At 39.9% G+C, this 288,358-nt stretch overlaps 2 protein-coding genes across 8 annotated transcripts; both read right to left on the bottom strand.

Annotated features, from left to right (window-relative positions):
• Positions 1-69,910: 69,910 nt before the first annotated feature.
• Positions 69,911-207,517, bottom strand: slc23a1 (solute carrier family 23 member 1). 3 transcript variants are annotated; one of them, XM_072590869.1, is made up of 17 exons: positions 207,473-207,517; positions 206,777-206,848; positions 157,399-157,503; positions 147,795-147,917; positions 144,075-144,232; positions 137,268-137,356; positions 134,702-134,769; positions 130,507-130,688; positions 129,413-129,533; positions 124,883-125,039; positions 121,082-121,229; positions 97,984-98,089; positions 85,585-85,714; positions 84,644-84,787; positions 76,953-77,048; positions 72,972-73,218; positions 69,911-70,032 (listed from the first exon to the last, which is right to left on the bottom strand). In XM_072590869.1, exons 1-16 carry the CDS (start codon positions 207,503-207,505, stop codon positions 72,977-72,979), a joined length of 1,974 nt encoding a protein of 657 aa, XP_072446970.1. In that variant the 5' UTR covers positions 207,506-207,517; the 3' UTR covers positions 69,911-70,032; positions 72,972-72,976. The 3 variants fall into 3 exon arrangements, with proteins under 3 accessions (XP_072446970.1, XP_072446967.1, XP_072446971.1); XM_072590866.1 differs by lacking the exon at positions 69,911-70,032 and having other exon boundaries at positions 72,225-73,218; XM_072590870.1 differs by lacking the exons at positions 69,911-70,032; positions 206,777-206,848; positions 207,473-207,517 and adding an exon at positions 160,456-160,529 and having other exon boundaries at positions 72,225-73,218.
• Positions 207,518-260,504: 52,987 nt separating this feature from the next.
• LOC140492108 (uncharacterized) lies at positions 260,505-279,614 on the bottom strand. 5 transcript variants are annotated; one of them, XM_072590863.1, is made up of 3 exons: positions 279,516-279,603; positions 278,249-278,369; positions 260,505-268,641 (listed from the first exon to the last, which is right to left on the bottom strand). In XM_072590863.1, the coding sequence occupies exon 3, from the start codon at positions 268,458-268,460 to the stop codon at positions 262,701-262,703; it is 5,760 nt and encodes a 1,919-aa protein (XP_072446964.1). In that variant the 5' UTR covers positions 268,461-268,641; positions 278,249-278,369; positions 279,516-279,603; the 3' UTR covers positions 260,505-262,700. The 5 variants fall into 5 exon arrangements, with proteins under 5 accessions (XP_072446964.1, XP_072446963.1, XP_072446966.1 ...); XM_072590862.1 differs by lacking the exon at positions 279,516-279,603 and adding an exon at positions 279,068-279,238; XM_072590865.1 differs by lacking the exon at positions 279,516-279,603 and adding an exon at positions 279,068-279,238 and having other exon boundaries at positions 260,505-268,096.
• Between the last annotated feature and the right edge of the window lie 8,744 nt (positions 279,615-288,358).

Below are 288,358 nucleotides of genomic sequence, written 5' to 3'. Positions count from 1 at the left end.
ATGACTGTTGAAAAAGGGCTCTCATGAGGCCCAAAATTTTCCCAAGTAGAGCATCAACGGCATTGCTTTTGCTGCCCCAATTGGCCATTTTTGTGTCTGATTGACCATTTAGTTCAGTGATCCAATGGCTAATCCGGGACTTCCTTGGCATGCTTATAATTAAGGATCGACTTTGAATGGCTAAATGACAGGAGAGGAGAAAGTGAGGACCGCAGATGCTGGAGATCAGAGCTGAAAATGTGTTGCTGGAAAAGCACAGCAGGTCAGGCAGCATCCAAGGAGCAGGAGAATCGACGTTTCAGGCATGAGCCCTTCTTCAGGAATGAGGAAAGTGTGTCCAGCAGGCTAAGATAAAAGGTAGGGAGGAGGGACTTGGGGGAGGGGCATTGGAAATGCGATAGGTGGAAGGAGGCTAAGGTGAAGGTGATAGGCCGGAGTGGGGTGGGGACGGAGAGGTCAGGAAGAAGATTGCAGGTTAGGAAGGTGGTGCTGAGTTTGAGGGTTGGGACTGAGACAAGGTGGGGGGAGGGGAAATGAGGAAACTGGAGAAATCGGAGTTCATCCCTTGTGGTTGGAGGGTTCCTAGGTGGAAGATGAGGCACTCTTCCTCCAGCCATCGTGTTGCTATGGTCTGGTGATGGAGGAGTCCAAAGACCTGCATGTCCTTGGTGGAGTGGGAGAGGGAGATGAAGTGTTGAGCCACGGGGTGGTTGGGTTGGTTGATCCGGGTGTCCCAGAGGTGTTCTCTGAAACGTTCCACAAGTAGGCGGCCTGTCTCCCCAATATAGAGGAGGCCACATCAGGTGCAGTGGATCATTTACTGCACCCCTCCCCCAAGTCCCTCCTCCCTACCTTTTATCTTAGCCTGCTGGACACACATTCCTCATTCCTGAAGAAGGGCTTATGCCCGAAACGTCGATTCTCCTGCTCCTTGGATGCTGCGCTTTTCCAGCAACACATTTTCAGCGTAAATGACAGGAGAGTCTGAGGATTGGCACTGAGGATCTTTTACATGTAAACATGCCATTGTTAGCTCCATGGTCCCCTCAGAATCTTCAAAACTATCACGGACAAGCCACTATTCCATACTCAACAACTCCCCTCACTACTTAAAAACTCTGAACCTCCTTCACACTCCTCCAATGGTATCACACACACACACACACACACACACACACACACACATACTATGGTTCATCACAATCTCTAATGCATGACATTTATAAAATTATGGGTCTTGGATAGGAGTAGCAAATTAAATTACAATTCAGGTAAGTTCCATCTTGAAGTTATAATGGTTCAGCATTTCAGTGTGGCTAAATAAATATACTTGCTATTTACTTAGACCAAGTCTTTAAGATTGCCTGTCAATTCAATGCCATGGTTTCCATGCACTTCTAAGACTAAATCAGCTGAGATCCAATCTCTGAAATGTGACACATTTTGACCAATTGATGTATTCTGTTATTCTGTATATATTGTAGGAAATCAAAACCTACCTCAAAGCCAGTGAAACAGAAATATGAATTTTAAAGCATCTTGTCACATCTCTCATCAACTTAATAACTACCTGTAGTTACTCTGAAATAAAAATACTAGTTGTGTAGACAAATATATTATGTCCAGTAAGAGATAATTGACCAATTATCCCTCATTTAGGTCATCATCTTTGAGGTTCAAGATTAATTGTCTCTAAAAACAGAAGACCCTCCTCCAGTATTGCTTTGGGACTGTATCATTTATCTGAATCACTAGGACAGGCTTTGATGCAAAAAACAACAACTCTGATAATATTGCACTCTCTCATTCTTGCACTGCAGTTTAAAATAAATAATCAACTTTTGGAATGATCTTCGTGTGTTTTTAAGAACAGTACAGTCATAATTTAGAAGTAGTTTTATGTGAGAATATTTATTTTAGCTACATAGATATTTTGTTGACTTTTTTAAAGCGTCAATTAAGACACATGGTGGTATAACCAGACCAGTTATTAGGACTGAATTTAACCATATGTCATCAGTAATATTCTGCATCTGTTACTAAACACAATGTAATTTATCAGAGGGTTAAGTTATTACTCAAGCAAACACATGTAATATATATATTAAAGACAATAGTTTTCTGTTGTGACTTTGTTCTTATGGAAATCTGGAATCAGTAATGCAATTGTTGCCCTCCAATACTCTCCAAACTTAGAAAAAAAACTGCAAAATATATCACAGCAGAGTTCATACAAGGAATTAATAGGTATTTGGTAGCATATACAAATGCCAAACAGAACTACAAGAACTTTATTCCCAGGTAGAATTATTCCACCCTTCCAGAAGGAATCTATTTTAGGCACTCAGACTCTCGGCTATTGCTTGTCAGGCTAACAGGATATACATATAGTCTCTTCTAGAGAAGGCCTGCCACATCACAGGGCAATCAGCCAAAGGATCTGGAAATGTGCCCTGATGAGGGGGTGGAAAGAGACAGATTAGGGGAGGGGCCCTTCGAAGAAAGCAAAGGAGTTGGATCCCAATAGCATTGATCTAACTGATGTTCAGTCAAGCACCGTGACCAGGATTACAGCGATTGTGATTTTCACATAATGACAGGGAACCACACAACTGGGTTAATATCAGTGGCAAGTTGGCCGAAGTCTAAAAGTGGTCTTTAAGTAACTACTTAAGAGCTTTAATAATGGCGAATTGGGAAGGACAAACTTGGGCCCTCCTGCCAGAACATAATTCAGGCACAAGTGAGAATGTGGCAGGTACTGGAGACACCATTGTCCCATAAAATGAATTGTCCATTCCACCTTCATAATTCTACCTCCAGTTTCATTTAGAGCTAATTTTGCCCATGGAGAAGTAGAAGCTTATTTCCTCAGTAGATATGTAGATATTAAATTTCTGCTTAAAGCATGACTTGTAAATGATATTTAATAACAGAGAAAAATGAAGCTCTTGGCACAGTAATAAAAATCTATTAAAGAAATTCTGGTGACTGTGCTGGAAGTAGAAAATGCCTAGACTGTATAAAAGAGTATGCAATGGTCAACAGCATCAAAGACAGCAGAATGGCAAAAAAAAATCTCACAGTAGGCAATTCAAATCTATTATTTAAACAATTGCAAAGTAATTTGGAGTTGTTCAGTCATTAATCCCCACTAAAATTCCCTACTTTAATAGTGTCACATCAATTATAGAAGTGTTAACACATTAGTTTCTAATGAGAAATTTGGGGATAATTGTAAGGAACAAACTAGAATGAAGGGTGTTAAATTATAGTAATTATCCAAGATTAAATGTAACCAATCCAGCTATAGGCTACGCACACTTGCATTGTAGCAAAATTAAAGAAGGGGCCTCTTTGGTTTAGGAGTAATGTCCTGCTTCTGCCCAGAAGGTCTGGGTTTAGATCCCACCTGTTCCAAAGGTGTGTCATAACACATCTGAAAAAGTTGTTTTAAAAACAGAAAGAACAGAAAATTGAGTCTTTGAGGTGTTAGGGTTAAATGCAGAAACCTATGACACTGAAATAAAGGAACCCCATAGAGAAAAATGAATAAGTAGATGTCATGATCAAGGTCATTATATTTTTTTAAATTTGGAAACGTGGGTTCTATAGTGGATAGAACTATGTTAATCTTTAATTTTGATTTGCATATAGAAAGGAAAAAAGATCATTTTAGTTTCATTTTAAATTATGAGTTCTGTGAGTGGTATTGGGTTTTTCATGAGTTTGTTTACATGCATTTGAATGAGACATTTAGAAAAACCCCATTGAGGTGAATACAGGAGTTCCCTGATTTAGAAAACAAGGTTAGATGAAAGGAAATTGAGCTGTTGCCGAGTAATAAGGTGTCCAATGACTGAGGGAACAGAAACAGAGACACCAACATGGCATCTTTGAGAAATAAAAAGAGCTACCAGAAAGGTGAGAGCAATGTAAGTCTTCTCAAAACTTGCTGACGTTAAGTCATTTAGATAGAAAAGATATGTAAAAATCAAGATGTGGTTTTGTGTTTTTTCTGTTGTGTGCAATAAACTTTACACCACACACCCAATATCTTTTATATTCCTATGATCCACTAACCCCCACCTATGACCTGGTCAAAGGAAAGCACAGAGATCCAAACCTGACTGACAGCAAACCCATATCCTGCTCTGAAGCCCTAACCAAACTGACATCAATTCCAACAATGTATTCACTTGCACTGCAACTGCTCCACCAATCACAGGCAGGTTCTTTGTCATGTTCACTGTTGTAGGCTCATTAATAAAGCTCATCAGCAGCAAATGCTTGAGTGAAACTGTCTATGATTGGATGTCTATGACAAGCTGTCTGATTGAGGAAACAATTCTTCTCTTATTGTTTCTCTTATGCAGTGGGACAATCTTGCTTTGAATGGCCATTATTTGAAGAAACCACTTCATTGAGTGATAGTGCTGCACCTGAAGGCATGGACACCAATGGTCAGCACCATCTTCATTGCCCTCTCATAGGTCCTGATGCATTACATAGAGTCATACAGCATGGAAACAGACCCTTCAGTCCAACCAGTCCACACTGACCATGTTCCCAAACCAAGCTAGTCCCACCTGCCTGGTCTTGGCCCATATCCCTCCAAACCTTTCCTATTCATTAACTTATCTAAATACCTTTTAACCATTGTAATTATATTTCCATCCATTGCTGGCAGTTCATTCCCCACAGGAACCACTCTGTGTTAAAAAAAAAGCTGCCCCTCATGTTCTTTTAAAATCTTTCTCTTCTCACCCTAAAAATGTGGCCTTTAGTTTTGAACCCTCCCATTTTAGGGTAAAAATGCATCTTGTGTAGCAATCTAATTCCTGGATGATCTTGTGATCTGTTTGCCATTCTTTCAAAATGATGATATTCCTTTCCTCAGAAGATGGATTTATTTTCATCTTCATCTGTTCATCCTTCATATGCATATCTTGCCTTTAGGAACATACACCTTTAAGCACTCTATATGCTATGTATATACAATGTTGCAACTCTTCCTGGCAGTTCATCTACTATTTGTCTGCAAGCAACACACACACAGATAACTGATATGCTGGAATGTCTGCTTCATAACTTGTAGTATATTTTACTGTTTTAAATGAACTAATTCAAAGTGTTAATCAGTCCCTGATAAGTGACAGTTTATTATTCCAAAATTATTAACCTAATGACTTTACCTAAGGAATTGACTTTGTACTTTTATCATGAGTTTTTTTTTAGTCGTAACCCTTACTCAGTTTTTATAAAGGATTAATGTTTTAAAAGTCTTCAACTGTCTTTTATTATGTTGATGTCCAAATGTAATCATTTTCCATATATTCATACCTGCTATTGGATATCAGTGTGCTCATTCTTAGATGTTACTTAACTGCTTTCATGGCATTTGTAACTGCCTTTCATAACAAACAATGACACTCTGTCATTGAAAAAATCATGGACAAGTCCAGAAATCACAAGTCTCATCCCTCCTCCTCAGAAGCAGCACTTCTCATTTCCGTGGAAGTGGGAATGAGTTTGGGGTGGAATATACAGGTGCATATTTTAGGGAGACAGTTAACCCTTTAAATCATGAGTTGTCAGCATTCAAGTCAAATTCTAGTAGCCCAGGAGTGCGAAATCCAAAGTGTGTCATGTAGACCGGCAAAAGCAGGTATGAATTTTATGCATTTCTTTGGAGAACTGGGGTATCCCTTTATTCCTGATGAAGGGCTTTTGCCCAAAACGTCGATTTCGTTGCTTGTTGGATGCTGCCTGAACTGCTGTGCTCTTCCAGCACCACTAATCCAGTATTTGGTTTCCAGCATCTGCAGCCATTGTTTTTATCCCTTTACAGAGGCGAAGTATTCATTTGTACTTTGTCCAGGGAAATATTGAAGGGTGGTGAGGTGCCCTTCGCGACAATTAAAGGTAGGAATAAGAGTGCTGAAAAATTTATTAACTCTTTAGGTGGCAAGCTCGTCATCAGAGCTGTCAAACTCAATGCCTAGAGATCTTGTCATGAAAACTTGGGAAACGTCAAGATGTCTAAAGGACCTATCAAAACTGTCAAGAGGCTCTGAGGTTCAGAGACTCCGTCAAAGGGAACAATCAAACATTTGAGGCATTTAAAGGTCCAGACTTATAAATCTTTGACAATAAAAGTCTGGAATGTTAGAAGTCATTGTTTACCATTTCATGCTGTCTGTTCACATAAGTCTGAGAGGTTTCCATTACAAAAATATTGCTCTGTGACTGATTTAACAACCACTGTCATTACAGTGTGCCTGATATTTCATGGTTTAATTGACTGTTACAAGTGGTTATAGACATTTTGAAATGAAATAATAAATTAATCCTGATGCTGTTTCTTTGAAGGGATTGTGTACTTCAATGAAATATTTGTTCTTGTAAGGCATTTTACAAACATTGGAAATACATTTTCATGAATGAATGGTTTTTTTTATCAGTTTAAAGATGTCTCCAATACACACTTGGAACTTTACTTAAAATAACTTTATTTTATCTCATCTCTTCGTGGTTTCTGAGGCCTGTGCATAGTGAATAGTAGGTGAGTTGGCATGGTGAATGAAAAGGCAAAGAGTTACACCATTTGGCATGATTTGTCACTAAGTTGGCATAGAGGTTATAAAGAACCACAGAAGTGTGTAGAAGATTGTAAACTGACAAAAGGGCAATAATGAATCATGAAACAGTGAGTATGGGCAGCATGATGGCACAGTGGTTAACACTGCTGCCTCTCAGCGCCACAGATCTGGGTTCAATTCCCATCTCAGGTGACTCTTTGTGTGGAGTTTGCACATTCTCCCCGTGTCTGCGCGGGTTTCCTCCGGGTGCTCTGGTTTCCTCCCACAATCCAAAAATGTGCAGGTTAGGTGAATTGACCTGGCTAAATTGCCTGTAGTGTTAGGCGAAGGGGTAAATGTAGGAGAATGGGTCTGAGTGGATTGCGCTTTGGTGGGTCGGTGTGGATTTGTTGGGCCGAAGGGCCTGTTTCCACACTGTAAGTAATCTAAATCTATCTAAATAAAATGGGATTTTAGAGGATACTGGGTCTTAGGTTAGCACAGAACGTAAAAGGGGTTATGTGGAGGTGGCATTGGTAAGCATGGATGGGATGATGAAAAAGTGTGAGGAATCGGGCTGGAAGGCTGAGTTTTGTTTTCCTTTCTTTGTCTGAACTATACAATACCACAGTATGAATGCAGAGCTTCTATCCAGTTTGCCTCCACATGCAACAGTCTCCAATCCCAATCTGAAGTTACCTATCTAAATATTAATGTAGCCTATTTCCCCCATTTACACTGAAAATTCAGTGTCTAAGAAGCTGTATTGAAAATTCAACTTGTGTATCCAAGAATTCTATGAATCAATCTGCGCACAAAAATCCAGGCCATAGTATTTGCACTGGAATCATCAAAATTAGAAATATAATAATATTAAGTAATAAAACATTTATTAGCAAGTTTAAAAATTGAAAATGGTGGCAGCCCTCTTAAACTGGAAGTTGATGCCATTTCTATCATTATTGTGCATCCACACCACACTAGAAGCAACTGAGTATATAGTCTGTCCATTGAGGAACCTGAAGTACTTCATCTATTGTTGCTAGCTCTTCCTCGCTGCTTCCCTCATTGTCCCTGTGGATGTATCACTGGCTGTTCCCATCGCTGTCCCACTGGCCTCTCTTCTCAGTGTTGAGCACTATTCTACTCCTCATCCAACTGGCTGCCCCCCTCATTGCAGGCCACTCACTTTGTCATCTCTCTTGATGCTAGCCACCTCCTCATATTCTCACTGGCTGCATTCATTCAGGAAGAAAGTGAGGCAGCAAGGCAACTTTCCGAACACTTCTCTATGTCAGTAGTTTTAAAATTCATTTCAGGCAGCAGGCTACTGCATGAAATCAACCTTTAGGTATGAAGCCATTGCATATCCATGTTGCATCACTTATGGTGACATGACAAGCATTTATGGTGACATCCCAAACACTTATGATGAGATCACAAGCGATTGCAAACATGGGCTGTGAGTGTGCCCCCAGTACTTGTGGTGGCAACAAGCACAACCTTTTGAAAAAAGCATGGGGAGGTATTTTGGGCTAGGGTTATATATTTTTTAACCAGAAACATAAACTCTATGTGAAAAATAACTGCAAGAAAGAAATTAGTGCCCAGATAAAAATCATTCATCATTCCCAAAGCAAGAACCAAACAGTTGGAAATCCTTTCACCAATCCTTTACATCAACAAGTAACAAAACATATCAATTGATTGTATCAACATGGATTGCCCTTGTGATCACATGAACTGTACTCCTGCATTCTATTTCAGGATCTGGACAATGAGATCAGAAAATATTATGTGCTTCCTAGGATAAAGGCTGTTGTTCTTTCTCGATCCTTAGTTTCTGTGATGAGCTGGGAATAAACAATTCATCCTTGAGTCCCTTGGCAGCTTGGTCCTGGATAATTCAAAATTTCTGTGGGGATCTCTGTGCAAATGCTGTGCAAATCAATTTCTTCAGTGACACACAAACACGATTCTGGTTACCAATTATTAGTGAAAGAATCAAAATGCTTGAGGGAGAGTTGACTGAATGTTCTTTAATCCCTTGAGAGGTTGCTTGTATATTTTGCAATTCAGCTGGCAATGATGACTGCAGATGGCTCACTGGGACTGACAGTCTTTGACTCAAAGCATCCTGATTGCATTAAATGAAATAGGAGAAAGTTTAAAAATTCTATTGAATCTTAGTGACTGTTTTTAATGCTAATTTGAACCTGACCAAAAATGGAAGAAAAAGTGAGGTCTTAGAAAACCAGATTGGATGGACAAAAGAAATGGTGTTTCTGCTGGAGCCTAGAAATCTGAACAATATTCTGTTAAATTCTTCATAAATTATCCTTTCATGTGTCATTTACAAATTCCTTCAATTATATACATGATCAGTTTTGAAAGTTCATAGTTGTGTCAATACACATCCCTTTTTTGCCTGTGAGACAGTCACTAGAAATAAGCTTTAATTTTATCCTCAAGTCATCAGGTTATTGAGGATTTCTGAAAATAGACACACTTTAAAAGCGTTTTTTGACTTGCACTCAGAAAAGAAATCACAATCCCAATTTAAGAGAAAAAACATATTTAAAATATATGAGGGGGCAGTGTTAGATTTGATTTGATTTATTGTAGTCACATGTACCTAATTACAGTAAAAATGTTGTTTGTGAGCAGTATAGACAGATCACAGTAAGCAAGGATATATTTATCATAGGGAGCTCAAATAGAGCTCCCACAGGAGGTGTGTGAAGCAAGATCAACATTAACAAGACCAACATTGTTTGAAGTTAGAGAGTACATTCATCAGTCTAATAACAGCAGGGAAGAAGCTGCTCTTGAACCTGTTGGTGCATGTGTTTAAGCTTCTGTATCTTCTGCCTGATGGAAGAGGTTGTCGGAAAGCATTACTAGGATGGAATGGGCCTTTGATGATAATGGCAGCCTTTCTGCAGCAATGTGAGATGTAAATGGAGTCCATGGATGAGAGATTTGCTTCTATGCACATAATGTAATATACTTTCTTACAGTCCTGGCTGAGCAGTTGCTGTACCAGGCCATTATGCACCCAGACAGATTGCTTTCTCTGGTGCATCTATAAAAGCTGGTGAGGGGCCTTATGGTGAGGAAGAAGATGCATTGTTGTGCCTTTTTATCTGTCACATCAACATGGGGAATCCAGGGCATGTTGGTGGTTATTGTCTCTCCTAAGAACTTGACACGCTCAACCCTCGTTCATTGGTTGGTAAGTGAATTCTGATCCAGAATTGATATTCTTAATAACTATTGTTATGAATGTCAGAACAAAAGCTTCGACAAAGTGTGTCTATTTTTCAGCAATGCATATGTTCTGTCCCTCAAACAATAACCATATTATTTTTGGATAGCTTACAATTTTTTGTTATCTACTTAAATAACAATCATGGGTTAAAGTGTCAGAAAATGTATAACAACATCAGGAAGCTTCAGGTATTATAAACCAGCTATGTGGTCTTAATAAAAAAGAAAACAGAGACTAGCATTTATATAGCATCTTTTATAACTCCAGGATCTCTTAAACCATTTACACTGATGAAGCACATTTGAACAGTAGTCAATGCTGCAAAATATAAACATAAGAAATGGTACCAAAAGTACATAATTTTTCAGAATAAAGTCACTCTGCTTGCAATTCTAACAAAGCTATTTTGCATGATACATAATTTGAGAAATTAAACTGTGTACATCTGGAATTGGTTGATCCTCGAAAGTTTGGAAAGATGTTGAGTGTTCTATTATATTGTAAATGATTTTGTAGTACTTAATTTTGGCATGACTGCATAAAGGGAAGGAAGTTTCCAATTCATGATGTTCACATTAGTCAGCTTGACAAGTACAACATTTCATCAAAAGAAAATGTATGAATAAAAAATAAATTGCTTTCCAAACAGTTGTTCTCCTATTGTATATTTTAGTTACACTGACATTAATATCTACTTCTGTGGAAAAGTACCTCAACAAATATTTCAAAACACTTCCATCAATGAATCCACATTGAAAGAGATCTGATGTAGAGTTAATTGTGTTTTCCTGTGCTTTCATCCAATACTACGACTTGCACATTGAGCTACTCTAGACTCTGAATATCTGTAGAACAGTATGCCTGTGGCTGGTTTCTCCCTATCTCAAAGCATGGCTTTTCAACTCCTTATGTACCATGATACTCCTTTATTTATATCTGGACAAAATAGGTTATGAAATACAGTTTTCTGTTGCAGTTTTAACATTACTTTCCTTCAATGCTCTCTCTAGACTGGTATCTTCTCTCTTGTTGATATCAACGTCACAATCATCATAATTTACTTGAATTTCATTATACCCCACCTCCTCTCATTGTGGTCTATATAATGCTGTGTTTACTTTTAGTTACTTCCATAGTCTTTATAATCATTAGCATGACTATTGATGAGATCATTATTACCATTATTACTGTTTTTACCATTATCATTATCACTATTTTTACCATTATTACCTTCTTAACCACAATTCTTACTAAAGTCCAAAACCCACAAGTTGAGATAATCAGGGACTCTGGATGGATGTTTTGATTTCATTCAGTTGCGTTCAACAATTAATGTGATAGTGTTGCTGCTCTGTGTTTGTAAAAATTCCACCACTCTGCACACTGTCATAGCATAGGTGTAGCTATCCATATTTTGTGATAGTTACACTCAGTCTTACTTCTTGACTTGAGTAAGTTCAATGCCTTCCTGAGCATTTTTTCGGGCACTCTCACCTGTTTTTCTGTTTTTGAGATGACCATTACTTCTGACTTCCTGTCCTTTAACCAGACTTTCTGCCCTGGCTTTGTGTTTTCCAGTTTTTAGATTAGATTCCCTACAGTATAGAAACAGACCATTTGGCCCAACAAGTCCACACTGACCTTCCGAAGACTCATTCCCCTACCCAGGTCTCTGGTGCTATAAGGCTAACCACTGAGCCACTGCGCCAGCCAATCTCTGTCTCTAGACTTTCTTTCTCCGTCTCTAGAGTTGTACCAACTACTTTGCTGTTTTCTATGGCTTTTCTTTAGTTGTTTTAAGTTTTTGTGGTGTCAGGAGGACATGTTTAGCTGAAAATTGTGTTTTAAAACTGATGCATCTATTTTAACTTTCTCCCCAATTCATTATTCCATTGGCAAGTGCCAATTATTCAATGGTTTTGCTCTGTAACTGAAAAAAAGCTAACTTGGAACCTGGATTCTTATACAGCACAGTCGTGACCATGCTTTCTCCCTCTCTATTTGATTGAGGATGAATTGGAGAACATGTCTCCCGGTTAATGTCTGCTTCAAAAGTGAACTTCCTGAAATCTTGTTTACTAATTGAAGTATATTGTCCAAAACTGATTCATTCAGGAAACCCTCTGTATCACAAAAACCTTCTGCAGTGCCCTGATCACTGAATCTGCTGTGTTTGAATGAAATCTTGCCTCTTCAGTTCATCTGGAATAATAGTTAGTCAGGACAAAATAAACTTTCCCTCTGAAATCAGACAAATGCATTGCTCATCTTCCTCATGACATTTCCAGAAATCCTGATGAAATCTGTTGGCACTTGACTGTGTATGGCACATATTTGTCACAATGAAATGTAAGAATACTACAATTTGTGATGCCTAGAAGACACCTGTGCAGTTTCTGAAGGATCTCTCTTCACATTGATTTTGCTATATTGGTCATTCATCAGTAAATCTTCTGCCATTATCAAGTATTAGTTTTGATCATGGGATCCTTTTAGCTCTTGGTTTGCTGGACCATATTCCAACCATCTTGCAGACAGTGTTGTCTGACCTTATGCCATCCTTACCAGATTTCTGATATAGTTTGTTTAATGTTTTGATTAACATCATAGAACAAGTCTTCATATCCTCTATAAGAGTAGGATTTTTTTTTTGGCTGAATCTATAGTTGGTCTGAAGAGCATATTTGCCCTTATTTACACCTTTCTGGAACATAAATTATACATTGCAATATCTCATCAGCCTAAGCTTGAATTACTGCATGTGTAGGGACATTTTTGAGATTTCCTTCAATCTTAATAATGTTTCCAAAGATCTGTGGTCCTCACGTAACTGGAAAAGCTTCCTTCTCTATGGTTGTCTATTTCTATTTTTGTTTTGTGTCAGTTTGCACTTGAATAAAGACAACTTCTAGTATCTTGCGTTTGAGCTTCTATAATGCATAATTCTTGATTATAACATGCTAAAATATTAGCAGGTAGTTTTCTCTTTAACCTTTACAAAATTTTCAGTCTATTACCTTTACTGGTCTTTTTTCAAAACTCCATTTTGAGTTGAGTAAGATTGGTGAAGTTGGGAATCAACATTTCTACTTCATTAATGCCTATTGGTGCTGGAAATTCACTGATTGCTTTTGTTTTCCTTGGATCTACCAGAATTCCTTACACTTGGATACTATTACCTAGAAATGAAATTATCATTCTAGAGCATTGGCTTTTCCTATTTAGTATACCATCTGAGTTCTCTCGTCTCATTGACACATTCCTGACCATCTGGCTATGTTGAATCTTCATTTGCCATGCAATGTAATGCCATCCATATTGTAAATGATCCCCTGTTTCTCTTCCAGGATTCTTGATATTGTCATTTAGAAACTCTATTCCTGGTCCTTATAGGCTGGAATGTTTGCCTGACTCTTACAGACTGAAACCATGGCTTGCTGTCTACTGGTATTAAAACGGCCGCCATGTGTATTGAATTTTATTCTATTTTAAAGCTTTGTGTCTTCAGCTGTAACTCACTCTGACCTCATCTAGAAATGTTACCTTCTCCTTTTATTCTGTATCTTTAACTTCTTCAATATTTTCTTAATTTCAAGTTTTAAAATTCTCTGGAGAATTTCCTTTTGTAGAAGTTTTAAGTGTTTGAAATGACGAAGATGTCAGTAATTTGCAATAATTTCTAAAGTTGTCCCAAATGTTCACACTTAAAGCATTCAGTTCCCCCTGTTGGATATTTGTTGCACTTGTGAATCTCCTTAGAGCTGCATCTTGCATGTTGATGATATTGATTTTTTTTTGCTGTGAACTATTGCACTGACTAACCTGGTGAGTTCTTGTTTATTTTCCCCTGTACCTGTCCAGTATTCCAATTCTGTGTTTTTACTCTCCAGAGTTTTGCACGGCTGCAAAGCATTCCAAGATTCTTTACTCTACCCTCCTGTCCTCTAACCACATATTTAAAGTCTTCTAGGCTTGTTCTCATTCTTTTCCAACTTATTTTCCTCCTAAGATCTCAGCTAGCCTTCACAGTCTCATTACATTTTATTCAATTCTAGCTCTGAAGTCTTGCAAGGTTTCAGTCCTGTTCTCTTCCATTTTTGGCTGTGTCCCTTGGACTCTGGTTTAACCTTGCTCAAGGGGTTTCATTCATATCTATGTCATGATGTCATGTAACTGTCTAGACTGGAATTCATGCTGTTAATGCAACATACCCATTTTCCCTTCAAATAATGAGAACACTTTTTTCACAATATATACAATGATGCATACATATAAAATCATCTTCATACATTCAGAAAATATTTTGGTGGAGGTACAAAGCAGCTATATCTGATCCTCATATAGTCATTATAATCAGATTCTGTACTCTCACTCTGTGTTGTATTATCTGAGATTGCGGATAGATGTATATCATTGGTCAAAGATGTGCAGTTGCTATCAGGTTTGCTCACAGTATCTGAGTCATTACCCTGTGTAATTTATGTAGGTTTGCTCGCTGAGCTGGAAGGTTCATTTCCAGATCTTTCATCACCTACCAGATAACAGCTTCAGTGGGCCTCCAGACAAATCACTGCTGATGATTCCTGCTTTCTATTTATATGTTTGGGTTTCTCTGGGTTGGTGATGTCATTTCCTGTGGTGATGTCATTTCCTGTTCTTTTTCTCAGGGGGTGGTAGATGGGGTCTAACTCAATGTATGTTTTGATAGAGTTCTGGTAGGAATGCCATACTTCTAGGAATTCTCATGTATGTCTCTGTTTGGCATGTCCTAGGATGGATCTGTTGTCCCAGTCGAAGTGATATCCTTCCTCATCTGTATATAGGGATAATAGTGAGAGAGGGTCATGTCATTTTGTGCCTAGCTGGTGTTCATGTATCCTGGTGGCTAGTTTTCTGCCTGTTTGTGCAATGTAGTGCTTGTTACAGTACATTGTTACAGTACAGTAGTGTAACAAACACTACATTGGACAAACAGACAGAAAACTAGCCACCAGGCTGCATGAATATCAACTAGCCACAAAATGACATGACCCTCTCTCACTATTATCCTTACATACAGATAAGGAAGGACACCATTTCGACTGGGATAACACATCCATCCTAAGACAAGCCAAACAGAGACATGCACAAGAATTCCTACAAGCATGGAATTCCTACCGGAACTCTATCAACAAACACATTGAGTGACACCCCATCTACAACCCTCTGAGAAAAATAACAGTACATTACATCACCACAGGAAATGACATCACCAACCCAAAGAAACCCAAACGTATAAATAGAAAGCAGGAATCATCAGCAGTCTTTTGCATGGAGGCCCACTGAAGATGTTACGTAGTAGGGTGATGAAACATCTGGAAATGAACCTTCCAGCTCAGTGAGCAAACCTACATCCAGAACCTCAACCTGAGCTACAAATCTTCCCAAAATATGCCAAAATCCTGTGTAATAGTTGGTTGATAATATGCAGCTGAAAATGTGTTGCTGGAAAAGCGCAGCAGGTCAGGCAGCATCCAAGGAGCAGGAGAATCGACGTTTCAGGCATGAGCCTTTCTTTAGGAATGAGGAAAGTGTGTCCAGCAGGCTAAGATAAAAGGTAGGGAGGAGGGACTTGGGGGAGGGGCGTTGGAAATGCCATAGGTGGAAGGAAGTTAAGGTGAAGGTGATAGGCTGGAGTAGGGGTAGGGGCGGAGAGGTCAGGAAGAAGATTGCAGGTTAGGAAGGTGGTGCTGAGTACAAGGGTTAGGACTGAGACAAGGTGGGGGGAGGGGAAATGAGGAAACTGGAGAAATCGGAGTTCATCCCTTGTGGTTGGAGGGTTCCTAGGCAGAAGATGAGGCACTCTTCCTCCAGCCGTCATGTTGCTATGGTCTGGCGATGGAGGAGTCCAAGGACCTGCATGTTCTTGGTGGAGTGGGAGGGGGAGTTGAAGTGTTGAGCCACAGGGTGGTTGGGTTGGTTGGTCCGGGTGTCCCAGAGGTGTTCTCTGAAACGTTCCGCAAGTAGGCGGCCTGTCTCCCCAATATAGAGGAGGCCACATCGGGTGCAGCGGATGCAATAAATGATGTTTTGCATGGAGGTGCAGGTGAATTTGTGGTGGATATGGAAGTATCCCTTGGGGCCTTGGAGGGAAGTAAGGGGGGAGGTGTGGGCGCAAGATTTGCATTTCTTGCGGTTGCAGGGGAAGGTGCTGGGAGTGGAAGTTGGGTTGGTGGGGGGTGTGGACCTGAAGAGGGAGTCACGGAGAGAGTGGTCTTTTCGGAACGCTGATAGGGGAGGGGAGGGGAGGGGAGGGGAGGGGAGGGAAATCTATCCCTGGTGGTGGGGTCCGTTTGGAGGTGGTGGAAATGACGACGGATGATACGATGTATATGGAGGTTGGTGGGGTGGTAGGTGAGGACCAGTGGGGTTCTGTCCTGGTGGCAATTGGAGGGGTGGGGCTCAAGGGCAGAGGAGCGGAAGTGGAGGAGATGCAGTGGAGGGCATCGTCGATCATGTCTGGGGGGATATTGGGGTCTTTGAAGAAGGAGGCCGTCTGGGTTGTACAGTATTGGAACTGGTCCTCCTGGGAGCAAATGCGGTGGAAACAAAGTAATTGGGAATATGGGATGGCATTTTTACAGGGGGCAGGATGGGAGGCGGTGTAGTCTAGGTAGCTGTGGGAGTCGGTCGGTTTGTAGTAAATGTCCGTGTTGATTTGGTTGCCCGAGATAGAAATGGAAAGGTCTAGGAAGGGGAGGGAGGAGTCTGAGATGGTCCAGGTAAATTTGAGGTCGGGGTGGAAGGTGCTGGTAAAGTGAATGAACTGTTCAACCTCCTCGTGGGAGCACAAGGCAGCACCGATACAGTCATTGATGTCGCGAAGGAAAAGGTGGGGGTGGTGCCAGTGTAGCTGCGGAAGATGGACTGTTCCACATATCCTACGAAGAGGCAGGCATCACGGGTGCCCATGGCTACTCCTTTGGTTTGGAGGAAGTGGGAGGATTGGAAAGAGAAGTTATTGAGGGTGATGACCAGTTCAGTCAGTCGAAGGAGGGTGTCAGTGGAAGGGTACTGGTTGGTACGGCGGGAAAGGAAGAAGCGGAGGGCTTTGAGTCCTTCGTGATGGGGGATGGAGGTGTACAGGGACTGGATGTCCATGGTGAAGGTAAGGCGTTGGGGACTGGGTAAGCGAAAATCATGGAGGAGGTGGAGTGCGTGGGTGGTGTCCCGAACCTAGGTGGGGAGTTCTTAGACTAAGGGGGACAGGACCGTGTCGAGGTATGCAGAGATGAGTTCGGTGGGGCAGGAGCAGGCTGAGACGATGGGTCGGCCAGGGCTGTCAGGTTTGTGGATTTTGGGTAGGAGGTAGAAACGGACGGTGCGGGGTTGTGGGACTATGAGGTTGGAGGCGGTGGATGGGAGATCCCCTGAGGTGATGAGGTTATGGATGGTCTGGGAGATGATGGTTTGGTGGTGGGAGGTGGGGTCATGGTCAAGGGGGCAGTAGGAGGAGGTGTCCGCGAGCTGGCGTTTAGCCTCAGCGGTGTAAAGGTCGGTGTGCCAAACTACTATCGCGCCTCCCTTGTCTGCCAGTTTGATAGTGAGGTTGGGGTTGGAACGGAGGGAGTGGAGGGCTGCACGTTCCGAGGGTGAGAGGTTGGAGTGGGTGAGAGGGGTGGAGAGGTTGAGGCAGTTAATGTCAGTTGATAATATGCAGCCTGGATATGGCATTAATTTCTACACTTGATTATTGTTTATTACAACATCATATGACCTGGGTTGGAGGCAAAAATGTAATGTCTTTCTTCAGATCCATGTGAATCCATCCATTTGAAAATCTTGAACTCATATGGTTCATCCTGGTAGAAGTTGTTAATCCTTCTCAATGCTCATGCTCTTGCATACTTTCTCCCTTCTTTCCAAAAAATGCGTCGTGCATGTGTTTGGGAGTGGAGAGAAAGAGAAATGAACTGTGTGGATCTGGTTCATAATCACAAAAGATATCAGTGAGGATAAACTTTTGTCTAGAGGCATAATATATAGATTTAACATTGGTAGGTATCTGAATAATTTGCCAGTTATTTGCATTTAATTATGTTGGATTTTGCAGTACAAACATTGAATTCAGTTAGACCATCCAACAGAGTAGTGATAATATGTTGAACACCCAATTTTGTGCACACATCAGGAAGGGCACTAGTGTCCTGCAGATTACAGTTGGACACCATTTGTCAAGGAACATCTAACATAAAGAATATGGTAATCAATGCATCAATAACCATTAATTTGTCAGACAAAGGAAATCTGTTGAATTTTCTGTCACCAGGATCTAACTGTGTCCTTGAATGTAGAAATTATCAGTCACATCTTGCACTATGGCTCAGAAGGAAATTTGTATGGAAGGATCATCGAGATTGACAAAACTGCCATATGCAATAAACGAATCAAAGTCCTTATTAATGCCATGTCAATACATTGATTTTCATGCCAATCTCTTTCCTTTCTGTGCCCATGTGTACATTCTATCAGATCTTGATGTGGAATTTCAGGAAATACAATTTATTTGCTTTTGGAAATTGCACTTTTGGACAGATCCAGTTCATCGCTAATGACGCAGAGCTTGTTGAATGTGTTCAGGCCAACTGATTTTCTTTTTGGAGTTGTTTTTGCTGGCCATCATCTGCTGTAATTCATTGAATTAACTCTGCTTGGCTGTGACCAGTACGTATGAGATTGAGTTAGTGTACTCAGTATGAACGATGAAATTCTTGCTGTATACCAAAAGGTTTAAGTAAGTGTCTAGCTTTTGACATTGGAACAGCTAGCTTAAGCTGTCAAAAGGACATTACAATCACAGTAGGCCTGACAACCTGTAGTAGACACAGTTCAATGCATTTTTATGACTCATTTATTTCCAATGTAGAAGTGATCATAATAATGAAGTATGCAATTACTAGATGATAGCATTTTTGAGAAATTAAAAAAATATTCTGCTCATTTTTCTACCGCGTATTTGGTGTGTTTTTGCATAGATGATCTCAAAGAGGAGACATCTTGATCACAAAACTCTGAACGTATAGAGATATAAAATTGAAGAAGGCTTGGTAAATCACCTTTGTTTTGCAGCATAGATATCATCTTTGTGTCATCTGCTTTGATAGGACCGGGTCTAATACCACTTGACTTGTTGATTGAACTGAAGAAATTGATTTAGCTGATGTTGACTTGGCATTTTTTACTAATAGAAAGAGGAGCATGTTTCCTTACTGCTGCCGTGACCTAATGGAGCTTTATATCATGGTCATATTTAGTTCAAAGAACTATGACGACATCAGAACAATAGGACATGTTAGATTCTCAATGATATGGAATGTGTTCTAATTGAAGGATAATCCAAATGGTAACTCAAGGACACAATATCTACTGGAAGGTATACATAGAATCCCTACAGTGCTAAAAGAGGCCATTTGGCCCATTGAATCTGCACTGACCCTCTGAAAATCACCCCACACCCCAGCTGCCCACCTTATTGCCATAACCCCACATTTACTATGCCTAATCCATCTAACCTACACATCCCTGGACAGTATGGGATAATTTAGCATGGCCAAGCCACTTAACCTGCACATCTTTGGTCTGTGGAAGGAAATCAGAGCATGCAGTGAAAAGCCATGCAGGCATGGGGTGAATATTCAAACTCCATACAGGTTGTTGGCCAAGGCTGGAATTGAACTCACATTTGTTATGCTGTGAGGCAGCTGTGCTAACCACTGAGCCACCGTGTCACCCATTGGGCCATTTTAAAAGTTCAGTTCCTGTGACTCAGGGGAATTACATGTGAACCAATATCAATCCTTGACATTAAACTTGGGAAAATACTTGGTGCCTGAGAACTTAGGATCATGCTCCTCCATGATAGGAATCTTGCCTACAAATCATTCAGTGTTTTGTTCCATTACTTGGATCTAAACATACCTGTGGAGTGCTGTCTTCCTTCAAAATGCAAGTAATGGAACTTACTAATTAATAGTCTATTTGTGGATGTTACTGTTTTGTGCAACGGAGTTCAACTCCAGTTTGAGCTTTTCTTGAAGAAGAACACTACACTTACTAGATGGGTCAAAACTTGGTTGGGCATCATTTATTGGAAGTAGTACTGATTCACCTTTAAAGCTGTCAATAGCATCAAACTGATCTGGTAAAAGTTATTCAGAGGATAAATAGACTCAATGTTGCAGTTTAGAAACTTCGGTATTAAAACTGATGAGGTTGTTACTTCATGGGTCATAATAATAAATCTGTGTACAGTGGTGGGTTAACGCTAGATGGTCTATCAGTTTCAGTGATGTAAAGGTTTCCAAGTCCATCCTGAGAATCTGTATTGATATTTTTAAATTCATTCACGGGATGTAGATGCCACTGGCTGGACTGGCATTTAATTCCAATCGCTATTTACCCTTGAAAATGTGAGGGTGAGCCCATTTCTTGAATCGCTGATGTCCAAATATGTAGGAAGATCCACAATGTATTTTGTGAAGGAGTTCCAGGAATTAGACCAAGCAACACGAGAGGAACTACAATATATTTCCAAGTTAAAATGATGTGCAACTTGGAGAGGAACTTGCAGATTGTGGCATTCCCATGAATCTGGTACCTTTTATTTAAAGTTGTATTCTCAGGTTAGCTGGAACAATGGGTGACAGCTAGACAATATGTTGCAGGAGACAATATGTTGTAGGACAGTCAACATTTTGAGCATAAGCTCTTCATCAGGAAATTATTCCTGAAGAAGAACTTGTGCTTGAAACATCGCCTCTCCTGTTCCTCGGATTCTGCCTGACTGGCTGTGCTTTTCCAGCACCAGACTTTTTGACTATGAACTCAAATTTATATATCTAGAAATTGACTCAACTTTGTCATGTATACGATTAAAGGTTCATAACTATTGTTACAATTGTTCTTTGAGAAAACAATTCCTAAGGTAGAGGATAAATGGATTTTAATTTATCAGTTCTGCAAGATCTGGTCTGTTCTTTTTTTTAAAGGTTTAGGTGGAAGGAAGATGGACAGGTAGGACAGTTCAATAGGGTGGTGCCAATTTGGAGGGTTGGATCTGAGATAAGCTGGGGGGAGAGAAGCTGACCACACAGAATCAATGGCAGTTTCACCAGTTTCCTCATCTCTCCACAACACTTTGCCCCCCCCCCCACCTATCCACTCCACCCTCCCCTCTGACCTATCACCAGCATCCCCCACCTTCATTTACCTACTACATTCCTAGCTACCTTTCCCCTAGCCTCATCCCCTCTCATTTATCTGTCAACCCCCCTTGGGGCACCCCATCTTCCTGATGAAGAGCTTATGCTCGAAATGTCAAAGTTCCTGCTTCTCAGATGCTATCTGACCAGTTGTGCTTTTCCAGCACCACACTTTTTGACTCTGATCTTCAGCATCTTCAGTCCTCACTTTCTCCTCAATTCTATGAAGTCATTTAAATCAGCTGTATTTGTCAGCAACAACAGCAGTTTAAGTACTGGAGGGCAAGGTCGATCAGTCAATTATTTTTCATGCAAGTTGAGTTTATATTGGTAGTATAGAAATCTAAATATTCAGCAACAATGCACTAGTTGTTAATTATCCAGACCATAACTTTCCAAACAAGATCTCAAAATAAGAATTTAAGACTATACTATGGAATGAATGCTATAATAACACAATCTATGAACATTATCTATGGAAGTGGCAATCTCTTCGTGGATACTTTATCAGGAACAAATTTAGAGTAAAGCAAATGTTGTGATCAAAATAGACTTGTATAAACTAAAATTGTTATGAAAAGTCCTCAAGTATTTAATGTAAATGTATTTTCAAAGTAAAACTTGAACAAGTAAAGAAGAGCATCATATAACAGAAGTAGATTAGATTAGATTCACTCCAGTGTGGAAACAGGTCCTTCGGCCCAACTAGTCCACACCAACCATCCGAAGAGTAACCCACCCAGACCTATTCCCCATATTTACCTCTGACAAATGCACCTAACACTATGGGCAATTTCACATGACCAATTCATCTAACCTGCACATCTTTGGGCTGGGGGAGGAAGCCAGAGCACTTGCAGGAAACCCGTGCAGGCACAGGGAGAATGTGCAAATTCCACACAGACAGTCATGGGCGGCATGGTGGCACAGTGGTTAGCACTGCTGCCTCACAGCGCCAGAGACCTAGGTTCAATTCCCGCCTCAGGCGACTGACTGTGTGGAGTTTGCACATTCTCCCTGTGTCTGCGTGGGTTTCTTCCGGGTGCTCTGGTTTCCTCCCACATTCCAAAAATGTGCAGGTTAGGTGAATTGGCCATGCTAAATTGCCCATAGTGTTAGCTAAGGGGTAAACGTATGGGTGGGTTGCGCGTCGGTGTGGACTTGTTGGGCCGAAGGGCCTGTTTCCACACTGTAAGTAATTTAATCTAACCTAAAAAAATCTAACAGTCACCTGAGGTGGGAATCAAGCCCAGGACCCTGGTGCTATGAGGCAGCAGTGCTAACCACCGAGCCACTGTGCCACCCCAGATAGTAAGTAATAGCAATAAAAAGAGAGTTACATTATATATTACATGTTATGCAAGAACATGTCTAATGACTTGAAACTGAGTTTTGAATTATTCATTTTGTTATAGGTTTGCTACCTAATAGCCTAAGGATTATATTCTGCTATACACCAATTCAGAAGACTGAAGAGACAGCATCTAGAGAGAGAATAGGGTGCCCTAAAGATCAGAGGTCATTTTTGTGTTGAACCTCAGGAGATGGAAGAGATAATAAATTTCACATCGGTATTTACCGTGGAAGAAGAAACAGAGGCTAGAGAACCAGGGCGATAAATATCGATGTGTTAAAAACCGTTCACATTACGGAAAGAAAATTGCTGGAGTTCTCCGAAAATATCATGGTGGATAAATCTCCAAAACCAGACCTAATATATCCCAGGACATTTTGGGAAGTTAGGGAGGAAATTGCAGGGCTCCTTGAAGAAATATTTGTAACATCTATAACTAGCGGTGAGGTGTCAGATTTCAGGAAATTGGCTAGTGTTATGCCTTTGTTTAAGAAGAGATGTAAGGAGAAGCCTAGGAACTTTGGTGGTGGGTAAGTTGTTGGAGGCGATTTTGAAAAGTAGAATTTATATGCATTTAGCGAGGCAAAGAATGATTAGGGTTATTCAGCATGGTTTTGTGTGAGGGAAATCATTTCTCTCAAACTTGATTGATTTTTTTTGAGGAAGTAATCAAGAAGATTGATGAAGGCAGAACACTGAACTTGCCAATTGGATACAAAATTGACTTAATGGGAGAAGACAGATGGTGGTGGTGGAAGTCTGTTTTTGGATTGGAGGCACATTACCAAAGCTGTTCCACAGGGATTGGAGCTGGGTCCACTTTTGTTTGTCATTTATATAAATTATTTAGATGAGAATACAGAAGGCATGAATGGTATTTGTGGATGATAAAAAATTGGTGGTATAATGGACTGTGAAGAATGTTGTATAAGACTTCAAGGAGATCTTGATCAATTGGGTCAAGGGGCTAAAAATTGGCATACAGAGTTTAATTTGGATAAATGTGAGATATTACACTTTGCGGGAAAAAAAAGGACAAGACTTTTTCAATTAAAGTAGGGCCTTAGATAGTATTGTACAACATGGAGACCTAAGGGTTCAGGTACATAATTCTGTGAAGTTTACATCACATATAGACAGGGAGATTAAGAAGGCATTTAGCTCGCTTGCATTCTTTGTTCGGACCTTTGACTATCAGAGTTAGGACATCATGTTGAGGTTGTACAGAGCATTAGTGAAGCTTCTTCTGGAGTACTGTGTCCAGTTCTGGCCACCCCGTATCGGAAGCAAAGTATTAAGTTGGAGAGATTTCAGAAGAGATTTATCAGGATATTGCTGTGACTGAACAGTTTGAGTTATAAGGAGAGGCTGGATAGACTGGGACATTTTTTCTGAAGTGTAGGAGGTTGAGGGCTGATCATAAAGAGGTTTATAAAATCATGAGTATAGATAAGGTGAATGACATGTGTCTTTTCCCTAGAGTGGGAGATTTCAAGACCAAGAGGCAAATTCTTAAGGTGAGAGGAGAAAGGTTTAAAAAAAACAGACATGAGGGGCAATTTGCTTTACAGAGAGAATGGTTCGTGAATGGAATGAACTTCCCAAGAAGTGGTGGATTTGGGTACTGCTACGATGTTTAAAAGACATTTTGGATAAAAAAATGTTTGGATAGTTATGAGCCAAGCACAGGCAGACGGGACTAGTTCAGTTTGGGATTATGGTCAGCATGGACTGGTTGGACCGAAAGGTCTGTTTCACTCTGTGTAACTCTAGAAGATTGCTACGAACTACACAAGGTAATTCTCAAAATACGCAAATTACTAAATTAATTTTTTTCACCAAGTAGAATTAGTTACAAACTGGAGCAGGATAACCGGAAATCCTATTAAGAATCAGGAGATATTTTTCAAGGGATGAGTCAAAGTAGACAGGCTGTTTGAATTATTCAAATCAAAGTTGTGGTGAAGAAGTTAAATATGCAATCTTGTCCCTCAAGGAAACGGTGGAGATAAAAGTTTGTCTTCATAATGTCTGTAATTGTTAGTTCCTAGCATGCACAATTCTGTGAAGAAAACTGGTACAGCCTCTAGAGAAGGTGAAGCTACAGTTAATTAGTAAAAGCATCATTGGTTCCTTTAGAAAGATGTTAATGCATTGAGACATAACACAGTTGGCAAAACCTGAAACTGTAAGGATTAGTAACTAATAGTTAGGACTGTGAACCTCTTAGCCCACATTTCTTAGTTGCGCTTACACCTATTTTACAATTTCAATGGCAGTGGGACATGTATTTAAATATTTCCACATAATATATCATAACGCTCCCAGCAATAATATGCAGATACCAATGGCAACAGATAACACTGTTAGATTTGTAGATGTAATATAAAACATCTTAATCACAGAAGCACTGTTCAAATTAGTTAGAGAACTTTACGATGCCACAATCCAGATGCTTGGGACTGGGCATTCCATGATTTAATTTGGGTTGGAATGGAGGCTACCATTGTCTGTTTTTGCAAAGATGGGGATAATACATGTTTTGGAATTTGTCCATGGAGTTAAACATGTCAATTAAAGCTAAAGGCATACTAAAGGGCCAACTCCTCAATTTTGTGGAACCTTCTAAGAGTTGAATGGTGTTTAGCAACTGCCTGAATCAGACATTTTGAAGGCATGCATGAACCATGTCAAAGGCTATTCAGGAAGGTGAGAGACATTAATTACAAAATGCATGCATTCATATTTTTCACAGGTGATACTGAAATCAAATTCCACTTGTTGCTTGTTGACAAATCTTAACTAGTTAGACAATTTCAAGGGATATATGGATCTTTTACATGTTACCTCCACCACAGTTAACATTCCTAAAGGGCACTTGATTCTGTCAAAGAATATTTGGTTACTACCCCAAAGGACATCAAATGCCTCCTCGCCAAGGATCCCATCTCAAAGTTGGCCTGGGACCGTATCTACCTGAATACTTTAGCTCTCCAAGCTAGGATAAGCTGGCTATTCAGAGGAAATACACTAAGAACAGTTCTGCTGTTACCTAGTCTTTATCTCCATATTTCAGATTCAATCCTCCAGAGATGGCAAAATCCAAACATTTACATTGTCATTTGCCTCTGGAACTGTATATGTAGGAACTGGATTATCTCCAGTAATGCCCCTGCAAAAATGTGTGATGTCTGTATTGGAAGCAGAAATTGCTGTTCCCAATGTCTTCCAGCATCTTTATTATGGTGGAGATACTCTTCATCATCAGTGGAAATTGGGACTCCTGACTCACCTGCTGTTTCCATATTTTTTTCTTTTCATCACGGTAAAATGTTTTTAAGATCAAACTCAAGGTAATTTCACCCTATCCAAATTTTGAAAATTCATATCTGAATATTTAATATATCTATACACTTAAACTCACTTACTATTCTGAATGTATAGTATTTCTGCTGCAGTTTTTAACTGAGAAAGAAGGGAACATTTGGTGAATGAAATTGAATACATTTTTTTGATGTTTCAATTTTTAAAAATGCTTTGGATTAAAAATGATTTTTACCCATTCATTCAGGACAAATCCCCAACTGCACCAACAGTAATAAGGTGAGCCACCCACTTTCATTTCCTGTAATATTATTTCATCCGGGAGACATGAGGAACAAGGTACCTGAAAACCATCATACACATATTTTACTTAGCTTTTTAATTCATTCAAGCTTTTACAAATATTAGTTGTACAGTATATGTTTGTTATCTCAAATCAAAGTTGATTAATTGGCCAAATTGTAGTGCATGTTCCTTGGTCATTGCTACACCTATCATCCTGACAACAAAGTACAAATGTAGCTTGAAATAAAGACAATATCAGAGAGCAGTGTGGTAAAAACACAACAGAACACCTGTACACATGTTCTCATGTAAGTAAATGAGAAAGGGTTTGATCGCGCTCTACAGGCCGGTAGAATGTAAATACCTAGCTAGGAACTAACATGGTTTTATCTAATTCTACCAAAAAATTAGGGGGACACAGTGGTACAATGGTTAGCACAGCAGCCTCACAGTATAATGGAATCAAGTTCAATTCCTACCTTGGGTGACTGTGTGAAGTTTGTAGATTCTCCCTGTATCTGTATGAGAGTGCTCCAGTTTTCTCCCACAGTCCAAAGATGTTCAGGTTAAGTAGATTGGTCATGCTAAATTGTTTCAGGGGTATATGGATCATGTGTGGTTACAGGGATGGAGTAGGTTTGTATCAGATGCTTTTTGGAGACAAGGAACAGACTCAATGGACCAAATGGCCTTTTTCTGCACTGTAGGGATTCTGTGATACTCAGTCAATCAATTGTTAACAGACTTTCACAGCTCCAGCTCTTTCATGATGTAGAATAATTGAGAAGATTCCCTCAGGATCCGTACCATTTAGTATACAAACATCAGTTGGACACACACCAGTGGCACATGCCTAACATTACAAAAAAAAATTAGAGACGCAACATAAATTATCCTTAGCTACTGGTCCCACAGGAAATCACACTGAGTGAAACAGTAAGACAAAATGCAAATAACCTATTTGGTAAGTAACACTCTGTTGCCCATCTGGCTTTCATCAAGTATGCTATTTCATAATGCCATAGAATGAATAAACATTTAGAAGAAATAAAGGCAGATCATTTTGTAGATCTATTCACATACTATTTAAATGTCTTGCATTCATTCCAAAGAAAATAATTCATAATAATGAGATTTTTTGATATCTCAATAACAGTCAACGAGGTAAACACATGCTTGAAAGACCTGACAATTGTTTATGCTCCTACTGCTATATAGGAATAACACTCAATAGAAGAAACGTGTGAAATATTATAATGTTTCCAAGATAATTACATTGTGGGCGGAATTCAATTAATTTTTTGTGCATTAGTCACATAGTGATGACCTGTGAAGTTCTGTAGGTAATCATTACTAATTGTGTAGCTGAACTCTTTGTCTGTGCATGGAATAATACATTTTGGGAAAATTACTTTGCATTGCAATTCCAAAACGAAAATAGTCTCAACAACATATACAGTAAAAATAATTACCTGTTCTAGTGCACTGACATTTGGACTCAAATTCTGAACAAATATTTGAAATATAAGATAATGCAAAAGAAATACAATAACTACATAATTGTAAGTATGCTTTGTTTGTCCTCCACTCAAAATTAGCACCTCATATATGGCAGGATAGATAAAACATCAGTAGTTAACATTTGGATGGCACACCATCTATATCCTCAGTATTGTTATCACTGTCATTTTAGTAGACATACTCATGGTATTATCATTGGACAGAATCTCATAAGGATCTGGTAACAAATGCACTAATGTCCATCTTGATATCAGTAGGAACAGATGCCATTCTTTTGCATTTTTCACAGCATCATAACTCGATTCCTGCTAAGCAGCAGCAAGCTGGACAGAGATTGCTACTTTTTTAATGCCCTGTTAACAATCCAATCACCTCATTAATGTTCAGTCTTCTATCTTACAAATTTTGTCAAATAAGTTCAACGTTGGGAAAACTGGACATGGAAACAAAAGCAAGCACCTAGCAGATTCAGCTTGCTGGTTGTTTCAAATGGTCTCTATGTTGGACACCAGACACCAACATCTCAGGGTACAGTCCATGGACACCGGCTACATGTGCATCCCGTCCGCGGACATAGGCATCTGATATGGACAATCCTCTAAGAACTTTCATGGCACATCATGGATACATGAATAGGAAAGGTTTGGAGGGATATAGGCCAGGACCAGGCAGGTGGGACTAGTTTAGTTTGGGATTATGTTCGGCATGGACTGGTTGGACTGAAAAGTCTGTTTGTGTTCTATAATGCCAGTGGATCAGTAATCATAGATTGCACAGGATAATACAGTGCAAACTTTTGAAGATGGAATCAAAGCACAAATCTATTGTGGTATTGCAATCATCTAGTGATGTCTTCAGTGAATTAGAAATGTAGAAACAATGTATTCAGTTCTATTTTACCAAGCTCTCCATAGTGTGGACCTTTCATACCCCATTGATAGCATAATTTAATTTACACCTTTCACAGCTACTACTATCAAATGTCTTGGAAAGGTAAGACAACACACATTAGGGCGGCATGGTGACTCAGTGTTTGGCATTGTTGCCTCATAGTGTCAGGAACCTGGGTTCGATTCCCATCTTGGGTGACTGTCTGTGTGGAATTTACAAATTCTCCGCCAGGCTGCGTGGGTTTCCTCCCCATCCAAAGATGTGCAGGTTAGGTGGATTGGCCATGGTAAATTGCCTATAGTGTTAGGTGCATTAATCGGAGGGAAATGGGTCTAGGTGAATGAATTTTCGGCGGGTTGGTGTGGACTTATTGGGCCAAATGGAATCTAAAAAGAAAGATTAAAAGTCAAAATTGACACAGGATACGATCACTACGCATCCTGAAAGACACTTTCCTCTGTGAGTGGCCCTCCATGGTCTGGCCTATAAGAAATAGTCTCAGAGCATATAACAGGTCACCAATTGCATGCATTGACAGAATCACACTGCTGTGCCAATACCAAGCTCATTTTGGTTTCCTGAAATCTTCTGCCTGTTAAATACCAATGATCCAGCAGGACTACCAGTATACACAGATCTCAGTGAAGTCACAATTCATAAGATTCAATCTGCATCGTTTGTGGGTAGAACAGACCAGAAATGATGCAATCCAAACATCAATGGTCTCCAAGGATATGACTTTGAAACAAAGCCAGGATCCAGGATGATTACATTTGATACACTAAGCAGTTAACCAATTCACAGAAATACCAATAGAGTGATGCTCTTGCCATGAAACTGGTGATATTTTCAAAGTTGACTCATTGCACTTTGGCTGAGCCAGTGTAAACAGTTGCAATCAACAACTGCCAATGGTGAGCAACTGCAAGATGTGCAAAAGATCATTATCCAAGGATGGCCTGACAGTAATGAAGAAGCACCTGAGAAGATTCATTTATTTTAGGCCTAGAATCAAACCTGTCATATCATGATAAGCTATTCAAGACTATCAAATCCTAATACCAAATTTCAAGATAACATGTCCATGTTACACCAGGGACATCTGTGTATTGAACTCCCAAGGCAGTGAGCCCATGAATCTGTGCACTGGAGAGTTGAATTAGAATATTCACTGACTCATGAATACATGTGAAGCAATGTTAAATGTATCAATGCCAGCAGCAGAGGGATCCTCTATAACCACACGATGTTTTATTAACCCCTAGGATGATCAGACTTATTCACAGTGCATGGAAAAGATTATATCCATGTGATCAATTACCTCTCTATAATTTTCTATTTTAGATGCCTTAGCAAAACAAGTGTGATGTCTGTTAAAATACTAATATCATTTGCTTGGTAGCTCAGAATGGATTGTGGCTGATAATGGATTGCAAATATTTCCAACGTGCATACTAAGTGGAAAGTGGCTCATTTCTCATCATCACCCACATATTCACACTCAAATAGCCTAGCGGAACATATTGTACATAGTATGAAATTAATGACTATTAAGTGATGAGCAGCAAAGCAAAATTTATGCATTGCTTGGCAACATATTCATGCAAGACCAGTGGCGAGAGGGTTGCCCCACCCAGCACAACTTATTCTTAGAAAGTAAGTGAGAATGACTATTCTAAGGGGCAGAATTTTTTTTCAAAGACAGAAAATGTAAGAGAACTACTGTAATCCTGTACCGGACAGAAAGTATGAGTTAGAAATACAAATACAAATACGCATCATGTATCTTTGGAAAAGTAGAAATATTATCATAGAATCATAGAATTATAGAATTCCTACAGTGTGGAAACAGACAGTTGGCCCAAAAAGTCCACACCGCCCCTCCAAAGAGTAACCTACCTAGACCCATTCCCCTACCCTATTACTCTACATTTACCCCTGACTAATGCACCTAACCTACACATCCCTTCACACTGTGGGCAATTTAGCATGGCTAATTCACCTAACCTGCACATGTTTGGGCTGTGAGAGGAAACCGGAGCGCTCAGAGGAAACCTACGCAGAAATGGCGAGAATGTCATGTCTCATGGTCAGTAAACCTTTAAGAGACATGCTCATGATTTCATCACTGTACCATAGCATTTTACATGAGGATATAAATGTCTCACCGTGCATCTTACCTTGTGATCTCATGAAGCATTAAATTCTACTATGTAGAAGCTTAATGTTAGTCCAAGCACTCATGTGCTTGAAGAATGTAATGTTTGTAAGTAATCATTGACTGTAATAACTTGCGCTGGATTCTTCAATACCACAATATTGATATGACAGAGATAGCTAATCATTACCCATTCAGATAAAACACCTTATTGCAGGCAACCTCATATCACTTAATAGTGCAAAATAAAATTATAAGGGTATCAGCGAATGGAGTGTTAAAATATAAGGATAAGTTTTAACTTGGAACAGATTTAGAATGGGCAGGCTGAATGAGTACAAATCACACAAGACAACTTGAATGATAAACACAGGGCAATTATCACCTTTTCTTCATTTCTGTTCAGACACTAATTTACATGGCAATGGAAGCTTTAATAGAGGTAAGCTCATTTTCTGAAGAGTCCCTGGAAATCATATTCAAAGAGGTGAAGGCAAGAAGGAAGCTTAGCCTTCTTATCAATAGCATGGTCTTTCAAATTTGGATGCACATCAACCTGTAGAAAGGTGATTAGAATTGCCAACTAAACTGTATCACCTTCAAGAGTTGGACAGAACATAGAAAGATCTTTTAAAACATTGCAGACGTAGTAAAGTTGATCAGAGCTGTTCATTTCTCCATGTCTGCCGAGCAGTTTGCAACAGTCCTTCCCAACTGATTCTCAAGTACTATAATTGCATTCCCATTCATCACCCATCACAAGGGCATAAAAAGCCACCTCTAATTTCCATTCTGAATATGTATTCACTAAATTAATCCAGTAAAATATTCAATTATCTTGATCAAGGAAATGAATGTGTGGAGTGAGAATTGAATAAATCTTTTATTTCAAAAGAAGATGTGACTGATGGTAACATCATACTTGACGTGGATGAAATAATGATGGCTGATCCCTTGAATGTGGAGATTTGTACAGTTGAAAGAGGGGATTAGCTCACCAAAATCCTATTCAATTCTATCAATATTTCCCTGTTTCAACTCCTTGAAGGCTAAAATATAATTTGCCTTCCTAATTGATAGTTGCCTCTGGATATTAACTTTACTTGATTCTTGTACTGAGATGCCTAAGTACATCTGAATACCAAACTTTAATTATATAGAGAAAATGCAGCAAAAATCCAGCAGGTCTAGCACTATCTGCAGAAAGAGAAATGAGGTTAACATTTTGAGTCCAATATGACATCTTCAAAACTGAAAAAAAAAGAAAAAACGTAATAAGTTTTTATGCTTTTGAAGTAGGTTGGGAAAGAAAAGCAAAAAGGAAGGTTTGGGATAGGGTATAAAGCACAAGAGATTAAGTGACAAAGATGTCAAGTAACAAAAGGGAAAAGGAGTGCTAATCATAACTGAAAAAAAGCAATTTGTCGCAATGACTGTAAGTGGAAAATAATGAACCACTGTGCAAAAAAACCCATAAAAGGCAAGATTCAAACTGACGACAAAGAAAAGAATTTAAAAGGGTGACAAAGTTCAAGGTCTGAAATTGTTGAACCAAATGACTGTAATTGCAAGATAAGGTGCTGTCCCTCAAGCTTGCATTGTGCTTCATCAGACACTACAACAGATCAAGGACTGAAACATCAGTATGAGAGCAAGGTATCAATTAAAATGGCAACTGACCAGATGCTGAAATCATTTTTGCAGGCTAAATGAAGGTGTTTTTAAAAAACGGTCACATAATCTGTTCTTGATTTCCCCAATAAAGAGGAAACATCATAAGCAGTCTGAATTTCATGTTCTCTCCACATTTCTGAAGGAATTGGATTGGAATGCAGTACATCAAATTTATACAAGTAAAAGTAATTCACTGCTTCACCAAAAGGAGTGCTTGAGGCTTTTGACAGTGAAGAGAGAGGAGTTAAAAGAGCAAGTGTTACAACTCGTACACTTGTGTGAGAAGATGTTAAGGGAAGAGGACAAGGTGATGGGAATCAAGGAGAAATAAACGAGACTCTCATAGGAGAGCAATCCTCTCTATAGCTGACAATGGAGGGGAAGCAAAGATGTTGTTGATGATAATATTATACTTGAGGTGGAAGAAATGTTGGAGGATGATTCCTTGAATGTGGAAGACTAGTGCAGTTGACAGTGAGGACAAGCTTTATTCACAATGTTATCATTTTACATCTACACCTCCGTGAAATTTGAGCTTAGCATAAGACTGAGCTCTTCCTTTCTTACCTTTACCTCCGAGCACATGTTTTTGGCTAGGAGTCCTCCAGTCTTTACCAAACCTCTCTAACCATACTAAAAGTAGGCCCTAATCTTCCAAGAATGGACAGTCACTGTTGAGCTGCCACTCTAATCACACAGTTTCACATTACTACCATGTTTCTTAATTTTTGCTGGCATTTCCAATCCCAGCTCATTCAGAAATCTGAGGATACCTAAAATCCAACAGGATAGTTAAGGAAAGTCAAACTAACCCCCTTTTTTTTATGGTAAGACATATATTTGGTAAGGTTTATATGTCTCAGTATTGTATATCTACAATTTACCTTTTTGGTGTGGACACCCACATAACCAAACACACAGCAGCGATCATTACGATCCTCTCCCTCACTCAATACCGATAGTTATCACCCCCATACCAATTTCCAACATTGACCAATTTTTCAGTTCCACCGACAATGGTCATTCCTGCCCACCTCTCTTGATAGAAATCACACCATTTGCCTTAATGTCCCTAGATAATGATCACTATTTCACCCCTTGATAGTTTTCAAAACCCTCATCCACTAGGAGAAAGTGAGGACGCAGATGCTGGAGACCAGAGTTGAAAAGTGTGGTGCTGGAAAAGCGCAGCAGGCCAGGCAGCATCCGAGGAGCAGGAGAACCGACGTTTCGGGAATAAGCCCTCCATTCCTGAAGAAGGGCTTATGCCCGAAACATCGATTCTCCTGCTCCTCGGATGCTGCCTGGCCTGCTGCGCTTTTCCAGCACCACACTTTTCAAAACCCTCATCCATGCCTCACATCAATCCATTTCCCTGCAGTAATCAAACCCATGACAGTGATCACTCCATCAACTTCTGGCAGTGAGCAATCACTCATCCTCATCCTTGTCCCCTGGACAGTAATCATCTCTCAAACAGTGTGTATCATTGAATAAGAATGAAAAAAAGCACTATCTGGGTAATGGAGCTTGGTGAGAGTGGTGACGGTCAGCACTGTGTGCAGGGGAACAGTGTTGGATGGTTAGGGTTGAACACTGTCTGAGGATGGGGGGATGGGCAGGCTGGTGAGGAGAAGCACTGGCCCTGGAGCTGGAATGGTGAGATCTTTCTGGGGTATAGTGGGGCTTGAGGTTTGGAGAGGTGGGGCTGGACTCTCGTCAAGGAGCTGGAGGGTGTGGGGGGGGTCAGCGGAGGTGGGCAGAATGGAGGAGATGGATGGTTAGGTTCAGCACTGGTATGGTATGGGATGAGGAAGGTTTTTAGATTAGATTAGATTACTTACAGTGTGGAAACAGGCCCTTCGGCCCAACAAGTCCACACCGCCCCGCCGAAGCGTAACCCACCCATACCCCTACATCTACATCTACCCCTTACCTAACACTACAGGCAATTTAGCATGGCCAATTCACCTGACCTGCACATCTTTTGGACTGTGGGAGGAAACCGGAGCACCCGGAGGAAACCCACGCAGACACGGGGAGAACGTGCAAACTCCACACAGTCAGTCGCCTGAGGCGGGAACTGAACCCGGGTCTCTGGCGCTGTGAGGCAGCAGTGCTAACCACTGTGCCACCGTGCCGCCCCAAAGGTTAGGGGGGTGGAGGTGTTCAAGGTGAGGTTGGAGGGTAAGGGTGAACACTCTGTGTACGGTGGGGTGGAGCGAGAGTGAACATTGCTGTGTGGCTACTGGACATTGATGTGGATGTAAAGGGCTTTGATCTTCCAGCTGAGTTACTTAGAGTTACAATGTTCAACAGGCATTAAACCAGCTATGAAAACTCTAAGTAAAACACAAATTAAGTTTAGTTTAACGAGCCCATATTTGTGTAGTTCTGGAAAATCACAGAGCAATCTATGGATGGTAAAACTGGCAGTTGGAAGTACTGAAGATCTACTTATGGTGGGACTTCCTCTGACTACCAAAGCACATCTGCAACATAAATTGATGTGTGGATCAATCCTGTATCAAAAGATCTAGGCAATTATCTTCAATTAACCCTTGTCGTGTTTAGCAACCTTTCATGTGACACCATATAGACTGTCAGAAGATGAAGTGGAGGTAAGAGGAAGTTTCTGTCTTACCCTACCTCTTACTTAATCTTACAATGACCCTCAACACAATAATTCCATCAATTTTATGCCTGTAAAATAAATGCAAAACACCTCAGCTGAAAAGTGTGTGGTTAGCCTTTTTAAGTATGCCCAGTCAGTAGAGATATTCTCCAAATTAGTCTATTCAGAAATGTTATTACACTCCTCTGGAGTAGGTAAGACTTGAACCCAGGACTTCTGGCTTAGAAGTGGGAACACTACCATTGTATGACCAATACCATCAGCAATCAGTGGACTATTTATCTAATCGACATGTTCAGAGATGTTATTATACTTCCCTAGAGCAGGTGGGACTTGAGCTCGGATCTACTTGGTTCAGGGGTAGTGATACTACCAATGTATCACAAGAGGTTCCTTCAGCAATGAGTGGAATGTATGCAGCTGAATTTGTGTCAGCCGTGAGTGTTTAGGACAGGAAATTAACTGGACCTATACAGCCCAGCCTGCAAGCCTGTTTGTCATCATGTTTCCAATATATTGTCAATGCCCCTGTTCATACCCTTATACACAAATTGCTGTGAGGACCACCTTGAAATTATCCAGAAGCATTCTGGACAACATTTTGAGCTTTGAGGCAAATATTATTAGCATAAATTAAGCCAAAGTGTCCTAAAGCATACAGAAAGAATGTCTAGAGTGGCAGATGTATGGAATTTGCTACTCTGCCAATAGTTAAATATGATTTAAAGTTTATAGTAAATCCTTGACCCTTCTATATAAGTGACAGTATGAACTTCACAAAAAATTTCTTTGTCAATCTCTGTCTAAGAAGGCAAAGCTTGAAATTGTTGGAAAAATATATAGTTCAGTTCCGTCAGGTAAACAGTGTTGCTTGTACCAGTCAAAGTCTCTACTTCCTTGAGTTACTAGGCAACAGTATCCAGCAGTGGGTGGCTTTCGTTATATTATTTGCCAGGCAGCTGGCTGTTGCATAAAGAAGGTCATTGCTTTGTCACATTAATCAGGCAGCAGTTATCTGGGATGTGATAATGGTTTTGTATTTAAGGAGAGAAAACAACACAAAAAAAACATAGTAAATGGTAGGAAATTGAAAACTGTAGAGAAACATATTGCGCACACATCCAAAGATTCCTGTTGGAAACAGCACAGATACGTAGGATGAGTAAGAAGGATATTTTTCTTCATTGCACAAGACAAGCATATATAAGAACAGAAAAATTAAAGTGAGAGTCAAGGAAAGAAATCATGGGTCTTGGAACTTCTCCTGTTTCAGATTCTTTAATCCCCTGCCCCCATCCCACCTTCTTTAATCTTTTCTCACAATCTTTGGAAGCCCAGATTTAGGAAACATAGTCACACACTGGGGTCAAACCATTTTGTTTAGTTGTGTGATGAATTAGTTAATGCTAGTCTGGAATGGCTACACATACACTACCCAAGTAGCTAGGCACAAGCCAGAATAGAAAAATTATTTTGATTAGTCCTCCTTCTACTTATGGTGATATTACGACTTTAAGAAGTGCATCTTGTGCTTTTGCTAAAAGAAGAAAGGTTGAGACAGAGGGGTCTGCTCAAACCCAATAGTATAAACAGCTTGTGAGGTCTTTATTTCAACTTGCAACAATAGAAGCAGCCTGCATGGGCGGGGTCAAGCTCAGACAGAACTAAGATTTTTGGTTTTAGCTTTCTACATTTACTGGGGTTTTGAAACTGGATGTGGAAGCTCTCATTCCTCTGTCTGTCACAGCAATTCCTGCTGCTAGAACTATAAGTGAGACAATCTATTTTACTGAATTTGTCTTTGCCAAGGAGGTGTTTATGGGATATTATTATATTGGAATGGTGATTAGTCAATATATATGAAATCTGCATTATTTTGTTAAGCATTTTGATACAGTTACAGTTAAGCCAATTCTTTTCTTCTTATTTTGTCTGTATCTTAACTGTAGTGTAAAAACAAAGAATGTTCTGTTTAAAAGTCGATATTTTGACCAATAGCATTGTATCTGGAATGCAATGCCTTACACTTACCTTTAAAATAAGGAAAGGTTAGCATCAAGACTATCTTCTTAATATATTTTGAGGGAATTTGATCTGGTTCCTAAAACACAGGACTTTATGATCAATTCGTCCAGGTCCACCAGACCACGGCTATCATCGTTATTGCATTGGTACTGGGGCAATATCTGAAATTCCCCTCCTAACCAAATTAAGGTGCATCCTCAACACAGTGCTTCAAGGAGAACGCCTTTCAGCATTCTATCAAAGCAGCATGGGGTGTGCAATAAATGTGTTATTGCCAGTAACTCCCTCATTCAGAAAATAAATAAAATCAATCTTATGTAAATGAGGAAACTCTTTCTTGCTTCTATAGGATGGTTCAATGGTTCTTCATTCACACAATATGAATAATATACGCAGGAAGAAGGGGACATAGGTAGGTGTACCTGAATTTATCTGTCAGATTAGGCTAGTAGGAGACATCTTCCAAACAGGGCTTTTAATAAATAAAGTAGATGCAATAAATTCAGCACAATTCAGGCGGCGCATATTCCTTTCAATTCTGTTTCGGTCTGTTTTCTTCAAAAAAACAGAATGGCTGACAGATTCCAGTGGACACCAAAAAGACAAATGATTTATGTTACAAGGAAGATGTGCCAATCATCTGATAGGTGATGATCTGGGAATACTAAGATAAGCAATAAAAGTAACACAAGTATGGAATTCTACAATAGATGATGATGCAACAGATAGTATAAGTGCCTCACAACTGTCAAATTTTATGTTTCCCATTCTTCTCATTCACTTGCCATTTAGATATCCCGGTTAAACTCTTGCATATTCTCTGTACCACAGATGTGTCTTTTATTTAATTTCTCTCATTACAGCTGCTGAAGAAAGGATGACTTTGAACTTACACAATGCCATTCACAATCTCAGAATGTTCCAAACTCTGATTATCCTATTCTAGTATCATTTCTGTCATTTAATAATTTCATGTTCTCCACTTGAACTGTAATTTCTTTTCATGGGTCTGTTCTGTTTTTATCATTCTTTCTCCTTCTTCTGTATCTTGCTAAAATACTGAGCTGACTTGCACCAGAAAAGGGTTCGGTGACATTTTTTTTGCAGTTAAAAAATCATAGAACCATAGAGTACAGAAGAGGCCATTCATCCCATCAAGTCTGTACTGCCAAAACTATGCCAAATGAGAACACCACCACCTGCAAGTTCCTCTCCAAGTCACTCACTATCCTGACTTGGAAATATATTGCCATTCCTTCCCTGCTGCTGGGTCAAAATTCTGGAATTCTCTCCCTATGAGCATCATGGGTCAACTTATAGCACTTGGACTGCAGTAATTCAGGCAGGCAGCTCACTACCACCTTCTCAAGGGTGATAAGGGAAGAGCAATATAAAAAAAACACTGGCCAGCCAGCGATGTCCACATCCCATTTGTAAATGTTATGAAAGTTCAATCGCTCATCCATGTGCGTCTTCTACCTGCCTCTACTACCCTCCTAAGCAGCGCATTCCAGAACCATGAGATCTAGTAAGTTTTCTTGTGCGACTGTCTCATTAACTAAGTGTCATATCCCATGGTATACTTCTTATCAGATGTTAACTGGATTCTCTCACTACCCATAGGCTGAAACATTCACACGACCAAGATATCCTGGGATTCCTGGCACCCATTTATCTTTAACTCCAAGCATTGCACCCGGTCAAGCAAGTGTCAGCAGGCCAGTGTGACCTCCACTATCAATGTAGTAACATAGTAATCACAGACCAATGACTTTCATGGCATGTAGGTGGCATGGCTGACACTTCCTTGCAAATACAGCTGCACTTTCCTCTTCCAATCACTGTTTAAACACCAGGCTAAACAGTTCCCTTGTCCTAAGCCACATTCCCTCTGATAAGCATTTATGTCCCTTTGCAGCCTTGCACCTATCACCATTTAATGTAGGATCACCACATATAGGAAACCTCAAAATGCTTCAAAACATTAATCTTTATTTACCAAAACCTAAAGTGAACAGAAATCAAATAAATAGAAGCTGCATTTGCCTCTTGGAACAGAAGCTAACTGCTTACATGTTGAGCTCCACCAGTTTTACAGTCGATAAATGATCATTGCACATTTACTGGAACTAGATGTCAATTAACTGCTGTCTGGTTTGCAGTATGATGTTGCTGTGCTCTATCCTGCTGAAGGGAATTTTTCTCCTCCTCAAATTCTCTTCCTCCTCTAAAGACAACTCCAACTCACCCATCTTTTCAGCATCCATCACATCTCCTTTTGATTCTGCTACACACTCTATCTGGAATATATTCTAAGACCTCCCCAGACTGATCTATGTAGTGAAACCTTCTCTTTAGGAACCTTTTTGTATGCTCCTCAGCCCCATTTGTGAAATGGACAACATTATATCTATGCACGGCTTGGGTCAAGCAATTGTGTAACTGAATCATCAGCCATGGTCACAGAGGAGAGCCCTGATGCCTCACTAACCATCTTTGAAGGCATCTAGCACCTCAAAAGCAGCATGAACATTAGACCTCTGACTACTTTCTATATATATGTAGCTATCTGACAATTCATGAATACTATGGCTCTTTGCACTGAACCTCCAAGACTAACCATGGCCATTCCCCAGACTGTAGTGAGCCAGAACAACTGGCCCTGACCAACTGATAACTGACTGTGGACAAGCTTTTTGACTGTGACCAGGTGCTACCCTTGATTGACTGTACCAGATACCTCCTGAATGATGACAGCATCCTTTGATTTGATGGAAGACTAGTTCCCTTCAATTTTCAGACATAGGCATTTAGTTGATGCACATGCAGTGTGTTTTCTGCATAATCTGCTGGCTTATAATGTGTATGCAATGGATATAACACTGGGCTAATCAGCAACATTTCCATCCACCCCTTCACTGATATAAATTGGCTGAAACTGTGTGGCTGTACTAACTTGCAATTCAAGACAGAAGTGTTGTGAGCCTTTAATGTCCACTCAGGAGGCAAAACATGAAAAAGCAATGCAAGGCAGGGCAAAGCAAAGCAGAGACGCTGTAAGCCTCCAGGTAGGTACAATGTGAGTGTCCTCGAGGAGAGTGATCGAGTATCCCTGAGATGCAGCCTGCTCAAATCCAGTCATTGTTTGCAAAGTGTCATTGCAGCAACATTACAATGAGAGTTACTGCTGCACTTCAAAGTGAAGCAGTGAAGTGTAGAAGCATTCTGAGAGTGGATCGGAAATGTGCCACAAAGATGTAGTGAGGCTGGCGTGTGTTGGATACCAATGTGTGTGGGTATGCAGTCACTGGCTATGGAATGTGCCCTGAGGTATTAGTACAAGGTGTCCATGATAGAGGTCCAGAGGAGCAAACAGTGAGCTGAAGTTGCTAGATTTCTGTTGAATTTTGTTATGAAGGTAAGGGGTACTGTACCTTTAAGAGAGTTAAAAGCGAGCAGAACTACCTGATACAACACTAAGTGTTCTGAATAAGGTAACAATGACCATTTGGTCGAACAGCTACAGTAGCTGGGTTGCCTGGAGATGACAAAACAAATTCAAATTCGGCCAATCAGTTTAGATTATGCCCCAAAATACCAACCCCCAATCAAGTTTTAATTTAGTTTATTGACAATATTAAAAACCAATGAAACAATCTGATGTTTTGTGGTATAAGACCAGGAAACATCGAACAGTTGGAGGAGAACTGCCAAAAGATCACAGATATAGGCTGCCAGACAGAACTCTCTGAAAGGGACCTGACCAGAGAAGGGGCTTGCACAGAGAAAAACATCAACACCAACCTGGAGATCAAACCCACCGAGGAAGATAAATGCGAAGATTGGACCGCTGGCTGGTTTTGAAATTTGAATTTTTCAGTAAATCTTAATCAGGGGTTTTATTATAGAAGGGAAAGTAAAAGATAGCTTATCCAGTTATGAGGGAATGACAACCCACACATTAATGGGGCAAGATTAGGTTGTGATGAGAGTGATAATGAACAATAGACACCATTAATATGCCTCTTACTGACCCAAATCTTCTCTGAACACCCAGGACTTGGTTGGAAAAATGTACCATTTTGATCTCAACTTTACAAGGGTCTCATATGTCATCACACACCATTTTTCCCAAGTCTCACCATAGCCAACATCATTCAGAGTCTAGGAAGACTCCATCCACCATCTTATTTCATTATCTTTGACATCTAAAAATAATTCATGTTGAAAACATTGACCAGGATTCTATGAAGTAAGTGACTCCACCTCTTAGTCAGAAATTTGGGGGCAACCAATTCTATCCATTTGGACAATCATGATTGAATCTTACATTATTCAGGCAGTGGCTTATGCACCTCTAAGGCAGGATGTCCCATTTGCTGGGGAGAGGTGCAATATGAAAGCCGACAGCTCTCCTGGTCAGTTCTAAGATTGTAGCCAGACCAGTAACCAAGGGGCTCTGCAATGAAAGTAAATGAGGTTGAGGCACACAAGGAATAATTAGACAGGTCCTTGTGAGGGTGTGGTACAATTGTGATGTCGGCCTTTTCTCCAGAGGGCATGAAACAGGAGGCAGACACCCTCAAGAAATTGGTATGAGGAACACCAGGTCTTAATATGCAGCTTCCCCATGCATCAAAGTGCTCATTTGCTGCAGGTAAGGAAGCAGTGGCAAGAGGCTTTGAAGTAGTCCACCTGAGAGTTTCAATTGCCTCAAGGACAGCCAGGCTTCTTGTCACTTACACCACTGCTCATAAAATTTCATTGGAGACAATAAGGCAACAGGAACATCCAGCATTGCCATCTTACCCTATTTACATGGTTCCCCAACATCACCCAAACCCATCATCTCTTAGTCCACACCTGAAGAGAGGGGTGTGAGGAAATGGCTTAAAATTGCAGTCATTTTGTCTGCTCTGATGCTGGGCACTAACTGAACTAATCAGTGTCGCCAGCATCTTTTTGTTACAAATTGCAAATGACTGCACTTTTTTGTTTTATTCTTGGTCATACTAATTAGCATTATCAATAGATTTAAAGAACAGGCTGTGCATCATTGGCATTCTCCCACCGCATTCATTTGAACAAATAACAAAGATTTCTGATAAGATCAATTCTTCACTTCCATGAAGTAGGCTAGTTAGATGAAAGTTCAGGGACATTATAGTGCAAATAAAATTTTTGCCAATTCACTGATTCACACACATTTTAAATTGTACTATGCTTCCTAATGTTTTCCTAGCAATGTTGTACACATTTATCATAATTTTATTGTTCAGGTCAAAGTCAGGATGGTTAGCTTGATAGTGCTCTCTGATTTGAAAAGAACATTCAGTTCAGTTATTCAGTACAGTATTGTGGGAGTGTTGCATTGTCAGAGAAAATATTAAACAGAAGGTAAATGTAAAAGATCCTTTGGCAACATTTGAAGAAACTGCAGAGGAATCTTGACTGTGTCCTAACCAAAATAAATCCTTCAACAATCAGCATAAAGAGTAAAGATCTGGAATCATTTCAGTGTTGTTTCATGCAGAAATCAAGTGTTTTATTTCCCTATAGTACGACTGTGGGTAAGCTTCTGAAGTGATTAATTTATTGTAAATTGGCTGGAATCTCCTGAGGTTTAAAAAGATGTCACTACAGGCAAGTTCACTCTTTATCCCACAGATAATTTGCAAGCTTTAATTTATAAGATTGCAAAATGCAAGATGAAATTCAGTTTAAGATTTTTGTGATTATCTTTAATTGTTGTCTTTATAAAGCTTAACAAAAGTCCAAAGGCTGAATTAAAGCCCTCCATGGAAATTTGATGTTGTGTTTGCTTAATAGTCTTCATGAAATAAAGGACCATGTGGGAAAAAAATGATAAGAACTATTGCTGTAACAGCATGATCAAAAGTCGAAGTTCTAAGAGGAAGGTCAATTTTGATGGTATTAGGCAAGAACTTTCAAAAGCTGATTGGGGGCAGATGTTCGCAGGTAAAGGGACGGCTGGAAAATGGGAAGCCTTCAGAAATGAGATAACGAGAATCCAGAGAAAGTATATTCCTGTCAGGGTGAAAGGAAAGGCTAGTAGGTAGAGGGAATGCTGGATGACTAAATAAATTGAGGGTTTGGTGAAGAAAAGGAAGGAGGCATATGTCAGGTATAGATAGGATTATTCAAGTGAATCCTTAGAAGAGTGTAAAGGCAGTAGGAGTATACTTGAGAGGGAAAACAGGAGGGCAAAAAGGGGACATGAGATAGCTTTGGCAAATAGAATTAAGGAGAATCCCAAGGGTTTTTACAAATACATTAAGGACAAAAGGGTAGCTAGGGAGAGAATAGGGCCCCTCAAAGATCAGCAAAGCGGCCTTTGTGTGGAGCCGCAGAAAATGGGGGAAATACTAAACGAGTATTTTGCGTCAGTATTTACTGTGGGAAATGACATGGAAGATAAAGAATGCAGGGAAATAGATGGTGACATCTTGAAAAATGTCCATATTACAGAGGAGGAAGTGCTGGATGTCTTGAAATGCTTAAAGGTGGATAAATCCTCAGGACCTGATCAGGTGTACCCTAGAACTCTGTGGGAAGCTAGGGAAGTGATTGGTGGGCCTCTTGCTGTGATATTTGTATGGTCGATGGTCACAGGTGAGGTGCTGGAAGACTGGAGGGTGGCTAACATGGTGCCACTGTTTAAGAAGGGTGGTAAGGACAAGCCAGGGAACTATAGACCAGTGAGACTGACGTCAGTGGTGGACAAGTTGTTGGAGGGAATCCTGAGGGACAGGATGTACATGTATTTGGAAAGGCAAGGACTGATTAGGGATAATCAACATGGCTTTGTGCATGGGAAATCATGTCTCACAAACTTGATTGAACTTTTTGAAGAAATAACAAAGACGATTGATGAGGAGAGAGCTGTAGATGTGATCTATATGGACTTCAGTAAGGCGTTCAGCAAGGTTCCCCATGGGAGACTGATTAGCAAGGTTAGATCTCTATGGAATACAGGGAGAACTAACTATTTGGATACATAACTGGCTCAAAGGTAGAAGAGAGAGGGTGGTGGTGGAGCGTTGTTTTTCAGACTGGAGGCCTGTGACCAGTGGAGTGCCACAAGGATCGGTGCTGGGTCCTCTACTTTTTGTCATTTACATAAATGATTTGGATGCGAGCATTAGAGGTACAGTTAGTAAGTTTGCAGATGACACCAAAATTGGAGGCTTAGTGGACAGGGAAGATGTTACCTCAAATTACAATAGAATATTACAACAGTGGCCTAACCAATGTCCTGTACAGCTGCACCATGACCATGATTACAACAGAATCTTGACCAGATGGGCCAATGGGCTGAGAAGTGGCAGAAGGAGTTTAATTCAGATAAATGCGAGGTGCTGCATTTTGGGAAAGCAAATCTTAGCAGGACCTATACACTTAATGGTAAGGTCCTTGGGAGTGTTGTTGAACAAAGAGACCTTGGAGTGCAGGTTCATAGCTCCTTGAAAGTGGATTCTCAGGTAGATATGATAGTAAAGAAGGCATTTGTTATGCTTTCCTTCATTGGTCAGTGTGTTGAATACAGGAGTGGGAAGGTCCTGGTGTGGCTGTACAGGACACTGGTTGGGCTACTGTTGGAAAATTCTGTGCAATTCTGGTCTCCTTCCTGTCGGAAAGATGTTGTGAAACTTGAAAGTGTTCAGAAAGGCTTTACAAGGATGTTGTCAGGGTTGGTGGATTTGAGCTATAAGGAGAGGCTGAACAGGCTGGGGCTGTTTTCCCTGGAGCATCGGACGCTGAGGGGTGACCTTATAGAGGTTTACAAAATTATGAGGGGCATAGTTAGGATAAATAGGCAAAGTCTTTTCCCTGGGGTGGTGGAGTCCAGAACTAGAGGGCATCGGTTTAGGGTGAGAGGGGAAAGATATAAAAGAGACCTCAGGGGCAACTTTTTCATGCAGAGGGTGGTACGTTTATGGAATGAGCTGCCAGAGGAAATGGTGGAGGCTAGTACAATTGCAACATTTAAAAGGTACCTAAATGGGTATATGAATAGAAAGGGTTTGGAGGGATATAAGCCAGATGCTATCAGGTGAAACTAGATTGGGTTGGAATATCTGGTCGGCATGGATGGGTTGGACTGAAGGGTCTGTTTCCATGCAATTTTTGAACGCTAAATCAGGGCATGATCCAAATTGGACCTAAACATTTGCTTTTCTGAGATAGATTTTTCTTTACTACCTGTTATTGTTGAATTACTACCTCTCTCAATAAGAATGTTGCTTGATACTGTAACTTAAACTTCTTAGACAGTTGCAATCAGTGGTGGTCTGTTTTGAAAACTTCTAGTTATCTCTTATGCATGTTCGTAAAGCTTTCTGATCTATAGAAGTGTATTACTCTCATTGGCTGATTGATTTCTTCTTGCTGTTTCCAAGTTCTCTGCTTTGGACCTTCACCAGTACTTTTTCATCTTTTACATGGTCTTTCCTTCTCTCCAAGTTTGGCTTTCAAATCGTACCATGCTATTTTCTGTAGCTGCTGAGTTTCTCCTCAGGTATTCCCCAACTTCTTCAGTTGGATCACTGGGCTGGTTTTCTGGTTTGCAGATAACAGTGCACTTTCACTGTGCTTCACATTGGGTGCTTAGTTCTGTATCGCTCCAGATACATGGATTTGATCACCTCTGGTGTCACATCATAATAGTTAACAAGTTTTCATTAAAACTGCAACATGTTTGCTCATACCAAATATCCAAGCAATCCAACAACTATGCAGGCTCATCACCAATTATTTTCAATTGTGCATGTCTAATTAGGCTGATTTTTAAAAAATGAAAATCCTAATTTGTAAAACAATTCATTTCTCTTACATGATAAACTCCTTTCTTTTCATTTTTAGATTTATTTTCAGTATGTCACACTCTTTGTTTTAATATATTTATGAGGGGTTTCACTGTCAGTGTGCAAGCATGTGGGTGTCAGTCAATGCAGCCTTAAGTAAAACTGTCTAAAAGGCATGATAAGAGAGGCTATTTTTCTGGAAATTTACAGACCAGGCTGCCATTCCACTTGATCTAGCGTTATTATTGTGCTGTTTGTTTCACATATGCTCAGTAGCTATTCTGAGAGGAAAGGTCTAATTAGCTCTTTATGCTACATCTCTGTGAATTCCAGGTCCAAACTACTTGATGCATAAAAGTATTTCTCGCAAGTTGCCTCTGCTTCTTTTGCCAATAATTTAAAATCAATGTCCTTTGGTTTTCCACTCATGTGAATAGTTTGTCCTTATTCACTCTTGCCAGACCCATTATGGGTCAAATTCAACTTCATAACTGAAGTCTCACATTTCCATAAACATTCACTTAAATTGTTTCTGTCCATACTGAACTGCTTTCCTATCCTTCCTAAATTGGGGCCCCAGATTTGAACAAAATACTTTAGGTGAAGCCAAATCAGTGTTTTATGAAGTGTTTTCACAAAAGCATCCCAATTCTGTTCATGCTCTATGGGCTGGATTATTATTCAGAGGCAGAAATAGGGAGATAAGAACTTAATCCTGTGGTCACAATTTAGTCTCTGTCCTAAGACTATGGATGGTAACATTATTTGGGGTTGTAGATCTTCAAAGACAGCAGCCTGAGATGGGACTGGAGGTCAGAAAGAGCCCAAAGCAGGCTGGTTAAAATGTTTGTGTCCATACCTACTAAACCTTGGCGTAGTATTTCTAACGCAATCAGCAGATCATCTTTATCTAGGTAAATCTTCTGACTACTTTAAAATCCCCCTGACTTCAACCCCTCACCTCACTCATGCTCAAACCCTTCATCCTCACATCCTTATCCCTCTCATCCCCCCATAACCTCAGCCCTCTCAGCAAGTCTCCAACTATCTGATTTGTGACAGAATTCATAAATCCGATTTTAACAATTGGAAGCTAATGAATGGCTAAAAAAGTCCCCTGAATAATCAAGCAGATTATTCTGAGCAGTCGCACTTCAGCCAAGAACACATAAACTATATGAGTGAACAAACAGACTTTCGAACTGTCATTTCAACAGATATTTAGACAAAATAGATAAATGTAGTTGTCAGAGATAGAACATTTGCACAGAGTTATTGGAATAGGCTACCTTTCAATAGTATGAAACTTACTCTATCCTTTTACTCATTAACTGAACTTCCTTCACTTACTCAAAGAACCTTTTAGATGTCTGATTTTTTTTTTTACGTGACAAATTGTCGGTTGACGGGAGTAACAATTTGACAAATGTATTGTTTAACAGATATTTACATTTTCCAATCACAGAACTGTCATAACTCATATTGCAGCATTTCGTGTTGAGCTGTCAAGGGGAAAGGTAATTTTATTTTTTATTAAACTCTTCTCATCTCCACTCCATACTTCATTCCATGAGCTACATCACTGCTGTAAAACCCAATATTACCTAAACTCCTGCTGTCTCCGCAAAAATTAAAAGTCTCACCTGGGGCAGGCTCTCGGTGAATATTGTGAAGATTACATTTTAAAGAATGGATGGGTTCCAGGAGCCGTTTCTTCCCTTGTGCTTAGGAAATTGACCATGGCCAAGAACAAAGAAGCGATATTAGGGCAGCCATTTTTCTGATTCCATTTGGTCCCACTCGGGACAATGAAAATCTGACCCATGCCTCAGTTTATAAATCTGGAAGGCCTATTAATCTCAATTGACTCTGCCTCCTTCAATGATTAGTTAGCATGCATCCCCTAGGTCCTTCTGCTGCTGCACTCCCTTATTAATTATGTCTTTAGGTTATATGTCTTTGTTTATTTTTCCCATGTCATATCAAATCAGACCAGATGTATCATAGAGACATAGCATCCTACAGCACAGAGACAGGCCCTTTGGCCCAAACTGGGGTCCATGCTGCCCAAAATGTCCATCCATGCTAAGCCCATTTCCCTGCACTTGGTCCATATCCTTCTAATCCTTTCCTATCCATATATTTGTCCAAATGCCTTTCAAACATTGTTAATGTACCTGCCTCAACCATTTCCGCTGGCAACTCATTCCATACACATGCCACCCTCTGTGTAAAAAACGTTGCCCCTCAGGTTCCCTTATATTCTTTCCCCTCTAACCTTAAAATGAAGCCCTCTAGTCCTCAATTTCCCTATTCTGGGAAAAAGACTGAGTGCATTCACCCAATCCATGCCTCTCATGATCTTATAAGGTTCCCCTCAGTCTTGGACACTCTAAGGTAACAAGTCCTAGCTTGTCCAACCTCTCCCTATAACTCAGACTATTTAGTCCTGGCAACATCTTTGTAAATTACTTCTGCACTCTTTCTAGATTAATAATATCCTTCCTATGATAAGGTGACCAAAACTGAATACAGTACTCCAAGTGCGGCCTCCCCAAGGTCCTGTATAACTGCAACATAACTTCCCAACTCCTATACTCAATAAACTGACTGATGAAGGCTAGTGTGCCTAAAGTCTTCTTCACTGTCCTGTCTACCTGTGACTTCACTTTCAGAGAACTGTGAACCTGAACTCCAAGATCTTTCTGTTCCATTACATTCCTTAAGGCCCTACCAGTCACCATGAAACTCCTACCTTGATTTGACTTTGCAAATGCAAGACTTATCGATATTAAACTCCATCTGCCATTTTTCGGCCCATTTCCCCAGCTAATCAATATCCTGCTGCAATTTCTGATAATCTTCCTCACTGTCCATGACATCACCTATTCTAGTATCATCAGCAAACTCACTAATCATGCCTTGTACATTCTCGTCCAAATCGTTAATATAGATAATAAACAGTAATGGACCCAGCATTGACCGCTGAGGCACTCCACTAGACATAGGCCTCCAGTCCAACAAGCATCCTTCCACTATTACCCTCTGCTTCCTACCATCAAGCCAATTTTGTATCCAATTTGCCAGCTTGCCCTGGATTCCATGCGATCTAACCTTCCAGAGCAGCCTATCATGTGGAAACTTATTAAAGGCCTTATTGAAATCCATATAGACTACATCTACTGCCCTGCCCTCCTCAACCTTCCTAGTCACTTCATCAAAGAATTCTAACAAATTTGTGAGGCATGATCTGCCACTCACAAAGCCATGCTGACTACTTCTAATCAAACACTGTCTTTCCAAATGCATGTATATCCTATCTCTCAGGATCCTCTCAAGTAACTTACCCACCGCAGATCTTAAACTTACTGGCCTATAGTTTCCATGTTTTTCTTTGCAGCCCTTTTTGAATAATGACAAAACAAGTGCCACCCTCCAATCTTCCGGGACCTCACCCATGGATAACAATGATGCAAAAAATATCAACCAGGGCCCCCATAATTTCTTCTCTAGCCTCTTGCCGTGTTCTTGGATATTTCTGGTCAGGACCAGGAGATTTATCTGCTTTCATACATTCCAATATATCCAACACCTCCTCTACTGTGATATGGACTGTCCCCAAGATATCAACACTAACTTCCCCAAGTTCCTAAGTCTTCATTTGTTTCTCCATGGTAAACACAGAGGAGAAATATTCATTGAGAATCTCGCTCATGTCCTGCAGTTCTGCACATACATATCCACTTTGGTCCTTTAGGGGCCCTATTCTCCCTCTAGTTATTCTTTCTCCTATAATATACTTAAAATACCTCTTTGGATTCACCTTAATCTTCTCAGCCAAGGCTATCTTGTGCCCCCTTTTTTTTTTACACCTCTTTCTTTTTACTGGTCAAAGCCACAATATCTCATCATCCAGAGTTCCCAATTCCTGCCAACCTTGTCTGTTCCTCTCACAGCAATACATAGACCTTGAACTCTACCTATCTCACTTTTAAAAGCCTCTCACTTACCAGAGATCTCTTTGCCTGCAAACAAACTATTCCAATTAACCCTGTCGAATTCCATCAAAATTCACCTTGCCCTGATTTAGAACTTGAACCTATGGACCCTCTCCATAACTATTTTAAAATTAATAGAATAGTCCTAAAGTGCTCCCCCACTGTCTACCCCATCACCTGTCCTGTCCCAAGATTTGGTCTAGTTTTGCCCTGTCCCAAGTAGGACTCTTCATATACTACTTGAGGAAACTTTCCTGAACATACTTAATAAATTCCACCCCATCTCAGCCTTGAACACTGTGGCAGTCCCAGTCTATGTTCAGAAAATTAAAATTAGAAACAAGGTAGAGAGAAGAATTCAGATCTCTATCTGTACAAGAGTTCTACCTGTTCTCTACAGTCAAAACCCATTTTTAACCTGAAGAAAGTCAGTTTATCTTTCCTTCAGCAGTCATTGTGTGATGAACGAGTAAATGAGAGACCTTGCATAAATGAAACAGCCACATTGCATCTCTTGTAAACCAATGCAAGCATCCAGACAAAAGCAGCTAAGTAACAATGTTCTGACCAGCATGTAAATCAAAAAAATCATCTTCACCAACCTGTGAATAGGAACCACTGAATTGCTTTCCTGCTTTCTTTCACCCTTAATCGATATTTCTCTGTCTGTGTGTGTGCGTATATCGAAGGGAGTTTATAAGGGCATTAAAGTCTCAATTTGTGCTGTTGTGTGTTGATGATTCATAACTCTTTAACTGTGTCAAGAATCTAACTACTTACATTAAATCATAATTCTTGCTTGGTTCAGAAAAATGGTTCCTGCTTCCTATCAACCGGAGTCTGAAAATCAACTAAATTGGGAATTTTCTGTACCTGTTTTAAAATCTGAAACTTTTCTGATGACTCCAGGAACAGCGGGACTTGATTTCCAGTGTGTTCCCAGTGAGTTGTGACACTAGTCCAAAGAACTGTTCACCACTGTTGTAATTTCCTGTCACTCAGCCAATTTTGTTTCCATGCTACCATTATTCCTTTTAATCCTTTGACTTCTTTGTTATCAATCCAGTTCTGTGACACTTTATCAAATGCCTTCTGGAAGTCTATGTACACCAGATCAACTGTTTGTTACTTCATCAAAAAACTTAGTTGGATTAATGAAACACATTTCTTAACAAATCAGTTGTAGTTTCCCTTCACAAATCCAATTGCATTTAAATTCCTGTAAATGTTTAATATTTATTAAGTGAATTTCATGTCTTCACATTTTCCTGCTCCATGGATGCTGCCTGAACTGCTGTGCTTTTCCAGCACCACTCTAATCTAGAATCTGGTTTCCAGTATCTGCAGCTCTTGTTTTTACCTGTCTTCACAATATAACTGAATTTGTTGAGGGACTAACAAGGAGACAAAATGAGGCTTCTGATAAGATCCTCATAAGTAATAACTCATGGGATCCAAAGTACAGTGGCAATTTCAATCCAAACTTTTCTCAAAGGGATGAAGCAAAGGTTACTGGTCAGTTGGTGTTTTTTAATAACTGGGAAGCTATTTCATGCAGAGTTATAGGAGGCTTAATGCTAGGTTGCTTCCTTCATGTGGTATGCATGAATGATACGGACTTGAATGCAGAATGTATGGTTGAGAATTTAGCAGATGAAACAACAATTATTGTGTGGCTAATAAGATAGTTTGACTGCAGAGAATAGATAGACCTCCTGTGTTGGAAGAGATCAAATGCTTATCACTTTCTTATTCCCAGCTGTACACTGCAAAAAGATATAAATTGTCTAGTCAGATTGGTGGAACTGTAGCCAGTGAGGTTTAATCCAGAGAAGTGTCAGATAATGCACTTTGGGAAACTTGTCAAAGCAAGGGAATACATAATAAATTGTAGTCCATTTGAGTAATGTGGAGGAACTGCAGTAGGTTAAAGAGGTGGCACAGTGGCTCAGTGGTTACCACTACTGCCTCACAATGCAAGGAACCCAGGTTCAATCCCACCTTTGAGCAACTGTCTGTATGGAGGTTGCATATTTTTGTCACATCTGCATGGTCTTCCTCAGTGTGCTCCAGTTTCCTCCCACAGTTCAAAGATGTGGAGGTTAGGTGGATTGGCCATGCTAAATTGTCCATGGTGTCTAATGATGTGCAGGCCAGGTGGGTTAGCCATGGGAAATATGAGGCAATAGTGTGGGGAGGCAAGCTGATCATTGAAGAGTCAGAGTGAATGCAATGGGCTAAATCCCCTGTTTCCACACTGTAGGGATTCTGCGAACGTAAAATAAATATAGAAAGATCTAGAGGAACTCAGTAGGTTTGGCATCATCTTGGAGCGAGAAATTAATTAATGTTTCAAAGTTAGTGTGATTTTTCTGAGTTTTTCAGGAGCTTAGAATACATGTATGTGGATCAATGAAATAGGCTGGACAAGTAGGAAAGGTTATTAAGGGGGATTACAGAATGCAAAACGCTTGACCCAATTCATAGTATTTAAATAAACTGGAAGAATTGCTTAGCTTGGGTGAGAGAAAGAGTTTCTGAAAAGGAAACATTTCATAGTGAAAGGCTATTCTAAATTGCAAGTTACCAGAAGGAGAATATCTCAGGAGCCAACAATTATTTTGGATTGATTCTAGGATAATTGAATGCCTATGTAAAGGCAGTGTAATAGAAACCTGTGAAGTGCATTTTTTTAGGTTTGACTAATAAGAAGAAGGTGATATATTTTTTCCACGGCTTAATGTATGTGTTGGCTTCAATGATGATGTTTACTTTATGACAACTTCAGTAATTTATTCGAATAAATGCCATGATGTCATTCTTCCAGTTATTAACTGGATATTCAATTTTTTAAAATGACATTGGTCTTATCAGGAACATTATTAGTTTGGAAATCTTTATTCTCTTTCTTGGGCATTTTAAAATCATTTTCTCATTAACTTTGTGCTTTAGTTTTACTCCATGCATTTCTGTCACATTCCTTCTGCATCTGCTCCCTCTGTCTTCTTTTCCATATAACTGCCATTCCTTCAATTTCATCAACATGTCTAACATTTTGCCTTGTGCCTATGTTGCTGGGAACAATTGCAAGGAACAGATAATTGACAGATGCCACAGGGATTTGTGCAAATGAGCAACAACAGATCTGTTGAGCTTCCCTATGAAGCAGCACTTGCTTTGTTACTTTCGTTTGCAGCGGATCAACGAGTTGCAGCAGTGTGTTGATGTCGTTTAAACTACAACCTCATACTGTTGTGCTCAAATGGCATTTTGCAAGAGAATGGCTAAGGAACTGTACAATATCATTAACATTTGCTGAAAGGAGATCAGTAACCATGACAATACTGGCTTATACAGTACAATTTTACTTTTCCCTTTGTTAATTTTCTCCCTTTCTCCAACGAAGGCACTGACTCCCATCAGGCAAGCACAGGCACTGATGTTTTTATAAACTACAGCAAGTGGACCATATTCATGTGAAACACAGTGGTGAGATTGTGGTACTATTAAGGAAAGTTTGATTATCAAGATTGATTCTCTCTTTCCTCGTATATGGTAATTGTACCTGTGCACCTCCAACAATGATCAGTCAGTGTAACAAATCAGGAAGGTTCATTTCTTTCATTCTTAAATTTATTCTTAATTGCAAGGATACATCATTTCTTCAAGGAAAAGATCCTTCTTTGAATAAACTAACTTTTAAAAAAATTATTCTGTTTATATTGGTTTTAATGTATATTATTCATAACAGACAACAGATGCTGGTAAATAAATGGCAAACAGTAAGACAGTTTAATATACCTGCTGACATTCGAAACTGCAAGAGGCCAACAATGAATACTACATTCAGTGTGAGAGGACATAAATGAAAGAGTATTAAAATGATGATCTATTTGATGCTATGTGATATGCATTGCAGCATTAAATTCCTTTTTTAAGATGGCTAACAAACAAGCCATGCATGCCATATAGTGATTACTGAAGTGCTAGAGCTGAAGCAGTAACTTGCCTTATAAGAGCTGATTTACATCATAAACCTGACAAGCATGATGCTGGTAAGTCGTGAGATTATAAATTATTGTAGTATCATTTCCACAGTATGTGGAGTTTCCTGATCTTTGACCATCATTTTGGCAGAAATCATAAAAATGTGATTTATTCCCTGGGATCAGAAAAATACATATCTACATAAATCAGTCAACAAGCTTAGTTGGTCCTGATTGACATTTTCATTCCATCCATCAACAAGCAATAATCTACTCTCATGGTTACATTTCTTTTTTTCACTTTTACAGCTTTACGAAAGATTCTATGAGCAGGATACCTCAGAAATTCCATGCATTATGAAACTGTCAGAGGCAGTAGGGCTAGACGTCAATGGGAATGTTCTAGTTCTGGGATCAAATACATGCCTGAAACATTAAACTACCTCTTATTAAGTGCTGACTGTACAGATGGTTAAAAACAATAAAACTTGAAAATGACACTTACTGGTCTGACCCATCTTGTATACTTCAAAAATGGAGATCCGATATGACCTGCATACTCATTTCCTCCCAAATGTTATTCTTTTTTTAAAAAAAAATTGGTTTCTTCCTGTGTAGTCTGCTGCTTGTTTCCAGCATTCTTTGTTTCCTGTGTTTAACTTCAAGACAGTATGTTTATTGGAGAAAGTGAGGACTGCAGATGCTGGAGATCAGAGCTGAAAATGTGTTGCTGGAAAAGCGCAGCAGGTCAGGCAGCATCCAAGGAGCAGGAGAATCGACGTTTCGGGCATTAGCCCTTCTTCAGGAATGAGGAAAGTGTGTCCAGCAGGCTAAGATAAAAGGTAGGGAGGAGGGACTTGGGGGAGGGGCGTTGGAAATGCAATAGGTGGAAGGAGGTCAAGGTGAGGGTGATAGGCCGGAGTGGGGTGGGGGCGGAGAGGTCAGGAAGAAGATTGCAGGTTAGGAAGGCGGTTCTGAGTTTGAGGGATTTGACTGAGATGGGTGGGGGTTTCCTCATTTCCCCTCCCCCCACCTTGTCTCAGTCAAATCCCTCGAACTCAGCACCGCCTTGCTAACCTGCAATCTTCTCCCTGACCTCTCCGCCCCCACCCCACTCCGGCCTATCACCCTCACCTTGACCTCCTTCCACCTATCGCATTTCCAACGCCCCTCCCCCAAGTCCCTCCTCCCTACCTTTTATCTTAGCCTGCTGGACACACTTTCCTCATTCCTGAAGAAGGGCTTATGCCCGAAACGTCGATTCTCCTGTTCCTTGGATGCTGCCTGACCTGCTGCGCTTTTCCAGCAACGCATTTTCAGCACAGTATGTTTATTGTCCATCATAGGAAGTAAAGCTACCAATTTCATTTGGAGATCTTTAGCCCACTTATGGGCAAGTGGGTGGGAATATTGAGTAAATAAACAATGGGAGGCATTAACCTGTGCGTATGGTGGCATGTCTGTGTCCAACTCTCAATAGATGGGACTGCTCATTACAAATTCTAAATCAGATTCTCACTGTTGAGTCGAGAGCGTGTTTTAACTTTACCCCTCGGCATCCAAGTTTTACAGGACTGAGAAAACTCAACAGCCAGACTGTGATAAGAGTAGCCAAATCAAGCAGATAAGTATTTTTTCTAACACTGCTTGTGAGCCAACAGCAGCATGGTAATTATGGGTGGGGGAATGGGTAGAGTGGTGTTGGAGGAGAACTAACCCCCAATTTCAGTAAGTTTCCAAGCATTTGAGAATGCAAATTTACAATGGTACTTCTTTTTCTTCCATCTATTCATCTGTAAGAAGCAAGATTAGTGTAATAACAATTGCTACAGGAATTCTAAGCATTTTCACCTACAGTATGACTTACCTAAAGTATACACATTTATGCTTTACAATCCTAAGTGTCCCAGAGTGTTCAGCTGTCATTAAAGTTACAAGACTTCATGTCCTTTGCAAATATTTGCACTTCAACTAGCACAGCTGGCATGGCCCAATAGAATGCTGCACAGACATTATTCAATTCCAATGACCTGCAGTGAATACTTTGGGAACATTGAGAATTACACAGTTGTTGATACCTTCATGACAATGCTCCAGCCAATGATTTGGGATTAAGCCAGAGCTGGGCCATGGAACACCTTGCCAGGAGTTTCTAAACTAAAAACTTTGTACTTGGGGTTTCTCCCTGGTCTTACACCGACAGTACAGTTTTTTGTTTAAATGCCACTCGTTCTATTTTAATATGTCAACATGCAATGTTAATTCAAAGTTACTTATTTTGAACATGCTTCCAATAATTAAATAATTGATTCCCTCATTCTCTGTCTTTACAAAATTTCAGACATATTATCAACAACACATAGATAGCAGGTCATGTCGTTGCAAAGAAGTAATGTCTTCTTAAAAGGAAGAGTTACTTTAATGGAAGTTAATGGCACCTCATGTCCTACTGCAGACAAAACCCCAACACACAAATTCAATGAAACGGCTGCCCTAATTTTTCAATGATACCTTCTTCTCAGATATCTACCTGCCCCTACAGAGAGAAGTCACAAGGCAGACCAATTTAAATATTGCCACTGTACAGTACGTAGAATATTTTTGCACCAAGTGACACAAATATGGATCTAAATATATTGCTAATGAGCAGAGTAATCTAGCCAATCATCCGACAAATTTTAGTTCAAAACTAATCTATCAAGTTTCATGCATCAACCTCAATAAACTAATTGATATGAATTAGACTCCATGTAGAATGCAAGGACTGTTAATGAAACAGAAGCAACAGTAACCTTTTCAGCTGATTTATGGATTCCAGTCATTTAGCTCTTTTTTTGCTGGAGAAAATTTTCTAATTTGATTAGATTCCCTACAGTATGGAAGCAATGGAAGCTTTGGCCCAACAAGTCCACACCAACCCAACAAAGAGTAAACCACCCAGACCTATTTCCCTCTGACTAATTGCACCTAACACTATGGGGAATTTAGCACAGTAAATCCACCTGATCTGCACATCTTTGGATTATCAGAGGAAACCCCCTGCAGACACAGAGAGACTGTGCAGACTCCACACAGACAGTCGCCCCAGGCTGGAATCAGCCCTGGGTCCCTGGTACTGTGAGGCTGCAGTGCTAACCATTGAGTCACCATGCCGATTCTTTATTAAAACTAATTCTATTTAAAAATCAAGGGTCACCATAAGGTTTCAGTATGCTTACTTTCTCCAATTGCTGAATTGATGATCATTTTCACCTTTAACCTGAATGAATAGCCCACTTTCTGAGAATGGTATAGTTAATCAAAGTAATTAAAATAGCCCAAGGTTTATACTTTTGTGAGTACTCCCAAACTACCTTGCATGTTCTTTTGAAAACCTTGAAATAAGACCCTCCCCTATTTCTGGGCAGAATTGAATGTTATTCTCTTGCAACTTTTGAAACTGCCTGGTCCAGGAAGGTTACTGGTCATATATGGCTGGCCTTCTCAGTACAAAAATAGGATATAATTCAAACATTTTATCACAGGATTCCATTGTTGCTTTTTTTTTTGAATGTCCTTGACCTTGAGCAAACATGTGCTTGCACCTTCATAGTTCACTCTTCTTTTTCTGGACTGCTCCCATGGCCTGGACAGCGTCACTTGATCCTACACACCACCCCCTTCTCACACAGTGTGGACATCCTACTCCCACTCCCACTCCCACATTAAGGACAGCAAGTTCAGACCCACAGAAAATTACCTGTATATCTGGAAAAGCTATAGCATTTCATATCAGACAATAAAATACATTGAGGATAGATTAAGCTTCTATTTGATTGTGAACGTAACAGTAATCATTCACCCTACCAAGCACAGCTTAACATTCAGTTAACCCTGGAATAGTTAAGAACTATAAGAGATTCAGAATCATAATTTACAAATTTTCATATCGAATTTGCAATGCAGTAATAGGCCATTTGATCCAACTAGTCTGTGGTTGTGTTTATGTTCCACACAAGGCTCTAATATTCTATCTCAGCTTTTCTGCATATTTTTTCTTCTCTCATGAATCCATTTATTTTCTTTTGGAAAACTTCAAAGATTTTTGCCTCAACCACTTTTTACAAGTTCCATATTGTAACATTGCCTCAGAAATTTGTTTGAATTTCTCTATTGTACTTATCAGGGTCATTAGGATATCAGTAAGGGGCAATTAGTATGAGGAATCATAGGTTTGTGGGTCTGAAGTTGCTGTCCTTAATGTAGGAGTGGGAGTGGGAGTAGGATGTCCACACTGTGTGAGAAGGGGGTGGTGTGTAGGATCAAGTGACGCTGTCCAGGCCATGGGAGCAGTCCAGAAAAAGAAGAGTGAACTATGAAGGTGCAAGCACATGCTTGCTCAAGGTCAAGGACATTCAAAAAAAAAGCAACAATGGAATCCTGTGATAAAATGTTTGAATTATATCCTATTTTTGTACTGAGAAGGCCAGCCATATATGACCAGTAACATACCTGGACCAGGCAGTTTCAAAAGTTGCAAGAGAATAACATTCAATTCTGCCCAGAAATAGGGGAGGGTCTTATTTCAAGGTTTTCAAAAGGACATGCAAGGTAGTTTGGGAGTGACTGGAGATAATTTAAAAGGGAAAAAAAAATCAGGAAGTATTGGGAAAGCAACCAAGAGTGGAAATCATGTTAGGTAGGCTGCATTTTTAGCAATCCTGCAGGGAAGGCAACTGAACTGTCTGCTTCTGTGTCGATGTTTCTGTGAGAGGAAGTCAGGAGTGGTTGAATATCTATGCTGTTAGAACTCAGAAATCTATCCAGAAGATAGCAGCCAGTTTAGATTCAGTGACTCAGCTAATATCTAGAGGTTGGTGATGGCTTACAAGAAGCCGGGTATCACTGAGGTCAGTATAACTGAGATTTGAAGTTGAAAAGCCACAACTAGTCTCTCCTTGATACAACTGAGCAAGATGAATCTCAGAGTAAAAGATAGGACAAATCAAGCTTAGTGAATTTAGTTATGAGTGACTAGCTGTAGCTGTGCTAGTGAATAGGGTAACATGGTGGCTCTGCGGTTAGCACCGCTGCTTCAGGGTACCAGTGACCTGGGTTCAATTCCAGCTTCAGGCGACTGTCTGTGTGGATTTCCTCCCACAATCCAAAGATGTGCAGATTAGGTGAATTGGCCATGCTAAATTGCCAATAGTGTTTGGGGATGTGCAGGTTAGGTGCATTAGTCAGGGGTAAATATAGGTAAGGTGAATGTAGAGGATTCTATGAATAAGTATTGGAGGATGGTCTTACAGTTAAGGTTAAGTGTAGACTCAGGAAGAGAGTGTGATCAACCAGTCAGGAGCAATCATTTAGACAATTCATGACAGAACATTCTTTGACGTTGAATTTCAAGACTAGAATGGCAAAAGTGAAGAATTGTAATTCTTTTATGAGACTTAAAGACTCAATGTTCCATTAACATTTGAGGGAGGAGCTGCTGAAAACTCAGTGGGTCTATCTTGATTTTATTTGCTGTTTTGATGTGTGCTGTGGGGTGTTCATTCACAGTATATTACCCAGGTTTACTGCATATCAATTCTGGGTGTAAAAATATAAATTGTAGTTGTATTGTGAATTGTATTAATGTTCTACTTGTTTCGTAAAGTTTGATTTGTTTAAAATTGTGGAATCTTGTGGCTTTATTTTCTTAGTAAATTCCTGCACATCATGTTTTGTCTACTTTTTAAAAAGAGGTTAGTGAGTAAAATTAGGGCGCACGGGATTGGGGGCAAAGTACTAGATTGGATAGAGAATTGGTTGGCTAATAGGAAACAAAGGGTAGTGATTAACGGCTCAATTTCGAAATGGCAGGCAGTGACCAGTGGGGTACCGCAGGGATCCGTGCTGGGACCACAGCTTTTTACAATATATGTAAATGATATAGAAGATGGTATCAGCAATAACATTAGCAAATTTGCTGATGACACAAAGCTAGGTGGTGGGGTGAAATGTGATGAGGATGTTAGGGGATTACAGGGTGACCTGGACAAGTTAGGTGAGTGGGCAGATGCATGGCAGATGCAGTTTAATGTGGATAAATGTCTGGTTATCCACTTTGGTGGCAAGAACAGGAAGGCAGATTACTACCTCAATGGTATCAAATTAGGTAAAGGGGCTGTTCAGAGAGATCTGGGTGTTCTTGTCCACCAGTCAATGAAGGCAAGCATGCAGGTACAGCAGGTCGTGAAGAAGGCTAATAGCATGTTGGCCTTCATAACAAGAGGGATTGAGTATAGAAGCAAAGAGGTGCTTCTGCAGCTGTACAGGGCCCTGGTGAGACCACACCTGAAGTACTGTGTACAGTTCTGGTCTCCAAATTTGAGGAAAGACATTCTGGCTATTGAGGGAGTGCAGCATAGGTTCACGAGGTCAATTCCTGGAATGGCAGGATTGCCTTACACGGAAAGACTGAAGCGACTGGGCTTGTATACCCTTGAGTTTAGAAGACTGAGAGGGGATCTGATTGAAACGTATAGGATTATGAAAGGACTGGACACTCTGGCAGGAGGGAACATATTTCCGTTGATGGGGGAATGCCGAACCAGAGGACACAACTTAAAAATACGGGGTAGACCATTTAGGGCAGAGATGAGGAGAAACTACTTCACCCAGAGAGTGGTGGCTGTGTGGAATGCTCTGCCCCAGAGGGCAGTGGAGGCCCAGTCTCTGGATTCATTTAAGAAAGAATTGGATAGAGCTCTTAAAGATAGTGGAGTCAAGGGGTATGGAGATAAGGCTGGAACAGGATACTGATTAGAAATGATCAGCCATGATCATATTGAATGGCGGTGCAGGCTCGAAGGGCAGAATGGCCTACTCCTGCATCTATTGTCTATTGTCTATTATTGATCCTCAACTAGATAGAATTGACAGTCTGGTCTGGGATTGTAACAGGCAATACATGGTTTTGTGATTGCTATTTGAAAAATATGCAACAAATAGTCAGGACTTGGAGCAATAGCCTCAAAAACAGGACGCATCCATGGAATCCAGGACAATTTGTCATCCTCTAACAAGCTTTTCATTCTCTCACAATTAAATAAATCTCTCCCATATCTACTGTACCCAACATTTCATCACTTTAAAGATCTTGACCAAGTCTTCTCTAAATCTTACACTCAAGAGAAAACAATTACTACCAACCAACCAACCAATAATTGTGGAGAGAAAAACAAAGTCAGGGTTGAAAGATTTTGTCAAACTAGGGAGAGTGTTACAGATGAGTCAACAAAAGAAAGAAGCACAATGAGAGAAAGAACAAAAAGATGATCACCTGTGGAATAGTCAAAATGACAAAAGGTAGAACTTTTACATTGTGTCCATGCCAGTTCTCTATTGGAACAACTCACCTAATCCCATTCCTGTGTCCTGTAGACTTTCCTAATCAGATAATTGTCCAATTCTGTTTTGAAAACCCAGACTGAATCTGCCATTAACTCATTCTCAGGTAGCACACTTTGTGTCATAACTTCTCATTGCATAACCTGTTTTACCTCATCTGGTTCTTTTGAAATTCACTATAAATCTGGTTTCTAAATCTTCTGAGATTGACTCCAGTTTCTCCAATTTGTTTGTGATACTGAAGTCCCTCATTCCTGAACCACTTGAGTAAACCTTTTCTGCAACCTATCCAATGCTTTTATAAGCTTGCTTTTATGAAAGGGTATATGATTATTCACTTGTTTTTGTATTGTTTATTTTTATAAATCCCACAATCCTTTATGACTAATTAACAATTTTCTCAATCTGAACCGCACCTTTAATGGTTGTGTACTTGTATCCAAATCTCTCTGCTCCTGAACCCCCCTTTTGTGGTGACCTTCATTTTATGTTGGTTGGCCTCATTCTTCCTACCAACTCTAATTTTGTGCACTTTTCTGCATTTAGTTTCATCCCCCCCTCCCCCCACCATGTCTTCACATATTTTTATTAACATAGCCATATCTTTTTGAAGGCTATTACTAATCTCCTCACAATTCACAATACTCCAAGATTTTATGTCACATGCACATTTTGGACTTGTGGCCTACAACCAGGCCAAAGCATCAATACAGATAAGAAAAGCAATGGTCCAAATATAGACTCCCGAAGAACTCATTATGTAGGATTCCCTGTTTTCAAATAGCCACACGCTACTACATCTATTTCATGTCTCATAGTCACCTTCATACCCATGCTGCCATTTTCCCTTTAATAGCATGGTTTTTAACTCTGTTGGCCTTTCTATGATGTGGTACTTTATCAAAGAATTCTTGGAGATCCATGTATATGATTACAAATGCTTAATTTTATCAACCCTCTTTGTGCATCAAGGCATAAAGTTGTGTTGTTAACCATAATTTGCCTTTAACAAATCCATATTGCCATCCCTTAAATAATCCACATTTGTCCATATGGTTGGTCTTTTTGTCCTTAATTATCACTTCTGAAAGATTTCTCACCAATAAGATTAAACTGATTGGACTGTAGTTGTTGGATTCATCCTTATACCCTACTTGAACAAAGGGTGTGACACTTCTAATTCTCCAGTCATCTGGCACACTTCTAAATCAGAGGTGGATTGGAAAATCATAAACCGTAAAGTAATTAATTTCATGGCTATAAACATAATGGATATTCTGCATTTGTTTCTTTCAGATCAATAACCATTGTCAGTACCTTCACTGTAACCTGGAGAATTTAATATTCTTAACTTCGATTAAAATTCAAATTTTAGTTTGAATAAAAGTATTGAATAAATGAAATCCATTTTAACACTTATTTTATATCAATTATATCTCAAATTGCAACAAATCTGCAACAAGAAACCAAGAAAAATCTATCAATATACATGCAACAGCTTTATTGAAGTCTATCCAATTCCATTTAAAATCAAATCTGCTGGGACATTGCTTCTGTTTATTTGCTTTGTCTTTTCTATTTCTAACATCTATAATGAGTCTGTATAGATTATTCACTTAAAAACACAATTAATACATTAACTGACCTGTTAAGCTAACAGCTTCAAAAATATAAACTAAATAAGAATTGATTTTAAACTCACTCCATCACAAGCATTATGAAATGAATTTTCAGGATTTTGAAAGTTATTAGCTGTTTTTAACATGAAAATAGAAGGATGCAGATATGAATGAATAACACTGGTGCATTGACCAACAGAAATAATGTACTTGGGATCTAATTATGAAGGCCTTCAATCCTGTGAAAATACTGGGATGGCATACAATCTAATGACATATGTCTAACAGGGCCCCAAGAGCTGTGTAAAATTTTGATCCTTTAAGGAAAAGAAGATAATTACATTAGAAGAGTTCAAAGATTGTTCATTTGACTGCTTTCTGTAGGATTGGATGATTTTGGCCTGTAACCCGTTGGAGTTTATGAGAACAGGGGGTAGTAGTGTTGAAATACATAACATCTTGAAGGGACTTGACATTGTGAACACTGAAAGGACATTTTCCCCTGTGATTAAAAGCTAGAGCTAAGGAAAACTGTTTAATAGTAAGTTGTTTCCCATTTAAGTATGAAATGAGGAAAAATTATTTTCTGAGTCTGTGAAATCTCTGGCACAGAGAAATGGAGACATTGAATACTTTGAAGGCAGAGTTCAATGGATTCTTGACTGACACGAGAGTACAAGTGTCTCAAGGCTGGCAGGAATGTAGAGTTGAGGACACAATCGGCTATAATCTTACAGTGTGGCCTTCTCCAGCTATTCATTCATATGCTTGTATGTATGAAATATAATTATGACAATAATACAACTAAGACAACAGCAAATCTAAACCACAAATAAAGAGCAATCAAGTGAAGGTGCAGATGTAAGAAAACAGAAATAATCAAGAAAGCTTAAACTATAGAAATGGATCAAAGGAATATGAGCAAATAATAGAAAACCATATGCTGTCAAAGGAAGGGGAAAATGCAGTGAAAAAAATACAAAAGCAAAGCAAAATTGAGAATGAAGAAAATGTATACATAGAGCATAGAACAGTACAAGCCCTTCAGCCCTCAATGTTGTGCCGACCTTTAATCCTCCTTTAAGATCAGACTAACCTACATGCCCTTCATTGTACTGTCTTCCATGTGCCTATCCAAGAGTCACTTAAATGTCCCTAATGTATCTGACTCTACTACCACTGCTGGCAGTACATTCCACGCACCTACCACCCTCTGTGTACAGAATCTGCCGCTGACCATGTCCCTGAAATCTTCCTCCAATCACCTTAAAATTATGTCCCCTCATAATAGCCCTTTCTACCCTGGGAAAAAGTCTCTGGCCATCCACTCTCCAAAGCTTTCCAGCCTTCCTATAATAAGGTGACCAGAACTGAACATAATATTCCATGTGTGGTCTAACCAGGGACTATAGAGCTGCAGCATAACCTCACAGCTCTCAAACTTAATCCCCCTACTGTTGAAAGCCAACACACCATTCACAACCCAAGTTGGCAACGCTATCAACTTGGGTGGCAACTTTGAGGGATCTATGGACATAGACCCAAAGATCCCTCTAGTCCTCCACACTGCCAAGTATCCTGTCTTTAACCCTGTTTTCTGCATTCAAATTTGACCTTCAAAAGTGAATCGCTTCACACATTTCCAGGTTGAACTCCATCTGCCACTTATCAGCCCAGTTCTCCATTCTGCCAATGTGCTGTTGCAACCTACATCAGCTCTTCCACAATCTACCACTCCACCAACCTTCATGTCATCAGCAAATTTACTAACCCACCCTTCCACTTCCTCCTCCAAGTCATTTACAAAAATCACAAAGAGCAGAGGTCCCAGAATCGATCCCTGCAGAACACAACTGGTCACCAAGCTCCAGTCTGAATACTTTCCATCTACCACCACCCTCTGTCTTCTATGGGCCAGCCAATTCTGTATCCAGACAGCTAGATTTCCCTATATCCCATATCTCCTTAGTTTCTGATTGAGCCTACCATGGGGAACCTTGTCTAATCCTTGCCTTCTCAAATTTAAGTAAGCTTCCTTCTTCCTCTTGACGAGATGTTCCACATCCCTTGTCACCCAAGTTTCTTTCAATCTACCACCCCTTCTTTGCCTCAGTGGAACAAACTTGTCCAGCAAGTGCTTCCTAAACAATCTCTACATTTCTGTCGTGCATTTCCCTGAGAACAGCTAATCCCAATGTATGGTCCACAGTTCCTGCCTAATCGCATTGTAATTCCCCCTCTCCCAATTAAATACTTTCCCATACCATCTACTCCTATCACTCTCCATGAGTATAGTAAAGGTCAGGGAGTTGTGGCTACTATCACCAAAATGCTCTCCTGCCAAGAGATCTGACACATGACATGATTCGTCGGCAAGCGCCAGATCCAATATGGCCTCCCCTCAGGCAGCCTTTCTACATATTGAGTCAGGAACTCTTCCTGGACACACGTGACAAAAACTGCTCCATCCAAACTATTTGAACTCAGGAGGTTCTAATCAATGTTAGGGAAGTTATAGTCACCCATGACAGTAACCATTACTTCTGCACCTTTCCAAAATCTGCTTCCCAATCTACTCAGTGACTCTGTTGCTATTGGGGGGGGTTTGTAGAAAACTTCCAATTAAGTGACTGCTCCTTTCCTGTTTCTGACTTCAACACATACTAACTCTGTAGACGCATCCTCTTCAATGACTTCCTTTTCTACAGCTGTGATACTATCCCTGATTAGCAATGCCTCTCCTCCAACTCTTTTTCCTCCCCCTCTATTTCTTTTGAAACATCATTCCTGTTCCTGTGATATCCAAGTCTTCATAATGGCTGCAACATTGTAGCTCCAAGTACTGATCCATGCTCTAAGTTCATCACCCTTATCCCTGACACTTCTTGCATTAAAATAGACACACTTCAACCCATCACACTAACTTCATCTTTGTCCTATCAAGTGCCTATCCCTCCTCACAGACTCTCTGCATACTGTATCAGATAGTTCAGTACCTACTCCATCGTCTGATCTGTAGTTCTGTTTCTCTACCCCCCACCAATCTAGTCTAAACCTTCCACCCAACCCCCCCCCCACCCCGAAGAGCTCTAGCAAACCTTCTGCCCAGGATATTGGTGCTCCTCCAGTTCAGGTGCAACCCATCCTTCTTCTACAGGTCATACCTTCCCCAGAAGTATAAATAAATGTACTTCAGAGTCGATACCTAATAGAAAATTAAGAAATTAGCAAAGAAATTTTTAAAGAGAAATCTACTGAGGAAGGGAGGTTGAGAAAATAGAAGTAACTGCTGCTCATGAGTGCAAGATTAAAGTTCCACTGAAATCCAATTTGATAGTACATTTTCTCTGGATAACCCTATTTATTCACCTTACAATTTCATTGATATTCTTATAAAATCACTGGGTACTTAGAGGTAAAATTGTCATTTGGTTCACTGATAGATTCATCCTGTAAAATCTGATCATTTAACCCCATCTCTCCCCAATCAGTTTTACAACTCATCTCTGCATTACCTCCCACAATTGAATATTTTAATTCCAAGCCTTTGGAACTAGATACAAATTGATCACAACAATATTTGAATTGTATTTTACAAATTAATACGGAACAGTTTTCATTTTTTGAGTTCTGCTTGTTTATTACTAACAGATGCAATGAATAGAGTTCAACCTACCTCATTATAGAAGACATACTGATGCCCTCTGCTGGATTCAAAATGTGTTTTGTCTGAAAACAGCAAAATAATTTGCAATTATAGAGCATAATTCTTCTTCTTGAGTTCTCTGCCTCACAGCATATCCTTGATGATTATAAACACTTAATCACAGTCTTGATATTTTACTGTCATTACAGAAGGTGACAGTTTCTATTTACCTCAGCTGGAAGGTGATTGATTGAACACCATGCTGTTGGCATTAATCTGATCCACAGCTTTTTAAGGTAGCAGGTTCCTATAACAACATTAATGTAGGGAAATGTCCCAAGGTGCTTTTTTTTTGAAGTGGAAACAGACAACAACAGGGAAATATATTAAAATGGAGTGAATCGAGCTCAGGAGAAGTTAGGTCTTAAGGGGGGTCTCATAGCAGAAGAGAAATAACAAGACAGAGGACGAGAGGGAAAAAAAAATCAGAGCTCAAAGCTATGATAGCTTGAAAAAATGGCAACCTATGCAGGACCAATAACACATGAGGTGCACAAGTTAGAATTTGTACTTAAATTTCAACTACAGAATCTTACAAATGCAGTCATAGAAGAAGAGAAAAAATCAGCAGTTCCCAAGCCCCAGGGGTTGCAAGAATCAGTAGAACACACTGAATATCTGAAAATCCAACCGATCATAACATATATTTGTACAGAAATCTACCTCACTACTTTTTCTTTAAAATTAATGGAGGAACATCATACCGATTCCTTTATATTCCAATCCACCAAGTATTTCCCTTTTTTAAAACTACACTGTGGCAATCTAGAGCTAAGATCTAGGAAAATTTCACTTTATATCTGCAGATATCAACATATTTATGTCCCAGTTATTGCTTCAGCTTACTCAGAGGTGGCAGGTAATTAGCTTTGTCAGGCATAAGGAGGACTATGGCAAGCAGCACAGTCACTGTTTTCCACTACATCACCTGGAGTTCACTTTTAACTATCACAGAAATATTGTTTGATGTGCTGTTCCTTTGTGTAACAAATAAGTGATTAAAATTCCTCAGGGTTGTGCCCTAGGATCAACCATCTTCAGCTGCTTCATCAATAATCTTCCTTCCTTCATAAGGACAGAAGTGTGGAATTTTTCAAATGATGACAATGTTCAGCACCATGCACAAGTTCTCAGAGACTTATGCAGTTCATGTCCAAATGCAAAAGTATTTGAATAATATACAGATTAGTGCTAATAAGTGGCAATTAACATTCGTGCCACGCAAGTGCCAGGCCATGAACATCTCTAAGAGAGAATCTAACCACCAATCCTTGAGATTTAATGACATTACCATCACTGAATCCTCCACTATCAATATCCTGAGGGTTACCATTGATGAGAAACTGAATTACCCATGTAAGTACTGTGGCTAGATGAGCAGGACAGATGGGAACTAAAGATGAGCAATAGTGACACTCATATCCCACTTAGGAAGAGAAAAAATATGGTTTACCTGCTGTTCACAAAAAAAAGTGTGACTTCAGGAAGAAGTATCCAGCATTATTTTGAGAGAGAGGTGAGGGTAATGTTTTAACTGTGAGCAAACAGATGTGGAAATTCCTCATGGATCTATGCTGCCATCAGCTAGCAACAGTCCCGAGGTTGAGGTAGTGGGTACGTTTTTTTATTTGAGCTCATGTCTAGAAGCTATCCGGTTTCTCTTAGTCTGAGTGAAACTAAAGGCAGCACTCATTACACATCTCTGTGAAATAGTTGAAAAACTTCTGATGAAGTTTCAAATATCAGAACCCCTAATTGTTTCTCATCGGACTCTGAAATCTGGTCTAAAGGTTTGCCAGCATTCTTCAACCTACAGGAACACGAACTCATCAGTAAAAAACCAATTGAGCTGTGAAAAAAATCAGCTTCATTCTTTTAATTTGGACTCTTGATCACAGAGTTTCCCTAATTTTCCACATAAAATTGCTCTGCAGATCAAGATGGTGAGTGGCTTGGAGGGTTGCGGTAGTGTTCCCTTGTATCTATTACCTTTTTCCTCTGAATGGAAATGGTTATAAATTTAGGTATATTTTCCATGGACAATTGCTCTACCTAGTCATCCAGTTGCCACCCAATCAAAACTCTTGATACGTGTTCATGGTATGTAATGAATGATGAACTGGTTCCCACCATCAAGCAACCTGTTGCCCATCTCATGAACTGACCGCAGCATTGGGAAATCAAGATCCTGCTTAATTAAGACTCTTACCACAATCTTTCCCATTTCTTCAGGCTCCATTAAATACTACCCAGTAGAACACACAGATACATTAAAAAGAAAAGCTAAATGAATTGTGCAATAGTGGCCAAAAGAAAAAGAAGACAAGTCTATGCAAGCCCAAAAAAATGTAGTAGTTTGTGCCATTGCACATTACTAGAATAATATTAAGCTGACTGGATATTTAGAAGTAGCAAAACAGGATAATTAAATATCGTTAAAAATCTTCTTTCATTTTTGAGCAGATTCAGTGAAAGCAGAAAGATTAAGCATGGATATTTATTGCAGTTACTCCATTCTGACTTTTGACTCTCACCATCAAAAGAGACAGACCTTAATTAGTAATTGTCTTAATTTTGCATTTTCAGCCCTCATAGGTATGCTAAGAGCTTAGGACAGTGCATCCAGCATTTCATTTTAAATAATCCCAAAAGCAGATAGGCAGTTTCCCTCATGGTGACATTCTTGACCTTCAGAGACTGGCCTGTGTCAAAATGAGGTATTAGTGCTTCAGTATAAAGTAGCTTTTCCATTCACCTATTAAAATTAAAATTAAAAGTTAGCTTTTTTAGATTATTGTGATTCAAAGTTGACAAGAATAAACCACACATTATTGCTGTGGGTCTCTTTGGACAAATATTTTCCAATGATATAAAGTTTCAATCTTAAGAAACAGATTGATCTTGTAACATGATTTCAAAAGGTCTTACATCCAGTTAACTTCCAGCTGGCACAGTCAAAATCATTTCACTCAATCAAATTAAAATCCACTGTTGTAATAATATATAATAAAGACCTTCATAACACAATACAGTTATCACTGTGGGATGGTCAGATTTGTTCACAATGTAAGATGCTCATTACTCAAAAGAGAGTCAAACAAATCAAATAAACAGTCGAGTAGATTCATGGTTGATAGCGCAGTGTATAGTACAAAGGATGAGGAAAACTGAAACCATAACTCCATGAATGATATTGAAATGACCAAAAATGAGCTGGAGGCACCTGGTAGTCTTTGTCAACTCAAATGGTGAAGCAATGCAGAACAGCAATCGACAAAGCCAATCCAATATCAAACTACACAACTAAAACTATCGAATGCAATCAGAGAATCTCAATCAAATTATACAGTGTTCTATACAGTCACCAAAACTGCATGCAGTTCTTGTGCAGTTTGAGTCACAACAGAGACAGTCTATATCCAAGCAGTGTAGGAAGGTCTATGGTCTTGCAGTTTTCCTTAAACTGTCATTTATTTCCCTCCAGCAGATTTCACCCAAATCCAATGCAAATATTTATCAAATTTCAAGCAAAGCTATGTTCAAAAGGGTATGAAATGATCTAAATAGAAACAAAGTACAAGAATTATAGGGAAAAGGCAAGAGAAATGCATTAAGTCATAATGTTCATTTGAAGAGCTGATGCAAACATGATTGGCCAAATGGCGTCCTTCTATAAAATAATTTATATAAACGATTTGTGAACATAGGAAGTATAGTTAGTAAGTTTGTGGATGACACCAAATTTGAAGGTGTAGTGGACAGCGAAGGTGGTTATCTCAGAGTATGATGGGATCTTGATCAGATGAGTTAATGGGCTGAGGAGTAGCAGATGGAATTTAATTAGGATGGCCCATTTTGGAAAGACAAATCAGGGCAGGACTTATACAGTTAATGATAAGGTTCTGGGACCTTTTGCTGAATGAAGAGACCTAGAAGTACAGGTTCATAATTCCTTGAGAATGGAGTCACATGTAGATGGTAAAGTGAAGAAGGTGTTTGGTATGCTTTCCCTTATTGTTCTGTGCATTGAGTATAAGAGTTGGGAGGTCATGTTATAGGTGTACAGGACATTGGTTAGGCCACTTTCAGAATATTGCGTGCATTTTGGGTCTCCTTGCTAAAGGAAGGATGCTGGGAAACTTGAAAGACTTCAGAAAAGATTTACAAGGATATTGCCAGGGTTGGAAGGTCTGAGCTATAGCAAGGGACTGAATAGATTTTCCCTGAAGTGGAGCTGAGGGGTGACCTTATAGAGGTTTGTAAAATCATGAGGGGCATGGATAGGGTAAATAAACAGGTGGAGGAGTCTACGGTGATTCAGTGGTTAGCACTGCTGCCTCACAATGCCAGGGATCTGGGTTTGATTCCAGCCTCGGGGACTGTCTGTGTGGAGTTTACACATTCTTCCTGTGTCTGCATGGGTTTCCTCAGGGTGCTCCAGTTTCCTCCCACAATCCAAAGATGTGCAGATTAGGTGAACTGGCCATGCTACATTGCCCATAGTGTTCTGAGATGTGTAGGTTAGGTGCATTAATTAGAGGTAAATGTAGATTAGATTAGATTAGATTACTTACAGTGTGGAAACAGGCCCTTCGGCCCAACAAGTCCACACCGCACCCGCCGAAGCGCAACCCACCCATACCCCTACATCTACCCCTTACCTAACACTACGGGCAATTTAGCATGGCCAATTCACCTGACCTGCACATCTTTGGAGTGTGGGAGGAAACCGGAGCACCCGGAGGAAACCCACGCAGACACGGGGAGAACATGCAAACTCCACACAGAGAGTCGCCTGAGGCGGGAATTGAACCCAGATCTCTGGTGCTGTGAGGCAGCAGTGCTAACCACTGTGCCACCGTGCCGCCCACATTAATAGGGTAAGGATGGGTCTGGGTGGGTTACTCTTCAGAGGATCGGTGTGGACTTGTTGGGCTAAAGGACCTGTTTCCACACTGTAGAGATTCTATTATTCTATGAAAACCAGAGCGCATAGGCTTAAGGTGAGACAGGAGAGATTTAAAAGCTTTCTCAGGGACACCTTTCTCACACAGTAGGTGATGCATGTTCAGAATGAGGTGCCAGGGGAAGTGGTGAAGTAGTACAATTACAACACATAAAAGGCACCAGGATGTGTAGATGATTAAGAAGGGTTTAAAGGCATATGGGCTAAATGCTCATTAGATTTATTTCAGATATCAGGTCAGCATGAGTTAGACCGAGGGGTCTGTTTCCATAAGATATGACTCGAAGACTCCAAGATTTCCAATTGCGGGAGTTTGGGAATCCCTGCATGCTGATCTGTTGATCATGTTTAAATAGATTCTCCATTCATCCCAACTCAGCAAGACTCCAGAATATAGTAACAAAAATGTAAAATGATGTCAAAACAGATGCCTAGAGGAAAGTGAACAGCAGCCAAATAATAAAGGCAATGTTTCTAAACCTACTAGGTGGACATACTTAAGACTGCATGTGTGAGTATGCTAGCAGACGCATTATGCATTTATGCAAGTATAAAATGTTACCTATTAACTGAAGTGTAAAGCCATTTTGTTCTCCAGTACAATAAACTGTGTGTAGAAAAAAGATTTTTTTAAAAAGGGTAAAAGAAATTATCAGTGCTTGGTTGTTGGAAAGATTGTCATGGTGACAAATTCTACAGATTTCACTTTTTAAGGGGGAGCCTTTTTAAAAAAAAATACTATGGGCTAAACATGTGAAATTTATACAACTTGAGAGCCAAAAATATGAAATGTCCTGCATTCAGTTTATTTTAAATAGCCTCAGTACACGTAACTACAATTAATTCATCTAAAAATGATCAAAGTAAATAATTAAACATAAAATTCATGATCTGTTTAAATTCAGAGGTGCCCATTATAATTACACATTTTTTTTCTAGAAATTTACACATTCCTTTAACATAATATTTTTTTTAAAAATTTCCTTGGTAAAATAGTTCACTCAAATAGGAAAGAGGGAGATATCCAGGCTTTATTAACTGAATTATACCCATCTCAATTCTTCAATGTTTTGACTTTCTAATCATTATTATTCCAGAGTCAAAACCAACTATATTTAAAAATATGATGTTGCTAAAGAGAAAAATAATCAGACTGCAAAGAGTGTTTAGTGATTACTTTCCTCCAATCCCCACTCTGTCTTTATCAATCTGCACCTCACTTCAAATGAGCATGTTGAGAAAAATGGCTCTTCAAAGAAAAGATATTTGAACCAATTACCACTTTCATTGTTGGCACAACCACAAGATTGCAGATATGATGATTTTTATTTGAAAAAGAAACATTTAACTCCATTAAAATTAAATCATCTTTTACCATGTTAACATTTGTATCTACTTGCTCAACTTAGTCCCTAAAAAATCAATTTGTAACTGCTAAAAATATCTTGCTAATGAAGCTTCTGTAGAGTTCACAGAGATAATACAATACTAGAGCAGCACACTAAAATGTGTTTTGTTTGGCATTTTTATACCTTCATTACACTTTGGTGCACACAGCATGGTCACCATTTTCATTTACATGTGCAGTCAAGTCAGTTCTTTTCTTCCTCCAGTAAAATCCCTTAAAAACTGGACAAACAGGTATGTGTTGTAAACACTGAACCTTCTTCAGGAGGCTCATTCCTATTGGAAAGTCATATGTTTTCATGTCTCCTGTTGTGTCACTATTTGCAAGAGCACCTTCTTTCCACTGTACAAGTCCACGCTCCTGTTTTGTACCTAGTTAAGAAATGTAATATTTTATAAAGCATTAGAAAAGCAGTACATACAAAATGATTTGGCTTAGTGCTTTCAATGCAAAATAACTCCTAAGATATAACAGAGACTGTGAAGTATAGTGATTGTCACAAAGTCAGCCAGCTGGACCGTACAGTGTATGAGTGAGTTCTCTGATTGGGATCTGTTAATATTCTGGTCCAATAGGGAGCCCTCGCTGACATAAAAAGGGTGAGAATTAGAGATACTGACACTCTGGTGCCTGACTCTGAATGAAGCACGACTATAACCAAGGACTGTTCATGTGAAAATAAAAGGTGACTTGGTGATAGAATACCAGCCTCAGTGGAGTTATTTCATGAAGGCGGGTGGGGGAAAGACAAATAGAGAGACAGACAGACAGATAGATACCCTAAGCCATTCCAGAAGCAATAGGTAATTTTTTGACAAACAAGACTCCCATGCTCCTTATCAGGGGTCAAGGTTTAAGACTGGAAAAGAGTAAAACTAGGAAATTCTGCTATTGCTCAGCAAGGGGGAAGGAGTATTCCACAATGCAGACAAAAAATTGTAGAATAAGCAAATAAATGCCTAAATCTTTCAATACAATAATTTTCAGATGTTCCATTTTGGTAGAAGGTTGCAGGAAAAGTGTTGTTCCTTTGAAATTTGGAATCTAAAAGGAGCAATGGAACAAGGAGATCTTGGCATACAAATAAATAAAAATTGCTAAAAATCAAATACAATTTAAACATTATGACCCACTGTTCTGGTCTCAACACTAGAAAATGATATTGAAGCTCTAGAGAAAACAGGAAAAATATTGACAATTAAAAGAGAAGTTGCTGGAAAAGCTCAGCAGGTCTGGCATATCTGTGAGGATAAATCAGAATTAATGTTTTGGGTCCAGTGACTCCTCCTCAGAAGCTGTTTTGATTTCTGATTTACAGCCTCTGCAGTTCTTTCAACTTATAAAAAGACCAATAAGGCTTTTAGCCATAATTAAGACAAAACATCCATCAGGAAACATTAAGCAGACTGGGGCACAAGGTGAGACTTATTTAAAAGTCTTTAAATTGTGAAGGCATTCAGTCATAGAAAAGTGGAAAGTAGTTGCCACTTGCGGATGAATTATGAACAGAGATGGAGGTAAGGAGTGGGTGCTGCTGCTGTGGAATTAAAATAGCTGTTAAAAGGTACAGGCAAGAATTCAGAAGACATCTCTTCACAGAGTCAAGAATGCGAAACTGCAGACCATAAAGGACGTTAAAATAGTTAACAGTGATAAATTTAAGGAGAGGCTTCATATATTTTTGATGGAGGTTAGTGTAAGGGTGACATAGATAATGTAGGAAGTAATTGGAGTGGAATATAAAAAGACCTATTAAGTTCAATAAATACTATACTATCGAAACCATGCAGTTACGAAGCATTGTCAAAAGTTCAGCTGGAAGGGGATTCTGTGAAGAAGAAAGTAGAGAGATAATGAGATGCAGGAACAACTTCCATCGAGTAGGGAGAAGATGATGAAAACTCTGGCGGTGATGCTTAAAGTGAGGAAGAAACATTCTGAAGAGTGTTATAGAACTAAAGGAAGATGTAAATTGTGCAGGATATGAGAAGCAAAGAATAGAGGAGATTGCATAATTAGAGTAGGGGAAAGCCATGAATAAACTTGTAGATGAGAATGAGGAGTTGGAACTGAGTGCAACTCAGTGATAGGTAACTGGAACAATGTGTTGAATAAAAGAAAATAATATATGTTTTGGTCAAATTAGAGCTCAAAGGCTGGAAAATTAAAAGGGGCATTGATATGTATGAAGTTTAAACAGTACAGAAAAGGTTTTTAAATCAGTGTGAATCTGGGAGTTGCAGAACAAAAATAGGAAGAGATTATCTTGGTGTTGGATAAGACAAGGAGCATTGGAAAGGATAAGAAGAAAGAAAAAATATTGAAATGAGAGCAAATGTGTGTCATGTGAAAGAGCCTATACTGGTTCACTGCACCAAATGGCTTATATTTAAAATGTTTTATCATGAATTTACATTATCGGTATGTCCCTTCCATAGGGTACTCTAATAATGAACATTAAGAACTTCAGATCAAGTGTCTAAGCAAACTGGGTCAAGAATTGTTTGTTTTCTCTTCTCCCTCCAATAAAAATAAAACAAAAGGACGGCCATGAACTTATAACCTGCATTATTCATCCTTTTCGAGTGAAATATCATAGTAGAATCTTTTGATTACTGCAGGTCAGAAATCTCTACTACATTTATCCTTAGCTCTATTCCCTTATTAGTCATAGTCCCTAATGGTGATCTCTTTCAGAAAACAACTGAGAAAAATATTTTCACAAATATTTCTTCCACATTCCATTTAACAGGGGGTGTATTTATTCTTCAATTTTAAAATTATGTTCATTAAAATAAATTAGAGCAGAAGAATTTTAAAAAGTCATATTTGAAGAAAGAATGAAGCTAAAACGACACAAAGGTTGGAGGTGTCATTGACAGTATAGAGGGCTGTTGTAGGCTGCAGCGGGACATTGACAGGATGCATAGATGGGCTGAGAGGTGGCACATGGAGTTCAACCTGGATAAATGCAAGGTGATGCATTTTGGAAGGTCGAATTTGAAAGCTGAGTACAGGATTAAGGATAGGATTCTTGGCAGTGTGGAGGAACAGAGGGATCTTGGTGTGCAGGTACATAGATCCCTTAAAATGGACACCCAAGTGGACAAGGTTATTAAGAAAGCATGTGGTGTTTTGGCTTTCATTAACAAGAGGATTGAGTTTAAGAGTCATGAGATCGTGTTGCAACTCTATAAAACTTTGGTTAGACCGCACTTGGAATACTGCATCCAGTTCTGGTTGCTCTATTATAGGAAAGATGTGGATGCTTTGGAGAGGGTTCAGAGGAGGTTTACCAGGATGCTGCCTGGATTGGAGGGCTTATCTTATGAAGAGAGGCTGACTGAGCTCGGACTATTTTCATTGGAGAAAAGGAGGAGGAGAGGGGACCTAACTGAGGTATACAAGATAATGAGAGGCATAGACAGAGTCGATAGCCAGAGACTATTTCCCAGGGCAAAAATGGCTAACATGAGGAGTCATAGCTTTAAGCTGGTTGGAGGAAAGTATAGAGGGGATGTCAGAGGTGGGTTCTTTACACAGAGAGTTGTGAGAGCATGGAATGCGTTGCCAGCAGCAGTTGTGGAAGCAAGGTCATTGGGGACATTTAAGAGACTGCTGGACATGCATATGGTCACAGAAATTTGAGGGTGCATACATGAGGATCAATGGTCAGCACAACATCGTGGGCTGAAGGGCCTGTTCTGTGCTGTACTGTTCTATGTTCTATGTTCTATGAATAGCATATAAACAAGACTTTGGATAATTACTTTTGAGTTGAAAAGTCTTTGGGAGGGTTAGTCAGGAAATATATTCAGATGTGGATTGGTAAAAATTGGGATATAAGCTAAATCAACATTCACAACTTGTGCACCACAAGTCGCACTTAATGTACACTTCCAACTCCAAATCTTGGAATCAACCTTTGCATTTCCATCATCACCATCCGATAACACTTTGATTCTCAAAAACAACCAGGCATAAACACAAGCAATACCAGGCGACTTAAACCATAGGGATTTAACAAATAAAAGCAGTGTCTTTCTTTCATAAAAAAAAATTGAATTGTTAAATGGAATTCAGTTGAATGTGAAAGCAATTATACCTGGAATGGTATTATCCAAGATGAAAGCAAGGCAACCTCCCACAAACATTTCTGTTGTCAGCAATACAGTTAAAATTTGATTAATTTCTGGGCTGCCTGCAAGGAAAAAAAGAGAAAGTGTCATTTTTGTATGTTGCACAAAGAACTTTGATTTTTTTTCTTGCTAGTCAAGTTGCTAGAGACCACCAAAGAGTTTTTTAGGAAGCTGGTGCAGCGTGTTTGAAGTTATTGAGCTGTGGAAGTTCAAACTGTTTGCTCACATGTCAGCAGTATTATCTCAGAGCAATTTCCAAGACACAGAACATTCACCCACCTACAAGGAACAGGCAGTCAATGAGGTATTTAAATGGAGTCTATCAAAGCCCCTCTCATTTATCAACTGGAAATATCCTGTGGGCAAGCAGACCACACACTGTCATGATAATGGATTACAAAGCTAAATGTATTTGTAGATGTTTTGGGGTTAGGAATAATAAGTGCATTTTTTAAAGTAATGCCAGCCTGTATAATCCACATAGGGATTTTAGAGTTTAAAGAAGGAACAACAGAATATGGCACCTGAAAAAAGTGTCAAGGGAACTTAAGAAAGTAATATTTCAAGTGGGAAAAGTGCTATTCAAAAGCTACACTGCAATCATCTTTTCATTGTGTCCCAGACCACAGATGTCATTTGAAAGGAATATATTTTTAAGAGAAATGTGTATTTGTGTTTTACCCTTCCAGGAATGCACTAAGAAAGATTTGAAACCAACTGCAACCCCTGATCTCTGTTTGTGTCCTAAAGAGTTGGTGTTGTGCATGTTCCTTTATGCTAATGTGTGCTGTCAGGGGACACACTGAAAATTTTCACTAGACCGCCCCTGTGTCCTGCATTGGCTGGTAACAAGAAATTCAGTCTCTCTCAATGCTGAAAACACGTCAGCAAAGTGCTATTGAAAGAAACTGGACAAATTCCTTTCAGCCGACTGCTGAACTAATAATTTCCAAACAAATACTTAACTGCCAAGGTCAGTGCTAAAGAAGTCACACACCTTAGCACTGACTTTGGCAGTTGAGTTATTGTTTGCAATGTCTTAGTTCGGCCATTAGCTGAATAGAGTTTGTCTGGATTCCTTCAATGGCATTTTGCTGCCTTGCTTTCAGCATTGAGAGAGACTTCATTTCTTTTTACTGCACACATAAGGGCACAGGGGTGTCTAACGGAAGTTCTCAATTGTGCCACGTGACAGCTCACATTAGCATAAAGGAACATGCATCAGACCAGCTCTTATGTACACCAACAGAGACCAGGGGTTACAGTTGGTGTTTCACTCCCTTTCTTGGTTTATTCCTAGAAGGGTAAACACAAATACACATTTCACTTAAAAATACATTTCTGTCATATTATGTCTGCCATCTGGGACACAATGAAAAAAGAGATTGCAGTGCACTTTTGAACATGTCAAAGACCAATTCATTTTCTTTGCCTTTTAATGCTTTGACTCACCTCTTATTTCCAGTCTGTTTGTGCATTGTGTTAGTTTTTCTCATATTATTATAGCTAATAAATTCACTAGCCCTTAAATTTAAGAAAGCCTTCTTAAATTGACTCCTTTAAAAAGAGATAAAGTATTGGCCTGAGAAAATTTTTCCACAAGGAAAGGGACTATTTTAACATAACTTTCTTGCAACCAGCTAAGGGAAGGGTTAAGTAAAGGAAGGTCAACTCATTTCTCCTCATTTTGGAGCATAACCGTTTGGTATATCTTGCTACAATTGTAATTAATTATTCAGCCTTGCTTGGGGAATTGATCACAATAATATGGTGGTCAAAGCACAGTCAGTGAGAGATAACAAGTCTCCTGTTTGATAATGGGGCAAGATTCCTGAAGAAAGGCTTATGCCCGAATCGTCGATTCTCCTTCTCCTTTGATACTGCCTGACCTGCTGCGCTTTTCCAGCAACACATTTTTAAGCTCTGATCCCCAGCATCTGCAGTCATCACTTTCTCCCCGCAAGGATGCAGGTCAGGCTCGGGGAAAAGAAGGCAGAAACAACACTGTTAGAAGCTCCAATGACTGAATATACCATAGTTGTTACACCATGGTTATGGCTGCTGGCCATTTCTGATATTTTTTGAAACTTTGTCTTCAGAAGGGTCCTTTGGCCTTAGAATGGTAAGCATGCCCTCTGGGCACTAATTGGCTAGCTCATTAAATCTTCAATGGTCAAGTTGGTTCAATTGGCTAGATAACTGGAGTGTGTTGCAAAATGACACCAACAGTTCAGATTAAAACCCTGTACCAGTTGTGTTAAATCATAGATGTGTGCTTAATTGTTTTACATCTTTTTGATGTGCAGTTGGTACCCCTCCAACTTGATAATCAGTTATTTCTCTTTGTAATGTACAGTGTTGTCAATGGTCCCTTGTGGAATATGTTTAATCACCAATCATCATCTTGGCTCTAGGCTGTGATATTATTCCTGAGAACAAACACTCAATAGCTTTACATCATAAAACCTGTGCCAACAAATAAATTCCTTAAAAGAAATAAAGAAATTATTGAGATGGAGAAGATTTACATAATTATTTGAATGCTTGCATTTGGCAAGTTTTTAGTGTGAATATTGTCAACATTAAGTGTTTTCCATCAAAGAGTGGAAAATAAAAAATGTTTTTTCTGTACTTTTAATTCATTTCTATTTCTTATTTCCCTTTCACTCCTTTTTTATCCCAATGGGCTATTATCCCAGGAGAAAGACATACAGTTGACTACTTGTTAGTCTTTGTTAGTGAACCTTATCAAGCTGCCTAGAATCACAATGTTAAATCCAGTAGAGTCAGAGTTGTACAGCAAAGAAACAGATCCTTTGGTCCAACTCATCCATGCTGACCTGATATCATAAATTTATCTAGTCCCATTTGCCCTTCCTATTGAGCAGAGAAAGGTTTTCCACAAGGGAAGAGATCCTTTTAAAGTAACTTTCTTGTGACCATTTAAGGGAAGGGTTAAAAGGAGATCCAACTCATCCCTCCTCACTTTGGAGCATAACTATTTGGAGTATCTTGCTGCACTTGTAATTAATTATTGTGCCTTGCCTATTAAATCCTTCCTGTTCATATACCCATCCAGATGACATTTAAATGTTGCATTTGTACCAACCTCCACCACATCCTCTGGCAGCTCATTCCATACATACAGCACCCTCTGCATGAAAAAGATGCTCTTTAGGTCCCTTTAAATCTTTCCCCTCTCAACTTTAATCTATACCCTCTAGTTTTGGACTTACCTACCCTGGGGGAAAAAAAACCTTGGCTATTCACTTGATCCACGCCCCACTTCTATAAGGTCATCCCTCCAGGGAACATAGCACCAGCCTATTCAGCCAACCTAGCAGCATGCTTGTTAATTTTTCTGACCCCCACCCCCTACTTTTGTTTAAAAACATTTTCCCGTAGCAGGGAGACCAGTAGTATTTCAAAATGGGTTAACCAATGTCTTGTGCAGCCCAACATGACATCCCAACTCCTATACTCAATGCATTGATGAATAAAAACAAACATACCAAATACCTTCTTCACTACCTCATCTACCTGTGACATCACTTTCAAGAAACTCTGAACCTGCACCCCTAGATCTTCATTCAGAAATGCTCCTCAGAAACTACCATTAAACATATACATCCTACTCTGATTTGCCTTACCAAATTGCAACACCTCATATTTATCTAAATTAAACTCCATCTACCACTCTTCAACCCACCAGCCCATCTGACCAAGGTCCCATTGTACTCTGAAGTAACCCTCTTCACTATCCACTACACCACCAATCTTGTCATGTTATCTGCAAACTTATTAACCATACATCCTGGATTCACATTCACATCATTTATATAAATGACAAAAAGCAGTGGACCCAACACCAATCCTTGCAGCGCACCACTGGTCACAAGCCTCCAGTCTGAAAAACAATCTTCCACCATCACTCTCTGTCTCCTATCATCAAGCCAAGCTTGTATCTAGATGGCTAGTTCTCCCTGAATTCCATGTGATCTAACCTTGCAACCAGTCCACCACGCAGAACTTTGTCAAACATCTGGCTGAAGTCCATATAGATAATGCCCAATGCTTTACCTTCAATCTTTTTTGTCACTTCTTCAAAAAGCTCAATCAGTTTAGTGAGACACAATTGCTAACACATAAAGCCATATTGACTATACCTAATGAGTCCTTGGCTTTCCAAATACATATAAATCCTGTCCCTCAGAATTCCTTCTAACAATGTATGCACCACTAATGTCAGGCTTACTGGTCTATAGTTCCTTGGCTTTTCTGGAACAGCTTTCATATATAATAGCACCACTTTAGCCAACCTCAACCGTGGTTATACAAATATCTCAGCAGGGGGCCCTGCAAACATTTTCTGAGGCTTCCCACAAAGTTTTGGGAAACACCTGATCAGGTCCCAGGGATTTATCTATCTTTTTGCATTTTAAAACATCCAACACATCCTCCTCTGTAATAGTCCTTGCTCGTATATTCTTTAATGCCTGATTGAGGAGAATTAGTCAATTTGGTGTCTGACTTGTATGTTTATAGGCAGCTCAGCTCCATAGAGTCAATTATAATTTACAAACCTATATTTGCTAAGAATAAATATTTTATCTTCTGATTCCATGGTGTCATTTACTTCCTTAAACATTTCCTTCTTTTGTCTTTTTAAAAAACTGAATAAAGAACAGCTGTTTCTCACTGCTCTGTATCAACAAGAGCTAGAAGTAACCATTGCTCATCCTTATGATCTTGGGAAGGTTAAGCATTTGTAATCTTGAACATTTGAAAAGTAAATGTAACCAATTTAACACGTTGAACAATCTTTGCCATTTCGTTAGGTCATGAATGATTGGTAACCCAGTTCCCTTTATTCTCCTTGTTCACCATCCCTCAATACACATTAAATACAACAAAATCTTGTCAATTTTTGATTTAATAACCTACAGACATTTGTTAGAAGAGATCCTAGATTCCAGTTGCACCTTGAATAAAAACATGTTTTCGAATCTCCAATTGCAAGGTTATTCCAAACTTTTAATTGCATCCCTTCGATTGTTTTTAGTAATTAAATTTGATCACTTAACTTTTTAAATTCAAAACAAATTCGCTTTTGCTAATCTCTCATTGGGGAAATGCCTTCTGGCCCATTGGCCTCGCCATTTCTTAAGAAATATAACTAGATTAGCTGGACATAACATACTCTTCACAATCCATAGCAACAATCTAAAATACTTAACTATTAGTTGCCTATCAATATTACTGATAGATTTTCCAAACAAAGGAAAATAGGGCAGGATGTATTGACAATTTTGCCAACTCATAAAACCTTAATTCTGAACTTAAAATCTTTGCTGATAGATGTAAAGTGGAAACATCAGAAGAGATTTTGTTTATGTTAAACATTATGTTGGATGTGACACAGAATCAGGCAGCATCCAACGAGCAGCGAAATCAACGATTCGGGGATGAAGGGCTTTTGCCCGAAACGTTGATTTCGCTGCTCGTTGGATGCTGCCTGAACTGCTGTGCTCTTCCAGCACCACTAATCCAGTATTTGATTTTCAGCATCTGCAGTCATTGTTTTTACCTCCGTGACACAGAATCAGGCCATTCAGCCCAACAAGATAGATTTGTGTTCCATTGAAGTCTCATCTTTTCTCAAAGTTTGAAATAGTAATCACTTATTCCATGCATCTGAACTATTTACTTCAATCATCCCACATGGTAGCCAATTCTATACTCTCACAATTCATTTGGTAAAGACGCTTCTTCTGAATTCTCTATTTGATTTCTTGGTGACTACCTTATATCGATAGCCTCTTGTTTATCTCCTTCCCTATACATTTTCTTTGGATCCAGACTACCAAAACCTTGAATCAGTTTAATGTCATCTAAAAGGTTCTTTCACTTGTTAGGGTATTCCTCGTCTTTTCACAAAATGAGGGACCCAGCCATCACTGATCTATATACCCACAGAATTATGGTATTTTTGCAAGAGATGGCTATAGCTGACACATGAGTTTGCTAGGAACTTGTATGGGAACATATGCTGTCACCAATCCTTCATTAATACTAGTAAGCACCTAAATTATTAGAGGCAAAGGATGACCACAACAAGTCTTCACAGAGAGGCTCATTTTGAGTAACAATAGCTTCTTTGGGTAACAAAAGCTAACAAAACATACAGATTGAAGAACAGCTTTTTCCCCACCGTTATTAGACTTCTGAATTGACCTCAAATTTTAAATTTAATGTTGGTCTTGATCTCTGTGCACCTTCTCTGCAGCTGTAACATTGTAGTCTTTGCTCTGTTGTATTACCCTCATGTACTTTGTATGGTATGATCTGCCTGCTGCACGCAAAACGCAACTTTTCACTGTACCTAGGTACTGTGGCAATAATACTCAAATCTTATCTAGTAGTAAGAGTTATAGCTGAGCAGAACTAGTTGCCTCAGGCGACTGACTGTGTGGAGTTTGCACATTCTCCCCGTGTCTGCGTGGGTTTCCTCCGGGTGCTCCGGTTTCCTCCCCCAGTCCAAAAATGTGCAGGTTAGGTGAATTGGCCATGCTAAATTGCCCATAGTGTTAGGTGTAGGGGAATGGGTGGGAGTGGGTTGCGCTTCGGTGGATCAGTGTGGATTTGATGGGCTGAAGGGCCTATTTCCACACTGTAAGTAATCTAATCTAATTTAATCTGTAAGTAATCCAAAAAAAACTATATTACACTGATAGAAGATATCAGCATCTCCCAAGAGATATTATGCTAATCTGAGTTACATTGTTGTTAATAATGGAGGTACAAATAGCAGAGTAGAACAGACAACTAGAAGATCAAATCTAAATTCAATGCAGTCTTTGCATAACCTTGTTACTTCATAAATTCTATGTAAAAATCAGGATTGACTTATTGAGCTGATTTGCCCATATCTATGTTGTAATTTTTAAATAATATTTTGACATTCATAGCAATCAATACATTTTCAGGTCACATATTTTTACAAAGATAGAAAGAGCATTCCATTAACACATGGTATGAAATCTTATTCCAATGAAATAAAATTGATAGCTTTCAGATTCTAGTCATAAAGGCAGAGGGTTTGCAATCACTTATTTTTAAACTTTATTTCAAAATAAGCCATCTTCGAACATCATTTAGTAGAGATTTAGATAGGTTTTTGATTAGTTAGAGGATCAATGATGATAAGGAGAAGGCAGGAGAATGGGTGTGAGAGACATATCAGCCATGATTGAATAGTGAAGCAGACTCAATGGGGCCAAACAGCCCAGACCTGCTCCTACGTCTTTTGATCATCAAAGATCCTAAAAAAAAAGGTCAGCATTTAGGTGCCAGGTCTGTCCCTAACAATTAGATTATTTTTATCGTCAGTGTAGTTCCAAGGGTGTGCTACATAATCATAACTACCACATTGCATTCAAAGGCATTAAGCCAAAGCTCTATTTGCTATCATGGGTAAGGTAGAAGACTTTGTGGCAGCTTTTGAAAAGTAGGTGATTTCTCAGGTGATACAACTTGTGTTATTTGTTAACAAGGAATGATATGCCTTTACTTATAAGTGCAACACTTTCAATTTTCCTTCCTCCAACTTACTCCAACAATTTAACTGAAACTTAATTATGTGCATTATTTAGCTTACCGGTGTTAATAACAGTAGGGTTTTCATCCAAATAATTTGGTAGTGTTAAACCAAAAAACATGGAGAATCCCAAGACAAAGAGATTGCGTGATGAATTCATGTCTACAAACTGAAGGTTGGAAAGTCCAACTGCAGTGATCATTCCTGGAAAATAAAAATGAGAAAATAAAAACAAAAACAAATTTAAAGAAACACCAACAATTTCAATCTAGAACGTTCCTTAAAATACATAGCACAATTACCACGTTAACAAAGCAGTTTTCACCAAATTTGTTTTGTAAAGGAATTGATATAATGTTAAATGTTATAGCATTTATTCACTTAAAATCACTCAGGATTGCAACTCAGACAAAATATTTCACAAATATAACAGCATTTACCATGAACCCAAAGGTTTATTTTGAGAGTTAATAGGCATAACCCAGGTAATTCTAAGTACCTGTCATAATCGTAACAAATGGATCAGAGAAACCTTGGCAAAATGTTTCGTTTGCTAAAGCAATAGCAAACAAACAAATCCATTCTCTCTATATATTCCAAACTCTGTACAGCCAACTATCATTTGATGGATGTAGTTATGTTGGAATGAAAATATACATAAATGAATGTTTGATTAAATAACAATTTCATTATGCACCCCTGTTACACATCTACATCACATCATAACATCAATAAATAAACGGACCTCATCAGACCATTCATCTTTTATTTGCAATTTCACTTGCTGTATTTGCAGTAAAGTGTATGGCATTTCTCCATGTAATAACACCTAATATTAAAGTACTGTAAACAAGGTAGTTGTAAAATGCACAGAGCCTCTCTCTCTCTTTGCAGATCTTCTTGCAGTGAATACACCTCTTTAAAAAAGTAATCCTAAAATTATAACATCAGTTATATTGACTATAACTGGATGAAGTTACAAGTTGGATATTTCAACTTACCAAATAAAGTGCAAAACATGCCTCCAAGAATGGGATCTGGGAGTGAAGCAAACAGTGCTGTAAACTTTCCTACTGTTCCCAAGACCAACATAATAACGGCTCCATACTGGACCACTCGCCTGCTACCAACCTTGAGAACCAGAACAACACTATTTAGAAGACCAAAAACAACAATCTGATATGAGTAAACTTCATAAAATCAAGATAAGAAAGAATATTGCTTTGCCAAAGCAAAATAAATTGAATTAAGGCACTGAAATCTTACTGAAATATGCAAACAATTTTCATGAGAAGTCTTTATGTCGATTGGGTTTAAGTTTTACAACAAGAACATGAATGAAAACTAGACATAAGTTTCATGGAAGGAAATGCAGAAAAGAAAAAGTTGTTGGGCTGTTAAAGAGATTATCTGCGGAATTTCTTGCTCCCTGCAGCAACATGGACAACAGTGAGTAATGTGGGAGGATATATGGCTAAAAATGAAAAAGAATCTCAATGGTCAAGAAAATATTATTCGAACTTTCCACCTTAAAAAAAAGGTTTAAACAGCTAATTCATAATCTCACTAATGAGAACAGTGACTACCATATATTCCATGTATTTACATGAGATTAATAAACCAATTCACCTCATTTCTACACAGCATCCAAATCTCCTGTCCAAGAAACTAACGAGCCAATTTCTGACATGGAATTTGCAGCAACAGCTCACTGCTGGCTTCTCTGGGCATTCATTCAACTTTGTTTTCAACACAATGTACCTGCATGCTCCACGTATACTGTCATCTTCCAATTCCATGCAAGGTGGCATTGGGAAACCACCAGTCATCTTTTTGAACTGTTGCAGTCTGCTTCCACAATGCTGTTATAGAGGAAGTTCCAGAATTTTGAAACATCAACAACGAAGGAACAACTATTTTTCTGAATCAGGATGATTAGGGACTTGGAGGAGAACTTGAAGATGCTGATGTTCCCATGTTTCTGTCACTCTTGTCCTTCTTGATAGTAGTATTTTAGTTTAGAAGATGCTGTCTTTGAAGTCTTGGTGCATTTGTGCTGTGCATATAGTAGATGGAGAACACTGTTGTTACTGTACATTGGTGATGGGGGGGAATGAACGATTGAGGGTGTGGTGCCAATCAAGAGGATTACTTTGCATTCCAACATCCAGGCAGGTGGAGAGTATTCCATCACTGTCCCGAATCGTGCCCTACTGGCAGAATTTGGGGAATCAGGAAGGGAATAACCACAGAATTCCTAACCACAGATTTGCTTTTGCAGTCACAATGTTTATATGGTCAATCCTGTTAATTTTCTGGTCAATGGTAACATTCAGGATGTTGATAGCGGTGATGGTAATGTAATTGAATATTAAGAGATGATAGTTAAATTCTCTTGTGTGGAAGATGGTCGTTAATAGATACTTTCTGTTGTGGTTCTATTCGCCGAGCTGGGAATTTGTGTTGCAGATGTTTCGTCCCCTGTCTAGGTGACATCCTCAGTGATTGGGAGCCTCCTGTAAAGCACTTCTGTGATGTTTCTTCTGGCATTTATAGTGGTTTGTATCTGCCGCTTCCAGTTGTCAGTTCCAGCTGTCCGCTGCAGTGGCCGATATATTGGGTCCAGGTCGATGTGCTTGTTGATTTAATCTGTGGATGAGTACCATGCCTCTAGGAATTCCCTGGCTGTTCTCTGTTTGGCTTGTCCTATAATAGTAGTGTTGTCCCAGTCGAACTCATGTTGCTTGTCGTCTGTGTGTGTAGCTAGTAAGGATAGCTGGTCATGTCGTTTCGTGGCTTGTTGGTGTTCATGGATGTGGATCGTTAGCTGTCTTCCTGTTTGTCCTATGTAGTGTTTTGTGCAGTCCTTGCATGGGATTTTGTACACTACTTTGGTTTTGCTCATGCTGGGTATTGGGTCCTTTGTCCTGGTGAGTTGTTGTCTGAGAGTGGCTGTTGGTTTGTGTGCTGTTATGAGTCCTAGTGGTTGTAGTAGTCTGGCTGTCAGTTCAGAAATGTTCTTGATGTATGGTAATGTGGCTAGTCCTTTGGGTTGTGGCATGTCCTTATTCTGTTGTCTTTCCCTTAGGCATCTGTTGATGAAATTGCGGGAGTATCCGTTTTTGGCGAATACATTGTAGAGGTATTCTTCTTCCTCTTTTTGCAGTTCTGGTGTGCTGCAGTGTGTTGTGGCCCTTTTGAATAGTGTCTTGATGCAACTTCTTTTTTGTGTGTTGGGGTGGTTGCTTTCGTAGTTCAGGACTTGGTCTGTGTGTGCGGCTTTCCTGTATACCTTTGTGGTGAATTCTCCATTCGGTGTTCTCTGTACCATCACGTCTAGGAATGGGAGTTGGTTGTCCTTTTCTTCCACTCTAGTGAATCTGATTCCTGTGAGTGTGGCGTTGATGATCTCTATTTCTGTGTTCTCTATTTCTGTGTTTTTAATGATTAATTCCTGTCAGCCAAGCCTAAATAGTGTCCGTATTTTCCTGCATTTTAGACGTGGGCTGCTTCAATATCTGAGGAGTCATGAATGGTGCTAAACATCATGCAATCATTGGCAAACATCCCCATTTCTGACCTTATGGGGAGAGAATGTTATTGATGAAGCAGGTGAAGATGGTTGGGTCAAGGACACTGCCCTGAATTACTGCTGCATAAATGTCCTGAAACTGAGATAATTGACCTCCAACCACCACAGCCACTTTCCTTTGTGCCAAGTATCACTCCAATCAGCATAGTTTTACCCGAGTTCTCATTGATTCTAATTGTGTCAGGGCTCCTTGCTGCCAATGCAGATTGAGTATGGGCTTAATAATCCCTCTGCAATAACACCAAAGAAATTATGAAAATCACCAAAAGCCATGGACCCTGATGGTAAATTAAGGTCAATAACAGCCCAATTAAAAAGGGCTGAATGAAATTGAAGGGTGAGAGAGCTCAGTGAGGCACATGATTGGACAAGTTCTAAGGTCATTAGTGATACAGGAACAGCAATGCAAGAGGAAAAATGAAAGTTGGTGTGTAGGAGGAAATCATCCTGCATCTCAAGCAGCACCAACAAGTCACTTTCTAGGTCATGAACGTGAAACATTGCCATCTTTCAATCTAAAGTTAGCTGCACAATAATAAGAGCAAGTGGTTGCCACAGCATGAAAAGCAAGTTAATGTTTCTTTTTCTTCATGAGTGGAATGAAGTTGTTTAAACTTGAGACTTCGCTAAGGGCAGTTGCATCCAATGATTCTGTATTGCCACTCCACTAGCATTGTATCACATTTTCTCAGTAGGTCACTTACAGTTCAAGAAAGCACATTACAAATTATGCCTCAAGCAATCATTATTCACACTGATTGCCTCTTTGTCAGCTCAGCAAATGTAAACAGATGCTGACTTAAGAATCACCTGTGCAAGAAATTTCTGAAAAATTCTATAATACAGTACTTTGAAGCTGCCACAGTTGCACACTGAACTTTGAGTATAGAATGGCATTTTTAATTTTTAAAGGTGCCTTTATGAGGGAAGTGGAATAGGGTGGGAGGTTGGGACAATGGAGGTTGGGGTTTGGCTTTGCAGATTGGCTGAGACAAATGGCGATCATCCAGAAACCCATTACCTCATGTAGCATGAATACCTTGGTTCTGCAACATACATTTGGATAGGTTACATACTTCAACATCTTAACGAGGTATGACATTGACCATTTTGTGAAGCCTCCAAAATGTTAGGGCATAACATGATGCTTCCTTGTGATTGATGCGAGGGTTCTGGAGTACTCTTAGAGAACTACTGTTCTTTCTGACATTCTCCATAGAGTAACTGCTTATGCACCTGACACGGACATTACAGTGGCTGTAATTATTATGGTATTTACTTCAAATGTCAAGAGCAATTTCAATGTCAATAGCAAGTTGGGCATGCACAGCAACCTTTAGTAGCTGTTGCATAGTCTCCCAGGGAGAAGAAGCAGGTGTAGTCCCCTAAGGCAAAGAATAATGCTGTTCTGTGACTGTGCATTTTGACAAATGTATGAGATCATCACTTTCAGAGGGTCAGAGACAAGAGGCATCTCTTCCTCAAATTGCTTCAGTGCTGTGTCAGCAATGTGCTCACCAGATTGTGCTCCTGAAGTTTATCTAGGTAGAGAACTCACTGCAATGAAAATCTCTCAATTGGTGGAGGAGGGTTCAGATGGAACTGGTCATGGTGCATCCTCAGAGGGTTGAGATGTTCCCTCATCAGATGTAGAAGTGGAGCAGTGGGTCTTCAGCAAAGACCTCTTCAAGTCAGAGGCTCACTGGGTGCTGTATAAGAGAAGAAAGAGTGAGTTATGCAAGAGGGATAAAGCTTGAGCAATTTAAGAATGTGTTTGAGGTTGGTGGTCATTGGAAAGCACTGCAGCACAGTGAAACTTGTCCATTGAGGTTTCTCCAACTCCACATGACTACTGCACTTTTTTCTGAATAAATCCATGAATTTGTCTTTATATGGTGGAAGAAACCTCCTATCTACTTCTGCCACCCTACCTTCTCAACCCTTTTGAGACATCTTTCCTGCAACAAGACAAAGGAGAGCTTGAATATGATGGAGGTGAATGAAAGAGTAGTCAGTAGGAGGGGTGTGGAGGTGGCCCCTTGAGAGAAGTGCAGAGGTCATGAACATGTGAGAGCCATTGAGTGGATGTGATGAATGCAAATTTTATAAGCTGTAGTCCATGAGCCTTCGCGAGATATCTGTGCAGTGGCAGAGTGAATGGGAGCACTGCCATTGTGAAGCAGCAGAGAAAAGATAATGCACTTAATCTTACATAGTGCAGAAGAGCATTAAACATCTTCTTGCATTGACATTACACGAACCTGGGCTGCTATCATATTCCAAGTGGCTGCATCTGGTGATATGGCCTCCTTTACCTATCACAAAGATACAGTGTTGCCTTCTCTCCAACATCCCATTCACCAACACCTCCAGATTCCTATTGATGAATTAAGGAGTTACCGTTGCTTGCTTGGCTATTTCTTTGGTAAGAATGGTGCAGGGCAGTTTCTGGTTTGAGGACTCCAGGTCAGTATTCAGAGTTTGTAAGAACGACAGGGGGATCTCATTGAAACTTTCAGAATACTGAGGGACCTAGATAGAGTGGAAGTGGTGAAGATGTCTCCATTAGTAGCAAGACCAAGACCCTGAGGGCAAAGATTCAGAATGAAAGGACAACCCTTTGGAACTGAGATGAGGAGGAATTTCTTCAGCCAGAGGGTGGTGAATCTGTGGAGCACATGGCCTCCATAGCTTTCTTTGGCAAAGTCATTGAGTGTATTTAAGACAGAGATAAATATGCTCTTGTTTTTAAGAGGATCAAAGATTATAGGGAGAGGGCAGGAGAATAGTCAGCCATGATTGAATGTGGAGCAGACTCAGTGGCCTGAATAGTCTAATTGTTCTGCTATATCTTATGGTCCTATGATTGGAGATTTAAAAATGGCACCACCAGCATGAACTCACTAAGTCCCAGCAGCAGCAAGCATTTCCACTATTCCTGACATGTGATTCCACAACACAAGAATTGTAGAGGCCAGTAGCATAATTAATGAGAAGAAGAGTCGAAGATTGCATGAGAAACGTCATCATGGATGTAACAGACCAGATGCCATGACTCTCACCTGAAGAAAATAAATTGTCTAAAGGTGAGAACATTCAGACCAATACTTCAAATTTACTTCAGTAGGCTTGTAGGAAAAAGTTCCATTGAATCCAATTATATGGAGTATCTTTACAAATATTGGTAAAGAGTGCATACCTAAAGTTAAGTCAGAAGTCACATGATACCACATTATGGTCCAACAGGTTTATTTGAAATCACAAGCTTTCAGAATGCTGCTCCTTCATGAGGTGAACTTATTTCAGCTGACAAAGGAGCAGCGTTCCAAAAGCTTGTGATTTCAAATAAACCTGTTGGGATATCAGCTGGTGCATTGTGATTTTTGACTTCATCCATCCCAGTCCAACACCAGCATCTCCACATCATATCTAACGTTAGAGAGAGAGAGAGACAGAGAGACACAGAGAGAGAGAGAGAGTTAAGCAAACTATTCTTATTAGGTCACATCTATTTTCAGCTGTGGATTCATGAATATGCACTAATATTTAATTATTGATGACAACTTTCAAATGAACCATAAGCTTTAAGGAAGTATTGCTGTGGAAAACCCAAAGTCAGATATGTTATTAATGTGTTTGTGTGGTCTTAACTGATATTCTGATTGAAAAGTAAGGAATTGGACAGACAGGCTGAAGTCATCTTTCAAACACCAATTGAAATAATTTTAAAAAAGCAAAGAAATTTACATTTAAGAAAAGAATATTAGATGGCTTGGAGCAAATGAACATCTGTATAAAGTAGACAGAAGTAAGAATAGTGAACAAAGTCAATTCAATAATTGATGCAGCAGACTGGGTTAGCTTGATTTACATCAGTACATCGGCTAACAGAACAGGTGATTCTCATCAGATAGATAGTTAGAACTGAAGGTGCTACTGTTGAGCTAAGAACTTCTGTATAATTATAAAAGCATACACTTTCATTAAGTTTAATGTTTCCTCATCATCCTCAAGAGGTTCAGTTTTTTTTTGGATGCACAGATATACTCATGATTATTGATTTGATCAAGACAACCAATTATGGCCATGTGGAACAGAAAGTTTGCACCTTAATTCTCATTCAATATAATATTAGTTTACAACTGCAGCCTATTCATGGCAGATGCTCTGTATTTAAATCTTCACACTCTGATTGGGATTGGCCTGGATTTTGAATACGATTCACATATCCTTGTGGTGCTATTGGTTGGTATGTCAGGTCCAAGACATTAATTCATGAAAACTAAAATTTAAAGATTATGGTTTGCATGAATTTCTTAATTATCTGTTTGAACAATATAGGATATTTTGAAGAATTTTAGATTTTAATGATGCATGCTGATTCTCTTTTGATGTGACCTGGAAATTTTCACCATTTGGTTCTTCGTGATTTGTGTTTGGCATTGCAAGTAGTCATCATTAAACAGTTGCTACAGTATTTTGTTAGCTACCGCATTCATGGCCAATTTTCATCCATCATATAATGTTCATTGGAAATGCTCACTCCACATATAAAATTATACAGTTTTTCTCTATGCTGCAGGAACACAACCAATAATCCTGTCTTTCTACAAAAAAATTAAAATATATTCATAAAATAATTTCCAATCACCAAATTAATGGATTGTATGATGCTTTACAATGTAGCAGGTTTAACTTTTATGTTAAAAGTAATTCAATATAAATAACTGCCATCTTTCAAAAGGCCAGTGTGAATTGTTCTAGCCACCAGATTATCACAGTTAGAGTCATACCAAATGGAAACAGATCTTCGGTCCAACCAGTTCACACCAACCATGTTCCCAAACTAAACTAGCTCCACCTGCCTGCACTTGGCCCATATCCCTCCTGACCTTTTTATTCATAAACCTCTCCAAATGTCTTTTAAACATTCTAACTATCTGTGCCCACCACTTTCTCTGGCAGTTCATTCCACACATGACCCACATTACGTTAAAAAAATGTTGCCCTCATCTACTTTTCAAATCGTTCTCCTCTCACCTTAAGAAAAGTGTCCCCACCCTAGGGAAAAGACCCTTGCCATTCATTTTATCAATTCCCCTCATGATTTTATAAACCTCAATAAGGTCACCCCTCAACCTCCTACACTCCAGTGAAAAATACCCCAGCCTTTCCAATCTATTTTTATACCTCAAACCCTCCACTCGCAGCAATATCTTCTTGCCAAATCGAGGTACACTGCCTCGATTCTGATATTCTTGATACTATGAAATAAACATAACATTCATATATAAACCTAGACTCTAATCTAATTGGTTTTTGATTTAGAAAGGAAAATAGTTTGAAATTAATCAATTATACTGTATGAAATTGGTGTTTACTATGAAATATTCTTTTCAGTCTCATTTAGTTCTAACTAAATGAGACTGAAAGGAATTTTCCACAGTAAACAGTAATTTTATATAGCATAATTGATTAATTTCAAACTATTTTCCCTTTTTACAATTGCTCATAAAACAAAAATGAGAAAAAAGATGCATCATTCTTCCGCAAGTTATTTGGAAGCTATTAACAGTTCATAACAATTTCTACTACATGATTAATTACTACACAATTACTTAGGAAATATAATCAGAAAGCTGTGACTTTCATGATCTGTAGTAATGATATTTTGTATAAAATCTGCCTTCTGTTTGATATCTTTTGAAAAAATGAATTTTCTATTTTTTTTAAAAAACTCAACCAGTCAGAAAATGTATGGCTGTACTTGCAAAGTTTCAATGAATATAGGCTCAGTATTCCTTTCTAATATGAAGTAAAATATATAATCAATAGATTCCAAGCCCTAATTCTGTAATTAATTGAATCAGATCATTTCTCTTTTAAAATGAGCATTTCATTAAGACTGATGAAGTCATCTTACCCAGTAATGTCACTCAAAAAATGAAACATTTAGAAGTAAATGAGATATCCATTAACAGTTTCAAAACAAGCTGAACAATGACATTAACAGCGTGGAGGAATTTAGTTAACAAACCAATAGTTTAATGGCTTTAATTTACTCATAATGCTTCACCCAACTCATTTCAATGATAAAATGCACCATATAAATATGGAAGAGGTGGAACATGGAAGTTATAGGTTTCTAAAAATGCATTTTGAAAATGCATTGAAAAGAATCATCCAAGAGAAGAATATCCAGTTAGTTATTCCTCCCTGTCACATGGAGCCTGGATTCTGATTAAAACCACAACAGAGAGGCAGCTAATCTGAAGATTGAACATACTGTACCAATTAACTAGTGCATAATTAAATAGGTGAAAACTTGCTGTGGTAGGGTCTCTAATGTTATTTGTCATTAGTTAGATTTTCTCCTGCACTTTTCACCTTCAGAAATGTTTTCCTCAAGGTTTCAAAAAGTGAGAGCTGAAAGCAGCACATAATGTAAAACTTAGAACTGGGACTCAGCGAAAGGTTATCTCAGATGAGTCAGATTTATTATAGCCCAAAGAAGATTCACTTTTTAAAAAAACTATTCAAATTATGCTGCCATCACAAAATTAGGCAAGTCAAAATGATTTGGTGGCAGAAGGACAATTTTACCACCAGGAGAGTAACAGAATATATTAACCATGTAAAGTATAAAAACCCGAAAGATACACCTACTCGAACAGACAGTAACTTTAAAGTGGAACAAAAAGAACCACACTAGAAAAAGTGATGCCCAACTATTGAAAACAAAATGCATTCTGTAAAAAGTATAGATTACTTCCAGAAGAGGTGTAGAAACAGAACACAGAGCAGCAAATAGGAGAAAGTGAAGACTGCAGATGCTGGAGATCAGAGTCGAGATTGTGGTGCTAGAAAAGCACAGCAGGTCAGGCAGCATCCGAGGAGCAGGAGAATTGACGTTTTGGGCATAAGCCCTTCATCAGGAAGTCAACTAAATCTTAATGGCATTACATCTAATGCATTGACAGGGGAAATTGAGGTTCCAAACAAAGAAAGTTTGATCCAACCTGTTTATGTCAATGGACATCTCATTCATTTTCATTTAATACGGTGATGGTGTCACTGTCTTATCCAATTATTTTACTATGAGTGAAAATGCAAACGTTACAGCCTTTAGAGATAAAACTATATGTCCACATGTCATAACCCCTAGTTTTCAATAAGGTCAGCTGCAAAATAAAGGGCATGAACATGTCACCTCATTCTTCAGCATGCACTCCTTTCTGAACCTCAGAGCAAGACACTTCAGATGTCAGATTTCTCGACTCAAAACATTAACTGTTACTCTCGTCATTGAGTTAAAAATCACACACCAGATTATAGTCCAACAGGTTTATTTGGAAGCGTTAGCTTTTGAAGCGCTGCTCCTTCATCAGGTGTTTGTGTGCTCCAAAAGCTAGTCCTACCAACTAAACCTGTTGGACTATTAGCTGGTGTTGTATGATTTTTAACTTTGTGCTCCCCAGTCCAACACCAGCATCTCCAAATCATCTCTTCATGGATGCTGCCAGATCTGCTGAGTGTTGGTTTCTTAACCTCAATCTTCTTGTAGGTAGCAGAAGGAGTTCAATTAGTTACAATGGACACAGAACAGGTCAGGAAAGATTAAGTTATGTCAAATGTATGCAAAGATGGGTCAATCGGATAACAACTGGCCCAGGAACAAACAGTTGTTGAACAACCAGTCAACAAGTAACCAACGGATCATTTTATTGGGTTTCCTAGACTCCTGGCAGAACCCAAAATGAAATTAGCTATAATAACATCAGTAATGTGTTTCCTGTAGCCAAGAATCAGTGCACATAAGTCAGAGTAGGCTCAAACAGATTCAACAAGAACAAAGTTCTGAAGTAAAATGTGTTCCTATTCACAGATATTGTGTTGATGGATGGCCAGGACCAAAGTTCAGTGAGTTAGCCAAGAACATATGTTTTGAGAACACACAGCATCTCAAAAGAATAGATGACTTATTATTGCATAACAAAAGGCTAATTAGTCCAGCCTCTATTCAGGAAGATATACTAGAGAGGACATTCTGGCAAAGACCACAGGTACACAGACAGGCATCTTGAGAAGATTAAGATTTTCTCTACAATTTATAAAATAACAGAGAGAAAACAAAAAGGTTTGGTAAATGTTATGTCTTTGCCCAGAGAATGATTGAAACATTCTTCCCCACTCTCCTCCTCCCCCCACCCCATACAATTACTACTGTTGGGCTTCACAGCTTGGAGATAAATTCAGATTGGGGTTTGTAAGATGAGGCTTGGTGGGGAATGAGGGTTCGGGGGGAATGGAGGTGGGGATGGCAAGTCAGGAACTTGGGGAAAAAAATGCCACTGGATTGGTATCCCTTCAGTACTTTCCAGGACAGTTTGGCTAGGAAATCAGGAAGACAAACAAAAAGCTAGAAGATAATTAAGATACTTTGAGTGAAATCCATCTTTCCTAATAGAAGAGCAGTTGTCTCCCACTCACTTGATTTAAGAAGGCACGAGTTCAACAGAAACAATGGCCTCCATGAAGATGAAGATGTGACGATGTTGACCTTTTGCAATGTAAAGTTATGCATGTCCAAATGAAAGGTTGTTTGGGAAAGTAATTGTTCTGCCAGGTGGTTGATTGACAATTGCTTTAATCTGACCAGCACTTTACCTGATCTCAACTGCAATTACTGGTGGCAGCCTTAAGAGTTTTGCAGGAGCAGCTTCAACTCCACCGTCCATCTCTACTGAGGACCTAAGGCATCAGTTTTTTTACCACAATAGATCCCTGCTGCAGCTCCCACAATGCCAACTGCCTTTTCTGTAACTCCATGCCTTCCATAGACAGAGGATGACCATCAAAGTACAAGTGAAAATAGGCAGGACCCCGACTAAGAGTCAACTGACAAGGGACTAGTCACACTGGCATGTGTGAACACTAATGTCCCAAGCCACTAGATCAGGTTGCACATTTCCTCAAATCAGTCCTATGACTGAAGCCTTAAAAAAAATTATGTCTAGTTAGCTGCTCTGAAGGAAACCTTGATATTGCTAAGCAAAACAGATCTTCCTCTGACAAAATAGCCATACCCTATTACTCACCATTGCTAAATGATTGGAGGGAACTCGGAGGCAGAGTCTTAATTGATTTGCTCCTGCAGGCAGAGTGCCTTGTGCTACAATAATCAGGTTCAGTAAATTGAAAATGTCAGTGACATCTTTAAAAGAAACAAGGGCTGTAAGATTCCATTCAGTTATGTGAAGACTCGATCGAACATAAAAGGCTTTAAAGTCACAAGCTGTACTTGATGTTAGATTTGAATTCTCTTACACTGTTTCCTCATAAACTTCAACAAACACCATTATTCTTGCCCAGAGCAATCAATTCAGATGTTGTATTCTACCAAAGTCAATAACTTTACCTATCTTCAAGAATCAAATATTCCAAAAACTGTTTATTGATAGTTGAAGTGAAAAATATGTTTTTTAAAAAAGAGACACTTTTCTAACATCTTGAAATTAAATGCCTACTACTGAGCATTTTCACCTTGCTGAACTACTGATAAACATTAAGTGGTCTACGCAAATAGTGAAATAAGGAAGGAGCAAAGCACAATAAATGCCCTTAACAGAGTTTGCATATACATTATTCAATTCGAATAACAGTGATGTACTGGTGCTGGTTAATGGATGGAGAAAAAAATGTCATGGGTGATTTGATGATTGGAAAAAAAGGATGCATTCAGTTGTGTGTGAGAGCACTTCTGGATGTATTAAAACAAAACAATAAAATGATGCAAGTAGAAATTTACTTTAGTTATCCCAAGGACCCCAATATTTGGGCTGGAGGATGTAGAACCATTTCCTGTTCCAAGTAATCCTGCAATGATACAAGATATTCCTTCAGTGAAGATCCCTCTGGAAGTTAAAAGGAGCACGCAAAGTTACAGTCAGTTTTGTTCGTACATAGAGATAGTATTAAAACTTTATAATACACTTTAAAAAAATGCATTTGATAACCTATTGAAGACTTTTGAACTCGTGTTGCTTAAATGTCACAAATATATATATCTGTCTTCTATTCTGGTAATCAATTTTTAGTATTGGGAAGTCTTGCATTCCCTTCAAGCCATCCCCTCCTCCAGCAACCAGGAGTATTCAACACTCTCCACCCGAGCATGTAGGGACCAGCAACATCCTCAGTGGCAATGGGTAGAAGCTGCAGTACCTCCTTGGAAAGGAATGGCTATAGACCTGGGCAGGCAATGTAAGCCTGAAACTGCTGGCACTCTCAAAATGACTTCCATAGTAGTCCAACACCATTTGCATGCTTTGGCTTCAGAGAATGCAGCAAACATGCAGGGTAATCACTGGGATTTATCTTGCTGTAATGCAGACACTAACATCATTTCTGTGTTCCTCAGGAGTGCCAAGCCTGCACCATTGGCATTTGCTACTTGTTTGACTCCCATGGTGGAGGTAGTTCTAGATTTGGCTGGTGTCAAGTCAGTAACTCTATCGCAGACAATGATACTGGAATGTAGTCACGAGATGATAAGAATCTCTTTGTTCATTGGCCTCCTCAATCAAGAGGTTGACAATACCAACACCTTACCCCAAATTCTACATATCACTGATGGGACAAAGCAGACTACTGATATAATGCAGAATTTTCACAGCTTCAGAGCAATATGGGCAATGGCAAGACTTGAGAGTAAGGATAGAAAAATAAGTTTCTTGAATTAGAGGAAAATGGTATAATTATCTACGTAAGGTTTCAATGGCCAGAGAAGAATCTCATTCGTGACCAGCAAAGGGGCCCATTTGTATGCATTAATACCCCATTTGTACCTAATCTCACTTCATATGTGTGTACTGTAGTTCTTATATTCCTAGGTAACAGAGAAACCAGACAGCACCTATTGCTGACATGAAATTCAGGACTATTACCTGATGGTTGTAGCTTACTGGTATCTCCGCTGGTCATCATGTTGGCCAGCATTCCCCAACATTTCAGGATGTGCTTCATGGGCAGTGATTGCCTGCACCCTCTGTCCAGAGGTTGGCATTGGCAAAGCACCAACCTCATGCCACCATCTTGGCACACATAGGGATGATCTTGTAATATAGTTCTGTAATTCACTACTGCACTTGGAGTTCACTGCTTTTTACATTGCAATCCCGTAGCCAAGGTGTTTGCATGCAAGGATAGGCATCCATCTCATACTTCAGAATCAGATCCACTCTGACCTCTTGGCTTACTTTAACACTCACTCACTGTGCATTTATTTGGATGCTCATACAGATCTCTGCCTTGCCTTTTAGCATATTTTCATTTCAATCAGAACATGCAGACTCACGCAGTTCTATCTTTCCTTGGTCAGAAAACCAAGTAGGTCATCATCTTTGCCAGTCATGATCGCTAAAGGCAGCAGACATGTTGCTACATGGCACCATGGTACGTCAATGGCTTATGCCAACAAGTAATGTGGCAAATGCTCTACTTGTGCTTAGGCAGGTGGGTTATGTTCAGGCCAGGGAGTCTGTGCACTGAGAGTCAACAGGGCTACCAGGTGTCATTGAGGTTGGTGGCCAAATTGAGAAGTCAAATTTAGACAGCATGCTGGGATACAGAAAGGTAAACCACTATGTAGGAGGCCAAATCAACAAGATGAGATATGGTAGAGAATGGGTGGGCATGAAGTACTGCATGGGTTGGTCATTTATGGTCACTATCACTCTGGCTTCAATGGTGGTGGAGGGGGGTGCATGATGGAGCAATGGGAAGGGGGAGACAGTACAGCACTATCTTGGATATTACTGAATTGTAGACTTGGGCTGATGCGATAACATGGGAAGATGAACAGTTACATTTTGAAAAATGTTGTCTGGCAGAAGCTCAAACCTCATGGGGCTGACAGGAAGAGTAAGACAAAAATGTTAAGAGGGATTGGTGTGAAGAGATGTGACATCACCTTCATTAACAGGTTGAGTTTGCAACTCCGCCTCTGCAGCTGTGATGCCTTCTATCTCCATTTGAATCACAAAATGAAACATGGCTGCTAACGCAACCAGAGTGGGTCAATTCATATTTTTGGCTGCAGGAGCAGGATCCACTTGTGTGTGAAGTGAGGCCCATCAAGTAGCAATTGCCTGAATCAGTCACTTGTGCAGGCTGAGTAAAAGACATCTCTTTTCACAGATAACTTTATGTTTGCTTTATAGAGTGACCGTCTATGTCAGTTACAAAATAAAAACAAAAAAGAACTGCAGATGCTATAAATCAGAAATAAAAACAGAAGTGGCTGAAAAAGTTCAGCAGGTCTGGCAGAATCTATTAAGGGAAATTGGAGTTAACATTTCAGGTCCAGAGGAAGGGTCACCTCCCCGAAACATGAACACTGATTTCTCTTCACAAATGCTGCCAGACCTGCTGGCTTTTTCCAGCAATTGGTTTTTATGTCAGTTACAAATCCTGTGCACAAGCAGTCCAGATCATGAAAGAAGCAAAATAATATGGATGCTGGAAATCAGAAGTAGAAACAAAAATGGTACAGAAACTCAACAGGTCTGACCGCATCTATGGAGAAAAAATGTGTTAATATTTTGAGTTTGCTGTGACTCATGTGAGCAATAGAGAGTCATTTCAAGCTCAAAAAGTTAACCCTTTCCTTCTTTACAGATGCTTTCAAATCACTGAGCTTCTCTAGCACTTTCCATTTCTAATCCAGACCATGATATTGATCAGAGCTGAAAATGTGTTGCTGGAAAGGCGCAGCAGGTCAGGCAACATCCAAGGAGCAGGCGAATTGACGTTTCGGGCATGAGCCCTTCTTCAGGAATGAGGAAAGTGTGCCAAGCAGGCTAAGATAAAAGGTACCTTTTATCTTAGCCTGCTTGGCACAGTTTCCTAATTCCTGAAGAAGGGCTCATGCCCAAAACGTCGATTCTCCTGCTCCTTGGATGCTGCCTGACCTGCTGCGCCTTTCCAGCAACACATTTTCAGCTCTGATCTCCAACATCTGCAGTCCTTACTTTCTCCTACATGATATTGATCATTACAGATGAAACCTAGTAATCTCTACAAAGCAAAAATAATTATTGGCAATCCATAATCCATAATTCATAAACACGCAGCAAGGTCCTTTAGGCTGCAAAAGGTCCCAGAGCTGCTTTCCAAACACATTAAACTGTAAGAATTTCACAGCAGGCCATTAAATGGAATGCTGCCTTACTTAAGAGAGGTCAAAGTGTGTAAAGAAGATGTCATTGTCAAATTCTGCAGGTGTAATCTCCTAGTGTATGCGAGTGTAAAGGTTAGTGTGGCATACATCTAAATAAGGGTTTCTGTGCTAAAAAGGTCCATATGGAAGTACCCCATTACCATTCTTGTCAGAGGCCTCCATGCCATACAATGTATCAAGAACTATAATAAACTGTTGTTTGTGTGCACATTACAAAGGTTCTGTTTTGCTTCCCAAATTTCCCTCATCAGGTCATCAGAACCACTATTTAAGATTCCAGGCATAGTAGCTGTTTTTATTACTGTGACCACAGCAGTATGAACAGCCAGAAAACGTTGAGGAGAAACCCAAGTCCAGGACCAGGAGCAATCTACAACAGGTGCCAAACAGCCTCAAAAATGAAGAAATTATATAAGGTGGTCATAGAGTCAAAGAGTAAGAGAGATGAACAGCACGGAAACACTCTTCGGTCCAACATGTCCATGCTGACCAGATATCCCAACTCATCTAGCACCCAGCCTATATCCCTCGAAACCCTTCCTATTCATATACCCATCCAGATGCCTTTTAAATGTTACAATTGTACTAGCCTCCACCACTTCCTCTGGCAACTCATTCCATACAGGTACTACCATCTGCATTAAAACGTTGCCCCTTAGGTCTTTTTTATATCTTTCCTCTCACCCTAAACCTATGCCCACTAGTTCTGGACATCCCCACCCCAGGGAAAAGACCTTGTCTATTTAGGCGAAAGTGAGGACTGCAGATGCTGGAGATCAGATCAAGATTAGAATGGTGCTGAAAAAACATAGCAGGATGAAAACATAGCTTTTGCCCGAAACATCAATTTTCCTGCTCCTCGGATGCTGCCTGACCTGCTGTGCTTTTCCAGCACCACTCTAATCTTGACCCTTGTCTATTTACCATATCCATGCCTCTCATGATTTTATAAACCCTGATAAGGTCACCCCCCAGTTTCCGACGCTCCAGTGAAAACAGCCTCAGCCTATTCCGATAGCTCAAATCCTCCCATCCTGGCAACATCCTTGTAAATCTTTACTGAACCCTTTCAAGTTTCACAACACCATTCCAATAGGAAGGAAACCAGAATTGTACGCAATATTCCAACAGTGGCCCAAACAATGTCCTGTACAGCTGTAACATGACCTCCTGACTCCTGTACTCTATACTCTAACCAATAAAGGGAAGCATACCAAACGCTGTCTTCACTATCCTATCTACCTGCGACTCCACTTTCAAGGAGCTATGAATCTGCACGCCAAGGTTTCTTTGTTCAGCAACACTCCCTAGGACCTTACCATTAAGTGTATAAGTCCTGCTAAGATTTGCTTTCCCAAAATGCAGCACCTCGCATTTATCTGAATTAAACTCCATCTGCCCCCTAAGTATGTGGAGAAAGTGCAAGATGCCACTGTCTTTCAGATGAGTGAGGCACAATGCTGTTGTTGAATGAGGATGCCCCATAAAGAACTGTTTCTCTATTAGGACATTCAAGTGCAGGATGCTGCAGACCTACACATGTAGCATTGAAAGCTCAATATCATAATGCAGCTGACTTCATCAACACAAAAAAATTCAATTCAGATAATGTCAAACTCATCTGTGATCATCACAATCATATCTTTGAAATCTGTGCTAGGTTGCTTGGGAGCTGCCATGACCCCTAAATCCTTAAGATCTCAGATTCCTGATCTTCTCAAAAAGGATTATCTAAAAGGATTGCCACTCAGAAATAGAACATAGAACATAGAACATAGAACATTACAGCGCAGTACAGACCCTTCGGCCCTCGATGTTGCGCCAACCTGTCATACCAATCTGATGCCCATCTAACCTACACTGTTCCATGTACAGCCATATGCTTGTCCAATGACGACTTAAATGTACTTAAAGTTGGCAAATCTACTACCGTTGCAGGCAAAGCATTCCATACCCTTACTACTCTCTGAGTAAAGAAACTACCTCTGACATCTGTCCTATATCTATCACCCCTCAATTTAAAGCTATGCACCCTTGTGCTCGCCGTCACCATTCTTGGAAAAAGGATCTCCCTGTCCACCCTATCTAACCCTCTGACTATCTTATATGTCGCTATAAAGTCACCTCTCAACCTTCTTCTCTCTAACGAAAACAGCCTCAAGTCCCTCAGCCTTTCCTCGTAAGACCTTCCCTCCATACCAGGCAACATCCTAGTAAATCTCCTCTGCACCCTTTCCAAAGCTTCCACATCCTTCTTATAATGCGGTGACCAGAACTGTACACAATACTCCAAGTGCAGCTGCACTAGGGTCTTGTACAGCTGCAGCATAACCCCACAGTTCCGGAACTCGATCCCTCTGTTAATAAAAGCTAAAACACTGTATGCATTCTTAACAACCCTGTCAACCTGGGTGGCAACTTTCAAGGGTCTGTGTACCTGGACATCGAGATCTCTCTACTCATCTACACTACCAGGAATCTTACCATTAGCCCAGTACTTTGCATTCGGTTACTCCAACCAAAATGAATCACCTCACTTCTCCGCATTAAACTCCATTTGCCACCTCTCAGCCCAGCTCTGAAGCTTATCTATGTCTCTCTGTAACCTACAACATCCTTTGTCACTATCCACCAACTCCACCAAATTTACTAACCCACCCTTCTACGCCCTCATCAAGGTCATTTATAAAAATGATGAACAGCAGTGGACCCAACACCGACCCTTGCGGTACACCACTAGTAACTGGACTCCGGGATGAACATTTCCCATCAACCACCCTCTGTCTTCTTGCAGCAAGCCAATTACTAATCTAAACTGCTATATCTCCCACAATTCCATTCCTCCACATTTTGTACAATAGCCTACTGTGGGGAACCTTATCGAATGCCTTGCTGAAATCCATATATACCACATCAACTGGTTTACTCTCATCTACCTGTTTGGTCACCTTTTGAAGAACTCAATAAGGTTTGTAAGGCACGACCTACCCTGCACAAAACCGTGCTGACTATCCCTAATCAAATTATTCTTTTCTAGATAATTATAAATCCTATCTCTTATAAAATTTTCCAACACTTTACCAACAACTGAAGTAAGGCTCATTGGTCCAGGATTGTCTCTACTCTCCTTCTTGAACAGGGGAACCACATTTGCTATCCTCCAGTCTTCTGGCACTTTTCCTGTAGACAATGATGATTTAAAGATCATTGCCAAAGGCTCGGCAATCTCCTCCCTGGCTTCCCAGAGGATCCTAGGATAAATCCATTCGGCCCAGGGGACTTATCTATTTTCACACTCTGCAGGATTTCTAATACCTCTTCCTTGTGAACCTCAATCCCACCTAATCTAGTAGCCTATATCTCAGTATTCTCCTCGACAACATTGTCATTTTCTAGAGTGAATACTATTGAAAAATATTCATTTACTGCTTCCCCTATCTCCTCTGACTCCACACACAACTTCCCACTACTATCCTTGATTGGCCCTAATCTTACTCTTGTCATTGTTTTATTCCTTAAGTACCTATAGAAAGCCTTAGGGTTTACCCTGATCCTATCCGCCAACAACTTCTCATGTCTCCTCCTGGCTCTTCTGAGTTCTCTCTTTAGGTCTTTCCTGGCTACCTTGTAACCCTCAAGTGCCCAAACTGAGCCTTCACATCTCATCCTAACATAAGCCTTCTTCTTCCTCTTGACCAGAGATTCCACTTCCTTCGTAAACCACAGCTCCCGTGCTCTACAACTTCCTTCCTGCCTGACAGGTACATATTTATCTAGGACCCAGTAGCTTTTCCTTGAATAAGCTCCACATTTCTAATGTGCCTATCCCCTGCAGTTTCCTTCCCCATCCTATGCTTCCTAAATCTTGCCTAATCGCATCGTAATTGCCTTTCGCCTAGCTGTAACTCTTGCCCAGTGGTGTGCACTTATCCCTTTCTATCACTCAAGTAAACATAACAGAATTGTGATCGCTATCACCAAAGTGCTCACCTACTTCCAAGTCTAACACCTGGCTGGATTCATTACCCAGTATCAAACCTAATGTGGCTTCGCCCCTTGTTGGCCTGTCTACATACTGTGTCAGGAAGCCCTTCTGCACATACTGGACAAAAACTGACGCATCTATAGTACTCATACTATCGTGTTCCCAGTCAATGTTTGGAAAGTTGAAGTCCCCTATGACAACTACCCTGTCTCTCTCACTCCTATCGAAAATCATCTTTGCTATCCTTTCCTCTACATCTCTGGAACTATTCGGAGGCCTACAGAAAACCCCCAATCAGGTGACTTCTCCTTTCCTGTTTCTAACTTCAGCCCATACTACCTCAGTTGACGAATCCCCAAATATCCTTTCTGCAACTGTAATACTGTCCTTGACCAACAATTCCACACCTCCCCCTCTTTTACCATCTTCTCTGTTCTTGCTGAAACAACTAAATCCTGGAACCTGCAACAACCATTCCTGTCCCTGCTCTAACCATGTCTCCGAAATGGCCACAACATCGAAGTTTCAGGTACCAACCCATGCTGCAAGTTCACCCACCTTGTTCTGGATGCTCCTGGCGTTGAAGTAGACACACCTCAAACCAACTTCTTGCTTGCCAGTGCCACCTTACGTCCCTGAAACTTGATTTTGGACCTCCCTACTCTCAACCTTTTCTATACTTGAACTACAATTTTGGTTCCCATCCCCCCGCTGGATTAGTTTAAACCCACTCTAATAACCTTAGCGAATTTCCCCCTCAGGAATGAGGGCTACCTTTTCCAACAATAGCAGTTACCCAATTTTTCAAAGAACTCAAGATACATTGCAGCCCATCCTGCTGTCAGAGTCATTGAGGGACAGACAAAAGGCTTCTTCAAGCTGATTTTCCATACTTGGCTAGGACTTGGTGCTTCTCACAGAGTTTGCCACATAATCCCAGCATCCCAGCATACTGTGCTCTGTATAATTGCAGCAGACAAGAAGGGGACATAATAGACAATGAGGAGCTGGGGGAGCAGCAGTAATCTTTCAAGGAGGAAGATGAAAGCAATGATCAGGAGAAACATTACTTTCACCATGATAGAGCACAGCAGTGACTGATGCAACAAGCCAGCCAGGATATATTTAACAATCATTTCCACTGGAAGTTGGATCATTTATTTACAATAAATGTGTTGATGATAGAACACAGCTTCTGGGGGCTCTATGTGTTCCTACCCCGACTGTGTGACAGTTTGCACCAGTGTCTCCTTGTGAGAAAGAAACAGCTGGAGTGAATCAAGGTCTTTCACCCCACTAAGGCTTTACACTTGATGCAGACCACCAATGGCTACAGTGACAAAGTGTAGGTCTGTATGTATTTCTGGCAGCCACTGAGCATTGTGTTGGACCTGGCTGTCTATGGCAGCCACCATCCTGTTCATGCAGAGAGCAGAATGCCACACTGTACAGATAGCATTAGTAGGCTTCTCTATCTTCAATGCAGTTTCCTGACTGTCTCTGACAAACTTGTCAGTTGCTCCTATGGCTGTTTATACATTTGCACAAACTTATTCATGGCTGATACCATATGCGATCTGTGGTTGTGCAGGTGTCTCCAAATGCCAGCATCCTGGGTATTGGCCTCCCCTGACCAGCTGCCAACACATGATAGCATGTTCACCAGAATGGGTTCCTGACTCTAATCTAGCAAGGTGTCAGCATCTGAGCTGGTGAAGGGTGCAAGGGATAACAGTTCCAATACAACCTCGGAGGGATCTGTGATTTCTTCCTCAGAGTTGGAGAAGGATGTTGTAGCCAGAGGCACAGCTTTTTTCTGGGAAGATGGCACTTAAATGCTGCTGGTGCTTGCAGAGATGAAAGGGAATGAGTTGCGCAAATTGACTACACTTGAAAGCAGCACCAAATATCATAAAGAGTCATACTTCGTTGACAGGATATCGAGGTCTCAATCATTTCCAGCTAATTCAAGTACTCTCTGATCATTTGGAGTGACCAGATAAATGTGGACCATGTCATCACCAGTTTTTGCCCTTTCTGCAAAATTGTAAATATATTTTCTCTTGCAATGAGACAAAAGGAGGGATTGAATGAGATAAAATGGCTAACACAGCTGTCAATATAGTTGCAGGAGAGGTGTTGATGTTTTCCAAGTGAAAACATATCACAGAGATTGGGAAGGCAGAGAGCCATTGAGGGAAGATACATACAGGGGGAGAGTGATAAACCACACACTTTGGTGGATGTGGATGTAATAGCAAAGTTAGAAACAGTATAAAGGGGCAGAAAGATGTTATGACATTCACTGTTGTGGAGGAGTGCCGACTGTCACTTATCTACTTCTTATGTTGCTGGACTTTCCTCTGGACTATGGAAATAGCATGGCCCTAGGGTTACGGTCTGGTACTGTGGGCTCTTCTGTAAGTCTGGAGGAAAGAGAATAGCCGTCCCCACCATCAGTGGAGTGCTAATTTACCTCAATCAGTTATACCACTGGAGATCCTCACACATTGGGACGATGAATATTGGCTTGCAGCATTTCAAATGGTGTATAGTTCAAGTTTAAATATATCACCAGCAAAATCAAAAGGTCCCAGCACCAGAAGTGCATCCATTGCTGTCGAGTGCACAATATTGTGAGAACGGTGACATGGGGGTGTGGTGCATCTCTCATGTGGTGACAACTTTAAAATTATGTGAGTAAACACACTGGAGCTTGGAGAGAGAAATCCTCCTTAAAACGTCCCAATTCAGCCCATATGATTTACTAATGACATCAACAGTCAAGTGCCAGACTCCAAGAAGAGACAGAGAGATAAAGACAGAAAATCAGTAGTCTATAACAGTAACGGTCCATTCTAATCCCGATCTCCAATGCATTATCATAGCCTCACAAGTTACACTACTTTGGATGCAGATTCAAGTTCCTTTGAAATAGGAGTTGAGATTTGCCACTCCAACCATTAAGTGGCATTGAATTTAAGACATCCACTCCCCTGTGAGTGAAAATGCTATTCCTGTTATCCCTGCTAATCTTCCTCTACCAATCATCCTAAAATTGGTTCGCCTTGGCAATTGACCTCCAAAAGGGGAAAACAGGTGTTCCCTCTTCACTCTATCTAAAGCCCTTATTACTTGAATCATATCAATTAGATAACACAGAGAGACTGAGAGAAGGAGACAGAAAACATATATATTTCAGTAATACACCTGTACTTCACTCAATCTAGTCTACTGCATTCATATCATCATATAGCAGGGAAACAGATCCTTGGTACAACTCTTCCATGCCAACCAAGTTTCCCAAGCTAAACTAGTTCCACTTTCCTATGTTTTTCGCAGTTCATAATTGTAGACTCCTCTACTTTGGAGTGTTGAAACATAGACTGGGTGATTACTTTGCGAAGCACCAACACTCTGTCTGCAAAAATGCATCTGAGCTTCTAGTGGCCAGCACTTTAATGTATTCCCTGGCTAACATTTCTGTCACAGATCTGTTGCAATGTTACAACGAGCTTCAGTGCAAACTCGAAGAACAGCATTTCAATTTCTGCTTAGAGACCCTGCAGCCTCAAGAACTCTAATTGAGTTCAATAACTTTGGAGCCTGATTCCAACCTTTCATGTTTTTTTTACCCACCCACACCAACTCCTGTTATGACATGGGGTGGTTTTTAGCACAGTCATGTATTCCCATGTACTCCTAGGCCTATTATCACGTGATATGGCTAGCATTCAGTACAGCCAACCCATTTTCTCATTCTTAGCACTTCTTATCTCTTAATCAGTTTTTCTTCTATCCTGGCTTGCTATCCATTATCTCCTTATTAATCCACCCCTTTCATACCTCTTTTTCTCTGGGTTCTGTGTCCCCCTCATCTGCTGATGTCTCCTCTTTCTGCCATCTCCCACCAACCCCCCCCCAACTTCAGCTTCCACATAAAAAACACTTTTTCCTCACTACTATCAGTTCTGATGAAGAGTCACCAGACTCAAAACATTAACACTGCTTTATTTCCACAGATCCTGCCAGACCTGTTGTGCTTCCCCAGCAATTTCTATTCTTGTATATCTCCTCCATACTCTCAAGAATAATGAAGACCTTTGTGTAATGTGGTAATGATAACTGTATACAAAGCTCAAGCTGTTGCCTAACCAGTGTCTTTTAAAGTTCCAGCATTACATCCCTACTTTTGTATTCAAATCCCATCTAATATAGAATATAGAAAAATACAGCACAGTACAGGCCCTTTGGCCCTCGATGTTGCGCCGATCCAAGCCCACCTAACCTACACTAGCCCACTATCCTCCATATGCCTATCCAATGCCTGTTTAAATGCCCATAAAGAGGGAGAGTCCACCACTGCTACTGGCAGGACATTCCATGAACTCACGACTCGCTGAGTAAAGAATCTACCCCTAACATCTGTCCGATACCTACCACCCCTTAATTTAAAGCTATGCCCCCTCGTAATAGCTGACTCCATATGTGGAAAAAGGTTCTCATGGTCAACCCTATCTAAACCCCTAATCATCTTGTACACCTCTATCAAGTCACCCCTAAACCTTCTTTTCTCCAATGAAAACAGCCCCAAGTGCCTCAGCCTTTCCTCATACGATCTTCCTACCATACCAGGCAACATCCTGGTAAACCTCTTCTGCACACGTTCCAGTGCCTCCACATCCTTCCTATAGTATGGCGACCAAAACTGCACACAATACCCCAGATGCGGCCGCACCAGAGTCTTATACAACTGCAACATGACCTCAGGACTCCGGAACTCATTTCCCCTACCAATAAAAGCCAGTACGCCATATGCCTTCTTCGCCACACTATTTACCTGGGTGGCAACTTTCAGAGATCTGTGTACACGGACACCAAGATCCCTCTGCTCATCCACACTACCAAGTATCCGACCATTAGCCCAGTACCGCATCTTTTTGTTACTCATACCAAAGTGAATCACCTCACACTTAGCTACATTGAACTCCATTTGCCACCTTTCTGCCCAGCTCTGCAACTTATCTATATCCCGCTGTAACCTGCCACATCCTTCCTCACTGTCAACAACTCCACCGACTTTCGTATCATCCGCAAACTTGCTCACCCAACCTTCTAGCCCCTCCTCCAGGTCATTTATAAAAATGTCAAACAGCAATGATCCCAAAACAAATCCTTGTGGAACACCGCTAGTAACTGCACTCCAAGATGAACCTGCACCATCAACTACTACCCTCTGTCTTCTTCCAGCCAGCCAACTCCTAATCCAAACCTCCAACTCACCCTCAATGCCATATTTTTTGCAGTAGCCTACCATGGGGAACCTTATCAAATGCCTTACTAAAATCCATATACACCACATCTACTGCTTTACCCTCGTCCACCTCCTTAGTCACCTTCTCAAAGAATTCAATAAGGTTTGTGAGGCATGATCTGCCCTTCACAAAACCATGCTAACTATCCTTAATCACATTATTCCTATCCAGATGTTCATAAATCCTATCCCTTACAATTCTCTCTAAGACTTTGCCCATAACAGAAGTGAGGCTCACCGACCTATTGTTACTAGGGTTATCCCTACTCCCCATGAAAGAAAGTAACTCACATGCTGTCTTTACCACCTTATCTAGCTGCTCTGTTACCTTCAGGGACCTATGGTCATGCATTCCAAGGTCTCTCACTTTGTCTATCCCTCTCAATACTTGCCTGTTTATTATATATCCTCGTGCTTTGTTTGCACTCGCTGAATACATAATGTTGCATTTTGCAGACAATTTCCATTTGCTACTTTCCTGCCCAAGAAACTATTAATGTCAACTGCAGTGAACAGCCATCCCTTCATTATGAAATACATGGACAATTTTTGTTGCATCCACAAATTTACCACCAATATTTCTTACATGGAGGCCTAAATCATTAACATATCATAAACCGTAAGGGGTACACATGATATTCCTGAGGAATACGACTGGAAACAACTTGCCATTGACCATTACCTATTGTTTCCACTCACTGAGCCAATTTTGGATTCAGCTCATCACATTTGCCTATGTCCCAGAAGCAACATTTTTTCTAACTATTCTGCTATGTGGAACCTTGTCAAATGCCTTACTAAAATCCATGCAGACAATATCCACAACACTACTCTGATCGAACTCCTGGCTATGAAATTTCTTTTGAGAAAATAAGACACTACTGTCCCTTGACAAAACCATGCTAGCTAATGCATGCCCAAATAAGAGTTAATTCTATCATTATTTATTCCAATAATCTGTCCACCACAGATGGAATTCTTTCCCCATGAAGAGCTTATGCTCGAAACATTGACATTCCTGCTCCTCGGATGTTGCCTGACCTGTTGTGCTTTTCCAGCACCACACTCTTTGACTCTGATCTCCAGCATCTGCAATCCTCACTTTCTTCCTGTCCACTACAGAGGTCAGACTCAGACTATAACTATCTAGCCTAAGCTTTGCACCATTTCTTTGTGGGATCATGTCTACACTGCGCCTGATGAATCCGCTTTGAAAGCCTCTTATTGAGTTATAACTGACTTACCTTCAAATAGTTACATTTAGACAACTCTTGCCAGATCATCACTCAGCTTTGTAAAATTTGCCTTTCCTCAATTTAGAACCTTTACTCGTGTTCCATTTTACCTTCCTTCTCTGTAATAATGCTAAATCATGGTGGCTCAGTGGTTAGAACTGCTGCCTTACAGTACCAGGGTCCCAGGTTCGATTCCAGTCTTGAGGTGACTGACTGTGTGGAGTTTGCACACTCTCCCTGTGTCTGCGTGGGTTTCCTCCAGGTGCTCCAGTTTCCTCACAGAGTCCAAAGATGTGCAGGTTAGATGAATTGGCCATGTTAAATTGCCCATAGTGTCAGCTGCATTAGTCAGAGGGAAATGGGTTACTCTTCAGAGGGTCAGTGTGAACAGTTGGGCTGAAGGGCCTGCGTCCACATTGTAGGGAATCTAATCAAATTCAACTGTTATGATCAGTACATCTAAAATGGTTACTACTTAATACACCTGGCAAGCTTTACTTTCTCAGACTAAATCAAGAGTTGTACCCTTTTTCATTGGACTGATTGAAAATGTTTTGTAAAAATGTTCAAAAATATTGCATCTGCGTGGCTGTCTCATTGCTTGTTGATATCCAATTTTTGATTGGTAAGTTGAAATCTATTGTTTTGCACTTGTAAATCTGCCTGCATTGCTCTGGGTCCAGCTTTAATTGTTGAAGATTTGCCTCATGGTTTGAAATGAAACTCTATTTATTAAGAAATCCATGAAGGAGAGAAGGTGGGGATATGATGACCCACTTCTTGATTTTCTTATTCGGGTTTTTCTGGGCACTATCCCATTTATAGGAAAGTTTGGTTTGTTTGCTGAAGTAAGTATCTTTTTAAATCCTAAAATCTGAAATGAATAACAGTTTCTATGTTAAGAACAAGTTGTGTTTAATGTGTCGCTTCATTTGAAGAAATGAAAGTGAGCACTGGGTTTATGAGACATTATTACCTGACTCACTTGATTGTTCTCTTTGATAAAGCAACTGTGAACGTCAATAAAGGCAGCTTGGGTTTTGAAAGTTTGTGAAATACAAATTGGCTGGCATGGTTCTACTGATAAAGCTCTGTCACGTCTACATATGAGCATAGGATTAGGCCATTTGATTTCATTGTAAGACACTTTGAAGTTGTGAAAGGTGATTTATAAATTCATGTTTCGCTGTCTTTTCCACGGGTACTCAACAGTAGAACTGCTGCGTTTTTTGGATTTGTATTCATGATCTGGACATGGTTCACAAGGGATTGTTTCAAAGTTTGCAGATGACATGAACCTTAGAAATGTAGTGAAATGTGAGGATAGTAAGTTACTTCAGGAGGACATGGACCACTAGAACAGCTTAATAATACTTAATGCAGAAAAGTGTGAAATGAAGCATTTTGGTAGAAAGACTGAGAGGGGCACAATAAACTAAATGGTAAAAATTTAAAGGGGATGCAGAGAAACAAACCATTAAAGACAGCAAGGCAAATAAAGAAGGATGTTAAGGCTACAGGATCCTTGGCATTATTAAGGCTAAGGGATGACCAACTAGAATTAAATCATGCATGAGGAAGTTTGGTTGTGCAGAGAAACTGGAAAGGCTGGGATTTTTCTTTTTGCAGTAAGTTTAAGGAGGGATTTCATTGATTTTGATGTGGAAGGGAAGAAAATATTTTCGGTGACAGAAGGGGCAGTAAAAGAAGGGATAGATTTTATTTAAAGCTCAGGGAAAGTAATTATGTGCATAATTGTTTAGCGATAGAATGCATTGCCTGAAAAGAGTGTTTCGGGCATAAGCTGATTCCTGATGAGTGCATAACTGACAGTAGTGTGGGCCTGTATTCATTGGAATTTAGAAGAAAGTAAGGGCTACCTTATTGTGTCATCCAGAATTCTTAGGGGACTTGACAGGGTAGATGCAGAAAGTGGGACAGTCTAGAACCAAAGGGCATAATCTGAGTCAACCTGGGCAGGGGACAACTGATTATCATATCAGTTGTCACCTCATTGAATGGTACAGCAGGACGAGAAAGGCAATTTATTATCTATATGGAGAGAAACCTCAAAGTGCTTCAGTACAGAGAGATCTGGGTGTTCTTATGCATGTATCACAGAAAACTGGTCTGCAGGTACAGCAGGTAATAAGGAAAACAAATGGAAATTTGACATTTATTGCTGAATGAGTAGAGTATTATATTAGGGAAGTGTTGCTCCAACCATTCTTGGCATTAGTGTGACTGCACCTGGAGTATTGTGTACAAATTTGGTCCCCTTACTTGAAGACGGATGTAGTTCAGAAAAGGTTCACTGGATTGATTTCAGAGATGAAGGTTTGTCTAATGAGAAGAGAATGAAAAACTTAGGTCAATACTCACTGGAGTTTAGGGGAATGAGAAGAGACCTATCATAAGTGGTGGCATGGAGGGTCAGTGGTTAGCACTGCTGTTTCACAGTGCCAGGGACCCAGGTTTGATTCCAGCCTCAGGCAACTGTCTGTGTGAATTTTGCATATTCTCCTAGTGACTGTGTGGCTTTCCTCTGGGAGCTCCAGTTTCCTCCCACAGTCCAAAAGATGTGCAGGTTAGGTAAATTGGCCAAGTTAAATTGCCCATGGTGTTCAGGGATGTGAGGGCTTGGTGCAATAGTCAGGGGAACGGTTGAGTAAGAGGGTAGGGGAATGGGTCTGGGTGAGATACTTTTTAGAGGGTAGTTGTGGACTTGTTGGACTGAATGACTTGTTTCCACGCTGTTGGGATTCTATGATTTAAACATGTTTACTTCTCTAACACTCTCTACTTGGGGTCTCTGAGACATGCTTGGTAGTGTGGCTGCCCCTTTTCTGTTTCTGAGCTCAACTTATATGACTTTATTCAGTCCTTTACTCGGTACATCATTCTCCTCACAGCTGTAATTGATTTTTTTAACCAATAATGCTGTACCCCAAAAGGTTCTTGCAGTGCAGTGGTACTGTCCCTACCTCTGAACCAGAAGGCCAAGGTTCAAGTCCTAGCTGCTGCAGCGATGCATAATAAGGTCTTTAATCAGGAAGAAAGTGAGAACTGCAGATGTTGGAGATCAGAGTCGAGAGTGTGGTACTGGAAAGATATAGCAGGTCAGGCAGCATCCGAGGAGCAGAAGAATCGACGTTTCAGGCATAAGCCCTTCATCAGGAATCAGCTTATGCCTAAAACATCATCCTCCTGCTCCTTGAATGCTGCCTGACCTGCTGTGTCTTTCCAGAACCACATGCTTGACACTAACATCTTTAAACAGGTTGTTTTGAATATGTTATGTCTTCATATCCCCTTCTCCGTCTTTCTTGAAAACTCTATATCTAGGAATGTTGAGCTGCTATTCTTGTGCCACTTTAAACCAAGCTTCCACTATAACAATAATTTCATGCTGCCATGTCTCTATATATGCCCTCAGCTCATCGGCTCTATTTGCTATATTATTTTGTATTTACACATATAACTTTTAATGCTGCCAAATTCTTATATTTTACATGTTTTTAACTGTCTGCTTCCTTGCTCATTCAGTCGCTCTCTAAAATTTCTGCCTTCCATTTTCTGATCTGAGTTTGCCTTCAGATTCTCATCTCCTGCCGATTTATTTTAAACCCTCCCCAATAACACTCACAAACCTCCCAACAAGGAATTTTATCACTGCCTTGTTCAGTTGTTGCCCATCAAGTTTGTACAAGTCCCACCCTCCACATAATCAATCCTAGTTTATAGAAAACTGTTCGGAGTGTGGTGCTGGAAAAGCACAGCCGGTCAAGCAGCATCCGAGGAGCAGGAGAATCGACATTTTGGGCTAAAGCCCTTCATAAGGAAGGAGGCTTGTAAGCCAGGGGGGTGGAAAGATAAATGGGAGGGGGGTGGGACTGGGGGCCCTTTATCTCTCCACCCCCCTGGCTCACTAGCCTCATTCCTGATGAAGGGCTTTTGCACAAAACATCAATTCTCCTGCTCCTCAGATGCTACCTGACCTACTGTGCTTTTCCAGGACCACACTCTCGACTTTGATCTCCAGCATCTGCAGTCCTCACTTTCACAGAAATCTGTTACCCACCTTCCGACATCAGCTTTCCAGCCACGTGGAAATCTTTGATTTTAATTCTAATTAACATCTGAAACTGGAAGCAATACTGAGCATACTGCTTTAGAGGTCCTGCCTTTCAATCTCTCACCTATCTAAGTGGGCAGTACAGTGGTTAGCACTGCTGCCTCACAACGCCAGAGACCCGGTTTCAATTCCCGCCTCAGGCAACTGTCTATGTGGAGTTTGCACATTCTCCCCATGTCTGCATGGGTTTCCTCCGGGTGCTCTGTTTTCCTCCCACAGTCCAAAAATGTGCAGGTTATGTGATTTGGCCATGCTAAATTGCCAGTAGCCTTAGGTGAAGGTGTAAACATAGGGGTTTGGGTGGGTTGCTCTTAGGAGGGTCAGTGTGGACTTGTTGGGCCGAAGGGCCTGTTTCCACACTGTAAGTAATCTAATCTAATCTATCTGCCTGAAATCTGCTTTCAGGATCTTATCACCATTCTTACCCAAATTGTTTGTACCAATGTAACCACTGACTGAGCAATCTCCCCCACAAGACTGTCCTATCGCCACCCTAATATCCTTACCCTGCTATTGCGGAGGCAACATACTGCCCTGGAGCCTCAATGTCACTGATTTGTTTCTGGCTCGTCTCCTGAGAAACCATCACTCTCACCAGAATCAGAAAACCAATTAACAAGCAATCTAGACTCAGTGGACTCCAGCATTACCTGCCCAATTTTCATAGACTGCCTGGTGATCACTCAATCCACAGTCCTTTGTCACGCAAATGCATAAACATGATGACTTCAGTTGCTGGTTAAGTTCTGAACCCAGAGCTGGAGTCTGCACAGCCAATGACATTTCTTGCCGATGCATTCATTGGGAACACAATGCATACCTGTGACTTCACACATACCACAGTATGAATACTCCACTTGGTCAAGTTGACATGCCATCCAATAACTTTATGGGCTATTTATTATAATTAGAGTCACAACTCCCTTAACAGTACTCACTAATCAGCATGTTCCCCCTCCCCCCATATGGAAGTAAGAGCCAATTACAGGAGGATGAACAAAGGGAAGAGAGAAGCACCACTCCCCACTTCTTACAAATCTCCCTCTAACTCACCAAATTCTCACTTTACTCTTCACATAACCAAAATAGCACTCTGTATAGACAAAGTGTCATGGAGAGTGCCTCGATAACTGCTAAATTAAAGAAAACAATCCTTAAGCTTTCGATATAAACTAACCTTCAGAATCTCACATTCTCTAGCTCAAAGTAGAGACCTGAAGAGACATCCAAATAGGATCCAAAGTGGAACTGAATCTCAAACCTGGCCAAAGGAGAATGGGACACCTTGTGTTTCCATTAGGTCCTCATCCTTTTCAGGTCAGCAGGAAGGCACAAGTGTCCCTTGCAAGAAAAGAAGAATGGCTACTTTCTACTTATGGCAACTCCATGCTGTGTAGTCAATGTACAGACAGTGAATGCTTAGTGCTTTAACTGGTGAAACCAATGCCACCTGTAATTGCAATGAGAGATACAGTGTCCTGCACTTGTACAGGAGCCCTGCTGCATTCCAAAGGTTTCCTGAAGGTGCCAAGAGCTCCCAAGCCACTGGGCATCAAAGGCCCATAAATTTCCTCCAAAATAACTGGCAGCAAAGAGGGAATAGCAAGGCGCAGCACATAGGAAAACAATTTAAGAAATACACCAGATGCATTTTGGCCTCACAGATGATGGAAGAATTCATAATTCTTTGCTTGTGTTAGATTGATTTAAGCAATGGTCTTCATTGTTGGGGCTGATCAGAGTGCACGTTCATCTTTACCACATTGCAAAAAAAGCACCAGACACAGATTTATGGAAGAGGTAAGCGGCTTTAGTTTGGCTAAGTGGTGAATCGATTTGGCAATTAGTTGCAATGCTAAAGACCAGTTAAAGTGAGTGAGGCTAAGTGCCTCACTTGCATTGATACCTTAATGGCATCCAAGTGACCCATCATATCTAACAGAGTAGTACAGCTCCTGATTGGCTACTTCCTTGAATGAGAATAGCTCACAAACCACTTGGCTTTCAGCAGCCAGAGCCAATGGTCTCTACAGCATCAGGTTGTTTAGAGCAGAGCAGACCACTGCTTTTCAGGGAGACCCTTACAGTGACATGCTGATGTACCATAGCCAATTGATCCAGGCACCAAAATATTAGTTTGAGGAGACTTATTGTCTGCTCTATGATCACCCTGGTTGTAGCATGGTATGGCATTCTTCCTGCCTCTATCCTTAGGTGCCTCACTGATATCCGCAGTCATCACTTCAGTGATTCCCTCTTCAACAAGTGGCTATATTTAATGATATGAGTGGAATGCAAGGCTGTAGCAGAATTATATAGCAAACATGGTATCTGTGTGTGTGATAAGAGCACAAAACTGCAAGATCCACCAGTAGAGGTCACAGACCAGTTGCGCAGAGGGGGAATGAAATCTTTTCCTGGTCTGTGGAAAGTCTAGATGGTCACATGAGTGAAGTCTCAGACTGTGCAGTTAAATGACTTGAAAGGATGAAGGCTTCTGGTTGTCTTTGCCTAACTGCCCACAACTGTATAGAAATGTAGATATTAACTGATGTTTCCAAGGGCATCTGTCAATATCTTAATGCAGTAATGTGCAGTAGATTTGGAGACGCAATACACATCCCCTGGAATCTTAGGCCACTGTGACCTGAGAGACATTGGCATCAGATGATCACCAATACATCCAGAGCTCATCTCTTCCATCATCATGATGAGTAACTCATGTACAGACATGCACAAAAACACTGTCATGATCTCTGCAGGTAACCAATCTTTGCTTACATGCCCTTAATAGAGTCTACTTTCAGCTCCAAGTTAGCACCTGCTTTTGGCCCCCAAAATGGTTTTCTGCACCTTCCTTTTCAAAAGATTACCCTTGTAAGGGGTCAAGGCATTGTTGCTATCCAGATCTGAGTGGAGGAATCCCCAACTCTCGTTCCTGCTGCACCTTCCCTTTCAAAAGATTACCCTTGTAAGGGGTCAAGGCGTTGTTGCTATCCAAATCTGAGTGGAGGAATCCCCAACTCTCGTTTCTGCTGCTGGTTGTCCTCCTCATTAGAAGACCTTCTTACAGAATGTGCAGAATATTTCTTAGATACTGTTGTTTTGACTGGAACAAACTTTCAGACAATGCTGAAACAGCAACCAATTCACCCACCTTTCAGGCCTCTCTCCATTGGATCTCAACCAGAATAATAATACATAATCAGGGGCAGCACAGTGACTCAGTGGTTAGCACTGTTGCTTCACAGCACAGGGATCCGGGTTTGATTCCACCCTCAGATGACTGTCGATGTGGAGTTTGCATATTCTCCCTATGTCTGAGTGGGTTTTCTCTAGTCTCCTCCCACAGTCCAAAGATGTGCAGTTTAGATGCATTGGGAAATGCAGGGTTCCAGAGATGGTGAGGGAGCAAGTGGGGTGTCTGGATGGAATGATGTTCAGAAGGTCGGTGTGGACTTAATGGGCTGAGTGGCCTGCTTCCATACTATAGGGATTTTATGATTCTATGAGTTTCTTAAAAGTTTTAAGAGTACCTTCCTCCACCATCCTCTTTCAGCCAGTGCATTCCATATTTCTACAAACTTCTGATTAAAAAAAACTTTCTTCAGGTTCACTCTGAAACAATTAATTCCTCACCTTAAACGTATGGCCTCTGGTCTTAGACATGACTGCCATTGGTAAAAGATTCTCAAAATCTACCCTATGTCGACACACCCAAAGTCAATGGCTGCCCAACTCCTATTGATGAGGGCAATGTGATTGATAAGGTTTACATGAACTTTAGTAAGGCCTTTGACATGGTCATATGTGGAAGGCTGTTCCAAAATGTAAAAGCCCATGGAATCTAAGGCAAGTTGGTAAACTAGATCCAAAATTAGCTTACAAATAGGAGGAAAAAGATGATGGTGGAAGGTTATTTTCATGACTGAAAGCTTGTGACCAGTGGTCTAGCATAGGGATCAGTGTTCAGTCACTTGCTGTTTGTTAACAACTTGGATGTACATTGAGACTGCACTACAGAGAGTGCAGAGAACATTCACCAGAGTGGGATAGAAAGTTTCATTTATGAGGAGAGACTGAATAGACCAGGTTTGTTTTCCTTGGAGCAGAGAAGTTTGAGGGGGGGATCTGATTGAGATTCACAAAGGTATGTGAGGCATAGACATAGGCTAGATTTTGAGAATTGTTTTACCCAGGACAGACATGTCTAAGACCAGAGGCCTTCATTTTAAGTAATAAGTGAAACCACTTATTCTTCACCTTAAACTGACTAAAATCTGAAGAATTTCCTTTTCACCCAGTAGGTGGTAGAACTATGGAATGCACTGCCTGAAAGACGGTGGTGGAGGAAGGAACTCTTGAAACTTTTAAGAATATCTGAATGAGTAGTTAAAAAGCCAGGGCAGAGTAGGCTTTGGGCCAAGTACAGGTAAATGGGATTACTAAAGTTTGGTGTTTGTTGGTCAGCACAGAAATGGTGCGCAAATGGCCTGTTTCTATGCTGTATGACTCTATGACTTGATTCAAGGAAATAACCTGCATCACAGGGCTGCCAAGTGAGGTAATACAACAGCTGTCATCCCATTGCTTCCATTGCAAAGTTGCTGAGGCCTGAATAGCACCCAATTCCCATGAGCTCATCATTAAGTCTGGAGGGGCCTGTCACATTACCGAATTGACAAGCCTATGTAACATTCATCTGCTCATTCTTAAAAGTGTTAGCAGTGTCCCAAAGAATTCAAGCCCATTGCAACGATGCCAAGAAAATAACCAATGTCCTTCCTGTCAAATTACATTCTCCATTCCCCTGACCCAGTTGCCACCCTTTGCTCCATTGGAAAATCCCAGCTGCTAAATTCCTCACATTGAAAAAGTTTTAGTTGACGAAACAGATCAAACTTTACTCCGTGGTTAATAATTCAGCTTAAATTCAACTCAGTCTTATGAGAAATAAACGAGTACAAATGCATCTGTTCACGTATTATAAAGTTTACCTGTTTAATGCATGGATCGGTGGAGGTGGAGCCCCCGCCAACCTTGCACATGCATAATAGTCCCCAATGGATTCAATGATACCAGTGAGTGTTGCGCTGAACATTCCCAGGACTCCAGCTGCTGTGACTGTTGGTAAACCCCACTGACCTGCAAAGATCAAAAAGTTATCAGCAGAGAACTTGGAAAAATAGAGAATTCATACCATGAACAAAAATACTGTATTCTTAAAAACAACTTTGCTGCCCAGTTCCTGAAGTTTAATTTTAATAACTGCACATTTTGCTTTAAGCACATAATAACCAGTTTCAAAATATTGAACAAACCAAATGGATTTTGCTTCCCATGCAATATTATTTAAACTTTCTTATTAGAAGATGTAGTGGGCTTTAAAAAAATATCATATTCAATGTGGACTTCAAGTAAATATGATATAAAAACATTAATTTTTGCATGGGTCCATCACATAAGCCAGTTTTACCACAAGAGGTCCTACATTAAAAAAGTTAATCACAGTTACCATGCATTCAGTTAAAAATCACACAACACCAGGTTATAGTCCAACAGGTTTAATTGGAAGCACACTAGCTTTCGGAGCAACGCTCCTTCATCAGGTGGTAGTGGAGGGCTCAATCCTAACACACAGAATTCATAGCAAAAATTTACAGAGTGATGTAACTGAAATTATACATTGAAAAATTGATTGTCTTTGAGCCTTTCATCTGCTAGATTACAGTGATAGTTTCACTTCTTTCATGTGTAAATTACAAAACCTTTTTTTAAAAAGTTGCATTCTTGGGTTAGCTGTTAACAATGGTGATAGCTAGACAATATGTTGAAGGTGTTGGCCCCTTGTGTTCTCTGTCTATGCCATGATGTTTAGATTGATTCTCATCTAAAAAGTGAGATAGAACATAGAACATAGAATAATACAGCACAGAACAGTTCCTTCAGTCCACGATGTTGTGCCGAACATTTGTCCTAGCTTAAGCACCTATCCAGGTACCTATCCAATTGCCGCTTAAAGGTCACCAATGATTCTGACTCTGCCATTCCCACAGACAGCGCATTCCATGCCCCCACCACTCCCTGGATAAAGAACCCACCCCTGACATCCCTCTTATACCTTCCACCCTTCACCTTAAATGTATGTCCCCTTGTAACACTCTGTTGTACCCAGGGAAAAAGTCTCTGACTGTCTACTCTATCTATTCCTCTGATCATCTTATAAACCTCTATCAAGTCATCCCTCATCCTTCGCCGTTCTAATGAGAAAAGGCCTAGCACTCTCAACCTATCCTCATACGACCTATTCTCCATTCCAGGCAACATCCTGGTAAATCTCCTTTGCACCCTCTCCAAAGCTTCCACATCTTTCCTAAAATGAAGTGACCAGAACTGCACACAGTACTCCAAATGTGGCCTTACCAAGGCCCTATACAGCTGCAACATCACCTCACGACTCTTGAATTCAATCCCTCTGCTAATGAATGCTAATACACCATAGGCCTTCTTACAAGCTCTATCCACCTGAGTGGCAACTTTGAAAGATCTATGAACATAGACCCCAAGATCCCTTTGCTCCTCCACCTTACTAAGAACCCTACCGTTAACCCTATATTCCGCATTCTTATTTGTCCTTCCAAAATGGACAACCTCACACTTGACAGGTTTGAACTCCATCTGCCACTCCTCAGCCCAGCTCTGCATCATATCTAAGTCCCTTTGCAGCTGACAACAGCCCTCCTCACTATCCACACCTCCACCAATCTTCGTATCGTCTGCAAATTTACTGACCCACCCTTCGACTCCCTCTTCCAAGTCATCAATAAAAATTACAAACAGAAGAGGACCCAGAACTGATCCCTGTGGAACTCCACTTGTAACTGGGCTCCAGGCTGAATATTTACCATCTACCAACACTCTCTGACTTTGACCGGTTAGCAAGTTCTCTATCCAACTGGCCAAACTTCCCACTATCCCATGCCTCTTGACTTTCCGCATAAGCCTACCATGGGGAACCTTATCAAATGCCTTACTAAAATCCATGTACACTACATCCACTGCTCTACCCTCATCCACATGCTTGGTCACCTCCTCAAAGAATTCAATTAGACTTGTAAGGCAAGACTTACCCCTCACAAATCCATGCTGGCTGTCCCTAATCAAGCAGTGTCTTTCCAGATACTCATAAATCCTATCCCTCAGTAGCCTTTCCATTACTTTGCCTGTCACCAAAGTAAGACTAACTGGCCTGTAATTCCCAGGGTTATCCCTATTCCCTTTTTTGAACGGGGCACAACATTCGCCACTCTCCAGTCCCCTGACACCACACCCATTGACAGTGAAGACGAAAAGATCATTGCCAATGGTTCTGCAATTTCCTCTCTTGCTTCCCACATAATCCTAGGATATAACGGAATTTTACATGAATTCATGCAGTTTATGAGCTCAGAGTTCTACATGAATGCATGCAGTTTATGAGCAAATTACAATGTAACCCTGAAAGTACAAATTCGCCCCACAAAATATATGTGTGAATGTGAGTCTTTGTCTGTCTGTGTGCATGTCTGTCTGTCTGTCTGGGCTGGGGGCTGTGAGTGTGAGAAAGTGTATGTGTGTGTGTAGTGAGTGCAGAGCATATTAAGTCTGTGAGGGGATGCATGTGTGAGTGTGGGACTGTGTGTGTCTCTAAGGATGCGTGTGGGTGTCTGTGTGCACGTCAGTGTATATGTGTGTCCGTGTGTATGTGTGTATAGGAGTGTCTGTGTGTGTGTGAGGGTGTGTGTGTTTAGGGGTATCTGTGTGTATGTATAGTGCAAAGGTGGTCACCTGTAATGTGACATGAACCCAAGGTCCCGGTTGAGGCCCATCCTATGGGTACCGAACTTAGCTATCAGCCTCTGCTCGGCCATTTTTCTCTGCTGCCTGTCCCGAAGTCCACCTTGGAGGATGGTTCTCCTTGGAGGAGATACTCCTACACACACACACTCTCACACACACAGGCACTCCTATACACACATACACATGGACACACATATACACAGACGCGCACACAGACACCCACCCACACCCTTACAGACACACACACTCCCGCACTCACACATGCACCCCCTCACAGACTTAAGATGCTCTGCACTCACCACACACACACATACACTTTCTCACACTCACAACCCCCAACCCAGACAGACACACACACACACAGACAAAGACCCACATGTACACATATATTTTGTGGGGTGCATTTCTACTTGCAGGGTTACATTGTACTTTGCTCAAAAACTGCATGCATTCATGTAAAATTCCATTATCTCACTTTTTAGATTAGAATCAATCTAAACATCATGGCATAGACAGAGAACACAGGGGGCCAACACCTTCAACATATTGTCTAGCTATCACCATTGTTAACAGCTAACCCGAGAATGCAACTTTTTAAAAAAAGGTTTTGTGATTTACGCATGAAAGAAGTGAAACTATCACTGTATTCTAACAGGTGAAAGGCTTAACAGACAATCAATTTTTCAAATTTATAATTTCAGTTACATCACACTGTAAATGTTTGCTATAAATTCTGTGTGTTAGGATTGAGCCCTCCACTACCACCTGATGAAGGAGTGATTCTCCAAAAGCTAGTGTGCTTCCAATTAAACCTGTTGGACTATAACCTGGTGTTGTGTGATTTTTAACTTTGTACACCCCAGCCCAACACTGGTATCTCCAAATCATGACCATGTGTATACGTATTTTAAACTGCACATCATATTTTACATAAAACATTCTTATTTTCTGACACTTACATGGATATGGCATACGAAACCAGGGTGCTGTTGACATTATTTCACCTCTAGCATCTGTTCGGGCTTTGAATCCATGCAGCTCAGGATTTTTTGGAAATACGTCAGTGAGTGTTAAAAGATAGCAAATGAGCCAGACAATCATAATAGCCATTATAATCTAGAAAAGAAAAGAGACAATTATAGCATGTGAATTTTTTTATTCTGGAGTTATAATCCCAAAATTCATAGTAAAAATTACACATCAAGGCACGATTATTGCTAGATTCTGAGTCTCTTTCTCAATGCATTGTACAGGAGTTGAATGGAATATTCCAAAATGTTCAGGTCTTACATTAACTTCTGAACACAATTACCTTGCATTAAAATCATAATTTATTTTGTTTTCTGCAACGTCTTGTGTTGGAAGAATTTGCAATTGTTTTTAATAATATCAACTTTCCTTATTCCTTACAGATTTTGACATCCAGCATAAAGATAAGTTTGTAAAACAATATTTAAATTTGAAGTATTTGAGTCACATTCTCTGAAATCAGAAATATAATAAAATTCTTACCTTGAAAGAAACTAATTAGTGATTTTGGGAAATAGATTGCGCGCAACCTGAAGATTTACTTGGTTCAAGATACAATGTAAAATTTGATTTGCTTTGTATTTATTTAGTACCAATAGACCATAATTTACTGTAGCTGGCAAACAAGTAGCACCATTAATTTGACCTTTTGCCACTTAATTTTCTACAAGATTTTGCATGGGAAGAAAAGAATTGAACAAGCACAGCACCTTCAAGGAAGATTAGAGATTTGGATAATAAGGGACAGCAACTTTGCATCTCCTTAACCAAATTGAAACATTGTTAAATGAAGAGAATGTCTGAACTAGGAATTTTGTATCCACTGTTTTGTTTTTTTTTGTGATTGTTTTGAAAGAACAGAGGAAAAAGAAAAAAATGGATGAAGGGAAAATAAAGAAATAAAAAAGGTACATTTTTAAAATGTCAATCACTATGAACAGCTGAAGGAGTGAAACTCCACAGTTGCGACAGAAAAGTTTGTTTACTCAGTCATTAATTTAAAACCCTGCAGACATTATTAAGAAGGATACTTCAACGGAAATTAAGTTGTTTTTTTTGTAGTTAATTTTATTGATATCCATCCTGCAAGCACAGGACCCTGATGTATCTGAAAAGTGTGTCAGACATTGAGTTCCCACTTTGAGAGATGGTTGAATTATTAATGTTGGACAACAACTTCAAGAACTTTGTTTTCAGTTATCAGGTAATTTGCGCATTATTTGTGTAAAAATAATAGGGTTCACTGTTAATTTTACAAATTACTATTTTGAAATGTTTTAACTTATTTAGATCTCTATGTTAGGCCTTGATTTACACAATATCTCAGTTCTGAATTAATGGACAATCTAAACTCAACTTCTGGGCCTTTCTTGTAGTGATGGGAAATTCAAAATGGAGGCATCTTATATGAGAGCTGCATGATTTCTTGGCCCTGATCCTGATATTTTCTGGGATCTAGCTGCCAACCATCATGTTCTGAGTCATCAGATCTTCTACAAGTCAGGAAGGCACTGCTGGTGTAGATAGAAAATCGAGAGGGTGCCTCAAGATGAAGATATCCTCTAAAGATTTCTAAAATAAATAATGACCATAGCTGCCAGGCTGTCACTGTGGAGGAGGCAGTCAATTAGGCCAATTAAGAGGTTTTTTTTCAGAAGCAATAATGAAATGACCACTAGCTGAGTCAGGAAAGTGGCAGTAACGTACAGACAGCCTCCAAGTAGCAGGCTGAAGGGGAAATTTGTGCAACCTCTCACATATACAACAATACAAGAGTTACAATCATGAAAAAGCCCATAACTGTGACCAAAACCACAAGTGGATTTTTTCTCTTACTATTGGCCCCCATTATCATCCACCTCCTTTAAGGCTAATTTTCAATTTTCAATGTAAGCATTTATACATTGAGGAACCCTTGAGCTCATTATTCTGCCTTAGTAGCAGTACATTCTGCCAGTGAAGCTGTATTTGGTCTTTTACTTTGGGAACACATATACTATCCTAAACTGAATGGTGAACAAAGGCAACCCGTCAAATCACCATTGGCAGATCAATGTCAGAATGAAATGGTGAAAAAAATGGTTCTCAAGTCAAAGACTAATGGTTACCAATAAATATGGGGTTCTAATTTGTTACTCAAGGTAAACTGGAAAATATCCTTGAAAAATATATTCTTTACTAGACGCCTGCCATGACATCTTGGGCTCTCGTGCACGAACCTTACTTTAAGTACTCCCTATGGGAACAACAAAGTTAGATATAGGAAAAATTTTGCTTTACAGGTTTAGGAGATGTGGAGAAGAATCTAAGCAATGTTCCAAAAGGTGACTACTAATGGTCAATGCTAAATCATCATTTGTATGCACTTGCAAAATCAAAATTGCTGTGGTGTTGTAAAATGGTATGCTGATATTTGCTGCTTGAATATGAACACTTGGATGAGCTACTGAAAAGTTAATGTTTGCAAAATTATTTGAGCACATTATGTTCTTCAGTAAACAAACAAATAGAAATTGCTGGAAAAGTTCACCAGGTCTGGCAGCATCTGTGGAAGGAAATCTGAGTTAATGTTTCAGGTCCAGAATGGTTCTGAGGAAGGGTCACTGGACCAGAGACATTAACTCTGATTTCCCTCAACAGATGTTGCCAGACCTGCTGAGCTTTTCCAGCAAGTTCGGCTTTTGTTTCTGCTTTACAGCATTTGCAATTCTTTCAGTTTTTATTTGTGCCCTTGAGGAATCAGATTTTAGGAGTGACAGAGATATGCTCATGTGTTCTGCATTAGCTAGGGATTGTATTGATATTAAAAAAACATATGGCACAACTTTTAATAACAGCCACTGAATAAAACAGTTGACAGTCAGTCATATGCTTCACCACGTTTCTGTCCAAAGTTAATTGAAAAGGAAATGTAGGTGAGTGTTTTACAAACAGCTCGTCAGCCTCTTGGAACTTAAATTACCAAAGACAATATTTCTTCCTATACTATGAAATACATGTAAAATTAGCACCAAGAACAGCTATACTGGTATTAAGAATGTAATCAGGAAAACATCAAGTTGTTTATGACATTCTACAGGAACAGGTCCAATATCCAACATTTGAGTTTTCCTATGGCAAGTAGAACAAATTGTGACTAATGCCTCTCTTAAGACTTTGTACGGAGGGACAATAAACAGCGTCTGGTCACATTTCAGTCCAAATGCCTCTGTAAACACGGGTGTAATTAATCATGTTAGTTTTAGAAAGCCTATCTGAGATTTAGTTATATAAAACCTTAAACTTTACAGGCAATTTTTATTAAAGTTGATTCTGAGTATATTCAATAGAAGGTAATAATTTTAAAAATTGTACTTGGGTAATTTTGTAGTTCCTTTAAATCTATTTCCCAATAGTTTTCAATTATCTAAGTTTTATTTTCTGATGATCAGCTTGTGACAAGCTCTAATTTGTATATTCCGAAACTGAAAAAGACTTCATAATGATTCATTATAGATTTTCTTCCTAACTGCTAGTTCAGCTCACATCCAAGTCCACCTCAACAGTATTCTTAACACCTCCACAATTTGGTAAATTATCAGACTACATATATATTTGATATCTAGTAATGGATGAGGAAACAATTAAATATTAGAAACACTGAAGACAGGTTTTGTCGCCTACTGAATTCAATTCTGTACCTCTCTTTGACAATGGTCTGATATTAAGCCAAACTGTTCACAACCTTGGTGTCACATTCAACCTGGAGACAAGTTTCTGACATCTTATTCATGCCATCACCAAGACCATCAATTTCCTCGTCTGCAATGTTGTACTACTCAGCCCGTCTCACTCCATCTATTGCTGAAAAGCTCATCAGTCTCTGGCTACTTCAATTCACTCTGAGTTGGTCTCTTACATTCTATGCAAGCTTTGAGGTCATCAAAACTCTGCTGTCTGTATCTTAACTCAGAATACATCCAGTCCCATTCTATTTTATGCCTGCATTCACAGACTGATAGGCTCTTGATCTTAAAAGTGCATATCCTGGCTTTCAAATCTTTCCATGACTTTGTCCCTCTCTATCTCAGTAATATCGTCCAGTCCCCCAATCCTTCAAGATATCTGAACTATTTATACAAGGTCTTTTGTGCATCCCTCATTTTAATCACTGCACTTTAGTTCCTTAGGCCTCAATCTCTGAAACGCACTTCCAACATGTGTACCTCGGTGTGTGTGCCTTGCTTTCTGATACTCATTGAAACCTACCACTAAACAATCATTGTGTCACTTACAATTTCTCCTTTTGGAGCTTCATTTTGTACCCTGACTTTGTTTTCTAATTGTACTTTTGAAGATCTCTATAAATACCCTATACAGTCATGCCTGCTATTGGTTTTCAAACACAATGATAGAAAGCAAAATTGGAGGTAGGTGAGAGAGTTATGACCATTTACTTTAAAGTTGAGAGTAATTTTTACCGGAAACATTTTGAATATTTGTATCTTCACTGTTGTACATCCATGTCCATGTTTAAAGCCAGGCATTATGAAATTCACATTGCGCAGATACTGAGCAAACACTACAATCAAAACTATGGTTCTAAAAAAGGAGAAAAGAAGCATTTTACCAATATGGTAAGTATATTAATATTATTTGTAAAGATTAACTTATTCATTGCCTGATATGCTATTAAAGAGAAAGTAGGATTGAAGTCTCATGTGGTCTTCCAGATAAGTATTTACAACAATTAATGATAATTTCATGCTTTACCATTACTGAAACAAGATTTATTTTCAAGATCTATTATCTTACTAGAACTTAAATTCACCAGCAGCAATGGTGGGATTTAAACTAGTGTCCCCAGAGAATTAGCCTATTAGCTCTGTATTACCAGCCCAGTGCCACAATCTTGGCCTGAGAAGTCAACAGTAAAGGAATATATTGCTGTCACCAGATACATTGTGCCCTACTTTCACAATTCCTTCATGAATATGGCGCAATGTCAGAATAAGTACCGCTGTGATATGACAGAATTGAAAACCGTGTCATTCATAAACAAACAGAGTTTATTTGAGAAAGAAGACGATGATTGATGATTAATGCCTTTTGTTGCAAAGCAGGCATTGAAGAAAGATAACAAATGAAGGTTTGCTGCAAAATTATATTCCTCTGCAGTTCCTTTGCACATGCACTTGTTAAAGTAAACATACTTTCTGCTCTGCAGTCCATGCAGAGAATTCATGGTGTGGTCATGAGCAATTTATTGCCGTAGTTTTGTGAAACTTTAGCATTGCATCTCTTACAGTGCTGATATGACATTGCATTTTGTACTACTTCCATAATTATAACCTCTGGGAATGGTATTAGCCAATCAGGTGTTAATCGGTAGAGTCTTACACTAGGTTTAAGATATGGATTTACATGTTCCTTTTCTAGACAGGCTGCAGCATATAATGTTTTTATTTCTCATGTTAAAATACCTGATGCATTATGCTCTAGATTATTGCAACTAATTATTTTGGTCAGGACAATTGTTGATTATGTAGCTAAATGAATCAAATATTGCACTTACAACATGGAAATACCCCAGTGTGATCCAGCTCTTTCCCCAGCTGCTTGAAATACAGACAATCCAATCAGGGAGACTGTAGGGGTGACAGTAAGTGGTCCAATGTAACTAAGAAAAGCTCCTGGAAGGCCCACAAAGCCAATCACCACTTCAACCAAACTGGATATTATAATTGCACCCTGTATCTGTATCGAGGAGGAAAAATATGGTCAAAACTACGGTCAACATCAAATAACATGGTTGGCACAAAAATTATAGCTTAATACTCAAATTGATGCGATAACATCAATATAACTGTACTTTGTTAAATATACCATAATATCTTACTGCAGTGTATTGTAACTGACAGACTAAGTTATCAGAAATGGTTGACTTTTATGAAACAGTTTTTCTGCTAGTGTTACAGACAATGGAATTTTGCCAGTTTGAGTGGTGTGGGTAAAAATGAGAATTTGGGAGAATGCAGCAAGAATGGAAAATTGAGATTTAACACCATGAAAAGAGTGAAATTTCCCTTCAGATTATAATAGCTAGATCAAAATTTTGTTAGGAAGTAACAAGGACTCAATTTCCAGACATTATTAATTAATCTCACCTCATTTCTATGCAATACACAATCCTCCTTGATATGGATGATAAACTAGACAATGTCAATTGCTAATTTAAAATTCTGAGCAGCGACATATGTTTCTGCTACAAGCCATGGCACTGACCCTCATTCAGCAGTGTCTCACGGCATGGTCCATGGGAACCTCCAACTACATGGCGTCAATGTGGAATTCACCAGTTTCCTCATTTACCCTCCTCCTACCTTATCCAAGTTCCAACCTTCCAACTTGGCATCACCTCATGACCTGTCCATCTTTGTTCCTACCTATCCCTTCTACCCTCCTCTTCGACCTATCAACATTCCCTATCTCCATCTATTTATCGTACTCCCAGCTACCTTCACCCCAGACCCAGCCTCCTCCTATTTATCTCTCCATCCCCTCAGCTCACAAGCTTCATTCCTGATGAAGGGCTCTTGCCTGAAATGTTGATTCTTCTGCTCCTCGGATGCTGCCTGACCTGCTGTATTTATCCACCATCACACTCTCTACTCTGATCTCCAGCATCTGCAGTCCTCGCTTTCTCCTTATGACTCATTGGGATTTATCCTTCATAGGATGCTTTAAGTAATTGCACTCGAGGTATTGATCAACACCAATTACTAATAATTGTAGCCAAAAACAGTTCACAGTAATACAAGTCAAAGTATCACCAGCAAGCAACATTGTGTTCAATTTGGAATTTAAAAAGTAAAACAAGCAGTGTTTGGAGAAGGCCCATACTTCAAAAATCTCAATCCTTTTCAATCTTAAGAAATAGTGCAAAATGGCCTAACATCTTCGTATCAGCTCCAATGAAACCAACAGTTCAATGTACTCCAAGGCTGATCCATAGACAATGGGTAAAGATCAGTTAAAAACTGTAAGTTTAGTTGAGTTTGCCATAAGTGGGTGAAGTGAACTGGCGTAGTAATTTTTGGGATCGATCTATACAGATGGAGCCTCTAACCCTAACCCTATTGCAGACTTCCAAGCAGATATTTCAGAATACACAAGATTCTGATGGGAGGACTCATCATCGTGGTTAACTATGGAAATTGGAGAAAGCGTCAGACTTAAAGAAAAAATATTTGACTGTGTAAAATTAAGTAACAGGTAATTAGATAGAATATAAAAAAAAGTACAGGATGACTAAACGGTTAATCAGGAGAAAGAAAACTAGTTAGGAGTGTTAAATGAATAACAAGAGTCACTACTGGTATTTAAAGGAAAATAATGAGTTAGTCATCAGAATGAGAATGAAGAGTTATTAATAAATAATAAATAAATGGAAGATAAAAGAACAAATATTTTACTTGTCTTTACTATAGAGGGTGTAAAAGAAAGTCCAGTAATAGTCTGTAAGTAGTTGCAGTAATGCAACAAACCTCATTGTTTAATTAACGAAATTCTTCTCGTAAGAACAGCAAGGTGATTTACCTCATCCATGCTACATCACTTTGGGTTGAAGGAATCCACACATAAAACAGCTCTGACTACAAAAGTAATCGTCATAATAAGGTGGAATGAAGAGAGGAAATTAATGAAATTACAGTAAGTAAAGAAACAACTGATGAAGGTACAGGCTGACAAGTCTCAACATCTGGATGGACTTCATCCTAGGATTATGAGTGACTGCTAATAAGGTAGTTGATGCATTGGTGTTAATTTTCCAAACATCCACTGATTAAGGAATGGCTCCATCAGACTGGAAAATTGCAACTAAACCCTTCCATTCAAAAAGTGAAGGATGCAGCAAATGGGAAACCATAGCCCAGTTACCCCAATATCAGCCATGGGAAAGGTCATCCTTCAAGAGGTCAGAGCCTTTGAATGGTAAAACTCAAGATAATCAGGAGGAGTCAGCATGATTTCAATGGGAAATCATTTTTAAGCAAAATTACTAGATTTTTTTAAAGGAGTAGCATTAACTGTGGATGATGGGAGCCTGTTGATATATTGTACTTGGATTTCCAAAAGGTAGTTGATAAGGTACCACAGAAAAGACGACAGAGCAAAATAAAAGCACATGCATAGGAGGCAACATATTAACATGGATAGATTAGTCAGATAGTAGGAAACCCTACGCACACACACAATCAGGCAATCACATAAAACAGCTAAATCTGATTGGAGGGATGCAAATAGTAGAATCCTACAGTAGTCTGTATTTGGGCCTCAACATTTTACAATTTATCTCAACAACACAGATGAGGGGAACAAAGCCATGGTGGATATACTTGCATACTTATATATCCATCTTTATGGTAGAAGTAAACACAAGGACTTTGCAGTTTGGATATCTATAAATTGAGTGACTGAGCAAATATCAGGCAGACGGAGTATAATATGTGAAAATGTGTAGTTGTTTACTTTGACAAAAAGAATGAAAAATAGTAGAGTAAACAGAGAATAATACAGAGCAGAGGGATCTATTTTCACAGCATGTAATCAAGAAGGTTAATAGATGCTACCATTTTGTATGAGAAGAATTGACAATAAAAAGCAAGGATGCTGTGTTTCAAGTATGAAAGGCATTGGTGAGACCATGTCTCAAACACTGTGTACAGTTTTGATTTTATTTAAAGGAAGATTGTAAATGCAGTTTAGAGGAGGTTAAGTAGATTGAAGAGAGTGAGTTGTCTTGAGGATAGCTTGGACAAGCTGAGCTTATTTACTTTGGACTTTAGGAGCATAAATGACTTGATTGAAGTATATGGAGACCCTGAATTGTCTTGACAAAACGCATGTTGAAAAGTTGTTTCCTCTAATGGGTGATTCCAGAGCTAGCGGGCACCGTTTTCTAAGTTTACATCACATTTTAGTGTAAAGGTGAGGAAACATTCTCAAAGTGTTCTGCCTTTTGAACTTACACCCTCAGAAGGCAGTGGCAACAAGGTCTTTGACTTTTTTACAGCAGAAATAGTTATGATCTTTCTTGTTAGATAAATGAAACAAACTTTATTGAGGGAGAAAAGAATGTGGAATTCAAAATGCAAACAGATCTGCCCTGGCAGGTTGAAGGGCTGAATAATTTGCTTTTGCTCCAGTTTCATATATTTATACAACAGATTGATTTTATATATGAATGTACATTTTTAGTGCAATCAAATCAATGTAGAGCAAAGTCATCTTAAACAGAATATACGCATGGAATTTCATTACCATATGTACTTGAGTAATAGTCACTTTTTTTGACTATTTTTAAAGGTTAAATTTATTGGGTTGACTATTACATGGATACTACTTTTGAATGGCTGAAATTTAAATGAGATATATGGAAAATCTCAGATTTGTTGGCCAAAAGTAGCAGGTTGACTCCTACATGAGATTCACTATTACTCAAGGGTAAACAGTACTTTAATGTTTACACTGGTTCCAGCAGTTAGACATTTCGCTTTAAATTTAACAACGACCACCTTCTGTAAAGTCCTTCCAATGGGGAAAGTCAAGTGAGGTTTTCAACCTTCAATTATATTCCAAAGAAGGTTTGTAACAAAAGCAGACATGGATCTGAACAAAGGTTGGACTATAAGGGAAAACTGAGACTATATCCTACCAATGCATGTTCTAAAATTATTTTTTAAAAAGTTACACTTCTGGTGCTTTACTTCTCTGATCCGTGGATGCCATATATGAGTAGTGTTGAAAGGCAAGGTCCAGTTTCCATAAATCTCCTCTGTAAAAGTAAAACAATATACAAAAAAGTTAAATTTCAATATGGTTTCGTAATTAATTGAATGGAATTTTAATTTAATGGAATGCACTGCTTGGAAATGTAGTGGGCCAGGTTCAATTGAGGCTTTCAAGATAGCAATGGTGATTATTTGGATAGAAATGGTGTGCAGGGACATGGAAAAGGAAGGGTATTGCCACTAGACAATTACACTAGGCTGAATGGCGTTTTTCTATACCATTATAGAATAATAGAATTGTAACTGTTAAGTAATGTTCAAAATTACCTCTGACTATAAATGTATAAACCTGAGACAGCAACTCTTATGAAAATCAATAGTTATTTTTGTCAGTGGCTTATTTTTAAAATACAGCTTTAACTTTGATGAAGAAACTGATTGCTACATATCTGGAAATCATTTCTGTAAATATCAGAGTCCAAAGACTTTTATATGGAGTGTGAAGGTGATGTATTCCAGAGTATCCTGCCTAAAAGTGTGATGGAAGCAGGTTATATTGTAACTTCTAAAAAATAAATTGAAATGTATTTAAGAACAAAAAAAAGGACAATGGTGCAAGGGCAGAGAGCAATTAGATAGTTTTTTCTGAGTTAGAACACAATAAATTGCCAAGGCTTTATTTTTCATCCTAAAAGTGAGATACTTTGAATGCTGGAGATGAGATATAAAAACTGAAAATGCTGAATTCAGTTGATCTAGCAGCATCTGGGAAGAGAACAGAAGTTTTAAGTCCAATGTCCAACTTGTCTTCAGAAGGTTGTCATATTGGATTCAAAACATTAATGTTTTACTCTATTCATACTGTTGCTGGATATCTGCTTAGTTCCTCCAGCACTTCATTTTCATTCCTTTGTATATATTTTGTATTAATTGAATGTTGACTTCACTGGCTAATGGCAGCTCATATTTATACTTGTCTTGCATGATACATCATATGAAGTTATCCATATCTTATATTAATTGGAAAAGTTGAGAGTCTTAGGTACTAAATCATATTTACTCAATATGATACCTTCCTTAAGACCCCAACATATTTCAAAACTTACATTGAATTGTCAAATATAACACATTATTCAGATGCAAAAGTCCCAATAAGGGGATTTGATCAGACTTTTAGCAGTGATATGGTGTTAAACGTTATGGAGACAAGGATGAGTAGTCATAAAAGAGAAGATTGCAAGTTCAAAATGTTTGAAAATAGATACTAATTTTTCTCAATAGCCAATAAGTATCTGACCACAAAATCAGCACAGTCTAGTAATGGTCAATGGCATACAAATATGTCATTTGTAGGGAGGGAGTGGGGCAAGAAAAGAAATTGCATAGACATTTAAAGTAAAGTCACTCATCAAGACATGAACTTTACTTCAAGTCAAACTATCAACACTTCATGTTAGGCAAAAAGCTATAATTTGAATAAGATTTTACTTGGCAGAAACTGCCCTTTTTGCCCAGTTTCAATTACATGCTGGGCATATTTCAAAAACTACCTCACCACAAATAACATTTTCTAAATTTATTGATACCAAGATTTGCATCCACCCAATTTAAAACCAAGATTTAAACCCTTTGAAATGAAATGTATAGCAATAATATAGCAAATCAAGTCATATATTAAAGACTTCTTGTCAAACTTTTTAGAAATTTAGTTCCTCTAGCTAAGCGGTGCTACAACAAAATCATATCAATTTCACTTAATGGATTATTTGGATGCATTACAATAGCAAGTTTTGGGAGCAACATAGTAGTTGGCCAGCGATAAATCAATGAGGCCACTGTATTCAAATGTTCCTCATTCAGAGAGGGATGTAATAATAGATGTAACAATGGTACAAAATGATTAAATATTCAGTCAAGGAGAAATAGACAGGAGCCTAGAAATGAGATTTGCGCTATCAAGTTAAAACACCCATAAAAAAAACAGATAAGAATTATTTATATTATGAAAGTAGCATATTGACTGATTGTGTTGAAATTCTGACCACCTTTGAAAATGCATTTAATATTTGGGGTGGCACGGTGGCTCAGTGGTTAGCACTGCTGCCTCATAAAGCCAGGGACTCGGGTTTGATTCTGGCTTCAGACCACTGCTTGTGTGGAGCTTTCACACTCTCCCCACATCTGTGTAGATTTCCTCCCACAATCCTAAGATGTGAGGGTTAGGTGAGTTAGCCATACTAAAGTGCCCAGGGATGTGCAGGCTAGGTAAATTAGCCATGGGAAATGCATAGTTACAGGGATAGCTTAGGGGTGGGATGCTCTTCAAAGGAGTGATGTGGACTCGATAGGATGAATGACCTGCTTCCACACTGTAGGGATTCTCTGATTTGTTTCAGTTCAAGCATTGTCAAAGCACACAAGTTAAATACAAAATACATTGTGTAGTGTTAAAATTCATATTAATTGATTAGACTGAAATATATAAAATGGCATTCAAATATAGGTTTTGCTCATGTAATTTATTTAAATCTAGTTCAAGTACCTTCACTAGGACACTTCCATTTGTCCAATGCAAGTATCGCTCTGGCAGGAACAAGAAATGCAAATGCACTTGCTTGAAATAGGGGAAGCCTAGGCAAATAAAAATTTAGCAAAGTTAGCATATTCAAACAAGATGTATGTTTTTTTTTCCGAAATGGCAAAAATTTGTGAAAATGAAAATGTATGGCATGATATCCTAGGCAATTTGTGGATCTAATGGCAAGCTGAACTTAAGACATATCATGGTCCCCTGTATACGAGGCCAGAAAGCCAAGGAGAGCTCCAGCCCAAATCAGTGACAATTGCCTACCTGACATTAGGACTGTCCCTTTCAAGGTTAGAAATCCCACCTCCAAGAACTACCAGCCAAATCAAAGGATAGTGGTTCTGAATCCCAGCAGTGGTTCTAGAAGCAGACAACATTGTTGGAATTTCAAGCGAACAGCAGCATTAAAGCTGTCCTGCAAACAGTTAAGTGAAGTCCATCTTGCCCAGGCCAATAAGGAGGTTGGCAACAGCAAAATAAGGAAGGTGTATTTCTGCAAAGATGACCCTCCATTGGCCATGGGATGTCCATTTAGGATCACCCACACTTTATCTGGGACATGACTTATGCCACTATCATTACTTTGGTGATTTTCCCTTGTGTCAAACATAGAGTGCCACAGTTGAAGGTCACAAATGACATCTGGTTTAGGAGACCATCCTCTACTTTGCAACTGAGAGAATTACATGGACTCCATAAGGTAACAATTAGTCTACTCACAAATCCCCTGACTCATGATAAATATTTAGGATATTAATAATAATTACATGAAAATGTGAATTGTTTCAGAAGAGTCTGTATCGAATTGTTGAGTGAAGATCAAGTCAAACTAAATTTCCTGTGTTTTTTGAGGTGGTAACAGAGAGGATTACAAAGGGAAAAGCTGTTGAAGGGGTGTGCATGGACTTGCAAAAGGAGCTCAATACAGCGCCACACATAGATTTGAGGAAAGTCATGGAATAAAAGGAACATTATCAAGATGGAAACATAACTGTTTTCAGAATAGACAACAAAGTAATACTTTATGGGTATTTTTCAGGTTGCAGGAAGGTTTATAGTGGAGCATCCCAGTGGTCAGTATTGGGACATTTGCTTTTCATGAAATATAAATAAGGGATATAAATCATGGTGTGCATGGGACAATTTCAACATTTGCAAGCAACTTGTGAGGACTGTAAACTTTAAGAACAAGGTAGAATTAAAGAATATTGACAAGTTGCTGGATTGGTTTGATAGGTGGCAAAAGAAGTTCAACATGGAGAAGTCAGAGGAAATCACTTTGGTGGAAAGAACATGAAGAGACACTATACAATGAAAGGATAAAATAAAATAAGGAACCGTGGTTGTTGGAAATTTTAAACAAAAATAGAAATTCCTGGAAAGACTCTGGCAATATCTGTGGAGAGAAAGCAGAGAATCTCCTGAAGAAGGGTTACAGGATCAGAAATGTTAAATCTGCTTTCCTTCACATTTTATATACATTATATATAGTTCAGACCTCAGCTGGAGTACTGAGTCCAGTTCCAGGCACCACACTGTAAGAAGGACATGAATGCATTGAAGAAAGTGCAAAAGAATGTTATTAGAATGGTTCTAAGGATGAGATATTTCAGTTATGAGGATAGATTGGAGAAGTTGAGACTAATTTCCTTGGAGAGTGGAAAACTAAAAGGAGAGTTGATGGAAAATCTCAAAATCATAAAAGATCTGGTCAGAATTAATAGGGAGAAATTGTTCGTACCATAAACAGATTAAAACCATACCCCTTTGTTCTTGAAGTGTTTTGCGAAAAAAAAAAGCAAATGTGAGGTGAGAAAAAGCTTTTTGCCCCCACACACATCAAGTAATTAGGGTACAGAATGAATGACTTTTAAGTATTGAGGCAAGTTCATTTGAGGCAATCTAGAGTTGATTGGATGATTATTTAAACAGCAACTTTGTTTTAGCTAAAAAGCAAGGGACTGACACGAAGTTTGAATACTCAGAATCTGTGAAGACATGTGTAGAATAGCCTCCATCTGCATCGTAACAATTCTGAGATTCTGATCCCATGGGCCTAATTAAATTCTGTGTAATAAACTGTAACAACTTGTTGCTGAGCTTGGAATATATTGTGCAAATGAGCTGATAGCATGGACATTCTCAGATTAAGAGGCTGGAGGAAAGGTGAAATTCAAACATCCACATCTCTGACTGGAAGATGTTAATTGGGTTATTTGTATCAATTATAGTAAAATGATTCTTAAAATGTTTGAGAGGTTAGTACAACCAAACAGCTTAAAAAGGTTGTGTGATCAATATGGCAGAATGGCTAGAAAATAATCAAATATTAAATGTACATATGTTAGCACCATGTTGTTATTCTGTCATTTTATGTATGGTAGGTATATTATGATTCAGTAATAGCATGCTTGAGATGTATACAGTAACGGTGGAATAGTATAATAATTGGAAATGAACCAATATTTATTGTGCACACACAGGATTGAGGATTGTGTTGAGATCCCATTGAGAATCAATACAAGTGGATCACAAAACAAAAATGATCATATTGAAATGTGTAATATTTCAGTAAAGCCCAATGTACTCCCACGACTGCAAAGTCTCAATAAAAACCTGATTCTGCATTGTTATCTGTAAAGTTTGTATAATCTGGTGTTAAATGAAATAAAATTTTAAGTACCAATGAGGCTTTTTGTCTTCTTATATAAAACTCATTGTATTAGAGCACAAATCATAGCTACACTGCTGTTGTATGGGTATCAACATAATGCTCCTATTCTTGGCAACTAATCTCAATATTACTTTAAAGTTTAGGGCCTACAAAAGTCAATCTTAAGCACCACAAAAATATTATGATAAAATACTGCAAGTTTGGACTGTAAGAAAGAATGTAAGTGCTAATGAGATGTTTGGGCTGAATTTTAATTTATCTGAATCACTGGCCGTAGGAGAAACAATAAATTCAGATTAGATTCCCTACAGTGTGAAAACAGGCCCCTTAGCCCAATAATTCCACACCGACCTTTGGAAGAGTAACCCATCCAGACCCATTCCCCTACATTTACCCCTGACTAATACCTAACACCATGGGCAATTTAGCATGGCCAATTCATCTGACCTGCACATCTTTGGATTGTAGGAGGAAACTCACACAGACATAGGGAGAATGTGCAAACTCCACACAGACAATTGCCCAAAGTGGGAATCGAACATGGGTCCCTGGCACTGTGAGCCACCATGCCACCCACAGGGAAGCTGTAAATCAGGATTCCAAAAGTTTCCGACATGCCTTGAGAAAGCCGAATTTTTAATCAATTTGCTGAAGCAGTCAGAGGAGGAGATTTCATCTAAAATAAAATATTAAGAACAGATCTGTTTAATCTGCCACTATCTGAAAAGCAGAAGTTCCAGGGACAAGATAAATTATTATTTTTTTGATGGTGGATTAGTGTTAGGCCTGCAGGATGATTTTTGGTATGCAAATATCATAACTAATGATAAGAAAAAATGGATTCTAATTTGGGTACTGCAGATATATCAGTTCTTTCAGATGCTGTGTAGTGCTTAAAGCCTTAATTTCTCTAACATCTGCAAACTTCAAGGTGCCTAAGCTATCACAATAACAACATGGGAGCAAATACAGGCTACCTTCCCTACGAGATGGATATAAATAGTAATGACAGCTTAATAACAAAAATGCTGCACTTGGAGCATGAAAAGCAATATAAATGCAGACCTTTCTTTTTCTTGCCCTTTCTTCCTTCACCCTGAGGGGAATTGCTGCAATTGCTGACTCAGCTGACATTAATATTTCCACTGGTCAAGCAACAACTGAGAAAACAAATCCTAAAGTATAATGTTTCACAAAACACTCTTCTGTGTTTTGTATTTATAGATGTATAACTGCTTTTTCTTTTTAGGTTAAAAACAAGGAGTGCAGATACTGGAAACCAGAGTTTAGATTAGAGTGGTGCTGGACAAGCACAGCAAGTCAGGCAGCATTCCAGGACCAGGAAAATCGACATTTCGGGCAAAAGCCCTTCATCAGGAATAGAGGCAGGAAGCCTCCAGGATGGAGAGATAAATGAGAGGTGGGTGGGGGTGGGGAGAAAGTAGCATAGAGTACAATAGATGAATGGGGGTGGGAATGGAGGTTATAGATCAGAGAGGAGGGCGGGAGAAAGTAGCAAACAGTACAATGGGTGAATGGGGGTGGGGATGAAGGTGATAGGTCAGAGAGGAGAGTGGAGTGGATAGATGGAAAGGAAGATAGGCAGGTAGGGCTGAGCTGGAAGGTCAGAACTGGGGTGAAATGGGGGAAGCGGAAATGAGGAAACTGGTGAAGTTGGAATTGGGGTGAGGTGGGGAAGGGGAAATGAGGAAACTGGTGAAGTGCTTTTTCTTTTTGTCTGCTGCCTGCAATTTGATGGTCAGATACCGTATGAAGACACAAAGGAAAACAAAGCTACAGTCGAAATAATGGGTTTCACTTAAATATTCAATAGAGTTAAAATGAGGTAAGTAATTATAGTGGTGTTAGGGAATTTTAAATATCGAAAATACTGGATTTAAGAAAGAGAAAAGGTAGATTTTTGAGAAGATAAGTTTTGAATGAGATTAAATGATACAATGTCATTAATGTTTGATTTGGGAATAGGGGTTGCTGAGCAATCCTTGGGATCCATTTGACTGTATTTGCTACTTGATATGCTCTGAAGTGCTGAATCACAAAAGTGTCTGTCACAGGTTTTACCTTAGGCATATTCTGGATATTGGAAATAAATTTCATGTATATTGTTAATTTAGAACATTAATACAGAACTTCTCACTGTTTGCTCAAAACCTTAGAATCTTGGGCTTTTATTCTCTTCAGATTTTGTGCATTTTCATACTTCGTGGACTTAAAAAATGTGACTGATCTACAGCCAAATCATGACTTAAATTTGATGGTATCCTCTGGAATTGTAACACAACTGTCCAAACTGGGGATGTTGGCATACGTAAACAACAAATGGATGCCCAATTGACTTCTGGTACTTCAAATTAAAAGGAAAGAACAGTAACCAGGAAATCATAAGTCTCCTGTCAACACACAAAGAAGTACTGACTATAATTGAAGAGTAATGTTTTGTTTATACAATGCTGTCGGATATCCAGAATTCCAACATGAATGCAAACTTATTCTTATAAGATTTGTCAGGCAGAAGATTCTAAAAAGAATGACTAGATTCTGCAACAGTAAACTGTTGTCCTGGAAGCAGCTCACCGAATTATCAAACAAATAGAAGAATAAAATATAGTGTTGCTGTGTGGTTATTAAGGAAAACAACTCCAATAACATCTCAAAACCTGTGTCTCATAATTAAAATGATCATTAAGAATCCAAGTGTATTATTGCTTAAATATCTGCTAAAAATAAGACCATAAGATCATAAGACCATAAGCCATAGGAGTATAAGCAAGGCCATTCGGTCCATTGGGTCTACTTCACCATTAAATCATAGCTGATGGGCAGTTCAATTCCACTTACCCACACTCTCCCCGTAGCCCTTAATTCCTTACGAGATCAAGAATTTATCAATCTCTGCCTTGAAGACACCCATCATCCCAGGCTCCACTGCACTCCATGGTAATGAATTCCAATGGCCCACCACTCTCAGGCTGAAGAAATGTCTCCTCATTTCCATTCTAAATTGACCCCCTCTAATTTTAGGGATGTGCCCACGGGTTCTACTCTCCCTGCCAAATGGAAACAACATCCCAGTATCCATCCTTTATAAGCCATGCATTATCTTGTAAGATTCTTTTAGATCTCCCCTTAACCTTCTAAATTCTAATGAATACAATCCCAGGACCAGCAGCTGATCATCATATGTTAAAGCCTATCGTTCCAAGAATCATCTGTGTGAATCTCCACTGGACAACTCCGGTGCCAGTATGTCCTTCCTGAGGTGTGGGGCCCAAAATTGGACACAGTATTCTAAAAGGGGCCTAACTAGAGTTTTATAAAATCTCAGAAGCACATAGCTGCTTTTATATTCCAACCCTCGAGATAAAAGACATTACATTTGGTTTCTTAATCACGGACTCAACCTGCAAATAAACCTTTAGAGAATTCTGGACTAGCACTCCCAGATCCATTTGTACTTTGGCTTTATGAATTTTCTCACTATTTAAAAAATTGTCCATGCCTGTATTCTTTTTCCAAAGTGCAACACCTCGCACTAGCTTATGTTGAACTTCATCAGTCATTTCCTGGACCAGTCTCCTAAACTGTCTAAATATTTCTGCAGCCTACCCACCTCCTCAGTACTACCTGTCTGTCCGCCTAACTTCATATCATTGGTGAGCTTCACCAGAATGCCCCCAGTTCCTTCATCCAGATCATTAATATGTAAAGTGAACAGCTGCGGCCCCAACACTGAACCCTGCGGGACCCCACTTGTCACCAGCTGCCATTTCGAAAAAGAACCTTTTATCCCAACTCTCCACCTTCTGTCAGACAGCCAATCCCCAATCCATGCCTCGAACACCATGAACCCTTGCTTTACTCAGCAGCCTCCCATGAGACACCTTATCAAATGCCTTTTGGAAGTCCAGACAGAAAATACCCACATGTATTTTTGTATTCATTCGATAATGTATTCTTTCATTAATTTTCTCCAACTTTATAAATTAACAGATAGTAGAGTACAAACATTGAGATTTTAAAACAAACAAAGATATTACATTATATGTATAATTATAAATGTTACAAACCTGCATCCGAATGTTGTCTGAATAAGAGTTGTAATTCCTACACATGTGAAGATGGTACCGATCAGCTGACTAACTGTGTGCTGATCTTTTGCAACACAGAGTGCTTCAGCCAGAAGGAAAGGTACAGCTATGGTCCCACTAAAACAAGTTAAATAGTGCTGGAAAGCCAAAATTAAAAAAAAAATCTTTATTTATGTTTCACCCAGGTGATTGAACAAACAAAATTACTTCAGATTGTCATCATCATGTTGATATATTGTCTATTGATTTTCAAATACCATTGTCTGATTTTAGCAATTGGGACTTCCATAGACAGAAATATTTTAAAAGGAAAAGGGATAAAACATTGACTTAAAATGGCCACAATAATCACCTAATCTTACAAAAAGCTTAATGAAACCGACATAAAGTAAATAAAACTATGTGAACTGAAATGAATATTTTTATTGTAAGACAATTCACCTCATCAAAAGTCTTCATTCTCCCATTTTGATTTATGCTTAAGTGAGAGACTGGCTTAAGATTGACATTTAAAATACATACAGATGACTACATTTGTCTATTCAAAAGCTATGAGCACTTTGTTTAATCATGATGGGCAACGTAGCTAATATCATAGGCATGGTGGCATGTGTACCTAGGTTCCCATAGGAATGGCGAAGAATGCAAGTTGAAAAACATGATGACTATGACAGCATGAATTAGCAGTCTTAGGATGACAAGCGAATAAGGAGAGATCATTAGCTTCATGGTGACGACAGACGTCTCACACGAATGAGAAGAAAGATATATTCAAAGCATGCATAGGAAATATTGATAAGAATGTCTGATATAAGTGTTAAGGTGGTCAATGACAAGAGAACTGTAAAGACATTGAATGAAATATGGGAACTAAGATCATAAATTGGCATTCAGACTGTATAAGCAGAAATCTTGGTAGAGTTTGCAAAGAATTTCTCTCAGCATATGTTTGTAAGATTAAGTCTGTAATAGCTTAACTCAAGGCTCAAAATGACTGTTTGAACATTTACAATTATACCTTGATGGGAATTTTCACATATTGAAGTCTAAACTTTGTATACGATTAGCAAACATAAACAAAGTTCCACAGATAGGTTGGAAAAACAAACTTGTATTTAAAACAAATGCCTGTAGTAGAAAGGAGTAATGGATTTCGACACTAGAACCAGCAAGGGAGTGAGAATCAGTTCTTCTGCTTCAAGCAGGAAAAGCATCTGGTGACTGCACTGATGGGAGAGAAACATCAGAACAGAGGATTAAAAAAAGGATACCTGCAATATTCATGGTTCCTGATGATTTAAAGGTATCAATCAAACAACCATGGTCTCAGGTTAAAGCCCTATACCTCACAAATACTTCAGGACCTTAAATACTCCTTTCATCTTTCTTTTTATACTGGACACTAACTCATTTTATCTTTGCTTGCTGTCACAACTTTATTATTTCTACCAGTCATTTTTTCGGGTAATAAAATGGTGCTTTCTCACAAGAAAACCTCTTAATTGGCTCATCATTCTGATTTTAAAAAGTTAACTACCTTTTAATTGGGGAATAGTCTGGCTGCATGCTATAAAAGGAATATTGGGAGGAATTTTATAGAGTTCAATTAGTGTGAAATATAATGAAATTTATGGCAGAACAACACAAGAATTGTGATAAGGCCTCTTTTGACATTGTGACTCTCATGTCATCTTTTATACTTTTGACAAGTGGCATGGCGAGTTGCTCACCAGGCAATGATGAGTCGCCTAACAAGTTGGATTACAGGTTGTTAAATGCCTTCATGACTCAATTAGCCTCATTAATATTCAGCTACTCACCTTACCAAATGTGCCAAAAAAGCAAGACATTGAGAAATCTTGGCAGAAACCAGAGCGGGTCGCTGGCGACTTCAGCATGCCAAGTGCTCTGAACAACCTCCATGTTGGAGAGCAGCCACCAACACTTCAAGGCGCCATCCATGGTTACCAGGCACATGTAATCCATATCCACTTTGGCATTGACCTGTGACAGCTTCCAAGAAACTTCATGGCACAAAACCAAGCCATGTACAATGCACTTTTGCACTTCAGTGCTAGAATGGTAACTACTGGGGATCCCCAATGTACTCATATCTGACTTATGCATAAAATCATATACAAGAATGTAATTTTGCAGATCTGAGTTGCAAACACTTCCTGTAATTACAAACAGTTATCTTATATTGTCCTGATTGTGTTCTGACTTGCATACAGACTCAAGAATAGAACTCGTTCAGAACCAGGGACTGCCTGCAATGCTGCAGCAAGGACATGGCATGCTCAAGGCCATGCACGTAGCTAATGGACTGGACCAAGTTGCATCTCAGTTCTCCACTTGCTGTCATACCACTACCAATTGAGTCTATCTGGATGCTCACAGCATCCCTGCCTTTTATTGATTGTGTGTGGCACTTTGTCCTCTCAGCCGAAGATGCCAGGTCTATATTAATTCTTGCTGCATGCAGCAAGAAAACTTAGTTGGCTACATGGTGAATAAATTCCACGCCCCTTCCCAAAAAAAAGATCCAAATCCCACTTAGGCATAATCATGCAAGATTCAGTCCATTGATCATTGTTGTGTATAACCAGGGAGTTTGTTAAGGCAGGAGCAATTTCACTCCTTCTTACATAATTGTAAGAAAGCATAAATGAAAGTAATTGAGATGCAAGCTAAAATAATTCACAAAAATACCCAGGAATTTTCACAATGCTTCCCTTAAAAGACTTAGGATGATGATTCAAGTAAAGATGTCACAGCTGCCAGTGGATATCATGTTGACAATATTGTCTTCTTGCAACAGTAATATAACATATGTTCAATTGAAAGGAGAGCAGGCTGCCAAATCTCTCAGTACCATGTTAAATGTATAAATAGACAAGGCTAAATTAATTTGCTTCCAATATCCCTCTTGATATGACAGCTCACCTCAAATCACCATCTATCCCCTAGGGTTTGCTCGAAGTGACAAAGGTATTGAATTCACGTTATTCCTTAAACTCCTGCTCGACAGGGCGATGTGTTTATATTGGCTTGCAACATCAGAACCTCAGAAATCTAAGAGTTTTAAATGGTTGCTGTATCAGGGCAGAATCGCTTCCATTTCCTTTCCTTGCAGACAGATGATTCTAGCGATATAACATCCACAGGAGAAAATAGCTTAATTCTGTCAGCATTTAGGAATTCTTCAATGAAAGGCATAAAGCATAGCTATTTCAGGATAAAAATATCAGGCAACAAAATAAGCTGGAGAAAATTCAAAGAAGTCTAATGTGACTGAAAAGCCAAATCCAGCTTATGTAGCTTTAAACAAAATAAAAACTCCTGCTGAAATTTTCATAAGACTGTAACAGCACAAATCTTATGGAGTGCCTCTCCACTGACAAAAAAAATGGATATTCTAAAACAAGCGTACAGGGACCATAGGAAGCATCTAAAACAGAGATCCATACATCAAATGGATTTTGAGTCTCTGGACCCAAAATATTGATTCTGCTTTCTTTCCTGGATATTGCCAAGCCTGCTGAGTTTCTCCAGCAATTTCTGTTTTTGTGTAAAAAGACTCATTGTGCTTCTTATACAGAGTAAGTATTTTGTTTAGCAACCACTCTTATAAAGTTGAAATGTGATTAAGTATTTCGCAATAAAAAAAGTCACACATGCAAGTAAAACAGCAAATACCTGAAATCCAAGCAAAATGCAAAGGTACCAGGGAGGAACGTCCTCTATTTTGTAGATCATATCAAAACTATTACTTTTAGGGAGAGTGGATTGCACTGGATCATTTACTTTCGCTGCAGAGTCCTGAGAAACAATAATAATGTAATATCCTGTCAGTGGAAACCATGTTATTGTAAAGTCATAATTGATAGTAAAGCATTATAGCATGACTAGAAATGAAACTTGTTAAGATCTGTAATATTAAAGTAAGTTGCATGAAAAAAATTCTTACATAGGATATGTTAAAAATGTAATTTGATTGATGTAACATTTCATTTGCTCCACCCTTCCTGAATGAGCATCTTATTGCAGGGTTATGATTCTAAGCCTCGCCAGCATTCTTCAAATCAGAGCCAAAATGCTAAAAGTTAGGCGGTTATTCAACTGGGATGAGTGGACATATCAGCAAATATGCAACTAATATCTGGGGCCCCTCAGAGAACAAGGCTGAGGACATGAGAATGAAGAAGCAAGAAATGCTCGGGAAGTTGAATGAATATTTTACATCAGTTATCATCTTAGGAGACACCAACAGCATTCCAAACATACTAAATAATCAATGACAAAAAGGAGGAGAAAAAATGTATAAAAAATACAATATCTATCACTAGCAAAGAAATACTAGGGAAACTAGTGGGGCTAAAGACCAAAGGTTCCCTGGACCTGTTGTCTTGCATCCTAGGATAATAATTTTTTAAAAACTTCAGAGGTAGTAGGCACATGGGTAATAAATCTTCTGAGAATCCTTAGATTCTGGAAGAATCCCAGATGATTGGAACACTTCCAACATAAATACTTATTCAAAAAGGGAAGTGGACTAAAAGCAGCTAAATCTAGGCCAATTAGCATTACTTCAGTTGTTGGGAAAATGTTAGATCTTAAAATAAAGGTTGCAATAACAAAACATTTGGAAATACGTAATATGATCAATCAGAATCAGTATTGCTTCATGAAAGAAATATCATGCCTAATAAATTTATGAGAATTCTTTGTGGAGGAAACAAGCAGGACAGTAAAGAGGTAATAGTGCATGTGATACATTTAGATATTCAGAAGGCATTCAATAAAGGTTTGACACATTAAGCTACTTAATAGGATAAAAAGATGTCCATGGTATTGGATGTAATATACTCACATAGAAAGAGGATTGGCCAACTAAGAGAAAACAGAGAGCTGTGATAAGGGGAGGGGCATTTTCAAGATGGCAGCCTATAACTATTGCTGTGCCACAACGATCAGTATTCGGCCACAGTTATTGAAAATATATATTAATAGTTTGTATGAGGAAAATGAAATGTACTATAGCCAAGTTTGCAGATGACAGAAAAATACACAGAGAGGCATATGCTCTGGATGACAATCTGCAGAAGGATATAGACAGATAAAGCATGTGTAAACATTTGGTAGATAAAATATCATGTGAAACAACATAAAGTTATGTGCTTTGACAGAAGGAAAGAGGAGCTGAATATTACTTGAATTGAAAAAGACTGCAGAAATCTACAGCAGAGGGATTTGAGAGTCCTTGCACATGAATTGCAGAAAGCTAGCATCTTGGTTCTGTAGGTAATAGAGAAGACAAATGGAGTGGAACATAAAAGTAGGGAAGTCTTGCTTAAACTTTACAAAGGACTAATCAAACCTCAGCTGGAAACTGAACATTTTATGCCCCTTATCTAAGAAGAGATACCCTAACATTAAAGATAGTCCAGAAATGGTTAATGAGGCTAACCTGATATGGAGGAACTGTCGAATGAAGAGGGGTTGAGCTTGTGCTCGTTAGAATGTAGAAGAATGAAAGATGACTTCATAAAATTACAAGATTCTGAGATATGACAGGGTGAATGCAGGAGAATTGCTTCCCCTTGTGGAAGAGTCCAGGACCAGACAGCATAATCACAGAATAAGGTATTTCACGTTGTAGACATAGGAGGAAAAGATTCCCCACTGAGGATAATGCATAGTAGTCATAGAGTCATCAAGATGTACAGCACAGAAACAGATCCTTCTGTCCAACTCATCCATGCTGACCAAATATCCCAACCTAATCTAGTCCCATTTGCCAGCACTTAGCTCACATCCCTCTCAACCCTTCCTATTCATATATGCATCCAGATGCCTTTTAAATGTTGCAATTGTACCAGTTCCACCACATCCTCTGGCAGCTCATTCCATACATGCACCATCCTCTATGTGAAAAAGTTGCCCCTTAGGTCCCTTTTATATCTTTCCCCTCTCACCCTAAACCTATGCCCTCTAGTCCTGGAGTCCCCGACCCCAGGGAAAAGACTTTGTCTATTTATCCTATCCATGCCACTCATGATTTTATAAACCTTTATGAGGTCACCCCTCAGCCTTCCACACTGAAGGGAAAACAGCCCCAGCCTGTTCAAACTCTCCCAATAGCTCAAATCCTCCAACCCTGGCAACGTCCTTGTATATCTTTTCTGAAACCTTTCTAGTTTCACAACATCCTTCCGACAGGAAGAAACCAGAATTGCACGCAATATTCCAAAAGTGTCCTAACCAATGCCCTGTACTGTCGCAACACGACCTCCTAACTCCCGTACTTAATGCTCTGACAAATAAAGGAAAGCATACCAAACACATTCTTCACTATCCTATCCACCTATGACTCTACTTTCAAGTAGCTATGGACCTGCTCTTCAAGGTCTCTTTGTTCAGCAATACTCCCTAGGTCCTTATATAAGTCCTGCTAAGATTTGCTTTCCCAAAATGCAGCACCTCATATTTATCTAAGTTCTCTATCTGCCACTCCTCAGCCCATTGGCCCAGGATCTGGTCCAGATCATTTGGTAATCTGAGGTAACCTTCGCTGTCAACTATACCTCCAATTTTGGTGTCATCTGCAAATTTACTAACTATATCTTTTATGCACACTTCCAAATCATTTATATAAATGATGAAAAGTAGTGGACCCAGCACTGATCCTTGTGGCACTCCACTGGTCACAGGCCTCCAGTCTGAAAAACAAACTTTCATTACCAGCCTCTGTCTTCTACTTTTGAGCCAGTTCTGCATCTATGTGGCTAGTTCTCCCTGTATTCCATGAGATTAAACCTTGCTATCCAGTCTCCAATGGGGACCCTTGTCAATCGCCTTACCAAAGTCCATGTAGATCACATTCACCACTCTGCCCTCAATCCTCTTTGTTACTTTTTCAAAAAACTCATTCAAGTTCGTAAGGCATGATTTCCCAGATTGTCAGATTCACTCACCTCTATCACAGCTAAACAAAGGAGGGAGCACGCAAGCAATGCTGCTTTTGCCAAAACCCGGTATTGAACCAGGTTCCTTTAGTCTAACACTCTCCCAACTGAGCTATTTCAACAATGATTTCCCACGCACAAAGCCATGTTGACTATCCCTAATCAGTCCTTGCCTTTCCAAATATGTGTAGCATTTGTAACTCAGGATACCCTCCAACAACTTGCACACTGCCGACATCAGGCTCACTGGTCTATAGTTCCCTGGCTTGACCTTACCACCTTTCTTAAATAGTGGCACCATGTTAGCCAACCTCCAATCTTCTGGCACCTCATCTGTAACTATTGATAATACGAATATTTCAGCAAGGGGCCCAGCAATCACTTCCTTAGCTTCCCACAGAGTTCTAGGGTACACCTGATCATGTCCTGGGGATTTATCCACCTTTATACACTTCAAGACATCCAGCACTTCCTCCTCTGTAATATGGACATTTTTCAAGATGTCACCATCTATTTCCTTACATTCTATATCTTCCGTGTTCTTTTCCACATTAAACACTGATGCAAAATACTCACTTAGTATCTCCCTCACCTCCTGCGGCTCCACACAAAGGCCGTCTTGCTGATCTTTGAGGGACCCTATTTGCTCCCTAGTTATCTTTTGTCCTTAATATATTTGTAAAAACCCTTTGGATTCTTCTTAACCCTATTTGCCAAAGCTAACTCATGTCCCCTTTTTGCCCTCCTAATTTCCCTCTGAAGTATATTCCTGTTGCCTTTATACTCTTCTAAGGATTCACTCGATCTATCCTGTCTATACCTGAAATATGCTTGCTTCTTTTTCTTAACCAAAACTCAATTTCTTTAGTCATCCAGCATTCCTTACATTTGCCTTTCACCCAAATGGGAATATACTATCTCTGGACTGTCGTTATCTCATTTCTGAAGGCTTCCTATTTTCCAGCCATTCTTTTACCTGCAAACATTGGCCACCAATCAGCTTTTGAAAGTTTTTGCCTAACATCGTCAAAATTAGCCTTCCTCCAATTTAGAACTTCAACTGTTAGACCTGGTCTATCATTTTCCATCATTTAAAATCAATAGAACTATGGCCCCAGTGTGCTCCCCCACTGACACCTCAGTCACCTGCCCTGCCTTATTTCCCAAGAGTAAGTCAAGTTTTGCACCTTCTCTAGTAGGTACATGCACATACTGGATCAGAAAATTTTCTTGTACACTGTTAGTAAATTCCACTCCATCTAAACCCTTAACACTATGGCAATCCCAGTCTATGTTTGCAATGTTAAAATCCCCTACCATAACCACCCTATTATTCTTAGAGATAACTGAAATCTCCTTAGAAAGTTGTTTCTCAATTTCCCGCTGACTATCAGGAGATCTATAATACAACCCCGGTAAAGTGATCATCCCTTTCTTACTTCTCAGTTCCACCCAAATAACTTCCCTGAATGTATTTCCGGGAACATCCTCCCTCAGTACAGCTGTAATGCTATCCCTTATCAAAAATACCACTCTCCCTCCTCGCTTGCCTCCCTTTCTATCCTTCCTGTAGCATTAGTATCCTGGAACATTAAACTGCCAGTCCTGTCCATCTCTGACCCATGTTTCTGTACTTGCTATGATATCCCAGTCCCACATTCCTAACCATACCCTGATTTCATCTGCGTTCCTGTTAGGCTCCTTGTATTGAAATAAATGCAGTAGGAGAAAGTGAGGACTGCAGATGCTGGAGATCAGAGCTGAAAGTGTGTTGCTGGAAAAGCGCAGCAGGTCAAGCAGCATCCAAGAAGCAGGAGAATCGACGTTTCGGGCATGAGCCCTTCTTCAGGAATGGCTCATGCCCGAAACGTCGATTCTCCTGCTCCTTGGATGCTGCCTGACCTGCTGCGCTTTTCCAGCAACACATTTTCAGCTTTGAAATAAATGCAGTTTATTTTACCAGTCCTACCTTGTTCTCTGCTTTGAGTGTTTGATTACCTGCTCTGTCTGTTTGACTCACTGCTTTTCTCAACTGTACCAGTCTCAAATCTTTCAATGATCCAAAAATGTGAATCCTTCTCCCATACACCAGCTCTTCAGCCATGCTTTCATCTGTTCTATCCTCCTATTCCTACCCTCACTAGCTCATAGCACCGGGAGTAATCAAGATATTACTACCCTTAAGGACCTCCTTTTTAAATTCCTGCCTAACTTTCTATATTCTCCTTTCGGAATCTTGTCCTTTTCCCTTCCTATGATGTTGGTACCAATATGTACAATGACTTCCTGCTGGTCCCTCTCCCCTTTGAGAACATTCTGCACCCTCTCTGAGGCATCCTTGATCCTGGCACCAGGGAAGCAACACACCATTCTGATTTTTCTCTGCTGGCTGCAGAAACATGAGTCTATGACCCTGACTAGAGAGTCCCCTATCACAATCAATCGCTTAGAACCCGATGTACCCCTCATTACATTAGAGCCAGTCTTGTTACCAGAAACTTGGCTGATCGTAGTACATTCCTTTGAAAGTCTATCACCCCCTACATTTTCCAAAACAACATCTGTAGAATTATTTTTCTATAGATGGCTATCAAAGCTGAATCATGATGTATATTTAAAACTGAGCCAGTCATAGTTTCAATCAGTAAGGGAATCAGGTGTTATGGGGATAAAGTAGGATCATTAGATCATTCATGATTTCATTGAATGGTGAAGCAGACTCTGTGAGCTGAATGACCTCTTGTTACTTGTGCATCTTACAGTAATCTTGCCTCCCAGAGGTAAACCAGAGTGGGGTGTCATGTCAAGACAGCCATCAACTCAAGCAATCTGAACCAGATATTATGGGCACTGATCTAAAGTGGGATATTGCTTGCACTTCACCGTTCTAACAATACTGCACTGAAACAGTGACTGAACTATACCCCAGTTAGCAGTCTTTCTGAAGACTTATTGTCTCCTCATTTGCAAGGGGCAATACAAAACATTTTGGTTCATTTCTAACTTGTGGAGGTTTCATGAGTAAGAAGTCCAGAAAGATTGTGAAAGGTCATTACAATCAAATAAATAATTTGCAGCCTCTCACAGTTTGTAAACAGGAGTGAGAAGACTGTCTGAAAACATAATGTTTATTTTTATTTCAACTGATGGATCAGGTGAGAATTTCTTACATTTTCAGTTTTATTCCTTGCATACTTCAGCCTACTACTTCAGATATGGCTACATCGAAAAAAAAAAGCCTATTAGGTTGCTTTAGCCATGAGTCAACGTGAATTTGTCATTAGCTCAAATTCCCTCAAGTGCTCAGTCTTTACAGTCATTAATGGCTTACTCAATTAATTTTCAGGCAGCAATGCTCAACATTAAAATGTACAGGCCTGATAAAGGGTACCTATGGCTTAGTGATAGTGTCCTCACCTCTGAGCCAGGTGACCCAGGTTCAAATCCCACCTGTTTCATGTGTGTATAAATCCAACTTTGAACAAGTTTCTAAAAACAATATTTTCAGGCCTCAACAAGGCTGCTAACTTAGACAGACAGGACCTAGAAATACCATCAATATTAGGAGACACAGCATTGGGGTCTGGTAGGCCACTTGGCCCAATATAGGCCTGATGGGCCCCTCATCCCCATGAAGCAATTACAATCAATAGTTTCAACAAGAACCTTGCCAAAGCTGTTAAAAAGTTCATAACTTCACAAGTTCATAAGAGGTATGAGCAGAATTAGGCCATTGAGTCTGCTCTGCCGTTCGATCATAGTTGATATGCTCCTCACCCCCATTTTCCTGCCTTCTCTCCATACCCCTTCAGCGGCAAGATGATTCAGTGGTTAGCACTGCTGACTCAGTGCCAGGGACCCAGGTTTGATTCCAGCCTTGGGTGACTGTCTGTGTGGAGCTTACATATTCCCCCTGTGTCTGCGTGGGTTTCCTCCCACAATCCCCAGATGTGCAGGTCAGGTGAATTGGCCATGCTAAATTGCCCATAGTGTTAGGCGCATTAGTCAGAGAGAAACGGGTCTGGGTGAGTTACTCTTCAGAGGGTCGTGTGGACTTGTTGGGCTGAAGGGCCTGTTTCCACACTGTAGGGAATCTAATCTAATCCATTACCAATTAAAAATCTGTCTAACTTCTCCTTAAACTTATTCACTGTCCCAGTATCCACCACATTTTGGGGTTGCGAATTCCACAGATTTACAATCCTTTGGGAGAACTAGTTTCTCCCCAACTCTGGTTTAAATTTGCTGCCCCTTATCCTACAACTATGATCTCTCATCCTAGAATGCCCCACAAGAGCATCCGTTCCATGTCTATTTGAACAATACCTTTTATCATCTTGAATACCTCAATTTGATCTTCCCTCATTCCCTCATTCTTCTAAATTCCAGAGAGTATAAACTAAAACTGTTCAGTCACTCTTCATACAACAAACCCCTCATCTCTGGGATCAATCTAGTGAACTGCCTTCAATGCCATTACATCTTTCCTCAAATAAGGGGACCAACACTGTGCACTACGTACAGTCTCACCAATGCCTCTTGTAATAATACTTCCTTACCTTTATATTCTAATCCTTTAGCTATAAAAACCAACATTCCATTTGTTTGTTTTTATTATCTTCTGTACCTGCATGCTAGTTTATTTACTGTGACTCATGAATGAGGATACCCAAATCCCTCTGCACTGGAGAACCCCAAAGTCTCTCTTCATTTACATAATAGATCGCCTTCCCATTTTTTCAACCAAACACTTTGATCCATGTCAAACTCCACCTGCCACATTTTGGCCCACTCTCCTAACCTATCTATATCCATTTTTCAGGTTCTTATTTCCTCATTACAATTTACTATCCTGCCTACTTTTGTGTCATCCACAAATTTGGCTATAGAGCCTTCTATCCCTGTATCCAAGTCGTTAATATAAATTATAAATAGCTGGGGTCCAAGGACCAAACCCTGTGGCACCCTACTAGTTACATTTTGTTGTCCGCCACCATGAAAACTGATTTAGCGTTTCTGCCATTTCAGTGCTTCCCACTATTAACTCTTCAGTTTCATCTTCCAAGGGACTAACATTCACCTTAGCTACTCTCTTCCCTTTCATAAACCTTGGTAACTGAGATTTTCCAGTCCATCTTCAGTTTATTTTAACTTGCAAGCACTTCAAGGAGGCAAGGTGATGGTTATTGAAGAGTTATTGTTGGAGTTGATTTCGCTCCATCTAATCTGATGCTATCACATTGTTTCTCCACCCAAAGACAATATTACATGATGTCATGAGAAAAAGTTCTGATTCTGCCTCCTTGATTAGTTAATGTGAATTGCACCCATATCTATCTTGAAGTAAACAATACTGTGTCATGCAAACCTTGTTTCTCTTCAGTTAAGACCCTCTAAGAGTTTATTTTCTACCAATGATACTTAAACAGATCTCAGACTAAGCATTGAAACAGAATTAAGAATTGTGGTATAAAGCCAAAAAATCAGACTTCTAAGTTCAAACCAGGACTTGATGGACAATCATGGTATATGTGGCTAAACAGGTTGCATATTAACTTGTAAATCATTCCAGTGCATACTATTGGTAGGCAGTAAGAGTGGGAAAGATTTCTGCTTCATCTTGTAATGCAAAGACAACTTGGAGCCTTCCATTCATAGCTCAGGATGGCAACATCCAAGCGAGGATGTATGTTATTCAGGAAAATGGTGGCATACTGGCAGTTAATGTTCTGGTAAAACAGAGTTAAATTCTATCATAGTAGCTGGTGGAATCTAAAATACAAGCATTAATAAATTCAAAATGCAGAGCTGACCCTAGTTGTGGTGATTGTGAAATTAATCACTGCTGGATTTTAAAACCCATCCAGTTCACTAAAATTCTTTAGGGAAGGAAATCTTCCACCTTTTCCCTTGTTTGCTGTGAGTCCTTTTCAAATACATGGAACATTTCTAATGAATAAAGGATCATGACCTGAAATATTAACTGCTTCATTACCTGAAGACCTGCTGAGTATTTCCAGCATTTTCCCTGTCAATGCTAGGGCGACATTTCACTCTGGTAATTGGATTGATCACCAATTATTTTTAAATCTATAGCTTTTTGTTAAGAAACTTGATGGGACAAAAAGAGAATTCAGCAACTAACTGCCAGAAGGGTGTTAAATTTGGAAGATTGAAAGGATGCGGAGTCAGATTTTATCAGAACTTTCTAAATTTAATTGGGCAATTTAAGAAAAGGATTCATTTGGATTGGCCTTAAAATAGTTGCATGGGAATAATGGAGCAAATGCCCTCCTCCTGTGTTGCACCAGAATACAGTTAAGTTTATATTTTACCATGTCACTTTTATCGTGAATTCTGTCATCCTTGTTATGAACTCTTTCATCAACAGCTATGCTGATTTCACGCATTTCTTTGTAATCCGGACTTGGAATTCCATTCTGGACCAAAAAAAATTGGATCATGATTTAGATATAATTTTGTAAAGAGAAATTATAGTTATAAAACAGCTTTCTATATATGCAATATCATTGTGACTATTATGCAATTAATTTTCTTCACAATTTTTCTGTATTATGAGCAAGTACCTAATTTGTTAAATTACCAAATTAAAAGAACAAACAAAATTACAATGAAACATGCAACAACAACAGCAATAGTAGACATTGCAGATTTTGGATAGATCAAAACATTTCTACAAATGCGTCACAAGTTAGATAGATGTGGTCCGTTGAAAAGATTGGAATGCTGAGTAGTTTATATTTAACTGTACTCATGAATCAAAATAGAAATGCCCATAGTTAGGCAATTATGTAAAAAAGGGGTTTGATGGAAGCATTGTTTGAAAACAAAACTGATCAAACTCCCACCTTAATATTTTAATGGATTGCAGTTTTGTTTTCTAACTATTTAGAAATTTAGCTACTTCTAATCAACCTAGGTTTCCTGTGCAGTTAAGCTTAAAAGTTTGGTCTTCTGCCAATTGTGGTCTTTCGGCAACTATTTCAAAGCTGAAGACTATTGTAAAAACCAAACTTGCAGTGGTAGAAGTCTCTTTCAAGTTTAAGATATCTAACTCCAGAAGTTGAATTTTTACCGTTTTCATTGCAGTTATTTTACATAACTTACTTGGCTGTAGTATTGATGTTAGACCTCAATGGGGAAGCTTGGCCATACAATTGTAAAATGAAGCCTTCCTTCCTATTCCTAACATTCATTTCCTCAACATAATGTGCAATAGCCCTTTCCCTTTAATTTCATTGCAGCATGGTCAGCTATTACTGTTAATGAAGGTATTTTCCTACCTTCCAGTTCGTAAGAAAAGACTCAAGATAATAATCAATCAAGTCGCCTAAGAATTTCACAGATTTTGAGGGAAATTAACAAAGGAAGGCATACAGCAAATGTTTAATTTCTCAATTATAATAAGATTGAGACTTCCCAAAAATTAAATTTAGAATAGGTATGTTAAGTTGTTACGTATACTGATCACTTCTCAGTTGCTTTCAAACCAAGTTCTGCAAGTTCAAGATGGTCCCAGAATACAGTGATCCCTCATGACATAAACGTTTATGGATCCAGCGCATAGAAAATTTAATATTGTTGCCCCAAAATAAAATATGGAGAAAAATTCAGTATTATACAACGTTAGCTTAACCTCTATATTAGGGAAAATACTTGAATCTATAATTAAGGAAGAAATATTGAGACAGTGGTGTAGAAGCTGTCCTATCAGGCAGATGCAGCATGACATGCACATCATATTTAATTAATTTACTGGAATTCTTCGAAGACTTTACGAGTGTGATAGACTACAGGGAACCGTTAGATGTGGTATATATGGATTTCCAAAAGGCATTCGACAATTTGCCACATTAAAGGCTGATGCATAAAATAAAGGTGCATAGCATTATGTGTAATGCATTAGCATGGTTGCAAGATTGGTTAATTAACAGAAAGCAAAGAATAGGGATAAATGGGTGTTTTTCTGTTTGGCAATCAGTGGCTAGTGGTGTGCCTCAGGGATTGATGCTGGGACTTCAATTGTTTACAACGTGCATAGATGACTTAGAGATGGGGAACAAGGACAGTGCTTCAAAGTTCACAGATGACACTAAGATGAGTGGTATATCAAAGTGTGCAGAAGACATAAATTCTCCAGATGTTTATAGAAAGGTTAAATGAGTGGGCAAGGGTCTGACAAATGGAGTACAATGTGGGGAAATATGAGGTAATCCATTTCGGTAGAAATAACAGCAAAATGGGCTACTATTTAAATAGTGAAAGATTGCAGCAGGCTGTTGAGCAGAGGACCTGGGTGTCTTTGTGCATGAATTACAAATAATTGATTTGTAGTTGCAGCAGGTAATTAAAGCAGCAAATGGAATATCATTCTTCATTTCTAAAGGGATGGAGTTTAAAGATAGGGAGGTTATCCTGCAGCTATATTGGGTGCTGGTGAGACCACCCCTGGTGTACTTAGTACAGTTTTGGACTCCTTCCTTGAGAAAGGATGTACTGGAACTGGAGGGGGTGGAGAGGAGATTCATTAGGTTGATTCCAGAGTTGAGAGGGTTGGTTTATGAGGACAGATTGAATGGATTGGGACTACACGCATTGGAATGTAGAAGAATGAAGGGGAGAATCATATAGAAACATATAAAATTATGAAGGGAGTGGATAGAATAGAAGCAGGGAGATTGTTTCCACTGGCAGGTGAAACTAGAACTATGGGGCATAACCTCAAAATAAGGAGGAGTAGATTTTGGACTGAATGGAGGAGGAACATCTTCACCCAAACAGTTGTGAATCTGTGGAACTCTGTGCCCAGTGAAGCAGTTGAGGCTACTTCATTAAACATTTTTAAGGCAAAGATACATCGATTTTTCAACAGTAAAGGAATTAAGGGTTCTGGTGAGCAGGCAGGTAGGTGGAGCTGAATCCACGAAAAGATCAGTCATGATCTTATTGAATGGCGAAGCAGGCTCAACAGGCCTGATGGCCTATTCCTGCTCCTGGTTCTTATGTTCTTTATATTCTTAGTTTTATATTCAAAGTAAAAAAAAAGTCACTTCAGGGAAAAAGAAATCTGGCAGCGTTTCTGTCTCTGAAATTGACAGTCCTATCCCTAAAGGTCACAGGAGGAATCCCAGAGACATGAACTATTTTGTCATAAGTCAGATTTCCAATTACCAGACTGTTCAGTGATAAAGAACAAAATTACCAAAAGAAGACAACATGCATGCCTGCAGTTTCCTTTGTGATTTTTTAATCACATTATTTTAAAACAAAGTAGATTTTCTGCAGACACCCATTACTTATTTCAACAAAAACAAAACTTTGTTAAACTGGCACTTTAAAACAAGCACACCTGAAACAATGAGATATATTACCTTTAAAATGTCCTTCATTCTGGAATGCTGTTGAAAACAGCCTCTTGAAACAAGGAATCAAGAGACAGTAAAACGCCTTTTAACACTAATGGCTTTTACTTTGAATTGAAAACTGCATTTTTGCTCTTCTGGTAAAAGATTAACTTTTTGATTGAACGTTTGAACTTTAACTCAGTCTGAGTTAGAATTCTTGATGTTTTAACTGTCTCAAATGGAAATAAGTCGATGTCGCCAATTTAGCTTTCACTAGTAACTAGCATATTATAAATGCACCACTGCATTTCAGCTGGTCAATTTATGCTGACTGTACACCATTCCAAATAGGGGTCATGCCTCATTTATTTGAAGACACACAAAGCTCTGGGGTAAGAAAGTGGGTGGGACATCCAGATTGGTCTTTCCCTTAAGATGAGAAGGACGTCAAAAATATGGAATGAGACATAGACAAAAAACCCCATAGCTGTGGCATGTATGCATGTGTCAACGTAGTAAATCAAAATGGACTAAAAATGCTTATGTTAATAAGTAAATTTAAAACACATTGAAAGCATAGATGAACACCAGGTCTGAATTCAGTCATGATATTACCATAGAATATTGGACACAGAGTGAATACATGATATTTAGCTGGCTGGAGCAAAAAAACAACTTTATGTCATTCACTTACCTAAGAGTTCATGATAAAAATCAGAGTCAGGTTAACCTAATCTGCAACCATGTAACTGAGTGGAAAGAGATAAGGAGATTTCTCACCCTATCTGCCCACATTTTTTCTGTTTAATAGGAACAAATTTAATAAGTAACAGATCTCCCACACTACCCACTTGATTTTCAGTGATCATATTTCCCTTTATTTACCAGGGATAAAAGTATAGACACAGCTGTTTATCCTTGAGGTGAGTGGGAGTTGGGAAATTTCCCAGCTTTGCATATCAACAAAGAAATAATGGCTCCAAAAAGTGGTATCGCTAATGCCAGGGTTAGAAGCTGTTTGACAAAGTCAGGTCAGTTTACCCAAGGGAAGATTCTGAGGCAGCTACAGGGGCTGTGAACTGAGGAGGGGTATAGTTGAAATGAGCTCAAATTGATTCAGTCCCAACTGTCATAAAAACAAAAAAGCACTATCACTCTCCCCATTCCTAAGCAGTCTCCATACCCCACACCTCGCACTCCCAACTATTAATCCACATCTCTCCAGTTTCCCATTCTATCCCAGGAAACCATCATTCTCTTGAAGTAATTGTGCACCAGCTCAGTTGAGAACTATCTAATCTCTGGTCTCAATTTCACAATGTTTGTTTAGAAAACCTTAAGTGGTTTTAAGTGTTGAAACTTTCAAAGGGTTTAGATGATTGACACTGGTTTTCTTTTATATATCTAACTCTTACTATGAGGTTCATTGTTTCTATATTGGTGTATATCAGGTGAAAGGTCATGGAGGTGAACAGTGTACGGGGCAGGATAGGCCTGGAGGTGGACCGTTGAACTCTGTTTTCAAAAGGTTCCCCCATGCAGACAATGTTCAGGTAACTTGCTGCACCCTTGACCATGACTTTTCCAAAAGTAAAACTGGTGAAAATCCATAAACATTGCAAAGACGTATAGTTACAACACGGGGTAAACCCCTCTGCTATTTTAAGCCAGCCACACAGAAAAGCTTACCTCACACTGCAATCTGTTAAAGTTCAAGTGGCAAAGAACTATCACCAAATACCACTATTTTAAAACAATTTACAATTTTATTTTATAAGTCCAAATGAGAACATTAAAACAGCTACTATCTACAACTCCTTTCACTTAAACTTATATTTTACCTACAACTCTACAATACAATATTCTTGTCTTTAAGGCATTCCAAGAATGTAAGAGGATTATGATCTCTGAAACATTGTTCACGACATACACATTAAAATGCTGTAAGGCCAGTACCAAACTCAATAGTTTTTTTTTGATCGTGGAGTATTTACTCTCGTGGATGTTGAATTTCTTCAAAAAGTAACAAACTGGCAGTTCAATCCCATCCTCATTTTCTTGTAGCAGTACAGCTCCAACTCCGAAGTCATTAGCATCGATGGGTTTTGAAAAGTTTGGTATAGCTAAAACTGGTGCAGTGGTTGATATTGTTTTTAAATGGTCGAATGCCTCTGGCATTGTTCTGTCCACCGAAACGTTGTGCTCTTCTTCAGCAAGTAGGTTAATAATGTCTCTACACTGCTGAAGTTTGGAATAAACTTCCAATAGAATCTGCTTAATCCCAAGAATCGAAGCACTTCTTTCTTCGAGGCTGGTCATGGAAATTTCTCAATGGCCTTCATCTTTGCATTCCGTGGAGTCAACCTTCCATGACCAATGTTATGTCCCTAGAGCGTCACCTCTGCTTTCGTGCATTCAGTTTATTACCAGTTTTGCTTCTCATAGTTATTCAAAGAGCTTTGCCAAATATACTATGTGATTTTTTTTCAGGACTTAGTCTTAGTCAGGTGGAGGAACAGAGGGATCTTGGGGTCTATGTACATAGATCTTTGAAGTTGCCACTCAGGTGGATAGAGTTTGTAAGAAGGCCTATGGAGTATTATCGTTCATTAGCAGAGGGATTGAATTCAAGAGTCGTGAAGTGATGTTGCAGCTGTACAGGACTTTGGTTAGGCCACAGTTGGAATACTGTGTGCAGTTCTGGTCGCCTCACTTTAGGAAAGATGTGGAAGCTTTGGAGAGGGTGCAGAGAAGATTTTCCAGGATGTTGTCTGGAATGGAGAGTAGGTCGTACGAGGATAGGTTAAGAGTTCTCGGCCTTTTCTCGTTGGAATGGCGAAGGATGAGGGGTGACTTGATAGAGGTTTATAAGATGATCAGAGGAATAGATAGAGTAGACAGTCAGAAACTTTTTCCCCGGGTACAACAGAGTGTTACAAGGGGACATAAATTTAAGGTGAAGGGTGGAAGGTATAGGGGAGATGTCAGGGGTGGGTTCTTTACCCAGAGAGTGGTGGGGGCATGGAATGCGCTGCCCGTGGGAGTGGTAGAGTCAGAATCATTGGCGACCTTTAAGCGGCATTTGGATAGGTACATGGATGGGTGCTTAATCTAGGTTAGAAGTTCAGCACAACATCGTGGGCCGAAGGGCCTGTTCTGTGCTGTATTGTTCTATGTTCTATGTTCTATGACTTACTAAAAATCACTACATCGTCCAAATAGACTGCATAATTTGTTAACCCTGCCACAACTCTGTTCATGAGTCTTTTGAATGTGTTGAGGGTGTTCTTCATTCCAAAGGCCATCACTTTGAATTGATATAGCCCACAAACACAGAAATTTCTTTCACCATCTTTGATAATGGTACTGGCTAGTAACCACGCAGGAAGTCCAACTTGGTGATGTAACTGGCTTGACCAACTTTCTCAATACAGTCCTCCAATCTTAGTACAGAGGAACCCCGATTATCTGAATATCAATTATCCAAATATCGGATTATCCAAAGGGGATCTCAAGGTCCCGATAGAAACATTACGTTAAAGAGCTGTTTCAACCCTGATCGTGTCTTTTGTTTACAGATACAATGATTGAAAACAATTTCAGCTCACTGAAATGCTGCTGAGAACAGTCCTGGATAGTCCAGGCACCATCTCCAAATGACTCATCTCCTGCCCTCTGTCTCTCCCCCCACACCTTCCCTGGAGTTCTACATAGGGGTTGTACTCTAAATGCCCCTTCCCCAGATAATCTCTCCAACATTGTCCTGTACAGGGTAGAGGTGGAGCCTGTCAAAAAGTTGTGTGCTATTTGGAGACTTACCCCGCAAAGCCAGCAGCAGTCCTCCTGTTGGTGTACATTCTCACTGACCTGGTGGGGCGGGGGCGGGGGAGACTTGGATGGGGGCGTGTTCGGAGGCGCAGACGGGGGTCAGACAGTGGATGGGAGTGCGGGGTTGGGGGAGCAAGGTTAGTGCTGCGGGGTTGGGGGCGGGTGGGGGTGGATGTGAAGGCAGTGTTGGACGGAGTTGGGGGCAGGCAGAGGGGCAGGGTGGGACCGGACAAGGTTGTGAGTCTGTCAGGGGGCAGGGTGGGAGCAGACAGGTTTGGGGAGGATGGGGGGTGGAGAGTGCAAGGTGGGAGCAGACGAGGGTGGGGACTGGCAGGGGGCAGAGTGCTCGTGCACAGTGTGCTTTTTCCTAGTCTCCTGAATGGGGAGCAGACTTCACAGAAAACTCCAAGCCACAGAGAAAATCAATTAACTAAATAATCAATTATCCGAATGAAATAGTGCTTGCCCATCTCGTTCGAATAATCAAGGTTCCTCTGTGTTAGATAATCCACGCAAAATCATTGAATGCCATCAGGTTTGGGAACTAAGATAATCAGCGACCTCCACTCGTTCTGACTTGGCTGGATGATATCCTCATTGAGCATGGCCTCTACCTCCTTCTGGACCCGTCTGGCTTTGAAAGGATTAAGCTGATAGGGCTGTTATTTTATTGGAACAGCAAGCCCCACGTCGATTTCATGTGCAGTAGCATTAGTCCTCCCCATCTGATTCCTACATATGTCCTCATACTGCAGTAACAAACTTTTCAATTGTGTTATTTGCTCCTGAGACAGACAGCTTACTACCTTAGCTGAAATGTGTTGCTGGAAAAGCGCAGCAGGTCAGGCAGCATCCAAGGAGCAGGAGAATCGACGTTTTGGGCATGAGCCCTTCTTCAGGAGCCCTTCTCCATTCCTGAAGAAGGGCTCATGCCCAAAATGTTGATTCTCCTGCTCCTTGGATGCTGCCTGACCTGCTGCGCTTTTCCAGCAACACATCTTCAGCTCTGATCTCCAGCATCTGCAGTCCTCACTTTCTCCTAGCTTACTAACTTATCCCACTCCTCAAGGACTTCTTCATTTTTTAACATATTTTGAGGCACATCAAAATCCTCACTATCTAGATTTGATTCCTCACTCTGTGGGGCAGTAACTAACACCTATTTCTCCAGAGAAAGAACTGGAGGCAGAGAATAGTTAGTTACTGTCCCACAGAGTGAAGAATCAAATCTAGAGATGTGGGGATTGCTGTTCCAATAAAATAACAGCCCTATCAGCTTAATCCTTTCAAAGCTGGACAGGTCCAGAAGGAGGTAGAGGCCATGCTCAATGAGGATATCATCCAGCCAGTTCTCTGGAGGGGGCCTACACAATCACTTATAACTTGTGTGAAAAGTTCTTCAAATGCAGGAATTGGCAACAAAGATGCTAGTTTTATGACCATCTATGGATTACCTACCATTTGAAATGTATGACCCATATGGCAAAATTTAATCACATCCTTGTGCATTCCAGGCCAATAAAAATATTTTTGTACCTTAGCCTGAGTCTTTCATACTCCTAGGTGGCCTCCTCCAGGTAGTTCACATGCTACCTGTAACACTTCCTGTCTGTATGCTACCAGCAATACAATCTGGTGCACTTCAGCCCATTTCTCCTCTGCACTAACCTGCCGTGGTCTCCATTTCCATCTTAGAATTCTATCTTTCAGATAATCACCCTCAGGAATATTCTCTGTTTCTTTTTCAGAGAACACATCCACATATATACCTTTTATCATCTTGTCTTTCTGTTGCAAGTCCCTTAGCTTTTCAGTACAAAACACTTTGTCTAACCCTCTGCCTGTTCAGGTTTTTCCTGCACCGTTACATCAAACAGAGTATCCGCTAACTAAACCTCAACTCCTTCATCTTTCTCTTTAGTCTTTGCTTCATGCTGTGACTTATGATAGTGGGATCTTGCTACTACACAGTCTGGGAAGATACCAGGATATTTTACTTTTAACTCCTCAGTCTCTTGATCTACCTTTGGCTTCTCCACAACGTGAGGTGCCACTCCTACTTTGGACAATGCTAAATCATCCCCAAGAACAAACTGGATTCCTGGAACTGATGGAATCACTCCCACTGTTACTTCCCCAGTCTAGTATTGGCACTCCAACCTGATCTTACATAGGGGAATGCTGAATTTCTGTCCATCTATCCCACAAATTGCCACACTCTTGGGTAACAGATCAAAAAGAGTGCATATTCGTTCACCCCTTACTATTATGGACTGGTTAGATCCTGTATCTCTCAAAATTATAATTTCTTGCCCTTCTCCCCCTGTTTTTTTTCTGAGTAAACTTTATCAGAGGCAATTTCTTTACAGAGATCAGACACAAACCCCTTATTCCTTGCTTAGGCCGTGCACTCTCCTGCAGCTCATTGGTCCTTCGTGTGTTTCCTTTACTACTTTTACAAAAACCACTGGCTTAACTTCTTTTACCACATCTTTTCCCACAGTGCCTTTCTTTAACAGCCAGCACTGTGACTTTACATGCCCCACTTTACCACAATGGAAACACCTGAGGCCTTTCACCTCCATTCCACCCTCTTGGGCTTCTTCTTGGGGTAGCACAGTGGCTCGGTGGTTAGCACTACTGCCTCACAGTGCCAGGATCCCGGGTTTGATTCCCACCTTGGGTGACTGCCTGTGTGGAGTTTGCACATTCTCTCTGTGTCCGCGTGGGTTTCCTCCAGGTGCTCCGGTTTCCTTCCCCAGTCCAAAGATGTGCAGGTTAGGTGAATTTGTCATGTGAAATTGCCCATAGTGTTAGGTGCATTTGTCAGGGGTAAATATGGGGAATAGGTCTGGGTGGGTTACTCTTCGGATGGTTGGTGTGGACCAGTTGGGCCAAAGAGCCTGTTTCCACACTGGAGGGAATCTAATCTAGGGGGTGGCACAGTGGCTCAGTGGTTAGCACTGCTGCCTCACAGCACCAGGGTCCTAGGTTCGATTCCTGCCTGTCTGCCTGGTGTTTGCACATTCTCCCTCTGTCTGTGTGGGTTTCCTTCGGGTGCTCTGGTTTCCTCCCACAATCCAAAGATGTGCAGGTCAGGTGAATTGGCCATACTAAATTGCCCAGTGTTAGGTGTGTTAGTCAGGTGTAAATATAGTTTCTCTTTGGAGGAGCAGTGTGGACTTGTTGGGCCGAAGGGCTTGTTTCCACATTGTAGAAAATCTAATCTTAACCTGTGGTAAACACTTACCAGTGTTCTCTACTCTTTGTTTCACATTGTAGGATCTCCCCTTCTCCCAACTTCTATCTCTCACAGGACGAAATTCTGGCCAGAAGCTTGTCTCATGCACCAACATGTCTCATCCACTAATTCTGATGCCCTTCTCACTTCCTGATCTTTCTATTCCTCCATGTGAATTCTTACCATCTCTGGAAGTGAGTTCTTAAACTCCTTCAGCAGAATAATCTCTCTTAGAGCTTCATAGGCCTTATCTATCTTTAAGGCCCACACCCATCTATCAAAATGACTATGTTTAATTCTTTTGAACTCAACACAAGTCTGAACTGGTTCCTTCTTTACATTTCTGAACCACTGTCTATAAGCTTCTGGTACCAATTCATAAGCATGTTTGAAATCTTCAGAATCTCTTAACCCCTCACCTGACAGTTCGGCAAATATCTCACTAGGTCTGCCTACCAGTTTAGTCTGAACTAACATTACCCATAAATCCTCAGACCACCCCATCTGCCCAGCCAATTTTTCAAATGAAATAAAGAAGGCTTCAGCATCTTTCTCATCAAAATATTGCAGAGTTTTGACATATTTGTCTATATTACTACCTTCTCTTTTAATTTCCATCCTGTTAACTTGACTTTGCTGACTAAGTCACTTCTTCTCAAGTTCAAATTCTCTCTCTTTTTGCTCAGCTAAGAACCTTCTCTCTTTCTTTTTCCTCTCTCTCTCCTTTCTCCCTCCCTTTCTTCTCTCTCTCTCTCTCTTTGCTCAGCTAAAAACCTTCTCTCTCTTTTTCCTCTCTCTCTCTTCCTCTCCTTCTCTTTCTCTCTCCTTTTGTTTATTTTCTAACTCCATTTTCCTCAATTGTAATTTAAGTTTCTCAAACTCTACTGCACTTGTCTTTTTCTCTGACACAGTGTTTGTGTAATTCTCTTACAATTTCAGCTTTACTTTTGTCCTTGGTTCAACTCAATTCTAACTTCTTGCTAATTTTAACAGTATGATCATTGTTTTTCTTTCTAAACTTTCTTGACAAATTTGGGAATCATCTTCAAATCCCAAAACCTCTTTAGCAAATTTAAGAGCCATTTTTCTCACTTTTAATTTAACCAACCACAAGTAACCAAAGATAAACAAACTGTTTATTTAAAGATCTAGGACACGGAAAGTGTTTAAATCTATTGGGTTTTTTTGGTACCCCAAATCTATTCAAACCTGTCCAAATCTCAAACTGGATCTTTCTAAACCTGTTCAAATCAAGGATGAGAGCAGCTAAACTGTCACAAAATGGGGTCAACCCCTCCGCTAATTTAAACCAGCCATACAGAAACATGCACCTCGCGCCATAGTCTGTTAAATTTCTAGTGGCAAAGAACTATCCCCAAATACCACTATTTAAAATAAAAATTAACAATTTTATTCTTTAAGACCAACAGAGAAAATTTGGTTGACACAAATGTTCAGCACACTCTGTGCTTTCAGTCGGGGCTGACCAGCTTCCTCTCTCCCTTAAAGGTACAGTACACACCTACAGCTCATACCACGCTTATCTCAACAATGGAAGGTTTGAGCTTTCATGTCATCAAGCTAAACTTGCATGAGTTTCCATTGTAGAATGGTAGAATGGAGATATTGGGTGGATGGTCCCTGCAATAGAAGCTAAGCTAATGGTCAGACAATGCATCATAGCCGATTCCACAGCTACGCCAATTGATGTAGGTATTCTATCCATGTTGGAATTAATAGGCTGCAAGTTCTCACCAAGTTGATGGTGGACAGCTGTAATATTCCTTGGCGTTGATGTCTGGTTTCTTACAGACTTCAGTACACCAAACATTTTGATATTTACGCAATTCCTTTGTGGCTTAACCTAAGTTATTCTCATTTTTTTAGGCAGTCCATCAGGATTAACATGATTTTTTTCTACATCATGCCCATAGAGCTACTATCTCATCAGAGAAAGACAATTGGTTGTAGCTTAGCCTGAAGGTCACTGAGCCATAGAAAAAGCAAGAGGTTGAGAAGGAAAGTCCATCATGGTAACTTTAGCCTATGCAGGAATTGAACTCTTGTTTTTGGTATCAGTTCGCATTTCAAACCAGCCATCCACTGAATTGAGACTTCATGCAAAAGGATCTGTATCCCACACTGACATCTAGCTACACATCCTGGCTATCTTCCCCACTGCAGCATCACCAACCCTTCCAAACAGCTGAACACTTGTGCCTAGCATGTAAGCATATGCAGATCCCACTCTACCATATCCTCTAATTTAAGAGCATCATCTGTATCAGAGCTGATAATTGGGATTGAGAAATAAAATAAATGTTGTATTTTGGTGTCCTGAGAGATTTGGTGCCCTCGAGATTTTCAGGGAGTGGAGTGAGCTATTTCCCTCTACACCTCTATTTTGATTTAACCCTTGCCCTCCCTTTCACTGGTTGATCATGCAGCAATACCCTCTGAGAAGAAAACTGCTTGTCATTGGCCACCCTGGTGTTTCTTTTCTTCCTGGTGGTGGAAATTGAAGAAAGATTTGTACACCTGTTGTTTTTCACTGTGTCTCACACCTGCACATACACAACATAGATGCTGGGGAAAATATAAGCACTACCACATTTAGGCAGTAGTGTGGGGGTAAAACAAGAAAAAAAAAGAAAAAAGAAAAAAGAGAAAATGAGAAAAAAAAAGAAGATATAACCAGGAGATTTAAAGTCTCCTCAGTTTAGAGCACTGACTCTGTGCTGGCTGGCGCTAAAGTCAGTGTGTTCCTGCTGCTGTTGGTTTCTGCTTTTTTTGGGGGGGGGAGGGGGGGGGATGCCTGATTCCAAGAAAGGAAAAACAAAAATAAATAACTGCTGTATTTTCACATTTACTGCTTTTTGCTTTTGGCCCACAGCTAGGTCAAGTTGGGGTGCTTGTGCATCTGAAATGGAAGATAGACTAAGGTACATTGTGAAAGAGAGAGTAGAAAATTCAGTATGAGTGTGCGCACCATCAGCTGCTTGCAATTCAAGAGAATAACAAATACACAGCTTCCATATCTTTGGATGCCACTGGTTACCATGTATATTCCGAGAATTGCCACGAGGATCCTTCCCCTTCACTATTTCCTGTTAGTTTTTGTTGTATGCTACCTTCAACTGCTAAAAGTAGAGTGATAATTATGGTTGAATGGGTGGAAACCCATGAAACATGCAAGATGTGGTACGAAGCTCTCAAAAACGCTATGAGAGGTCAAATGAAATATATGAATCAGGTATGATCTCTTAAAGATAAATTATTTATTCGATGATGATGGGTGTGTGGAAAATAAAGCAGTTGGCTGAATAATGCATTTAAAAACAGATACAAATCACTGATTTTAATTTTTTTTATGAGAGATCATTAAAAACTTCTCACACTACGTCAGTATACTTGGAATTTGTCTCCATTGCCATGTTTTAAAACTGCCTCCTGATCAGGTGCCCAGGAATCTTTTGTAGGAGATTACTGATCGTGCTCTCAGCTGCTATTTTGTTCTTTCAACCAAGCCTTCCACTCAACCACCTGAAGACTTTGTAGATAGCTTTATCCCATGGTCATTCTTCACGTTCAACTGCAAAAACTCCCAGAAACAACCACAATAAACGTCCCTTTCTGAACCAAAAACAAAAATGTGAGGGGTTTATCTACTCTCAAAACCCAGGCTACTGCTGTTATATGGAGCCAAACAACAATGCAGGAGCACCGACTGAAATTACGCAGAGTCAGCAGCATTAAGTTGACGTTCATGTAACTGGCCCATACACCACAATGCTTTAGACCCATTTTCTGTGTCTAATCTTAATCCCCTTCACTTAATCCCTGTTATGCAAATGACAGAACAAAGTAGTATAAATGTTAGGAAAATATGTGATCCTTACACTTAAATACAGATGGGGTACAGAGACAAGGAAGTTAGAGTAAACTTTTAAAATTATGAGATAAATTAAATACTAAACTAAAAAAGATATTAAAGTCTTCAGAGGTTGTAAGACAGAAATCATCAAACTCCCAAAAGGAAAAGTACTGTCCATTTCTCTGCAGTAAAAAAAACCTCTTGCTTGAAGATAGCCAGTTTATTTATTGCCAGTTGCTGCATGCCGTTGCTTTGAAGTAAAAGGCCAGAGATTTTGTACATTCTGAACCAGTTGTTTGGTGTCTCCAGCAAGCAAGTGAAGGATCTTGGAACAGGATGTTTGAGGAGCAGCAGATCCTGACAAGCAAAGCAGATCACCTCAGTAAACCATGTGGACCGGGACCATTCCCTGTCTTTTGATCTGCCCATCATATCTATGTTCATTTAATGTTTGCATGAGTCTGCAGAGTTTTCTATAGGGATTAAAGTTTTAATTGGTAGAGCAATGCCTCTTAATGGAGAGGCAATGGCACAGTGGTATTATTGCTAGACTAATAATCCACAGCGCCAACTGATATTACAAGGTACTACATTTTAAATCAGCCAATGCTTGGTGGAATTTGAATTTATTGAAACTCATGAATGAAAGAGTCTAATCACGACCATGAAACTATCAGCGATTGTCCCAGTTCAGTAATATCCTATAGAAAAAGACGATTGGTCTGGCCTATACATGTGACTCCAGATACACAGTAAATGTAATTGACTCTGAACTGCCTTCTGGGCAGTATGGATAGCTAGCTTGTAATGCCTACATCCCATGAAGCAATTTAAAACAATTGTTTACCAGATTCTAACTACAGATAATAAATAGTAATTCTTAAGTGCAGAACAAGGTTCATGCTTTCTGTCAACTTTGATCGAAAGACAAGTGTATGGAGGAATTATGAGCCTTGATAAAATCATTAACTTTTGTGATAACTCAGGGAATCAAAGATCAATAAGTCATGATCAAAACAGAGATAATTCTAGCTTGTCCCATTTTGAGTCTTTGTCTATGCATTTCGTTCATTATCTTAAAAGTGCACAGATCTTTTAAAATGAAGTCGAGGCAAGCCACTATCAGCTTGTTGACTTAGTTCAGGGGTGATGTCCCTTTCCTAGCAAGTATTACTCCCATAGTATTGCTAATCTTTCAGATTCATTGGACAGAATATTTTACACACACATTCAGATGCTGGAAATGGTGTGACAAATGAAAAAAAAGGTTGAAAGGTTGTTCAGTATATTTTCCCATTAAGCTTTCAAAGTCTAAATATGAATCTGGTTAGTAAGCAAAGAGGACTCCATATAATTGCATCTCATTTCACCTCACTTCTGCAAGTTGTTATTCTCCCAGTTACCAGTAAGAAATTAGATAATACTACTTCTTGACTTGAAGTGGTTACCTGATGACAACAGTGTGCTGGCATCTTTTCTGAACGTTCATCTTGGCCATCATTCCTCAACATCTTCGGAGCATGCTTAGGGAAGGACCTGTACCCTCCAATCACAAGGGGCAGCGTGGTGGCTCAGTGGTTAACACTGCTGCATTTCAGGGTCAGGGACCTGAGTGTCTTGGGTGATTCTGTGGAGTTTGCATGTTCTTCCCCATGTCTGTAAGGGTTTCTGCTTTTGTGCACCATTTTCCTCCCACACTCCAAAGATATACAGGTTAGATGGAATAGCCTTGGTAAATAAAGGGTTATGGAAATAGGGTGGGGGTGCTGGGTCTGGGTGGGATACTCTTCAGTCAATTGGTGCAGATTCAATGGGCCAAATGGCCTCTTTCTGCACTGAATAGATTCTATGATTATATGAGTCAGAATTAGGAAAATCTAGCCTCACCACATTGGATTAACTTTCCAATTCGTTCAACAGCATTTTAGAGCACACTGACACCTCATCACCTTTCCAATTCAAAGTTTCCTAACAAACAGGCACAGCTACCCATTGTGCACCTGCACAGAACATATCTCCAGGATCTTAGCTTGCTTTAGTAGTGCTTACTTGAATGGTCACATCATATTGCCTTGCTTTTTCATGCATTGCCACTTCTTTCAGAACTTACAGGCTCACTGTGGTTTAGTCCTGCTTTGTCTTTAAGTAAAACATAAAGCCAAGCTGCTATCACAGCTTCCAGCACTGAATAGACAGCTAGAAAGCAGAGGGGGGGGGACATGCCCATGAATGTGTAAGACTAATGTTTTACTCTAAATCAAACCTTTGCAGTCCTGAATATGTCACATAATCCTGGCATATGGTGCTCTGACGGAGGCAACGAGGGAATGTGGTGAACAACGGAGAACTAGTAAGGAGACAACAGTCCCAGAAGAAGATGATGTGGAGTCAGAGCATCAGAAATATGACCTTGGCCCATGATAGCATGGTGCTGTGTTCGGATTTTGGATATTGGGTTGTGTACCATTGAGATCTCAGTTTCACCATGAGTGGTCATTGACCTCTGCCACAAGCTTGAGCATTTTTTCCCTGGACAGGGAATGGAGATGAATGTTAGCTATACACCACCAGCCTTGCCTCCTCTGTCCCATTGTGGGATGTTTTCTCCTGCAATGAGAAAGACAAAAGGAAGGGATAGAGTGGAACAAAAATGGCTGTCACAGCTGTAAGTGTGGACGCAAGTGGAGGAACAGTGGGGTGGTATCCTGACTGAATAAGAATGAGTACAAGAGAAAGTGAAGACTGCAGACACTGGATAGTCAGAGTCGAAAGGTATGGTGCTTGAAAAGCACAGTAGGTCAGACGGCATCTGAGGAGCAGGAGAGTTGACATTTCGGACATAAGTCCTTCATCAGGAATGTGCTAGAGAAAGGGGACTGACAGATAAATAGTAGGGTAGGGGTGGGGGTGGGGCTGGGGGGTGAAGGTAGCTCGGAAGGCAATAGGTGGATGCAGGTGGGGGGGGTGATATGATAGATCGGTGGGGAGGGTGGAGTGGATAGGTGGGAAGGAAGATGGATAGGTTGGACAGGTCAAGAGGGTGGTGCCAAGTTGGAGGGTTGGATCTGGGATGGGGGAGGGGTTGGGGGAGGAGGGGTGATTTGGAAACTGGTGAAGTCGATGTTGCTGTTACGTGGATGGAGGCTTCCACTGCACCGATCTGCTCCACCCTCCCCACTGACCTATCATTACTGCTCCCCATCTACATCCACATATCATCTTCCCAGCTACCTTCCCACAGCCCCAACCTCACCCCCCCTATTTATCTCTCAGCCCCCTTCCCCCTCCACATTCCTGATGGAGGGCTTACGCCCAAAACTTTGACTCTCCTGCTCCTCGGATACTGCCTGACCTGACGTGCTTTTCCAAGGCTATTCTTTTTGACTAAGAATGAGTACAGCCATTGAGGGAACATAGCATGCAATAACGACAATAGAAGATGATAAACCTGGATGACTTGTGTGTGCAGTTGCAGAGTCAGAACAAGTAAATGAGATAACAGAGGGTAACCTTGCTGAATACAGAAGGTTCATGCACCTCCTCACAATCTTGCTGTTCCTGCGGACAACTGATACATTACTGACTTAGGTTGCTACTTTGGACCAGGTTGGCATCATCTGGTGCTGTGGGCTCTTTTGTTTGGTCCAGGGGAAAAACAAAAGTTTTGCTTTCCTGTCAGCAAAGAAGAGGGGTACCAATTTCTCTTTTAGCCATATACTTTGGGAATTGTGCAGCAACACCCTAAGGGCAGATCCTGATGTTCGTTGTGTGCAGCTGCAATTGAAGTGGTGCTCCTTGGGAGGGAAAACCAGAAAGTCCTGGAACTGGCAAGCACCTCCCACTTTGACTGCAAGATTGTACAAGAGCAGAATTGTGGAGTCTGATGCATAATCAATAAGGTGAACAGCAGGGAATTGCGTGATAAAGAAATGTTGCTCGGGCTCAGAAAAAAAAAATCCCCTCATGAAATCTGAAAATATTAAAACATTGGAAGATTCAGCCCAATGTCTCTGCTGGGTTGCCAACATACGCAACATGTTGAGCTGTTGTTGCTTTTGGATTTTGCTTTTAAATTTAAGCAAAAACTGCTCCTTCTCCCAGATCCAACGCTCGTGTACATGCTGGTACTGATGACACACTGGGTAAGATGAACATTACTACAGCATTCCCAAATCCTTGTATTGCTGAAATATGTTGGTTGCTGCACCTTTGCTGCAGCTGTTGTCTTGATAAAAGCCAGGAAATATCCTTTTGTTCTCAGAACATGACCTATTTACTTGACTTAAGCATCTTCAACTGTATCTTTTTATTTCATTTTTTCTTATTAAGCTGTTCCTTCTGCTGCTTTTCGATGATTGCCAGTTTTCTTTCACTTGCTAATCATTACCAGCTCTCAGTGATATATTGGCCTCATTCTTCTTTTCATTCAAAACAAAACACAGGGCCCCTTAGATTTGTAGAGTCACAAAACATCCACTTTGACTTTCAGGCTAAGTTCAAAGACAGCTGTAACTTTCTTGGTAGATGCTGTGTTGATCTCACTACCACTCACTTCAAAGTACAATTCAAAAAGAAGACAAAGTCCTAAGAAAAATATTATAGGATCTGTTCAGCAACCAAATAGCTTAATGCCATATATTATTTGTTCTTTTATGGTCTGTAGATGGCAGCAGCAAAGCCATCATTTGTTACCGATCCTAATTGTCCAGGGTGCTGAGTGTCTGAGTACTAGGTAATTTCAGAGGGCAATTAAGAGTTAACCATGTTACTTTGTATCTGGAGACAGGAAGGCTAGACAGAGGGTGGCAGACTAGTTTATCGAAAAAAAACAGGGCATTGGTAAACCAGATGGGCATTTATAACAAATTGATGTCCATTTCATTATCAAATCACTGACTGATAACTTCATTTTCAATAGTTAATGGAAAATAAATTCCATCAGCTACCATTGTAAGTTTTGAACTCAAACCTCTAGAGTATTAACCTAACTCTTGATTACTCATCAAGCTAACAATTAAGATAGTGGCCCAGTGATGAAAACACTGGATTAGTGATCCAGTATCTCAGGATAATATACCAGGATATGGACTTGAATCCCACCATAGCAGGTGGTGAAATTTGGATTCAGTAACATTTGGAATTGAAAATTAAATGCAGTGACAACTGCGTAGCCAGTCAATTTTCATATAAATCCATTCAGTTCACTGATGCGTTTTAAGGAAGGAATTCTGCCTTCTTTGCCTGATTGCTGTGGATTTGAAGTTATACAACGTAATTGAATTTTAACTGTCTTCCTCTGCCCAGTCAGGAATGGGCAATAAATGCTGGCTGAGCAAACAACATCCACAATGAATGAACATATTTTGTAAAATATAAAGCATTATCACTCATTCACCATTTCTCCAATGTAGAGTTAACTTTGGATACTTGAAAATGAATGTACTGGTCAAACTGGATCTCAACTCTGAAGTTAAAGCAAGAAAAGTCAAACCAGTATGTCTCATTCTAATTTTACTGGTTTCCCCCTTCTGGGTTATTAATCCAAGTTGCATAATGTGGTCTTAATTAATCCTTGCTTTATTCCTGCAAAATCTATTTTAAGGTTTTACAGCAAAAATTAATCAATCTCAGCTTCACATTTTTGATTGACATGATGCACAAAACATATCAATTGGATGCCATAATCTAAAGAGCAGCAGAAGTACAGGTTATGTGACTATAGCAAGCCAGTTCATATACTATTGCATTTCTCTGAACAAAGGGGACATTTAAGAGTTACAACCTTTGAGAATGAATAACTTCTTATAAACAAACATGTTAGATGGATCAGTAACCATATAACTGAACAAAACATGAGAATGTTTTCTACCAGCACGGCAATTATTTTGATCTGGATTGATCCATTTGAAGTCAAAAGGTGGTAAAAACAGATTCTACAATAAGCTTGAAAGAGTGAATTAAATATGTTACTTGAAAAGGACATAAATTACCAGATTCCAAGAAGAGATATAGACTACTCAAGGATTACAAGTCACTTCAGTAATTATTGATATTTAGTAATATAAACTTGAGGAAAAAAGACAAGATGGGAGAGAATAGCATAGAAAAAAAGGTACAGTAGTAAGGCTATTTGGCTCTTTCAGTCTGTTGTGTCTTTCAATACAATTATGGCTTATCATCCAACTCAGTACCATGTTCCTGCTTTCACCCATATTCTTTGATCCCTTTCGCCTGAAGAACTGTATTTATCTCCATCTTGAAAACATTCACTGTTTTGGCCTCAACAGCATTCTGTGGCAAAGAATTCTGCAAGCTCCCCACTCCCACTCTGAATGAAGAAATTTCTTCTAATCTCAGTCCTAAATTGCCAACCCTATATCCTTCAATTCTGACCCCTGACCCAGTCATCAGAAACATCCTTCCTGTCTTTACCCTATCAAGTCTGTTGAACCTTTATAGGTTTTTATGAGATGCCCCACACTCTTCAAAACTCTAGTGAATATTCTCTCTTCATCTGTCGTACAAAGGAAGTAATAAATTATAAGCTAGGCCATAAAGTGAAAGGAAAGAATAGGATGAGGAAAGTGCATTAGCACTCCCACTTCTTCCTAGCTCAACATGATGGTTTTTCCATGTCACCAGTGCTATATTCTGCACTGAAGAACTCATTTGTCAAACCTTAAATAGGTTATTTTTGTCTGATTCACTTCATTGAACAGATGCAGCAACAATTGTACTTAGGGGAAAAAGCTCTCTCCAAAATTAAGGTGCTGTAGTAATTCTGGAATATTGCAATGTCAATATTGGAACAGATTTTAACAACAACATTGAGGCCAATACCACACCCACAGTTTAATGCATACCTTAAAAGAGTTCTTGCTCAGGTTGCCTTGAACCTCCAGAAAATGGATGACAGAATGCCAAAGAGTTGCATCATTAAATAATATAAAATGTCATACTGGTTTTTATACAAATGTACACCAACCCAAAGTACTGTAGTTAAGATTTGGCCACTCCAATATAATCTTTCATCTCAAATACTAAGAATTTTCCCTCTAGCACTTGAAATTGACAATAGGGGGTCCCATTCCATAAGACTTTAATTATTGGAGTTTCAAAATTTAAAACACTTTCTTACTCTCTTTCATCATTCAATTTCTAATCTACCTTTCCTTGTCTGCACCTCTAACTTAGCAGTTCCAACTTTAGACTTGGTGCATGATTGGTTAAAACACTCCAAATATACAATATATTTGCTAACTGATTACACTGCAGAAAGCATCAAATTTGACTCTAACTTCAAATAAGTTTAAATACAAAAAAAGGTTGATGGGCAGTTAGTACATTTGCATTATCGTGCCGCTGATCATACAATCTTTATTTCAAAGGCAGTGACTTTAGAACAGCTCTGGATTTCCAAAGGGTTAGACATATTATTTAGGTCCCTCTTAGCCTAAGTAAGAACATCTTACATACCAATTTAAATAGTACTTGAGCAACATGCAGTGAACGTCATCTAAGACTACCTCACTTCTGGTTAGGACTACCAAATTATTTTCTTCTACAGGACCAGTCAAACTCTTCAGATGCCAACTTTTAAGAAAAGGATAATGTCAATTAAGCAACCAGATGCATCTTTTATCAAAGTGGCTTTGTTTATGAACAATTACAATGAGCATTAGTATGTTTAAGAATAAATATCTAAAAGTTAGTTTGCAGCTGAATGCAAGTGCTTCACCCAGCGTTTCACAGCTGCTGAAGACAGCTGCAGTCATATACATCCTTGGTAGAATTTGAATTAAAAATCAAATCATGAGATTGATACCTTTGGACTTTTGTAATCATGTCAAAGCCTACTTAGTTCAGTCATTGTATTTTAAAAAATGTTTTCATGAATTTGAATGTAATAAGTAAGGCTGGTACTTCTTGGCTATCCCTAAATGCCCTAGAATTGAATGGCATGCTAGGTCATTTCAGACAGGCAGATGTAGAATAATATTAAAGTGGTTTGGAAGGTGGGCAAGACCAGATAAGAGAGCAAATAGCCTTCCTTAAAAATAGGATCTTAGTGAATGAATTGTGTTTCCATGACAACCATAGTACTTTTATGGTCACGGGTGACACTGCCTCCAACAGTATTTTGATTGATGCAGCAATGTTATGTTATCTTTTGCAACATAAGAAATTGGGCATAAATATTGTGGTAGTGTAGTTATAATGTCTGCTGAATTCCTATGTACAAACATTTCTGTGCCTGAGGAATACATTGCCTGGCAAATATTAAGCTATTAGATTGCAGAGGAGCGCGCTTCCAGTAGACTATCACATTGCAAGTGATCCAAAGTAAGATGAAGTGTAGGATCATTATACACTTGGCTCATATTATATGGTAGTGATACTTACGAGCATGTCTCTTAAAAGCATACTATACTTGCCACATAATCATTGTGGCTGGGGCAAGCTGTATATTCAATATTTACTAATTACTTTCTGTCATGACTGACTGGGATAAAATGCTGGAAGTCATGCCTTGCTATTCACAGAGTCACCATAAAAGTTAAAGATAATTTAAAAACAAATATGCAAAATTCTCAATTTACTCATCTTCTGTACCCAGGTAACAGAAAAAAAAACAGACCAGATTTCTATACTTAAAAAAAATTACTATTTATTACAAGTAATTAGGCTAGATACAGTTAAACAATGATGACCCTTCACATACAACTCATAATTAGGGTTCTTGTGCTGGCATGGTAGTGCTTCTACCTCTGAGTCTGGAAACCCAGATTCAAGTCCCACCTGCTCCAGAGATGTGTAAATACATCACTGAACAAATTGATTGAAAAGATACAACTTGTAATTAAAAATCTAATCCCCTTAAACTCTTTACAAAACATAGGAAGCAAAACATATAAATGGAATAACACTGGGAATACAGGTCTATAGTCATTGTTCACAGGCTCCATTGTGATAGCTCTTGTGTGGGTCAGAATAGTGCTTCTCAGTTGTCCTTGTCCAGATGTTCCCACTGACTTGAAAAACCCTTACACAGGGGACTGGTTCATATAAAAAGATCTTACTTAATTTTTAGAAAGTCAGAAATTATAGCAACTAAAGGACAAATGAACTGGTTTTCTTCAGGCTTAATATGGCCTACTGCAAGGAAGAGACTGAGAGTTCCTAAGGTGGCTATGGTCCAGAGGATTCTTTGTATTTTGTTTACAGCCACATTCAGAAGACCTTTGTCATTGGTAACTGTTCACTAGTCTAAAAATTAATCCACTATGTTTTACCAACTGAAACTCCATGCATACACAAGTTCTTTCTGCAGTCATAACATCATATTCTTCACACTGTTCAATTACTCAAATGCATGGTATGGTATGGTATGATTGGCCTGTACTGTACACAAAATGAAACTTTTCACTGTACCTAGGTACATGTCACAATAATAAATCAAATCAAAATCATATCACATCAAACCCTTTGGCTCTAGTTCAGCTGCAAACTACATTTCAAGTGCTGTTTGAACAAGCTGTGTAAGTGATGTCTACTGAGTGTCAGCTCACTTGTTCTTAAAACATACAGCAATCCTCCAGTTGTCCTTGTTTTCTTTTTAAAACAAATAGATATTTGCTCCTTTCAGTACACAATTAAAAATACAGTTAAAAAAATTAAAAGACACAGTATTTGAGCATGTAGAGACATTAGCTGCCATGGTCAGATTTGAACCCATGTCCTCAGAAAAATTAGTTGTGACTTCAGGATTACTAGTGTATTAACATTACTATATTGGCACTACCTGCCCCTAAAAGTATTGTACAAAATAAATCTCACTGAAATGTAAAATAATTGATCAGCAAGTTTTAAGTGATGAGAAATTTTGTGCTGTTACAAGGTACATATGAATAGGACAATCGGATGGGTATAAAAATGAGGGGTAATATCAAAAGGGGACAATCATGGTTTTATATTCATTTGGAAGCTTTGACATTTAAATGAGACAGAACAGAAATGATTGGTTTAAGCTGTATTTAGTTTTACAATGGCCCTTGCACAACCAAATCTGCATACTCATTTTCTGCTTTCTTGAACTAATGCAACCTTAAATGTTATGATGAACCCTGATCATGCTGTATTGCTTAATGTGATTTAGATGGATGTTATCTTTAAGTAACGAAAAAGACATTGCTCGCTAGATCATTTTTGTGGAAGAGCTGAACATAACTAATTATACATTGCTAATGTTACAGAACTAGATATTGAATAAACACTGTAATCTATTATCTATGATAACAGGATACCCAGAAAACCATAATAGGATTAAATAGATCACAAAAAATAACAAAAGGAAACTGTATTCAGCAAATCAATTAGAGTTTCTCAGAATGTAATTTGGAAGAATGAATAGAAGGAAAATAACAAATAATGTGATTACAATTTCTTTTAAAGAAAGCACTAAGTGGCAATAGCATTACACAAAATTAGGACTCATGGGGTTGGAGGTAATAATTAGCAAGGATTAAAGATTAGCTAAAGGATATGAAGCACAATAAGAAGGCCATTTTCAAGCTGGCAGGCAGTAACAAGTGTAGCAACATAGATTAGGACTTGCACCACTAGATTTTAGCATCTATAAATATTATTGATGAGGGAGACCAAGCGTAATTTATCAAGTGTTACTGACAATACAAAGGTTGGTGAGGAAGTAATGTTGTTAGCAGGATGCAATCGGTGCAGGGAGATATAAACAGGATGGATGACGTGGCAGATGGACTATGTTATGTGAAGTGTGAATTTCTCCATTTTGAAAGGAAAACTGAAAATTTTTCAATGGTCCATTCAGAGAGATCTAGCCCACCTAAGTAATCACACACATGTAGGTAAGCAAACTGTAGATTACTGAGGATAAATAAATCTCCCTACAATTACTACAGGATGTTAGGAGATCACATGGAGTACAGTGTACAACTTTGATCTCTGAATGCAATGAAGGATATACTTGCCCTAAAGCCAGAATAATTGAGATTCATTAAACTGGTTCCTTGAATGCTACTCTCTGGAGGAGAGATGGATTAGACTAGGTTTACATTTCCTAGTGGTTAAAAGGATCTAATGGATGGAACAGTGGTGCAATGGTTAGTACTGCTGCCTCACAGTGTCAGGGAGCCGGGTTCGATCCCACCCTCAGGGACTGTCTTTGTGGAGTTTGCACGTTATCAGTGTTGGTGTGGGTTTCCTCCAGGTTCTCCCACAGTCCAAAGATGTGCAGGTTAAGGGAATTAGCCTTGGGCATAACAGGGTGACAGGGGTGATGGGTCTGGGTGGAATGCTCTTTGGAGAGCCGGTGTGAACCCAATTTGCCAAATAGTCTGCTTCCATACTGTAAGGATTTGATGAATTGAAAGATAAAATGAAGGAAACCTAGATTTCCCACACAAATAAACTGCTAAAATGGCAGATAACATATCTTCAAAACAGTTAACAGTTCTGCATGTGCTATTTATGACACAGGCATCCCAACCTCACACCCATGCATGTCTTCTATAGTTGCACCAATAAGCCCATAATGCAAACCAACAAACGCTGCAGGGGCTGCTATGATTTGAGAATATCCTGTTACTCCTACAGGAAATGCCAGCCATACTGTTTGAAACAGTAAACCTCTCACTAAAGCCAAATGCATGTTTTGCTGCCAATACTACCTAAATTCATTCTGTTGTAGAGGTGAGCACTGTTAATGAAATTCCAATCAACCCATCAGATCTGGTGACTTCTATTAATGCAACTATTGACCTATTATCACACTGGGTGAAAATGAGGTCTGCAGATGCTAGAGATCAGAGTCAAAAATGTGGTGCTGGAAAAGCACAGCAGGTCAGGTAACATCCAAGGAGCGGAGAATTGACATTTCAGGCAAAAGCCCTCCATCAGGAAACATCCTGATGAAGGGCTTATGCCTGAAAGGTCGATTCTTCTGCTCCTTGGATGCTTCCTGAAATGCTGTACCCTTCCAGCACCACACTCTCAACTGTTATCACACTGGACAGTTTGGGCTGCATGGCTAATTTCAAAATCTATTAGGATGCCTCTCAGTTTACAATTTAATTGACAGCTCCAAGTGGTTATAAACTCAAAGCTTGAGTGAGGTCCAATGTTTCTAAAAATAAAACAAGGGCTTAGGGGAAAGTAAATGTAACAAATCAACTTTTAAATGCTGATTTCTTTTGAAAAAGTGAAGTCTTCAATAGACACCTAAGAAATTAACTTAATATTGACAATAGTACTGAGATCTGTCTATGGTGGATAGACAATAGACAATAGGTGCAGGAGTAGGCCATTCTGCCCTTCAAGCCTGCACCACCATTCATTATGATCATGGCTGATCATCCTCAATCAGTATCCTGTTCCTGCCTTATCTCCATAACCCTTGATTCCACTATCCTTGAGAGCTCTATCCAACTCTTTCTTAAACTGATCCAGAAACTGATCCTCCACTGCCTTCTGGGGCAGAGCATTCCACACACCCACCACTCTCTGAGTGAAGATGTTCCCCCTCATCTCTGTCCTAAATGGCCTACCCCTTATTTTTAAGCTGTGTCCTCTGGTAGGGGACTCACCCATCAGCGGAAACATGTTTCCTGCCTCCAGAGTGTCCAATCCTTTAATAATTTTATACGTCTCAATCAGATCTCCTCTCAGTCTTCTAAAGTGAAGGGTATACAAGCCCAGTTGCTCCAATCTTTCAACATAAGATAGTCCCACCATTCCAGGAATTGATCTCGTGAACCTACGCTGCACTCCCTCAATAGCCAGAATGTCTTTCCTCAAATTTGGAGACCAGAATTGCACACAATATTCCAGGTGCAGTCTCACCATACTGGGTGAGTTGACATAAACACAAAGATAGTTAGTGAGGTTGGAGGAATAAGGAGGGATGACTTTCTGCAATATTGAGATAGGGGTTATAAAAGGGTCATGGTGGAGGGCATAAAGGGTATGAGCATTGAGAGGTAGAGAAATGTTTATGTTTCTTTTGTAAAACTATTCTTTGACTTTGCACCGAGACTGGTTTACCATCCTGCCTGCCATCATAACCAGCAGCTTCCACATTGTTTCCAGGGTTACCACCTTGCTCACAGAGAACAAGAATCAAAGTTCCAGGACACTTAACATCAGGGAAGCTAGGAATTGTTCCAACTGAGCTTGTGATTGGACAGCCAAAATTAAGGCCTCAGTAAAAAAAAATTAAAATGTTTACGTTTAAATGTTTCCTTATTTTGAAGTCAACCCAGAAGTGATTAAAAAGTTCATTGCATTTATTGAAACTCATCACTCTTACATACTTCTGGACTCTGGAGAGTGAAGCAGGTTACCATATTGTAATTGCAGTCCATTCACACCTTAATCCTAATATTTCCATGCTTCTGTTAGACCTTAATGGCCTCATAGATATTCACAGACCTGATAAGGATTTTTTTTTAACATGCCAGAACATAATACGCAAACTAATTCCCTAAAATGTATCTTGTGCTTCATTTGATCTATCCTATTACTTTTAAAGCGGCAGCAGATCACAGAATAAGATCACATTTGAGGCATCAACTTAGAGGGAAAATTTATTGAAAAAAGAAAAATAGATAAATCATAAGCTACAGAAGCATGACTGGTCTCATAAAATCTACAAATTACTGCATGTCTGCAGAGGCTAGCCATTGGAGTGAATAGCCTTTGCAACACAGATTGATTTGTGGCTATTTTATCATAGTAACATTTGAAAAACAAATACAATTCAGGAACCATCCCGTACCACCATGCAAAGTGCATTCAAATGACTATTTCTTTCACTTCAGGCGAAGCAGTTTAACAATCGCTGCAGATTCCTTTTTAAAATGAATTACACTTTGCTCTGCCAAAGTTAGATTTTCCAAGGCCAAAACAAAATGTTCACTAATCAACATGTGACTTCTGGGTGAACAAAGAAGAGTTTTAGTTGGTTCAATTGACTGTATCAATCTATTTTTCACCTACCTTATTTCTCATTTATATATTGCTCTGTGTCATCCTCAGCTGACAACTCCATGCCACTTTCTATGCTTACATCAGTGACCCAAACTGGATCTCAACACCACCTCTCTCAACTCCATCACTGTTTGCCACTCCATTAAAACAAAATGTCAGACTGCTCAGCCAATATCCAGAACTGAACTTTCCCCAATTAAATATTCGGAAGATCAAAGCTATTGTCTTCAGTCTGTCAACAAGTCTATCTCTACGGCTGTCTCTAGGTGTCATGGGTGAAACTCGACTGCTTACAACCACAGTGTTAAATTTAGTGAAGTTGTGCTTCATATGCTTGCCCTAAGACTGTCTATTTACACAGCTGTAACATTGCCCCAATTCAACTATCTCATCTTTATTTTTTAATCATTTTATGGCTTCATGTCTTCATATCTCTAACCTGTTCCAACAATGCTTACAACTACCAAGACTCTAATTAAATCTCTTTCAATTCCTAGTTTTAATCAATCCACATGGTTCAGCAAGCATCTGGAAACCCTTTCTAAATCTCTTGTGTTCTTTAAAATCTTCCTCCTTACCCAACCTATTGCTCACCTGTCCTAATATCACTACACTATGTTGTTTGATAATATGTGAGACAACTCAAGAGATTTCAATGCATTAAAGGCCCTATTCAAATAAATTGCAGTTAATTAAAATCAGATAATTATTTTAAACATTCAAACTCATCTAATAGGCTCAGAGGTTTATGAAAGATTAATGAACATGACTTTAGTTTCTTTGCCTTGACTTTAAGAAGCAAAGTGATAATTATCCATAATGCTCAATAGTAGTTGTTCCATGATTTGCAAGCATTCAAGTATGAAGTGATCATTAGCTTTGAAATTAGGTGTACATTTTACCTTTTTCCCCCTCAAGACAGGGAAGCAAACATCTACTTTGTACATTCAGAGTAAGGTTGACCCAATAGTTACACTTTGAATTCTACTTTCTAGCAGTAACACATTGACACCATTGACTCGAATACTGAAGCATTTTAACCAAGTAATTATTTTGGTCCCGCCAACTGGAAAAAAATACTTGTAGACACCATAAACTTTCTTTCGAATCTCATTCTCCTACTCTTAACTCAAGTGCAAATGAACAATTACTGAATATATATCATTTTAGGCAATTATTCCAATTACTCTCTCTCTCTTCTAAATTAAATAATAATGATCAATTTGCTTCATTGAAAACATTAATTTTACAAGACACTGTGTAAAACTATGGTTGTCAAAATCATCCATCAACTGTGTAAATTTTCCCCATGGAACAAAAAAGAAAATAATCAGTTCTCCAACATCAATTAATTAGTCATTTGGGAAATGGTACCTTCACAATAAGCAATTCTAATTCAAACTTGTTCTTCCCTTATCATTTTAATGGCCACAATTTTGTGGCAGTCATGACAGTGAGATTCTCAATGTTTACTGTCATTACTTCTTCGAATCTGACAGAAACACCTGGAGTCCACACATGCACAGTTGAATGCAGAAAGCCAACATTTCCTCTGTGTGCTTCTGCTCCTTTCTATAGGTTTTAAGAACAAGAAAGGCCCAGTCTATGAGAAAGATTTTTTTAAACGTCGTGTACACAGGCAATATTTGTTACATTCCTGTGGCAATGTCTTAACCAATTAAAGTCACCAGCCTGCAGTAAGACCTAAGATTAATAGTTACATGTTCTTAGTGAGGGACCATGCCCATGACGTCTTTCTCTTCTCATTTTGTATAATTTCTATCCCTAAGGTCTTTGTGTTCTAGTTCTGGTAAGTGTAAGATGAAAAGCTTTGATTGTTTGGTGACATTTGGTAATGTTTAAGTTCTATAGTGCTAAGCAATTGTTTATGAACAATTTACTGGTGGTAGTTAATTGCTGAAAGGAAAGCCATGGGTGATTTAGTGATGGAAAAGTAAATCAATCATGTACAGGAGTACATCTGGATTTTTAAAAGTACATTTTGGTGGGGGAGTGGGGGGAAATGGTTCTTGTGGCATAATGGTAATGTCCCTACCCCTGAGCCAGGAAGCATAGGTTCAAATTCCACCTGTTCCTGAGGAGCATAATAACATCTATCAACTGGCTGATTGAAAATACCTGACAAGTGAAGTTCCTTCTTATCCTCATATCAAATGTGAGGTTTTCACTTGAGGTTAAAGGCCATTTATGTCTCTTATTAGACAGTAAAAAAGCCACAAAACTGTTTGCTATACCCTTTTGGAGTGGGTATTTTTAGTTTGTTATACTATCATTTAATAGACACTGTGATGCAGCAGAAATATTTTGCATCATTGCATAGAGGGCAGCTTTTATCATTTAGGAACTAACCTAACAGTTGTGTCTTTGGGCCAATTATTATCATGAAAAGATTGTATTTCAGTTAGGTTTTTCAAGAGTTTCCTGTGGAGTGAATAATGAATTGTATAATTCTGTGCCCATGGCTGCGAATGAACTAAATATTCTGTTGTGATTCCAAGTTTGAAAACATTGAGCAAACCAGATATTTGTTAGTTTATCAAACTAAATTCAGTCATGATTTAAAAAGCACAAAGCGAGAAGGTCAGAAAATGAGCAGCAAAATTCCAGGATTATGTATAAATTCCAAAATAATAATTTCTAAAGAAACTTGAACAAATGAGCACAAACAATAATGACTGAATAAGAACACTGAACAAGTAACACAATGATTCTAAAGAGTATAAACTTCTACTTTCAGACACAATCTCACAGACTTAATCCAGTTTTTTTTATTGTTGTACCTTTCAGTTAGACAATCTTTTAAAAATATTTATCCTCTGAAGATGTTTCCTTTCTAATCTGTATCTAGACCATAGGTCACAGCTTGGGCTGTCTATACATCCTACTAGTACATCTTTATGCTCCAAGTATGGCATGGTTGATAATCACAAACCATAAGACATGTTAACACTTCCTTAACACTGATTCTATAGCTTCACTTCTCTCTTTACAGAGCTATGTGGCCCTACATAATTCTCTAGATCTCCCTCTTCCTGAACAGATAGAACTGCGATCTTCAGTTGGACACAGTAAATTTCATGTTTGCACTCTCCAAGTGTGAAGAGTAAACATGTTTAAAAGCCCAAACCTACCTGTTCTTTTTGTTTAAATTGTTGTTCTTTTGCCAACAATTAGCTTTATAAAACTATGAAACATAGGAACAGACGTAGACCATTTGGACAATTGAATCTGTTATACTATTTAATGAGAGGGAAAATGAGGACTGCAGATGCTGGAGACCAGGGTCGAAGAATGCAATGCTGGACAGCCATTCAGGCAACATCTGAGTAGCAGGAGAGTCGACATTTCGGGCATAACCCCTTCATCAAGAATGAAGTTTTTGGGTGGAGGGGGCTGAGAGATAAGTGGGACGGGAGTGGGACTGGGGCAAGGTAGCTGGGAATGGGTAGATGAAAGTGGGGGTGAAAGTGATAGGTTGGAGAGGAGGGTGGAGTGGATAGGTAGGAAGGAAGATGAACAGGTAGGACCATTCAAGAGGGCGGCGTCAAATTGGAAGGTTGAGACTGGGATAAGGTGGGGTGAGAGGAAATATGGAAACTAGTGAAATCCACATTGAGCCCATGTGGTTGGAGAGGCCCAAGGTGGAAGATTAAGCAAATTGATTCGGACCTTACAACTACACAGGATCAATGTAGATTTCACCAGTTTCCCCATTTCCCTCCCTCCACCATATCCCAGTCCCAACATTCCAACTTGACACCGCCCTCTTGAATGGTCCTACCCGTCCATCTTCCTTCCAACTTACCTGCTGCACCCTCCTCTCCAATCCATCACTTTCACACCCACCTTCATCTACCTATCGCATTCCCAGCTGCCTTTGCCCTGGCCTCACTCCACTCCCAATTATCTCGCAGCCCCCTTGGCCACAAGCCACATTCCCAATGAAGGGCTTATGCCTGAAACATCGATTCACCTGCTCTTCGAATGCTGCCTTGACTGGCTGTGCTTTTCCAGCACCACACTCTTTGGCACTATTCAATGAGATCATGGTTGATACATAGGAACCTTGGGCATTCTTGTTTTTAAAAGTCTTGCAGCCTGGTCAAAATTCAGGAGTTGTTTGTAATGCATACATAAGTCTATTATCTGGGTCAAATATGTAATCGTGATTTTTAAACACACGGGTAATTTTAGAAAACCTGAAATAAAGATTACTCTAATTTACTTGAAACTGAAAATATAACTTTACAGTGATTTTTGAGAAGATTTGCAGCTCAGGTTGATGATAAGTCTGTAAGTTAGCTCGCTGAGCTGGAGGATTTGTTTCTAGACATAACGTCCCCATACAAGGGAACATCATCAGGGAGAGTCTCCAGTGAGGCTCTGGTGATATGCCCCACCTCTCTATTTATAAGTCTTGGTTTCTTAAGGTGGGTGACGTTGATTCCAGTTCTTGTTTTCAAGCGAAGGTAGATATGATCTAACTCGATGTGTTTATTGATGGAGTTCTAGTTAGAATTCCATGCCTCAAAGAATTCTCGTGCGTGTCTTCGTTTTGCCTCTCCTAGGATGCTTGTGTAGCCCAGTCAATGTGGTGTCCTTCTTTGTCTGTATATATGGAAACTAGCAATAGTGGGTCATGTCTTTTGGTGGCTAGTTGGTGCTCGTGTATCCTGGTGGTAAGTTTCCTGCTTGTTTGTCCAATGTAGTGTTTTCTACAGTTCTTGCATGGTATCTTGTAAATGATGTTAGATTTGCTTGTAGTATCTAATGGATCCTTTAGGTTCATGAGTCACTGTTTAAGTGTGTTGTTAGGTTTATAGGCTGCCATGATACCAAGGGGTCTGAGTAGTCTATGACTCTACATTTTTAACCTTTAATATAACCTAAATCAAAAAGAGTTATAACAATCTACAAAGCGTATCCATTTGGTTTCATTTAGGTAATGTTATAAAAATTCTCTATCAACATGCCCTTTCTCTTCTCCACCCACTCCAATGGGACCATCTGTTTGGCAGATAGACACATTATTGCTCTACTATTCTCACATTCCAATCACTTAATCTGCATTATGAAAAGCCTCTCTCCCCCAGCACTGAAGAGTCACCTAAAGTCAAAACATTAGCTTGGTTTCTCTCTTTGGATGCTGCCTGACCAATTGTGATTTCCAGCACTTTTTATTTTCATGTATTGTTCAATTTGTTTTAAATCCAACAATGGCATTTGTTTAAGTTTTATATGCAACAGAAAAGATGAAGGGGAAGGGAGGAATCTTAACGTCCATAACCAAGAAAGCTACTCCAAATAAAGATAGCTTTCATGACAAAGATATGCGAGGACCCAAATTGCTGGGATATAAAGGGTCAATAATGCCAATATTATTGGAACAGGTAAAGACATCATGTGTACATCAATGTTTCTGTATATTCAAACACATTCCTGGAACGAATAAGAAAAATGTCCACCTGCTTTATCATTGACATTCCTTCATAACAAGATGAGAAATATGATCATTGCTATATTAATTGCAACTCCCAGGGAGTTAAGTAGTCCATGCCTGTTAGCAGCAAGACATGGACAATATTCAACTTTGTTTTGACAAGCCAGAAGTGTCAGACAATGATAATCTCCTACAAAAGAAAGTTAAAAACTCTACTGAATAGGCCAGATAAATGTGATGGGTAAAAACAAGGACTGCAGATGCTGGAAACCAGATTCTGGATTAGTGTGGTGCTGGAAAAGCACAGCAGGTCAGGCAGCATCCGAGGAGCATGAAAATCGACGTTTTGGGCAAAAGCCCTTCATCAGAAATAGAAGCAGGGTGCCTGCAGAGCGGAGAGCTAAATGAGAGTGGGGTGGGGATGGGGAGAAAGTAGCATAGAGTATAATAGGTGAGTGGTGGTGGGGATGAAGGTGATAGGTCAAAGAGGAGGGTGGAGTGGATAGGTGGAAAGGAAGATAGGCAGGTAGGACAGGTCATGAGGGCAGTGCTGAGCTGGAAGGTTGGAGCTGGGGTGAGGTGGGGAAGGGGGATACTGGTGAAATCCACATTGATGCTATGGGGTTAAAGTGTTCCGAGGCGGAATACGAGGCGTTCTTCCTCCAGGCTTCGGGTGGTGAGGGAGCAGCGGTGGAGGAGGCCCAGGACCTGCGTGTCCTTGGCAGAGTGGGAGGGGGAGTTGAAATGTTGGGCCATAGGGCGGTGATTGGTGCGGGTATCCCAGAGATGTTCCCTAAAGCGCTCTGCTGGGAGGTGCCCAGTCTCCCCAATGTAGAGGAGACCGCATCGGGAGCAACAGATACAATAAAAAATATTGGTGGATGTGCAGGTGAAACTTTGATGGATGTGGAAGGTTCCTTGGAGGTGAGGGAGGAGGTGTGGGTGCCGGTTTTGCAATTTCTGGGGTAGCAGGGGAGGGTGCCAGGACAGGAGGGTGGATTGTTGGGGGGGCGTGGACCTGACCAGGTAGGCACGGAGGGAAGGGTCTTTGCGGAAAGTGGAAATGGGTGGGGAGGGAAATATATCCCTTGTGGTGGGGTCCGTTTGGAGGTGGTGGAACTGTCATCGGTTGATTTGGTTTATGCGAAGGTTAGTAGGGTAGAAGGTGAGCACCGGGGAGTTCTGTCCTTGTTATGGTTGGAGGGGTGGGGTTTGAAGGTGGAGGTGCGTGATGTGGATGAGATGTGTTGGAAGGCATCTTTAACCACGTGGGTAGGGAAATTGCGGTCTCTAAAGAAGGAGGCCATCTGGTGTGTTCTGTAGTGGAACTGATCCTCCTGGGACCATATACGGCAGAGGCGGAAGAATTGGGAATACAGAATGGCATTTTTGCAGGAGGTGGGGTGGGAAGAGGTGTAATCCAGGTAGCTGTGGGAGTCGGTGGGTTTGTAAAAAGTATCAGTGGCAAGTCGTTCGTCATTAATGGTGATGGAGAGGTCCAGGAAGGGGAGGCTGGTGTCAGAGATGGTCCAGGTAAATTTAAGGTCAGGGTGGAATGTGTTGGTGAATTTGATGAATTGCTTAACCTCCTCGAGAGAGTATGAGGTGGCAGCAATGCAGTCATCAATGCAATGGAGGAAGAGGTGGGAGTGGTGCCGGTGTAACTACGGAAGATGGTCTGTTCTATGTAGCCAACAAAAAGACAGGCATAGCTGGGCCCCACATAAATGTGATTACAAGCAAAAGTCAGAGGCTCAGTATTCCCCGAAGAGCAGCTCACGTCTAAATTCCCCAGGACCTTTCAGCCATCTAAGGAAGCATGAGGAAAACAATGGAATACTCTCCACATCTAAATGAGTGTCATTCTGAGGGCACTCAGAAAGGTTTATCCTATTCAAGGCAAAGCAACTCACTTGATCAGTAACTCAGCAACCGCCTTAATTATTCATTCTATCGACCACCAGCACTCAGTGGCAGCAACGTGTACCATCTGCAGGATAATATTTCCATAGATTGCCAATGGTTTCCAACAGCATCTTCCAAACAGTGATCTCAACTAACCAGAAGAACAAAGAAATAAGGAATATGGGAACACATCCACCTGCAAGTCCTCACTAATTCATATTTTATCATAACCCTGAAATACGAAACTGGTCCGACATCATTTTCAGTCAACATTCTGCTGCTTCCAGTATAACAGAGCATCTCCACCACATGGACAACAGTGGTGCAAGAAGATAACTCATTGCCAACTTCTTAGGGCAACTAGGATTGGCATAGTCCTGGCCTGACCAGCAATGCTCACATCGCATGAAAAAGAAAAGTCAGGGATTTAACTCAACATCTAGGATCAAGTTGTGCATGTCACCACAGTTGCTCTTTGTCCATTGACTATGTTCAGAGATCTCATTTACTTGGTTAGCATAACAGTGGCAAGTTAATAAAATTTCAACCACGTACATCAAGATGTTCATAAGCCTAATATAAGAATCTACATTGAGGTGCTTCTCTGACCATATCCCTTCACTGTAAACATCATTTATCATGATGGTTTTTTGTTTGTTCAGATTATTTTCACTTTTGAGCAGTTCAGTGGCTATCTTTCAATGAATAGCGGAACATTTGGTATAACCTTCATATAGTCTTCAGTTTCAGCTGATGCTTAATGGGTAGTGACCTTGTCTGCAGTCTGACCCTACAAAGTTCTTGCAAACTCTTTGCTAAACGCTTCATAAGTGAGATACTCTCAAAGGATTCCCTCACTACCTGCCTGGCCCCTTTCTTCTGTCTGGCAGTCACTGATTTCCTCTTAGCATACACTTCCTTAAGGTGAATACATTCTGAAATGCACTCAAACAGTCACTCTCATCCTCATGTGACTGCTAACACCTCTTTACCTATGGCTGTGTAAGAGCATTTCTTTCAGTTAATTCTCTGGATATGAAGGAGGCTGGCTTTCTTCTGAATGAGTATTACTCTGAAGTCTGTTGCCACCACCATGGGCAATTTGGGGTTATAATGCAACTGAATATCTGATGAAATTCATTTCTCTTTTATCTTTGATAATGCTATGGTTTGCTCAATATTCCAAATCCATCAAAAGACCCATTAAGTGCTCCATGATCGTATCCAGGTTTTGAATGAAATTCCCAAGCTGGTTCAGAAATCTCCAGACATCATGAACACTCTTTGGTTAAGGAAAGTTATTTATGGCTTTTACTCTTTGAGGATTGATTAATATTCCTCTCTATTTGATGAGATGTCCTAAAAATCTAATTCTCATTCTTGGAAATTCAGACTTCTAATTCAATGTGAGATGTGATTTCTGTGATTCATTAGAACTTTTTGAACTCTGATCGTGCACTTGTTTCGTAACACTATGTGCAGCTATATCATCAAATGACTAATTTTTTCACCTTCTAAAATGTGTGACATTGTGCATTGATAAACTCTGGAGCTGATGATATCCCAAAAAGAAGGCGACTGATGTGTCATTAATAGCTTTGATTCATGGTCAAGGGTTATCTGCCAAAAACTGCTGTTTGTAGCTGTCTCAGTGAAAAGAATATTATTGGCGAGCTTTGCCAGCCTGTCATCTACTGAAGACATGGAATGGAATTCTCTCTGGACTGTTTTAGTTAATTGTGACAGGTCTCCACACAGACTTAGCTTGCCATAATGCTTGTGCACTGTTGCAGACACCATGTAGTTGGCTGCATGACAAGTGATATTATTCCTCTGTGCAGCATCCTGTCAAGCTGTTCTTTAACTTTCGCCAACAACTGTGTGCTACTTTCCCAGGAAAACATAGATATATCAGATTAATGCCTCGAAGCAATTTTTTGTAATAATCTTTCCTGAACTTACCAAGACAGTGGAAATAGACCCTTTGTTTTAGACTCCTGCATCTGCATTCCTCACTTTTGCCCTTTGTTTTACAATAGAACTTTATCTAATCTCCCCAGAAAACCTCATTGTATACATGCACTTCTGCACAAAAAGGATGTTCTTTGATTCTTTAAGATGGAGATAGTTTTGTTGATTTCCTGCCTCTTGTCATTGGCATTGACCTGACCAGATTCTTAAAGACCTTGTACTTTTAATTCTAAATGGGGCTAGATGAGCAAGGCTTTGATTCATCACAACTAGTCTGTCAAGATTGGAACACCTGCACCAATACGTAGATTAAACTCTATCTTGAAGCTTTTTAACTTTTGCTATGACTGATCAGAATCTGAGTTTCTCACTTTACTTCCCTGAAGAAAGCTATAATTTTTTTTCATTTCTAATTTCTTGCCTGTTTTCCATTTTGGAAAGTTTGTCTCGCCTCTTACTATTGCTGCTTTTGTTTTGATCTGCAAAAATGCTTGAAGTGTTTTTCATTTTGGCACTGGAAATATTGGCCCAGATGTTCTGATGGATAGATAGAAAAGTAGGAACAGGATATTCCCTCACACCTGTCCACCATTGATTTCTGCAGTGCAGATGGGAGTTGCCATCAGGGACCTGAGAATTTCCTGATGTGACTGGTTCTGAGGGAATTGTCCAGAAAATTGAAAATTGCACCAGGAAATTTTCCCAAGCCTGGAACACTTCAAAAGTATCAATTTAAATAAGGAATTTTGATGATTCCTCTTCAATTGTGTAAATAGTTACTTAGGAAATGTTCAGGCTTTTAAAAATCCAATCTAGCCCCAGGGTATCTATTAAATTGACCCCTAACTTCTGACAAACATCCCAATTAGACTTCCCCCAGACCATTTATGCCCCCAAGACCCAACATGCCCCTCTCCCCCAGGTCCTGAGAGGTGACAGCATCCCTATCTAACCAGGAGCTGACACTTGTCTCTCTACTGTAGCTCTGAAACTACCCTCCACCTCCAGCACTGGTTTGACACCCCTCACCTCTGCCAAGAACCCAAAACCTAACACTCCCTACACTTCCCTGCCACCAGACTTGATGCACTACACCCCAAAACCTTTCACATTGTTTACCTTCTGTAGCTGATATCTAATCTTTTCCACCACTGGATTTGATGTGACATTCCCTAGGATCTGACAGTATTCTTCTCCCCACTATTGACCAAGACACCTCCACAATTCTTACATTCCCATCCCCACCCCCACTCCAGAGCCTAGCCACTGGACTGTCTCTTTCTGTGTTGGTCACTAACCTTTAATGATAATAAACCTTTACTGAGGAGAGGAGAAGTACTATTTTGATTCATTTTCTGAATGAACATAAAACATAGATCATAGAACAGTACAATTCAGTACAGACCCATCAACCCTTGATGTTGTACCGACCTTTTATCCTATTCTAAGATCAAACTAACCTACATACACTACATTTTGCTATCATCTGTGTGCCTATCCAAGACTTGTTTAAATGTCCCTAATGTATCTGACTCTAATACCACCACTGGTAGTGCATTCCACACACCTACCACTGTCTGTGTAAAGAACCTGCTTCTGACATCTCCCCTAAATCTTCCTCCAATCTCCTTAAAATTATGACCCCCCCGTGATAGCCATTTCCACCCTGGGAAAAGGTCTCTGGCTATCCACTCTATCTATGCCTCTCATCAACTTGTACACCTCTATCAAGTCACTTCTCATCCTTCGTTGCTTCAATGAGAAAAGATCTAGCTCCATCAGCCTTTCTTCATAAGACATGCCCTCCAGTCCAGGCAGCGTCCTGGTAAATCACCTCTGCATCCTCTCTAAAGCTTCCACTTCCTTCCTATAATGAGGCAACCAGAACTGAACACAATATGCCAAGTGTGGTTTAATAGAGCTACAGAATAACCTCACGGCTCTTCAAGTCAATCCCCCTGCTATTGAAAGCAAACAAACTATATGCCTTCTTAACAACCCAATCAACTTGGGTGGAAACATTGAGGGATCTATGGACATAGACCCCAAGATTCCTCTGTTCCTCCACTCTGCCAATATCCCTGCCTTTAACCTTGTAATCTACATTCAAATTCAACCTTCCAAACTGAATCACTTCACACTTTTCCAGGTTGAACTCCATCTGCCACTTTTCAGCCGAGCTCTGCATCCTGTCAATGCCCCATTGCAATCTACAACAGCCCTCATCACTACACAACTCACCAATGTTTGTGTTATCAGCAAACTTATTAACCCAACCTTCCACTTCCTCATTAAAGTCATGTATAAAAGTCATAAAGAGCAGAGGTCCCAGAACAGATCTCTGCAGAAAACCACTGGTCACCAAGCTCCAGGCTGAATACTTTACAACTACTACCATCCTCTGTCTTCTGTGGGCCAGCCAAATATGTATATAGACAGCTAAATTTCCTTGTATCCCATGCCTCCTTACTTTCTGAGTAAGCACACCATGGGGAACCATATGAAATGCCTTGCTAAAATCCATATACACCACATCCACTGCTCTACCTTCATCAATGTGTTTTGTCACATTCTCAAAGAATTCATTAAGGCTTGTGAGGCATGACCTGCCCTTCACAAAGTCATACTGACTATCTTTAATCAAGCTATGATTTTCCAAATAGTCATAAATCCTGTCTGTCAGAATCCTCTCCAATAATTTGCCCACCACTGATGTAAGGCTGACTAGTCTGTAATTCTCAGGGTTATCCCTATTTCCTTGCTTGAACAAAAGACTAACATTTGCCACAGTCCAATCATCTGGTACTACTCCAGTGGACAGAGAGGATGCAAAGATCATTACCAAAGGCACAACAATCTCTTCCCTTGCTTCCCGTAGTAACATTGGGCATATCCCGTCTGGCCCAGGAGACTTATCTATGCTCATGCTTTTCAAAATTTCCAGCCCTTCCTCCTTCTTAACATCAACCTGTTCAAGTGTATCAGCCTGTTTTACGCTGTCCTTACAAATGACAAGGTCCCTTTCAGTAGTGAACATTGAAGCAAAATATTCATTAAGGACTTCCCTTACCTCTTCTGACTCCAGGCACAAGCTCCCTTCATTACCACTGATCATCCTTACCCTCATGCTCCCTTAAGTGTAGAAAGCCTTAGGGTTTTCGTTACTCCCACCTGCCAAGGTTTTATCATGCCCCGGTCTAGCTGTCCTAAGTCCATTCTTCAGTTCTTTCCTGGCTACCCTGTAATCTTCCAGAGTACTGTCTGATCCTTACTTTTTCCAATCTAAAGACGTTTCTGTCTTCTTCTTGGCTTGCTGTTCCACATCTCTTGTCATCCAAGGTTCCTTCACCCTACTTAGAGAGAATTGTAAGGGATAGGATTTATGCACATCTGGATAAGAATAATGTGATCAGGGATAGTCAGCATGGTTTTGTGAAGGGCAGGTCGTGCCTCACAAACCTTATTGAATTCTTTGAGAAGGTGACTAAGGAGGTAGATGAGGGGAAGGCGGTAGATGTGGTATATATGGATTTTAGTAAGGCGTTTGATAAGGTCCCCCATGGTAGGCTACTGCAGAAAATACAGAGATATGGCATTGAGGGTGAGTTGGAGGTTTGGATTAGGAATTGGCTGGCTGGAAGAAGACAGAGGGTAGTAGTTGATGGCAAAGGTTCATCTTGGAGTGCCGTCATTAGCGGTGTTCCGCAAGGATCTGTTTTGGGACCATTGCTGTTTGTCATTTTTATAAATGACCTGGAGGAAGGGTTAGAAGATTGGGTGAGCAAGTTTGCGGATGATACGAAAGTCGGAGGAGTTGTAGACAGTGAGGAAGGATGTGGCAGGTTACAGCGGGATATAGAGAAGCTGCAGAGCTGGGCAGAAAGGTGGCAAATGGAGTTCAATGTAGCTAAGTGTGAGGTGATTCACTTTGGTAAGAGTAACAAAAAGATGGGGTACTGGGCTAATGGTCGTATACTTGGTAGTGTGGAAGAGCAGAGGGATCTTGGTGTCCATGTACACAGATCTCTGAAAGTTGCCACCCAGGTAAATAGTGCAGTGAAGAAGGCATATGGCGTACTGGCTTTTATTGGTAGAGGAATTGAGTTCCGGAGTCCTGAGGTCATGCTGCAGTTGTATAAGACTCTGGTGCGGCCGCATCTGGAATATTGTGTGCAGTTTTGGTCGCCATACTATAGGAAGGATGTGGAGGCACTAGAACGGGTGCAGAGGAAGTTTACCAGGATGTTGCCTGGTATGGTAGGAAGATCCTATGAGGAAAGGCTGAGGCACTTGGGGTTGTTTTCATTGGAGAAAAGAAGGTTTAGGGGTGACTTGATAGAGGTGTACAAGATGATTAGGGGGTTAGATAGGGTTGACAGTGAGAACCTTTTTCCACGTATGGAGTCAGCTATTACAAGGGGGCATAGCTTTAAATTAAGGGGGGGTAGATATAGGACTGATGTAAGGATAGGTTCTTCACTCAGCGAGTCGTAAGTTCATGGAATGCCCTGCCAGTAGCAGTGGTGGACTTTCCCTCTTTATGGGTATTTAAGCGGGCATTGGATAGGTATATGGAGGATAGTGTAGGTTAGGTGGGCTTTGATCGGCACAACATCGAGGGCCAAAGGGCCTGTACTGCGCTGTATTCTTCTATGTTCTATGTTCTATGTACCATTCCTTCCTTGCATCAGTGGGACAAACCTATCCAGCACTTGCAGCAAGTGTTTCTGTTATGCATTTCCCTGAGAATATCTGCTCCAAGTATATGCTCCACAGTTCTTGCTTAATAGCATTGTAATTCCCCCTCCCCCTCCCCCCTTCCCAATTAAGTACTTTCCCATACTGTCTGCTCCTATCCCTCTCCATGTCTATAGTAATGGTCAGAGAATTGTGATCACTGTCACCAAAATGCTCTCCCACCAAGAGATCTGACACCTGACCTGGTTCATTGCCAAGCATCAAATCCAATATGGCCCCCTTCTGGTCAGCCTATCTACGTATTGAGTCAGGAATCTTTCCTGGACACACCTGACAAAATCTGCTCCATTCAAACTACTTGCACTAAGGAGGTTCCAATCAATATTAGGGAAGTTGGGTTCACTCATGACAACAAGCCTGTTACTTCTGCACTTTTCCAAAATCTGTCTCCCAATCTGCTCCTCCGTGTCTCTGTTGCTATTGGGTGTCGATAGAAAACTCTCAATAAAGTGACTGCACCTTTCCTGTTTCTGACTTCCACCTTACTAACTCAGTAGACAAACCCTCCTTGACAACCTCCCTTTCTGCAGCTGTGATACTATCCCTGATTAGCAATGCCACACCCCCACCTCTTTTACCTTTCTCTCTCTTCCTTTTGAAATATCTAAACCCCAGAATATCCAACAATCATTCCCATCCCTGTGATATCCAAGTCTCCACAATGGCCACAACATTGTAGCTCCAAGTACTGATCCATGCTCTAAGTTCATCACCCTTATTCCTGAGACTTCTTGCATTAAAATAAACACACTTCAACCCATCACACTGACTGCAATTTTGCCATATGAACTTTCTATCCTTCCTCATAGATTCTCTGCACGCTGTATTTGCTTGTTCACCAGCTACCCCACCGTCTGATCGGTAGCTCTGCTTCCAATCCCCCTGCCAAATAAGTTTAAACCTTCCTGAAGATCTCTAGCAAACCTCCATGCCAGGATGTTGGTACCCCTCCAGTTCAGGTGCAACCCGTCCTCCTTGTACAGGTCCCACCTGCCCCAGGCCATATCCCAATGATCCACATATTTGAAAGCCTCCCTCCTACATCAGCTCTGCAGCCACAGACAGCACTCACTCTCTGTTCCCCGCCTCATTAGGCCAATAGGAATTGAGGAGGTGGCACCAGTAGGAATCCTGAGATTACTACTCTGCTCGTCCTGCCTTCTGGTTTCCAATTTAACTCCCTATATTCACTTTTCATGGTCCTCATCCTTTTTCCTAGCTGTGTCATTGATACCGATGTATACCACAACTTCTGGCTGCTCACTCTCCCCCTTAAGAATCCTGTAGACTCGATCCCAGTCATCCTTGATCCTGGCACCCGGGAGGCAACATACCCTCTGGGTGTCTCGTTCATGACCACAGAATCCTCTGTCAGTTCCTCTAACCATTGAATCTCTCTATCGCTCTCCTATTCTCCCAACTTCCCCTCAGAACCACAGAGCCAGGCTCAGTGCCAAAGACCTGGCCACTGTGGCTTTTCTCCGGTAGGTCATTTCCCACCCCCCAACAGTATCCAAAGTAGTATACTTACTATTGAGGGGAATGGCCTGAGGGGATCCCTGCATTGCCTGCCTATTCCCTTTCCCTCTCCTGATGGTCGGCCCAGCTACATCTATCCTGTAACCTAAGTGTGACAACCTCCATATAACTCCACTCTATCACCCCCACAGCCTTCCAAATGATCCAAAGTTCACCCAGCTCCAGTTCCCTAACTCGGTCTATGAGGAGCTGGAGTTGGGTGCACTTCACAAGTAAAGTCAGCAGAGATACTAGTGATGATCCTTACCTTCCACATCCCACAAGAGGAACATGCAACTGCCCTAGCCTCCATCCCCTCTGCTCTAAATTGCCAAAAAGTGATTTTAAAAAGGCCTTACCTTACCAACCCTCCACACTCATTTTTGTTTGGTTAAAGGAGAAAGATCAGGTAACTCGGATTCAACTGCAAACTCCTGACATGAAACCACTAGTGCAGTAGTAGAATGAGGCAAATAGACTCCTCAGATCAAAACCATTCGTTTCCAATCCCCAGTTCTTTGGCAGCTACTGAAACTAATATCTGTACAGTAGTATTTAGACTCAATCTCAGTGACTTTAAAGCCAGTCTTCATTTGCAGAACTGGATCAACATACATCCAAATTGTGTCAATGTATTATTTCTCTTGCTAATTAGTTGTCTTTGATTCAGACTGTACATTTGCTAACTCAGGCACAGTAATCAATCTAAGACTCTGTAATCCATCCTATTTGTCATCAGAAGCATTCAGTTATACAAAATTAACAATCAGTATAAGCTCAGTCTAAGAGTGTATGCCTTATGGAGGCGACTGATTTTAAAACTATTCCTAAGCAACAAAATTATCAGAAGAAAAGCTTAGCAATTAAATTAGTTCTAATTTCATAGTCATCAAAGACATCAAAAATTGAGCCAGTTTGAGTCAATTCTGGTGCTGTTCACAAGATCAGCTCCATCCGTACTTCTATCTCAGCATTACGCGAGAGAAACATCACTACATCAATGTCAAAGCTGTTGACAATCATGTCATTACTAGACAGAGTGACAGATTTTCCAGGACTGCCCTGTAATTTGACTTATTCTCTCGAAGTTGTGGTGTCTCTGCTTTTTCTGAGTATTTGTACATTAATGCAACTCAGCAGCTTAGCTATTGGGATTTGCGAAGAGAGTGAGAAAACTTGTATAGTCGTGGATGGTCTAGCCAGAAATATTTGATCTGGGGAGTGGAGTCTTACCATTAAACTCTTAGGCAAGTCAAATACTCTCCCACCACCCTCACAGCTTCATGACTGGGTGTAAAGTCAATAGGATCCAGAGCATTATACCCCATGCTTAAATGTGACTCCAAAAAGCTGGTGTGATGAATGGAGGGATTTAAATTGTCCAGTCAGTGCTGCTGCTAGCTGCAGCATGTCTCCAGTCTCATAGATTCACCATCAACACATTTGGCCCACTATTCTTTTTAGCACACAGAAATGTTCCCTAAATTGTTCCCCAAGATTTTGTCCCTGGTACCAGATTTTCACTTTGGATGTCTCCTGCTATTTTCTTTCTTTAGGAGCAGTAATGAGCTGTCACTAAAAAATTAAGATCTGAAACTGATTTTGTCTTTGTAGTGTTGTAATTTGGAACTTAAAAGAAAACTGATTAGGATTAAAATATTTTTCAATCATGTACTTTAAAATTCCAAATATTATGATTGAAGCCATGTATTAATAAAGGGAGACAACACCTTTTTATGTGCATATGTTTCAGCTCTAAGCCTTTAAGTTTCTGAATATCAGGAAATCGAGCCGAAAAGGAAGGAATGGGTTAATGGCCCAGATATTCCCAAGAGCCAGATCATTGTTGAAGCAGCACAACTTGAAGTTGCATGTTTGGATACAGCTGACTCTGTGGGACCTGCTCAGGAGATTGGGAATGATGGCAATTCCTCTGCATCCAAAACATTCTGCGGGAAAAAACAAACTCCTTTAAAGTTAGAGAATTTGTTAAGTTTGCTTAAACTTAATAATTACTCAGGAAAGGTTAATGGAATCAAAGTTTACTTTAAGTCCTGGGTACCTACTAAACTAAGCCCCGGACTCACCACTGAACTCCTCAAATATATACTTTGGCCCCTACCATTCCCTGATCTGTCACCAACCCCTTTTTTGACCCTACACTCTCCACCTCCCCGGTTTCCAGAGCTGATATCAACCTCCTCTACCTCAGGAGAAAGTGAGGACTGCAGATGCTAGAGTACCAGAGTTGAAAAATGTGGTGCTGGAAAAACACAGCAGGCCAGGCAGCATCCGAGGAGCAGGAGAATTGACGTTTCGGGCATAAGCCCTTCTTCAGGAATGAGGCTGGTATGCCAAGTGGGCTGAAATAAAAGATAGGGGAGAGGGAATTTGGGGGAGGGGCGCTGGGAATACGATAGGTGGAAGGAGGTGAGGGTGAGGGTGATAGGCCGGAGAGGGGGTGGGGGCGGAGAGGTTGGGAAGAAGATTGCAGGTCAAGAGGGCGGTGCTGAATCCGAGGGTTGGGACTGAGATAAGGTGGGGGGAGGGGAAATGAGGAAGCTGGAGAAATCTACATTCATCCCGTGTGGTTGGAGGGTTCCTAGGCGGAAGATGAGGCGCTCTTCCTCCAGGCGTCGTGTGGCCAAGGTCTGGTGATGGAGGAGGCCAAGGACCTGCATGTAATTGGAGGCGTGGGAGGTAGAGTTAAAGTGTTCAGCCATGGGCCGGTTGGGTTGGTTGGTGCGAGTGTCCCAGAGGTGTTCCCTGAAACGTTCTGCAAGTAGGCGGACTGTTTCCCCAATGTAGAGGAGACCACATCGGGTGCAGCGGATACAGTAAATGATGTGTATGGAGGTGCAGGTGAATTTGTGATGGATATAGAAGGATCCATTGGGGCCTTGGAGGGAAGTGAGGGGGGAGGTGTGGGCGCACGTTTTGCACTTCTTGCGGTTGCAGGGGAAGGTGGCGGGAGTGGAGGTTGGGTTGGTGAGGGCTGTGAACTTGACGAGGGAGTCCTGGAGGGAGTGGTCTCTCCTGAATGCTGATAGGGGTGGAGAGGGAAATATATCCTTGGTGGTGAGGTCTGTCTGGAGGTGGCGGAAATGACGGAGGATGATACGATGTATCCGGAGGTTGGTGGGGTGGAAGGTGAGGACCAGTGGGGTTCTGTCCTGGTGGTGATTGGAGGGGCGGGGTTCAAGGACGGAGGTGCAGGAAGTGGAGGAGATGAGGTGGAGAGCATCGTTGACGACGGCGGAGGGGAAGTTGCAGTCTTTGAAGAAGGAGGCCATTTGAGTTGTTCGGTAGTGGAATTGGTCCTCCTGGGAGCAGATGCGGCGGAGGCGGAGGAATTGGGGATATGGGATGGCGTTTTTACAGGGGACAGGGTGGGAGGATGTGTAATCTAGGTAGCTGTGGGAGTCGGTAGGTTTGTAGTAAATGTCTGTGTTGAGGCGGTCGCCCAAGGTAGAAATGGAGAGATCTAGGAAGGGGAGGGAGGAGTCTGAGATGGTCCAGGTAAATTTGAGGTCGGGGTGGAAGGTGTTAGTAAAGTGGGAGCACGAGGTAGCGCCAAATTCCCTCCCCCCTACCTTTTATCTCAGCCCACTTGGCACACCAGCCTCATTCCTGAAGAAGGGCTTATGCCCGAAACGTCGATTCTCCTGCTCCTCGGATGCTGCCTGGCCTGCTGTGTTTTTCCAGCATCACATTTTTCAGCTCCTCTACCTCACCCAAACCTGCTGGACATAACATCTATGCTCCCATCTCCACTGACCCAAATCAATCCTGCCAGACATGACACACATCACCCCTATCAAACCTGACCCCTTAGCTCCTGACCCAACCTGACCCCATTGACTAATGGGCCTGATACCAACTGTACCTAAACCAACTTTCCCATCACTACCACCTCCATCCTCACAAGCACCATAAGAAAGGGTGAGTCATGGCCTGCAATGTTACTCCTGCCCTGAGTAGATTTCTCCTTAGTTTCCTTTAATGGATACATTTGGCGCAGGTCAGACTCAGAATCTTGATGGGACATTTATTTACTTCCAATATAATAGACAAACCTTAACTTCTACTAGCATGTTTATTAGTAATTTATCCTATGAGCATCACAAATTGATCATCCATATGTTTCAAAATTGTGTCTTTTGGTAAGTTAACATGATCGTGAAGCGTCTGACAGTTAAGTGCCCCAAAAATTGCCATTGCAAGATGAGCCGTTGAAATAACCCTGTCCAGTCATTAGCAGTTGCTTTCCTGAATTACTTTTTTAAAAATAATGGTGATTGCTAATATCCTCACCATTATTGCAACCATAAAGTCTGGGCCAAAATTGATGAATGTTTGCTAAGAGGAAGAATAATTTTATTCTTCCATAGGACATGGGCATCATTGGCGAGGCAGGCATTTCTTGCCCATCTCTAATGCCTTGATGTTAGTGCTTTGGTAGGCTCTGGAGACACATGGAGACCAAATAAGGATGCCAGATTTTCTACCCTACAGGGTATTAATGAATCAGATTTTTTAAAAATAAAAATTAATGTTAGTGTCAGTAACTGTAATCATGAAACAAATTTCCAATTCCAGATTTTAAGATCTGAATTCCAATTCTACCATCTGCAGAGAAGAGATCTGAGCCCTTCCCTCCAGAGCATTTGCCTGGGCCCGTAGTTTACCTTGAATTGCTTATACATTGAAACTGTATTAGAAATCAGAAACTTCATAATAATTAATTAATTGGGTTAATTTCTGAATTATTTTAAATTATGAAATATTAACTCTTTTGTTTACTAGTCATTATGCAATGCTGAATATTAGAAAATATGAAAAGACATTTAATAGCATTAGATGAGACATAAAGCGTGTGTAATTTGCAAGCTAGGATGAATGAGTTTTTAATTTATTCATACATTGTGCCCACCTCTAATATCCCAGAGAAAGTGCTGGAGAGCTTTCATCTTGAACCACAGCAATATTTGAGATGTAGTGACACCCACCTTGCGATTAGAAAGGGAGTTTCAGGATTTTAGCAGGAAAGACAATATAAGTTGTGATGTTGCGGACCTTAGAGGGGAATCTGTACATGGTGGTATTTCTACTGCTCTTTTTCACATATTTGGTAAGACTTGTAGGTTTGGAAGATGCTGTCCAAGAAGCTTTGGTGAAGTGAGGCAGTGTATCTTGAAGATGATATATACTGCTGCTATTGTGCATCAGTGAAGGGAGTGAATATTGAAAGTGCTGGATGTGGTGCCAATCATCCAACTTCTTTGTTCTGGATAATGTCAAGTAACTTGAGTACTGTAGGGTCTGATAGTAATGACATTGACTGTCAAAGGACAATGACTAGATTTTGTCCTTGCCTGGCACTTGTGTGGCATGTATGTTAGTTGCAACTGGTCATCACCAAGTCTGGCTATTAGCCAGGTCTTGCTGCATTTAGGCTTGGACTGTTTCACTGCCTGGGAAATCACAAATGCTGCTGAACATTGTGCAATCATCAGTGATAATTTTGACTTTTGATCCAATGATGAAGGGAAGATAATTGTTGAAGCAGTTGAGAAGATGATTGAGACCCAGACATTACACTGAGGAACTACTGCAGTGATATTTTGGGCCTGAGAAGATTTGTCTCTAATAACCAAAACCATATTCAATGGTGCCTGGTATGGTTCTAATCAGCAAAGAGTTTTTGTTTGGATGTTTGATGCCACATGAGGTCAAATGCTGCCTAGATATTGAGGCAAGTCACTCTTACCTCACCTCTGGAGTTCAACTCTTTTGGCCACCTTTCAACCCAGGCTGTATTGATGTCAGGAGCCGAGTTGGCCTGAAAGAATACAAAGTGAGCATCAGTGAGCAGATTATAACTTTGCAAGTGTATCTTCATAGCAGATGACCCATTCTGCCACATTTCTGATGGTCAAAAGAAGACTAATTGGGTGGTAATAGACTGGGTTAGATTTGTCCTTTTTGTGGGCAGGACGTAACTGGGCAATTTTCCACAATGTCATGCAGATGTCATTAAAGTAACTTCACAGGAACAGTTTGACCAGAAGCATGGCTAGTTCTCAAATGATTTACTCTTGGCATCCAATTATTTCAGTTATACATCATCTTCATTGACTTCACAATGTCATTTTGGCCTTGGGCAAAGATTTGTAAGTTTTTGACAAATCGCAACACGCCCATCATAAACAAGGCTTGTTTTGCCAAAGTAATGTCTTCCCAGGCAACATGCTACATAGTATACAACTGCTGTTCAGTTTACAAATGACATTTAACATCACCTAAATTGCACTTCCAGATTAGAGCAATGGCAAAGATTTTTAATACAGAAGGTATCAGACCACAATGTCTGCAGTAATTTAGTTTGAATGCCACATATTAATTTCTACCACATCTTCCTAAATAAATTTAGTTAACTCATGTGGAAAGCTTAAAAAGATTTTACCTCATGCTGGATCACTTCTGAAGTTCTTTCCATTTTATAGATTAATTCTATCCTTTTCAAATAGTGTCACAGTAAAGTTCCAGAGCACCTACTGAGCTCCAGCACAAACTAGGAAAACATAGATTTCAAGTTAGTTACAAACACCTTAAATACTTTAGGGAGGATGAGAAAGTTAATGATTTTCAAAATCGTGTGAAGGACTTTAACCGATAGACTGAGAGTTCTGGTATAGCAAAGTGAAATTATAACCAAGATTATCTTTGGATAAACTTTGTGAACTTCTCATAAAGATATGCATCAACAATATTGACCTATTCCATACACACTTCCAAACTAAGAATTTCAAAGTGAAATCACTGATAAATATATCTGATGGGTCTTCAGAAAATATGCTTGCAATCATGCAACAACATAACATAAATTACAAACCTTACCTTGCATAAGATCTGAATCTTAATTAATATTATTTGCTGTTGTACTTTTTCTGTCAACAATTAATTTCAATATTTCTAATGAAAACTGTGTTTAAACACTTACCCATCATGGCATAAACCTCCCACCAGTGTTGAAGGAGTCAACTCTGAGTACTTAGGTCTGGCAATGATTCATTTTTAACCATATTTTAGATATTTCTCCCTTTTAATATGTACTTAATATCCAAATTAAGTTTTTTCAGCATCAGTCACCATATACAGCAGAACCTCGATTATCTAGCATTCAGTTATCTGAATATCAGATTATCGAGCAAGATCGCAAGGTCCTGATGCTTGACTAAACTATGTTATCTGGCATTCGATTATCCGGAATTCAACTAACCGAACAAAATACTCCCCGTCTGTGTCCTCCCCTCTGTATATGTGAAGGTTGTCCTACCACTGCCTGCTTTAATCAAATTTAGGCTTTGGGCTGTAATTTAATTGTCACTTGTTCATTACTCATGTTTTTTTTCTCAATGTTGTAGTGACTGGCCAGCAAATTGTACACCTCAGCCTATGTATTAGTACTATCCTATTCACTTTCTATAGCATCATTCAATTCTACTGTCTCAGGCCTTAGAACCATCATTGCTGAAGAAATCTTCAGACCATCAAAACCTGCAAGGCCTCCCAAAGACATTCATCCTAACTTGGAAATATATCACTGTTCCTTCACTGTCATTGGGTCAAATTCCTGGTACTCCCTCATTAACAGCTTAGTGGGTCTACCTACAGCAGATAAACTGCAAAGGATCCAGGAAGCAGCTCACCACCACCTTCTCAAGGATAACTAAGGACAGGCAATAAATGCAACACCCTTGTCCCGTGAGCGAATAGAAGTAAAAAAAAAGCCTTGATCCGTTGAGCCTGTTCAGCTATTCAATAAGATGATAGCTGATCTGATTTTAACCTCAACTTAACATTCCCAGATACTCCTGATAATCTTTCATCAGTTATATTGGCATAAGGAATCTGTTTCATGTCTGTCTACAAGGTGGAAATTTGAGAGAGTTCAGATTGCAAGAACCAGCAAAGTTTGCGATAAATCACAAGGAATTATCAATCAGATTTCTCAAAGCGCAGAATACCGCACTGATGAATTTTCAACTGATGTAACTTATAATAGAGTATGGCTTGGTCAACAAACAGTGGTGACCACTTCAAGTTCAAAGGCAGGTGTGGAGATGCAAGTTCAAGTAGAGTGTTCTATTTCCTTATCTTCCCAGAAACAGTCCTCAATGACTGTTCAGACATTCAAATAATTTAAAAATAATCATTTAGCAAAGCTGGCATTGATCAATCAACAGTCACAAGAACTGAATGCAACAGCAGTACTTACCAATGTGCTGTTGTGACATATCCTTAGTTATGTAGTGAACTTGTGGTTCTATTACTTCTTTATATTACTGGTCTTTATTGGAATACTAATTAATTGATTTGTTGGTGTGTCTACCTTTCTAAGAATTTATATTGGCCATAATAGGCTTTGCTTGTAAATATTTGATTGACTGTATGAGCGATTACTAGGGGTGTTAGTAGTTCACAAAAAAAGGTCACAGTGATTTTGGTGGTGGGAATGTCATTTAATTGTTTATGATAATACTTTTGTGTAAAGAAAGTAAAATCATTTATCAATTGGCTGGAGTCTGGCTCTGCATTAATCCATCAATTCACCAATACCCATTGTTTAATGAATTTACTGCTTTGCTGTTGTTTATGAATTCATTATCACTTGCTTCTTGAGTACTTCATGATGTTTGATAACCTACTCATTTATTAATTTATTATTGATAATGCATTTCTCTTTTTTTTTAATTTGCTTTGCTCTGTAACCTTGTTCAGTGGTGCTGTATTAATTCATTTATTCGCTGCTTGTCTGTTGCAATTGCAAATACTACATCAGGTTGTCAGGTAGGGTTCCAGTTTGTAACATTTATTTTCAGGTGAATAGATGTCAGAAATGCAACTCGAGCGAGGATCTGCAGAACTGGAAGTGCACTCACTGTGCCAATTGTACTTGGTTGCATGATTGTGGGCTTTTCTGTAATTAATGAGCTGAAAATTATGCTCATTTCTCCATGAGAATTTCCTTAAAACCCCAGATATAAAGAAAATATACGAGCTCACATATTTCACTCGTAGTGACAGAACTGTTGTAACTACCAACCTCTGCTGTCAATCATCTATGAAACCAACAGCAACATCTGGTATCCATATGGAAACAGTCAAATGTAAAAATCAAGAAGTTGCTGTCAATGAATTCCCCCTCCTCCATAGATTGTGTCGTTGAAGACCTCACAGATGCAAATCAATTAGAAATCACAAAATGAATGTAATCTTTACATTTTACTCCTTTGTTCTTGTTCCAAAACATCTTGGAAAAGTTCAGTTCTATTAATAAGAAATAACTAGCTTTTTAATTTGCTACTAAATCATAATTACTTATGAACAAGCTCTGTAGCTCTGAACAACTTAAATCTATATTCCTGGAATGTCAACATTCTCAATTTCATTTCTAAATATTTATTAGACATTTTAAAATTAATAAAATAATAAACATTTCAATTTTTTTAAAGAACATATTCATAATGCTTCACTTTATCTTTAGTTCTATTTATATTCAAATCCTGCAAAATTTACATTCTGTAAAATTACATTTTAAAAACAGTTTATTTTTATTTTTCTATGTTTTAGATTGTGGACTGAATTGTGCAAAGGACTGTTTAAGAAACCAATAATTGTCAAAGTGATTGCTTCACTTTTTAAAAGCAAGTTATTTGACACTCATTCTAAGTGCTGTTTACACAGTTGTATGTTCAAGCAGTGGACTAAATCTAGTTCAGACAAGTTGGAGCCAGAGACTATATACAAACAGAGATTTAGTTAGCAACAAATAGCTTATTAGTCTGGAGTATGGTGACCTGGTGCTGATGACAAAGGCCTTCTGCCTGCTAACAATGATGTGATTGGCTATTAGAAACAGCTTATGGATGTGACTGTTGGAGAGAGGCCATCAGATCTCCAAAAGAGAAGGGGCTGGCTGTTTTCAGTGAAGTAAAAAAAACCCTCAAGTCTGAAGAAAGCCAGTTCATTTCTCTTCATCAGTTAATGTCTGCTGTCTGTTTAATTTTTTTGCCCATGATGTCAGAGATTTTCTAAGCAAGAAGCAGTTGCCTACGCCTTCTGCAATGAAAGTACCTGGAGAAAGAAGATCAAGGAGCAGCACATGCTGAAGTGCAAAAAGGATGATCTCAGCCAATTCTGTGGACAGGGATTATTAAAATGTCTGCCTAGTTTTTCCCTCCACCCATAATTTTTTTTTTTGTCTGTGTCTATCTATAAATGTGTTTTGGGAGGGAGCAGCTTTATAAAAAGGTTAGAATTTTAACTAGTAAGTTTTATATAACACTGGTTCATAATTGTTTATTTCCAGTTAAAATCTATTGGTCATAAACAATAATTCTTGTAAGTGCAGACATATGGTTCATTGTTTCTATCAACTCGAGTCTAAATCACAGAGAAATTGAGTAATTTTTGCATTTTCTTACAAAATCTTTAATTTTTGGGATGGCACCAGGAATAGCAGGGCTTGAGTGTAACCGTGCTATTCCAGTGAGATGAAAAATATTGCAAACAAGTGAATGATAAAACATATTTGCTGCTTCTTAACTTGTTTTCTGTGAGAGTTCTCTAATGTAATTCACTACTTAGCCTGCCGAAGACATCATTGTTACTGGAGGTCAGAGATTTACTACAGCTGGTTCCAGAATGAAATTAATATGAAGAAAGGTGAAATTCATAGCCAGTGCTCAATAGATATTTATGGGGAGCCATCTTTGAAGTCAGCGGTGATCACATTACTTTAGGAATAAACCACACACTTAAATGAATGCAATGTTGGGAAGGGTAGCTTAATCTTGTATAGGGTCTTAGAAAGCAATGGAAGGGTGTTTATGTAGTGTTTGTAATGCATTTTTTAATTGGTGAAATCTCTTCCATAAGTTACTTGAAGTTTCACTTTTCATCTTTGCCTGGCTTTCAGTTATAGATTTATCATGAAATCTCAGCAACCATCAATACGCTCAGCCATTTCCAATGAGGTGACATTGTTTGCCTCAATTTCTCTGCCACCCCCTCACCCAAACCAACCTGTCTCCCAACGAACTGACAGCACTCAATGTGCTTAAGTCCCCTGACTTTGTTATTAACCCTGCCAATGTGGGCAGTGTCATTATAGTCTGGCATACTGAACTCGACATTGCAGAGGTTGAGTGCCAGCTCTCTGATACTATCTCCCCTGGACCATGACACTACCTTGGCACATCAGGCAATTGTACCAACTACAATTACTGACCTCATTTTATCTGGTGATCTCCCCACTTCACTGCCTCCAAAATGATAGCTCCCCCTGCACTGCACAGGTTGCTTCTACCTCCTTCTGAAAAGCCTGTTCCTGCCCCACAGAACTCATCCCTTCCTACCTTGGCTCAATCTTTTCTCCCCTGGCCCATCCCTGCCCTTGTGCATCTATGATTCCTCTGACACTTGATATCATTTTCGGAATTTCCAGTTTGTAGGCTCCAGCCACCTCACCTTTACCATGAGCATGTAGTCCCTTTTCACACCCATCCCCCACCAGGATTGTCTCAGGGCTCATCACCACCCTCCTCTGCTTGGCCAAGCTTATCCTCACCTTCAACAATTCCACTTTTAACTCTTCTCATTTTCTTCAGGTCAGAGGGGTGACCTGGGGTACTCACATGGGCCCCCATTATGCCAGTCTATTCATGGGGTATGTGGAACATTCCTTGTTCCAGTCCTATTCTGGCTCCCACCCACAACTCTTTCTCTGATATATTGATGATATCATCAATGCTGCTTCGCTCTCTCATCCAGAATTGGAAAAGTTCAGCAACTTGACTTCAAATTTCACTTTCATCTGGTCTATTTCTGAATCTCCCCTTCCTTTCCTTGAAATTTCTGTTTCCCTTTCTGAGGATAAACTGGCCACTAATATCCACGATAAATCCACCAACTCTGACAGCTATGTATACTATACAATCTTGCATCCTGCTTCCTGCAAAGACTCCATTCCATTCTCCCAGTTTCTCCATCTCCATCGCATATGTTCCAATGAGGCCAACTTCAACAAGATATCCACCTTCTACCTCAAGCGAGGATTCGCTAGCACCGTTGCCAACCAGGCTCTCAACAGTGTCTGACCCATCTCCCGCACTTCCGCCCTCAGCCACTCTCTTCCCTTTCACAACTGCGAGTTCTCCTTGTCCTTACCTACTATCCCACCAGCATCTACATCGAGAAGATCTTCAGCCGCCATTTCCTCCAGACAGATATTGCCCTCCTCTCCCTTGTCTGCCTTCCACAGGGATTATTCCCTCCAGGATACCCTGACCTACTCTTCCTTTACTTTCAACATACCCCCATGGCACCTTCCCCTGCAACTGCCAAAGGTGTAACACCTGCCCATTTACCTCCTCCCTCCTCAGTATCCAAGGGCACAAAACAACCTCCAAGTGAAGTAGCACTTTATCTGCACTCCTCACAATCTAGTCTACTGCCTTCGCTGCTCACAGTGTGGTCTCCTCTACATTGGAGAAACAAAACATAGACTGGATGACCACTTCACAAAACATTTACGTTTTACCCACAAAAAGACCCTGAGCTTCCAGTTGCCTGTCACTTTAACTCAACACCCTGTACCCTGGCCAACATCTCTGTTCAGATTTGTTGTGGTGCTCCAGCGAAGCTCAGTGCAAGCTGGAAGACCACCTAATATTTTGCTTGGGGACCCTGTAGCCCTTCAGACTCAATATAGAGTTCAATAATTTTGGGGCCTGAACTCTCTCATGTCCTAGCCCTCTCCCCCACATACCAGGCCTTGCTATCACATAAAAACTGAAAGAGCTACAAATGTTATAGATCAGAAACAAAACAGAAGTTGCTGAAAAAGCTCAGCAGGTCTGGCAGCATCTGTGAAGAGAAATCAAAGTTAATGTTTAGTATCTGATGACATTTCCTCAGGACTATCACACAGTCTGCCATTACACACTACCTATTGTTAGCCACTAACCATCTCCATTAATAACTATTCACCCCTTGAGCCAGATCGTTATCAACTATTTTGTCTGTCCAAATGTTCTTCCGTCTCTTTGGGGTCTATCCCCACCTAAAGTTTACTCCTTACCCCCTCCCCCACCCTATCTTCTGCATACAAACCAACATTTTCCTAGTTATCATCAATTCTGAGGAAGGGTCACTGGACCTGAAGCGCTAACTCTGATTTCTCTGCACAGATGCTTCAAGACCTGTTGAACTTTTCCAGCAACTTCTGTTTTTGTTTTGGATTTACAGCATCCACCGTTCTTTCAGTTTTTAGTTGCTCAGCCATTTCCTTCAGTTCCCTCTTCAATGTTTGTTATTTCACTCATTTCCCCAAATGCTTTCTAACTTCATTCCTTGAATTGCAAAGAATGCAGTCTTCTGTATTACTGCCACACAGTGGTTTAGTCATTCATTGCCTCACTTTGCTGGAACACAGCAACCTTGTTTGGTTTTAGTCTGTCCTACTGAAAACAACTACTACTTTAGTTTATAAAGAAATAACCCTCAATTTATTATTATCCATTCCAAGCCCTCTCTTTGTCTCCCTGTATCATCCTTTTGTACTATTAATAATTGCTCACGAATTAATTTGCCATCAAGGATTCCTTTCAAAGCACATAAATTTCATGATATTTGACATATATTACGAACCAAGGTTAGAAGTAATAATCCTGTCATAAATTCATCATTCATATTGCTAATTATTCCAAAAGAAATGAGAATTAGCAATGCTAAAATGTTTAAATTTAAGAATTGTGCAATTCATCAAATATTTTGCAATGCAAAAATCTCCATTCTTGACAGGAATTCCAGTTCAGCATCAAATTTAAAAAGGTGGCTCAAATACAGTACTATTCTGTTATTATTGCCATAACATCTTTCAGCCCTGGTTCCTTCTCTTGCCCCTGCATCAATGATTTAATTCTTTCACCATTGCCTTTTCTGCTAGCAGTGACAATATTTCATATCAATAGAAAGTGCAAGTGATTTATTGTAAGGAACTACATTGTAAGAAACAAAAATATAAATCAGCAAGTTAAAATAAATTATCATTTTTCACAGGTATATTAAACTAGCTTCTAAGATGACTTGATCCAGTCATTCCATGATTCATTGTTCCTTTCAGTAATTAAAATTCCATTTTGATTAAGCATGTTTTGGCCATAAGCTTCTTGGATTTCCATGTCAATGTAATGCCTTTAATGCGCTATTTGAAAGTCAACTGAGAGCACACCAGCAATCCAAAGCTGATTTTTAAAAAATATCCATTATGGTAATTGAGATGTGATTGAGTGAGGATGCATCTATAAATAAAGTTACAAATAACTTGCTCTGGACATCCTACTTGTATCTCAAGCAATAGTTTTTCCTTCATTAAGCATTTTTAATTTTTTTTTCTTCTCAATGGGCAATCAAACAAGATTTTAATCAATTATCTTCATGGTGGATAGAGTATGAGGTGCTGGCCTTTGTCACCTGGGTGAACGAGAGTGTGGTGCTGGAAAAGCACAGCTGGTCAGGCAGCATCTGAGGAACAGGAAAATCGACATTTCAGGCAAAAGCCCTTCATCAGAAAATTCCCAATGAAGGGCTTTTGCCCAAAACATCGATTTTCCTGCTCCTTGGATACTGCCTGACCGGCTGTGCTCTTGCAGTACCATACTCTTGAGTCTAATCTCCAGCATCTGCAGTACTCACTTTCGCCTAGGTGAATAGTGATCCTAGGCAAAAGTGAGGACTGCTGATGCTGGAGATTAGAGTCGAGAGTGCAGTGCTGGAAAAGCACAGCAGGTCAAGCAGCATCCGAGAAGCAGACAAATCGATGTTTCCTGATGAAGGGCTTTTCCCAAAACATCGATTTTCCTGCTCCTCAGATCTGCCTGACTTGCTGTGCTTTTTCAGCATCACACTCTCGACCTGAATAATGATCCTTCCAACATTACAGAATGATATGTCAACTTTGTAATTCACTGTATTCCAAAATACTATCATAACTCCAAGATGAATCCTATTAATAGGACATCTGTGATATGGCCCCATATGCTTAATACAGTGGTGTTAAGTATGGAAATCTTTGTCACAAGAAATAGTAGTTGTTGAAGCATAAGTTATTGTGTTTTTTAGAAGGAAAAGTAGATAAACATTTGAAGCAGAGAATGAAAATTGGCTTAAGTAAGTGAGCAAGGTAGTGGGATTAATTATGGATTTTTCCAGCTATGAATGTGAACAAGTGAAATAATTGACTACTTCTGTGCTAAAACCTTTGGCTTCATTGTTTGACCGCCTGTAGGGCATTAAATTTGACAGAAATATTAAGTCTTTCTTGACCTTTTCTCTATTACTGAACATTTTAATTCTTGGTTATGTCCAATTGATATACCAACAAAGCTGTATAGAATTAGTTAAGCAATTCCTTAATGTTCACACTGCACTAGCTATCAAGAATTCTCTCCATTGTCTAAGGCTGAGTTTATAGTGGATATCTTACTACAATAATGCTCCTATATAAAGTTGCAGCCAAATAGCTATAGTATGGTTGATGGAAGGCAGTTATTTTCAATGAGAGAAGGTTATAATTGGCTCCTTACCTTAAGTATCTGTGATCCTTGAAGGCCTGGCTTCAGATTGTATCACTTTGGCATGTACCAGTGGTCCCGCTTCTATTCCAGGAAACCAGTTGGTGAAGAATGATACTATCTTTACTCATTCTGACATTTATATATGTGTATATCTTCACTCAAACACAACTCAGTTTCCATAAATGATCTTCTTTTTAAAAAAAAACTTAATGAACTTGTTATGACACGCCTCCAGAGGAGTTGGAACTTGAAACTAGACCTTCCGGCCCAGAGATAGGGAATTCACCATTATGTTAAAACTCCCTCTGTAAGTGTACAATTGATATACAACTAACTGTTGGGTCTGGTTGGCTGACAGGAATGGTGGAATATCAATGCTGGATGGAAGGCTTATGACCCAGGCAGACACTATCATTCCTCTGCAGTGTAATTTCAGAAACCATAATAACCTCCTGTAGTGCAGATTCCTAGACAGCTGTAAAAACCTCTGAATCTTCTTTTTGAACACTTGTATCTGAATCCATGAATACAACAGGCCAAGATTGTAAGTCATTAAGTTATAGTTCCAGGTACCAAGGCTTCAGTCTAAGTTCCCACTATAACACTCAAATGCTGTGGCCTCTGTTCTGTTGCCAACAATACATAGTAGTGTTAATAAATATTCTTATGGAGTTCGCCATCACTTCCCCACTGGAGGTGATGGGTGCTCATTCACATGCTCCAAACAAAGTTGTGCACCTAACTCCTCTATGCTCATGACAGTGACATTGGTTTCCCTCACACACCTGCCATTGTGACAAACAATTCTGAGTGAATGCCCATGAACCTTTTGCTATATGGTACTTTACTGAAGTCTTCATCTGCTCACTCTGCAGCCCTTCAGGGATCCAGCACCTGTAAGATCCTTCCTTTTACAATGGTTGCAGCCCATTTGTGCCCAGTGATTCATCATAAGCTGATCCTACCTGTAAGCTACACTCTAATCTTCGTACAATACCAGTTTTTGAACAGCTGACTGCAAATGTGAGGTTGGGTGGGTTTTTCTTCCTCTTCAATATAATTTTTCTCTCTAGACCTTTATCCTCATCCACCATTAACAGGCCACAATTAGTGGGCATTCATGACACAGAAGCATAGGAGAAGCATTGGTGTGAGGAATGTGAGGATGGTGGGGGAACTATGGTTACACCATCTGCATATTACATTAAAGAATGAATACGAAATGGAATTTGAAAAGGTACACTAGGGAGGAAAATAACATCATCAATTACTTCATTGACTACCTTTCCAATTATTCCCAAACCAGCTCTTCCATGGACATTTGTATATGCAATCCCATCACCAGTCATGTGTTAGTTGCTGCTACTGCCATCTATGCACAGCCAGTGCAGGACCATTTGTTTGGTTGATATGCCTATCACTGCTGAATAGCTGGTACTGTGTGCATGTTATGTGACTTCAGCATGCAGTTTGTAGCAACTTTAAATATGTGTCAGCGTGAGATGATACTATGAGTGTGAGTTTTGAGTCATGTTTGCTATTGACTGTTAATTGGAGGTGAAGGTTTATGGTGAGTGTAGCAGTATATGAGGTTTGTGCTGCAATTGGTAAGATTTTGCAATGTAAGAATGAACTCACTGATCTTGATCATTTCTGGCATGTCTTTAAACTTCTTGTATCCCTGAATCAAGGACATTGGTACTGGATCTTCACATGGATTCCATTAACCAGTAGATCTAATAGCCTTCTTCAGTATTTGTCCTGGCTGCCATAAGAAAAGAGATTCTCCTATATCCAAGGTGTCCAAAGATTTGGTGGTTGTATGCTGGGGCAGTGGGATAGCTCTCTCTGACCTGATATACGATTTGGCCTTCTTTCTACCAGTATTCATAGTATTCAGCAAGGCTGCATCCAGAACGGACCCCAACTGTAAGAGGAGCAGGCTGTCTGATCGTGATGTTCGACTTGCATGAGACAAGTAGCCTCTCAGCCACTCTTTCAGCTTGCCAGATTCATTCAAATAATTAGACTGCATGAAGTTTGCGTATTACCTTCATCACTTTGAATGGGCAATTGGGTAAATACACATCACAATCCACATACTTGAATTTCACCTGGTTAAATTTAGCTTCCTACATATTTGGCATATGTCAATGTAAATGATGGGAAATGTTACATTGGTCAATCTGTTCTGGCATCAGGTGTTTTTTCAAGTAAGATAACTGTATTTTTTTATGGTAACTTTCTGGTCTACTGAAAAAGCTATGTAGTGAACAAGTTCACTTGTCTTGGTGATTGAATCAGATAAGTTTATCAATTGATGTCACATGTTTTCGAAAAATGTAAATTGCTGTTAGATTTGGTCTGACCACTGTTCTAACTCAGCTCATACCATTCATGTCAGATACAACCCTCATTGCCAGCATCTAACTGAGCATTTATCTTTAATGTTACTGTAAGACAGGGTGTTTGCATCAGCTGTCAGGTACTGCCTGACCCATCTTAATAAGTATATCAGATAGAGCAAATTTTCTCATTGAAATACATCCACTATCAGTTGAATAAAACATTTTTTTTATTATTACCTGCTTTTAAAAGTATAGTTCAATGGCAATGTGTAGCTCACACAAATGCACACTTAATAATTATTATGCAATATTATAGTTCTCTATACTTTCACTGTGGCATCTTCACTTATTAACTTTGTGGAAGTCAATGCCATCTCTTCATTCACAAAAATTGGAACAAATAGTTCTCATGTCAACTAAGTCTAAATGAGGCAGATTTAATGTTCTATAGAGAAATGCTCACAAGTAAGAACATGTTTACAACACGGAATAGGCAATTCAGTCCTAACAATTCAACAGTAATTACACTTCCAACCAGGAAATAGCTACAAATATATTTATCTATTTTCTTTGCATATTCCACTAATTCATATGCTTTCATCTATCTAAGCAATCTAATCCTGTGCATTGACTTAGCTTCTGCATCAGCTAATCTTAGAAATGAATTAACTCTATTTCTGCATAAAATTCTGTTTAAAGATAGCAGCCTATCATTTGCTCCACGTGTTGTATGTCACATCATGACCCAGATGTTTTGATGGCCAGGTAGTCATTGCCACAAGGTAGACTGGAGAGGTGCATTTAGACCATGTGCAAATCCTGTTGCAACTGATTCTAAGATAACTGCACAGGAAATTTAAAATTCGACAGTTAATTCCCACATGAGTCTGACACCCTCTGAAAAAGCCTCTGTTCAGATCAGAGAACTCTGAGAGTTCAAACTCACTTAAGCTAAATGATTTCCCTGGGAATGCTAGAGAGTTAACAGCCTGTTGAAACCAATAAACTGAACTGCTGACTCACCTCAGTTATGCCGCCATCCAACTGTTAATACCCTTCAGACCTGACTCTCCATCCTCCAATATGATCCTCCAACCCCATGCACTTGACACCTCGACTTCTATGGCCTAACCCAGGGACTGAGTCAGCCTCATCTCCCATCATAGCTGTCAGCACCCTCACAACATTGTGCAAAACCTGCGCCCACATCTCACTCGCCACCTCTATCCAAGGCCCCAAAGGATCCTTCTACATCTGACAGAATTTACCACTTCCACCAATATCATTTACTGTGGTCTCCTCTACATTGGGAAGACAGGACTCCAACTTGCGGATCATTATAAAGAACTGGGTTCCCACCTCAGGTGACTGACTGTGTGGAGTTTGCACATTCTCCCCGTGTCTGCGTGGGTTTCCTCCGGGTGCTCCGGTTTCCTCCCACAGTCCAAAGATGTGCAGGTCAGGTGAATTGGCCATGCTAAATTACCCGTAGTGTTAGGTAAGGGGTAGTGTGGACTTGTTGGACCGAAGGGTCTGTTTCCACACTGTAAGTAATCTAATCTAAAACATCTCTGGGACACCTGCACCAACCAACCCCATCGCCCCATGGCTGAACACTTCAACTCCCCCTCCCACTCCACCAAGGACATGCAAGTCCTGGATCTCCACCATCAACAAATCTTAACCACTATATACCCGGAGGAAGAACTAGGCAGAGGTGTGTACTGCAGATGCTAGAGATTAGAGTCAAGATTAGAGTGGTACTGGAAAACACAGCAGGTCAGGCATCATCTGAGGAGCAGGAAAATCAATGTTTCAGGCAAAAGCCCTTCATCAGGGTTAGCAATGCTGCCTCACAACATCATTGGGTTTGATTCGAGCCTTGGGTGACTGTCTGTGTGAAGCTTGCACATTCTCCTTGTGTCTGCGCGGATTTCCTTCAGGTACTCTGGTTTCCTCCCACAGTCTCAAATATGTGCAGTGTCAGTGGATTAGCCATGCAAAATATTGGGTTACAGGGATAGGGTGGGGGCAGGGGCTAGGTTTGACTGGCTTGCTCTTTGGAAGGTTAGTGTGGACGTGAATCTATACCTTAAGGATTCTATGAATCACATGCCACCCGTCCTCCCTCCACCACTTGTTATCATACTACCTTAGCCCACCCACCTGCTATTCTCCCCTTTCATTTACCTTACACAATTACCTTCCTCTAAGGAGCTGTTAAAATGGTTAGCTGTGTTACTGAACACTTAAATTACATAACACGGCACGTTGTTGACTGTAATGGAGTTGTGGTTTCCACATGATTCTCTTGCATGCAGGCTCTAAACATTCTTGGACAGATCTCTCCAGTTTTGTACCAAATGAGTTGCTGACAGAAATTTCCAGTGTTTGAGCAGTGTTGGAAATAGGGTTTCCAATGCTGATTGGAATTTCTGGGAGACCAACAGGAGGCTTGAAGAATACAGCAAGACAGGCAGCATCAGGAGGTGGGGAAGTCAACCTTCTTCAGGACTAGATGTGTGGGTAGAAGGAGCTACAGATAAAAGGGGATGGGGTGTGGTGGGGAGAATAGTGGAATGGTGAAGTAGTGATAGGTGAACACAAGTAGTGGTACAACCTGGTTAGTCAATGGAAGGGTTGGTAGCTGGAAGAAAGGGTGGAGGTGGGGCTGGAAAGGGAACTGGGGATTCGGTGGGAAGGTTATTTGAAATTTGAGAATTCAATGTTAACTACTGGGCCATTGTACCAACAGCCCCTTATTCGTAATTACTCAACTCCAGAAATCAATGTGCTTCTACCTGACCTGTACCATCCCTTCATAATTTTCAATAATTTTATCATATAATAAAATAAAAAGTTTCCAAGTCTTTCACTTTCATTTTGTTTTATCTTCCAAGTAACATTTTAATATTTTCTTGTTTTGCTCACTCCAGTCTCAATATCCTTCTCTGTAGTAAGAAATGATTACTGTGCACAGAACAACCTAAGGTATTGTTAAGACTTTTCACAAGTTAATCATTACCTCCAGGATTTTAAAATCTGTGCCGAGAATTCCATTAGTTATTTTTATAGCCTATCAATCTGGCTTGCTTCTTTCAATATCTAAGCAACCTGAACCACATACACTAAGCCTACTTCCATTCAGAATATAATTACTGCTTTTATTTGAGGTCAATTTATTAATGTTATTAATGAAGTACACACTCTGGCAGTAACAGTTGAGTCTGAAGGCAATGTTAATGTCATCTCAGCAGTGAGTCACAATAAGAATAAAGGTCAAGTCTGAGAGCAGGGTTTAAATCTGACAGTGGGAACATTGCATGTAAATTAATGCACTGATTGCAGGACAGACTGATCTTTTGAATTAAATTAGGATTATTGTCACATGTACTCACATGAGTACAATGAAAAGTTTACAAGTTGCCACTTACAGCACCATCTTAGGTAAAAAGGTACCGAGGTCCAGAATCTTAGGTATTCAAAAACTAATATCTATTATTGAATCTAATTAGAAGTGACTACTTTTCTTCTTGATTTAATTACCAGTGGAATGCAAAGTATGTTTATGCCCAATAACAAGCACATAGTACCCTATAAAATATTTTTTCTTCTTTCTTGATCATCTATCTTTCAACATTTTATTCATGGGAAGAAAACTCAACTTTAAGGGAATTCTGCTGTTAGAACAAAGTTGGACATATCAAATGTCCAACCAGTTAATTCGCTTCTTGATTTCATCCTACTCTACTAGATTATGTAGCCCCTTTTTAAATGCGCTTTGCTTCCTGTGAAACTAAAACATTATGTTGAATAGCCCCATTATACCTCATTGAATCGCACCATTGTACAGTGATCACACGCTCAATTAAATAATGCTACCATGATACATAAAGGCAGGAAGATTCATGTTTCCTCTTCATTATAATGACTGAGCTGCATACATCAATGGAACATCATGATGGTATTACCTAAAGTTAGCCTCTACTGCTTAAATTTAAATCTTCCTTTTAAAGAGGAAGAGCATTGTGGCTGCTGACATCTTTTGAAATAATGAGTTAGTGTTAACTATATGAGTGAATGTGCACTAAAACCTTCTGATGCTGGATATTTTGGTGATGGAAGTGGAAAGAAGGAGAAATATCTTATATCGCAGAAAAGCTGGGGGCCCTCCAGCCTCATAATGAGAAGGCAATGGAAACTGAAATCCAGAAAAAGTAAGTGTTAGATGTTATGTCCTCAGAACCTGGATTCAAAATGGTCCTGACATCACAGGAGTATTTTGTTGTATTTAGTCACTCATGGTATCAGCTGTACTTGCCACCACTATCAGTATGGAGTAATGGATAAGGGTTATTTGAAGTAGTTTGTTACTACCTCTATCCCTTGTCTTTGGTCTGTATTATAATTCGAATCAAACATCTCAAATCAAATGAAGAAGTTAGCCTCGACCACAACATTTTCTTATTTTTAAAGGTAAGTGTAAGGCGTTGCATTCTGGATGCAGTTTGATTGGTCAGACTACCAGGTTTGAAACAAAACACACTTTATTCTTACACTACAGTTCAAATTCAAACAAAAGGAAGAAGAATTGGAATAACTTAACTCTTTGGAAAACTTAACGGAATAATAGATTATTTAACTACTAAACAGCAACTGTTTCAATATAGTAACAGCCCATAAACACATACTTGGGAATGGCAAATTCAGTAAAATACATTGTCTCACATGTAGTTCTAGCAGCAGGAAGAAAGCCCAAGTGTTAACTGTTAACAGAGAGAGCAATAACAGCTTGCACCTCCAGCTTCAAGACCCCAGCAACTGCTGGAGGTTAAACTAAGATTGTGATTCTGTGGGAGCTTGACCCCACAGCTTCATGCTGCTTCTATTGTTGCAACTTTTAAAAACCCTAAGGCCTACTTATTGGCTTAGAGCAGATTTCTCGACTCCTCTGTCTCAACTTCACTTTATTAAAACAAATCATTACAAAATACATGTCTAAAAGCCATAGTTTTGTCACACATGTCTTTGGCCAATCTAATGATTAGTCATCCACTACTATAGAGTATCAACAGAAGAGGCACTGTTTTTAGTAATGGGAGGGTTTATTGCATGATAGCATGATCAGGCATAATTATTAAGATCTAAAAGCTGGTACAGATACATCTGCTGCTTCAGAAAGCTAGAGAACTCTTTGTCTCCACCCACAGACTGTGTGTGATAATAGTGGATGAAGCCAATGCAATATAAACATTGACCTCTTCAGAATCATTGTCTTATGCAATATATGCCCAAACAGCTTTTTGCCCATAGCTCATCCATTATAAACATATATATATATAATAACTATATTATATTTGCCATCACAGCATCTCCTCCCTGATGGTTCTCAAACTTTTCTCAGAATGCACCTAACCAGATGTGGAAAAATGGTACATAACTCACTTGAGAACTGTTGACCTAGTTCCGATCTATGGATCTATTTTATCAAAGAGAAATGTGTTACTTCAGAAAATTTAGGAAATAAATTACCTCAGTGCAAGTATTTTAGTTGAAAATTCCTACAGGATTTGGATAAACATGAAGTTATTATTTGAAAATGAGAAAACCTAAACACAGTTATCTGACTAATCAAGGAAGGAGCTACTAACTCTCCAGAGCAGGAGTTAAAATAACCAGTTAGATTGAACATATTGATGTGATACAAGAGCAAAATCTTACTGATGTCTGAGTGATGTAATGTGATTTTTTTTTGATAGATGCAGTTGTGCTGCAATTTTACTGAGTGTTTCTAAATCTTTCAAATTGTGTTACATTTAAATAGCTTTTACTTTATTTTATTTCTGTTGTCAAATAAACTTCTCTTTGTTAATAAAACCAAATCTGCAGCATTGTGTGTTTCTGTTTCAATGAGAAATCATCTTACAAAATAAAAACAAAACAAACTACGATCAATCAAGACAGATTTCAGTCTGGGAAATGACTTATCCATCTTGGTTTTGTAACAATACCTTTCCATCAACATCTGCCTATGAATTGGTCAATTGGCAGTATGAATTCAAGCTTGTGTTTCTTGAAATTAACTCAAAGTACAAACTGATTTTACAAAATCTGAAATATTTTGTCAGGGTCTTTGTGGTCATTGTCAGAAATATGGAAGAATTCTATTCTTCTTAACCCTTTAGTGCTGAAAGCAAGACATTTAATTTTTTAATGTTCTTTGTCAGTAATCTACTTATCCATAACTGAAAGGTGGAATAATTAATTAAATAACCAAAGATGTCAAAAATGTGCCAATGCATGCTTAGATTGTTTTTCATTTTCCTTTTGTAAATTTATGCTTTCTAAGTTTCAGTGATAACTGCTTTGCGAAAGTGTACATCCCTTCCTGAGGTGCAGATTGGTGAATTGCTTCCTGAACACATTTGGTGTACATAAATTTCTGTTGAGCTATTTCCTCATCTTGCTGCTCCTTTCAGCAGCTTGTTCAACTCTGTGTTACATTTGTTCATTTACCCAATAGTAGTTGATCTGATTGATTAGATACTAATGCATCGAAGCAACTAGTTTGTGTGAAAGACCTGAAGGCAGTAAATGTACTTGACTTTGCCTCCAGTTTATTATAAAAATTGGGAAAAAGAAAATGTCTAAAATTTTAGGTAACACCAATGCTGAGGTAGTGGTGACAACCAAAGAACACTCCCCTCCCCCTCCCCCTCCACCTCCCACATTATCTCTTGTCCTCAAATACACCATCTTCTCCCCCCTTTAATGTGAAGTTGCCCCCCTCTTTACAATTATTATCTTGTTTCTTACCCAGCATGCTGCCTTCAGCCCCCATAATTGGATTCCCCAATATCCCCCTCACAACAGTGGCTGCTGATTACACCCACACTCTTCGAATCTGATCTCCAGCATCTGCAGTCCTCACTTTCATTGAGCTGACCCTCAGAACTGACCATGGCCCACCCTTTGATCAATTTTAAAGGACAACTCTGACTGACAGGTGACCAGGCTCCTGATTAATCTCTGTGCAGCTCCCCAACTGACTCACTGCAAATCCTCCAACTGGTCAACAGGACCTGCAAGCGCACTTCCCAGAATGTACAGATGATCTGACTGAACCCAAGCAGCCAACTGACCATGTCCAAGCTCCAAGACTGAGATGCCCAAACATATGGCGCCAGACTGAAGTCTGTCTCCTTTGAATTGACTGAGAATTATTACCTTTGACTTTGAGACACAGCCAATTGTTTGAAGCCATGTGCAATATAAGCTTCTAGCACATGTTGCATTTGTGACAATGATATAGCATAGTGCCACATAACAACACGTCCATTCCTTTCATTGTTCAGTGCTGCCAATCATGACAAGCTAACTGGCTTTGTGTATGCAAGGTAAAACAGAAGTAAGGCTACATATTATAGGAGCAGAATTAGGCAATTTGGCCCATCAAGTCTGCTCCGCCCTTTGGTCATGACTGGTACAAGTACCATGAGTCCCTAAGCCCTGGCTGAGAGGATAAACCACAATGAGGCAAGACACAGCAAGACAAGGAAGAGATGCTGTGACCATGCAAACAGGTATAAAGTGAATAAGGAGTAAGAGCAAGTGAGGACCCCTGAAATTCACCCTGGCTCAATCTATGAGTTGTGTGTCTGTCCCTGACACACATTGTCCTGGCATCAGAATTCCAATGGAAGATGCAGGCGCACTGCAAATCACAACATGGGCATGGCAAATTGTATTGTAAGTGGTAGGAGGTGAGCCATGAGGCTCTGGTAGGGCAGGTCCAATGCCAACCTCTGTGAGTGGAGAATACAGGAGTTCAGTGCCCATGGAGCAGACCCTGAGTGATGTGATTGCTGTCCAAGGCAGAGGCCTGGAGGAGCAGATGGCATCTGGAGTCATCAGGTACTCGCTTTGATTATCATATAGCAAACAACCCAATATCTATAAAGCATGATGGGAAAGGAAGCCACCTTACACCCACATAAGAGCTGATGAGGTTAAGTCTAATAGAAGTATTGCAAGGAACATTCGAGCATTTGAGCAGGTTAGGGAAAATATAGTTTGTGTCCAATGACTTTTTAATCTTAATAAAGAATGTGTTATACTAAATATTCTGCATTCGTGCTATTTGTCAGTTGATACCCTATTCTCAGGTCAACACTATCATGTCAGGAATTGTCACTATGTAGTTTCTCTCGAGTCCAAGGGAAATGCTTATCAATGAGTCAAGAATAGATACTCACAAGACGTTAATGTATGCAAATAGGTGGCCCACCCCTCACTCTGAAATGTTTGTCTCACTTCAAAACTTGATTGTAGATTCAGATTTTTTTCTCATCATCTAGAATCTCATTTTTCCATTCTCACCATACTTTCCCAACTGATCGACTATTGCTCATGTCTTTCATATCTTGCAGAATTTTGCTCTCTACATTTTTGCTTCCACCAACTTTTCTCATCAGCAGAGCAGGAAGGGCAGCTCTTTGGATAGTTAAAGCCAGCTGGTAAACATAAGCCTAGCAATAACACATTTCAAATTTATCGACATGCCGGCTGATCAGTTCTCCTTGTTATTCATTTCAGAAGTTATCATTCAGGATAAAGTTGGGGCAAAGGTCCGTCATGTTAATGAGAAGGACTGGGAGGGCTCTCATTAAGGTGGTAAAAACAATGACTGCAGATGCTGGAATCCAGATTCTGGATTAGTGGTGCTGGAAGAGCACAGCAGTTCAGGCAGCATCCAAGTAGCTTCGAAATCAATGTTTCAGGCAAAAGCCCTTCATCAGGAAACGCTTTTGCCCGAAATGTCGATTTCGAAGCTACTTGGATGCTGCCTGAACTGCAGTGTTCTCATTATCCTTTTCTTTGTCTGTTCTGGCAACAACGGAGGACTTTACAATTATAACTGTGATAAAGAATCATGCACCCACTTTGGTAATGCAGGCACTAACTGTACTAAAGAACTGCAATAATCAATATGCCAAGTCATTTGAGGGATCATCCTACAAAAATCAAGAAATAAAGTGTGGCGCCAAACACCACAAAACAGATCAGACAAAAAGTCTCTGAAGACCTGTATTTCCATTATCAGTTCCAAAAATAAATTGAAATCCTGTCAGATCTGGAGTCATCTTAAAAATAAAAGATTTAGAATTTTGAATGAGCACTGTTCCCAAAATGATATCAGCAGTTCACGAATTTTCATTTTGTTGAAATAAGATATTGTAAGCATCATTCAATAAATAGGGTAATACCAAGCCACCATCACTACTTGATGATATTTAAGAGAAGTTAACAGTTTCTTTAAATCAAGCTGCTTTCTGAGTTACAGATAGGGATCAACATTGACAGAGATGGTAGTGAATGATTTTATACAGAAGAAATGGAGGTTGACATGTGGTAGGCAGTCTTAACAACTTGTGACAGCATATGCTGTCAGTATTAATATGGACTCACATTTTCAATCCCAACACCAGTAAGTGGTTCAGTCCTCTTATTTTCATTTGCTTAGTCCAGTCAACCTGACACTCGATGGGATATCATTGTTTGCTTGGTGACGTTATTATAATTTTCCATTGGTTCATAGATGGGTGTGAGCTAGTCTGACTGAAAATTTGAGATAATGATGTACTTATTCTGGCAGTTTGAACACAGGCACACTTCAGACATCAGCAAAGACAAGCATTTAGATAGTAAATAGAAGCTCCAACAACTCTTAACTATGGCATTATTTTCTCAACCTCCATTACCACTTGAATTGATGACACTGAGAAGGAGAAGAAAGGAATAAATTAAAGCCATGCAGCTAAAATTACATGATAAGGGACATAAATTTTGATGGATATAATTAACTACTGGCAAGTAGCAGATCAAGATAAAGAGCATTCAGCATGTTTGGATTCATTGTTCCCCCACACGGTACTCTAAAATAGTGGGTTTGACAGCTAGAACTACAGAAGTAACAAGGGTAAAAGGATTTCTTATCTCTAAAGTGTGTATTGAAAATGCCACAGTAATCATTCTTTACACTTATTAAACCAAGGAGCAAAGTTGCAGCCCTGGAGAATTATTCACTGAACAAATCCATTCCAGCATGACACGATCGAAATTTAGCAGCAAGAAGGAGCAAAGGTTGAGGTCAGGAAGGTGATGAAAGAGATAGCAAAAAATTATCAGCCAGCAGTTCCTTATCAATGGTTCAGATATTACAAGCTTTTTGTTTTAATTCCTGCATATTCATGAAATGCAAGGGAAAATCAAATAAGAAATGGTCTGAATGTCTAACTGAATAACAATTACATCTATTCTGTTTGTTATGAAATATAAATAGGTTTTGAAAAAATAAAATGCAAGTCTTACATCTATCAACACATGCACAAAATTAATTGCGTAAATGTAACAAAACCATGAGGTTAAATTCTCCCATTGGCCTCCCAATTGTACAGTATGACTTGATTAAACCTTCTTAGAAATCTTAGCATTTCCGTGGATATCCTCTCAAACCCATGATAGATGATAGATGATTAAAGTTTTCCCACAGAAATTCAGTCTCTAATGTTTTCATTAATCCTGTCCATCATTACTTTAGCTTTCATTTTTAAAAAATAATCTAAATATCACTAATGAGCTTTAACAGCTGCAAGAGAATTGACCAAGTAATTTTATCACCAGAGTGCAAGTCTGATTGAGGGATGAGCAAATGATAATAAGATTCCAAGGAGTTGAAAAGAAAGGCAGGAGAAAGATTGGCAGTTTCACGTTTATCACATTGGTGAAGCAGTTTGTAAACCCATTGTCTTAAATTCATGTTACAATCTTGGGAGCAGCAAGTAGCACTTAGAAGGAATTTGAGCTTCCAGTTATTTGTTGAAACAGATTATACAACATGCCCACCTGTAGCAAAAGACTAAAAGCACTATTCACTCAACAGTATCTTTGTAAGCAATGTACACTTCAAGCCAAATGACAAAATATTCTCCTATTCCTTGTAACACATAGAGTCATATAGTCATAGAGATGTATGACATGGAAACAGACCCTTCAGTCCAACTCCTCCATGCTGACCAGATATCCCAACCCAATCTAGTCCCACCTGTCAGCACCTGGCCCATATCCCTCCAAACCCTTCCTATTCATATACCCATCTAGATGTCTTTTATATGTTGCAACTGTGCCAGCCTCCACCACTTCCTCTGCCAGCCCATTCCACTCACGCACCACTCTCTGCGTGAAAAAGTTATCCCTTAGATCCCCGTTATATCTTTCCCCTCTCACCCTAAACCTATGCCCTCTCGTTCGGGACTTCCCCCAACCCAGGGAAAATACTATGTTTATTTATCCTATCCATACTCCTCATGATTTTATAAACTCCTATAAGGTACTCCTCAGCCTCCGACACTTCCAGGGAAAACAGCCCCAGCCTGTTCAGCCTCTCCCCTAGCTCAAATCCTCAAACCCTGGCAACATCCTTGTAAATCTTTTCTGAACCCTTTCAAGTTTCACAACATCTTTCTGAAAGAAGGAGACCAGAATTGCATGCAATATTCCAAAAGTTGTAGAATTGTAACATCAAGTTTGTGGTGGGTCATTTTAAAAATTGTACTTCACAAACAAGAGATGCACACCACAGTTTATTTCAAACAGGAAAATAAATAAGAAAAATTGCAAAGACCTCCACTTACAGACAGAAGAGGAGAAAAATAGATCATAGAACCCCTACAATGTGGAAACAGGTCATTTGCCCCTTTGAGATTACACTGACCCATTCCCTGACACTATCCCGGTGACCTTCATTTCCTATGGCTAATCCACCTAAACTGCACATCACCGGAGAGTATGAGGCAATTTAGCATGGCCAATCCACCTAGCCTCCAATCTTTTGGACTGTGGGAGGAAACCAGAGCACTTGAAGGAAACCCACGCAGACACCACTCCACAAACTCCACAATTGCCTGAGGATGGGATTGAACCTGGGTTCCTGGTGCTGTGAGGCAGCAGTGCTAACCACTGTGCCACCCCCAAAATAAAATAATTCAATTCACACTCCCTCATCTCCTGAACAAAATCTCTCAAAAAGAATTCAAGTAATATGTTGAGCTTGATCCAATTCCTATCTATCTTCTCTTTCTAATTTGTGTTATGATCCCAACTGATATTATTACTGGACAAGTCAAACCCCAAACTGCAATCTGACTTTGTAGAGTTATTCAGTCATACAGCATGGAAATGGACCCTTCAATCTAACGGGTCCATGCTTAACATAATCCCAAACAAAACTAGTCCCACCTGCCTGCTCCTGGTTTATATTCCTCCTCACCTTTCCTATTCATGTACTTATCCAAATGTCTTTTAAACATTATAATTGTACCCATATCCACCACTTCCTACCCCTCCTGTCTTTTTTAAATCTCACTCCTCTCACCTTAATATCTTTTTTCTAATTTAACATGATATTTCACTGAAGCAGCAATATATAGTGCAACAGATGTGGATTTAAGTATGAAACAGAATTTATCTTGTAAGGACATTCAGTAAAGTGTTTGACAAGGTTCCCCATGGGAGATTGCTGAGCAAGGTTAGATCTCATGGAATACAGGGAATACTAGCCATTTGGATACACAACTGGCTTGAAGGCAGAAGACAGAGGGTGGTGGTGGAGGATTGCTTTTCAGACTGGAGGCCTGTGATCAGTGGTGTGCTACAAGGATTGGTGCTGTGTTAACTGCTTCTCATCATTTATACAAATGATTTGGATGTGAATGTAGAAGGTATAATTAGTAAGTTTGCAGATGACACCAAAATTGGAGGTGTAGTGGACAGTCAAGAAGGTTACCTCAGAGTACCAGGGGATCTGGATCAGATGGGCCAATGGGCTGAGAAGTAGCAGATGGAGTTTAATTTAAATAAATGTGAGGTGCTGCATTTTGGAAAAGCAAATCAGAGTCGGATTTATACACCTAATGGTAATGTCCTAGAGAATGTTGCTGAACAAAGAGACCTTGGAGTGCAAGTTCATTGTTCCTTGAAAATAAAGTTCCAGGTAGTCAGGACAGTGAAGAAGGCATTGGTATGCTTGCCTTTATTGGTCAGAGTATTGAGTACAGGAGTTGGGAGGTCATGTTGCGGCTGAACAGGACATTGGTTAGGCCACTTTTGGAATATTCTGGTCTCCTTCTTATCGGAAGGATATTGTGAAACTTGAAAGGGCTCAGAAAAGATTTACAAGGATATTGCCAGGGTTTGAGGATTTGAGCTTTTGGCAGAGGCTGAATAGGCTGGAGCTGTTTTCCCTGGAGTGTCAGAGGCTGAGGGGTGACATTATTATAGAGATTTATAAAATCATGAGGGGCATGGACATGGTCTTTCCCCTGTGGTGGGGGAGTTCAGAACTAGGAGGCATAGGGTTAAGGTGAGAGGGGAAAAATTTAAAAGGGACCTAAGGGCCAACTTTTTCATGCAGAGGGTGGTGCATGTATGGAATGAGCTGCCAGAGGAAATGGTGAAGGCAAGTACAATTACAGCATTTAAAAGGCATCTGGATGGGTTAGGAATAGGAAGGGTTTAGAGGGATATGGGCCAGGTGCTGGCAAATGGGACTAGATTAGTTTAAGATAATGGATCGCCATGGATGAGTTGGACTGAAGGGTCTATTTCTGTGCTGTATATCTTTATGATTCTATGGCTCTAAAAGAAATGAAGATGAAATAGAATAAACCAACATAGTTATGAATAACGCAATTTAAAATATTTTGAAGCATGTAGTAAAATACAATATACCATCTACACCAGCAATGAACTTTTACAGTGTTCAAATGCCAGACAAAATTTGCTACTGGTTAGGGTTAATAATTCATTTCAATTTTCATTCCTGAGAATTTAAAAGCCCCTTCTTTGATATCCATGCAATTGTGTCTAATATTTCTAAGCTTTTAAAAACACCCCCTGGATTCTAATCAAAATATTCTGATCTAAAACTTTTTAACTAATGCACTTACACTTAAGTAGCCTTTTTCTAGCTTTTCTGAACTAATTCCTTGTTACAACATAACTATTTCATTAATCCAACTTCAATCCAGGATGTCAATGAACTGAAGCCAAAAAGTTTCCAAATGATGGGTGTTTTCCCTCAAGAACAAAAACAATCAATTCCTGATCCTTATTTTGTCCACTTATCCAATACTCCCAATGGAAACAAATTCCCATTAATACTCTAGGAACTCTCTTTCTCATACTGGTTTCAAAACAACTCAATTCCAGAAATACTGACAAGATAATCATTAAGCCCCTCCATGCACTCCCAGATCAAAACCCACATGCCAATAGTTTAAAATCCAAACTCTGAAATAGATTAATTTTAAATTAGATAATTTGGACAGTTGAGCTCTGCTGAAATAATTGTAAGTTTTTGTCCTGAACTCTTTCCAAGAAAATAGAAGCATTTGTATAAATAAGCTTCTTCCACGTTATTTTTTGTGCAAATTTCAAATGATGCAAAGTCAATACAAGACTCCATGTCTCTTTCTCAACCATTTAATAATTCAGTGATATGCAGGAATAACTGATAGACCATTCTTAATTGTAGAGTTATTGTCATACAGAAGAGGTACAGTGATAGTTTCCCAGATTTAAACATTAAAAACTTTTATACCTCGAACACTTTTATATTAAGTATTATACAGTGCTACATTTTAGAAGAAAATACTATGATTATAAGTCAATTTGACAAGGAGTCATTCAACTACCATATTTTGTGAATCACACGCTAGATCAATCCGGGAATCCTATAGTGTCAACCTTATAAAAGCTTTGACGACAGTCATAACCTTGTTAATCTGATACTAACTGGGGGATCATTTGGTATTGAGGCCTCAACCAGTGTCTGTTTCTCTCGCAGTTCTACTAATTCATCTAGTTCTGAAGAGAAAGAAAATCTTCAGGCAGCTATGAAAGGTCACTAATCCTTATAAGCAGGATTACCATAATAGCTACATACCAAGAAGAAACGCAAAGCAATCACAATTTTTCTTCTTTTGCTAGATTGTATCACTGTGAGGTGCTTTGAGGTGTGTTTTCATCTTAGTGGTGGTATATAAAAGCAAGTGGTAGTCATTGTTAAAAAAATAAACAGTTGAAGACCAATGAATCTTCAATGAGAGGGAACATGATGTTTGATTGCACTTTGATAAGTCATTGAATCGTTACTTTTTTTTAGTGTTTCTTCAAAAGTCGTAAGATTGTGCAGTTTCATTGATACAAAAATAGCATTTTAGATAAACAAAACAATTCAACTTGTTTTATTTAGTACTAATTTTTCCTCAAATTATTCTTCCTCTTTTTCTGAAACTGCTGATAGTTTAGATTTGAATAGGAAGCAGTATCTTCAATATCTCATTCATTAACCATAATTTATTCACAAATATAGACAACAGGCCATTTCTTAATATCATGAGCAATGAATCACACTGGCTGAAGACCAGCTTCTCTGAATGGAAACCTCTGGACAAGGTCAAAATTGATCATCCACTTTGAAGTTATGCTTGATAATTATTGTCAATATCTTATCTTTGGCCCTTTCATCATTGAGGTTGGGAATATTGTGACAACAATAGCTGAGACTATATTTAGTCAGAGATAATTACTAGAAAGTTAGGGAGCTGAACAGATATATTTGCTCACAGTTTCAAATTTAGAATAGAGCTCCCTGTCTTCACCCATTGATTGTATGTGACATCTGCCAGTGTAACATTAAAATTAACCTTTTCAGAATTACACCTTATACATCACTGGATTCTGAGGAAGGATCACCAGACCAAAAACATTAACTCTGATTTCTCTCCACAGACCTGCTGAGCTTTTCCAGCAATTTTTGATTTTTGTATGTCATAAGGTTGCAGGTTGTTTTTGGATGCAGTCCAATTGGAATAGTTTTCTGCCTAAGTCTTTAGCAATCTGAGGTTTTACATTTTCAATTGAGCTACTCTTACGTAATTTGGGGACAGTAATCCAGAATTCCACTATTTATTGTTTGAAGATTTTATTCCTGTCATCATTTCTGAACATCTTAGGTCAAAATGTGAGAGTGTTCCCCATGCTCTGTCAAACCGACAAGAGAAAAACATTTTTCTCGACCTATGAATACCGATAAAAACTGAAAGTATTTCATCAGATTTGCAACTCTTGAATACTTTCGGTGAATGTAGCATAGTTTCTGTTTCCAACTGATTCCTTTTATAATAATCACATGCATGTAAAACTACTGTACAAATATGAGCTGCTATGCATATAATATAAACTTTTTCAAATTAAGTTGAGGAAATATGGTACAATGACGCTGACATGCAAGTCAGTGCAATATGTTATATACTTGTAGCACAGGAAAATTTAATTCAATGGAAATCTCTTCATTATTTGGAATCATATCAGGTGCAAAGAAAAATGAAACAAAGAACTGTGGATGCTAGAGATTGGAAGCAAGCAAAGAAATTTGGATGAAGTTGTTTGAGGCCAATCATCTCTATCCCAGGATATCAACCTAGCAGTTCCTCAAAATGGTGACTTAGGCTATATCATCTTTAGTTACTTCATCAATCTCCATCATAAGGCCAGGAGTAATGATGCTTGTGATCATTGCAAAACTACACTATTATCTGAATCCTCAGTGTAGAGACTGTCCATATCCTTATTGTTAGGACTGAGGGTGGTGTTAATCATTATTCTGGAAATTTAGCATTGTTATCTTTGTCCTGATGAGTGCAAGGTGAAAGGCTTCATAAATATTTCCTTTTAGTTGTTTCCTTTTTCTGTATATATTCAAGTCTTGCAACTTTTTTTTTGCTGTATGCAATTTATATTCTGTAAGGCAACCAGCTGTGAACATTGTAATATTCAGAGAGGCGGTTTATACATCTGAGTTCCAATTGCTGTTGAGTAATCACATCTAGGAATAAGGGTGGACCTGTTGCAAGTTCTTCAAGAGGTCACTCAAAACTGTTCAATAGTTACTGAAGTTGAGCTCAGGGGTTACAGGCAGTTGAAGAAAGCTTTTGCCCGAAACGTTGATTTTCCTGCTCCTTGGATGCTGCCTGACCTGTTGTACCTTTCCAGCACCACTCTAATCTAAACTCTGGTTTCCAGCAGCTGCAGTCCTCACTTTTGCCCAGTTGAAGAGTCTGTCTGTGTGAGAGGTAGAGGTAAAAGCAGAAGCAGGCCACATGGAGTCTAAATATTATTAACTCCACTACTGGAAAGATTACTGGCTCAATGTAAATGGAGCTCAAGGATATTATTTGGGGGTATAGAGGAGATTCACTTGGATGTTTCAGGGGATGAAACACATTTTAGCTATGTGAAGAAGATGGATAAATTGGGCTGCTTTCTTTGGAGCAGAGAAAATTGGGGGGGGGACCTAATGGTGGTATATATGATTGTGAAGGACATGGACAGAGTGAATAGAAAGCAACTGTTCATCTTAGTTCAGGATCAAAAACAAGGTGCACATTTTTAAAGTGAAAGTCAGAAGATTTAAAGAGATTTGAGGAAATGTTTTCACCCAGAGGGTGGGAGTGGGGAATGTACTGCCTAGGAGGGAAGTCAAGGCAGGTTACCTCACAAACCTCAAAATATACTTGAAGTGTCATATCACTCAAGGCTATGGCCTACTGCGGAAATGTGGGACTAGTATAGTAGCAGTATATTTAGTATATTTTTGGCAGTACAGACTCAAGGGCCCTCATCTGTGTTAAATGATTCTGTGATTTGATACGTTTGGAAAATTCTTGATAAAATCTGCCCAATTTCAACCCTGATTACATTAACATGTAGTGAAAACAACTAAGTAGTTCAATTAAATTAAGTCCCTCAAGCTGCAGGGCAGAATGTTATTATTTAAACTACGATGTAAAGTGTGAGATTTGGTCAATGTGTATGAAGGGATAATGATTAACTTGCCAGCCTTAATGGAGATTCATTTGAAACTAGTAGTCAGACTGCAGCAGACTGAAGGCTGTTCAGAAATTTGTTTGCATTGTGAAAATTTTATGTTTGGAGTGAACACACATTAAAAGGCATCAACTTCTTTTGATTTAGAAGAATCAAGACTTGATTCTTGCGTAAAGAAAACATACAGGTTAGAATTACTTTGGAGGCAGCTCACAAAAGACCAAGTTGCAGTTAAATATAAAATCAGTTTCTCCTGGAGAAAGAAATTAGTTCAGAATAGATACAAAATATGTTATTTCAGTGTAATGGTTTCATTTGAAAATTTCAGACCTGAAGAGAATGAAACAGTTGTTTGAAGCTAAGAAAGTATAAGCTCTTATTTATGTGAATAGTCAAGTAAAAGACAATCAAATTCTCAAGATTAATAATTAAATGAAACAGTTAAAACAAACCCATAGATGTGATTGAAAGAAAAATAAACTCTTAATGGAATTTGAGGATTGTGATCATCATTTGGGATAGATGGGATTAGGTCTGCCATTTGTTTTAAAATCTTTTAAATTGTGTTGTGTTTAAATAGCTTGATTTATTTCATCTTCATTTCTCTTAGAGTCACAGAGTCATAGTTTCTGACCGATGAAGGCAAGCATGCCAAATTCCTTCCACATTACCCTGTCTATTGCTGATTCAACTTTCAAGAAATTGTGTACCAGCACCCTAGATATCTCTCATAGACTCAAAGAATCCTAAAGCACAGAGAAAGGCCTTTTGGCATAAGCTGTTACATGCCAACCAAAACATCTATCAACACTAACCCCATTTCCCTGCACTTGGCCCCTATCCTTCTAATGTTTTCCTATCCACGTATTTGTCCAAATGCTTTTTAAATTTTGTTAATGTACCTGTCTCAACCACTTCCAATGGCAGCTCATTCCAAATGTATATGACCGTCTGTGTAAAATATTTGCCCCTCAAGTTCCCTTTTATTCTTTCCCCTCTAACCATAAACTGATGCCTTCTCGTCCTTGATTCCCCAACCCTGGGAAAAAGACTGAATGCGTTCACCCTATCCATGTCTCTTATAATCTTGTACACTTCTATAAGTTTCCCCCTCAGTGTCCTACGCTCAAAAGAAAAATGTCCTAGTTTGTCCAACCTCACCCTACAACTCAGACCCTTGAGTCCAGGAAACATCCTTGTAAATTTCTTCTGCACTCTTTCCAGTTTAAGAACATCCCTCCTTGAGGAAGTCGGCCAAGGTCTCTTTGTTCAGCAACACTCCCTAGGACCTTACCATTAAGTGTATAAGACCTGCTAAGATTTGCTTTCCCAAAATGCACAGCTCACATTTATCTAAATTAAACTCCATCTGCCACTTCTCAGCACATTGGCCCATCTGGTCCAGATCCTGTGTAATCTGAGGTAAACTTCTTCGCTGTCCACTACACCTTCAATTTTGGTGTTATCTGCAAACTTACTGACCATACCTCTTATGCTTACATGCAAATCATTTATATAAATGATCAAAAGTATTGGACCCAGCACCGATCCTTGTGGCATTCCACTGGTCACAGGCTTCTCAGTCTGAAAAACAACTCTCCACCACCATCCTCTGTCTTCTACCTTTGAGCCAGTCCTGTATCCAAATGGCTAGTTCTGTATTCCATGAGATCTAACCTTGCTAACCAGTCTCCTGTGGGGAACCTTGTTGAATGCCTTACTGAAGTCCATATGGATCACGTCCACTGCTCTGCCCTCACCAATCTACTTGTTACATCTTCAAAAATCTCAATCAAGTTTGTGAAACATGATTTCCCATGCACAAAGCCATGATTGAATATCCCAAATCAGTCCTTGCCTTTCCAAATACATGTACATCCTGTCCTGCAGGATTCCCTCCAACAATTTGCCCACCACTGACATCAGGCTCACTGGTCTATAGTTCCCTGGCTTGTCCTTACCACCCTTCTTAAACAGTGGCACCATGTTAGTCAACCTCCAGTCTTCTGGCACTTCACCTGTGACTATTTATGATACAAATATCTCAGCAAGGGGTCCAGCAATCACTTCCCTGGCTTCCCACAGAGTTCTAGAGTACACCTGATCAGGTCCTCCTCCTCTGTAATATGGGCATTTTTCAAGATGTCACCATCTATTTCCTTACATTCTATAACTTCCATGTCCTTTTCCACTGTAAATACTGATGCAAAATATTTGTTTAGTATCTCCCCCATCTCCTGCTCTTCCACACAAAGGCCGCCTTGCTGATTTTTGAGGGGCCCTGTTCTCTCCCTAGTTGCCTTTTTGTCCTTAATGTATTTGTAAAAACCCTTTAGATTCTCCTTAACCCTATTTGCCAAAGCTATCTCATGTCCCCTTTTTGCTCTCCTGTTTTCCCTCTTAGGTATACTCCTATTGCCTTTATACTATTTTAAGGATTCGTCTGATCTATCTTGTCTATACCTGACATATGCTCCCTTCTTTTTCTTAACCAAACCCTCAATTTCTTTAGTCATTCAGCATTCCCTACACCAACCAGTCTTTCTTTTCACCCTAACAGGAATATACTGTCTCTGGATTCTCGTTATCTCATTTCTGAAGGCTTCCCACTTTCCGGCCATCCCTTTACCTGTGAACATCTGCCCCTCGTCAGCTTTTGAAAGTTATTTTCTCTGGAGCATTGGAGGCTGAGGGGTGACCTTACAGAAGTTTATAAAATCATGAGGGGCATGGATAGGATAAATAGACAAAGTCCTTTCCCTGGGGTGGGGGAGTGCAGAACTAGAGGACATAGGTTTAGGGTGGGAGGGGAAAGATATAAAAGAGATCTAAGGGGCAACCTTTTCACACAGAGGATGGTGCGTGTATGGAATGAGCTGCCAGAGGAACTGGTGGAAACTAGTGCGATTGCAACATTTAAAAGGCAGCTGGATGTGTATATGAATAGGAAGGGTTTGGAGGGATATGGGCCACGTGCTGGCAGGTGGGACTAGATTGAGTTGGGATATTTGATCGGTCTGTTTCTGTGCTGTACATCTCTGACCCTATCATCTAAACTGACCACAATACTCCAAGTGCAGCCTCACCAACATCCTGTACAACTGCAACATAACTTCCCAACTTCTATACTCAATGTCCTGACCAATGGAGGCCAGTTTGCCAAAAGCCTTCTTCACTGCTCTGTCTACGTGACTCCATTTTCAGAGAACCATGCACCTCTGTTCCTATACACTTCTTAAGGCCTTACATTCACCATGAAACTCCTACCATGATTTGACTTTCCAAAATGCAAACCTCACACTTATCTATATCAAACTCCACCTACCATTTCTCAGCCTTCCTAAGCTGATCCAGGTCCTGTTGCAATTTCTGATAACCTTCTTCACTGTCCAAAATACCACCTATTTTAGTGTTATCTACAAACTTACTAATTGTGGCTGGTACATTCTCATCCAAATCATTGATACAGATATCAAACAGTAATGGACCCAGCACTGACCCTTGAGGCACTCCACTCGTCACAGGTCTCCAGTCCGACAAGCATCCTTCCATTATTACCCACTGCTTCCTACCATCAAGCCAACTGTGTATCCAATTTTTTAGCTCTCCCGGATTCTCTTGTGAAATAAACTTTTGTTTTATTGTTAAAATCAAACCTGCAGAATTATCTGATTATATTCCAGTGAAAGAAAGCTATTGAACCAACTTTCAGTTTGGGATCTGATTTGTCCATCAGTAATGTCAGCTGGGGTCCTAACAAGTCCCATTCCTGAGGTAGTTCAGGTCCTCATTGGAGCACTTAAATTTCATATGTACTTATACATTTACTTACATGTTTATAATGTAGGAATGGTACATTGGTATGTAAAATAATTTTAATTCAACACTGTCATTCTTTTGAATTCTCACCGACCAATTGTCTGTTATCTGCTGAATTAGCTTGTCTATTTTTGTTATTACATGATTAGTAAATGTTTGAATTACTCAGTTAATGTATGAATTTTTCAATGTATGTTCCATGAAAGGTCAGTCTTTGGTCTGTGAAAGTGTTTCTTGGATCAAATGCCTTTAGTGTTCAAGCCATTCTGCTTTAATCTGCAGACTACTGTATTTACTCCAGTGTTTGAACAGATTGAATTGCCTCCCACAACCCTTGAACAATAGCTAACTAAGTGTGAATCCTTAAACAAGAAAATATCAGTTCACTTTAGTTTTAGATCAAACTGATATGGAGATAGGACTGCTTCAATGAATCATCCAACCATTATAGAACTGAATCATTGAATTCTATTGAACTATGCCCAAGCTTAATTCTCTGCAATATATGTCAGCAAATTCAAAGCATGCACAAGCAATAGAATTTATCAATAGGAATTAACATATTGAATTTTGTCAATTGCAATTGAAATTCTTACATGACTGCAAGAAATCAACAGCTGACATATCTATTACTCATTGATCTTTTGTTTTCATTTTGGAAATGTCAATTGTCCACAACTGTAGAACAATAAAGGATTCTGCTCGTTTATATCTCACAGTTTAGCTTAGCTTTGAAGTTCTGCAACACCATTAAAATAAGTTTCTTGAAGAGACACTTTGTGTCTTAAAGATCTGCCTTGATTCAGATCTCTTTGGCCAATATCTGTTAGAAGTTAGCAATAAAAAAAACCTAATCCTACCTTCATGTTTTAGTTTTATCTCAGTCAGAACACTGTTTGGGTGGCAAGTCATCGATGCAAGAAGCGTACACATGGGTGAGAAGTACTTCAAAATATATTTATTTTGTTTCAGGTAAGTAGTTTTAAAGCTTTTAGGGAACTTAATTGTTATTCTATTACTTGATGAGCTATTCTTGTTCCTGTAAAATGTTATATTTTTATTAAATGCAATTTAGTAAGTTTTTTTGTATTTACTATATAGTCCACCAATGCAACTCTTCTGACAGCTGGAAGAGGCTTGAGATACACAAAACATATTATTATCATCAGTATTATCTCTGACCCATCATGCCTGTGGTGAAAGGTTCATTGTTTGACCTGTTGCAACACTAAAAGATCAAGTGCAAATAATGTGTAAGGAGGAGTAAAAAGGACTGAAAGGAATTAAATTTTAACATCATTCAGTAACCAGATTGTTACCATTCTATCTGAATATAATATTGTATCACAGCAATTGTCTTACAAAAAACCCACAATAATGCACTTTGCTAAAGATTTGGAAATCATACATTAATTCTACAGCACTAGCTGTTGTTACACTTGAAATCTATGACTCTTTGCAAAAATGAATAATTAGTGATTTCACTTGAATCAATGCCAATAGAGAATTAAACAACTGAAGAATCAATGTAAAAGTTTAAAAATGCATGTTTAAAAACTAACATTGCGGGAATGGAACGTAGTTCAGTGGGTGAAAATGCCATTCTCTTTTTTGTTAATCTTCAAATTGTTTTTTATTAAAGCAGCAACGAAGTTAGGTAGTAACCTGGCCCTTTTTTAAACAGATAAAAAAGAAGCCATGGGTTTACATCATTGGACTTGCGGCTCTCCTACCTGATAACTCTTATTCAGAAGAGTGCACAACTTTAATGATGCTGTTACCAGTGCCGGCTAAATTACTGCACTGGTTTTGGCATAAACTTAGCCTTTCACATTTAGCCTTCACCCAAGGCAAAAATAAATCAGCACATGGGCAAAACAACAATAACTGTTCTATTTGCAGTCTGTAAAAAAATCTTCATTCATTATTAAATGCTGTACGTTCAAGGTTGATACAGACAGATTTGTAATCATAGAGTCATAGAAATGTACAGCACTGAAACAGACCCTTCAGTCCAACTCGTCCATGCCAACGAGATATATATCTGAGATCTAATATCCTATATTAGAGGGATATAGCCCATATCCCTCTAAACCCTCCCTATTAATACACCCATCCAGATGCCTTTTAAATATTGTAATTTTACTGGCTTCCACGAGTTCCTCTGGCATCTCATTGCATCACCCTTTGCTAGAAAACTTCACACCTTAGGTCCCTTTTATATCTTTCCCCTCTCACCTTAAACCTATGCCCTCTAGTTTTGCACTCCCCCACCACAGGGAAAAGACCTTTCTATTTACCCTATCCACGTCTCTCATGATTTTATAAACCTCTATAAGGTCACCCCTTAGCCTCCAACACTCCAGGGAAAACAGCCTCAGCCTATTCAGACTGTCCCTACAGCTCAATCCCTTCAACCCTGGCAATATACTTGTAAATCTTTTCTGAAGCAACATCCTTTCTAAAGGAGGGAGACAAGAACTGCACACAATATTTTAAAAGTGGCCTAACCAATGTCCTGTATATTCGCAACATGATCTCCCAACTCTTGTACTCAATGCTCTGACCAATTAAGAAAGGTATACTAAAAGCCTTCTTCACTATCCGGTCTACCTGAGACTCCACTTTCAAGGAAGTTCAACAACACTGCCACAGAACCTTGCCATTAAGTATAGGAGTCATAGGTTATTGGGGAGGAAAGGTTCTAAAGGCAGAAAAGTGTGGTTGAAGGTTATCAGATCAGCTATGAGCATTAAATATGGCACAGATTTGATGGGATGAATGGCTTACTTCTGCTCCTATGTCATATGGTCATGTTATCTTATAACATCAGTGATGCCAATAAATCAAATGCCTGTATGTAGTTTTTAAACTAATTGCTAACAAAATCACATAGCCTTGTTTGTACATTACTGACACACAGACACATGTAAATGGAATTGCACTGACTTCTGCTTGATAGTACTTTTGATCATTTTTCCACTTGGCTGTCAAACTTTGTGACAGATAAAGGACATACAGTCAAGTCGCAATCTAATAAAATTTCCACTTTATTATTAACGTTTAATTCTTAGAAAGTACACGATCGATACATTATCAAACTGTTTGACTGGTATCGAGAGACTACCCATGTGTTATGAAGTGACCAGATTCACACCAACAAGTTGTAGTCTTCCCTGAGTTCTGAACTCAGGATCTCAACTTCATGATGGTTGGTCTCGAGTTGTTGCTCAAGTTGTTGTCAATGTCTCGAATGTACCTTCTTTTACATGTTTTCTCACAGTCTTCTGCAAGTCCCTTACTGTTCTGAGCTTATTTGTTGAAGAATCATGTAAATAGGAGACATCTGTATCTGTGGGTCCTCTCATCAGTTGTATTTTATCCTGATCTGCAACCACAGGGGTCAAATAACCTTTAGCTTTAGACATTTGCCACAGTCAGCAGTCTGCTTTTGCTTCTTCCTTTCACAGCAAGCTGATCTGGAGTTTATGTAAAGTTAGTATAATTTCCTATCATGCATGTCAAACTGTTAGCCATATGGCTACAGTTACCCGCAAGATCACAGTGCATGTGAATTTTGCTATTTCTATTTTTACATTCTTGTAGTTGTGATTGTTCAGATTCCATTGGCATGCACTAATTACTCATGCCTTGTTTTTGTGATGTTACTCATGTGACAGCTCTGATTGGATTTCAAAGTTTTGTCAGTGCATAAGCTTTTAAAGTAGTCACTAACAACATTCACAATAGATGAAAGCATTGTTGGCATTGATTAATTACTAAGTGCTTTCTAGTTTACATAACCAATGTGCATTAATATGACATCGACTCAAGGCATTAGCAGCATTAAGGTCAAAAATGTTTGCTTAAATAGTAGAGGACAGTCTGCATGTGCTGGTTCACATATCCAAATAGAGAATGGGAAATTTACATGATTCACATAACACAATTCGCAGTTTAAACTTACTTGGAAGAATGTGATTCTAGTGGAGGATGGGTGTGTGCTGCTGTACCACTCCTGTGGCTGCTTTTGCATGATCCCAGAGGTGAGGAGGATTCAAAACATTTGAATAAATTAACAATGAAAAACCAATACAACTCATTTCTCTGATTTTGACCTTTATGTAGCCCAACCTATGTTGCCATTTTGCCATAACTGCCTACATGCCACAAATGATTTGCTGTGGGCTGATTACTGTGAAACCATTTTAACCAGCAACATCCATTGGCCAAGCAGCTTCTTGGTTGAGAAAGTAGCCCCAGAGGGTGATATGAGATTGGACACCACTGATTCCACTGTAAAAAAAATAGCCTGCATCTCTTTAAAGAGAAGAGTACCAGTGAGAAAGGCTGTACTAGGGTGATGTGTTTGAAAGAACTAGAGATCGATCTCGCCACTTCTTAGATACAATACTGGGAAACCTTGCTCAAGAGACTGAATGCTTCTTACCCACCACTGCAGCATCAGGAGGTGGAGAAGTCGGCTTTTCCGACTCCTGATGATGCCGGGCTTGCTGTGTTCTTCCAGCCTCCTGCCTATCCATTTTGGATTCCAGCATCTGTAGTTTTTTTTTGTCTTTTACCCACCAGTGCCCATACCCCTTCCAAATAGTCACCACACAAATGGTTCTATCAGCAACACATCAATTAACATTGAGAACTGGTGGTCCAGGAGATAAATGACAGAATATCAACTTTTAAATTAATTACTCTTTGCTAATATCAGCACACCCACTGCTCACAAAATACTTCATCTCTCTTCCTTACATTCCTTTGCTATCAATTATATTAAGTTTCACTCAGCTCAAACTGGAGACTGAGCCTGTGGAGTCCAGATAAGATGTCTTCCTTTACCATCCTCTTTACACAGTAGCATTTAATAATGCCTCTTGCTGTTCATTTATAGTAGTTGTGATGTCTTGTTTCCAATATAGGTGACTGTGCCCAAATCCATGGAAACAGATAGGTGGTAATTATGTCTAAAGGAATGAATTAGGAGATAGTGAGGACTGCAAATGCTGGAGATCAGAGTCAAACAGTGTAGCGCTGGAAAATCACAGCAGGTCAGGCAGCATCCAAGGAGCAGGAGAGTCATTTCAGGCCTAAGCCCTTCATCAGGAAATAATTGTCAAACTCTAGGACGCAATCCAGACATCAGCTTGCTGATTCAAAATACAGTTACAGGGAAGAAAACCAGCACACAAGTCAGCACAGAAACTTCAGACATCCCTACGCTTTTGGATTCAGCTGACACTATTCCTGAAAACACAGCTATGTCTTTTGAGGAGAATCTGTCCTTTATTGAAGAAGGACAGAAGTAAATTTGCCAACTTATTGTACAGAAGCTGTCAAGAAGATGCAGCAACTGCAGTCAGTTTGATGATGAGTTACTCCTGGATTATAAAAAGAATGAAAAGACTGCAGGAAACCAGAAAGTAACAATGTATTAGTTCAATTACTAATGAAAACAATTGAAGCTTTAAAACTTCCCACAGTCAATAAAGAGGTCACAGAATCTGAGATATCCAGAATTCTGAATGAGAAAGAGATCTTCAACCAAAGAAAGAAGAGGTTTCCAAATTATAAAACAGTTTGAACACAGTTGAAAATTTTGTCAGAAGGAATATGTCACTTCTTCACAGGAAAGAAGCCATCTAGGTAATACATTTTCAATCATGCACAGAGAACATCAGTGTGGGAGTGATGTGTTTAGAGAAACATTTCAATCCTCAGAAAAGACCCAGCAAGAATAAGTAAACCTTAGTAGGTAATAAGAATCGTTCCAAAGAGAAAGCGATGTTTCGGTCCAAAGTGGATCATAATGTTGTGGGGAAAATCACCAGCCTCAGAGTCAGAGTCAGGGTCAGGGTTCAATGACAGAGTTTATTGCACTAGGAAATACCGGAGCTCCGGGGAGAGAGAGAGAGAGAGACACCAACAGCACAGTGGTCAGCTGTGAGTCTTCTCTCAACCCAGGAGCACTTGTCAAGATACATTTATACATTTTGTGATAGAATAGGTCAGTGATGAGGTTATTGTCTGCATAACATAGTTAGTTTGTGGTAAACACAGCAGAGTCATTGATAGTTTTGGTGCAGTCATTGTCAGTTCCAGCTCAGTCTTTGCAATTTTCAGCGCTGTCATTATCAGTTTCAGCACTGACATTGTCAGTTTCAATATCTGTGCGGAAGTCTGTTGCTGGAGTAATGGATGCTAATCGCTCTTCCTGAGAAGGACAATTACTGCAGCCCTGGCTATTAGTACTTTGTATTGAATCTGTATCAAACTGTTAGCCTTTCTTCCAAAGGTGTTGGCTGGACCCAGACACTTCAACGGGCAGTATATGCTACACATGTGTATTCTCTCCCCCACCCACCTTAAACTAATCAACTAGGTTGTGAGTAGCCCCAGGCAGTATCTGTGTTTGTTCTGCTGTCTCTCTCTCTATATTGTGGTCCAGCAGCCATCTTGTGTCTCAAGTGGTCAACTTATGGCTCAGAGGTCATCTTGTATGTCCATGTGCCTAATGTCACCCTGCCCCATGCCATCTCCCACTTCACTCCCCTCTTTGTGTTCCAGGAGATGACTTCAGAGATCCCCCACAGACCACCCAATTTACATGTAGAGGTAGGTTGTGTCTAGGAGCTCCTCCTCCCGAGGGGTATCATGGAGTGCCAATTTCATTGCGGGCTCTTCTGTGGTGACACTCGCTACTGGTACAGTTCTCATCAGTAGAGCCTTACAGCAGAGCTTTAAACACCCAAGGCCCACACAGAATACCAGCATGAGTGCAATGAGGAGAACTATCCTGCGCGCCAAATAGTGTCCGCAAGATTTACATATCAACCAATTTAGCCCGCTGTCTGTAATTGTGACTCCCTGTTGTAAATTATCTAGCTGGTCTTAAATGTTCTCGATGGCTTTTGTAATGTTATAAGAGTCATCAATAACATGGGTGATACAACTGTCACCAATAATTGTACAAACTCCCCCTTGCTGTGCTAATTGATAATCCACCGCATAACGTGTCTGCTGTGTGTAGAGTCTGAGTTCAGCCAACTCTGTATTAATTGCTTCCAGAGCTTTTGAGGTATCATTGCCTAAGATAGTCAGACCACATAGAAGGTAATTTCAGTTTTTAGCGCTGATGAACCCTGCTGCTTCTCTCTAAGATAGAGATCCCAAGAATCCATTTCCCAATAATGACCCCAAAGTGGTGGCTATCTGCCAGTCAGCACAAAACTCCTGACTGATGGAGCGGGTCACTATCCTTCTCCAGACATGTCCCCTGTCTGGGCATGGTACAGTGAGGGGTACAATTGTCCTCACTGTGAACACGTTTGGGAGGTCTGGGGTGTCTGTCGCATACATCATCTTAAATAGAAAAACAAATCCCTTCACCACTCGGTAACAGATATTGTCTTGTCCTTTTGTCTGTCTGTCCAACCATGTTGCCCTTGATCCCCAGGTGCCACCCCCGAGCTGGTAAGTATCAAATGGGTATGTTCATGTGGCAGAGCTGACACGGGTGCCATTGCACTGACCACATATGAATTGTTTGCCCGTGGTCACATTCAAGCATACCTGCTCAATGCAGGTGCAGGTAAACTGTCCCCTGGTGACTGTACAGTATTGATAAGTACTGTGTCTGGACACAGGAGTCATTTTTGGTAACCAGGGCATAAACACATCCCCATCCCTGCCCTGTTAAGCAGAGTGGGTAATTATTAGGTTTTAAATGGGTTTTCACTCCCCTATGCTGGGGAACCTGGCCCCATTGGTCGGTGGTCCTGCCCAGCTGCACACATCTACCCTGGAGTCCCCGTTTGTATTTTCCCATCTGTCCCTCACACCGCGCTGCCGAGGTGTCTACTGTATACAGGCAGTGAGGGGTCCACACAGGGTGTGGTCACAAATAGGGATTTTACTGATCGCACCAGTGGGTAGCAAACAGTTTGGTTCCCTTGTAAACTTAGGCGGGTTTTATAGAAGAGGTTATCTTCAAATCCTGACATGCCCCTGACAGCTGTGTCACTTAAATGCAATAAAATACATAGGTATTGCAATTAAAATAAAGTTATTAGTCAAAGTCTTTATTTTCACCAGGAGGTGCAGTCATGCTTCTGTGTGGTTTGTTCTGTTGTTTTTTCAGTATTCCCCCCCGGGATGACTATCTTGTCCACTGTTCCTGTCTGCACCCGGGGAATGGTCAATGATATTAGTTTGGTCACAGGAGTCTTTAAGCAGTTTTAGCTGGGTCCAGTGCTTCCATGTGCCTTTTCCTTTAATATCTATGCAGACACAGATGTCCCCATGTCGTATGGCCCATTCCATTTTGGGACAAATCCTGGTTTATTGGGCAGTGCTCACAACAGGACACGGCTTCCTGCTGCTGGGACCTCAGGAGAAGATTTAGAGTTCCTCTGCCTTGTCCTTTTTGTCTTGTTTGTCAATTACAGATTTCTGCATCCCTTTCAATGGGGGGTGCTTAATTCTACCACATACCACCGAATTTTGTCTTTTAGTGGACCCACATCGGTGCCACCTGTGATTATTGTCTCTGGCAATTGCATTGTTCATTTGGTCATTAATTCATATGTTGTTAGCCCAGTTGCCTGATTCGTGATGGCTCTTAATCTCATTAGTATGGCTGGCAGCCCCTCAGCCCATGTTCTACCTGAGGTTTGCAAAGCCTTAGCTAAAGTATTTTTGGGTGTTCTATTCATTCTCTCTACCATTCCTGAGCTCTGGGGATGACAAGGAATGTAAAATATTTATCTAATGCCAAGTAATTGGCAGACGGTCTTCATGACCTGGCCTGTAAAATGCGTCCCTTGGTCGAAGTTGATCTGGAGGGAAACCCACCACCTCGGGATTACCTCATCTGCTAATATTCTGCTACAGTGGTCACAGTGCAGCTTTTGGTCGGGAATGCTTCTACCCACCGGGTGAATTGGTCTATGATGACCAGGCAGTACGTTTTCCCATGAGAAGGTGGGAATGGCCCTGTAAAATCTATCTGAAGGTGTTCCCAAGGTCCCCTAGGTCTGGGCTGGTGTCCCATCTTAACTTTTATGGGTCTCCCTGGGCTATGTTGTGCACAAACCATGCATCTGTGGCAATACTTGGTCATGTCTTTTCCCATTCCCTTCCACCACCACTCTCTCCCTAGGCTTGCTATCATGGCCTCTCTACCTGTATGGGAGAGCCCATGGTACAGTTCAAGCAATGTGTTCTGTATACATGCTGGTGCTACCACCTTGTCTGCTCACCTCCAGATGCCATCCTCCCCTTTGAATGCCCCTGCAGTTTCCATTTGTCTCTCTCTTCCTGCGGGGTATCTTCTTGTGGTTGCTGAATTTGGATAGCGTCTTTTGGTAATTCAATAGTGGCTATTGCAGCCTCATCAATGGCTTCTAGTCCTTGGTCTTTCTGAGCTGCTCAGTCTGGTGCCTGGTTTCCTTTGAATTGTAGCCAATTTGCATTTTCTTTAGCTGGCTCCTTTTGATGGGTTTTTACTTTTATTACTACGGCCTCTTTTGGCTGTTCACTGGCACGCAATAGCGCCTGAATTCTTAATTGGTATCTGATCGGGGCTCCCCCTGCAGTAGTGAACCTTCTTCTGCCCCCATGCCACCATGTAGTCATGGACTACACCGAAGGCATATTGACTGTCTGTATATATATTCACAATTTTTCCTTTTGCTTGTTCCAGTGCTTCAGTGAGCGCTACAAGTTCTGTTACCTGTGTGGACTAACTTTCATCAATCTTTCCGGACATAACTGTTTCTAATTTATCATTTACCATAGCGCATTCTGTTCAGGATGACCCTGCTACATATTTTTGTGCCCCGTCCACGAAAAGGGCCTCCTCGGCTGTGTCTCAGAGGGATACCTTTTAATCTACCTCTATCTTCATCCCCATCTATATCCCCACAATTGTGTGATTCCCCTGTGCCTGGAATTCCCTCAGCTGGGTTTTCTCCCGTATCCCTATCTATTACCGTGGACTGTCTTGGGGGTAAAAGAGCTACCTCCCACTTTGCCCTTCTCATATTGGAGATGACCCTCGTTTCCCTGTGTTTAGCATCTCTAATAGAGTGTGCATAGTGTGGAGAATGACATTCCCTGCCATTACTATGGGCTCACTAACCTTAACAGCCTAAGCAGCACAGTCTAAGGCTGCTATGCACCAGGGCAACCCAGTGACTACAGGTCCTTCTGTAGTTGAGTAGTACCCTATATGCCTTTTCCTGCTACCGTGGTCTTGGGTGACCAGTGTGGAGTAAAATCCTCCCTCATTATTACAGTGGATGTGAAAATCCTTGCTGGGATCTGGCAGCGCCAGCCTGGGGGCTGGTATGAGTCGCGTTTTAAGCCGACTATATGCCTCCTCATTAGCTCTGTCTAAAACAGTAAAAATCTTGTGTTCGGGGGCCAAGCCAATTAAAATAGTGGAGGGGTCTGCTGCAATGGGGTGCAATTTGGGGGTGACCTTATTTAGTCCTGTATAATCAATGGTGAGCCTGTAGCTCCCATCAGGCTTTGTAACTGGCCACAACGGGGAGTTAGTCGTACTTGCGGTTACTTTCAGGATTCCCTGTTTCACTCATCCTTTCACTATCTCCAAAACTGCTTTTGCTGCTTCAGGTTTTAGTGGGTATTGCCGGTGGGGCTTATGCTCCTGCCCGGAAACCCTTATTAGGTCTATGTGAAAGAGACATGTACCTAACTTTGTTTCTGCCCATGCTCCGGGGACGAAGGCGCAGATGGCTCCAAATCCCCCCTTTTTGAGGTTCCAGTCCCTACTGGTGCCTGTAGCCGCTGTAATAGTTTTGAGGTGACTTATAAGTTTCCCAATCTCGGTCTTTCGACCATCCTGTCTGGGCCAAATCTATTTCCCTATTGCACAATCGATTAAAACATTATATTCTCTCATGAGGTCATTGCCCATTATGGTGCCCTCGTTTTTTTTGGCAGATGTAGAATTTCATGGATATATAAATTGTTTATTTCTTGGAGGGTAGTTCCGCTTCGGTAAGCTGGTGTTGTATCCCCTCCTACCTGGGCTAAGCAAATCGTTTTATTTGTGTGGGGTAAGGGTAAGTTTGTGATGGATACCGCCGCTCCCGTGTCTACTAGCATTTCACATTTCCTCCTTCCTATTACTGCAGGTACGTAAATTCTCCCATCTCCCTTACCCTCACGACTAGGGGCAGCTGGTTGTCAGCTCTGCTGACCTCAGGATTCCCACGGTTCCACAGTGTTCCAGGTGGTGTTTGACGTGCTCCATGCATCTATGTGTCTTATTCTGTTGCAGTGGCTGCAGTATTTTACATTGTTCCCTGCTCTATCCCCTGCTCATGGGACCCTACATTCTTGAGCAAAGTGTCCTATCGGCCACATTTGTGGCAGGTCGGCTGCTTTGTTTATTGCAGAAGCTTCTGCCTCCTGCATCCCGCGAGCCCATGCAATTAGATCATCTTCTTTTTGTGGGAGCATTTCCTAGCACCCTCTGGATTTCCTCTTTAAAATCGGCTAAGGGAGCCTGCTGGGCATCTATCTCAGCTGTAAAGATCTTGGGTTGCTGTGGCAACAGGTCCACCAGCTACCTGTCTCCATTTGTCTGCTGTGCAAGCTGCCCGGACCAGCTGGTGTATGTCTACCCATACACTATCCGGTTCTTTCCAGAACCTGGTGTTTGCGCTCCAGGCTGTAATTTGCCCAGGGAGGCCATAATTTGCTGCCTCTGCCCTGGGGTGAAGGGTTTATAATTCGCTTTGGGCTGTGAGTCTGTTCCTCCTCTAGTAACGGGCGCGAAGTTATACTCGTGCACGGTTCGTCCAACAGAGGGAGCAGTTGGTCCCTGCTGGATGGATTCATGGAGGAAAGAGAATCAATCTTTGTTTTTCTAATCTTTTTTCTAGCTCCTTTATCCTGTCATCCAGCTCCTCAATTCGTTCTTGGCTTTTTCTTCACCTGCTAGTGGAGGCACCTACTTGTTCAATTTGGTTTGTTAATTGGTACACTAACATTACCCCTATCTTTGTAGTTTTATTCCATTTCTGTTTATCCATCCACTCTCTCTGTTGTGGTAATGTCTGTGATGGATCCCAACCACTTTTCTTCATTTGCTCTGTCAACCCTTGTCTGTCTGCCTTGTATTTTCAATAAAGGAACCTGCAGTATTCCCCTTAAAACTTTGATCTGCCATTTAGCAGATGTTGTACCCCTGGATACCACCAACAGTAAAATGTCCCTAACCAATGAGGATGTCTCTACCCCCTGGACAATAGTATTGTCCCAGCACCATCCGTACAGCTGTAGCAGCCTCCTAGCAAAGTGTGCTCTCTACTGTTGGGACTTCTCCGCCCTCCCGGCCACCACTACTAGTCAGTACCTACCAGTCAGCTGGGAATGCTGGCTCAATAGAATGTGCTGTCTACCATGACCCCTCTACCACCAACACCCACACCCTCCCAGCCACCTCTACTGACCCAGCACCTCCTGATAGGCCCAGAAGCCTACCACTAGCCCGGTGGGACTCTTTACCCTCCCAGCCACCACCACTATTCAAGCTCTTGTCAGTCTATTATGGACTGACAGAGTATGTTAGCATTTCTATCAATGGTATTGGCTGGACCCAGACAGTCGGCAGGCAGTATACACTACTCACGGGTATTCTCTCCCCCACCTGCCTTAAACTAATCAACTAGGTTGTGAGTGCATTGTGTTGGCATTCTGGTGACTCTAGGCAGTATCTGTGTTACTCTCCATGCTGTGGTCCAGCGCCCATCTTGTGTATCCGTGTACCTAGTGTTACCCTGCCCCATGCCATCTCCCACTTCAGTAACAATATTCATAAGCTTAGAAGATGAAGGAGCAGAATTAGACCATTCAGCCCATTGATTCTGCTCTGCCACTCAATGAGGTCATGACTGATCTGATAATTCTCAACCCTAATTTCCAGCCTTATCCTCATAAGCTTTGATTCCCTTACTAATTTAAAATCTGTGTATCTCAGCCTTGAATATATTTAGTGATCCAATTTTAACAGCCCTCTGCAGTAAAGAGTTCCACAGGTTCACTCCCCTCTGAGAGAACAAAAACATTCCTCATTGCTGACTTAAATGGGCAACTCATTGCATTGTAATGATGCTTTCTGTTCCTAAGTTGTCTCACAAGGGAGAGCATATAGTCTCAGCATCTCTTCTGCCAAGCCTCTTAAGAATCTTATATGTTTCAATAAAGTCACCACTCATTCTTCTAAACTCTAATGATTACAAGCCCAACTTAACCAACCCCCTTCCATTAGAAATTCCCTCCATACTTGGAATCAACCTTCCTCTGCCTCCAATGCCAGCATATCTTTCCTTAGACAAGGAGCCCAATACTGTTCACAGCATTCCAATTGTGGTCTGACTAGTGCCTTGTGTGGTTTTAGCAAATGCTCCTTAGTTATATATTCTATTTGTTTTGAGATAGAGGCCAACATTTCATTTACCTTTTCTATTATTTGCTGAACTTGGATGATAGCCATTTTCGATTCATACTTGAATATCCCAAATTCCCTCTGGGCTGCAGATTTTTGCAATCTTTCTCCATTTAAGCAATATTCAGCTTCCTTCTTCTCCGTATCAACATGCATAGCCTCAATTTTCCACATGTTACATTTCCCAATGTTTTGCCAATCGCTTACCATGTCTATTTTCCTTGTAGACTCCTTGGGTATCCTTACTACTTGCTTTCCAACCTACTTTTGTGTCAACTGCAAACTTGACTATAGCATATTCATTTCCAAGTCATTCACATATATTGTAAATAATTATGGGCTCAGCACTCATCCCTATGACATTTACAGGGTGCCATCCTGAAAATATCACCTTGATCCCAAATCTCTGACTTCTGTTTGTTAGCTAATTCTCAATCCATGCCAATACACCAGCCTCAACACAATAGCTCCTATTTTGTTAAGGTATTGCCTTGTATGCAATACCTTATCAAATGCATTTTGGAAGTCTAAATATAATATGCCTGCTGGTTTCCTTTGTCTAACCTTTGTTACATCCTCAGAGAATGTAATAAGAAGTCAGACAAAATTTCCCCTGCATAAAGCCATGCTGACTTTGCTTGTTTTATCATGTGTTTCCACATGTTATGCTATTACATTCTTTATAACAGACTCCACAGTGATAAATGTTAAACTAACTGATCTAAAGTTAACTATTTTTATTTCCTTCCCTTCTTGAATAAAGGTGCTACACTGGTAGTTTTCAATCCTCTGGGACTTTTCCAGAATCAAATGATTGTTGAAAGATTATTGCTAGTAGCTCCATTATCTCTGTAATTACTTTCCTCAAAATCCTCAGATGCATCAGGTCCAGGAGACATAGTGGCCATTAGATTGCTTTTTTTTTCTCTCTAGTAATGGTTAGTGTGGCAATTTCCTCCCCACCTTGGATTTCTTGATTATTCAGTATTTTTGAATATTATTAGTGTCCGTGACCATGAAGACTGGGGCAAAGTATTTATTCAACTCCTTTACATTTCCTGGTTCTCCATTATTGTTTCTCTAGTCTCATTCTCTCCAGAGCCTCTGTTCATTTTGGCCTCTCTTTTTGTTTTTATGCATTTAAGGAAACTCTTGCTGACCATTTTTATATTATGTCTCATTGGTTCATTTTATCTCTCAATTTTGATCACCTTTAGTTCTCAAAACTTTAAACCTTGTTGTGATTCTGTTCACCGAGCTGGGAATTTGTGTTGTAGACGTTTCGTCCCCTGTCTAGGTGACATCCTCAGTGCTTGGGAGCCTCCTGTGAAGCGCTTCTGTGATGTTGAGGATTGGCTGTCTGACAGAAGGCAGAGAGTTGGATGAAAGGTTCTTTTTCGGAATGGCAGCCGGTGACAAGCGGTGTCCCGCAGGGTTCAGTGTTGGAGCCGCAGCTGTTCACATTATATATTAATGATCTGGATGAAGGGACTGGGGGCATTCTAGAGAAGTTTGCCAATGATACAAAGTTAGGTGGACAGGCAGGTAGTACTGAGGAAGTGGGGAGGCTGCAAAAGGATCTCGACAGTTTGGGAGAGTGGTCCAGGAAATGGCTGATGGAATTCAATGTGAGCAAATGTGAGGTCTTGCACTTTGGAAAAAAGAATACAAGCATGGACTACTTTCTAAACGGTGAGAAAATTCGTAAAGCCAAAGTACAAAGGGATCTGGGAGTGGAGTGCTAGCCGAGGATTCTCTAAAGATAAACATGCAGGTTGAGTCCGTGATTAAGAAAGCGAATGCAATGTTGCCATTTATCTCAAGAGGGTTGGAATATAAAAGCAGCAATGTGCTACTGAGACTTTATAAAGCTCTGGTTAGGCCCCATTTGGAGTACTGTGTCCAGTTTTGGTCCCCACACCTCAGGAAGGACATACTGGCACTGAAGCGTGTCCAGCGGAGATTCATACAGATGATCCCTGGAATGGTAGGTCTAACATAGGAGGAACAGCTGAGGATCCTGGGATTGTATTCATTGGAGTTTAGAAGATTAAGGGGAGATCTAATAGAAACTTACAAGATAATACATGGCTTGGCAAGGGTGGACGCTAGGAAATTGTTTCCATTAGGCGAGGAGACTAGGACCCGTGGACACAGCCTTAGAATTAGAGGGGGTAAATTCAGAACAGAAATGCGGAGACATTTCTTCAACCAGAGAGTAGTGGGCCTGTGGAATTCATTGTCGTGGAGTGCAGTGGAGGCCGGGACGCTAAATGTCTTCAAGGCAGAGATTGATAAATTCTTGATGTCACAAGGAATTAAGGGCTACGGGGAGAATGCGGGTAAGAGGAGTTGAAATGCCCATCAGCCATGATTGAATGGCGGAGTGGACTCGATGGGCCGAATGGCCTTACTTCCACTCCTATGTCTTATGGTCTTATGTTTCCTCTGGCATTTATAGTGATTTGTATCTGCCGCTTCCGGTTGTCTGTTCCAGCTGTCTGCTGCAGTGGCTGGTATATTGGGTCCAGGTCAATGTGCTTACTGATTGAATCTGTGGATGAGTGCCATGCTTCTAGGAATTCCCTGGCTGTTCTCTGTTTGGCTTGTCCTATAATAGTAGTATTGTCCCAGTCAAACTCATGCTGCTTGTCATCTGCGTGTGTGGCTACTAAGGATAGCTGGTTGTGTCATTTCGTGGCTAGTTAGCTGTCTTCCTGTTAGTCCTATATACTGTTTTGTGCAGTCCTTGCATGGAATTTTGTACACGATGTTGGTTTTGCTCATGCTGGGTATCGGGTCCTTCGTCCTGGTGAATTGTTGTCTGAGAGTGGCTGTTGGTTTGTGTGCTGTTATGAGTCCTAGTGGTTGCAGTAGTCTGGCTGTCAGTTCAGAAATGTTTTTGATATATGGTAGTGTGGCTAGTCCCTTGGGTTGTGGCATGTCCTCATTCCGTTGTCTTTCCCTTAGACATCTGTTGATGGAATTGCGGGGGTATCCGTTTTTGGCAAATACATTGTATAGGTGTTCTTCTTCCTCTTTTTGCAGTTCTGGTGTACTGCAGGAAACATCACAGAAGCGCTTCACAGGAGGCTCCCAAGCACTAAGGATGTCACCTAGACGGGGGACGAAACGTCTGCAACACAAATTCCCAGCTCGGCGAACAGAACCACAACAACGAGTACCAAAGCTACAAATCTTCTCCCAAACTTTGAACTTTAAACCTTTTCAAACTTATCCCATCCTCTGGTTTACCATTTGTCTTTCTCACATTATATTTTCCTTCAATTTATTTTCCTTCAATTTGACACTACAATTCACTCCCTTTGTTAACTGTACTCATTTATCCCCTTCCTTGAATCCTTCTTCCACATTGGAATGCATCTTTGCTGTAAGTTATGAATTATCTTCTTCTATTTAGAAATTGTTGATCTGTGCAGATGGCAGATTGAAGCTACAAGACAAACCAATTATCAAGCAACAGTAGCAGTGGAGAGTTTCTTTTTTATATGCCTGCAGGACCAGACTATTCATCTCCTAGAAGCATACAATGCATTGGCAAATATTAAAGTTGAATATTGGAACACCTACGAACACAACAAGAATTGAAACAGTCTAACTTCCTCAGTGATCCTACGTGCTAAAAGCACAATTGTTAGCAGTCAAAAAATTCAATCAAGCCTTGCAGGTTGGGGGGTTTAAGTTCTAGAGAGAGGCTGAATAAGCTGGAGCTTTTTTCCTTGGAGCATTGGAGGCTGAAAGGTGACCTTGTAGAGACTTAGAAAATTATGTGGGGCATGGATAGGGTAAATAGGCAAGGATTTTTTCCCCAGGAAATATATAAAAGGGACTAAGGGGCAACTTCTTCATAGAGAGGGTGTTGCATGTGTGGAATGAGCTGCCAGAGGTAGTGGTGGAAGCTGGTACAATTAAATTTAAAAGGCATCTGGATGGAAAAATGAATAGGAAGGGATTAGAGGGATGTTGGCCAAATGCTGGTAAATGAGATTAGATTAATATAGGATATCTGGACAGCATGAACAAGTTGGACCGAGGATTCAGTTTCTGTGCTATATATCTCTATGACTCTACAAGACCACAGCAAACAATGTCCTGAAATTCTCTCTGCAAGTTAAGAAGTAATGATCTCTTCATTCACTTGTAAAGGACAGAGGTCATCTTGGGAAGGAGCTTTCTTTTCTTGTAGCTCTCCATGTTTCTGCTGTCCAAGATGGGTACAATTCTCATAGAGTCCCTGAGTTGTCTTTGCCCACAGCTCCACAAGTGTCACTGTGACTGAAAGAAAATAATCCCAGCCTACAAGTAATGAGTACGTCTTTATTGACTTGCCTCCAAACATTAATTTCGGAAACACTTCATCTTTTTTGATCTATTACATCCATTCCTAGATCACAGCTCAAAACAGCTAGAAAGGAGAGCAAGAATTCCACTTCCTTGTCTTGCTTCCCAAGACGATGTGATTATTTGTGTCCTTTCATGTTTATTTTTTAAAACATTTTTTTTCCTTGGTTGGGCTTCACTGCTTCACAGATCTTCATGTTGGCCAAAACACAGAGACCAGCTGTTGTCAAAAGCTGTGATTCCATTGCATCAATTTGTTGATCTTCCAAAGAAATGACAAGAAAATGCATATATCCTACATATTCTCAATGCGAACAATGTGTACTGATAGATCTTTTGAGTGAAAGAGATTTGTTAAGATTGAGTGGGGAACGGGAGAAGTGGAGTAAAAGCATCAAATGTTCATGGTTAAAGATTAGTGGTAAAAAAGGGTCCCATAAAAGAGTTTAATATTTAAACTAAGGTGAATTGTATCTTTTATTTTAAATATAGCTACTGAACATGTGCAAAAGAAGCCTTATCATAATAATGCTGGAGCACATAAAATTGGGTATGGGTCTGTAGGATCCAACACAAGATGTCTTTCCTCTTTTACCTTCCACTTGTATAGTAATGTTCAATAAAGCTTGCTTTTGGTCATTTAAAAGAAGGTATATTACACATCATACTTCCTACTAACAATTTGTTATCCCTATGCTTAATATTATTAGAACTCTTATGTGCAATGTCAGAGATATGGGTGAATAACAGTCATGTTATTTGACTCTGACAGCCACCATCTCAAAATAGTTCACAAGGCTATCACTATCGCGCACACATCCTTCTTTCTTGCAGGGAAGAACAGAGTGCTACTGGAGAATGCCAAAGCCAGAAACTTGTTACCATTAGAAGTCTGGATTTCGGAACTGACATGTGGTTGGGTATGAAAGTGGAGGAGGACTGTCCAATTATGATGACTTAGGGTTCCTTCACAACATTGATTTTTTCCCTTCTAACTTCGATCACATACACTCTTCATAATGCACTGAAGCTATTTCAACAACCAGTTATCTCTCCTTGTTTACCCTTGGCACTAAAAGCTATTCTTTATCTCTCCCTTGCATTTCAAATGTAGAAAATCATAAGTGTTCCACAGGACCTGTAGTATCTCCAATGAAAGTTCACAAGCCGGTAATGTCCACATTTCTGCATGGTCAGTAATGGCTCTCAGTTAAGTCCAGAGATAAATGGAAAAGGATGAGGGGATTGGTTTATGGGACAATCACTATGCTTTGAAAAACAGTAGAGCTAAATGATCCTGGCTCCACAGAAGTATGTTGTGTGTAAATGTACCTTACAGTAACACATGATGAGGAATCCTGAGTAGAACATGCCTGGCATCTTGGCTGCTTATTGCAAAGGAAACAGAACCTAAAACAAGCACCATGTCCCTCATTTACATATGTTAAAGACTGAAATCTGTTAAGATGGTCATTGGGGTTGTGAGAAGTGGCTCAAATGTGTATCGGGTCATTGATATTTCATGCATTCCTGGAGTTTAAAAGGTTAGCCAATATCAACACTCACTGTGATTTGTTTTACACTCCCACAGTGGGTACAATGAGATCCAGTTTCTATATTTTGGACTTTAGAAAATACTGGAAGATTGTTGGTTTACAACAGTGGCAAAGAGTTTTCTTTTAAGGAATGTAAGTGGATTCCTTCTGAGGCCTAATCCCCATCTGGATCATTGTCCATATGTTCTGTGAATTTATTAAGAGATTGCCCCGTTCACAGTCCTGCAAGGGAATTGTTTCTACTAGAGTATTATAGATAGGTTGTCTCCACTTAACGGCTTTCAAATTTATATTGACCAAGGATAAAATTATTCAGTCATCTTAAAGGCTGCAGTTCTGAGATGCTGAAATGTTTTTTCATTTTTTTTATTAAATGTAATCATTATTTCCAGCTAGGAAAGTCATAACTTCTTTTTAAATAAAGCATGAGTTCATAACAAGAATAGTAGTTTTAGTGCTATTGGGCTAAGAAGACAGGAGTAGTCAGCAGCAGTCCAATTATGATTCACAATATCATAAAATACAGAAGCAGGATTAGGCCATTTAGTCCAGTGAGTCAGCTTCACCATTCAATCTTGACTAATATGTTTCTCAACCCCATTTCCTGCCTTATCCCCCATAACCTTTGATCCTTTCATTTATCAAGAGCCTATCTATCTGTGTCTTAAATACACTCAATGACTTGGCCTCCACAGCCTTCTGCAGCAATGAATTTCACAGATTAACCACCTTTTGGCTGAAGACATTTCTCCTCATCTCAGTTCCAAAGGGTCATCCCTTCAATGTGAGTCTGTGCCCTCAGGATCTAGTCTCCTATACTGGTGGAAACATCTTCCCACATCCACTTTATCCGGGCCTCTCAATCTTCTGCAAGTTTGAAGGACAGTCCTCCATTTCCATCCTTCATGACACCATTGCCTACAGACTCAGAGTCCTCAACCACTCCCCATATGACAAACCCTTCATCCCTGGGATCATTTTTGCAAACATCCACTGGACCCCAGCAGCACATCCTTCCTTAGTTATGGGTCCCAAAACTACTCATAATGTTTCAAATGCAGTCTGACCAGATCCTTATACAGCCTCAACAGTACAGCTCTATTCTAGCCATCTTGAAATTAATGCTAATATCCTAACTGCCAACTGTACTTGCATGTTAATCTTAAGAGAATCCTGAACTAGGACTCCTAACTCCTTTGTGCTTCAGATTTCTGAAGTGTTACCCCATTTAGAAAATAGTCTAAACCTCCATTCTTCCTACCAAAATGCTCACCAAACTTATCCACCTTCAGGCCTTTCAGCTTCCCAGCATCTTCTCCTTGGTCATGTCTACAACACTACTCTGTCCCCTGACTCTCTTGACATTCTGGTATGTTGGTGGTATCTTCCCCATGAAGACTGATACCTATTCAATTAATCTGCCATTTTTTTGCCCTGTCCTGTGACTCCCATTAGAAAGCAGGCTTACATGTTTATCAAGTGTCAACAGGACCAGCTTTGCCTGTAATATACCTCTACCGAAATTGAATGTCAAGAATGTCTAATTCCTGAAGAACTGTCCTCCAGCAGGGGAAGCCATCCCAAGAGGCAAAGGAAACCAATCAGAGAAACAAGCATGGAGTATGAGCTGGATTTCAGGTTGCAGCTGGCCTCAGACATGAAAGCCTAACATTAGATGAGTGATCAAGGAGGAGAAAGACTTGGGGTTTGTTTGAGATTTTCCTTTTTTTTTGGTGCTAAATAAAGTCAGTTCCCCCGGCCTACTAGGAAACCTTAAACAAATGGTTTGGCCTTTTGCTGGAGTCAAAAAGTGTGTTGCTGTAAAAGCACAGCAGCCAGGCAGCACCAAGGAGCAGAAGAGTTGATGCTTCAGGCATAGGCCCGTCATCAAGAGTGTGCTTTTCCAGCGCAACACTTCTTGACTCTGATCTCCAGCATCAGTAGTTTTTACTTTCTCCTGGCCTTTTGCTGAAGCTGACTCTACTTCCTGCCAGGATTTACTGTCGATTTTTATGACTGTAGTTAAAGTCAAATCACAAAATTGGACCCCATTCTTCCATGATATATGCCTTCCCTATGAGAAAAACAGCACAGTTTAAAATGGTGGCAGGTATAAATATGCCAGAAATACAGTGATAGGGAGTAAAACTATTTTGATTACTTAGCTACCTCATCCCCATCAAATATGCTAAAGTCAAAATCAAACCTAGATTGCCAAATTTAAATGTTGTTTCAGAATTACAATGTTAAATATCAATGTTTTTATGCATAACAATTACAGATATTCCAACAAATATAGATACCATCAAAAAAAGCCAGCATAATGTGATTTCTTTATTAAATTTATGAGTATTACTAATGCAAAGAGAAATGTTAAGGAAGATTTCAAAAAGCATAATTAAGCATCTTGTGAGTTTAACCAAATGCACAAGAAATTAGTGAACAGTAGTCAAGTAGAGAACAGCATCACTTTTTCTTTATGTTTTCTGCAGTGATAAGGTAATTGTTGGGTTGCTTTTGACTTCTACACAAGATTTTGTGTGTGGGAATCTGATAAATCTTTAGTCTGTGCTGGATTAGGTTTTACAGGCATGCCTGTTGGAATATAATATGCATTTTCCATGTAGTTAGATTCAGCTAATAGATTATTTGGGGTATTCATTTTGTGATCTTGCTTGTCCTTTGTGCTCTTTAGATTTGGATACATTTGTACTTCAGTGGTCTCAGAAGATGGGCCAGAATATGTGGGTAGAGATGGTGAAAATAATTTAGAACATTGCATGCTGGGTATGTATGAGGGTCTCAAGGCATTCGGATATAGAACACATGGAGAGAATGTTGATCCACAATATGGTTGCTGAGGTATTATTATTTCAATATAGCAACCGGTTTCTGGATCTAGCAGCAGTTTACGTGGGGACTGTACCGGTGTTTCGATGAAATAATGTTTTCCAGTCTCTGGATCAATAAGCATTTTTTTATCTGGTAGGATGTATTGAAAGCAAGGGAATTGGGGATTGGCTAAAAAGTGAGGAGATTGAGGCAGTTTATTACAGTTTTCTGTATTTGGTATTTGCTCAGTTGAAGTTGGTGTTTGATGTGGCACCTGAGCAGAAGTATAAAATGGAGGCTGTAGAGATGTACCAAATGATTGAAAGTCCTCAGGGACTTGATGAGGCAATGTCTGTTCTTCCTGTTTATGGGGATCTTGTGTTTCCCAATTTTGTTGGCAAAAGCTAGTTGTTGTTGAATAATGACTTGGTTTAGGAACAATCAGTTGTGGAGAAGCAGGCATTTGTAATTGGACTGATGCCTGTGATTTGTGTTCTTTAACAGGAATGGTCAGATAATTTACTCGGTCTGATAATACTGATGCTTCCTCTTGGGTGAATGCCTTGTTCACTGCTGCTACATTCATTTCTGAGGACTGTTGCTTGGTTTGATCACCAGTTGTTTTGGTGGATAATTTAGAATCAGGATGAATAGGTTCCAGCAACTTCACATTCAAATTTTTAAAGCTTGATGTAGCCTGTGAAGCCAGAAGCTTATTACCTGTTGTATTTTGAATACCATATGACAATGCTGATTTCTCATGAACATCTGGCATTTCTTTTTCTTGTAGTGAGGTATTTAATGACATTTTAATAGTTTCTGGATAATTTGATGATTCCACAGAAATGTGATGGTTGTCTGTGGTTTTGATTGGTATTAAATTGATGTCATTTGGGATTTGAATCTGCATAGATGAAATTTGCACATCTGCAACTTTGTTATTATTGGTTTCTGTACAGTCTTCAGTAGCACTTTTTCTATCGACCTGTGAAACTATTGATAGGGCACTGTTATCTTTGAATGGCTGTAATTCACTTATGAATGTTAACCCATTTTCAGTTTTTTGTATCATTTCAACTTGACCTGTGTTCTTTGGAGTATTATATTCAATTTCAAACTCTTTCTCACTTTTACTTTTAACTGCTGGTAACTGGATATACCCACTGTTCTGCATACAATGATTCAACAGACTACTTTGATCATCCATTACATCATGGATTTCTTCTTTAAGATTACACTTTGTAGGTGATAATTTAATTTCTTTGCAGTTTGAACTTGCATTATACAAAGATTTATTTTCATTTTGCAATCCCATTTGCACCTCATTTTCATGCATATTTGTATTTGGTAATATGTTGTCAACTGATGTACTCTGGTGGTCCTGCTGATGATCTACCTGATATTTAGGGTAATCAAGTGATGAATTTTCATCTTCGACATCAAAAATAGAATCTTTAGACAGTTTGTTCTGATCTCCCAAACTGACTTGAGGTTCTTTTTTCAGTTCATGCTTGACATGTGACACCAAAAGCATTTCATTGTCTAATGTTAAATTTTCTAACATTTTATTTTGCTTTTCCAATCTAAGTTGCATTGCTTTCTTATGTTTTCCTTTTCTTGGTGGTGTTTGAGTTTCTTTATCATTTGCAGTTGATATCCTTAAACATTTATTTTGATTACCCAATGTCATGTTGCTGGGATCATCTTCCCAAGATGATGAACCCAAGCCTTTGTTGCTTTCAATTGAATTTTGATTCTTCACATTAACTTTTTGAAAATAAATATTTTCATTTGGCAGTTCAATATGCTCATTAAAAATTCCTAACTGATTGTTCTGATTTTCTAGCTCTATTTCAAGATCCTTTTCAAATTCATGCTTTCTTTGTGATGAATCATTATTTTTGTTTAGGGCTGAATTGTTTAAAAGTGCAGTTTTATCTTGTACTCTGTCTGGAGTCTTACCTCTTGTAACATCTTTAGAGGGTGCCAATGAATTTTCTTTTTTGTTTAAATTGGACTTTGTTGTAAATCTGTTTTCATTATCTTGTTCACTTTCAATATATCTCTTGTGTTCTATATTGCTAATTGGCATTTCAGTATTTTCAGTTTTTGTGGTAGAACATGATAAATGAGTATTAATATTTTCCAGCCTTTGCTGGAATTCATTATTTTGTTTATCTTTTCCAAGTACAAAATCATCAATTTCATTATTTTGTACAAAATTGGCTGAATATTCTTTCTGATTCTCTGCTCCAACTTCGACTTTTATAGATGATGATTTAGACTTTGCATTATTTGAAATTGATAAGGCTTCGATTTTCCTTTCAGGTATTATTTTCCTGGAAAGACAGGTTAAATGTTCAGTTGCATTGTTTCCATTCTCCTTCATAGAGTAATTTGTACTCCCTATTCTTTTAGCAGAAATTACTTTGTTTTTCTGTTTATTTGATGGAAGAGGTAGCTGGAAGTCTGAGGACAAAATCTTTGAAATATCTGAGCTTCCTGTACAATAACTCTTGTCCACTGAATGATTGCTATCATATTCATCGGCTTTCCTCCTTATTGATTGACATTCAATAAAAATTGGTGATAGTTTGTGTTGTGCTGCTGAAAGTGATTTTTCTAAACTAGCAGAATTGTGAACTTGATTGGGTAGAGCAGATTGAGTCTTGACACTACAGGATGTCAATGCGCTGTAAGTATTTTGAGCCAGTTTTCTCACATCTCTGGTATGATAAGGATGATCTTTTGTTTTGTTTTTCATAATTATGTTGTCTTTTACATTACACCATGAAACCTTATCTTGCTCCAGTCCAGAGTCTAATTCAACTGAAGTAGGAAGAATCGAATGCATAGGGCCAAGGCCAATAGTGTTATGACCCACAGCAGAATTCTCTTTGGCAATAGAAACTGGTTTGATTTGTTTTGCATTTGCTATTTGAGAATTGTGTACCAAGTATGGTGCTGTTAATGTAAGAGAATGATTTGTTCCTTCAATTTTGCATGAGGTGTTACCTGACTGAATGTCACTTGTTCTCTCTTTAAATGGTACCTGTTCCATTTGCATTCTGTCGTTTAATATTATTTCTTCCTCAGAAACCTGTGATGTGTAATCTGTATTTCGAAACTCTGAAATACATGGTGCATTGATGTTTTTCTCTTGCTCAGTTGCATTAGTGTTTAGGTCATGAAATTCAGGACATGATTTTTTTGGATGCAATTCAAATGCTGTCTCTTCCTTGGTATCAATTTGGCTGTCTATATTGCATTCACTACAATTTCTAAATGCTTTGTTTCTACAGCAGTTGAGAATATTTTTGTTTTTCTTTCCATCCAAATTCAGACCACAGTCACGTTTTAAACAATTGAAATTGTATTTTTGTTCCTCATTTCTGTTTTCCTCAATGTTTGCATTATTAAATTCAAAACTGTTCCTTTTGCAATTGCCTTTGATCAATTTGACAGCTTCACATTCTGAAGCAGGATCTTCATGTTGAACTTGTTGTGAAACCATTGTGGAAAGGCCACAATCCTTTTTTACCAAGGTAGGAGTTGATGAGACAGAGTTTGTAATCTTATTTAATCCATGCTCCATCTTGAGACCTTGCTCAAATTGCATTTTCTTGGATATAACATTGGTGATAAGATAGGACGCAAATTTGTTTTTGGTCAAAGGCCTATCTATGGAGATTGGTCCTTTTAGTTGGTTATCTATATTATCTTCATCTTTGATATTGTCTGTGAAAGGTACATTTTCACACTTTTGCAACTCTTCTAAATTTTTTTTGTTCTCAGTTTCATCAACAGGATCAGTGCAAACACAGGAATTCATATCACACCTTGAAGTAAAGACTTTTAATTCACTTCTCTGTGGTTTTCTAAATTCAATTTGACGTTTGGGGACAGTTCTGCTTGATCTAAAATCTTTGCTTTTGTCATGAGTTTCCACAGCCACATCAATGCACTGCTCTCTGTCAAATGAATCATCAAATAACATAGTATCTTCTTTAGCTTCAGAATGTAAAGCTTTGTTGCTGGAATCTGAGCACTCATCATGACTGTTTAAAAGGCCATTGTAGACTAATCCATTGCAAGGTGACAATCCGTGTTTTTTATGGTTTTCCTCTGACAGAGGTGATGAAAAATCAATGAGTGCCTGAGACTTATAAATATCAAGGTAATCATCATTTGGGCAGGATAAACTTCGAAAGGCCAAAGCAGTTAACTTTTGAACTTCATAATCAGTCTCATCTAAGTCACTTGCTGCACTGGATGTTTCACTCACACAATCACCATATAGTCTTTTACCAATCGCACATGAATTGTTTTTAAAATTGTTTTCAAATGTATCTGTTTTAAAAGTTTTTCCAGGTTCATTTAACCCCAGCTGAAGATAGCAGCTTGGGGATTCATGGAGACTTATTCCAGTCTTCTGAATTTTAGTGAGCTGCACTGTGCTACTGCTCTCTCCAGTTTTGCTATTCTGGGCTGTGATTGACATTTGAACCTGTTGGTCTCCTTTATAGTTCTTGGTATCTGTGCCCTTAACTAATGGATCATATTCAGTTGACTTGTTGACTAATCCTTCGATATATGAATTGCGATTAGTAATTAATAAAGTATCGTCAGGTACTACAACATGACAAGCATTGCTGTTTTGCAGAGGGCCAGTGGTTGTTTCATGTGCATCAGCAATTGTTTTTGCATTCTTTTTGCAATCAGAGTCAACATCAGTCTCGTTCTTGATCTCTAATCTACAGACCTTCATCTCTTCATCAGATTCAAAGGAGTCCTTCTCAGGACTTACTTTACACAACTCCTTTTTATGCTTATTCATAAATAATTTCCCTTGTCCTTCACAACAATAAGATTGAAGTGCTGATGTGCAATCATTCAAACTGCTCTCATTTGTTGGACTTTTTAACAGGTCACTGCTTTGTTCAATTTGCAAATTAGTTAAAAGTTCAGACCTTTCACTTGTAGAAATTTCTTGATTTCCAACAGAGTCTGTAGGAAGTTCTTCAATGTCCTCAAATTGTCCACTCGAGTCACTGAGATTTTCAGAGCACATAGCTGTGTGATAGGAACCTGAAGAATCGCAAGGAGTGTCATCAGCTTTGGGAAACAAAGGTGATTCTGATGATCTCTTTATTATAGATAATAAGTCACCATGCCGGATATTATTTATGCGATCAGGATCTGCAGAAAGTTCATTGGGAATTCTATTTACTTTAGTTTGGCCCCTGTCCTCTGTCAAAACTTGATTGGAAGACTCTGTTTTTGCAGCTGTATCTTCTGAAATAAAAGCTAAATTTGTTCTGGAGTTATTAGAGGGTGCACTGGATGATATTTCAGAAATAAATTTGGAACCAACTTGAGACTCATCTCTTCTGTTACATGTACTTTCTTGTGGTCTGTTCACACAGGAAACTTCTTCATCCAAATAATTCATTTTCTCAGACCCATATAAGTATTTTATATAGTGTCCCTATAAAAGTTTCAAATTAACATTCTGTAAACTTATTTCAATGAAGAATGTTGCCAGTCTGAAGGGATGATTCATTAATTGTGATCTAGTAACTGGGCCAACTGTTTCAGTAATTTCTCTGATTAATTTTCAAGTCATTATAATTCTGGAAGAAAAGAACATAATTAATTATAGCAAGAACAAAATTTAGCAAAACCGCTGTAAGTAAATTTACTCAGTAAAAAAATCATTTGCGGCAATTTCATCTGAAAATTACAACAGACACAACATACAGAGGTTCTGCATAAAGAATTCATATCTCATGAAATATTTCAAATTATAGAGTCATAAAGATATAAGCACAGAAACAGGCCCTTCGAGCCAATTTGTCCAGGGCGACCAGATGTCTTAAATTAATCTTGTCCCATTTGCCAGCATCTGGCCAATATCCCTCTAAACCCTTCTTATTCATATAGACATCCATTTAAATGTTGTGTTTGTACCAGCATCCATCACTTCTTCAGGCAGTTCATTCCATAAATGCGCCACCATCTACATGAAAAAGTTGCCCATTAGATTCCTTTAAAAATTGCCCCTCCCATCTTAAGCCCATGTCCTCTAGTTTTGGACTCTCACACCCTGGGGAGAAGACCTTATCTATATACCATGTCCATGACCCTCATGACCTTTTATAAACTCATCTCCCAGCCCCTGACACTCCAGGGAAAATATTCAGCCTCAAACCCTCCAACTGTGGCAAAAATTCTTTACTGAACCCTTTCAATTTTCACAACATGCTTTATATAGCAGGAGACTAGAATTGAACACAGTATTCCAAAAGTGGCCTAGCCATCATCCTCTACAGTTACAATGTGACTTTCCAACTCCTTTATTTAATACACTGACCAAGAAAGGCAAGCATATCAAACTCCTTCTTCACTATCCTGTCTACCTGCAGCTCCACTTTCAAGGAACTATGCACATTCACTCGAAAATCTCTTTGTTCAGCAATACACCCCAGGACCTTACCATTACCTGCACTGATTTGCCTTACCCCAAAATGCAGTACCTCATTTATCTAAATTAAACTCCATCTATTACTACTTGGTCCATCTGATCAAGGAGCTGTTGTACTCTGAGGTAATCTTCTTCATTGCCCACTACACTACCAATTTTGGTGATATCTGCAAACTTACTAACCGTATGCCCTATATTCACATCCAAATCATGTATATACATGACAAAAACAGTGGACCCAGCATTAATCCTTGTGGCACACTACTGATCACAGGCCTCCAGTGCGAAATGCAACCGTCCACCACCACCCTCTGTCTTCCAGCTTTGAACCAGTACCCAAACGGCTAGTTCTCCCTGGGTCCCATGTGATCTAAGAGTATGTTGCTGGAAAAACACAGCAGGTCAGGCAGCATCTGAGGAGCAGGAAAATCGATGTTTAGGGCCGTAGCCCTTCATCAGGAATGAGGCTGGGAGCCTCGGGGATGGATAGATAAATGGGAGGGGGTGGGGCTGGGGTGAAGGTAGTTGAGAGTGCAATAGGTGGATGGAGGTGGGGGTAAAGGTGATAGGTCAGCGAGGAGGGTGGAGCAGATAGGTGGGAAGGAAGATTGACAAGTGGGGTAGGTCATGAGGATAGCGCGGAGCTGGAATATTGGAACTGGGGTAAGGGGAGGGGAAATGAGGAAACTGGTGAAGTCCACATTGATGCCATGTGGTTGAAGGGTCTCGATGCAGAAGATAAGGCGTTCTTCCTCTGGGCGTCAGGTGGTAAGAGAGTGGCGATGGAGGAGGCCCAGGACCTGCATGTCCTCGGCAGACTGGTAGAGGGTGTTGGTCCTCCGAGGAGCAGATGTGGTGGAGGTGGAGGAATTGGGAATATGGGATAGCACTTTTGCAGGAGGTAGGATTGGAGGAGGTGTAATCCAGATAACTGTGGGAGTTGGTGGGTTTGTAAAAAATGTCAGTGTTGAGGGTGTTGACGAGGAAGGTGAGAGATTAGAGTGGGTGAGGCGGTTGGACAGGTTGAGGCGGTTGATGTCATGGTCACAGTTTGAAATGAAGAGGTCAAGGGCAGGTAGTAGGCCAGCACAGGGTGTCCAGGTGGGTGGGGTGTGTTGAAGACAGGAGAATGGTTCCTCAGTGGGAGGGCAGGAGTCTTGGTTGTAAAAGTAGGCACAGAGACGGAGGCAGCGGAAGAAACGTTCAATGTCGCAGCGGTCCTCACCCTCAACAATTTCTCCTTCCTCCAGAAAAAGGGGTAGCCATGGGCACCCACATGGGCCCCAGCTATGCCTGTCTCTTTGTTGGTTACATAGAACAGTCCATCTTCCGGAGCTACATCGGCACCATTCCCCACCTCTTCTGGAGCTACATTGATGACTGCATGGGCGCCACCTCATACTCCCATGAGGAGGTCGAACAGTTCATCAACTTCACCAACACATTCCACCCTGACCTTAAATTCACCTGGACCATCTCTGACACCTCCCTCCCCTTCCTAGATCTCTCCATCTCCATCCACAATGACTGACTCAACACTGACAGTTTTTTACAAACCCGCCAACTCCCACAGCTACCTGGGTTACCCCTCCTCCCATTCTACCTCCTGCAGAAATGTCATCCCATATTCCAAATTCCTCCACCTCTGCCGCATCTGCACCCAGGAGGACTAGTTCCTCCACAGAACACACCAGAATGGCCTCCTTCTTTAAAGACTGAAATTTCCCTTCCCACGTGGTTGAAAATGCCCTCCAATGCATCTCATCCACGTCCTGCACCTATGTCCTTGAACCCCATCCCTCCAACCGGAACAAGTACAGTTCGCCTCTAGTTCTCACCTTCCACCCCACCACCAGAGATATATTTCCCTCCCCACCCCTATCTGCTTTCTACAAAGACCGTTCCCTCTGCAACTACATGGTCAGGTCCACACATCCCTAATGAGGCACCCTCCCCTCCTGGCACCTTCCCATGCCACCGACCCCCTCACCTCCATCCAAGGCTCCAAAGGAGCCTTCCACATCCATCAAAGTTTCATCTGCACTTTCAAACATGTCATTTATTGTATCATTGCTCCTGATGCCGTCTCCTCTACATTGGGGAGACTGGACAACTTTCTCACAGAGTGCTTTAGAGAACATCTCTGGGACACCCGCACCAACCAGCCCCACCGCCCCATGGCAAACATTTCAACTCCCCCTCTCACTCTACTGAGGACATGCAGGTCCTGGGCCTCCTCCACTGCAACCCCCTCGCCACCTGACACCTAAAGGCAGAATGTCTCACCTTCCACCTCAGGACTCTCCAACCTCAGGGCATCAATGTGGACTTCACCAGTTTCCTCATTTCCCCTCCCCCGATCTTACCGCAGTTCCAACATTCCAGCTCAGCACCGCACTCATGACTTGTCCCACCGGTCAATCGTCCTTCCCACCTATCCACTTCACTCTCCTCTCTGACATATCACCTTTACCCCTACCTATTGCACTCTCAGCTACGTTCTCCCCAGCCCCCCTCCCATCCCATTTATCTCTCCACCCCCAAGGCTCCCAACCTCATTCCTGATGAAGGGCTCTGGTCTGGCCTGAAACATCGATTTTCCTGTTCCTCGGATGTTACCTGACCTGCTGTGCTTTTCCAGCAACACACTCTCAACTCTGATCTCAAGTACCTGCAGTCCTCACTGTCTCCCTTGTGATCTAACCTTATTAATCAGTCTACCATGTAGAAGCTTTTCAAATGTCGTACTGAAGTCCATGTAGACACCATCTATCACTCTACCTTCATCAATCCTCTTTGTTACTTCTTCAAAAAACTCAAACAAGTTAGTGAGACACGATTTCCCTCACACAATGTCATGTTGACTCTCCCTAATCAGTCCTTGCCTTTCTAAATACATGTAAATCCTGTCCCTGAGAATCCCTTCCAATAACTTGCCCACCACTGATGTCAGGTTCCCTGGCTTTCCCGTATCACATTTCTTAAATAATGGTACCACACCAGCTAACATCCAGTCTTCCGGCAACTCACCTGTGGCTATAAATGACACAAATATCTCAATGAGGGGCCTTGTAATCACGTCCCTAGCTTCCCACAAAGTTCTAGAGTACACCTGATCAGGTCCTGGGGATTTATCCACCTTTGGAACATAGAACATTACAGCACAGTACAGGCCCTTCAGCCCTTGATGTTGCGCTGACCTGTGAAACCAATCTGAAACCCAACTTACCTACCCTACTCCATTTTCATCCATATGTCTACACAATGATCATTTAAATGCCCTTAAAGTTGGTGAGTCTACTGGCAGGCCATACCACATCCCTACTGCTCATTTGTTCTATACCTATCAATGCCAAGTCCCCTCATGATAGTTTCACCATCCGAGGAAAAAGGCTCTTACAGTCCATCCTATCTAACCCTCTGATTATCTTATATTTCTTAATTAAGTCACCTCTCAACCTTCTTCTCTTGAACAAAAACAGCCTCTAGTCCCTCAGCCTTTCCTCATAAGACCTTCCCCCCATACCAGACAACATCCTAGTAAATCTCCTCTGAACCCTTTCCAAAGATGCTACATCCTTCCTGTAATGTGGTGACCAGAAATGTACGCAATACTCCAAGTGCGGCTGCACCAGAGTTTTGTACAGCTGCAGCATGACGTTATGTTTTCCAAAATTCAGTCCCTCTACCAATAAAAGCTAACACGCTGTATGCCTTCTTAACAACCCTATCAACCTGGGTGGCAACTTTTACGGATCTATGTAGATGGACACCAAGATCTCTCTGTTCATCTACACTACCAAGATTCTTACCTAGTTAAAAATCACACAACACCAGGTTATAAACCAACAGGTTTATTTGGAAGCACACTAGCTTTCGGAGCGATGCTCCTTCATCAGGTGATATCACCTGATGAAGGAGTGTCACTCCGAAAGCTAGTGTGCTTCCAATTAAACCTGTTGGACTATAACCTGGTGTTGTGTGATTTTTAAATTTGTACACCTCAGTCCAACACCGGCATCTCCAAATCAAGATTCTTACCATTAACCTAGTACTCTGCGTTTCTGTTATGCAGGAATTTTAAGATATCCAGCACCTCCTCCTCTGTAATATTGGAACCTTTTCAAGATTATTTATTACCCCAAGTTCTCGAGCTCTCATATACTTCTCCATAGTAAATATTGATGGAATGTACTCATTTAGTATCTCACCCATCCTCTGCAGTTCAACACATAGGCAGCCTTGCTGATCTTTAAGGGGTCTGATTCCTTCCCTAGTTACTCTTCTGTCTATAATATATTTATAGAATCCCTAGTTGCCAAAGCTATCTCATCTTCCCTTTTTACCCGCCTGATACCCGTCTTAATTATACTCCAACTGCTCTCGTACTCTTCTAGGGATTCACTCAATCCCTGATGTTTATACCTGGCATATGTTTCCTTCTTTTTCTTGACCAGAACCTCAATTTTGCTAGTCATCCAGCATTCCCTACACGTACCAGCCTTGCCACTCACTCTTTCAAGAAATTACTATCTCTGGGTTCTCGCTGTCTCATTTTTGAAGGCTTCTGACTTTCCAGCTGTCCCTTAACCTGTGAATCTCTGTCCCCAGTCAACTTTTGAAAACTCTTGCCTAATAACATCAAAATTAGGCTTCCTCCAATTTAGAACTTTAACATTTAGATCAGACCTATCCTTTTCCTTAGTTACTTTAAAACTAATAGAATTACGGTCACTGGCCCCAAAGTGCTCCCCCATTGACACTTCAGTCACCTGCCCTGCCTTATTTCCCAACTGAAGGTCAGATTTTGCTCCTTCTCAAGTAGGTGCATCCACATACTGAATCAGAAACTTTTCTTGTGCACACTTAACAAATTCCTCTTCATCCAAGCCCTTAACACTATGGCAGTCCCAGTCTATGTTTGGAAAGTTAAAATCCCCTAACATAATCATCCTATTATTTTGACAGATAACTGAGATCTCCTTACAAATTTGCTTCTTAATTTCCAACTGCCAACTGGGGTGTCTATAGTATAAGCCCAATAAGGAGATCATCTTCTTCTTATTTCTCAGTTCCACCCAAAGAACTTCACTGCATGTACTCCCTAGAATATCCTCCCTTAGTATGGCCATAATGTTACCCCTAATGAAAAAACACCATTCCCCTCCTCTTTCCTCCCCCATTTCTATCCTTCCTATAACATCTATACCCTGGAACGTTAAGCTGCCAGTCATGTCCATTGCTGAGCCCCTCTGTAATAGCTATGATTTCCTATTCCCATGTTCCCAACCATGCCCTGAGTTTATCTTCCTTACTTGTCAGAACTCTTGCATTGAAATAAATGCCGTTTAATTTATCAGTCCTACCTCATTCCCTACTTTGCTCCTGCCTGCCCTGATTATTTGACTTGCTCCTTTCCCCAACTGCACCAGCCTCAGTCTGATCTGTGTTCTTACTATCTCTCCGGGTCTCACCACCTTACTAGTTTAAATCCTCCCAAGTGGTTCTAGCAAATCTTCCTGCTAATATATTAGTCAGTCCCCTTCCAGTTTAGGTGCAACCTTATAGAGGTCACTTCTAACTCAGAAGAGATTCCAAAGATCGAAAAATGTATATTCTTCTTCCCCACACCAGCTCATCAGCCATACATTCCTCTGCTCTATCCTCGTATTCCTATTTTCACTAGCTCATAGCACTGGGAGTAATCCAGGTATTATTACCCTCGAGGACTTTTTAACCTCCTCTCTAATTACTCAAAACAGGATGGCAAATCAATAACGTGGAGTTAAATATCACACAAATGTATTGGCCAATACAAAAATTAGAACCTATTTTAAAATATATTCTACAGTATTCCACATGGCTGATGGCTTAGAAAGCATTGTTACATCTTTCAATTAGTACAAAGTGAAAGATAATTTGATGAGGAAATTTTAATGCACCACAATTTTATTTTATGTTCATGGAATATAGTCATCACTGGCTGGGCTAGTATTTATTGCCCATCACTCGTAATCTTTGGAATTGGCTACTCCCAGTATGATGTGTCATCTTCAACATGTATGAAGCTCTTTAAAGATGCGTGTGGCAAATCTGCTATATTATTACTTTAAGAGTTGTATTGCTTTAAGCATTGGCAATGCTAATAAGCCAAAGACCATGAGGAAGCCATACAATCAACTGTTATGTGCAGTTCAGCAGAAGCAAGCTAAAGAATGGGCAGATACTTGATTATGAGTAACTGCAAATTGTAGTTTGAGCTGTTAAGTAAACTTGTAAGAGATTTTCAAGTTAACCAAATCTGCACTACTTTTCAATAAAATAAGATGGAATGGTGATCGCACTAGGGATTTTTCTAAAGAAACAAAAATGCTGATGTGAGTAGAAAGCCTCAGACAAGACTTGAAGCACTGCAGAAGTTTCACGCACACCGGGACCTCAGATTCAGATCAGTTAGCTCAGTTGGCTAGACATTTGGTTTGTAATGCAGAGTGATGCCAACAGTGCACATTCAATTCCTGTACCAGCTGGGATTACCAAAAAGATTCTACTTCTCAATGTCTCCACTCACCTGAGGAAATTGTGACCATCAGATTAATCTCACTACCAGGTATCTCTCTAGTGAGTATGCATTCCTTTGATTTGCTGGGATTATAGTGACTTCAGCTTTGAGAGTGGCAATGGTCTCGTGGTATTATCATTAGACTATTAATACAGTGACCCAGGTAATGTTCTGGGGACCTGGGTTCAAATCCCATCAGAGCAGATTGTAGAATTTGACTTCAATAAAAATTTGGAAATAAGAGTTTAATGATGGCAATTATTGCATATTGGGGAAAAAAACAATCTGATTCACTAAGGTCCTTTAGTGAAGGCTACTAGTGACTTTATCTGGTCTGGCCAACATGTGGCACTAAACCCCCAATAATGTGGTTGGCTCTTAACTTCCCTTTGGGCAATTCGAGATGGGAAATAAATGCTGGCCTAGCCAGTGATATCCACATCATATCAATGAATAAGGGAAAAAGAATCATTTAACATGTAATGCTTGATTTGTGAGGCTATTCAGGCTGAAAGTTATTCCTAAGTTGGGCTGTAAAACTGTACAAAATAAAACAAAATCTTGAGTTACATCTAAATGCACAGAAGAGTGTTTTTTTTTTCAAATGTGATAGAAACACAGCAGTTGCGTTGTTGAACCTTCACATACAGAAACATTAAAGTAGCAAGAAAGCTAGTTCCAAAGAAAAGACCAGAGGCTACAACGGGACAAAAACAAACAAAAAGCTTGTACAACAGGCTGGCAGCAACAACAGACATTGCCCAAAGACTTTTTGCAAGCATGTACATAAGGTTAACAGCAAGACTGACCGCATGAAGACTCAGAGTAGAAGGACAGTTGACGAAAAGGTGAGCTTGCGTTCCATATTTGGAATGTGACACATTGTGTGGATTAAGTTACGCTATCACTATATGCCTTGAAAAAATTGGCAGACATATATTCTGTGCAATAGACCTCCAACTACTGTAATATATGCATTTTTATCTTAAAGGTAAGAAGGGATGTTGTATTATTTCTTGAACAGTTGGATATATTAAAGAGCGAAGGACCAGGATGAAACTATTGACCAACTGCTGAGTGCAATGCATCAAAAGCTAGTTAGAGTCCAGATGCATACACGGTTACCAGTAACTTCAAGTTGTAATTTGAGCTGAACTCAACTTATATGAAATGTTCAAGTAAACTAAGTCCATACTAATTAATTTGTGCTAATTTACAATAACATAAGAAATCTCACAAATACTTTCAACTGAAAGTTTGGTCACATTTGATGGATATTTTGTCCACATATATTGCCACAAATGAAATGATTGCTACCAGTTGACCCACAGCTTACAAAATCACATGCATACATGAGTCAGATAGCTGCTGAGCGACCTCATTGGGTAAGTTGTATTTGACAGTTTAGTTAAGATGGTATTCATAGTGTTCTAGTGTCTTATTCAGCATCTGTTTCCAGGCCTTGTAAGTGACATTCCCAGCACGGATCTTGTCTGCTGCATTACTCTAAGCATATTGCCTCTGGTGAAAGTGGCATTTTGGGTAACACTTCTTGCACAGACCTCAAGCAGCCAGGAGAGCCATAAAGCTGAAAATGGAGTCCTTCTCTTGCCCCTCTATCTGTAGTGGTGCAGAGTTGTCTACACTGTCCCTCCCCAACATATGCCATGTTGGAGATAGCTTTAATAAACATATTAAACACAGCAACTACAAGAAATCATATGTAAAGTAATTTTCAGTTATACAGCACCAGCTGCATGCTAAAATGTCCCAAAGTAGCTTAAATGAACAGTTAGCAAAGAATGATTGTCACTAATAGGTTCTAAGGAGCATCTTTAAAAATGGCTTGACAGCTGAGAGGCTGAAAAATACAAGGAGGAAATTGCAAATATTTCAGCTGAGGCAGCTGAACCCATAGCCACCAAATGATATGATGAATAAATTGACGATGTGCAAGAGACTGAAATCAATGGAGCACAGAGATTGTAAGATAGTAAGGCTGGAAATTACAGGGTGAAAGAAGGGCAAGGCAATGGATGGATTTGAAAACAACGATAAATAAGCTAAAGTTGAGACATTGCCAGACCTTTGTTTATCTTTGTTCTCAGTGCGTGGAGCTGATGAGAAGTGAGTATAAGGACACAACGCAGAAATATTTTGAGACACAAAATAATAAGGAAGTCTTTAAACATACATCAGAAAGTTAGTTGGATCTTTTCTCATTCTATTATGAGCAATTCAGCAGTTCAGTTCCGCTTTCCCACTTTCCCTGTCACGGTATCTTCATTGGCCAAATTCATCCATATGAAGGTTACCTACAGGTCACATAGAAAGCTTAAGTTGAGTATTTTCACTGATTTAGAGTTAATTATTGATTTGAACTGATTCCGATGTTCTGCTTTGATATTTCCTACTAGTTAGACATTTCCAAACAATCAAATGTAGTCAAGACAAGTCAGTCAGTAAAGAAATCTTTTGCATGAAAAGATCCTTTCATAAAGGATCAGCTTTAGAATGACTGCTTTGCTTTTATAGTTTCTACCAGTTTGAAAAATTGATTTTCAATGTTTGTATTAATTGAATTTTCTTTCTATTTTTTGCATTTCCTGTCTGGTGCAACATATTGATATGAATATTATCAGATTTTAAAGATATATGAATGTGTACTCAACTGCTTGAACCTTTGCATTTTGCAATGGTCATGCACACAGACATAGAAGCGACTCCATAGCAGAGAAGCCAACATGACGTACTATTTATAATCTTTCTTATCATAAAACTCCAGCTAACTTCACACATATGTCAGGCAATGATATATATATATCAAAGAAATATAAATCTGTTATATAATTGTTTTAAATAACAGATTCCTGTGTATATTTGTACTTTGACACATAATCTATTCTAGTAATTAGCAAAGTGAAAAAAGATAAAGACATTAGATTTAATAGATCCAGCAATGATACAATATGAAGTCTGCAATCAATTGGAAAAAAAGATATAATACTTTTACCTGGTATGCAGGCTTTTGCAATGACCTTCAGAAATGAATGGAAAAGTTGAGTGTGCATATCCTTAACTGGTGAATAAAAGAGACATTTCCATTTCTCATCTGGAATCCTTTCAGTCTGGTCAGAGAAGTCGATGGTGTCAGCAGCCATGCACAACCAGACTGAGGCTATCACAAGCACAGCAGGTCAAAGGCTCCATGTTATAATTTTAGTCGAAGAAGCATGACAACCCTTGACTTACAGCCAACACAAATGTGCATGCTCCCAGTGCTTAACTCCTGAACCATACAACTTGAAGATATGTACAACCATAACAACCAAAACCTCGTGTTTGATTTGTTAAGCTGTTACTATGATCAATGCTGAGGTTGCTGACACCATTGTAATATACAGTCAAATCTTCGGCTAAAACAAATTCTACACACATATTAGATATTAAAAAAAGACTACCTGTTTGAAGTGGCTACAAAAACTTCCAATAGCAATAATTCCTTTTAAACTGGCATTTTTGCTTTTGCTCCAAATGAACATGTTCTTGTCTGTAGCAAGGTAGTTATAGTTAACAGCAAGTGCCAAATCCACACTCAGGCAACAGAATATGAAACCTTCTGCTGGATTTGTCATGTGAATAGCTAAATTTACCCTTCAGCTAGAATAGCAGCCATGAGCAAATCCTACTTCAAGTAATTGAAAAAGTTAAAATCACATTTCAAAATTTGGGGCTAGTTATTGTTTTGTAAGCTTGAGGAGTTTAATAGAAGAACAAAATTGTTTTTCCACAATAACATTCTGTAACTGTGTTAGGGCACATACAAACTTATAGTCAGATATTTGTAATGTTTAAAAATATATACAGACTGCAACTTTATTTCATAAATGGATAATAATCTGCTGCAATTAAACTTAGTTATTTCTCTTAAAAGCTTATCAGACTGTATTAGGTATCAGAACAAGACATAGTATGTTATTTCTGCAGTCATAAACTAGGGACAGGGATCTTGTGTCCAGTGACTATCCACTGACCACTGTTAGAAATTGCATATAAGCAGTTATTAGATGAGGAGAGCATTGACACCAACCGTGATGCTCCCTAAACATTTATCACATAAGATCACATCTAAGAACCGCAGCTGAGTGTTATACTTGAAGACATCCAGAACTATCCCAATCATAGTCAGCAACATCATGTAGGACAGTAGAAAGGAAAACAATACCTTTTTTTTTGTTGTACTAATAGACAGCACCAGGTGGAAAACATGACAATGAATTAAGATGGTGGATCACTTTCATTTTAAATTTGACTGTCATTTTAAACTAAAATATGTCTAAGGTAAAGAATTGTACTCTTCCTGGCTGGAAGTTATTTTTTAATTTCCCTTCAACGCAAAGAAATTGATGGATCTATTCTTTCTTTTGATGATAAAGCTTTTGCAAGAAAGAAAATCTTTTTATTAATTGAGTAGAATAAAATGATGGACTTGTCCACAACAATATCCCTCCAAGTTGTTCTGCAATTAAAACTATTTTTCATTGATGATTTACACAACTTTTGTTCAGTTTCCAACAAAAATGCCATTATACTGTGTGCAACTGAATACAGAGACAAACTCTAATTAATAGTTAACTGAAGCATTGTTTTCTATGTCTACTGCTACAATATAATTGCCTTACAATCATTGCTGTCATCCCTCTGTTACTGTCCTCAGTGTGTAATAGACATGGGATGGTCTTGTGGTGCAAAGGTAATGTGCCTACCTCTGGGCCATAAAAACCTCAGTTCAAGGTTGACATGTTCCAAACACAAGTGATAACATCTCTGAACAGGTTATTAGAAAATATCCATAATAAACATAATCACCACTCTGTAAGAAAAGAGCAGCCACATTATCCTCTAAAAACATGAGAACTTTTTTTATAATAGACGCACCATCTTATCTTAGAGAACAGTCTGAGTCAAATTTTTACTTGACTCCCTCCTTATGAATTTTGCAACATCAGAACTGTTGAGATCTTTCTAAATGATGTAATACAATTGCAGATCTATCTTGGTCTATGGCTCAAAGCCAAGGTTAGAGCTACTGGAAAATATTTCTTGTATCATTTAAAGCTTTTTTGTGATGTGATGTGACTGGTGGCGATTAATAGTCTAGACTTGGCTTAGTTGGGAGAATATTTGCCTCTGAGTCAGAAGCACATGTGTTCAGGACCCAGGCCAGTGAGTTTAGCAGAAGATCTAGACTGATACTTCAGTGTGGTACTGAGGGAGTGCTGCAGTATCTAAGGTGCCACTTATGTGATAAGGCATCAAACCAAACCAAATCAAATCATCAGGACAAATCACTGTCAGTTTTTTTTTCTCATTGTTGGTTGTAGGAACTTTATATGCATATATTTGATTGGGCATGATTTTATTGAGACTGCATAAGTGAGAAATGTGGCATACGGAGGTGATTTCAAAAAAATGAAATGTGAAATGGTGATTTCCTGATGTGGAGGGAGATGCAGATTTAACAGCAGTAGCATGTGTCTGGCATGTTAAGACACATCATAGAATCATGGAATCCTTATAGTGTGGAAAGAGGCCATTCAGCCCATCAAGTATGCACCAAGCAAGAACATCCCATCCAAACCCAACCCCCTATTCCTATTCCTGTAACCCTTGCTTGTCAGCTGCCTGTCTTGCATGGGTACAAATTTTAATACATTTGCATGTCATGAATTTGAATAGAAACTTTATTTAATCACATCCTACAACCAAGATAAAGTCAGTGGTACTGAAGAGTCTTATTGGCACACAATTCACATTCATAGCAGTTTTCCTCATTTAACTTTCTGGCATAAAGGAGGGGATAGTGAGAATGACAATTTACAAGGAGACATGGGAACAGTAAGGTGAGTCAAGTGTGAATCAATTTCAGTGAAGTGGGTCAAGTACACAAAGAAATAGAAGAGGCAGGGGTCTAGCCTTCTGAGTATGGAGGGACTGGGGTTTGAGGGGAGTGTGGTGATGTCCTTCACACTGCAAAGCAGAGCAGACCAACTGAGCCTATAAGTTCAAATATGTCCCCCAGAGTAGCATGTATATGTTGGATACTGAGGATAAATGGGAACCTGTAAGTTTGGTATATCTGTGACATTTCATTAAAGACCACATCAAATTTTACTAGAGAAAATATAGTGTAAATGGGAACTTATTAGTATGGGTAAAGGGTTGGTTAGCCAACAAGAAGCAGTCTGTAGGGGAAAACAGGTCGTTTTTGGGTTGACAAGCTGTAATTAGTGGAGTGCCGCGGGGATCAGTCTTGGAGTTGTTTACAATTTATATTCATGACAAGCACATGGGAACCAAATGTATGGCAGATAAACTTGCTAATCATACAAAGGTATGTAGTAAAGTAATTTTTCAAGGGAAGGTAAGGATATGGTAAGGAGTAGGCCAAAATGTGGCAGATTACATTTTAATCTGGAAAATGTAATCTTGCGCACTTTCCCAGGAAGAATAGAAAATTAGCATATAATTTAAATGCAGAGACACTGCAGAATGATGAGGTACTCAGGGTCTCAGTATCCTGGTACAGAAGTCACAAAAAGTTAATTTGGAAGTACAGCAAATAATTAGGAAGAGAAACAGAATGTTGGCATTTATTGCAAGGGGGATGAAAGTAAGAATAGGGAGATTTTACTGCAGTTCCAAAGGGCTTTGGTGATACTTCATTTGGAGAACAGTGTACAATTTAGTCCTCCTTTTTGTTAAAAGGATATAATTGCTTTCAAGCCAGTTCAAAGAAAGTTGTTTTGATATCCTGGGATGAAGAACTTATTTTAGGGACAAAGATCAAACAGGTAGAGCCTTTAGTCACTGGAGCTGAAAGCCGTCATTTCTGTCATTTCCAGCGAGATGCCACTACCAGACACATATTCCCCTCCCCCTCCCTTCTCAGCCTTCTGCAGAGACCATTGCCTCTGGGACACCCTGGTCCACTCTTCCCTCACTCTCAACACACCCCCCACCTCCACAGCCCCACAGTGCTTTCCCCTGCAACTGCAGAAGGTGTTTGCCTCCTCCCTCCTCAGTGTCTGGGGGCCTGAGCACACTTTCCAAGTGGGGCAGTACTTTGCCTGCCCTTCACACAATCTGGTCCACTACATTTGCTACTCACAGTGTGTTTCCTCTGCATTGGGGAGGCTAGGCATGGACTGTGTGACTGCTTCACACAGCATCTACCCTCTGCCTGCAAAAAGTGACCCTGGGCTTCCGGTTGCCTGCCACTTCAGTGCATCACCCTGGCCCTGGCCAGTATGTCTCTATCAGGCGTACTGCAGTCCTCCGGCGAGGGTCAGTGTGGGCTGGAAGAGCAACCCCTCATTGTCCTCTTCGGGACCCTACAGCCTTCTGCATTCAGTGGTGGGTTCGATGGCTTTGGGGCTTCGGCTCTCCCATGTCCTTGCCTCTGCCCCCATGCACCAGGCTTTGTTGTCATGTTGTCTGCTGTTGCACGCAGCCCATTGTTGGCCACTGGTGGTCCCCATTGGTGGCTATTCAATCATCTATCCAGGTTGTTGTCCACTCTTTTGTCTGTCCAACTGTTCTTCTCGGTTATGTTGCAGCTATACAGGATGTTGGTTCGACCATTTTTAGAATATTGTGTGCAATTCTGGTCTCCGTCCTATTGGAAGGATGTTGTGAAACTTGAAAACATTTACAATATGTTACCAGGTTTGGAGAATTTGAGCTGTAGGAAGAAGTTGAATAGACTGGAGCTGTTTTCCCTGGAGTGTCGAAGGCTGAGGGCTGACCTTATAGACCTCTATAAATAGGATAAATAGACAAGGTTATTTTCCCTGGAGTGGGGGAGCCCAGAACTAGAGGGCATAGGTTTAGGTTGAAAGGGGAAAGATATGAAAGGAACCTAATGGGCAACTTATTCACGCAAAGGGTGGTACATGTATGGAATGAGCTGCCAGAGGGAGTGGTGGAGGCTGGTACAAATACACCATTTAAAAGGCATCTGGAAGGGTATATGAATAGGAAGAGTTTGAAGGGATATGGACCGCGTGATGACAAATGGGAGTGGATTACGTTGGGATATCTGGTCAGCATGGATGAGTTGGACTGAAGGATCGGACTAGGGCGGCACGGTGGCACAGTGGTTAGCACTACTGCCTCACAGTGCCAGAGACCTGGGTTCAATTCCCGCCTCAGGCGACTGACTGTGTGGAGTTTGCACATTTTCTCTGTGTCTGCGTGGGTTTCCTCCGGGTGCTCCGGTTTCCTCCCACAGTCCAAAAATGTGCAGGTTAGGTGAATTGGCCACGCTAAATTGCCCGTAGTGTTAGGTGTAGGGGAGTGGGTCTGGGTGGGTGCGCTTCAGTGGGTCAGTGTGGACTTGTTGGGCCGAAGGGCCTGTTTCCACACTGAAAGTAATCTAATCTGTTTCGTATTGTACATTTCTATGACTCTATGACTTTATGAGTAAGAAGTGACCTTATTGAAACATACAAGATCCCAAGGAGATTTGACAGCACCTGAGAACATGCTTCCTCTTGCAGGAGAGATTTGAACTAAAAAGGACACAGTTTAAGAATACGTTTAAGATAAAAATGAGAAGTTTTTTTCTCACACAGGATTGTTAGACTGTACAATTCTTTTCCCCAGAAAACCTTGGAGGCTGAGACGTTGAATTTATTCAAGGTGGTGTTAAATGTGTTTTTGATTGGAAAGGGAGTCAAGGGTTACAAGAGGCCAACAGGAAAGTGGAATTGTGACCACACCCAGATAAGGCATTAGTTTATTGAATGGAAAAACAGGCTGAATGGAACAAATGGCCAACTCTGATTCCAAATCTGATACTCCTGAGTAATTTAATTTCGAAAAGCACCATGCTATCTTTGTGCTCTCAGGTCTTATATTAATGGCAGTGGAGTTTGGCCAGAAAGTTGCGGCTGTCATGGTGTGCCTGCTTGTTGGATCAAGAAGCTTTTTACAGCCCACTATAAAAATCTTTGTCACAGTACCTCATGCTTTCTATCATAAAAGATTTATTTTTACTTGGCTTCATTAACTCTTGTCATTGCTCTTCTAAAGAAGCTCCTTTGTTTTGGAGTTTGAGGTTTATGAAAAGATTCAATGCTAATTTGGGGTATCAGGGATGATCCATCTTTACCTGCTACAAAATTATCCAGATACCTCAGAAATATTACAGAGGTATCCTTGCAGAGAAAGTTGAGGCTGCAACGTGTATCCCCCACCTACTTAGATGCCAGAAATAATTTTTATAATTAAAGTTAATTGTGAAGAATCCAGAGATCAGTTCACAGACAATACATGACAAGTATTTTGTTATGAAAGGGAGAAAAGTGAAACAACTACTTACGTTTCATATCTAAGTAAACTTAAATAGGATGAGATAGATACAGTCCACAGTACATTAGTCAAGTCGATTAAAAGCTTACTTCACAAAAGATCAGTGGGAGGCAACCGAAAAATAATTTTATATGATATAGAACAATTTTATGCCACTAAGAAGCAAGAAGGCTATTTGCACAAAAAGCCAGCCATGGATGACAAAAAATGTGAGGAATAAGATAAATTAATACTTATAGCACACAACATACAATGCATAGTACAGATGTCAGCAACTGAGAGGAATGTAAGGAAAAACAGTAAGTAATAAACTAGTGAGAGCTAGAAAAAGAGAGTATGTAAATAAACTTGCAAGAGTTATCAAAATTAACAATTTGTTTTTGATGTTAGGATATAGAGATTGCTCAGGAACAGCAAAATCCTTGAAAACTGGTAATAAACATATCATCAATGAAACAAAAAAAGGAGACATGTTGAATAATTTGTGCTAGTATTTACACAAAAATATAGGATATAGGAGCTGGAATTGGCCTTTTCATCCTTTGGGCCTTGTTCACCTGTGTCTGCACAACTTCCTGCTGCCGACGTTGCTGACCACCTCATTCACACTAAACTCTTTGGACACAGAGGCCAGCAGAACAAAAGGGATGTTGAAGGATGCAGAATAATCTTGATAGCAAGACCTGGTGCTTTCATCGGGCAACACTGGGGCACTTATGTCTGGGTTTCTCTGACAGAAGCAAGTGAACGCTTGAACTTCCAAGATTCAGAAGAAGGCAGGCCATCAATGGATTATTCTAAGAAGCGTTATCTGATAACCTCTGTGTGATTCCTCCTTGGGCTGTATGCCTCCTGGCAACATCATGTCTCCTTGTAAGGAAAGTGTATCTGAAGTACATGCCACACCTTCGGTCCTGAAGACGAATAGGTGTGGGTGATGAAGTGCGAGGTGTGGGCATGTCTCTAGCAGACTCTGAGGATGTTTGAATCTAGCCTTCCATGGCAGCCGCCAACCTGTCTGTGGAGGCAACAAATCAGTTGCATAAGTTGCTGCTCTGCTCAGCTTCTAGGAAATGAGGGCCATTGCCTCCCACATTCCTGTCTGCTGCTTCTGTTCCTCCCTGTGAATCCCCACTGAAGAAGGGTCAGTATCTGAGCTAGTGAAAAGTGTAGGAGGCAGCCTCACTGAGGCTTCTTCTGAGCCCCTGTACTCTCAAATTCTGTAATTTAGCATGTTTTCTCAATTCTAATCTGGAAAAATACCCATCCAGGTGCCAATGTCAGAGTTGATGGAGGAGTCAGGAGGTACCCAATGCTTCATCTCCACAGTTATGGTACAATTGGAGGCATGGTATTAACTATGGTGATGGCAGCAGCCAGAACGGTGGCACCATGACTGGCTTTGTTACATAGCAGGGAGGATCAAAGTGCAGTAGAGCAGTCATAATAGGGAATCCTATAGTCAGGGACACTGATATGCATTTCTGTTACCACAAGCAAGACTCCAGGCCAATGTACTGTTTCCCTGATGGCAGGGTCAACCATGTCTCTGACTGGGCATGGGACATTTTCAAAAGGGAGGACAAGCAACCAGAGGCCATGGTACATATTGGAACTGACAACGTAGGCAGAAAGAGTGATGAGATCCTGCAAAAAGGGAGTTCAGGCATTTAGATACATTTGAAAGCAGGACTTGTAGGGCCATAACCTCAAAATTGTTCCCTGTACCATATGCCCATGGAAGGCTCAGAATAGGAAGATAATACAGTTAAATATATGGTTAAAGAGCTGCTTTAGGAAGGAGGCCACGTGTGTCATGGAGATGTCTTCTGCGGGGTGTACCAGTACTATTGCTCCAGTATATAATGTGTGGGACTGAAGCTGGGAAGCTTATCTGGCAGAGTAAGTGCACTGGGGAGCTATCTCAACACAGGAGCTCTTCTATTTTCTCCATGACATGCCACCAGCCCCCACCATTGATTGATTGTCTCCAGACTGACAAAACAGGGATGAAAATTGCGGCGTGGGAAAAACACAGCAGGTCAGGCAGCATTCAAGAAGCAGGAGAGTTGACGTATCAGACATAAGCCGTTCATGAGACAGAACAGGGGGCCCTGCCTGTCAGGTTATGGGACAATTAAGAGAACTGATGTGTGTGAGAGAGAGAGAGAGAGAGAAGTGGCTATTAAAAGTCACTCTCCTGCCTTCAAACTGTTGTCTTCGCACAACTTCCACATTGCGAACCCTTCAAAATGACTCAACTTTATGATGATCTCAGTCAATATGACTGCATTTTAAAGTGGCTGCTGCCCTCCAACTATCTTCAGGTGAGGTAGGACACCTTGATTGAGGGACCTGATTGGTCATGGATCCTGCTAGTTAACACGTAAGTGTCTGAGTGGTAATTGATCAAGTGGGATTGCTTGCTGGTGGGTTTGCAGGGTATTTTGACTATAAGGACACCAGGATCCAGAAATAGATGGCAAACCCTGGTCATTAACATTGATTATTTGGCTTGCCATGGATACATTCAGTCCTGCTTAGTTATTCCAACTTTTTCTGTATTCATTTCTAGCTTTGATCATGATCCAGGGACCTAAAGTAATGACCTGCAGAGAATTGCTCCACTACCATTTGAGAACTTAAAATCTATTAATTAACTTGAATCTGGAATGAAAAGCTAGATATTAATAAGAGAGACCTTAAAATGTCAATTATAAAAGAATAAATCTGGTTTGCTAATGTCCTTTACAGAAAGTATTCTGCCGACATTCCCAGTCTGTTCTATGTGTTACTCAGACCCACAGTAATGTGGCCAACTCTTAACCAGCCTCTGAAATGGCCTGGAAACTTGTGTTACAGAAGGCAGATCACCGTTTCTCAAGGCAACTAAGGATAAGCAATTAATGCAGCTCATATCAATGACTCC

The sequence above is a fragment of the Chiloscyllium punctatum genome, chromosome 20 (assembly GCF_047496795.1).
Source record: "Chiloscyllium punctatum isolate Juve2018m chromosome 20, sChiPun1.3, whole genome shotgun sequence".
In the NCBI taxonomy this organism is placed as follows: Eukaryota; Metazoa; Chordata; class Chondrichthyes; order Orectolobiformes; family Hemiscylliidae; genus Chiloscyllium; species Chiloscyllium punctatum.
The sequence above is the reverse complement of the archived record's forward strand: the minus strand, read 5'-3'. Positions and strand labels throughout refer to the sequence as shown.

What these genes read in the sequence shown, in the direction of transcription:
- LOC140492108 (XM_072590864.1), bottom strand. Translation starts at nt 268,460, where the DNA reads ATGAATTATTTGGATGAAGAAGTTTCCTGTGTGAACAGACCACAAGAA.
- slc23a1 (XM_072590869.1), bottom strand. Translation starts at nt 207,505, where the DNA reads ATGGAAAGAACTTCAGAAGTGATCCAGCATGAG. An exon ending in ATGGAAGTGTCCTAGTGAAG is followed by an intron (nt 134,770 to 137,267) that starts GTACTTGAACTA and finishes TTACTTTTACAG; the next exon opens with AGGAGATTTATGGAAACTGG. An exon ending in GTTTCGTATGCCATATCCAT is followed by an intron (nt 121,230 to 124,882) that starts GTAAGTGTCAGA and finishes TGATCTTTGCAG; the next exon opens with GTCAGTGGGGTTTACCAACA.